This window comes from Dasypus novemcinctus, chromosome 14 (genome assembly GCF_030445035.2).
Source record: "Dasypus novemcinctus isolate mDasNov1 chromosome 14, mDasNov1.1.hap2, whole genome shotgun sequence".
Taxonomy (NCBI): Eukaryota; Metazoa; Chordata; class Mammalia; order Cingulata; family Dasypodidae; genus Dasypus; species Dasypus novemcinctus.
In genome coordinates, this window is record NC_080686.1 from 83,800,863 (window position 1) to 84,048,097 (window position 247,235).

Genomic DNA, 247,235 nt, shown 5'->3' on the forward strand with positions numbered 1-247,235 from the left:
GTCAGGCGTGGTCACCTTGTCTAGGCCCAGTGGGCAGAGGCGGTGTCACCTCTTGCCGCACTGTTTGCCACTGAGGCAAGCCGGGTGCCCCTCCTCCCACATCCATCTATTCATCAGATAGTACAACACTTGCAATTGTAACAGTTTTCTGGTATCTTTAACTTTCTGATAGAACTTCCTGTCTCTCCCACCCTAGACGGTTTCCTCTGTTAGTGGTTCCATGGCTATCCTTGCATGTTTATTTTTACATAAGAATTTTAGTACCAACGAGTCTCATTTTAAAGTGAAAGCTTCTTGGCATTTTTATGGGGATGGGGGACTTTATTAAATGTGTAAATTAACTTTGCAGAGGACTGATATCTTTATGATATTTAAGTCATTCTATCCAAAAACAAGTAATGTCTGTTCTTTTGTTTGAGTCCACTTTTGGGTCTTTTAGGGGTATTTAAAAATTTTCCTCATGTAGATTTTGCAAATTTCTTAGTTTTATTTCTAAGTGTTTTACCTTTTTGTTGCTATTGGAAATGAGATTCTTCTCTTACATTATTTCATCTAATTATTTGTGTGTATATGAAGGATATTGATTTTTATATGTTAATTCTATGTCCACTATCTTTCTGAGTTATAGAATTGTTTGTATCTGCTTTATTATTTGTCTCTAGATCAACTGAGTTTTCGTGTTTTAAGTATTAGGTTTATATTTTCTAGGAGTGCTGTTTTCCAAATCTGCTTAGTCATTTTTGTAACCCCTTGTCCTCACTCATATTTTCAATTTCATCTTTGATTTTTAAAAACATTTTAAACATAATTTACTTTACAATGTATTTTAAACACAATTTATTTTATATTGTATGCCTATTAATATCACTATCTAAAGTGTTAGTAGATGTGCTTCTATTGTCCATTTGTTTTATTTCTGCTGGCTGTTGCTCATGGTCTCTTGTTTCTTCACATGTTTTGTGATGTTTTGACCATGTTTTACTCATATACGTTGTAACTGCAAAATGATTTGAAACCTGTATTTAAAAGGAATTCCTCCAAAGAGGATTGAGTTTGCTTTTGCTAGGTGTTCAGGGCGAACATAAGCTGGGACCAATTCAAAATAATTCTTGGTTTTGAGGCTTTTCAGTCCACACAGAATATGAATTAAGGCTACAAAACTGAGTAATTGCTATCACAGTGCTACAGATTTTCAGGGGAGATCTCTTCTCACTCATTTATGCTGTTCCAAGATTTAAAAAAAACAAAAAATTTCATCTGCTTCTGAGAGTGGGTTTATTCTTGGCTCTCCGTTTCATTGATGGTGCAGCCATTTAGGTTTCCAGCTTTATGTGGAGGTCTCCTGGAAGGATTCTTCCTTGTGTGTGTGCATTTGGTGGGGAGAGGGGTGCTTTGAGCTTGAGAAGCTGTCAAAACAGAAGATCAGTCACCAGGTTTTGGCAGATGCCCCGGGACAAACACATGCTTGAATGCTTGCTCAAGCATTTCCTGCCTTTTAAAAAAAAATTTGGTTCCAGAGGACTTTTTTACTAGCTTAGCAATACATTTGAGAAGGTCTTATTTAAGTATGTGGCCTCTTGGTTGATTTCAGTGGAAAAGTCGCCAAGACTACTCAGGCTATCACACTTTTACCAGATTTAGAAACCTAAGATGATTTCTAAAACATCAAATACATTTAAAATTAGTTAAAATTATGCTCTAGAGATCAATTTAGAAACGCGGCAAGAATGTGTTGGTGTAGTAGCCAATGAGAACAAAAAACTACGAAATCATAAGAAGTGTGATCCCATCGTTATCAAGTATTCACATAGATCCTTATATGTAGAGGAAGTAGTCTTGAACAAAAAATTCTAAAGGAGGCTGTTTTAGCGAATTTGAATTATGGGTGATGATTCTTTTTACATTTTCTTTTTCCCTTTTTAATTTTTCTATAATGGACATAAATTACTTGGCTAAAAATGATTTAAAATTAAATATATCTGAAATGAAGCATTAATACCGGTGTTAGTTTTTTCCAATGCCATTTGATTATCTTTTACATTTTTTTAGCCTTGACTTAAAGTCTATTAGATAGTTAGGTAGAAAGATAGGTAGATAGATAGATAGATAGATAGATAGATAGATAGATAGATAGATAGATAGATAGATAGGTAGATAGGTAGATAGATAGACAGACACACACATGTCCTCTGTCTAGCTTTTGTGGAGTGATTTGGTTTCTAGGATTGAAAGGTCTTCCCCCAATATTTAGGGTATAAATGGAAAAGGAGTGGAAGAGTGAGGTTCTCCTTTATTAGAGCCTTCCAAATGTCTGAGGAGTTGAAATGGTTTAGATGATGTCTTGCCTGGAAGAAGAAAATAGAAGAGATAATCTCCCAAACACTTTCCAGCAGATGATTCCACTATTTTGTTGGAGTGTACCCTAGCTGGAATGATTTCTCATTTTTTCCCCACTACCTCATTATAGGAAACTTAACTAACTCCAGATGAAGAATCTCACAGCTTTCAACCCTTTTAGAGTCTTTTTGGTTAATGGGTTTTTCTAGAATTGATCAGGGATGTATACAGACAAAAATTTAGTGTGGAAACCAGTGAACCACGACCTTTGAGGAGACAATAACAGGCGCAAATGTGCAAGAATATGCAACTCCAACAAGACTAATTGTGCGTAGAAGCAGATGCTTTGGTAAAAATTTTAAAAAGTGGAAAAACAAAAAGAATACACTTGGGATTCTGGAAAAATTCCACTTGCAACATCATAAAATTAAAAAAAGGAAAGACAGTGAAGGGTCATCCAAGTCAATTCCTTTCTTTTGGATAGCCCCACAGATTTGGTGATGACTGATGGTTGTAATTGTGAAGTTCAGTTGCACAAATGTGTAAACTCTGCTGATAATATTTAAAGAGAACTGCTTTCTGAAACATATTTCAGCTTTGTTAGAATTTCAAACCCTAATTATCAGAATTATTTGCTTTCCCTGAATGAGGTTGTGTTTTGGTACTCAATAACTAAAATTTCTTATGTGTTGCAAATAAATACAATTTGCACAGCAGTAGTAAATCAACATGCTACATTTACTCATTTCAAAGATAGGACTGATGTATTTATTTTGATCATCGATTTGAAACCTCTTAGATGAAAAGGCATTTTTGTCCTGTGTAGTAAGAAGTTTTTCAAATCTTGTTCAATTCTATCATCACAACCTGTCACAAATTACTTTATTATTGGAAGTGCTGACAGATCGGACTTGGCAAGTTCACTTCATTGGAGGTTTGGAATGAGCAGAAGGTTTGTCAGTATTTTTCCCACAGTTTATACCTGGATCCCCACACAGGCTCCTTCTAGGCAAAGAATACATCTAACCCTTTATGGTCCTGGGTCCTCCTCTGGTTTTCTAAAGGGAAATGTTTAAAGGGGTTAGAGAAATCAGGTGAATTAATTATATAGTAAGTTGAACCCCATCTACTTTGACTGAGGTGAGACAAAGGTACATATAACAAATTAGTCAGAAGAACGTATCTTTTCCTCATTATTGTCTGAACATTTAGGAGTCATTTTTGTGCAAATATTTATAGTTTATTTCTGGGATTTTTTTCCTGTGTAATTTCATGAGACTAAAATTTAAATACACACATATATGTTAGACCTTGTTATTAAAAAAGGCCTGGAATGAAAATAATGGAGGATACAAAGTAGTACCTGGCACAGTAAATAATAGCAAATAGTGAGATGTTACTGTGTGCCTGACACTCTTCCAAGAGCTTGAATGGATTTATTAAAGTGGGTGGATTGTTTCATTTAAAGGTCACAACAAGCCCATGAAGTGGGTTCTGTTTCCATTACCATTTTACAGATTAGGAAGCTGAGGAACAAAGAGCTAAAATAACTTGTCCAAGGTTACTAGTGGTGTCAGAATTCTGTGCCAGAATCCATGCTCTAAACCACTACATTGTATCACCTCCCAGAAAGCAGGCATTCTATCTGGGTGGATGAGAAAGAACACATTAAATATCAGCGTTGACAGCAATAGAAGACCTTTCTCAAAGTAATGTACAATTTTTTTTGAAAAATAGACAATAATTACTGTAAGAGCTCAAAGGAGGGAGAGACAAGTTCTGCCTGGGATGGATTTTGAGCAAGAACTGGAAGGAAGGTCAGAATCTGTTTAGGTGGATAGGACTGGGGAAAGTATTTAGGTGGCATAAAACCAAACAAAGAGGAAAATGAAGAAAATGCATTAAGTTGTCCAGAGGACAGGGAATAATACTAAGAGGTAACTTTCAGGAAATGCTTACTAAATGACAGATTAATAGCTTTCTATAGCTTATCAAATTAAAATCTCTCAAACATGAGAGGTAACTATTGCTAGCCTAGTAGGATGCAAATAACACAGCTCTTCCAGCTCATACTCTGAACTTGTAACTACACAATTAATTAAGAAGTTGAGTGGACATGAGATAGGAAAGTTAGGTTGAGGCACACGTGGAGGTGCTTGATTACAAAGATAACTTGTTGATATTCTACTCTTTATAAGGCAGCATTGGAGGGTTCAGCGCAAGTGAAGGATCTGTGTAAAGGAGGTTTACTCTTGCAGGAACGTATGGACCATTGATTCTTAATCTTAGCTGTGTGTTAGAATCATTGGGGAGCTTTTAATATCCATGTCTGTCCTTCTCTTAGTTAAATCAGAATCTCTGGGGAAGCAGATGTGCTCAAATGATGGAGCGTCTGTCTACCATATGGAAGGTCCAGGGTTCGATCTCCAGGGTCTCCTGATCCATGTGGTAAGCTGGCCTATGTGCAGTGCTGCTGCACGCAAGGAGTGCATCCCACAAGGAGAGTCACCCCATGTGAAAAAAAGTGCAGCCAGCTAGGAGGAGCACCACATACATGAAGAGCTGATGCAGCAAGATGACACAACAAAAAAGAGACACAGTTTCCCAGTACCACGGGATAATGCAAGCGGACACAGAAGAACATACAGCAAATGGACCCAGAGAGCAGACAATGGGGGGGAGGGGGAGAAAGAAATAAAATAAATCTTTTTAAAAAATCTTTGATGCTTATCTCACTCGTTTGTTCAAAACCAGTCAGAGGTTTCCTCTTGCCAAGATAAAGAAAAATGCTTACTAAGGCATATGAGGTTGTCCCAGATCTGACTGCTGTTCACCACTTGTCATTTATCTCACACTTCCCACCTCAAGTGTCTTCTCAGATCTCACCCAAGATAATTTGGGTCCACTCAAGCTATCCCCTGCCCCGAGGCTTTGTTCAAGCTCTTTCCTCTTCCTAAACGTCTTTCACTGCCATATCTTCTCCTTAGCTATGTATTTCCTGATTGTTCATTCCATCTAAATATGTTTATCATCTCTACCTCTTACCCTTACCCTGCTACCTTTGAAGAACTCCACAGTTTGTTATTGTTTGTATTGCTAGAATGTAAACTCCACAAGTCCAAAGTACTTGTTTCACTCATCACGCAGAGCCCAGAAATACCTGCCACTCATGAAATATTTGTTGAATGAATGAATGAGGTGACATATCCTAAATAACCTAACTAATGTCAGTCAACCTGTGAGGGTAGGAGCCTGGAGATGAGCACAAACCCTGAGCAATCATGGTGCTATACTGAAATATTATGGTTTGCCCCTCCCTCCCTCCCTCCCTTCCTTCTTTCCTTCCATTTTTCCTTCCTTCCATGAACATGAATTGGGATGATAATATGCACTAAGCCACGTGTTAGCTGCTAAGGAAACAAATAAAATGGTCACTGACCCTGAGAAGAACACAATCTGGACACCCTTAAAGAAATACTGTCATGGAGGGATGGGGACACCACCAGCTGTCTTTGGTTCTCACTCTGATTTCATTAGCGCCTCTGCATTGAGGCTACTGCAGGGTAGAGAAATTCTCTGTCTAGTGGCCCATGGTGAATTTTCAGAAGAGATCATCTGAAGGTTTTGGATCAGAATAGTGAAAAGTCTGAGAACAAAAGTTTCATCAGTTAATTAACATTTCAAAGAATACTGATAAAAAGAGATGCCGACTCGGGAAGTGGACTTGGCCTAGTGGTTAGGGCATCCATCTACTACATGGGAGGTCCACGGTTCAAACCCCGGGCCTCCTTGACCTGTGTGGAGCTGGCCCACGCGCCGTGCTGATGCGCGCAAGGAGTGCCCGTGCCACGCAGGGGTGTCCCCTGAGTGGGGGAGCCCCACATGCAAGGAGTGCGCGCTGTAAGGATAGCTGCCCAGTGTGAAAGAAAGTGCAGCCTGCCCAGGAATGGTGTCAATACACACGTGGAGAACTGACACAGCAAGATGACAAACAAAAAGAGACACAGATTCCTTTGCCGCTGACAACAACAGACGCGGACAAAGAAGAACACGCAGCAAATGGACACAGAGAACAGACAATTGGGGCGGGTGGGGTGGGGGAAAGGGGAGGGAAATAAATAAAATAAATCTTTAAAAAAAAAAAAGAGATACCAACTTGAACCACAATCTATGTGACTAACAGGGCTAATAAAAAAGTTTTGCAAGGCTTTTTGCTAAAGCATTATAGTGCAATTTCCCAACACCTCAGACCCAAATAAGACACTGACTCTTGTGTTCTCGGCCTTTCTGCTCTCTCCACGAGAGAGGAGCTCTCCGTGACCTTCCCTCTGGATCTCTGTATTGCCTGCATTTCCTCTTCTTCTCTCTCCCGTTCTTCCTCTGCACCAGTCTCATTTTCATGGACAATCTAAAATGTTCTCAGTGAAGTCTCTCAGGTCTTCAGATAACTGAAATTTCGCCTTAGAACTTCTTTCCTTTGGTTTGAAGTTTTGCTCCTGAAAATAAAATTTAAACTACATATTTTTTAGGGTTGGTAGGTATATATTATCTGGCAGTTTTTTCTGGGGTGTAGGTTCTCTGAGAAAGGCTCACCTGAGGCTGAGGCTAGCTTTAGAGGAATCAGGAACTCTGCCACATATGAGAGCAACAGCACGGATAGCAGGGAATAAGCTGTGGGTGTAGCTTTGGGCTTGCCCCGCAACACTTATAATGCTTTTTTCTTCCCTTCAGCAGCCCAGCTTGTCCATTAGATAACAGGTGACAAGGAACGGTCCTTCATCCTTGTCTTCAGTTTTTCCTAGTTCTCTGAGGATGTTGTTATTACTCCTTCCTCAGAAAACTCAACTCTCTTCAAAAGACAGGAAAATACAGGTAACATGAATTGAGTTGATTAAAATAATGTGAATGAAGGAGCTAGAGAAGCAGAGTGTTAAGGATATTGCACTGGTGACAGAAAGAACTTAGGTTTGAGTTCCAGCTCTTCCACTTACTAACTCTATTTTTTTTTTTTAGATGCTTCTTGGCTAAGACAGCAACTTGAACATACATATCTGATATTCTCCTTTCCCCACTCTGAAAATACACAATGGGGGTAATAAGAAGGACATAGCAGATAACACAATTTTGGAAGCTGGAAACAAAATGGATGAGTGGTAGACCTATCCACTGGCAGATCAGAAAAAGCCTGCTCCTAACTAGCAATGGGTGAAGTTGACGATCAAACCAATTTACATTTCAGAATCTTCAAAAGGCAGTGCCAGTACCAAGATGATAAAGGGGTTTGTACTAAAATAAGGAGGATAAGGTAGAAGTTTGAGGAGTTAGATTCCCAGCTCTCCTGCTCAACTCTACACTCTTATATCCTGACAGAATACTGGGAAGGAGGGGTATTCTTTGTAGCAGGTAAACCTAGGGTCTTTGGACTGGGGATCATCTTGCACAGTGGAAAACACAACTCTGGTACAGAAAACGGAAGGATAAAGTGGCCCTATGCACACCGAGTGCTGAATGCCAAGTCCCCTCATCCTTTTTCTGTCAGTACCCAAAACACTGGTAACCAAACTTCAACCTTCAGGCAGGGGATAGGAACAACATAATTTGGGGAATCTGCCAGGACAGGAAGAATGATTAAAGAGATTGATGCTGAGGGTTCCTCGGCAAAGAGTCTGCTGAGTCACTTGCAATGCAAAGCCAAAAAGCCCTGTCCAACTCTGTACATATTCCATTTTCATTTTTATTCCCCAGCTTTTTACATTGAAAAATTAAAACCTCAAAAAATTTGAAAGATTAGTACAAAGGATACCTATGTTCTCTTCACTTAAATTCACTGATTGTTAACATTTTGTGTATTTGCTTTCTCTCTATATATCTTCTTCTTCTTCTCTCTCTCTTTCTCTCTCCACACACATTTTTTTAAACCTTGTGATACTTTCTCATAGTCAGTAATGAGCAGACCACAAAGGAATAGCAAAAATCTAAATAAAGCCTCCAACACGGAATATGCCAGAATTTGCCTTCCAGGAATATTGAGTCCCAAGCTAAAGATAAAAGCCTTTTGGAAGATATAAAATCTATGGAGAGAGGAGAAAAGTTAAGAAAAAAACTTTTAGTACTATCTTCAGAGAGATGAGAGAATATACTGTGCCTGTGAAACAAGAATAAGATACTATTTTTAAAAATAACATTCAAAGAATACCAACAACAAAAAGAATTCTAAGGAATTAAACTTTGACAGCAGAAAATAAAAACTAGACAAAAAATTAAATGTAAAGTGACAAAATCTTCCAGAAGTTAGTGCAAAATGGCAAAGAGATTGGATATAACAGGAAAGAATGACAGTTTGAACATCACTCTTGGGAGTCTTGGAGCTCCACTATCCAAAAAACAGGAGTTCCAGAAATAGAGAATAGAAAAATTGATGGTAGACTTTAGTTGCCAAAATAATTTAAAAGAATTTCCAGAAGTGAAGGGCATGAATTTTCATGTTGGAAGGGTTTATGGAATACCTAGCACAATGGATAAATGTGGACACATGTCAAAGCACATCATTGTGAAATTTCAGAATACAGCAGATAAAAAGAGACCTTTAAAGTGTCTAGAGGAAGCAGATTGAGAGGGAGTCAGGTCATTCAGGAAGGATAGAAATTCAGAAAGGCTTCTTAATCACAACTACAATGCTGGAAGAAATCAAGGAAGCAATCTTTCAAAATTTTGAAGGGAAATTATTTATAAGCTAGAGTTCTATGCCCAGCCAAACTATTAATGAAATATGAGGACAAAGTACAAAGTCTCCCTGGCCCTGCTTTGGTTGGGAAAGACTGAATTGGGAAAGTCCTCTCCAGAGTGATCCTTCTTCCAGAATTTGCCTTCCAGGAAAAAGTTGTGTAACACAACGAAAAGAGTATAAAAAAATCATAGAGGCAGTCTGGGACAAAGGTCTGCTGGCTGCAGGTACCTGAGAGAGGGAGGTTTGTCCTCTGGAAAACAGAGGGGACAACCAAATTCCTGTAAACAGGGGAACTCCAGAGCAACTAACAAACAAAAGTCCAGGACAAGACAGATGTCCAGTAAGACAAGAATTTGCCTGCACTGTGTATTTGCATAGGGTAGTTTTTCCTGTAGGAGAGCTGAAGCCTAAGAAAATCTGTCCTATCACCAGCTGGAAACAAAAGCAAGAAACAGAAGTCCCAGAGAGTAAATACCAGAGTCAACATTAAAAAATATTAAAATGTACAGTGTGCAACAAAAGAGTAAAGGATAAGCAAGAAACAGGAAACGGTGACCCATCCAAAGAAATAAGCTACAAATACAGAAAACACCAATAAAAAAGATGAGAATGTAGACATACTGAACAAAGTCTTTTAAAAATGATCCTAAAAGGGCTTAAGGAAGTGAAGGAAAGTACAGAGAAAGAAACTACAGGTTATCAGGAAAGCAATGATTAATAACAGGAAAGCCAAAGAGACAGAGAATTTTAAAAGGAACCAAGCAGAACTACTGGAATTGAAAACCATAAAAATTGAAATAAAAAATGCCCAGGAGGGTTTCAAGAGTAGATCTGAGCTGGCAGAAGACAGGATCAGTGAACTTGAAGATAAGACACTTAAAATGAGTCAGGCTGAAGTGAAAAAGAAAAAAGGAAACTAAAAGCAAAGTAGCCTAACACAGCTACATGACACTATCAAGCACACCAACATGTGCAATATGCAAGTCCCAGAAGGAGAAGAAAGAGAGAAAGGGACAGAAGTAATAGTCAAAGAAATAATGACAGAGAACTTCCCAAACTTAGCAAAAGACATGAATATGCACATCCAAGAAGCTCAGAGAACACCAAACAGGATAAGCATGAAGAAAAATACACCCCATCATATATTAACTATACTATCAAATGCAAAGGACAAGGGGAGAGTTCAGAAAGCTGTGAGAAAAAGGCAATGTGTCGTATACAAGCCAGTCTCAATAAGATTGAGTACTGATTTCCCATGAGAAACTATGGGGCACGAAGGCAGTGGGTTGAAATACTTAAAGTGCTTGAGGAAAGCAACTGCCAGTCAAAAATTTTATGTCCAGTGAGACTCTCTTTCAAAAATGAAGGCAAGATTTAAGACATTCTCAGATAAACAGAAGTTGAGGAAGTACCTCACCACTAGACCTGCCCTACAAGACATGCTAAAGGATTCTTCAAACTAAAATGAAAGGACACTAGACAATAGTTCAAAGCAGTGTAAAGAAATAAAGACCTTTAGTAAAAGTAATTATTTGGGCAATTTTAAATGCCAAGATTATCTATTGTATTGTTTAGTATGTAATTCCACTTCTTATTTCCTACAGGTGCTAAAATAAAAAGACAAAAAATTCATGATAAATCTGTTTTTGGACTTATAATTTCAAAGATATAAGTAGTAATAAGTACAAAGAATGGTGGGGGGAGAAAAGGGTATAGGAAAAATTCATGTGCATGCTACAAGTTAAGCTGGCATCAAACCAAATATAATTGTTATATATTTAGTATGCTAAATAAAGATGGTCAAGACATACTGATAAAAGGGGCAATTCAACAGGAAGATGTAATAATTATAAATATATATGGACATAATAGCAAAGCCTCAAAGTAATTTCTTCCTAACAATGTTCAACTCTCCTGCATACAACCAGAAATGCATTCATTCCCTACAGAACAGGGAGCAAGTCCTTGGGTAATATTCACTCTTAAATTTGATATCCTTAAATATTATGACATGAAACTAATACAACTTGTCATATGATAAGGGAAAGGGTTGGGAAAGAAAACAAAGAAATTCGTTTTGTGTACATATACAATCTTACTCATAACAAAACAAGAAAGAACGTTCCACGACTATTACTGTCCTCGTTTCTGTAAATAGTCACATGCTCGAAGTTCGTATTTATCACTACCATCTTCCACTACACATTCCACATTCCCATTACCCTCAGTAAGCCCTTCAGCTGGCCATGGTTCTTTGCCTGGTGGAATGACCCAAAATTTCATTCCTGAAGACTCTGGGCCATTGTTAGTCCTGCTTGGATTGTGTTGTTGCAATTTTCCATGGTACATGGCAGTACTAGGAGATACCCTAGAGGATCTCCTGTATTCCACACAAACTCTTCCTTACCCTCATTATGTAGATGCAGTCCTATTTCCCCTTGATAGTCAGTATCAATCACCCCAGCCAGTACAGTAATTCCCTTCTTTGCCTGTTGATTCAGAGGTAAGAGGAGCCCAAAGTGGTCAGGCAGCAGTATTAACTTCCAGTTCAATGGAATCCTTATTGTGTTCCCTGGTGGCAGCACTCCTCCTTTTGGGACTAAGACCTGTAGACCAGCAGAGTTTGAGGATGCAGGGAAAGGAAGTAAAAATTTTCCTAGTAGGTCACTAGGGGTAATAGAGAGTGGTGCACTTCCATTTCCACCCTTTGATTCCTGAACCCATGAATCACGGTTATGAGAGAAACAGCACCATAGAGTGGATGCTGATTTAGAGCATACAGAGCCTCCTGGAGAACTTTGCCCCAGCCTTGCAAGGTATTGCCACCTAGTTGGTGCCATAATTGAGTCTCCAAAAGGTCACTCTATCGTTCTATCAATCCAGCTGCTTCAGGGTGATGGGGAACATGGTAAGACCAGTGAATTCCATGGGCATTTGTCCATTCCTGCACATCATTTGCTGTGAAAAGTTTCCTTTATCAGAAGCAATGCTGTGTGGAATGCTGTGTGGAATGCCACATGGAATGCTGCATGGTAGATAAGACATTGGTAAGTCCATGGATGGTAGTTTGAGAAGAAGCATTGCGTGCAAGAAATGCAAACCCATATCCGGAGAATGTCTATTCCAGTTAAAACAAATCGCTGCCCCTTCCATGGTGAAATGGTCCAATGTAGTCATCCTGCCACCAGGTAGCAGGCTGATCATCTTGGGGAATGGTGCCATATCAGGGGCTGAGTGTGGGTCTCTGCTGATGGCAGATTGGGCACTCAGTAGTGTCTGTAACCAAGTCAACCTTGGTGAGGGGAGTCCATGTTACTGAACCCATGCATAACCCCCAACCCAATCTCCATGGTCACTTTGTTTATGAGCCCATTGGGCAATGACAGGAGTGGCTAGGGAAGAGGCCAACTGTTATCCACAGAACAAGTCATCTTATCCACTTGATTATTAAAATCTTCCTCTGCTGAAGTCACCCTCTGGTGGGCATTCATTTGGGACACAAATATTTTCATGATTTTGCCCATTCAGAAAGGTCTATCCACATACCTCTTCCCCAGACCTCTTTGTCACTAAATTTCCAATCATATTCCTTCCAAGACCCTAACCAGCAAGCCAAACCATTGGCAATAGCCCATGACTCAGTGTACAAACACACTTCTGATCATTTCTTTTCCAAGCAAAATGAACAACCAGGTGCACTGCTCGAAGTTCTGCCCACTGGGAGGATTTGCCCTCACAACTGTCCTTCAGGGATGGCCCAGAAAGGGGATCCAGTGCTGCAGCTGTCCACTTTTGGGTGGTACCTGCATATCTTACAGAACCATCTGTAAACTAGGCCTGAGTTTTCTCTTCCTCAGTCACCTGACTGTAAGGGACTCCTAAGAGACCAAAACTGTGGGCTGGGAAAGAGAAGGTAACAACATGGCAGGGGTGGTGACCATGGGCATTTGGGCCACTTCATCATGTAACTTACTTGTGCCTTCAGGGCCTGCTTGGGGCCTATATCACATATACCACCTCCACTTCATTATGAAGTGCTACTGTGCATGCCCAACTTTATGGTTTGGTGGGTCAAACAATACCCAGATCATGATAGGCAACTCAGGTCTCATGGTAACTTGATGGCCCATGGTTAAGCATTCTGTCTCTACTAAAGCCCAGTAGCAGGCCAAAAGCTGTTTCTCAGAAGGAGAGCAGTTATCTGCAGAGGATGACAGGGCTTTGCTCTAAAATCCTAAGGGTCCACACTGTGATTCTCTTACAGGGGCCTGCCAAATGTTCTAGACAGCATCTCTATTTCCACTGAAACTTCCAGCTGGATTATATGGCCCAAGTGGTGGTGCAGCTTGAACAGCAGCCTGGACCTGTCACAGAGCCTCCTCTTGTTCCAGTCCCCAACAAAACTAGCAACTTTTCTGGTCACTCAGTAAATGGGCTGGAGTAGCACACCTAAATGAGGAATGTGTTGTTTCCAAAATCCAAAGAGACCAACTAAACACTGTCCCCCTTTTTTGGTCATTGGAGGGACCAGATGCAATACTTTATCCTTCATTTTAGAAGGGATATCTCGACATGCCCCACACCACTGGACACCTAGAAATTTCACTGAGGTGGCAGGCCCCTGTATTTTTGTTGGATTTATCTTCCATCCTCTCTCACACAAATGCCTTATTAGTAAGTCTAGAGTCTTTGCTACTTCTTGCTCACTAGGTCCTATCAACATGATATCATCAAAAAATTGGACAAGTGTGATGTCTTGTGGGAGGGAGAGATGGTCAAGGTCCCTGTGGACAATATTATGACATAGGGCTGGAGAATTGATATATCCCTGAGGTAGGACAGTGAAGGTATACTGCTGGCCTTGCAAGCTGAAAGCAAACTGTTTCTAATGGTCCTTACTAATGGAAATTGAGAAAAAAGTGTTTGCCAGAACAACAGCTGCATACCAGGTACCAAGTGATGTGTTGATTTGCTCAAATACTGATACCACATATGAGACAGCTGCAATTGGAGTCACGACATGGTTAAGTTTACAATAATCTATCATCCTCCAAGATCTATCTCTTTTCTGCACAGGTCAAATAAAAGAGTTGAAAGGGGGTATGGTGGAAATCACCACACCTGCATCCTTCAAATCCTTGATGGTGGCACTAATCTCTGCAATCCCTCCAGGAATCCAGTATTGCTTTTTTCTTTTTTTAAAGATTTACTTTATTTATTTTTCTCCCCTTCCCCCTTCCCCCCCACTCCGTTGTCAGCTCTCTGTGTCCATTCGCCCTGTGTTCTTCTGCATCCTCCTGCATATCTGGCAGCACTGGGAAACTGCGTCTTTATTGTTGTGTCATTTTGCTACATCAGTTCTTCATGTGCGCGGCACCACTTCTGGGCTGGCTGCACTTTTTTTACATGGGGCAGCTCTCCTTGAGGGGTGCACACCTCATGTGTGGGGCACCCCTGCAAGGGGGCACCACTGCGTGGCACAGCACTCCTTGCACATGCGACAGCACTGCGCGTGGGCCAGCTCACCACATGGGTCGGGAGGCCCTGGGAATCAAACTTTGGGCCCTCCATATGGTGGGCAGATGTTCTATCAGTTGAACCATGTCTGTTTCCCCCAGTATTGCCTTTGATTTACTATTTTGCTAGGTAGGGGCAATTCTAGTGGCTTCCATTTGGCCTTTCCAATCATAATAACCCTCTCTCCACAAGTCAGGGATCCAATGTGGAGATTCTGCGAGTTACTGAATATGTCTATTTCAATTATGCATTTTGGAACTGGGGAAATAACCACAGAATGGGTCTCGAGACCCGATGGATCCACTGTGAGATGGACCTGAACTAAAACACCATCAATCACATGACCTCCATAAGCCCCTACTCTGACTGATGGACAACAGTGATGTTTTGAGTTAGAGTTTTGTTCACTCGACCTAGAACTCTTCTGCTTATACAGATCCAGAAGAAATTTAGTAGACTGCCCAACCATTTCACTTCTAGGTACCCCATGATCTATTAGCCAATGCCATAACTCCATGTGACTCAGACTATTTTGAGTGATGCTTTAAATATTCCTTTCCTTGTGGTAGCCATGCCCACTTTGTCTTTGGTGATTAACTGTGGATACTTGACTTTTTTTTTTGTACCCAAAATATTTATTGTGATGGTATCCCACTCATCTTCCTTCGGGTGCTTTTAGTGCTGCTTCTGTCTGAAGGAGCATCCTTCTGTAAGCCTTGTTTTTCCTCCAGCAGGTTGGCAGAGGATAGTGGAGCAACTCACACACAAAACTACTGTTTGTGCATGGTTAAAGACCATGGTGATTTTATAGCATCCTGGGCATTTTGCATCCATGAAGTAGGAATTGGGACTCTGCACCAGAGCCTTTTTCTTGTGTTTCCTTTTTTCTCTTCTGGAAAGGGATGCAGGAGGTCCTTTGTGAGAGAAGCATGTTCTAGTGGAGAGGTCGTCACTGCTGGAAGGGCGGATACTTGACTTTTACTGGCCTGAGATCCAATCATCCCCATAATGTTTAACAATTCTAATTCCATTACAGCCTCCCTACAGTAATATCTGGACTACAGAGAAGAGCAACCAAAGAGCTCTTCAGGGAAGATGGAGTTAGTCTTACAAATTTCTTCCTTACAGTCCCAGTTAAAGGTGTGTCCTCTGGGCATTCCTGGGGCAGGTCTCAAATGGTAAATCCATTCTAGTATTCCAATCTCTCTAAGCCTTTGAATTTTCCCTTCTACTGTATACCAGGGCAAATCAGGCATCTCAACCTCAGACATACTAGGCCATCTTTTGGTCCGTGTTTCAGCCAGCAACCCAACAAACTGTTAGAGCCCTTTCTAACCCCTCAAGCTATAGCGATGAATCTAGAATTTCTGCTTAGTGGGCCCATATCAATAAATTCAGCATGATCCAAGTTTGCATTCCTTCCACCAATATCCCATACCCTTAGTATCCATTCCCACACATATTGCCCTGATATCTGTCTATATAAATTGGAAAACTCATGCAATTCTTTCAGAGTATAGCATACGTCCTCATGGGTCACACTTTGAATTTCACCTTTTGGAGCTTGTTGTGATTTTAATCTAGTAATAGGTCTCAAAGAGAAGAGGGGTGGTGGGGGTGGGTAAGGAGAAGGACTAGAAATGCCTTGCAAGCTACTGACCTAAGGACATTCCTTTGCATTTTTTTTTTTCTGATGAGACAGGATTAATCTCTTCAGGCAGGGGTTAGAAGGCAGATTCCTCAAGGCAGGCTGGAGGCTGGGTTGTGCATGCCAGAGTTTGGCTGGTGCCAGCCTCAGGGCTGGAAGGAGGTCCAAACTCCCTGGGGAAGGCTGGAGGCTGGGTGATACAAGGTTGACAAAGTGTGGTCTCCACAAGGCAGGCGATGGCAGGTTTATCTGGTAAAGTCTCAGCAGAATTTAGGGTGCCAATGTCCCCACCAATGTCCTCATCATCCCATATATCTCCATCCCAATCCTCTGGGTTCCATTCCTTTCCAACCAATGTCTTCACTTTAACCACAGAAATGTTATGGGGTTTCCTTTGTAACTCTGTTACTCCTACAATGAGAGTCTGAGTTTAGTTCTCAAATATCTCAAGCCTGTGGCTGCAGGAGAAAAGATTTTCTTTCAGAGCACATATTGAACATTTTACATCATTCATGCAATGTTAAAGTTGCAAATTTGAAGCCTTTAGCTCATCTCTTTCTTTAGTAACTGTATTCAGAGTATCTACGAGGAGCCAGCCAACATCATTACACCTTTTGACTCCACAAAACTCTGTTAAGATGTTGAAAACACTCTCATCCACATTCTTGAATCTTATAATCATGAAATTAGGGGAATCCAGTGATGATATTTTGTGTATCTCCATTGCCAACTCTTGTCATGGACTGTTAGTGGCCTCTTCATTATTGAAAAGGGAGTCATTAGTACCCTCGAGTCCAATTAGGGTAGAGAGCCAAATTGCAAAACTCCCGGAACTACCTCAGACATCCCATGTTTAAGACTCTGTTCTTAAGTACCCTGTTCTTGTACTTACTTGTACTTTTGTAGGAGTAAGGTGCCCTACTCCTGGTACCAAGCTGTATTAGTCAGGGTTCTCTAGGGAAACAGAATCAACAGGAGATGTCTGTAAATAGTGTGAGATTTTATACATGTGATGTGTGGGAATGCACAAGTTCAGGTTCCACAGGCTGGCTGCAAACCAGGAGCTCCAATGAAAGTCTAGTAAAGGTCCTTGATGAATTTCCAGGAGACATTAGACCCAATTAGAAAATGGGCAATGTCTAAAGATGAACTGGAAAATTCTCTTTGAATGCTGAAATCACTTCTCCTTTTAAGGCATTCAACTGACTGGATAAAATATCTCTTATTGCTGATGGCAGTCTCCCGGGTTGATGTAGATGTAATCAGCCATCTATGCTACTCATTGATGACAAAAGCCCATAAATGTCCTTGTATTTCAATTATCTCAGTGCTTGTTTGACCAAACACCTGGGCATAATTACCTGGCTGAGTTGACACACTAGCCTAACCATCACAGTACCACTCTTGGTAATTGATAGACCTTGTAGTCAGAAGATCAATAAGAAAGTACAAGACCTGAATCATACACTACACCTAACACATGTATAGAACACTGCACCAAATAAAAACAGAGTACACCTTCTTCTCAAGTGCACATGGATCATTCTCCAGGATAGACCATATGTTGGGTCACAAAAATATGTCTCAATAAATTTAAAAATATTGAAGTCATAAAATGTATTATATATTTTATGACCACCAAGGAATAAAGCTAGAAATCAGTAACACAGGGAGAGAGGGATAATTCACAACTATGTGGAAATTAAACAACATTCTCTTAAGCAACCAATTGGTTAAAGAGAAAATTAAGCAATATTTGAAAATATCTTGAGGTGAATGAAAATGAAAATATAACATACCAAAACTTATGGGACGTAGCAAAAGCAGTGCTGAGAGGGAAATTTATAGCTCTAAATGCTTATATTTAAAAAAGAAGAAAGACTTGAAGTCAGAGATGTAACCTCAAAACTGGAAGAACTAGGAAAAGAAGAGCAAACTAAACCCAAAGCAAGCAGAAGGAAGACATTAACAAAGATTAGAGCTGAGATAAATGAAATAGAAAACAAACAAACAAAAACAATAGAGAGAAGAGAGAGGATACAAATAGTAAAAATCAGATATGAAAAGGGGGATGTTTTAGTCAGCCAAAGGGATACTGATGCAAAGTACTAGAAATCTGTTGGCTTTTATAAAGGTTATTTATTTGGGCATAGAAGCTTACAGTCACAAGGCCAAAAAGAGTAAGCTACTTCCCTCACCAAAGTCTGTTGGACTTCCTCCACATGTTGGAGGAAGATAGCTACTGGTCTCTGGGAGGTCAGCCTTCCTCTTCCTCCTAAGTTTCTGTGGTCCCAGTATATATCAAGAAATCCTTCAACCTAACAACAAAAAAGACCAACAACCCAATTAGAAAATGGGCAACAGATTCGAACAGACCTCTCTCCAAAGAAGTTGTACAAATGACCAGAGAGTACATGAAAAGATGCTCAACATCATTAGCGATTAGGGAAGTGCAAATCAAAACCATAAGGAGATACCATATCACACTCATTAGAAAGGCTGCTATAAAAAAATGGAAAATAACAAGTGTTGAAGAGGATGTGGAGCAAAAGAACACTCATTCATTGCTGCTGGCAATATAAAGTCTTGTGGAAGACAGTTGGTGGGTTCCTCAGAAAGCTAAGTATAGAACTACCATACAGGGAAACGGACTTTGGCCCAGCGGTTAGGGCGTCCGTCTACCATATGGGAGGTCCGCGGTTCAAACCCCGGGCCTCCTTGACCCGTGTGGAGCTGGCCATGTGCAGTGCTGATGCACGCAAGGAGTGCCGTACCACGCAAGGGTGTCCCCCGCGTGGGGGAGCCCCCACGCGCAAGGAGTGCGCCCATGAGGAAAGCCACCCAGCGTGAAAAGAAAGTGCAGCCTGCCCAGGAATGGCGCCGCCCACACTTCCTGTGCCGCTGACACAACAGAAGCGGACAAAGAAACAAAAGCAGACAAAGAAACAAGACGCAACAAATAGACACCAAGAACAGACAACCAGGGGAGGGGGGGAAATTAAATAAAAATAAATAAATCTTTAAAAAAAAAAAAAAAAAGAACTACCATACAACCCAGCAATTCCACTACTAGGTATATACCCAAAAGAATTGCAAGTTGGACCTTGAACAGACATTTGGACACCAATGTTCTTAGCAGCATTGTTCACAATTGCAAAAGATAGACGCAACCCTTGTGTCCATCAGATGATGAATAGATAAGTAAAATGCAGTGTATACACACAATGGAAATATTATTCAGCATTAAAAAGGAGTAAAGTCCTGTTCCATGTGACAATGTGAATGAATCTTGAAGACATCATGTTGAGTGAAATAAGCCCAACACAAAAGGACAGATATTGTATAAACTCAGTGATTTCAAACAATTAGAATAAGCAAACTCATAGAGTCAGTATCTAGAATATAGGTTAGCAGGGGATAAGATGGGGATAGGAAATGGAGTGTTAAGGCTTAAAAAGTATAGGGTTCCTGTTCAGAATGATGGGGGAATGTTTTGGTAATGGATGGTGGTGATGGTAGTACACCATTGAGAATACAGTTAATAGCACTGAAATACATATCTGAATATTATTAAAAGGGGAAATGTTAGATTGTACAATGGTGTAGCAGTTTGTCATTGTTCATGAATTCCAAAAACAGTTATTGGATTATGTTTGTAAACTGATCTGTCAGAGGTATCACTTTTAATTGACTAAATTATGATTAGAACTTTGATTGGGCCACATCAGTAGGACATTGAGTCCCTACCCCTTGAAAGGTGAGGACTCACAGAGAAAAGACATGGAAAAGGACAGAGTTGGGAATTTTGAGCTGGAGCCAGGGAAGTAAACACACAGGAAAAGAATACGGAGGGATAGAGATGGCTCCTTAGACATGGCAGAAGCCCCAGGGTGAGAGATAGAGCCATTCACCTAATGGTCTACAGTTGGCCTTGTGGAGAGAGCATAGTAGCTGAGCCCAGGGAGAAATGGAGCCCCAGGAAGAGAGGAACCCAGGAAGCCTGAACCCTGGCATATGTCAGCAGCCATCTTGCTCCAACATGTGGCAATAGACTTTGGTGAAGGAATTAACTTATGCTTTACGGCCTGGTATCTGTAAGTCCCTACTCCAAATAAATACCCTATATAAAAGCCACAGATTTCTGGTATTTTGCATCAGCACACCTTTGTCTGACTAAAACAAATGGTAGCAGAATAAAAATTTTTAAAAAATCCATGGAACTACACTACACTAATAGTGAACCTTAAGTTAAGCCATGGACTTAAATTAATCATACAATTATGAAAATATGCTATCACCAGTTGTAACAAATGTTCCACACCAATGCAAGGTATTGGTGTATGGGAATCCTGTAATTTATATTTTATGCAGGATTGATCCTAAAACACAACTGCTCTAATAAAGAAAAAAATACAAAGTCTCAAAAAATTCATCTCTATCTTCCATGTGCCTAGCTAGAGGTAACACTCAATAGTCCTTCTTCAAACTGGGGTGAGTAAAATGAGAAATAGAAAGATATGCAAAATTGAAAACAGATCTCTAGCACAGGAGAGAAGTAGCAGCACCTCCGGAATAAAAATTGTTTCAGGAGTAAGAGGGAACCATTCAGGTTGAAGCAATATCACTGAAGAGCCAGGCGTGTTGGCAGCTGTCTTTGTCATGACTGATGCTGTGGAACCACCTTTTTAACCACATAAAACTCAGCCAAAAACAAGGGAACATACCAACAAAGAGGAAGATAGGATATTCAGGAAACAAGGAATCCAGTCTTGGAGAAAGGCAAAGAGAATTCCAAGTATGATTAAAAATTTTTTTAAAACAGCCAGATGACAGCTGAGCAGCAGGCCTAAAAATAAACGTCCCTAGAAAAGGAAGATTGTCTTTTAAAAAATTGTACCCGATATAAGGGACTTGTGGAATATTTACCGAGCTACTACTGGAAGTAAGAGAAAGAATTAATAAAAAGCAAAAAGATAATCAAGCAAATTAACAAGCAAGGCCATTATTAACTTCAGGAAAATCTAAAAATAAGAAAGGTAACATAATCATAATACACTTTGTTGCTTTTATATGAATAATATTTGCATAGCATATGAATGTAAATAATGAACAGGGATTTAATAAAAAATTGCAATCTAATAATATTGGGAAAATAGAAGAGGAGATGGCAGCATATTCTCTTCTACCATAATAGGAAATAAACAGGTGATGTTTAAAATTGATTAAAAAACCCATAACAGCACATGCATGCTATTTAGAAATATGGAGACTTAAAAATGGCAGGAAACAAAAAACAAACTGTTAAAAGAGATAAAGGGGTTACTTCTGGAGAACAAGACTATTTTTTAAAATAAGCTTTTAGTAGTACTTGAATTTTTGAATTTTATGTATGAATTACTTTAATAAAATAACAATTTTGAATATTGAAATAATCCACGTGAACTCCTCCAGCATGTTTGGTATCTAAAATGCTTTCAGTAAAGAATCTTATATGTCAGATGATATTGAGTCTATTCATATCTGCTACTAAGCCTTTTTGGGTATTTGGACAGGGTGTTTAATTCACTGGATCTTGGTTTCTTCATTTGTGAAGGGAAGGGGTTGGAACGTATATATATATAATCTTAATCTCTTAGGTCTGCTCCAGTCCTATTATGCTATGAATGGAACCTTTTATGCAACATGCATGCACTGACAGGGTGCTGTCACACATGAAAAACTTGGCTGCTTTTAAAGTCATGACTTTGATCTGGGCCATGGAGCCGAAAAGATGAAGAATGTCTTAATCACTGGTTCAAGTACATGAAAGGTTATTGTAAGAAGGGGGGACTCCAGCACCACAAAGGACAGAATACAAAAATAAGATTTTAACCTCTGGAATGAGCCCTACCTTGCAGAGGTCATGTATTGAAATCGGCTGGTATCTTGAATGCATTTAGTAAAGGAATCCTGTATGTGCCTGGGAGGTACTGCTAATATTGTTTAGAAAGAGGACAGCACTCGACAGTGGCTAAACTGGTGTTGATTTTGCTATTAACACTCTGGGTAAACTTGGATAAGCTCTCTCACATCCTTTATCCCAGCTTCAGGATTGGTAAAATGAAGGTTGACTCCATTGGAGTTCTTTGGTTAACTGGGAAAGAAATCAGATCAGGCAAAAAGAGGGTAACTCATGGAACTGGGACAAAATGTGAATACCCTGGCTTTAGGAAGGGCAGGAGCCAGATATGATCTGGATATCTGGGCAGAGCTGATACTCAAGAGGTGAACAACCAAGATGACAGAAGTAACAGTGTAATCAGAATGGATGCCAGTAGCTACACTTGAGCGAGGACCCAGAGGCCCTCAGCTGAGCCAAAGGTCAACTTTTTAGTTGTTGGATCAAAGAGGATCTGGGATAGTGGACCCAAAAAGGAGATGGTAGAGAGGACTGCAGCTCTTCACCAACCAGCATGGAAGCATTTCAATATTTTAACAAGTAGTTAAAATATTGGTGGGTTCTGGCTGGATGTTAGAGCTGGGCTTGAGTACAAGGAGCTATTTCCTTCAAGCCTCATTGTTAGGATGAATCTAGATGAAAAGTCAGCAAACATATTTTCTACCTTTGTGTCTTAGCACTTAATACTCACATTTGAAGGAGAAGGTATCTGGTTGGTGTAGTATAGAGCTTATTCCCGTTCTTGGCTAGAGGAAAAGAGTGCATCCTGAATTTCGGTCCCACTGCTACTTCATTCAGTGTAGTAGAGGTAATTTCCTAAAGGAACTCAGAGTTCTGTTACCCCAGAATGAGATACAAAGTATTTAACAGGTGTATGGCAGGGACGCTGATCAATTAGAAAGGACAGTGGCCCTTGACTATGGAGCAGAATCCTAAAAGTTCCCTGCTCTGCTGTGCGTTAACCCTCTGTCAACAGCTGTGCTGTTGCAAGATTATGGTAAATACTGGGAGTTCCAGGGGCAGGGGTGGGTGGTCAGAATGGGGGAGGCATGGGAGCAGGGAGCTTGGGCTGTGTCATTGTCCATAGGTATGGCATATTATTACTTATCAGCTCATGCCTGCCTACTGGCTGAGTATGAATCCTCTGCTACTAAAAGAAGGGGATGGATGCTAAGCTGGGGGAAATCATGGCTGGCTGTTACCGGGTGGTAGGGTGGTGGAGTAGAACAGTAAATAACGCATTAAACAGAAAATCATGGCTTGCTACAGATTGCATTGGAAATATTTTGGTTTTCACCATGATAAGGAGATAGGGTGGGTGCTACTGAGATTTGGTTACTGGGCCCAGGAATGATAAATGTTCTACAATGTCTGGGGCAGTCAAGGACAATGAGGAACTGTCCCACCCCAAATGCCAATAGCTCCTCTGTTGAAAAATATTGCAAGAATTTTCCAGAAGTGGCATCTGAAGAAATCACTGCCTTGTGTAGTGGGAGGAACGGGGATAGTTCCATTTTGTTTGATACAAGGATTTTTAAAGTCTTCCACTCCTGCAAGTAGGAGAACTTGGAATAAAGGCTAATTACTAGCCATTTATTAATTACCATAGGTCAGGTCCATGAATACATTTTCAAATTTAATCTGCATGACAATCCTCTGAGATGTAACTAAATACCCCCTTCTTACATGTAAGGATTTAGGCTTAGAGAGGTAAAATAACCTTCCCAAAACTAGATGAGCAAAATTAGACGAGCCAGGGTTTCAACTCCATTTCCTTTGATTCCATAGTCTTTTTCCAAGTTTCCAGGGGACGGAGGAGAGAGGGGAAACCAAGGAACATGTGAAACTTTTAGAGAGAGAAGCTCAAGATTACAGTCAGGCCACACACTTAGGACCAGATTGAGAGAAGAACTGTTGAACCCTGGAGTCAGTTACTGAGGGAAGGAATTTTTGGTTATCTTTGGAGAGGCCCCAGATATTCGAATGTTTAGACTGAGGGGAGAGGCCTTTAGTGGGGTCTTCTGGTGTTTCTATGATCCAGTTCTCAGTGCTCTACCCTGACTCCAAGGGTCTGACTATAAGATAAATGTTGAATAAACACTCTCTTGGAAGGAATGGAAATTCACACACAACCTCAACTAAATGGAAAACTGATTGAAACCAGTCATCCCGATTCACCATTAACTAGTTTTTCTACATTTAAAGTGAAATATAAGCACTGAAAAATTAAGAGATGAAGGAAGAATGAGTCAGAATTTTTAAGTAACATTTATTTTATATGATTACAAAAGCAATGCACATTTACCCTATAAGATTTTTATTGAACAAATGTGTTTGTCTAAATATGGATATGCATTTTTGTACACATATTCTACATTTAAAAGTCACCAGGGAAGCCCCTGCTTCCAATTTTCGGTAATTCCGTCATTTCTTCTCCCCCGCCCCCGCCTAAGATTCAGTGCTAACATTCAACTACTTCTAAAGGAAATGGAAGAAAAACTTACAGAGAAGGACATATGAACAAATTTTATTCGTGAAAAGGGGGAACACTGTATGAGGATGTTAGGAATTTGAATGGAGGACAGAAGAAGGGAGACTTAACCAAAGCGATAATTGTCTTCAGGAATAAATGCCGAATTCTGGTCCCAGCGTGTCAATCTAGCTAGGGTAGCCTTTCTTTCCAGGTCCAGCCTATCCCTGACCTTCCGGCGTAGACTCCAGGTGGCGCTCGCGCCCTTCTCAGTACTGTACTGCGTAGGCAGACCCGGGACTGGAGCTAGTCTCCTGAAAAACTGCGCCGGCCGTCGGACCCCGCCCCCCCAAATTGCCTTTAGTGAAGCGCGGAAACAAAACCGCGTCTTGCTGCGGCCGCGCCTTATCGCCGAGCTGAGGCCAATCCCGAACCTGACCAAAGGACACAGGGCGGCGGTGCAGGGCTGGAACGCTCCCCCCACCCCACCCCCGCTTGCCTCTGCAACTGCTGCACCAGCCGGGAAGAGCAGCATCTGGGCAAGGGATGCAAACACCACGCAAATTCGAGGAAAGCAGAGAAGGTGGCTAACAGCAATTTTAGACGGTTGCAATTACGGAAGGACCCCCCTTGGAAGGTCTCAAATGTCACAATCCCTCTTTCTGGATTTTCCAGTGGGCCTGAAGGAAGCAGGTTCGGGTACCTCCTTCGGGTACCACTTTTCTCCAACACTTCTTTATTGCTGGTGAAATGACCCCTTTTAAGGCTCCCACGTAATTGATCACAAAATAGGGTCTTGATAAATAAACACTTGCTGAAGTCTGAACGCCAGTGCATTGGCGTGCTTTCGATCTTGGCTCGGAAGACGAAAGGAGAGGAGGCGGGCACCCAAGCCCACCTTTGCACCGAGTGCCATCCCCGGGAGCGCAGGGTCCTTGGCGCGGGAAGGCAAGGCCAGTCCTTGGGGTCGGGCGCACAGCACCTGCGAACAGGAGGGCTCCAGACCTCCCAAAGCCACCGCGGGGCAGGGTTTAGGGGCCCCGCACTGGCCTCGGTGGGAGTGGAGCGGGGAAGGCAGCTCTCTCCCGGCGCTTGACACACCTGGGGCGGCCGCCAGGTCCGGGAGGGTGCTGGCCAGCGCCTGGCGGGCTCCTCAGCATCTCTCGTGGGCGGGGGTGGGAGAGCGGGGGAGGAGAGAAAGTGGGGGACGTTAGAAACTTAGGCCGGCCTCTCCTCCCCCCCTCCCGCCCCCGCGGCCACCTTCCGCTCTATAATTGGCCGCTCGCGGGCCTTCCTTTTCCTCTTATCAGATCCTGGGCCCCCCGCAGGAGGGAAACGTTGGCTTTGGAGGAGGCAGCTCCGGGAGGCCGGGAGAAGGAGCGGGAGAGGCAGAGCGAGAGCGGCTAATTGAAAAGGGAAGCAAGCAGGAGCCAAGAGCCAACTCACGGCGCAGCTTGGATCTTCCCAAGGCGCCAAGAGCTCCCCAACCTAGGCTGGAACCTTGCCGTGCACAGGTCAGTTCCAGTTTTCCTCTTCTCCGGCTGGGCTTTGAAAAGTCTGTACGTGAGGAGGGAAGAGTGGAGAGGGCGAGCCACCTGCAGACGAATGCATTTCCTTCGACCTTCCCTGCACGCACGCCCGGGAGAGCCCGGGAACCTTGGGGTGGGATGCGATGGTGCACCCGATGTCTCTTCTCTGTGGTCACCGGGCAGGGAGGGTGGAAGCAGTGCGTAATGAGAGTGCAGAGATACTGGAGTGCCTTGTGTTACTCCTGCGGGCATGGGACCTCCCCTTTTCTCGGGTGCTTGGGCTCTGTGGACAAGTGGCGGAAAGGAACCGGGTCTGGTTGCCGTGTGGTGGCGGCTCCAGTCTTTCCAGCTTGATAAAAGGGACAGTCTGATGGGAAAGGTACCTGGATTTGTCTTGGGGGGTTGTATATGCATAGAAAGAACACGGTTTTTATTTAGCTTTTATTGGAGTGGCTTGGGAGAGAGGTTGAGGGAGATCACGGGGGACGAAACCTACCAGCTACATCTTGGTACTACCACAGGTCTTGAAACCAGACGCTGGACTTGAAACCAGACGCTGGACTCACCGGGGAGCAACCCGCCGAGCGCGTCGAGGGAGGCTGTTAGCCGCAGCCTTTCCTCCGCGTCTCTGTGCCAGGAAACAGGGATGCTTCTCGCGTTTTGCTTTGGTGTCCCGAGTTCCAAAGGGAGGTTATGGCCTGGAGATGCGCAATATTGGAGGGTCCTCTCCGCCCTGACTTTTCCGCACCTCGCATTCCCACCCCCGTCTCTTCCGTTACCCTGTGCAACCAGCCTCCTGGGGCGGAGATGCGTCTAGTCCAGCCCGGCTTTGGCGCGCAGTGCTTAATGGGAGGAACAGGGTTAGGGCCCGGCCAAGGGGAACCAGCGTGGGGCCACTGGAGCGGCCTCAGCCCAGGCCAGCGCCTGGACGCCGCCAGCGAACCCGGGCACACAGGCGCTTGCATCTTGGCGCTGAGAAGCACTCGCTGTGGCGTGCCAGCACAGAGTTGCCCGCGGGTCGCCCCGTCTGCTTAGATTTGGGCGGGATTTGGACCTGCTCTTAGGGAAAGGTCCAAATGGAGCTTTTGCTCAGGCTCACAGGGGTTTGCCTTTCTCCGGAAAATTGTTTCTGGAGATGCTAGTGAGAGTCGGGGTCCCGAGAGCCCTGTTTCCTCTGGAAGTTTTAGAGTCTCTGCGGCTGGCAGTACCTGAAGGGGACGAAAGAGGGCAAGAAAAAGGGAAATATGGGTGTAAGACTTCGGCGGCTCTGTGGGAGCAGAAATGAAAATGAGTTTTCTTAAAAGCTCTGGGGCTCCGTGTAAATCCAATCCTGGACTCTGAGAGCTCACTGGTAAATTTAGAATGAGTGAATGAATGAATGCACTGGGAGTTTTTGTGTGGATTTTCTCTGAACCTGGACCCAGGATGGACTTCAGGATACCCTTTTTATTGAGAGATAATTCACATACCTGTTTAAAGTGTACAATTCAATAGGTTTTAGTATATTCAGAGAGTTGTGCAACTATCACCACAACCAATTTTAGAATATTTCATCACCCCGAAAAGAAACTCTGTACATATTAGCAGTCACACCCTATCCCTTCTTCTCTTCTGCCCTGGAACCACTGGCCTACTTTCTGACTCTATGGATTTGCCTGTTCTGGACATTTCCTATAGATGGACTCATGCGGTATGTGGTCATTTGGGACTAGCTTCTTTCACGTAGTATAATGTTGTTTTCAAGGTTCATCCACGGTACTTTTTTTTTAAACCCTCTTGCTAAACACTTGGCATCCTCTCCTGCCTGGGGAGTCCTGAATCAGGATAAACCTGAACCTCCCCTGCAGCCATGACCTCCTGGGGGTCCCTTGAAAGGAAGGAGCCACACTGGTGACGCCTCTTAGTAATTCCCTGGACAGAATTCATTGGAATTAATCAAATTCCTGGAGCAGTTTTGGATAGGTCCCAGGCTTCAGGATTAATGGGAGGAGCCCTCTGGCCCTTATCCTCCTGTTAACAGTCCAGCAGAAGATTCCAGACAGTTCTCAGGAACTTCCACGCATTTCCAGAATAAGCCAGGGCTGGTCTTAAGAATGGGCCAAGCAAACCGGTGTGATTTGAGGGGCACCGGGGCAAACCTCAGCCTACCAAAAAGGCCCTTGGTGGGCTCCCATTGGATCTTAAATACTTCCAAGTATCTTCTAGTAAACCGCAAAGACCTTATGCTATTTTCAGCTGACATTCTCTACAGTTACGCGACTCCAGAGCCACATTTGCAGTCACTTTTATCCAAACTCAGCCAAATGACTGCTGTTTTCCTGGCCTGTCCAGTGTAAGTTGAGATTCCTTTAAAGGACCAGGGGCCTTCCTGAATTGCTGCAGGCTGGAACGGTGTTGTTTGACACCACTAAGCAAACAAATTATCTGGGATTATGACAGTTTGTTGAGAATAAGTTCGCTGGTAAATGAGACAGATGTCTGGGGGTTGGAGGGGGGGAGGAGAACTTGACTCAGTGGGATGGGGGTGAGATAAAAAGAAAGTTTAAAAGAAAAGTGACAAAATCAAACTTCTCTTTGACAGATTTGCCCTCAGCTAGTGCTGAATGTCAGGAAAGCATTTGTTCTCCTCTTACTTCTTGTATATCAAAATGAGAAATGGCAGGACTCCAGTTACTCTTCTATATACATTAAGCTTTGATTGTGTACACAGCCTCACCCTGTTCCGGTGGGGGTAAGGGGTGTGGCAGGGGTGCTGGTGTATTTTCTTAGTACCTATTGGGTACCTGCCCTTTTCCTTTTCAGAATCACACTTAAGTCTCCCAATTACTTGGGGAAGTAAATATTATTCTTCTTTTAAAAAGAAAATAACCGAGTTTCAAAAAAATAAATTACCTTGCCCATGATCACAAAGCCAGTGGGTGACAGATGTAGGATTAAGAAGTCTACAGTACACTGAAATTGGAACCCAAATGGAGGGGACTTGGTAACTGGGACAGGATGTTGTAAACTGAGGCAAGATAATCTAGTAAATGAAATGGAGAATGGTTGGCAAACATGTTGGTGAAATCTCAGCTTGTTCCTTCTGAGCCCCTAGACATGTTCCTAGCCCACTCTGCCTATCAGTCTTCTCATCTAGAAAATGAAGTGTTACAATACCTACCTTAGAGGACTGTTTTAAGGTGATTTGATGATTTGGTACAGAGTATGGCACACATGCTCTTCTTCCTTATTTCCACTTTTTTCTTCTTCCCATTATCCTCTTCTTCCTTTCCCTGTTTCCTTTCTCCTGTTGAGGAACTCTTGACAGCTGAGTTTATGTTTGAATTTGGACCTATAGCTGGCTCTTCATTTTCTCAAGGTGATTTTTCTATCAATAGTTTCGTGCTCTTCTGCCAATAGGCCTTTGGGTACACTCACTTTGAATTTTAAGGAGCAGTGTGCTTGGTCTCTCTCCTCCCAGAAATTACCTGATTATTTATGAAAATCGGTTCAGAGGGAGGCTGGGCCTTGCTAAGTCAGCCAAAATGTCTTTGAATGCATCTATAGCTAAGAAAACCACTCAGGGGACACTTTATTAAATAAAGACCTGTGTCTAGGTGGTTTTCTACCTTTGCTTTTACAAACTGAATGGATTTTTTTCTAAAAACAAAATTCTACTGCTTCCTTCCTTTCTCCACTTCCAGCCTGCCCCCTCCCATGTGCTGGCAGTGTGTCATCCACTCAGACTACAGAGGTAAATATGTAGGTAGGTAGCAGTGCAATGCATAATTACAGTACAGTGGGGTTTTTTTGTCTTTATTTTTTAATGTTACATTAAAAAAAATGAGGTCCCCATATATGCCCTCACCCCACTTCTCCCACAACAACAATACAGTGTTAAATGCTACAGAATGGAAAGCAAAGATTACTACTGAAGGAATCACAGACCACCCCCTCCTGTCTGCCAGCCATACTCCGCTTCATCTTCTAGATTACCTGGCCTCGGTTTAAAATCTGACTTGGAGAATCAGGAAACGGGAGAAAGAAAGGGAGAGGGGGAGGGAGAGGGAAGAGAAACCAGGCGGAACATTCCTGAGTCAAGGAACTGTCACACCCATTGGCCATACCTTTGAGATGGTTCTGCCTTTTATCAGATAAATCTTACAGCATCGAGTTTATGACTGTTTGACCAACTGCATTTCTCAGGTTGATTTCCAGTCAAATCCGTAGCATTTGAGTAATTCACAGACCTTCTGTTAACCTACACAGGGTCTTTTCTGTGAATTAGAAAAAAGTCCCCCCTGGACAGGTCTACAGTTTAGTGAATGGACCGTGCCACCAAGAGAAGAAAACAGCACCCTTTCCTCTGGATAACACAGCTTTGCACTGGGGTACACAATTTGGAGAGCAGAGTGTCCACTGATTTTAAGCCTCACTCATCCCCCTAGGTCAAGTGCAAATAGTGTAGTGCATCAGCTGTGCAGCTGCACACATCAGCCTCCATCATTCAGCAGCATCAAATCAATATATATTTATTCATTTTCTATTAGGCATGTTGAACCATTTTTGATTATGGATTAAACTACTCATCTAGATACCTTTTGGTACTGAGACCTGGAAGATAAAAACAGTTACTGAGGCCATTGAGTTAATTGGAGAGTTGTGATGGGATAAGCAGCAGGTACAATCCATTGGAAGTTTTGTTTGGTGGTGCATCTAGGGCAGTGCTATTCAAAGTGTGGTCCACTGATTGGAGCCCATCCACAAAGTATTTGTTACTTGTACCTGATAAGGAAATTACACCAGGATGTAAATCAATGACGTCACTAAGCACATGGTTAGTTTAGCTGTGATATTTTTTCATAATACTCTTTCTTAATGAAGGATGCAATGCAATGTGTTGATTTACATTCTGGCATAAGTTCTTTATCTCATTGCGGACCAATAGCAAATGGTTCACTGATGGGCTACTTTGAACAGCACCAATCTAGGCACATTGGCTTACAGCTGGACAGGAAGGCAATCTTGGATCCTTTCTGCCTTTTATACTATTTTCTTTTCTCTCTTCTCTTTCCCATATTTTTTTCTTTCCTCTGCTTCTTCATCATCTTCTTTATTATTTTCTCTTCTACTCTTCTCTCCTTTCAATTTTTTCTTCTTTTCTTTAATACTTCTCTTTGAAACTAAAATCTCTGAGAATTGATTCAGCTTTTCATCTTTTAAAAAGCAAAATGAGGTGAGTCTGATGAACCGGAGAGTGGGCATTGGCGACCACCATTATATGAACAGGTTCAACTGGCATATGAACATACCAAAGATTTAAGGTTCTGGGAGATATATTTAAGGCTATAGTGCTAATTATAGGTTTAAAGAAAATGGGAGAAGAATCATGAGTAGGCATATTATAAATGAGTTTAACTGTGTTTTATTGGAGAAACAGATAATCATATATTTCAGGATAAGGCCCACCAATGGGCTGCTGATTTCATGAGGCTGTGTGCCTTGCCTATAGAGTCTGAATGTTTCTAGAGATTTCTAAAGCCTGTTTGAGGTTTTGCTTACTGTGGCAGTTAGTGAGGTCTGCCTAAGACATGTATAATCATAACCTATGAAATGACCTCCCAACTTACTTTGAAATTTCTTAGCCATAAAAGCTCTTTTGTATTCAACACTTTTCCCTTTTTGGTCAAGGTCTTTTTCTAAATGCATTACCGGTTAATGCTTAATAGTAATCTCACAGTGCCAGGAAGGTTCATTCCTGGGAGTCATGTCCCACATTGTGGGGAAGGTAGTGAATTTATTTGCTGAGTTTGGCTTAGAGACAGGCCACATTTGAGTAACAAAGAGGTTTTCATGAGGAAAACCTTAGGCACTAGTTGTTGTTAAAGTTTCACATTTACAAGTATAAGGTTCATAAGTACAAACATTAATATTGAACACTTGGAATATTGGTCTGTTTTCTTTTATTAGGCACTGCCTATATACTCCAGGGATGTTAGCCACTTTATTCAAGAAAGTAGCAGGACTCCTGAGGAGGAGAGTTTAGTATTTTATTGGTTCTTGTGTGGGTCTCCACCCCCCAAGAAAACACTCTATAACAACAAAAAACATTCATTTTCCATAGCAGCATGCCCCAGGTACATCCCTCCCACACATCCTCCTACCATTGACCCCCTGTACCAGTGACACTCCCCTGTCATAGATCCTGCAAGAATTCTCCCACCATTCTATTCTCATCCACAATCCTCGGCCTTCCCCAAGTTCACCAAGCCACACATTCACCTGTTTCTTCATCTAACCCTCCCCCAAATTCCATGGATTACCCAACCCAGTCCTCCCTTCCCACTCCCACTCTCACTCCAGTACCATTGACCCCCTCACATCACTGCACCACCCTCACACCCGTCCCCTTCCAAATCACTGCCATCCATCTTATCATAGATTCTTCCCAGATTGGGTTGCTTCCAACTCTGACAATCGTGAATAATGCCATGATGAACATTGGTCTCTATATAACTGTGCATGTCCCTGCTTTCATTTCTTTTGAGTATATTCCTAATAGTGGATTGCCAGATCATATGGCAATTCTGAGGTTTTCTGAGGAACCGACAAAATGTATTCTATTGTAGCTGCACCATTCTACGTTCCTACCAGCAATGAATGAATGAGTATTCCTGTTCTTCCACATCATCTCCAACACTTATAGTTTTTGAGGTTTTTTTTTTGTTTTTTTTTTTAAGAGTTACCAGTCTAGCAGGTAAGATGATATCTTATTGTAGTGTGTCTATTCAAATCTCTTGTGTATTTTTTAAATGGGTTGTTGGTCTTTTTATTATTGAGATGTAAGTTGTTGATTTTTTTGGCAGGTACTGGGTATTGAACCTGGGACCTTGGACATGCAAAACAGGCATTCAACCACTGAGCAATACCTGTTCCGCTAAGATTTTTTTATATATGTTAGAGATAAACCCTTATTGTATAAATGGTTCCTAAATATTTTCTCCCATTGAGTAGGATGCCTTTTCACTTTCTTGACAAATTCCTTCGAAGCACAAGAGTTTTTCATTTTGAGGAGGTACCATTTATCTATTTTTTGTTGTTGCTCATGCTTTGGGTATAAAGTTTATGAAACCATTTCCTACTACTAGATCTTTTGATGCTTCCCTACATTATCTTCCAGGAGATTTATGGACTTTCTTGACTTTTATATGTAGGTCTTTGATCCATCTTGAGTCAATTTTTGTGTAGGGCATGAGATAATGATCCTCTTTCATTGTTTTGGATAAGGATATCTAGTTCTCCTAGCACCATTTATTAAAAAAAGTCTTTAAGCCAATTAGTCAAGAACCACAATTAGAGCTGTGATGTCTTCTTGTCTCCCAGTCTTCTAGTCATACCACCACCTGTGCTAACTCTCTGTTCTACTTTATATCTCTTTGAGCTTTACAATATAGTTGTTTGCAGTCTTTCTCTTCAATTAAAATCTAAGTGAACTCACTGAGGCCTGGGGTCGCAGGGTATAAGGTTTTGCATCTGTCTTAGTACCTATAATAGTGCTTTGATTATATAGTAGGATTCTCAAAAAATGCTTGTTGTAATAAAAATTCTAATACTGTAAATAACAATCTCTCTCAGGGCCTGCAGATGTTGGATATCTGGTATGCTAGATGACTAACAACAATTTTGTTTAAGTTTATGATTTTTTTCATAAGTCATCACTGAATAAAACATTACCCAATGTTTTATGCAATCAGTATATATGTATATCTTAGACTGTGCAAGTGTGTGTGTGTGTGTGTGTGTGTGTGTACAAGTGGTTTAAAAAATCTTTAGAATAAACATTTCAAGGAATTTTGATAAACTGGCTGAATGTTAGGCTGGCAGTTATGTGGGTGCCTGTAAATGCAATTTAGTGCTTATCCTCTGGGCCTTTGCTCCTTGTTAAACTTAATTGTATAAATGAGATTAAATAAAACAAACATATGAAGTAGAAGAAGGAAAAACAGCACTCATGGGGCTAGTTTTAAGTTACTGATTGCAAAACGATGACACTGTTTTGAGTAAATCTGTACTAAACATCACCGACTTCCCCAAATTTGGTTTATACCATCTGAACTTAGAGCTAAGAAGCCATTTTTAACATGATAGTTTTTAACCAAAAAGCTGAGACAGAGTTATTTGTTTTGTGCAGGCTTTTGGGCAAAGTTTCAACAAACTGGACTTTGACATTTTGGTAAATGCTAAAATATCTCATGGCACTTTAATAGGAATAAGGATTTTCCTTGCCCCACTTTTACTCTCCAAAAATTTGGGGACTTGGCAGAAAACCTTGGGAAAACTAAAACTCTACTTCTCCCAACATGGTATTACTCAGTTTAATTTAAGAAAAACAACAAAAAGAAAGAATTTAAAGATAAGCTATCTTCAATTTTTTTTTTCTGTATAAATAATAATTTTCAAAAAGAATTGCTGAGATGGGTATAGCACCAATTGATTTAAATTAAATGCATGGAATGCTGATTAACTTTCAACCTAAAATGTTTACTATTGCTTCAAGAACATCTGGATACAGGTTCTGCAGTGCCCTGACGAGAATAGAGAAAGGCTTCATGGTTTGATAGTGGTTTGTCAAAGGCGACTTCCTTCTTTGCTAAAATAGTGTCATGTTCTCTCTGATAAATGTTTCTTGATCTTGACAAATGCTGCCTGTTTCCTTACCTCTTCTCCTTGCCTTGTTCTGGCTATAACCTATGGCTGTAATGTTTGGGAAAGGAAATCTTAGAGAGAATAATTCCTTTGAGGTGACAGAGTGATTAAGTTGCCATATTTTTCTTTTAGTGTGGTGCATAGGTGACTGGGTGACTGGCAGTTTTACTGGTATTCAGGTTTGACAGGGTTGAAGTCTGCTCCCATCTTTTCAAATCCCTTGTATTCTTGCCTTCTGACTACACCTCTTTTGATAACCCACCCAACCTTGTTTTACTTGTCTCTGTGGGGTTAGGGTCCTGTATATGCCCCAGGGCTTTTCCTCTTGCATGAATAATGAAAAATTTGGAATGCTTTGGAATATACTTTATGATACTAGAATAGTCTTGACAAAACCCCTTTAAAGAAAACTATATAAAATAATTTTGGTTATTAATAAATACATTATTAGCTATACAAATTCAACAGTATATGAAAACAATAATATACTATGAACAGGTTGGATTTGTTTCTGTATTGCAAGGATTGATTAATACCAGAAACTATTAAAACAATTAATTACATTAAAAGGTTGAGAGGGGGCAGCGGACTTGGCCCAGTGGTTAGGACGTCCGTTTACCACATGGGAGGTCCGCGGTTCAAACCCCGGGCCTCCTTGACCCATGTGCAGCTGGCCCATGTGCAGTGCTGATGCGTGCAAGGAGTGCCGTGCCCACGCAGGGGTGTCCCCTGTGTAGGGGAGCCCCACGCACAAGGAGTGCACCCAGTAAGGAGAGCCACCCAGCGCGAAAGAGTGCAATCTGCCCAGGAATGGTACCGCACACACAGAGAGCTGACACAAGATGATGCAACAAAAAGAAACACAGATTCCTGTGCCACTGACAACAACAGAAGCAGACAAAGAAGAAGACACAGCAAATAGACACAGAGAACAGACAACTGGGGTGGGGAGGGAAGGGGAGAGAGATAAATAAATAAATAAATCTTTAAAAAAAAAGTTGAGAGGGAAGTGGATTTGTCCCAATGGAGAGGGCATCCGTCTACCACATGGGAGGTCCAAGGTTCAAACCCCGGGCCTCCTTGACCTGTGTGGAGCTGGCCCACACACAGTGCTGATGCGTGCAAGGAGTGCCCCTGCCATGCAGGGATGTCCCCCGAGTAGGGGAGCCCCATGTGCAAGGAGTGAGCCCTGTAAGGAGAGCTGCCCAGCACAAAAGTAAGTGCAGCCTGCCCTAGAATGGCACCGCACACATGGAGAGCTGACACAACAAGATGATGTAACAAAAAGAAACACAGATTCCTGGTGCCGCTGATAAGGATAGAAGCAGTCACAGAAGAACACACAGTGAATGGACACAGAGAGCAGACAACTGGGGTGGGGGGAGGGAAGGGAAGAAGGGGAGAGAAATAAATAAAAAATAAATCTTTAAAAAAAGAAAGAAAAAGAGAAAGGTTAAGAGAAAAAATATGAACATCTTGACAGATGAAAAGTCATAAAGATGAAATTTAGCATATATTCTTGATTGAAAAAATACTCTTAGTAAACTAAAAAGTAAAGGTTTTTTTAAACAGGAAAAACAAAATGTATCTGATCCCAAATACCCCCAATAAAATTAATGGTGAAATAGATGTGGCATTGCTATAAAATAGTTGTTTTAGAATTCCTAAAGTATACAATAAAAAAAAAACACCTATATTGTTTGCAAATGATGGGATTGTCAACCTGGAAAATTTAAGAGATTCCAGTGAAAAAATATAAAACTGGGTAAGAGTTCAGAAAGGTGGCCTTTTACAAAATAAACACAAAAATCCATATCTTCTCTGTATTAAAAATAATTCATTAGACAACATTGAGTAAAAAGATTCCATTCACAGTTGGAACAAAAACAATAGCAAACAAGATAACCAGAAGTAAACTTTGGGGTGGAAAAGGCCATTTTACCCATGACATTGACTCAGAAACCATAAAAAAATGATCAGTTTAGACTCTTAACTTCAAAAGAACATTCTTAACAATAAACAAAGTTGAAAGTTAGAAAACAAAACAGAAAAATACTACAATATAGGTTAAAATGAATAATATATAAAGAGTTCTTATTAATCAATGAGAAAAAAATCAAATAGCCAACAAAACACAAAATGTTATATTTTATGGGTTATTTAAAAATTAAATTAAGATGTTGTGATAATCACATTTTACCTATCAAATCAACGTATGCTCAAAATAATTATCCTTTAATAGTGGGAATGAAGCCATAGGGTACTCATAAGATGCTGGTAGAAGTGGAAATTAGTGTAATTTTATGCAGGGTATTATGTACATATGCTTTCAAAACCTTAAAAACATGCATCTTGTTTTACCTAGCAGTGCAAGTTTGTGAATTTATCTAAAGGGAATTGATGATCATGTATTGAAAGAAATGTGAAAAGGATTAATTGTGGTATTATTTGTAATAGGGATGTTTGGAAATCATCTAATTTTCCAAATAAGGATAGATAATAAATCGATTGTGATATTTTTGTACATATTATAAAAGGAAATTTGAAGTCCCCTGAAAATGTTCACACTTCAGTAAGTGAAAAATAGATTAAAAAGTGTGTACTTTTTGCCATGCTTTTTCTCATTTTTAATTAAAGTTCATTATTTTTGCAGTCAGAAAAAAAAAGATACTCAAAAAATGAAAGGAAAGTGATAATAAGTGTAATGCTGTGGGAACATTTTCCTGCCACCTTGGTCATCAAACCTGTGTGGGTTGAAGTCCTGATTCCAACTCACAAGTTACGTGACTTGGGCAACTTCTCCCTCTCTCTGGGCAACTTCTGTCCTCATTTGTAAATTAATGTATTAATCATGTTTTCTTCTAAAGGTTGCTATGAGGATTAAATGAGTGTGTATGTGTAAAGTTCTTAGAAAAACCTTAGCAAATATTAAGGGCTCAATAAATGTTATTGTGACTTGAGTGAACTTTTTTGGATGAACCATGGAAACATTCTCCCTCCCTCTCTCCTTCCCTTTTTCTGTTTCCTTTTTCCACTTCCATTTTTCTCTTTCTTTCTTTTTCTTGTAATTTCCTCTTCATAGGCATCTAAAATAAAAACTTTGAAGAGTTTTAGATTCACATATATTAGAAAAAGAGAGCTATGAGGAAAGGTTGAAAGATCAGAGATTATTCAGTGTAATGAAGGGGAAGTGATATAATATTAGCCCGAAATTGTTTTTAAGTTCCCTTTGTTCATGAATGGAAAGGTTCTCTGTGTCTGTACTTTGTAGGAAATATAAGGCAATAATAGGACTTTTAACTTTATTTGATAAAGATGGGAGAAGAACATTACTGGCAAGGAAATTTTTTTATTGACTGATTATAATGCTCACATCAGGTAAGCATTTGGAATTTCTCCATTTGGGAATTTATGTTCTTACAAAAGTGTCACAAAGTACATTCTGAACTTTCCTGAATATTTCAAAGCATTCTCACTGTTTACAAAGCATTCTCACTTTTCTAAAATCTTTCTTCTTTTATTTTGCATTTTAGAGTACTTTAGGAATTTAATTACTTCTTGACAATACTAAACCATGCTGGCTTGTTTTCCTGCCCTAGATGACTATGTACACTATATTTTCAGCTTCTGAAAAGTTCCTGTTTTTTCTGTTTTCAGGCCTGCTGCTATACTTCATGTAAACAGCAGGAAATAAAATCAAGATTTTTCAGTGCAAGATGCGGTACTGGCTATTTCCAGCTTTTTTGGCCATTGCTTATATCTGCACCACTGTCCAGGGTCAAGGTAATTGAAAACTTTAAGATAATCATTAGGGTTTTGTACTCTAACTGACGTGTTGGTTCTGATTATTGTTTTTATTTTATTTATCATAATATGGCTTCATTGGTCAACTGTGTTTCTAGGCAAGGTTTTATATTGACTTTTTACCCAGTTTTGTCAACTGCTTGCAGTGTTGAAATGTGCTACAACTTCGATGTGGATTGTAACCTCATCAGTGACTGAGCATAGTAATTTTGTGGTGATTGGTTAAATAGCTCATTCTTAACATGCTTCTGCAAAGGCTATGCAAGATTAATTCTTAAAAATCAAATTTATATGCTAAAAAATCAGTTCTATTAATAAAGAGCTGTAATATGTATGTGTATGACTCCTAATCATACTTTGTTTCAAATATAGGCTCTATGAAACATTCCTGTCACTTCATACTTGGGCCTAAATTTTGTTCCTTTCCTTAAAAACTGAGCATATAGTCAAAAGCTTACTAAGGGTCCAACAGAGACTGCTGTTCTGCCATTTTAAACATTTCTAGTGATTTCTAGCGTTGTTTTAATTGAACATAGTTTTTGAAAGCTGCTCTTTGTATTTCTGGGGACTACACTTTTATTTTTGATTTCCACTCATTTTTGTAAAGTGAGTCAGGGACTGGCAAACTACCACCCATGCGCCAAATCTGGCCTGCTTCCTATTTTTGCAAATAAAGTTTTATTGGAATATAGTAATGCTTATTTGTTTAAGTATTGTCTGATATCTGTGCCTGCCTTTACTCTATAGTGGTAGAATTGAGTAGTTGTGACAGTGACTGTTCAGTCTACAAAGATTAAAATATTTATTATCTTCCCATATTCAGAAAAAGTTTGGTAACCTCTAAAGTAGGTGCACAGTATACACAAGTGCACAAAGTGATGTTACTAGAGAAATTAATCTTACAGAGCCTGAACTGTTGGTGCTGAAATAGCCATTCATCAGCTGAGTGTGGAATTCTAAATGTGGTAAACAAGATGGGTTTAAGAGGGTAAATGTCTAATGTTTGAAATTGAGAGTTGTACAAAAGTCAAATGCATGAACATTGCACCACACCCTGTTTCCTCAACGTGAGGCATGCCTTTTTGGAAAGTAATGGAACTTGTCTCTTTGCATTCTCAAATGGCCTTTATTAACATTTTGGATTAAAGACCATGTTTCCAACTTCTCTGTGCAACACATGGGGAAGTTTGGTAGACAAATACTGCTTGCCCTATTTATATGGATGATAAAATGCCTTCAGCTGTGGCAATTAAAGGAGTGATAATGGGAGTCCTAGTTAGTCATCCTCCAAACTCCAGGATACCAATACAGACCCTTGGGACCAAAGGACAGGCAGATTGCTACACCCTCCTGTGTTGCCATCTCTGTCTAGCTTAATTCAGAAACGGTAATTTTGGAGCAATGGATCATTCAGAGCTCTTGTGGGATACTTTTAGGGATGTTGGCTGCCATCTACCAGATATACGTTGTTAACCCAATTGCATTTTAGAGTAACTCTTACGGGGTGCACACTGCATGTCAGGTACAGGATACAAAGCTTAATAAAACTTTTCCTCTGCCTCCAAGCATTTTACCCTCCCTAGGGAGATGGAAACGTAAGCAGATGAATTGCAATATAAGTTATGTGGGGGATTGTGGCAAAAGACACAGATGGAAAGACAGGTTGAAACCAGATTATGGAAGATCAAAAAACTCTGGTTATAAGAACGACATTGATAAAAGCCATGATGATACTCATATTTGTGATTCATAAGGGTTTGGGGAATAGAGAAAAAGTAAGAGACCATAAGAAGACTACATAAATGCCCAGGAAACAGGTGTTGAAGGGCTATAATAGGCAGTGAATAGAGAGAAGAGAATAAATTCAGGAAACATTTAAGAAGTAGACGAGATAGGACTTATTTTCTGGTTGACTGTGGCTGGAGATAAAAGAAAGGGAAACTTCAGAGAGGATCTGGAATTTCTTGCGGGAGACCTGAATGGGCAAGGCCTTTAATTTCTTTTTTTTTTTTTTTTTTGGTTTGTTAAGTTCTTGTATTTCTTTTTTTTTTTTTTTTAATTGATTTTGTGATAATATTACATTAAAAATATATATGTGAGGTCCCATTCAACCCCACCCCCCCACCCCACCTCTCCCCCCCCCCCCCCCAGCAACACTCGTTCCCATCATCATGACACATCTATTGGATTTGGTAAGTACATCTTTGGGCACCTCTGCACCTCATAGTCAATGGTCCACATCATGGCCCATACTCTCCTCCATTCCATCCAGTGGGCCCTGTGAAGATTTACAATGTCCAGTGATTGCCTCTGAAGCACCATCCAGGGCAGCTCCATGTCCCAAAGACGCCTCCACCTCTCATCTCTTCCTGCCTTTCCCCATACCCATCAGCCACCATGTCCACTTTCCCAATCCAATGCCACCTCTTCTATGTGGACATTGGATTGGTTGTGTCCATTGCACCTCTATGTCAAGAGGAGGCTCAGATTCCACATGGATGTTGGATGCAACCCCCGACTCAGATGGGATCTTCCTTCATAAGGCCTTTAATTTCAATCCCTCTTCAAGACCCAGCTTCAATTTCACCTTCCTGTGACATTCCCAACCACCCAGCAAAGTTAATTACTTCTAAACTGTGTTAACATTGCATCTATAGTTTTGAATCCTAATCATTTGTTTACCTAAGTTCATTGAAGGCAGGGTTTCTCTTTCATGTCTGGATCTCTAGTACCTAACAATGGCTCAATCATAGTAGATTTTTAAAAGATTAATGTTAGAGAGAATAATGAATGAGGCAATTATTTGACGCTGAAGACAATAAGTTCAGTCCTAGAGAAACACGGAGTTGGAGATGCTTGTGGGACATACAGGTGAGGGTATCTGGTAGGCAGGTGGTGGCCTGGAGCTTAGGTGAAAGATGCCAGGGCAGAAGATTACACTTGAATTGTGTCATATTTGCGAATGAGTTTATAATGACCTTTGAAACCTTAAACAATAGGATTAGGAAGAGATAACCCAATAGAGAGAAGTAAAGATGAAATCTGGCAGAACATCAACAGTTAAGAGGTTAGTAGGAAGAAAAAAGACTGATTTCAAGTGTCGGTAAAGGAGCTAGAAGGAAAATCAGGGTGTGTAGTGGCCTAGAAATAAAGGCTGGAGACACTTTTAAGAAGGAATTTGATGGTCATATGCTGTAGGAAATTCCAGTAAGAAATGGTCTGAATATCATTAGCTTTGGTATTTAGGAAGGTATGTGAGACCTTTGAGAAAACTCATCTTATTCCATCATGCCACTCTTGTTATTCACCATTTATTTACATGTTTGATTTTGAGTAAAGAAAAAAAGGATTATGAATTGCTTCATTTTACTCATTTTCTGCTTTAGAAGCAAACATAATAGTTCCTGTGGGTAGACTAATTTTGATACTAATTTGCCAAACCATTTGTGAATGTGTTTTATATGCAATAAAATACTTTGCAAAGGGCAGGTGACTTGTTAGCTGACACTAATCACTTACACACCTAATATTCTTGTATTAGAGTCATAGTTACGAACAAAATTTTTTTAAAAAACCCAAAAGTTCAGTGTAGTAGACAGAATAATGATCTCCAAAGATGTGCACTCCCTCACCCCCAGAATCTGTGAATACGTTGGGTTACATGGTGAAGGTAAGTTAGGGTAACACATGGAAAATAGGGAGTTTACTTGATTATCTGGGTGGCCAATGTAATTGCAGGGGTCCTTAATTATGGATGAGAGGGACAGAAGAGTCATCCCTAAAATGATGTAGGAAAGACTTGGCCGACCGTTGCCGGCTCTGGAGATGGAAGGGGGCCAAGAGGCAAGGAATGCAGGCAGCCTTTTGAAGTTTCTACAGCCTCCAGAAAGGAACACAGCACTGCCTACTCCTTATTTTACCTCAGGGAGGCCTATGTCGGACATCTGACCTACAGAACTGTAAAATAATTACTTTGTGTTGCTTTAAACCACTAAGTTTGTGGTGATTTCTTATAGCAGCAAGAGGAAACTAATACAGTCCTTAGTAAAATTCATACAGGCAATTAGCCCCCTCCCCTTAAATTGCTATCGATACAATGTGCTTTGTCACTTAGTTTCTCAATGTAATTCTTCCTGAAAACCTTCCCCTCTTCAGAGATTGTGAACCCACATTGGCTTGAGTAATTGTTTATACTTGGATTATTCCAGCATCTTCTTTTCAAGATAAGTTGCTAAAGGAGCTGGAAGATCAAAAAAGTAATGTTGTGTTGGCTGTAGGGATGAAATATGTATAGCAGTGACAGAAAGATGGCACCAACACTTTCTCAGAATTTCAAATGGAGTACCTCGAGCTCCATGTTTCTCTAGGACTGACCAAAATGTACTTGGTTCTAGTAATGTTTGCTTTGGAAGGTTATAAGAAGGAACCACTGAAGGTAAAGTGACTGTCATTAAAAAACCTCAAAGTATATAAAACTGCAGACTACTTTGCATGGGAGCTAGATTTAACTTTATAAAGACCTCTGTGTTAACATATCTATGCGTATTTTTGCTGTTATTTGTAATCAAACATTTGAAAATTGAGACTATTTTCCTCTCTGCTGTTTTCAGCATCTTTGTATTGAATCATGAAATTATAAGTTATTAGGTTCTAAGAAAGATAAAAAGAACTCTCTAGCATATCCTATAGTAAATTTTTCTCAAAATATAATTGTTCCTATTTATAAAACATTTGGCCAATGCATTTACTAGAAAAATGACTGAAAAGAAACACTATGCTTTTTAAAAGCATTTGGAAAAAATATAGTCCAAATGCTTCTCTACTAATTAAATGCTTTTTTATTTGATGAGTATAATATAGCACTCTAAACTATGTTTTGATTGATATAGCACTCTAAACTATGTTTTGCATGGGAAATACTCTCAGTATGACCCATATTGCTGCAACAGTATCAGCCAGACATTTTTGGGGGGACATTTAACAGAAACTCTGTCAGGCCAACTTAAGCAAAAGGGAATTTACTGGAAGGTAATGAAGCAGTACATAAAATCAAATTAAAAGTTAAATATCAAGCTTTGAAATAGAAAACTGGTAACTCCTCTGGGATACAGTTTGTAGAAACTAATGACCATTTTTTTTTAGGGCATGTCATTGGAATGAGAGCACTGTAGCTATTTTCCATCCTTCCATCATTGGAGTCAAGTTTCAGATTCTACTGAGAGTCTGCCTGACCCAGTCTGTCATTTTCCCACCCCTTTGCCAGGAAGGATGGCTAATTGATAGTGCAGTCAAGGCAGTGAGGAGGAAGGGTGTTTTAGGGAAAACAAGAGTGCTGGTACAAAAGGAAGGTAGGGTCGGGGTGGTGGTGGAGAACAGACATCCACTATAGTATCCCTGTGTCAAAAGCAGTGTTTACAGAATTACTGAGAATATGTCATTAGAAACAAATCTTTGCCTTGGTTTTCATTTGTCATAACAGCAAGATTTTAGTTGACTTGAGCTGAAGTAAAAGAAAGAGAAAGAACTGAAATTCTATAAATAGATTCTGAAACAGAATTTCTTAAGTAGTTGATAACAGTGAGGCTTCAATGGAATTACATTAAAATTCCTCTTCTATCTGTGTGCTTCTACTGAATTATTGCAGTGAGATTCTTTGGGTTTAAGAAAACCTAGCTGTAAAAAAGAAAAACCTACAACACAACACTACGCAGCAAAATCCTATGCTTTCAGAAACAAGCCTAACTCTGCAGTAAAGAAGAAATAAAAATTGAACCCTTCTGTGTCGTCCTCCTCTATTCCCCTTTGGTATGAAGTTCATATATTCACAAGTATTATATTTGGCCCAAAGCCCACACAGGGAGCCTGGTTTCACCAGCAAAGGATGAGTGTGTTGGTTGTTCTGGGTTCTTGGTGTGTGCCAGAAATTAAACTTTACACTTGTTTTTTTTTGTCTTTTGGTAAAGATTAGGGTTTGATCAGACACAGATTAACTTTTTTGTTTTGTTTCATTTTTTAAATATCTTTTTAAAGATACTTAGATTACATAAATGTTACATTAAAAAGTATAGGGGATTCCCATAAGCTCTGCTCCCCACAGCTCACACATTTTCCCACATAACAACATTCTTCATTAGTGAGGTACATTCATTGCAGTTGATGAACACATTTTGGAGCATTGCCACTAAGCATGGGTTATGGTTTACATTTATTTGATGAGTATAGTTTGATGAATGTAGTTTACATTCTCTCCCACACAATTCTGTAGGTTATGACAAGATGTATAATGGCCTGTGTCTGTCATTGCAATATCATTCAGGATGATTCCCAAGTCCTGAAAATGCCCCCGAATTACACCTGTTTTTCCCTGTCCCTGACCTCAGAACCTCCAGTGGCCACTGCCTCCACATCAATGATGGAAGTTCTTCCATTGCTAGAATCACAGTAAGTCTATAGAAGAACACCAGTAAGTCTACTTTAGCAGATTAACTTTTGAGTCAAGTTCATGCAAACATTTATAATTATTACTGGAACTTAAGTATAAGTATAAAGCACTTCCTTGGTGCTTGCAAAAAGAAAAGTCATGAAGTCTGGTATTAAATATATACAAATTTTTCTTCCATGAGATAAGAACAACTGTTTCTTCAATGCACTTACAGCCTTCCAGTCAGCCTTGCTGCCCTTGCTTTGACACAAATCCTGGTGCCCTTCATTTTGGGAAAAAACAGGGCTAACTTTGAGGTCCACAACTGTAACACTGCATGCTGCTTCTTTTTTTTTTTAATATTTATTTTATTTATTTCCCCCCCACCCACCCGTTGTCTGCTCTGTGTCCATTTGCTGTGTGTTCTTTTGCATCTGCTTGCATTATCAGGCGGCACTGGGAAACTGTGTCTCTTTTTTGTTGTGTCATCTTGCTGCATCAGGGTTCCATGTGTGCGGCACCACTCCTGGGTGGCTGCGCTTTTTTCATGCAGGGCGGCTCACCTTGAGGGGTGCACATGTGGGCCACCCCTACGCGGGGGCGTCCCTGCGTGGCACGGCACTCCTTGTGCATAACAGCACTGCACGTGGGCCAGCTCACCTCACGGGTCAGGAGGCCCTGGGGATCGAACCCTGGACCCTCCATAGGGTAGACGGACACTCAGTCACCTGAGCCACACCCGCTTCCCTCTTTCCTTCTTAACTAGCATTTCTTCTTTTCAATATATATTTTCCTCCTAAAGACAAAAACCTAGATGAGATGTGAGCATGTGTCTTTTTGACTGTAATAAGATTTTCTTTTAATGGTTGTGAGAGTCTTTACATTTATAAGGGCAGTAGATGTGGGTCCATTAATAAAAGGAAATGGTGGTATTGCTTTTTGCCAGCGGTTGGAATGGTAGTAGACATACTAACCATTTGTACATTTTAAAAAGAATTGAATATTGATGGATTTGGTTGTTGCATTTCCTTCAGTAATTCAATGGAAAGAAAGCACATGCCACCCTGGGTTCCAGAGCATGAGCAGAACTGTCATCATTATCTGCTGGAGACTGAGAAGGTTTGCTCTTCACTAAAGAAAAGTTGAGGGCTATAAACTCAGACATCACTATAGATCACTAGCATGGAAAGAGAAAGCTCTAATGATTTCTAATTTTTAACCTAGGAGTCTTTGCTCACTTTGAGGTGGCAAAACATCTGGGGGTACTAACAGAATTGTTTGACCTTCTTGTAACTGCCTACACTTCAGCCTCCCTCCTGCTGGTCTTGCATTTCCACTTGATGGTTCCCAGGCATGTGAGCTTCTTTTTGCCAGAGCATTCATGTCAAACTCTACAAGCTTGATCAGTGATGTCTACCAGTCCACTGACTTGGTTTTGCTCAGAAACTTGGACATATTATTTAAAAATATTCAATCATTATTTTTAATTTTCTCTCATAGGTAGTAAGGACCTACCTAGAAATAGACTTCCCTTCCTAGTTGCAGAATAAGCAAAAATAGTAATTAGTTGCTCTTTCTCCGTTCATCCAAATGTTAGGTTTGGCCACCTTCCTCTTTCTTTTTAAAATAGTTGTTCATATGAAAAATCTATATTTTCCCATTGACCAGAGTGATGTAAACTCTTTCTTCCATTCATCTCAAATTTAGAATGGCAAGCTAATCTTTTGTTTTGTGTGGCTAGCATTTTCTACTGTAAAGAACAACTAGAAAGAGAATACTACCCTTGAGATTGTGTCTTGCAGTGTTTACTGATTTCAGATAAGTGGATAATTTGTAGAAAAGTGAATTATTTATTCATCTAGCTCCATGAATGTGCCTTCTAATACAGATCTTCTTCTAAAAAAGAAACAGAGCATTTCATTTGGGATCTGAGAGTTTGGAATGTCTGTGTCTCACCAGTATGTGGAACTTGGGCAAATCCCTTAACTCTGCCTTGATTTTACTATCTATAAAATTGGGATAGTAATGTATTTTTTTAGAAAAATATTTTATTATTTATTTATTCCCACCTTGCAGCTTGCTTGCTGTCTGCTCTCTGTGTCCATTTTCTGCGCATTCTACTATGTCTGCTTATCTCCCTTTGTTGCATCATCTTGCTGTGCCAGCTCTCTGCAGGCACAGGCCACAAGCCCTCAACTCTCCATGGGGCATGGCTATCAGCTCTCTGCGGACGCGGTTCAGCCTGCCGTCACAAGGACGCCCTGGGACATGAACCCAGGGCCTCCCATATGGTAATGGGAGCCCAATCAGTTGAGCCACAGCCCCTTCCCAGTAATGCGTTTTTGTGAGGATTAAATGAGCTTTTTGATATCAGCTATTTGATGAAGTAAGGGGAAAGGAAAGAAACATTTATTGACCCTTACTGTAAAGTGTTATATCCATTATTCTACATAAAGTTGTCATCTGTTCTGTGCAGAAAATACTGCTGTCATTCTTTCTAAAAATAAGAAAACTCAGACTTTGGGAGAAACAATTTTACTAAGATTATTTCTCTAATAAGTGGCAGAACTGGGAATAAAACTTATGTCCAAATCCCATACCATGCTATATTCCCATTTAGGAGAATGTTTGTTTCTTTTCCCACAGTTTCCTAAAGTGAGGAAGGTTGGGCATAAAAGTGGGTTTAAATGCTAACTTTTCTATTAAGAAATATTAACTTTTCTTTTTTGATGAACTAATTTAGGTATTATATAATAAAAACCTTCTTCAAAAATATATTTCTTTTGAAATTCTTAAACATTTACGTAGGATTCCAAGAATGTTTTCAAGTTTGAATGACTTATAAAAAAATGTATATGGAGCTACCCAGTTTTCATGAACTCTCAGAGAAGATTCTTAGATTCTGGGCTGATTCATAACCATATGCTATGTATTTTTGTGCCGGGTATAAATCAGCTAGATTTGAAGTACAGATTACTGGATTGCCGAGATGAAAAACCTTGTGGCATAAAACAGGTCCCAATAGATTGTAAAATCCCACATATTTTAAGTAGAAGAATTCAACTTTGTAACATAATGAAAGCATTTTACAAGATGGGCTTCAATTAATTTTTTTTTTTAAGATTTATTTTTTATTTATTTCTCTCCCCTTCCTCCCCCCGCACCCCATTGTCTGCTCTCTGTGTCCGTTTGCTGTGTGTTCTTCTGTGTCCACTTGCATTCTTGTTAGGGGCACCGGGAATCTGTGTCTCTTTTTTTGTTGCATCATCTTGCTGTGTCAGCTCTCCGTGTATGTGGCGCCACTCCTGGGGAGGCTGCGCTTTTTTTCGCGCAGGGTGGCTCTCCTTGCCAGGCACACTCCTTTTGCGTGGGGTTCCCCTACATGGGGGACACCAGTGTGGCACGGCACTCCTTGCACGTGTCAGCACTGGGCGTGGGCCAACTCACCACATGGGTCAGGAGGCCCTGGGTTTGAATGCTGGACCTCCTATATGGTAGGCAGATACTCTATCAGTTGAGCCAAATCTGCTTCTGGGCTTCAATTATTAAGCTTAAGTATTGAGTTCTAACATTGTCCTAGTTCTCTGTATAAGGTCAGTACTATTTGATGAATGAGTTTCTCTTGGGTAAAAAACAGACATCATTTGGGTTTGTGTTACTTTGTAAACTTATCAATTCATTAATGGGGCTGTAGAAATGACATATTTTGAGGCTGATAAGGTCTCATATATTTCGTGTATATTACTTTGACTTTTCAATTTAAGAAATGTAAACTTAGGCTTCAACAGTAAAAATATATATATATATATATATATATTTTTTTTTTTCCTTTTCCAGTGGCTCCACCCACAAGGTTAAGATACAATGTTCTATCTCAGGATAGTATACAGATTTCATGGAAGGCTCCAAGAGGGAAATTTGGAGGATACAAACTTCTTGTGACTCCAGCTTCAGGTAAAAACAATCTACTGTGTTTCCTAGAACATTAACAACTTTTCACATAGATAATGAAAATGTGTAGTGCCCAGTGTTGCTTTAAAATCATTTAAACTTTTGTGTTTTATTTAATATTTTGAGCTTGAAATCTTAACTGCTAATCAAGGAAATAATGTTTTCCAAAGGATAAAGAGTAACTCTTGGGCTCACCATAATTCTCCTCAGGCCAGATTTCCAGGTTATCAAAAATTCTCACAACCTCTCTTTTGACATAGCGTGAATATTTTTAGTTATTGACACTTAGAAATTACAATACATTTGTGATTGGATGATTGAGAAAGTTGATTGTAAAAAATTGTAAGTTATGAATAATAAATGCCATGGAATATTACTCAACCTTTAAACATTAAAATGATAAAACCATAAGTAGATGTGAAAAATTAGGCGGACAACGTGACAGTTGAACAATTGTATTAATTATGAAGATAAAATAGGTGTGCAAATATTTTTTAAAATTTACTATACAAGTACAATAAACTAAAACATTCCTGGACATGCAGAAGAATTGCCATTTCTACATGGGTGTCATGGAGCTTAAGATGAGCTCAACAACTGAACTGCTTGAGTTCAAAAGCTGATTTTGTCAATTACAAGCAGTGCGACTCAGCCAAGGTATTGAATCACTCAGAGCCTCAGTTTCCTCTTCTGTAAAATGGAGAAATGATAGTAGCTGTGAGGCCGCATTTCCAAGTGTGATCTGTGGACCAGCAGCATCGGCATCACCTAAGAGTTTGGTAGAAATGCAGAGTATTGGACACCCCCCTGACGTTCTCAATCAGCATTTGAATTTTAACAAGACCCCCAGGTGTTTTGTATGCATATTAAATGTGAGAAACACTGGCTGTGAGGACCGAATAATGAATACTTGAAAAGCACTTACAACAGTGACTGCCTCATAGTGTTTAGTAAATCTTACCTCAATTGTTATAAACATGTTCTTTAGTAGGTCTCTCAGGCCTCATTTCTTCTCCTAGGACCATTTTCACATAGTACATGGTAAGTACTTATTAGTAACATATTTTCATGCAATTTATAATTATGTAACTGTAATAATTTTCTCTCTATTGGTATTAAGAATGAATATATGGAGCTGGACTCCTTCCTGTTGGAGAGCTTTTCCCAACTCACTTAATGAGGCAGACAGATTCTTTGCTGTCCATAAATGTGGACATTTTACTCAACAGTGGATTTAAAATCTCAAACAAAACAAGCTGATAAAATACCTGGCTTCTTTCTCAGTTACTAAAACAAAATCATCACTTTCTTTTATTAACAAATTTAAACATCGGTTCACTAGAATGACATCCTGCCTGAGCAACACTAGATGCCAGCTTTTCCTGTGGTGGCTTAGAGAAGTGCTTCACTTGTGGAAAGTGATATTTTATGTTCAAGAATGTTCAATTTTCATTTTGAAAGGTGACTGAAAAATTTGGAATAATTTTGGCTTTTTAAAGTACATTTTCTTTCTTTAAAATGAAGCCTAATGGTAATTTTAAAGAGAAGAGATGCTTCAACTATCATTACAATTCTCAAGGGCAAAATACAATGCTAATCTGTGGTGCCTCTCAGAAATCCCCATATGTATTTTGGTAATTTTTTCTTCCATGTAATCGAAAGTTTAAGATTTCCTGATTAATTGCTGATAATGCTAATCTATTGAGTATCTCAAGCAGGTGTCATTGAGAAATTATGGAACCTAAAGAGTAACTGGCCTCAGCATGGTCCTTGAATCCCCTCTTCAACAGCACACCCAAAAGTAGACTTCTGGTTCTTGTTTAAACACGTCCAGGGACAAAATAAGGATTGGAAATGAAAGCAAATTATTTCTTGATGTCTTAATAAATATAGTTGTGTGTGTGGTTTTTTTTTTTTAAGCAGTTATCTAAGCCAAGCAGACATTCTTGACACCCTTGTTTCTGCTTGATCAAACACAGTAAATAAAGAGCAATGAATCCATTTTGCTGCAAAATGTTTGTAGACCTTCTAGCACTAGGAGACATGGTCCAAACACTGTTTATGCCAATTTTTTCCAAAGCATGTTCCATGGTATTCTGCAGGATGCTAATGGCTGTTATGTAACCACATCATTTAATGGTCAAATAAATTTGAGAAATACTGGTTTAAAGAGAGTTTGAAGTGTTTGTGTGTGTGTGTGTATGGGGGAGGGTTTCTCAAAGTTTTTCATAAAATAATATACTCTATGCCTTTCCAAAAAGGATTCTAATATACAGAGTTTTCTAAGGAACTTTTTTTTTCTTAGGGAAACACTTTTAGAAATACCTCATTATGAAGGTTTGTTTAGAATCCTTTGTAATAGATAAATTTTAAAGGATAGAAGTTTGTGAAACCTGATTTAATATCTTGAGCATAAATGTATGTAAGGGAACAGGTTTTGGTAATGAAAAATTTCTGTTTTGTCTTCTAGTAGCTGTTGACCTGGACAATAATTGCATCAAGTTTCAGACTTATCATTAATTTTATTAGAATATGATTAAAATACATTGTAATTGTTGCATTATGTTTAGTTTAACACATTTCAGACGCTTTTACTGTTAACTGCCAGAAGGGCAGAAGTTTTAAATACATTTCCCTCTTCTCAGACACAGACATGGCTGCTAGAAATTAAAGAAAGATATGTTTGGAATTCTACATAAAAGTTGAGTATTTCATTAAAAGGGTTTACAGGAGAGCCTTAAATGTCAGTCTAATTTGATGGTGAGATATTTGAGTTTTGAAATCTTTTCATGAACCAAGCTAACTTTAAAGTAGCCAGGCAATGAATGGTTCCTTCAGCCTCATGGTCAGATTTAAGATATTCAAATTGCTCAGGTTTCAAGGATGCTTCCTTCAGAGAGGCCATAGGAAGGATTCCAGCATGGTTAACTACATTCAGTCTACCCATATCTTCCACTTCACTTTTAAGTGGACTTCATTCCTTAAAGAGTATATCTGATGTTGGCAGTTCATAGTCTTCCAATCTTATATTATGGCTTCCCCTATTGCATAAAAGCAAGTGTGGGGAAGTGGATGTGGCTCAAGGGATAAGTCCTCCATCTACCATATGGGATGATCTGAATTTGATCCCTGGGCCCTCTTGGAGAAAGAGAAGAAGAGAAAGCATGCCTGTGCAGTGAGCCAGTGCCCGTGCAAGTGAGTCATGCAGCAAGATGATGAAGCAACAAAGGAGAGACAAAGGGGAGAGTCAAGGTGAAGTGCAGCAGAGACCAGGAACTGAGGTGGTGCAATTGACAGGGAACCTCTCTCCACATCAGAGATCCCCAGGGTCAAATCCCAGTAAATCCTAGAGGAGAAAGACGAGGAGAGAAGACAAAAAGAGAAATAGATACAGAAGGTCACACAGCGAATGGACACAGACAGCAAAGATAGCAGGGTCAGGGAGGAAAGAGGGAAGGGAGGGAAAAAAAGATATTAAAAAAACTACAAACCATTAAAAAAAAAGCAAGTGTGTTATGATGAAAGGTTTTTATGAATGCGTTTATTGAATTTCAACAATTGTTCAGGTTTTCTCAAGCAAAAAAAGAGTACAATTGAATATGAGAATGAAAACAGTAAAATGACTTGCTATGTACTTGTGCATCATTATGTGTATTTTTTAAAGTATGTTTCGCCTTTTAAAATCTTGACTGCTGGTCAATAAAAGTTCTTAACATACACAGTTAACTTCATTTCTTAGAACTGATTTATCTCCCTATTTTATTACAGGTGGAAAAACCAACCAATTGAATCTCCAGAACACAGCAACTAAAGCCATTATTCAAGGTCTTATACCAGACCAGAATTACACAGTTCAAATTATTGCATACCATAAAGACAAAGAAAGCAAGCCAGCCCAAGGCCAGTTCAGAAGTATGTATTTACAGGTGCTACCATGGGACTTTGTCTCAGCTTTGAGTTTGATTCTGCTGAATCTAAAATACTAGCTTCTTCAGCTTTGAAGAGGTCTTAAAAGACATTTAGTTCAACCTTCCATGAGTTTCCTCTACCTCGAATGCTCTCTTTCCCTTCCTGATTTCATTAGACTCCTACTTATCAAATGCTTTCTCTGACACTGTCTCCCAAACCTTAACTCAGATATCTCTCCCATGTGCTTTCAGAACATCAGAACTTCCCCTCCTGCTGTACTTAGGACACAGTATTGTAATTGCCCGTTTGTTTCTGAAAGTTTATGAGCGTATTTCTCATATTGCAATTGTACATCATGTGCTTGATAAATACCTTCTGAATGACTGAATGGATGAAGCCCGAATCTGCTCTGTAGTATCCCCAGCCTCCACTGAACCAACCCACACAACTAAAATGTAACTCCTCCCAACATCCAATCAACTGACATGTATGAAGGACTTCTTAGGTGCCTTGTCCCATGACAAGCAGATTTCTAAACAAACCTAACAAACACAACCTGGTAAGTATCAGAGAGAGAGATACATAGAACTCTGGTAAAGGCACCCTCTTTTCTTCAATAATGGGCTGGGCAGAGGGTGAACAGGGGAAGGCTTCGTATTTGAGCCACTTCTCAAATAGCAAATTGAGCAGACAGTGAAGGGTGGCCATGCAGTGGACCTCCAAAGCAGGGAGAAAACTCCCTTGTAGCCCAATCCATGCCTGCACAGTTCCATTAGAAAGCTATCCCTTTATATTAATTTTAAAAGTTGTCCATACAGCTCCTGATTCTTCTGCTTCTCAGGAGACATTTATTCATTCATTCAACAAATATTTATTGCTATATTTATTTTTTTATAAATATAAAATATATTTATAAAAATATAAATATATTTATATTTATTATTGTTATATTTATTTATTGCATTTATTCATTCATTCAACAAATATTTATGTCTGCTAAGTGTCAGGCTCTGTTCTAGGCATCAGGCATATGACATTAAACAGAAGAGTACAAACTCTTGCCCCTTTGGACCTGCATTCTAGTGACCACAGGGACAACATCAACCTTCTATTTCTGGATTTGGCCTTTCAAATGTGCAAGACTAAGTGTTGTGTATTGTGAGTGCAAAAAGAAGAGGCCTGTACTGGTTAACTTTCTATATTACTTCATTTTTACAGTAGATTTTTAAAAAACAACTTATTATTAGAGATCATTTTAAACAGAATAAACAGAATAGTGTTGTTGCTGCTTTTATTCTCTGGTTCAGATGGACTTGAGAATGAAGAAACGTGACCTCAGTACAATCAAACTTAATTTAATCACAGCTCAGTATTAAACTCTAACCTGGTCAGGGTGATGATGGAAATACCCCCTGGTGTTCCTGCACAAGCCTAGCCGAGGCACAAGCCTGGCCAAGGCACAAGCCTGGCTGAGGCACCGGCCTGGCCTGAGGCACCTGTGGAAATGCCTTCAGTGTTACAGCTCAACCTGGGCCAAGGCACAAGCCTGGCTGAGGCAGTGGTGGAAGCACATGGCTCCGTGTTGCAGCTCGACTCACCACTCGATGTTCAACCTTGCAGCTCAGCTCGTCATGCTTAGCTTGGTGTTGTGTTTCACAGCTTGGTGTTTGTTGTTGCAGTTTTGCATTCTCACCTTGACTTGGCATGCTCAGCTTGGTGTTGTGTCTCACAGGTCGGCATTTGCAGCTCGGCTCGGCATTCCCAGCTTGACTCAGCATTGCAGCTTGATGTTCTTCTGGCCAGGGTGAAGATGGAATGCATGCTCAGGGCTTCAGAGCCACTCTTGATGTAGTCTAGCTGTGTGAACAACCCTGGAGGTGAAGCCCCAGTTGCGATGTTCTGATTGATCAATTAGTGGTTCCAAGCAAGGGCATTGGTTAGGACTTGAAAACTAGATTAGCATATTATGTAAACAGGGTATAGGAAATGGGAGATGCTGACTGGCTGACTAAGAGAGGTCCTATTGGCTTTGTGAGGTACTGATTGGCTGACTATTAAAGCAATGGGTTCTATTGGTTGAAAACACTCTTACCCTACTGGTTGACTCAGGATCCTTCTTCCTATTGGTTAGTTCAGGATCCTTCTTCTCAGGAGTCTCAGGCTCAGTTACCTGCTCGCTCCTCCAAATAGTATAATGAGCCACTATATGTCCATTACCTGGCTTCAACAATTAAGCACTCATAGTCTTATTTCATCTATACTCTCACACCCCTCTCCAATATTATTTTGAAACAAACTCTAGACATCATTTTTCAAATAGACTTTCTCTTATTTTAAAGAACAGCTGCCATTGGAATTACTCTACAAATCTGGAAAGCCATGGGTTCTGGAATTCTGTGTGCAATTGTATATCTGAATTTTCTATCCCCTCCTTCTCCTTTTTTTCTTCCTCTCCTGAGTAAAGTTCTATGAGACATTAAAAAATATATATATTTTGTTTATTTTTAAAAGACTCATAGATTACATAAAATGTTACATTAAAAAAATATAGGGGATTCCCATATGCCCCACTCCCCACACTTTCCACTTTTCCCAAGTTAACAACTTCTTTCATCAGTGTGGTATATGATTGCAATTGATGAACACATTTCAGAGCATTGCCTCACGGCATGGATTATAATTTACATTGTAGTTCACACTCTCCCCCACTCCATTCTGTAGTTTATAGCAAGATATAATGGCCTGTATCTGTCTTTGCAATGTCATTTAGGACAATTCCAAGTCCTGAAAATGCCCCCTATTGCACCTCTTTTTCCCTCTCCCAGCCTTCAACAACTTCAGTGGCCACTGTATGAAACATATTTTGTGACTTTTAACAAAAAAACTATTAATTTGCTACCTGTTGAAACTTCTTAACAAAGACATTTGGTAAATCCACCTGTCAGCAGCAACTGCATATGTTTTAAATGTTACATTATTTTGAGATTTACACTGTCTGGAAGCTCTGGAAAAGATTTTATGTTATTTTCAGTATAAATCAGCATTCTGTCTCATTGTACTGGCTCTGCACTTCAGTTTCTTGCCTCCAACAATCCTATATGAGTGAACAAAATAACTTTTCTTAAAGTTTGCAGGAAGCAGTAAAAAGGATAAGGAGAAATGGTTCATTTTACTTTAATCTGAAGATATCGATTGATTATTTCAGATATTCCACGGACTGAGAAGCAAAGGAAACATAGCTTTAAAAAGCTTTCCCAGTATCTACTGTGAAAAGCCCTTAAAAGGAACTGCAGTTTGTTTTGCTTGCTGAGCTCTGCTGAAGTAATCTTAGTGAAACAGTCTTAACTGGTTAGTTAGATAAATTGTATGTAGCATATTATTATTTTTTTAGCTATGTTATTTTTATTGGCAGGATAGGAGGATTAGTTTTGCCCCAATAACAGCTTGTGGGAATGACATGAAAATAACTTCGGATAACTTCCTCTTTCATTTTGCATTTCAGTTACATTTTTCCTCTCTGGGAAATAGAATAGAGCCTGGTCTCTCCCCAGGAAACTTCCATGGTCAAATCCAGGAAATTGGCGATCAAAACAAATCCTTGGGTATACAGATTTGCAATTAGCGCAGGGATTTGGATTCTTCATGAGTCCATCCTCTGATACTCAGGGAAGCATATGAATGAGTCTTTGGATTTTGAAGACAGAAAGGCATGCCTGATCTGCTGGCTATGAGTCCAGATCTGCCTCTGGTGTGTGCCTTTGGGCAAGCAGTTCAACCACTTTCAGCCTCGGTTTCCTCATTGGTAAATGAGGGCAATGCAGTGTGCCTGTTATCGTGTGTATTAACTAACTTCAGCACAGAGCAGGGGCGTGGGAGTTACAGTGATGAATGCAATTCTCCTCTGACAGTCTATTTCCAATTGATTTTGCCCCCTAAGTGAGGGGGACAGTGGCTTGCTGTGACATAACTCTCCTTATCTGAGACCAGATAACCCAATTTCTCAAGTGACTGGCATTTTTAACCTTGTTTATCTATATGCTAGTGTTATCATTTGCTTATTTGGGCAAACTTTCCTTTCAGTCACCATTTTTCCTCTTTGAAATGACATTTCGTTAATCTCTGCCTGCAAAATCCTGTTCATATATCAAAGCCTGGCTTAGATGTCACCTTTCCAATGAAGTTTCCCCAATCCCCACCTCTGGAATTGTTCTTTCCTGCATCTACATCTATCTCTAGCACCACTCGGCATAATCTTCCTCATATCAAAGTGGCAGACTTTTCGTCTTTTGCAGAATGTTAGCAATTTGAGGGCACAGCCTACATGTGGGTAGAGTTGAAGTTGTAGATTTGGAAATTATCCATATAAGGGTAAAAATTAAAACTGTGGGATGATAAAATTATAGGTGGGTGTCCAGAGAAGCCAGCAACTTTAGTATATGATCTTGTTTCAGGAAGGAAGTAGGGAAAGGATCTGAAGACTGAGAGTGTAAAGGAGCAGATGTAGGAAAAGGAGAAAAACCAGGATAATACCATCATAAAAATGGAAAAAGAAGAGCAGTAAAAGAGGAGTGGTCCAGAGCGCCCAATGATTATAAAGAGGTAGAGAATGAGGTCTGAAAAAAAATTAGGATTTAGAAAATTAGGAGGGGAAGCGGCTGTGGCTCAACTGGTAGAGCATCTTTCTACTATATGGAGGGTCCAGGTTCGATCCCCAGGGCCTCCTGGCCCATGTGGTGAACTGGCCAACATGTAGTGCTGCTGTGCGCAAGGAGTACCGTGCCATGCAGGGGTGTCCCCTGTGTAGGGGTGCCACATGCACAAGGAGTGTGCCCCGTAAAGAGAGCCACCCTGCATGAGAAAAGCACAGCTGCCCAGGAGTGACGCCACACACACGGAGAGCTGACGCAGCAAGATGACACAGCAACAACAAAAAAGAGATGCAGTTTCCCAGTGCCACCAGATAATGCAAGCGGACGCAGAAGAGCGCAATGAATGGACACAGAGAGCAGACAGGAGGGGGGTGGGGGGTGGACAGGAAAGGGGAGAGAAATAAATAAAATAAATCTTTATTAATAAAAAAAGAAAAGAAAATTAGAAGGTCACTAGGAATAGCAGAATCGAGGCATTTTGTATTGTTTATATAGTTATTTTTAATCTTGGAATTTAATCTTTAGGCACTAGAAAGCCAGGGAAGGTTATGACATGAAGGGATAATAATATTAGAGTAACATGACCTTGCAGATGCCAAGTCTCAAACTCTTGGCAAAGGGGTGGAAGTCATGGAAAAGTGGAAAAGAATCCCAAAATTGGAGCTAATTTCTATTAATGCTTTCAGGACTTGCAAGGGTTTTACTAAAACTTTAATGGAATACTCTTTGGATTTTAACATAACATGTTGCTGTATTTCTATTTCTCTTCCAGTTAAAGATTTAGAAAAAAGAAAGGATCCAAAGCCCAGAGTCAAGGTTGTGGACAGAGGAAATGGGAGTACACCAACTTCACCAGAAGAAGGTCAGAGTTTTTAATTGGTCAGTTATTTCAGGAGGTTGTATTGTTTTAATTGCTGGTCCCATCAGAAGAATACATATCTGATACAAAGATTTCTTTTAGCCTCTTTCCATTCCTTCCTTCCCCATGTGATGAGTGTCAATACTCTGGCATGCGACCATCCAGTCATTTTTCTGTAAATATACAAAATGTATACACAGTCTGTCATTTATGTTTCTTGTTCTGTACATTGCTTTTTTATTTTGAGAACTTTCCCTGTCATTACATAGGCTGGATTTGCCTGCCTGAATTTGAAGCCTGCCTTTGTCACTTTAAGCTTTTCTGAACTTATACTGCTTATCCAAATTTCTGTGTCTATTTATGCATCCATAAAATGTGGATACTAAGATTTACGATTAAATGTGTTGACATGTAAAATTCTTAGAACACTGGGTACCATTTAATAATGTTAACTCGTGTTGTTAGTTTACCTTATTCCTTTTTCAATGGCCAGATAACTAGTATCCTATGGTAGAGACTATCATAATATATTAATTATTCCCCTATTTATGCACGTTTAGGTGTTCTATAATTTTCACTATTGCAAACATGTTGCAACAAATATATTTATATGGTGGAATTGCAGAGTTAGAGGATATGTACATTTTTATAATTTTGATAGTCTGCCAAATTGTCTTAACATTTTTTCAATCATTTATACTTCTGCCAACAATGTGTGAGTGTGCTTATTTTCATACATTCTTTCCAACATTTGAAATCCTCAATATTTTAAAAGTTGTGTCAATAATATCTCATTACTTTAATTTACATTTCTCTGATTATCAGTGAGGTTGAGCATTTTTTCATGTCTTTGGAGGTCATTTGTATTTTTTCTTGTCTTTGGTCCATTTTCTGTTTTTTTTATGAATACATAGGAGCTCTAAATATTTTGGATATTAAACCCTTTTCTATTTTATTGTTAGAGTGTTGCAAATCTACCCATCTAGTGTGTCATTTGCCTTTCAGCTTTGCTCATACTTTTTGAGAATTTTTAATACAAATAATTTTTTATTCGTGACAAATATATTACTGAACATCTGTGGATTCCTTGGTCTTGTGATTTTCTTAGATTATAAAACATTTTCCTATGTTTTATTCTGGTAATTTATAGTTACATTTTATAGTTAACTATATTATAACTTATTATTAACTATTCAGACATACAAAAAGGTATAAAATAATATAATAAACATCTCTATCCACTTCAAGAAAACAAACATATTATAATTCAGTTGAAACTTTCTATGTATTCCCATATATTCTTTTCCCTCCCTTCTGGGAGGCTACTACTAACTTGAATTCAGTATTTATCATTCTAATACATGTTTTTATCATTTTACTTCATATAAATAATACATTTAAGATTAATATGTACATATATTTATAAATACACCATTATTCATATGGTACATATTCATAATTTAAATTTTATATATATTTTATTTTAATATATATATACTTTTGCAACTTGCCTTTTAAAATTCAATATTAGATTTTTTAAAAGTAGAAGGTGTGTTTAGCTGTCTTTTACTTTTCAGGTTAAAATTGGCATCAGAAGATCCAGAATTTTTTTTTTTAATTAGAGAAGTTGTATATTTACAGAAAAATCATGCAGAAAGTACAGAGTTCCCATATATCCACCCTCACACACACACACATACACACACAGAGTTTTCCCTATTATTAACACTTTACATTTGCAGTAAGGTGGTACCTTTGTTATAATGGATGAAACAATAGTATTATATTTATACTACTAATTATAGCCCATAATTTACACTGGGGTTCACTGTTGTGTTGTTCACTTCTGTGTTTTTTTTTTAAATTTTTATTCTGGTAAACAATATTAGGTTTTCAGAATTCCATTTTGATTCAAGTAGAGCCAATTCATCTTCTTTACTGTATAGAATAGCACTCCACTGGATAAATATACCCCAATGTGTTTAACCCTTTTACTCTTTACAGTTCCAGTATTTTGCTATTAGAAATTTGCTATAAATATTCATGTTTATGTCTCCTTCTGGGCATGTGGTAACATTTCTCTAGGGTATATACAAAGGAACCATGTCTTCAGTTGTAGAATATCTTTATCTTCAATCTTGTTGACCTTTTGTATCCTCAGCATATGAAGAGGCAATGATGAAGAGGCAATGACATCACTATTACTTGTGGTTTTAACTTAGATCATTTGGTTAAGATGAAGTCTGCTAGATATATTTTCTCTTTGTAATGAATAGGTAGTTTGTGAGGAGATATTTTGAAACTAGATAAATATTCTGTTACTCATTAAAATTTCACCCCCTTGTTTTAACATCTGTTGATTCTTGTCTGACTCAATTACTACTATGATGTTTCTCAAATGGTAATATTTATAATTCTATCTTTCATTCTAACATTTATTAGTTGACATTTTGCCATAAGGAAAATGGTAAATGCCACATTTGTCTATTTATAGCAGGGATGAACTCATGGGATTTTATTTCATTTGATGTGTCATAAACCATTACTATCATTATTTATTTTGATGCCCAAATTGTCCCAGATTTTCTCAGTAGGAGCCATTTCAAGCTGGTTCCTGTGTCATTTTCACATATCTCATCATTCTTTAAGACTTTCCTTACTTTCTGGCCCAAGTCTTACATTCCAGGGTCTGTACTTTTTCCTGCCCACTCTGAAACCAACCATTTCTTCAAACAGCACTGGTTTCTTATGTGGAGAATGGTATTTAGAAACCAAGAAGTAGGCACTAGGTACACTTATTGCCATGGGGGGTCATTGCTTCTAGACCCTCTCAGCAAAGGGTATGTGTGTGTGTGTGTGTGTGTGAGTACACTTAGATACATAATACACTTCATAGTATTCATCCTAGCCTTGCCTCTTTCCATTTTTATTACTCTCTTTTCAAGACATTGAGAAGCTTAGCTCCCAATATCCTCAATATGTCTATTTATCTGTTCAGACACAGAAAGCAAATTTGCAGAGTGGCTAATCTGTACACACTGCAAAAAATGAGTCTATTAACTAGAGTTCACTATTTGTCTTTAGTTTGTGTATTTAATGAAATATGTGTTCAAAGGATCTTGGGTTAGTTCTTTTCTTACCATTCACTGTGGTTTTGTTATTCACTTGAAATAAGTTGGATTAATTTGTGAGTATGGAATATTTTAATGTGGTTCCAAAAGTCGAGAAGTGTACAGAAGAATACTGCTCAAAAGAACTATCACATCCCCCCATTCCTTCCACCTTTTTACTTACAGTTTCACTCCTTCTAAAAAACCAAACTTATTAGTTTTTGACTTATTTTTCCTGTGTTTCTTTTTGTAAAAACAAATTTGTTAATATTTTTATGGAGAATTTTACACATAAATTCTCAAATGAATTTGACTTAGAATTTGTTGAGAGGCAGTGCTTGGAGAATTGCCTTCAAGTTGAACTCTATCTTCTATCTGTGGATTGGAATTTGGTTCCAGAATTTATGAGCTATAGCCAACTATTCCTAAATATCTCTATTCTTTTCTCTTATAATCCTTCTACTCTTATCCTTCCAAAACTTGGATTAATGAAGCAAACTTGGAAGGACCTTGGAAAGGTGAGGGTAATAATGGCATATATCCTGATAAATACTAATGAACATCTGAGAAGGAATATTCCTTCAGCAAGCCGTTTGCTTATCCGTAAACACATGGTAACGGAGGGCTCTTCTGCGAGCCCACTTTCAGGCAGAAGCTGTCTAAAGGTCTTTATTGTAATGGTGAGGACTTGGGTTAAGGTAAGAACTTTCTTGAGGTTTCTGGAAAAAAGGGTAGGGCCCTTTTTTAGGTGAGGGTGTGTGCAGAAGCTGTGAGGACTCTGTGAGGGCACTGGTTGTGTGGGGCGATTGTCCTAAGAATTAAGTTATAAGCAATGGTGTGAATCCAGGCTAGAGTTAGGGCTCTTAGGATGTTGAGGGGCATTAGTGGTGCCTGCAACAAAGGGAACTCTATTGTCATTGGCCTCTATGCCCCATCCAGGAATAGTCTTCCTCACCCAGCCCTCTTCCATGCCTCCCTCCCATGACGTGGTAGTCCCATGATCCATACTGAACTGTGCTGCTCTTTGTTTTCCTACAATTTTTTTTTTTATGCAAGAGTCTACATTGATAGTGGCTCCAACACAATCAGGCATATTTTTACATATTTTAGAATTTTAGTTGAAATGCAAAGAGATCCTTAACAGAAGTTGCTGTGAGTAAAATAGTTACTTGTTTTCAATCCACTGTACATGTTTCTTCAATAATCCAAAAGAACTCACAAACAAAAGTGGAATTTGCCTTTGAGCATAATATTGGCATGTTTGCCTCAATGGCTGTTTCTCCTTTGTTGTCCAAGCAGCTTTCTCCAGTTATTTTTGGTGTTTTGCACAAGAATGCAGAGCCTGATTGAGAAGATGATAAGATAGATAGGAAAAGTAGCATTGAGTTTCCTATTTTTGATTAATGATTTTTTTCAATTAAGATCACCTACCCTCTTTGTTTTTTTTAAAGTGGAAAAAAAATTTTTTTTCAGTACTTTGCAGTGAACCGGCAAGGGGAAGGTCCCAATGCTCTCATTTTCTGGTGAGGGAGCAGGGTGGGGATAAGATGAGCTTGTTTTCTTTCCAGAGATTGGCAAACTATGTCCTGCAGGCCAAATCCAGCCATCTGACTGCTTTTTAAAATAAGATTTGTTTGGAACACAGCCACACTCATTTTGTGACAACCATATTGTTTATGGTTGCTTTCCTGCAATATCAGCGTCTAATGGTTGCAACAGAGATTGTATGGCCCACAAAAATGAAAATATTTACTATTTTGCCCTTTTCAGAAAAAGTTAGGCAGTCCTTGCTTTAAACTGTTTAAAATTTTTGAATATGTTGAAACAGAATCTCTCTTTGAACTCAGTAATTAATTGCTTTACTGAGGACATCTAGTCTATTTTGTTCTTTCCAATAAGAATTGCATAGGGTGTGCTCTGCACAGGATCCTACTTACATTCCTATGTGTGGTTTATTTTTTTTCCTAAATATGAGAACTGCCAAAAATTAATTGCAAGGTTGAGTTAATATGCGTAAAGTTCCTAGAACATAGTAAGTCCTTCATAATTATTGGCTATTAATATTAGAATGCATAATTTGCAAGATTCAGTGCAATCATTGACCCATCTTTTATGTTCTTCATTGCACAATGAATGCATAGAGGAGGTTTGATAGTTACTCTCTAGTGCTAGGTTTTGAGTTAGGCACTGGGGATTAAATGGCAAGCACAGTGGGCAGGATTCTACCCTCATGGACTTAATAGCCAAGTAGGCTCCCAAAACGTATAACCATTATCTTCTGCTGGAGAAGAGACAGCTCTGAATTAGGCCTAGTCATTATGTTGAGTGTAGCCAGGGCACATGATTATTCTTGAGGGGAATTTTCCCTCAGTGTCTTCATTTATTTTCCATTAATCTTCTTATGGTTCTTGGTTCACAGATAGTTAAGAGTTCAATTTGGAATTTTACTCCCTTTTCCACTAGTTATTCTGGTACTGAGATTGTGGGTTCAGATGGACCAGAGAGGGGCTTGTAATTTAGGTAAGGCAGGGGTTAGAAGGTCGGCTGAAGCATAGGGGAACAGGTGGGGATTCAGGTTCACGTTGGCTTATTTCTGACTCTGAGAGTGAGGGGAAAGGGATGGCGCCCTGTCATTAAATGGATGTTGGGGTTGGTTGGGGGCTGGAATCCACGCTGTAAGACTCCTCTTTAGAAGGCTACTAGTAGTGTTTCTTCTTCTCTTTCTCTTCCTCCTGCTCCTCTACCTCCTCCTTATTCTCATTATTAATAATAATTCTTATCTAGGCAGTTAAAGTGGTGTACCCACAGCAGCTCTAGGCTTGACTAGAACCTCTCTTGCCGTCAGCACAGGGAGAATACAGGGGAGCTTCTCTCTTAATACCTGTGCCCTGGGAAGGGAAAAAGTCTCCTTGGGAACTCATAATCATGTGTCTGTGCCCCATGCAGCTTTAACATTTGAATCTACACCCTTCACATGCTCTGGGAAACTCCCATTCAAGAAGTCAATATAAAAATTGCTCAGAGCTGATAAAGCCCTTGGGGCACCTGGCAGAAACAAACACAAAATCACATTTGAGTCAAACATGCTCAGGTTAAATTGTAAAGATTGCCACAGATAAAAACCATTACACGGAAGAGTTCATAATCCAAAATTTCAAAACATATTATACCATGTCATAATGACCATGCCGTGTTGTTATGAGAATTAAATGCTGTAATGTATATAACACAAATGGTACCTAGGAGACACTTAGGAAATACCAGTTTCCTTTCCTTTTCTTCTAAGAGAAAATATTAGCATACTGAACCCAGCAAAGTGTCTTATATTATAGATCCTTGAGAAAGTGCCTTATATTATAGATCCTTGAATTTGGTTTGTCTTGTTTCAGACCCTAGGAGAGAGGTGGAAAATCTCTTGGAGAAGATTAAGAAAGATTGTCTATTAAAGAGTGCAAAAAACTCCCAAAACCCCAAAACAGAAAGAAATTAGATTTCTGTTTTCTTTCCCTTCATGACAAGCATTATAATTTATGTTTTCAGAAAAAAATGAGACAAAATCAGTCATTCAGAAAATAATCATTGAACACCTGAAAAGTACAGTATACCTGTGAATAAAATGATAAGGTTTCCTTTGGGGGCAATGGAATGTGATTCTCCTAGCAATAGATATCTTGTTTTCTCTTAACCCCCCTCCTACCCTTGGTAAGACATTTTTTAAAGGATTTTGATAACTTAATCTATGACTCTGAGCAATTTTTATCATTCTCAACCTGTGAATTGCCCAGTGGTAAGAGATCTTACTGCTCCCTGAAATGTTCTCAAACATTCTCATTTTGAAAATAATTTCAAGATTTTAAAAAAAATCAAGATACTTTATATTTATGATCACCACTCTAGATTTTGTCAGAGTCTGTGTCTCATAGAAATATTTGTCTGATTAGCACCTTACTTCCTGTCTATGAATTGCCTCTTGATCATCCTTTCTCTACACCTGCAGGGCTGACTGTTGGCATCAAGATGAGCAGGTGTTTCTGCCTTAGCAGTTGCAAAATTTCAGGACATGTTTGTTATGATGAGTTGGAGTAACAGGGAAGATTGTTTTGTTGCATTTTTCAGAAAATAATCTTGAACAACCAAAGTAAACATATAGTCGAAAAGCCTAGTACTAGAATTGGAAGGCACATTTGGGGCCATGTAATTCAACAATGAGAGGATGGTTGAGTCTCCTCAGCCATCCCGTCAGGGGTTGACCAACATCTGCTTTCATTAGCATATATCTCACTACTTCTCAAGGCCTCGGTCTTTGGAATCCTGACTGTTAGAAAGTTCTTTCTTGGAATGAGCTGAAATCTTTCTCCTTGTACACTCCTCCCACCAGCTGGTTCTTGTGGATGTACATTGCCTTATGTATGGCAGCCCTTTAAATATTTGAAGACAGATGTTGTTTCTTCCCCTAGTTCCTGATGGTTTATGAGCAGGAGAGAAACGTGATGAATGTAGTGTTTACGGGATTGTCAGTTACTGTTAAGACGCAGGACTCTGAGTGACGCTGAAATGTGCTTTTGGCTGTTGTGCAGAGGTTGGCTTTCACAGGCCTGTAAATTGTTGTGGTGTTATTCGTCCCATGTTGAATATAAAACAAGTGAGTATAAATTTAATAGTAAAAAATTAAAATAAAAAAATTGTAAAAATTTAAAAAAAACTTAATTGTATGCTAACTATCTTTAATTCCAAAACTTGGCAAACTATTCCTTCCCTTCCTTCCCACCCTCCCTCCCTTCCTCTCTTGCTTTCCTTTTCTTATCACTTCCTTCCTCCTTTCCTTCTCCCTCTCTCCTCCACTTCCTCTTTCTTCTTCCTCTTCTTTGTTCTGTCTATGCCTCTCTCTCTCTTCCTCCCTCCTTCCCTTTCCTCCTTCCTTTCTTTTTTTTTTTTAAGATTCATTTATTTATTTATTTCTCTCCCCTTCCCCACCCTCCTCAGTTGTCTGCTCTTTGTGTCAATTCACTGTGTGTTCTTCTGTGTCCGATTGTATTTTTGTCAGCAGCACCGGGAATCTGTGTTTCTTTTTGTTGTGTCATCTTGTTGCATCAGCTCTCTGTGTGTTCAGTGCTATTCCTGGGCAGGCTGCACCTTTTTCGTGCTGGGAGGCTCTCCTTACAGGGTACACTCCTTGCTCATGGGGCTTCCCTACACGGGGGACTCCCTGCATGGCATGGCATTCCTTGCGCACATCAGCACTGCATGTGGGCCAGCTCATCATACGGGTCAGGAGGCCCTGGATTTGAACCTTGGACCTCCCATGTGGTAGGCGGGTACTCTATCCGTTGAGCCAAATCTGCTTCCCCTTTCTTCCTTTCTTTGTCCATATTTTTCTTTAACTGTTGGCACATATTAGGACCATTTTTAAAAATTCTTGGTCTGAGATGTTCAAGGTCTGATCCTCCTCACTGATGGTTTCTAGTGCTTAAATCTTCTTTGCATAGGTGTTTCTTTGTATGTTTTGTCTTCTTTTGTTGCAACCAGGACATTTGATATTTTAATATATCATTGAAATTTAGACTTTGGGGCATCTGTTCCTTAAGCGTGCATTCAGGGGGTATTACAACACAGCTTTCCTTAGATAAAAGGAGCTTACCAAAAAAAAAAAAATACACCTTTCTCAGTTCTTTGCAGGTTGCCCTATGGGAGTGCTTTCCTTCAGAGTTTAGCCAAAAGTGAGATTAGAGAACAGCCTGAGGCAAAGTGTAGGAACTCTGGCCTTTTCTGACCGGGTCTCTCATCCAGCAGGCTTGTGCAGGCCCCTGCGTGGCTCTAGGAAGTCCCCCTTTCACATGGATATGAATGTCCTCAATTCCCTGGGAAACAGTGTTTCCTCAAGGTCAGCACAGCACTCCATGCCCCACAGCTGGCCTTCCTTTGCCCCAGGCAGTTGCAGAATTCTCTGGAAGAGCTCTGTGAGCCACTTCTAGGTGCAGGGCAAGTTCTCGGAGGGCAAGCCTGGCTCCGTCTTTCAGGCCCCCCCAGACAGATTGACACAGACCTACATGCTCCCTCCAGAGCCTGGACTCTGTACCGGGAAGGTGAGGGGAGTGGGTGGGGCCAGCAAGGGTACCAGGAGATTCTACTGTTTTTCAAGTTGCCTTTTTCTTGGCACTTGCTCTGTTACTGCAATCCTTTAACTGTCTTCTGGAGCTCTGAGAAAGATGTTTCTGCCAGTTCGACTTGATGTTTAAAGCTTCTGTTGGGGGATGGAGCCCTGGATTACTCCGCCATTTTGAACTGGCTCTACCAGTGGAAACCAGTGGGCTTTCCTCCCTCCTTTCCTTTCTTATACTTTTATTCTCTTCTGTGAACAGAGTTGAACAGCACAATAGAGAAATGGCTCAGGCTTTGGAGTCAATCTTGGGTTTGAATTGCAGTCTTACACTTGCTCAGTGTGAGATGCTGGACAAGTTATTTAGCCTTACTTAACCTTTCTTTTTCAATGAAGTGAGAAGAATAACTACCTTTTAGGATTATTATTAGGCCTAGAGGGAAAACATATGTACAAAGCATCTAATGAAAGTGGTCACTAAGTGGTAGGTCTTTTTATTATTGTAAAAAGGAAGCAGTGAAAAGTGCCACAGTCAGTGAATTAAAAAACTATATACACACACACATATCTATCTGTCTATCTATATATATTACTAGGAAGGAAGAAGTTCTGTGAAGAAAAGTAAAGCAGATTAAGGGGACAGTGATAGGGAGTGCTATTTTAGATAGCCCTGTTTTAGATTGGTCAGTCCCTCATCTGTCAGGGATGCTTTGAAAGTGACATCTCCACCAGTATTGGACTAAATAAGCACTACACATTTTTAAAGACTAAATTTTCTGATTAATGGGAGCTCCAGACACGACTGAAATTGAAACCACTGCTCCACATCTACCTGGTTGACAACTTCCAACTTTTATCTCCTAGGACAGGAGACAAGTGTTTGCTCTGTGAGAACATCTTCGGTGGTAGTGATAGCATAGAAAAGGTGTATTAGACCAAATGTTTAGAAGACCTGGCATCCAGTTTTGCATCTGCCAATAACCACTAAGCATGTAATTTACCCTTTCTGAATATCATTTTTATTTTCTGAAAAAAAAAAACAATGGATAACATTGGCACCTCAGGGAATGTCGTAAGACTTAGAATATGCCAATGTATTGAAAAACACTTTAAGAACCACTGAGCTTTTGACAAATGTTATATGATGTTAACTTTTTAAAAATCTCTGTAGTGATGCAGCTAAAGCCAGTCTGCTTGGTAACAGCAAGTTTCTGAGAGTTCTATTGCACCAAACTGTTAGGAATTTTCTTTTGCTCTTGGTTTGGAAACCTGAACTTAAATTAACCTCACAGGAGGCTTAAGTGAAAAATCGTTCTGTGACCACAGTTTTCCTTCAAATGTCTTGGCTAATGAACGGTCTAGCTAGATATTTTACTAGTGGCAAAAAATAATTCCAAGCCACTGAATGAATACTAGACCAATTGTGTGGTGAAAATATCACTGTGAGGTTTTCTGGCTATATATTAAGACACTTCCCTTTCATTCAGCTTAGCCTCCAGCTCTGGAAAAACATCAAGGAAGACAGGCACCATTGACACAATCTCCCTGATCCCTAAAGAACTGCAACCCACTTTCCCACTGTGGTTGTGTAGCTGGGCAGGAGGAGAAACTGCATCTAACTGATCCTCCATGTTTTCTTTTTCTAGGGCCCTGTTGGAGGTTTGAATTGTGTGGAAAGAGAAGTTTCTTTTTAACAACACAATTCAATTTAGTTCACATTTATTGATTTACTATATGCCAAGAGTTCAGTCAAAATGGCTAAAAATATAAGATGACATTCCTCACCTCCTCAGGGAGCTCACTCTAGTCAGGAAGATAGAAAGGAAACAAATCAAAATATCCCAATGCAGTGGGTACAACAAACATATACAAATGCAGAGGTGGTAAAGAGGGGACATGTAATGAGTTCTCTTGAGGCTACAGGAAAGGTTTCATGGATTTGGGAAAGTGTGACCTGGGTTTCGGAGACTGAATAGGAGTTTATCTGGTAGAAAAAGCCTTCTTCTGTCAATTTCCCCCTTTTCCATTTGCATTAACTATGTTGGTGAACACCTTTCTCCTTAAAGACATTGTAAGCATTTGCACTCTTACACAATGCTTATGTGATTGTACACTTCCTTGTTAGCATTTAGTATTGTCACTATTTTTTAAATTTAGCCATCCTGAGAGATATATAGTGATATCACATTGTAGTTTTAAATTGCATTTCCCTGATGGCTAATGATGTTGAACATCTTTTTTATGTGCTCATTTTCCATCTGTGTATCCTCTTTGGTGAAATATCTGCTCATATCTTTTGCCCATTTTCTGATTGGTGGTTAGTTTTTATTTAAACTACTGAGTTTTGAAAGTTCTTTATGCATTCTAGATAGGAATCCTTTTTTAGATAGGTGGTTTGCAAATATTTTCTCCAAGTCTGTAGTTGGTCTTCTCATTCTCTTCATATGAGCTTTGCAAAGCAAAAGCTTTAAAGTTTGATGAGGTCCAATATATCAGTTCTTCCTTTTTTTTTTTGCCTAGCCCTAGATTCCAAAGATTTTCTCCTTTTTTCCCCCCTAAAAGTTTTATATTGTATCATTTTACATTTAAGTCCATGATCTATTTTGAGTTAATTTTGGTATAAGGTGTGAAGTTTAGGTGAAGGTTCATTTTTTTCATCCACATATGTCCAGTCGTTCCAGCATCATTTGTTGAAAATGTTACCTTTCCTCCATTGAATTGCATTTGCCCATCTGTCTGAAATCAGCTGAGCATATTTGTGTGGGCCTATTTTTGGGTCTTCTATTTTATTCCATTGATGTTATGTGTCTATACCTCCAACAATGCCATCCTGTATTAATTACTGTGACTATGTAGTAGCCATTAATATTGGGTAGGGTGATTCTTTCTACTTAATTCTATTTGTCATTGGTTTGGCTATTCTAGGGCCTATACCTTTCCATAGAAATTTTAGAATAAGCTTGCCTTAAGAAAAAAAAAAACTTTTCTTGGATTTTGACAGAGAGCACATTGAACTTATACATCAATTTTGGGGATAATTGACATCTTTGCTATGTTAACGTTCCAATACCATGAACACCATATTTTCTCCATTTATTTAGGTCTTCTTTGGTTTCTTCACCAGTTCTGTAGTTTTTAGCATACAGAACCTGTATATATTTTGCTAGTCCTCTGCCTATATATTACATTATCTTTAGAGCAATTATAAGTGCTATTTGACATTTATTTTTACCAATCGAATGAGTACAAATTATATCTCATTGTGATCTTGATTTGTAATTCCTTGATCACTGAGATATTAAATATATATTCATTAATTTATTGGCAAGATATATTTCCTATTGGATTACTCAGGGTTCTCTAGGGAAACCAAATCAACAAGAGATACCTGTCAATAGTATGTGATTATTATTATTATATTATTAATTTATTCCTCTCTCCTTCCCCGCCATTGTCTGCTCTCTGTGACCATTCACTGTGTGTTCTTCTGTGTCCACTTGCATTATCCCATAGCCCTGGGAAACTGTGTCTCTCTTTTTTTTAAAAGATTTATTTATTTATTTATTTCTCTCTCCCCACGCCCCCACCCCGGTTGTCTGTTCTCTGTGTCTATTTGCTGCATCTTCTTTGTCCGCTTCTGTTTTCAGTGGCACAGGAATCTGTGTTTCTTTTTGTTGCATCATCTTGTGTCAGCTCTCCGTGTGTGCGGCTGTACTTTCTTTGGCGCTGGGCGGCTCTCCTTACCGGGTGCCCTCCTTGTGCGTGGGGCTCCCCTACGAGGGGGACACCCCTGTGTGGCACGGCACTCCCTGCGCCCATCAGCACTGTGCATGCGCCAGCTCCACACAGGCCAAGGAGGCCCGGGGTTTGAACCGTGGGCCTCCCATGTGGTAGACGGGCACCCTAACCACTGGGCCAAGTCTGCCACCCCTGTGTCTCTTTTTTGTTGCATCATCTTCCTGTGTCAGCTCTCTGTGTGTGTGGCACCACTCCTGGGTGGGCTGAGCTTTTTTCATGCGGTGCTGCTCTCCTTTGCAGGGTGCACTCCTTGCATGTGGGGACCCCCACGTGGGTGCCCCTGCATGGTATGGCACTCCTTGCTTGGCAGCGGCACTTCGCGTGGGCCAGCTAACCAACTGGTCAGGAGGCCCTGGGGATCGAACCCTGGGCCCTCCATGTGGTAGACGGATGCTCTATCAGTTGAGCCACATCCACTTCCGAGTATGCGATTATGTAAGGGTCTCTCATGCAGCCGTGGGGATGCACAAGTCTAGGTTCCACAGGTAGGCAATGAAAGTCCAGTGAAAGTTCTTGATGAGTTCTGGGAGATGTTGGCTGTCCAAAGACAAGGTCGGAAATTCTATCTTAATGCTAGAATCACTTCCCCTTTTAAGGGATTCAATTAATTGGGTTAAGCATCACTCATTGCTGAAGGCAATCTCCTTGACTGATATAATTATAACCAGCTATCTAAGATTTACCGCTGCAGTAAAGTCCATAAGTGCCCTTGTATTACAGTTAGCCCAGTGCTTGCTTGACCAAACAACTGGGCACATTACCTGGCCGAATTGACACAATAGCCTAACCATCACAGTCCACCCCTTATCAATTTGGCAACCATACACATTGCCTTAAACCATATTTAGTATCTAAGTAAAAACATAACAGGCATGCATATTTATATTTCTGCCTAACAATGTTCAACTCTCTGGCATACAACCAGAAACGCATTAATTCCATATAGAATAGGGTGCAAATTCTTGGGTAAGGAGAAGAATTAGAAATGCCTTGCGAGCTACTGACCTCAGGGCATTCCCATGAATTTTCTTCTGGTGAGACAGGATTAATCTCTTCAGGCAAGGGTTGGAAGGCAGTTTCCTCAGGGCAGACTGGAGGCTTGGCAGTGCATGCTACAGTTTGGCTGGTACATGCCTCAGGGCTGGGAGGAGGTCCAGACTCCTTGGGGCAGGCCGGAGGCTGGGCTGGGCAGGCTTCAGTTTGGCTGGTATCCACCTCAGGGATGAAAGTTGTTTCAGACTCCCTGGGGCAGGCTGCAGGCTGGATGATACAAGGTTGACAAGGTGTGGTCTGGACAGAGCAGGCCATAGCAGGCTTATCTGGTAAAGTCTCAGCAGAATTCAGGGTTCCAATGTCTCCATCAATATCATCATCATCCCATATGTCTTCATCCCAATTCTCTGGATCCCACTCTTTTCCAATCAATGCCTTGACTTCAACTGCAGAAACCCTGTGGGGTTGAGATTTTAGTTTCCTTTGTAACTCTGCAACTCATACAATGAGAGTCTGAATTTGGTTCTCAGATATTTCGAGCCTGTGGTTACAGGAAACAAGGTTTTCTTTCAGAGATACAAAGAAGATTTTGTGTCATCTATTCGGTGTTTAAGTTTCAAATTTGAAGCCTTTAACTCATCTCTTTCTTTGGTAAAAGTATCCAGAGTATCTAGGAGGAGCCATCCAACATCATTATACTGTTTGACTCCACAAAACTCTGTTAAGGTATTGAAAACACTCTCACTCAGCTCCTTGCTTCTTACAAGCGTGGAAGTAGGGAATTCAGTGATATTTTGCTGATCTCAATTGCCAACTCACGCCATGGACTGTAGCAACCTCTTCGTTATTGGAAAGGGAGTCATCTAATTGGACCCTTGAGTCCAATTAGAGTAGAAGGACAATTGCAGAACTCCCAGAACCACCTCAGACATCCCATGTTTAAGACTCTGTTCCTCAAGAACCCCATTCCTGGTACCAAGCTCTATTAGTCAGGGTTCTCTAGGGAAAGAGAATCAACAAGAGATATCTGTCAATAGTATGCGATTCTATAAGAGTCTTTCTCTCAGTCATGGACATGCACAAGCCCAGGTTCTGCAGGCAGGCAATGAAAGTCCAGTGAAGGTTCTTGACAAGTTCTGGGAGATGTTGGCTGTCCAAAGATGAGCTGAGAAATTCTCTCTCAATGCTGGAATCACTTCCTCTTTTAAGGGATTCAACTGATTGGGTTAAGCGTCACTCATTGCTGAAGGCAATCTCCCTGATTGATATAATTATAACCAGCTATCTAAGATTTACCACTGCAGTAAAGTCCATAAATGCCTTTGTATTACAGTTAGCCCAGTGCTTGCTTGACTAAACAACTGGGCACAATTACCTGGCCAAGTTGACACAATAGCCTAACCATCACACCTATTCTCTGAAATGTCTGTTTATGAGTTATTATATATTCTTGATACTATTTTATTTTTAGCTTTTTATGTCATGCATATCTTCCCCCAGTTGTAACTTGACTTTTTATTTTCTTTAAGATGCCTTCTGATGATGAGTTTTAAAATTAAATGTTATTAAATTTATCAGTATTTTCATTTATAGTAAATTAATTATATATCTTACTTCAGGACTGTATGGAATTTATATGTCCAAGTTGAAATGACTTGCATAAGCTAATAAACAATACTTTTTATTAGAAATCAATTTTAAAATAGAAAATACTGGTTTCCTTATTCTTCTTCTAAATAAGCACAGAGAACTTGTTCCCATTCTAAGACCCTATCTACATTGTATCCAAACTATTAATTAAAAAGTAAAATAATATCCTCAGTAATTTTGTAAGAGAGAAAAAACTACTCTCCCTTTAAGTTGTTTCCCCATAAAAACTAAAAGAAATGGGTCTTGAAACTTCATCAGACTTCAGTTTGCCCTGGTTATATCCAAAAAACAAATTAATTTCTATACAGACTCCTTTCATTATTGTTTCAGAATTTTTTCAGTGTGGTAGAGTAAGGCTGCCTCCAAACTTGATCCTGGCTTTGTATTTGATTATTAAAGAAAGGAAATTTGGTGCCAAAAATGTAATATATAAACCTTGGATTGAGCTGTACTGTTCCGCTTCTGTGAGGATCTGAGTATTTCATTGGCAAATCCATTTTTCCCCATCTGGTGAAAGGATCTAGGTATTCCATGCATATTTATGTCTGGAAAAAATCAAGATCCTTTTTAGGGAAATATGACCTGGGAGGTGCAGAAAAACATATTAAATTGCCTACCTTAACTATAGGAGTTCAACTATTTTTTTTGAGGCAAAAAATACATTCAATTTACTTGTGAACCTTTCTGTATTTAGCTTTTCATTACACAGAATACATTTCCAATATTGTTTTATTGTCATTTTAATGTTAAAAAATACTAAACAGATATTTTCTGGGCTAGACACACACATACACTTCATGTCCTCCAGCCCTAATATTAGCACTCAGCAAGGTCAAGAGTTGTTTTGGAAGCCAAAATTAGAGGGTGAAGCAGTGTTACTAAAGGTACACAAATACTGGGAAACCTAAGATTTCTTAAAACACTGTAAGAAGACTCCTGTGGCTTGGCGCGGTTGAACGTGTTTGTTTTTGCCTGGTCAGCACAGAACCTCCCCTATATCAGGCAGCCTCCTCCTCTGTTGTGAAGACTTGGCCACTTGCTTCTCATGAGACATCACTGACAGTGTAGCCCTCTATGAAGGTACAGCTTTGGACAGTGCCACTCCAGCCACTGGGCATCTCTTTGGGGTACTTAGCCTGAGACCTAAGTCAACCATTAAAAAATTAATTACCAAAATAATTTTAAGGGGACTCTTATTGTCACATAGATGGTGCTATTCAAGAATTTAAATTTGAGGAAACTCTTGGGCCCTTTTTCAATTTTCATCTTCCACAGAACCTTCCTACTTTGGAAAAGATCTGTGTACCTTTCTTAGGTTAACTGACTTTTCTTTGATTTGGGAAGAATGTATTTCTCTTCCCCAGTCATTTCCTTTAGCGTAGACTTATCAGAGTATGAGGGCCACCTCATTGCTTTACGGAGATCTTTCCATCTCCATATCTGGCCCATACTGGTGTTGCTAGGACCTTTCTTGGAATGAACCTGCAGTTTAAACCTAAAGCTGGGTGGTTTTGCCAAGGCACTACTTTCTAGAATACACAGGCGGCTTGAGTTGCCAAGATGGTGTGAACCTGCCAGTATTTTTGCTAACTATTTCCAGAACACCGATTCTGCTGCCAACTGTTACCACAATTTTCTCCCAGTAAAAATGCATTTAAGGGAAGGGTTGTAAAAATATGGCTGCTTTAATGAGAACTTTATTGTATTCTTAGCACTAAGTTATCTGAAAAGCATTAAGTAGATTTACTCTAAAAAATTCAAATAGTAACTTGTTCTTTTCTGGTTTGTGCTTTGCAGAAGTGAAATTTTTCTGTAAAACTCCAGCTATTGCCGATATTGTAATCCTGGTGGATGGATCATGGAGTATTGGAAGATTCAACTTCAGACTGGTTCGACTTTTCTTGGAAAATCTGGTGACAGCCTTTAATGTGGGCTCTGAGAAGACACGCATTGGTACATATTCTATTATTAATAAGCAGCAGTCAGCTTTCAATGTAAAAGTGCTCAGTCTTCATAAAGTGACTTTCAGAACTACAGGAAAAACTGCACTGAGGTTCCCAAAAGCACATGCTTGGATTGATAAATATTTATTCCTACTGATTTTTGCTATGACCCTTTTATTTAATTAATTATTGGACAAATTTTAATTTTTTGAAAAGTCAAAGTCTCCTCTTCCTAATAATAATAATAAAACTTTTGAAGTTACAGTAACGGTAGCAGTTTTCTTGAAAAGAAATAGCTGAATCCAGTGAAATGAATGAGAAAAACTGGAAATCATTTTGTAGTACAAAATAACCTTTGCCAAAGATAAAAAGCAAAAAAAAGTTGTAAATCTTTCAGCAATATATTCACTTTATTATATAAAGTCTCATACCTTAACTTTTTAAAAAAAGAATTTTCTCCCTTTTTATAAAAAAATACATGCAACTCAAAATTTCCCATCTTCACCACTTTCATGTTTATAATTCAGTGGTGTTAATTACATTCACAATATTGTGCTGTCATCACCAATATCCACTACCCAAATATTTTCATCACCTCACATAGAAACTCTGCATCCATTAAGCAATAATTCCCTGTTCCCCTCACTCCTAGGCTCCTGGTAACCTATAATTTATTGTCTATATGAATTTGCTTATCTAAGTATTCATATAAGGTTAGATCCTATAATATTTGTCTTTTTGTGTTTGGCTAATTTCATTCAATATTCTGTCTTCAAGGTTCATCCATGTTGCAGCATGTATCAGAACTTCATTCTTTTTACAGCTGAATACTAATTCATTGTGTGTATATACCACATTTTGTTTATCCATTCATCTGTTGATGAGCACTTGGGTTGCTTTTACCTTTTGGCTGTTGTGAATAATGCTGCTAGGAACATAAGTGTGCAAATACCTGTTCAAGTCCCTGCTTTCAATTCTTTTATTTGTATACCTAGAAGTGGGGTTGCTGGATCATATGGTAATTCTATGTTCAACTTTCTGAGGAAGCACCAAACTCATTTTCACAGTGGCTGCACACATTTTACGATCCCACCAACAATGTGTAGAGTTCCAGTTTCTCTGCATCCTCACCAGCACTTTTTTTTTCAAAAAGCCACTTGGTTGTGTTAGGCATTGTGGTTTTGATTTGTATTTCCCTGATGACCAATGATATTGAACATCTTTTCATGTGTTTATTAGTAGCTCAACTTTTAAATGGTCATTAGGGAAAGTCATTTCCTTGGGGAATAAATAAATCTAGACCTTTTCTCTACAAGCACAATCAGTCTTTTTAATACCTAATTGAGTGCTCACTTGTAAATAACTACAAAATATGTATCCCTCCTACCTCAACAAATGTCCAAAGTAATTCCTTTGATTGATGTCAGGAATTCTTTTTGAAAGTACGTAGCCAGAAAAAAAAAATATTTAGCCAGAAAAAGAAAAAAGAAAGTATTTCAAAGTACATATACTTCGTCAGTCTAGTTTCTTGACTAGTCCACTAGATTTTTGAATAACCCATCACTTCTGGGTGGGCTTTCTTGTCTTTGTCTTCCAGGTCTTGCACAGTACAGTGGTGACCCCAGGATAGAATGGCACTTGAACGCCTTTAGCACAAAGGATGAGGTGATTGAAGCTGTCCGGAACCTACCATACAAGGGGGGAAACACGCTAACAGGTATGGTTTATTCCGTCTGTGTTCTTAACAACATATCTTGCTAAAAATAATTTTGTTACTTAATTTTGTTGCACTGTAATATACTTTTAAATAAAACTAGCACCTAAAATTCTTAGATATCTCTTTTCTCAAAATTCAGAATTGAGCATTAAAACCAAGCACTTTCTTGCATCTGTAATATGAGTATGGTGTCCCAGGAGGAGCTTGGTTGGGCTGGAAGAAATCAGGGCACTCCCTGAGGCTGACGACCTAGAGCAGCTGTCTTAGCCTTTGTCGGTTCATTTTCCTCTCTTTTGACCTTTTTCTTCTCCAGCCACTCTGTCATTTTAATGAAAACAAATTTCTATTTATTTTTCAAAGAAGGAGTTTTCTATTATTCTGCAATCATTAGTTATCATGAAAATGTCTGAGCATATTTGGCTCATTAGTATTTTTTTCTTTCTTTTTGGCCAGATAGGGGTTCGGGCTTCCCAGCACAGCTCTACCGGCTCCCTTGCTCTGAGGTGCACTGGCCCTCTTCAATGTCAGTCATCTGCCACCTCCGGCCAGGGCCTGCCATGGCCCCCCAGTAGACCCAGGCCACCGGGCCTGTTCCATGATCTAACCCCTAACCCCGCAGCCTCTTTCCTAAGAGCACTCTGGGGATCCGGCTACTCCATGGAGGCTGCAGCTGGGGATGTAGGGGGGACCTGGGGCATGGTCTCAGGCTGGGGGCCACTCTTCACGGAGATGGCCCTGATAGAGCCAGAAGAGGTGGGCCAGCTCTTTCTGGTGTCTGTTTCCCTCTGTACCATGGGTATCAGGGTGGCCTGACACCATGCTGGGGGCCAGAGGAATACCACTCACAGCTCCGTGAGAGGTGCTGAAGTTAAAGTCCCCAGGGCCAACCTGGGGTATGTGGTACCTGAGGAAACCATGAGCCCTGGCTTTCTCGATGGCTCGGGTCAAGTTTCTGTGTCCATTTGCTGTCTGTTCTTCTGTGTCTGCTTGTATTCTCATTAGGTGGCTCTGGGAACTATCCTAGGATCTTCCAGAGTGAGCGAGAGGTGATTACTTTCTTGTGCCACCTCAGCTCCCTGGTTTTGCTATGTCTCTTATTGTCTCTCCTCTGTGTCTCTTCTTGTTGCATCATCTTGCTGCATCAGCACAGGGTGGCACTCCTGCACAGGGTGGCTCCCCATGTGGGCCGGCACTGCACATGGGCCAGCTTGCCACATGGGCCGGCTTGCCTTCACCAGGAGACCTGGGTATCAAACCCTGGACTTCCTATATGGTAGAAGGGAGCCCAAATGCTTGAGCCACATCTACTTCCCCGTTTTTGTTCTTTATATCATCATAAACAAAGTTAAAATTTTAGTGATGATGTTCTAGAACAGTCATTTCTGTATGGGTATTCTTGCTTCATTCCAAATTATAAAGGCTTAGATTTTATTATATATATAAAATCTGTAATGTCTGTTGGACGTGAATTCAATGTTATTTATAAGTGCTAGTTTCTTTGATAATACAATATTAGATATTTGCATTACTTCTGTTCTTTTGAGTTTCAGTTTTCATCAAATCTATCATGGAAAAACTCACAAAAATGATGGTTTACATTTTATAAAAGCTCTTTTAGCTCAATAAGTTACCTATCTTGAGATTACATCTTACAGAATTGGAAGGGTTTTATTAAAGATGGATGACTTGTGTTTATTTTTCTTTATGCCCCCTCAGGTCTTGCCTTGAACTTCATTTTTGAAAACAGCTTTAAGCCAGAAGCGGGAGCAAGGAGTGGAGTTTCCAAAATTGGAATTTTAATCACAGATGGAAAATCCCAAGATGATATTATTCCACCATCCAGAAACCTTCGTGACTCTGGAGTTGAACTGTTTGCCATAGGTATGTGGAATTAATGGTCCTTCTCAACAATGGGCATAGACACACAACCTCTTTAAAAAGTATGTAATGTAAAGAACACTTCATTGAAAGCCAGGAGAACTGGGATCTTCCTGGTCCAGTACTGCCACCAACCAGCTATGGGATCTTCCTTACATTTAAAATGGAAGTGGTAGTAACTATATCATATCTCATAGTGTGAGTATCTGTAGGTGAGACACTGTACATAAAGTATGAAAAGTATAAAGCAGCAAGCAAAAGTTAGAGACCTGTTTCCTTACCTTTTAATTATTCAGAACTATCCCTTTAGAATCACTTTATAGCTGCCTAGTATAGCAGCTACCAGAGTCTCTGGTAGTTGAGAGAGAAACCAACTTACTATTTTCAAGGAATTGCTATCCTGCAGCTATTTAAAGAAAGCACAAAGTTCTAGATGTGTAGTTTTGTTTCTTTGAAATGAAACCCTTATAAGGCATCATTCCTGTATGAAAGGATATATGTAGCATACATTCAGGATATATGAAAAAATTTAGATGATGCAACTTTGCACTTGATTAGAAAGTTTGCATTTTCTTTGGCATTAGGAAGATCTACTGTTTAGTAGAATGCAATAAACTTTCTCAGTGGGAAAAAACCCTGATTCCCAAGCAACACAGAAACAAATCAAAATGTCACTGAAAACTTTTCAAATGACATTTAAAATTGGCTATTAATGGTCCATTTCATTGTGGTTTATCTTACTGTCCTATTGGTTATCAGTCTTTAGTACAATTAAAATGCATTTATCCCCTTTCATTTACTATGAATCTTCAATTTTTTTTTAGTGGAATGCTTTTATCAATAAAAACGAGACTTTGAAATACTTTATTATAATTTCGCTGCTTGATATTGACTATACCATTTTGTATCACATAATTCAATATCAATTTCATAAATATCCATAGTCTCTTATGCCTATTAGTATCTCAGAGACAACTAATTGCGGACAGAGGAAATAATACAATTGCTTTTGTTAATGTTCTCGTATGACAGGCAGAGGCAGTAGACATATTCTAGAAGGTGGCCATTACATAGTGTTGGCAGCAATCACCATTAAACTCATTTGGGCACTTCTTGGTTTTGGACATTCATGGGCACATTCTCTGTACATCTTGCTCCAGTGAATCCAGGTTCACTGGAAACTTCTTTCACCATAAAGAAGAAAATATATGAGATATTTGTTCTATCGGAAGAGAATAATTTCTATCATGTAATTAAGTGCCAATTACAGACATACCAGTTGTCAGTATAAAAAATTGTGGATGCCAGGTTCTGTTCAAGCTCCCCCACTCCCAAGCTTTGGTTTTGGTTAGTTGTTACCTTATTATTTTGTACACATGTGGGCGGAGAGTGTTATATCTTGAGATGTGATGGAGCTGGCTTATACCAATTCGCAAGAGCCATTGTGTGCACCCTCTTACCAAGTCCACATTCTGTGACCTCACATTGGTAGTTTGAAATTAGCCATAGTGGGTTATTTATATCACACTACAAATCAAAGCACAGGAACTTCTGTGAGCAATAAACTATATTTGTATGAGCAATGAACTAAATCTAACCATTGGCAGCTTTTAGGCCCAAAGATAAATGTCAAGCTGATCCTAGAATTTAATTCAAATCTGCTTGGTATTAATGTTTTTCACCCCAAAGTTTAATAGTATACTAGTACATCTCCAAGAGGTATCAATGAGAAAAAAAGATCTTCCAAGCCACTTCTAGATTTGGTACTCAAAATGTGCTTTATGGAAACTTTTATTCAAGAAGCATTTGATTATTTGCTGTGTGCCACGCATTGTGCTGGGTGCTGGATCCAGAAATAAGCAAGACAAAATCCTTATAAAACAAATCCTTCCAAATTCACAATAACCATTTCCTCTTTTTTCCATGCAGTTTACAATAGTCTAATTACTTTATTTGGCAAAGGAGAGATTTGGGGCTATCTTTCCTAGAATAGTTTTATGTGAATCCACATTTATTGTTAATTTTAACTGGATGCTGTGAAAAGCATCATTGCTCATTGCTTTAGCACACACTCAGTGTTATGTTGTTACTGTGGATGCAGATCAAAAGGCGCATTTTAGAAGGTATTGTGGAACTCCTTTGGGCAAGAAATGTAATGTTTTTGGCCTGAAGATGATTTAAACTAATATGTTAATTTATGTGTGTGCTTTTTAAAAAAAGACTAAGTTAAAAGAAAAAAAAATGAGTTTACTTAAGCATTTACTTCTTTTATAAGCCCCTGATATATTTTATTCTTGCTTAAGATCAATGGAGGAATTTATCATTTAGATGAGTATTTAGTAAGTTTTAGGGTAGAATTTAAGATATTAAAAGATGAGTTAATTGAAAACAGAATACATCTTTCAGCCCGGGCTATGTTCTTAATTTATGTATTTACTCTCCACTCTCTGGTCTTGTTAATAATGAATGGAGAAGTTTTGAGTTTTTTGGTTTTTTTAAAAAATTTATTTATTTTTATTTATTTATCCCCCCCACCTCCATTGTCTGCTCTCTGTGTCCATCCGCTGTGTGTTCTTCTGTGTCTGCTTGCATTCTTGTCAGCGGCACTGGGAACCTGTGTCCCTCTTTGTTACGTCATCTTGCTGCATCAGCTCTCTGTGTGTGCAGCGCAACTCCTGGGCAGGCTGCGCTTTGTTTGCACAGGGCAGCTCTCCTTGAGAGAGCGCACTCCTCTTGCATGGGGCTCCCCTACGCGGGGGACACCCCTGAGTGGCATGGCACTCCTTGACCTCATCAGCGCTGCGCGTGGGCCAGCTCATCACACGGGTCAGGAGACCCTGGGTTTGAATCCTGAACCTCCTATGTGGTAGGCAGACTTTCTATCAGTTGAGCCAAATCCACTTCCCTGGATGTTTTAAGAACAACTTTGAGAGAGAATTCATCCAGATGTGATTTGAACTGTTACGATCTTATAACTACATTTAAACATCGTTCATATAAAGCCTTTATTTGTTACTTATTATGTTGGAAGTTGGAAGAGAAATTAATCCACATAACCAGGCATCAAAGAAGTAATTCTTCCCTAGGTAATTGTTCTTCCTTGTTTTGGTAGTTCTTTTAACACCTTTAGGTGACTGAAATGACAGGGATTAACAAATAAATCCTCCTTGTTTATTTGGGAAGAGAACTCTAAACTCTGCACCTGTGTTCCCCATCCGTGTGCTTCCCCTTTTGTATCTCTCATTTCCCTGGTGAATACTTACTCATTTTATTGTCCTTCTTCTGAGAGGCAGTGGCACGTAATGGTTAAAAGCATAGGACTTTGGATAGACTGCTAGTGCAGAATCCCAGCTGTCAATTGCTAGCTCTGTATCCCTGAGCAAGTTAATTAGCCTCTCTTTGCTTTGGTTTTCTATAAAATGGGAGAAACAACAGTGCCAAACTCACAAGGTTGTTGTGTGACGTCAATATGTTAATATATGTAAAACACTTCCTGCAGTACTTGGAACATAAACACGCTGGAGTGTTAGTTCCCACTGCTGAGACTGGGCGTGCCTGAGGGCCAAGGCTTTTTCTATTTTACTTTATTCCCTGGTTTATTCGAAACACTCAGCATTGTGCTTGACCTGTAGTGGAATTCAATAAAGATTGTGAAAACCAAAGAGCTTCCCTGTTTGTATTAGCAAAATAGCAGTGGTTACAAGATGGGAAATTGAATAAATGAGTATATAAACAAATTTTTTCCCCAAACTTTTTCTTTGGATTAATACTGGAAACACACACAGACACATTCATTCATACACATATACACATATAAAAATAATATTTATTCTAGTATCTTAATTTAAGTGTACTTACTTGGTGGAAATTTAAACCTGAAGCGTTGGTAGTTTAGAACACTGGTGTTTAATTACTATTGCTTCTGCAATATTTATGCACAACAGAAATTAAATACATCATCATCTTCCTCTCGAGATGTACTGAACAGGGTCTACAGGATGGAGGAATAAAATATGGATTAAATGAACTTAATGGTATTCTACTACAAAACTATTGTGACTCTAGCAATTGAAGATATTGTATCATTGATATGGGGACAGTGGCCATGGTAGTTGCTAAGGGCAGGGAGAGGGAAGAAGAGATGTGATGTGGGGCATTTTTTGGGACTTGGAGTTGTCCTAAATGATATTGCAGGGACAGATGCAGGACATTATATATCCTGCCATAACCCACTGAATATACCTGGGGAGAATGTAAACTACAATGTAAACTATAATCCATGTGGTACAGCAGTGCTCCAAAATTTATTCACCAAATGCAATGAATGTGCCACAATGATGAAAGAGGTTGTTGATGTGGGAGGAGTGAGGTGGGGTGTAGGGTACATGGGAACTTCTTATATATATATTTTTTAAAGATTTATTTCTTTATTTCTCTTCCCTTCCCCGTCCCTCCGCCCCCGTTGTCTGTTCTCTGTGTCTATTTGCTGTGTCTTCTTTGTCTGCTTCTGTTGTTGTCAGCGGCACAGGAATCTGTGTTTCTTTTTGTTGCGTCATCTTGTTGTGTCAGCTCTCCATGTGTGTGGCACCGTTCCTGGGCAGGCTGCACTTTCTTTTGCCCTGGGCAGCTCTCCTTATGGGGCGCACTCCTTGCGTGTGAGTCTCCCCTACGCGGGGACACACCTGCGTGGCAGGGCACTCCTTGCACGCATCAGCACTGCCCATGGGCCAGCTGCACATGGGTCAAGGAGGCCCGGAGTTTGAACCACGGACCTCCCATGTGGTAGACGGATGCCCTAACCACTGGGCCAAGTCCGCTGCCTTATATTTTTTAATGTAATATTTTTGGGGTCTATGTATCTTTAAAAGAAAGGCAATTAAATAAATTTTTAAAAAGATGTACTGAACAAAATTAAGATCTAATCATTTAAAAGTGATCATTATCGTGACTTTTTAAAAATAATCCAACCTGACCCTTGCCTCTTTAAAGTAGCAGCAGATGCTTTGATTTGTAGTGGAGACTGACTGGCTCAGGTCAGGTCCACTAGAGTTGCTCTTTCAAACAAAGCATAAATGTCATGGGATCCTTTCTGTTGTCCCAATGCAAGGGGTGAAAAATGCAGATGTGAATGAACTGCAGGAGATCGCCTCAGAACCCGACAGCACTCATGTATACAATGTCGCCGAATTTGACCTGATGCATACTGTTGTGGAGAGCCTGACAAGGACCGTCTGCTCCAGAGTGGAAGAACAGGACAAAGAAATGAAAGGTAAAACCAAAAACAGGCAACAGTGGTTCTGTGGATGGTGATGTTACCCTATACAAAAGTCTGTTGTGGATTCTGAAAATTCTTGGTGTCTTCATGTTGGTTTTCTAAATAGAGTCCTTTATTTCCCCAAGTCCTGAATCATCAGAATAGAAAAGGGAGTATATTGGCAGGCTTTACGGAGAAGAGGGAGGGATATGTTACCCGTTTGATGATTTTCTCCATGTCATTTTATTTACAGCATCATGGTTTGTTATTTTTAATTAAGCTTTTAATTTTAAGGCAATTGTAAATTTATCTACAGTTGTAAAAAATAATATAGAGAGATACCATGTATCCTTACAAAGTTTTCCCACTGGTAACATCTCACAAAACTATAGAACAGTATCTCAGCCAAAATATGGGGATGGATACAGTCAAGATACAGACCATTTCCCTCACTCCTTCATGTTGCTCTTTTGTAAACACTCACATGTTCTTCCTATTCCCATTTTCTCCCTAATCCCTGGCAACCACTAACCTGTTCAACTCTTCTAAAAGTTTCTTTTTTTCATTTCAGTAATATTATGTAATTGGAATCATGCAGTATATAACCTTTTGAGATGGGCTTTATCTCCTCAGGGTGATTCCTTGGAGATGTATCCAAGTTGTTGTGTGTATCAACATTTTGTTCTTTTTTGTTACTGTGTGTCCATGGTATAGATGTAGCATCATCTGTTTAACCATTCACCCACTGAAGGGCATCTGTATTGTTTCCAGTTGTTGCCTATTACAAATGAAGCTGCAATGGGCATTTGTGTACAGGTTTTTGCATGAACATCACTTACCATTTCTCTGAGATGATGCCCTAGAAATGGAAGCCATCATGGAATTTTTTTTTTAGGAGGTCCTGGGCACTGAACCCAGGACCTTGTACATGTGAGGCAGCCACTCAACCACTGAACTACACCTGGTCTACACCATCATGGAATTTTTTTCCTTTAGGTACTTAGTCAGGAATTGAACCTGGGACCTCTTATGTGGGATGCTGGCGTTCAACCACTGAGCCACATCAGCTCTCCTGAGTTGATTTTTTCATCTGTTTGCTTGTTTTTTGTTTGTTTGTTTGTTTGTTTGCTTTTTTTTAGGAGGCACTGGGAACCAAACCCTGTACCTCCCATGTGGGAAGCAGGCACTCAAGTACTTGAGCCACATCCGCTCTCATCGTGGAATTTTAAGAATCCACTTGCTCCTCATGATGCCTTTTTCTCTCCAGATGGCTTGTGGCTTATAGGAATATGATCTGAGACTAGGGTATTATCCAGGTGACCTCCTTAAGAGTTTGGCTTTATTTCCTACCTCAGTTGTATCTAGGAGCACTAAATAGTTCTGTTTGACTATATATCCTTCTTTCTTCCATCATTCTCCTTTCCCTAGACCAGATCTTTTGAGACTGGGTTGGGCAGCCAAGCAATAAGATGCTGAACAAATTTCCCTGAGCTTCAGAGTGAGAATTCTTTAGAGCCCAGCTTTCCCCAGAGAAAACTTTGCATGTGATTGATGGTAATATATATCTGACCCAAATCTTTATAGAGTTATTTGCTTTAACATATCTATAATACACAAAAGTACTTAGTGTCTAGCTCTCAGAGAGCATTCAGTATTATGATAGCTCATTTTTCTTCTTTTTTCACTTTGAGATATTTCTATTTGTTGCATCACAGTTCTCATTATATAGGCTATGTGTAGTATGATGCTTAAAAACACAGGTTTTGGTGTTAAGATTGCAGCTCTGCTACTGATCGTGAAACCTTGGGCAAGGATGTTATTAACTTCACCATGTTTTGTTTTTTTCACATACAAAATGGAATAATAATAGTGACTATTGAGAATTAAATGACGTAATACTTCTCTAGAACTTTGAAGAGTGCCTTTAGATACGCTCACCCTCAATCAATGTTGGTTTATATTATAACAATATCTTTAACATAAGGAAGTTCCTTGAGGTCAGGAACTAAGTCTTATTTAATCTTTTATCTTCAGAACCTAACGTAGTTCCTGGTAGCTAATAGATATTTAAATGTTTGAGTGGATGAATGCAGGGATTGAATTAATTATATATATATGACAATTGTAGAAGCAACACAATATCAGTAATCATTTCTGAATAATGAAATTTCCTAGGTTCATAAGAAATAACTTAGGGAAAGAGGTTTATTTTATGTGTTTCTTTAATTTAGCCTCAGCTCTTGCCAGCATTGGGCCACCTACAGAGTTGATTACTTCTGAAGTCACTGCCAGGAGCTTTATGGTTAACTGGACTCATGCCCCAGGGGAAGTGGAAAACTACAGAGTCGTTTATTATCCTACCAGGGGTGGAAAACCGGAGGAGGTAATAAAGAGACCATATTTTCAATCCATTCTTTCCTTTCTCTTAAGGCTTCTAGAGTAGAGAGAACAAGACAGAAATCCTATATAAAAGACCTTATTCTGCTGCAAACATTTGTAACGATGTGATGGAAACATGGCCATGTGTCCATATTGTTCTCCTGTCTCTCTGGGCTATACTACTTACACCTCTTCCCACCCTTCCATCAAATACCCTCAAAACTAATCAGGGTCTTCATTTCTAACACAGCTCAATTTGCCATTTTGACATTAATGAGTTTGAAAGTAAGAAGTATCAGGCCAGGGTCACCTTTTGCTATTCATGCATCCTTTTTACTTTGGGAGTGGTTTGTTCCTTCAGCCAGAATGAAATCTGTGTGTTCCAAGTTATGGAGACTTATCATGTAGCTCTCTAGGGATTGCAGTTTCCTGGATGTTTGTGGAGAAGTCATAGTAAAGCCGTTGTAGCCAGCCTTTTTCACAGGTTGGCCGACACAGGAGAGAACGCCTATTGTCAGATGATTAGACCCCTCTCATTTCTTACCACTGATACAGAGCTGCACAGGGAATATGTTAGAAGGTGATAGAACACCTTCTTTTTGTTGCGCTAATCTCTGGTTAACCTCAGAATGTTTTACAATTTTATCCTGTATGTTTTACTTTTAAGTGTTGTAGAAGTAGATCATAGAATTTTTGATGCTCTGGACTAAAAAAAGAAATTCATAGTGCTTCCAAAGGTCCTACTTTTTTCATGACTAGTAAGTGTTTAAAATGATTTCCAAACCTCCATGGAAAAAGATCACATGTGTATATTTTTAATGGATGTAAATAGAATAATACTTAATTGGGGAATGAGATAATTTCCATTAGCTATGAATTAAGGGACTTTTGGATTCATTCTGTAAAAGGTACATCACTTCAGGGAGAATTGACACCATGGTGGAAAACAGGTTGTGGCACAAGTAAGAAAATATTTCATGAACTATTCTTGCTGGAGATAGTTTTGTTTCTTGATTTCAATTCTGCATGTGGGATATTCCATACTGTCATTTCTTGAACTCTTCTTTAAACAGGTGGTGGTGGATGGACGAGCATCTTCTACAGTGCTGAAAAACTTGATGTCCTTAACTGAATATCAGATAGCAGTCTTTGCAATATATGCCCAGACTGCTAGTGAAGGCCTCCGGGGAACCGAAACTACACGTATGCATTTAATTCTACCTAATTCTAACTCTGTACAACCTTGTCTAGAGGCCTTTCCTAAATTGGAATTCTACGGAGGTTGCACTGATAGACACATTGAAGCAAATACATAGGAAATAGTTACCTTGCTCTGTGTATACAGTTCCAGGCTACTGCAGGGGTTTTTCAGGTGCTACAAATGGAAAGGGATATTATAAAATTCTGGTATGTGTAGTAGAGAGCAGCCTCTATGGTGAAGGGTGTAAAATACATTAATTTATTTATTAAACAAGTAATTATCAGGTGGGCATGATAACATATATGATGCATGCATAACACACACATACACACATACACTCAGAGAAGCAGGGAAGAGATCATCTTAAAACCTCATGATCACCCACTCATTTAATCATGGGAACTGTTAATTGAGTTACTGCGATGTGCTAGGCACTGTACAAAAGAAAAACTCTGCCTCTGATAAAACTGTAACAATGCAAGCAACACTAATAACAGTAAACATTACTTGAATGCATGACATGAGCCAGTAATACGATAGTAGTAATATGATAATTGCTCTGTATACATTGTTGGGTGTATCCCTGGCAACAATCTGTGAGGCTGGTGTTAATACCCCAAATTTGCAGAAATATTTTAGACACAATCTCAATCCTCAACAATGCTTTAGTCTGGTAAGAAGGGATGTAAACTAAGGACATGCAAATGGATGAGTGCAATAAAGTGCTATAAGCACTCCAAAAAAAGTATATACAGGGAGCTGCAAGTTTAAGCAGACACCTTAATTTATGATATTCTGGTTAGAAAAGTAGGCAGAGCCAGATTACAGAGGGCTTCAGATTATATCTGGAAATTGTAATGTTTCATTCTTTTTCATTGGCAACCTTTAAGCCAGGAACTTGCAATTTATTCTCAATTCCTTCATCCCTGCTACATAAATCTGACCAGTCTTATTTCCAGTCCATTTTCCCATACCCTATTGCTACTGACTTAGTCATGATTTGACTGTCAGTGAGTATTTATTCATGCACATGTTTGTTCTTTCAGTCACCCATTCAGTCGTTTATTAAATGACCCAACAACCACTTTTTAAATGTCTGCTACCTACCACACTCTGTGCTTCATCATGGGCATAAAATGACAGTAGAATAGTCTACATGCCCTTAAATGGCTACCAGAGAAACGTGCCCATCACTGCCTGGGATATGAGGAAACTAGAAGATGTTCCTTTTCCCCAAGCATTCACTATGTCTACCCTCCAGAAGGGGCATACATGGTTTATGTGAGCAGATTTAAGAGTACAAATTAGCTGAAAAATAGCCATGTTCACTTTAGAGATACTAATATATAGATACCTTGAAATGCAAGCATGTTTATAAATGGCTGAACATTTTTAAAAATCTCCTCTTGCAGTTGCTTTACCTATAGCTTCTGACCTTGAACTTTATGATGTGACTGAGAACAGTCTTCGGGTCAAGTGGAATGCAGTGGCTGGGGCATCAGGTTACCTAATCCTCTATGCTCCTCTCACAGAGGGGCTGGCTGGGGATGAGAAAGAGGTAAGACTCCTACTGCCTACTAGAATCCTAGAATCCTTGGCTTCCTTAAAATATTTTCACTATAAAAATTTATTGTAGGGAAGCGGCTGTGGCTCAATCAGTTGGGCTCCTGTCTACCATATGGGAGGCCCTGGGTTCATGTCCCGGGGCCTCCTGTGAAGGCAGGCTCCTCTGCATGCTGAGGAGAGCTGCCGACCCAGGTGCCATGGTGTGCCACCAGCCCGCAAGCACCGCGGAGAGCCAACTCAGCAAGGTGATGCAACAAAAAGGGAGACAAGCAAAAATGCAGAACGCGTGGTGAATGGACACAGAGAGCGGACAGCAAGCAAGCCACAAGGGGAAGGGGGAATAAATAAATAAATACAGACACAGAAGAACACACAGCGAATGGACACAGACAGCAGACAGCACGTAAAAAGCTGCAGGGGGCGGGGATAAAAAAATTACTCTATAAAATTTAGAAAATTCAGAGAAGCAAAAAGGAAAAAATCACTTGTAGTGCTACCACCTAGAACACTTGGTTAACAGCTTTTTTAATGCTCTTTTTTTTTTAAGATTTATTTTATTTATTTATTCTCCCCCACTTGCCACTCATGTTCACTGTCCGCTCTCTGTGTCCATTTGCTGCGTGTTCTGTGTCTGCTTGTCTTCTCGTCTTCTCTTTATGAGGCACCAGGAACAAATCCTGGGACCTTCTGACATGGGAGAGAGGCACTCAATTGCTTGAGCCACTTCAGCTCCCTGGTTTCTCTCATTGTCTTTTCCTCTGTGTCTCTTTTTTTGTTGCATCATCTTCTTGCGTCAGCTTGCCGTGACCAGCTCTCTGTGCAGGCCAGCTCTCTTCACCAGGAGGCCCTGGGAACCAAACCCAGAAACCCCCATGTGGTAGACGGGAGCCCAATCATTTGAGCCGCATCCACTTTCCTTTTCAATGCATTTTTAACATTCAATTGGAGTTTTTACTCTACAAACTGTTGTATAGCTTTCTGTTTCACTTAGCTTATCCTGAATAACTTTCTATATGGTTAAATAATATTCTGTATACTTTAAAAATTTTTTTTAAGATTTATTTTATTTATTTCTCCCTCCCACCCCCCCATTCCCCCTGTTGTCTGCTTTCTGTGTCCATTTGCTGTGTGTTCTTTTGTGTCCACTTGTATTCTCATTAGCTGGCTCTGGGAACCAATCCCGGGAGTAGGAGAGAGGCGATTACTCTCTTGTGCCACCCCAACTCCCTATTCTGCTACGTCTTCATATTTTCTCTCCTCTGCGTCTCTTGTTGTGTCATCTTGCTGCACCAGCTCCCAGTGTTGGCCAGCACTCCTGCGCAGGTCGGCTTTCCCATGCTAGGCAGTGTTCTCAGGCAGGGCAGCATACCTGCGCAGGGCCGCATTCTGGCATGGGCTGGCACCATGTGGGCCAGCTTGCCTTCACCAGGAGGCCCTGGGCATTGAAGCCTGGACCTCCTATGTGGTAGATGGGAGCCCAATTGGTTGAGTCACATTTGTTTCCCTGTACTTATTTTTAATGTCCACATAGTATTCCATTGTTGGTTTGTACCATGACATGTTTAGTTAATCCTATGTTATTAGGCATGTAGATAGTTTGCTGTATAAATAATGCTTTCATGAACATTCCTGAACATATATCTTTGCATGGTTGTCTGATTATTTCTTAGGATAAATTCCTAGAAATGGAGTTTTTCTTCAAGGGCTATGCAAATTATTATTTATATTAGGTGTTACCATATGGCTCTAGAAAATTTTATATAATTGCTATATACAGTTCATGATTGACTTTTCCCCCAAAATACATCAAATTAATTTTTTTTTACTTACTTGAGAGGCAGACAAATGTACCTCATAGATTTGAATTCTTTGCATTTATTTAATTCACTTGAATCAAAAAACTCATTGCCAAGCTGGATGTCAAATTGGTTTGTCTCTTCTGAATACTGAAAGGGACTTACTATCCAATTGGACAGACGTGCTTGTTGAATGGGACAGCAAAACTGGCTCAGCTCCATCAGGCTTAAAGCAGAAACCGGGCATCCAGCCAGGGGACTGGTTAGAATTAGCTGAGTTGTGACAGATGCCTACATGGCCCTGCCTCCAGCATACTGGCCTGGAGCTTGCACTCTTTCTAGATACATTTCTGATTCAATTCCATCTACACTATTCTGGGTACCATTTACTTGACACTGGTATTCTAGTGACAATTGCCATTTGCCCAGGTGTAAAGAGTTATCCTAAGACAGCATGCAAGGGTAGGTTCATTTTTATATGGTTCCCTAGTATCTGTTCTTTCTTTCTTTTTAATTTGATTTTTTTAATTTCTCTCCTCTCCTCCTTCCCCCCCCCCCCATTGTCTGCTCTCTGTATCCATTCACTGTGTGTTCCTGTGTGTCCACTTGCATTCTTGTCAGCGGCACTGGGAATCTTTGTCACTTTTTGTTGCGTCATCTTGCTGTGTCAGCTCTGTGTGTGCAGCGCCACTACTGGGCAGGCTGTGCATTTCTCGCATGGGGCGGCTCTCCTTGCAGGGTGCAATCCTTGCACATGGGGTTTCCCTACACGGGGGACACCCCTGCATGCCATGGCGCTCCTTGTGCACATCAACATTGCACATGCGCCAGATCACCATACGGGTCAGGAGGCCCTGGGTTTGAACTCTGGACCTCCCATATGATAGACAGATACTCTGTCAGTTGGGCCAAATCTGCTTCTCACTGGTATCTGTTCTTAATATAAAAGGACACAAAACAATGAAAACATTATAACTGAAGCCTGTTTGATGAAGGGGCTGTGAGGACACATGGTGTCTCACCTTCCACAAAGCCTCACCTTTATTCAGTTTCATTCTGTTCAGCATTAATAATGCACGTTGGTGAATGGTCTGATAACAGTGTGTTCTTTTCAGATGAAAATTGGAGAGACCCACACAGATATTGAATTGAGTGGATTGTTGCCCAATACGGAATACACAGTGACAGTTTACGCCATGTTTGGAGAAGAGGCCAGTGATCCTGTTACAGGACAAGAAACAACATGTGAGCAATACAGTCATTCAGATGAATTGCAGTAATAACAGCCCAAATCCATGTGAGATTGTTAAATTGGAAATAATGATTTAGGTTGAAACCTCATAGGAACAAATTGTAACTTAAGAAAATATGTATTTTATTTAGGTGATATAAATGTGCATCTGTGGGTTTTGCGTTATTATGAGCAATATGGAACTTTAGTGTCCTCTAGATGACTCCACCATTGTCATTGCCTAAATCTAAATGCTAGAATAAAATTTAGAGGAAAGAACATGGGCTTTGGAGCCAGAGCAACTAAGATTGGAATCCCAGCTCAGTCATATTTTAGCCCGGTGGCAACAGTCAAGTTATGTAACTTTTTTATTTAAAGATTTTTAAAATTTATTTCTCTCCCCTTCTTCCCCCACCCCCCGAGTTGTCTGTTCTCTGTGTCTGTCCATCACTGTGTGTTCTTCTGTGTCTGCTTGCATTCTTGTCAGCGGCACCAGGAATCCGTCTCTTTTTGTTGCGTCATCTTGTTGTGTCAGCTCTTGTTGTGTGGCACCATTCCTGGGCAGGCTGCATTTTTTTCACACAGGGCGGCTCTCCTTACAGGGCGCGCTTTTTGTGCTTGGGGCTCCCCCACAGGGGCAACACCCCTGCGTGGCACAGCCCTACTAGTGCACATCAGCACTGCACATGGGCCAGCTCATCACACAGGTCAGGAGGCCCTGGGTTTGAACCCTGGGCCTCCCATGTGGTAGCTGGATGCTCTATCCATTAAGCCAAATCCGCTTCCCAAGTTACGTAGCTTTTTAAAGTCTATGAAAGGAGGAACAGTAATCTTACATTGCAGGGTTGGTGTAAGATTAAATGCAGTTGTATGTGTGAGAACATTTATCACATAGTCAATATTTGTTTTTTGCCACTCCTTATATCAAAATGTATGAACTTTTTTTCTATAAATCTTTGCTGTCCTTTTCATCTGAGGCCATTATTTTTCTTTAAAAAAGAGTAAAAATTTTATTGGCAAGTCTATGTAGATGTAGAGAAGTCCTGATATTTTATGAAATAAGCTAAGCATGCATAGTATAAAAATAATTCTTTTCTCTCTAGCCCTTTAAGTATTAGGAAGGTCACTAAGTCCTACAGGCCTGTTATTGTCAAGGAATCAGTGTGTTTTGAAATAATGAAATAATTGGCCTTTGGTTAATGAAAAGAATCAGCTATCAGACGTTGTGGCTATGGCTGTTAATTGGCATTTGCTTTTCTGACTCTACCACCGGAACTATTTGAGTTTGTGTTTTATGTATGGAGGGATGTGTGTGGGGGGGGATAAGATGGAGGAAGGGAGAGAGATAGGGAAGAGGAGAGAGAGAGGAAAGGAGAGAGAAAACGAGAATACTGGTTAACATTGCAGAATTTGGAGTAAATTGCCTGGGTTGAACTCTAACTGTACTTCTGCTCCTAATAACTGTGTGCCCTTGGCCAAGTTACCTAATCTCTCTGAGCTTCAATTTCCTCATCTGTATAAAAGGGATAATTGTAATTTTAACCTTGAAGTCTAATGTAAGGATTTAATAAGTTAACACATTACGTGTTAGACACATGGAAAGTACTCAAAGGGTGTTAGCGGATATTATTACTATAAATGTGCAAAAACTCATGCTACTCTCAAAGTCCAAACTTCTTTCATACTCACAGGGTCCCCAAATTCACATTACTCCAAGGTAATTTTTAATCTGTTGAATCAGAAGGAAGTCCTTGAAGAATTGTCCAAAGACTATAGAATCCACAGTTAAGAATCTGAAGAAATACCAGCACCTCTTTAGATAACTTTAAAGCAGTAATAAAGTGTTTCTTTAGTCTGACAAAACCACTGTAATTTATCCAACAAATATTTATTGAGTATTTGCTATATTAGGGATAAAACTGGGAACAAAATTAAACCTAATCCCCCAATCCCCTGAGACTATACTATATTGGGGAAAAGGACAGTAAAGCAGTACAGGTGCAGTGAAAAAAAAAAGATAAACAGGGACAGGAGATAGGGTTGGCATGGGAGAATGATTTTAAATTAGGTGATCACGGAAAGCCTCACCAAGTAGGTCATGTAAAGTTTGGAAATCTTAAGAGCAGTGAGGAGACCAGCCATTCGGCCTGCTGGGGAGGAGCATTCATGGCTGAGGGGAAGGCAAGTGCAAGAGCCGTGTGCTGGAGTGTGCTTGATCAGGACCAGAAAGATGCCAGCCAAGAGGAGAGTGGTAGGAGCCTGGCCGTGAGAGGCAGCGGGCCAGGTGTGTGGAGCCATGCACACAATTGTAAGGACGTGGGTTGACTGTGAGGGCCTGATTTACATTTTTATAGGATCACTTGAGCTGCTCATTAGAGAATAGCTGTAGCCCGTGGGAAATGCAAGCAGAGAGCTCAGCTGGGAGGTCATTGCAAAAATCCAGGCCAAGGAGTGATACTGTCTTTCCCCAAGAAGGTAGCAGTGAGGGTAAAGAGAAGTGGTCAGATTGTGGATACATGCTGAAGGAATGGATGGTAGATTGGAGCTGTGCTGGGAGAGGAAGAGGAAGCCAGGATGAGCAGTGGGAAGAACAGAGTTTCCACTTATTCAAAGGGAAAGAATGAAGGAAGAGCAGATAAGGGGGAGGTGGCTAAGACTTATTTCAGGTACCCTGCTTTTTTAAATTTTATTTTAGGAGGTACTGGGGATTGAACCTGGGACCTTGTACCTGGGAAGCAGGTGCTCAACCACAGAGCTACATCTGCTCCCCTGTCCTGGTTTTTGATGCAATGGTTTTGTTTTTTACATTGGACTTGATAATAGCACCAACTAGAGAAGGAAAGACATGGAACATGTGCCTAAATCTTATATTTTTCAAAGCATGTGTAACTTATTACTCCTATTCATTCTCTACAAAGGGATTCTGTTTTCTCTAATGAAAGCACATTATTGAATTTTTGTGAGACAATCCGCTGGTTTTTTAGGATTAGAAGTTATTTTCTGGGTGATTACTTTTCATGTGTAAATAGTTCAGCAGTTAGGATGTTGTTTCTTGGCTTTTAACATGTATGTTATTTAAATTCTTTATTTCTTTTCTATTCTATTACTGTAAAGTGCCTTTAAGTCCACCAGCAAACTTGAGAATCTCCAATATTGGCTCGAACAGTGCTCGAGTAACCTGGGAACCAACTTCAAGGAAGGTCGTTGGTTATCGGATTGTATATAACAATGAAGATGAGACTGAAATCAATGAGGCAAGTTGTGAAACATGAACTATATTGTCTGGGTAGTTGCATATTAGTTATATGTCATCCCAAAACACATGTTAATCATTTAAAACCATGTTAATCATTTATTATTGCTCACAGTTACAGAAAAAGGGGAGAGGATTGGACAAAACGGTACAGTTCTGACTTGGCACCCTCATAAGGTTGTAATCAGAGTGGTCAGAGCTGGAGACGTCCTGAAGGGCTGTTTATTCACAAATCTGGTGTCTGATCTGGGAAGACTGAAACAGGTGGGGGCAGGAGCAGCTTTCTTTATCTCTAGGAAGGCTCTACACATGATCTCTCTAGCATGGCAATTTCAGGGGAGCTGACTTTTTAGATGGTGGCCCAGGAGTCCCAGAACATGTGTCTAGGTGGAAGCCATATCACCTTTACTGACCTAGACTCAGAAGTCACCTGCTATCACCTTGACCATCTCCATTGGTAGGAGAGGATGGAAGAGGCTGCAAGGCTTAGCCTGGATTCAAGGTGGGGAGGAGCACAGATCTCACCCCTGGTGGGAGGCTCGTTAGTCACATGACAAGAGGGACATGTGGGATGGGAGATGTACTAGTGATGTAGTCGTCTTTGGAAAATACAATCTGCCACAGTGGGACAGAGGTGGGGAAATATATATCTTTATAGAAATATTAGGCTAGAAATAATGTCCATATTATCTAGGTTATCTCTCTGTTTTGGGGCAAGTTGACATCTAAAAGACCCTCCATAAGCTTAGATGAGATTAACTTGAGAAATGAATAATTCCAGTCTTGTGTAGGAAAATACTTTTAAATCATAGAATTTGTGAAAATAAATGAAGACTAGTATCTTGCATATGGTGACAAATATTTTTGAAGTTATTTCCTTGGAAATATGTTTTAGCAGGATAGATAGTAAAATTGTTTTATTTTTTTCTTAATCTTGGTCCAAGAAGCTAACACAAAGAGGGAACCATGTTGCATTACATCATTTCTATTTTCTGATCAAATAAAGCAGTTTCATATATAAAGACAAACTTTTTCCTACTACTACTTTCAAGTAGTATTTTATAGAATGTTCTGTCATTTAGGAAATTGGGTAACAGATGGACAATAGCTGCATATTTGCTGATTATACAGAAAAACTGTACAAATGGACACCTGTCATTAACCTTCATAAATCCTGAGGGAAAACATTTTTGATGAGACTGGGACAATTTAGACTAAAAGTTTTGTTTTGTTTCAAAGATTTATCTTATTTAATTTTTTCTCTTCACCTCCTCGTAGTTTGCACTGGATGTGTCTGTTTGTCCTTGTTTCTTTAGGAGGCACCGGGAACCGAACCCAGGACCTCAGCTATGGGAGGGAGGAGCCTAATCCCTTGAGCCACTTCTGTTCCCTGCTTTGTTGTCTCTCATCGTGTTTTTCTTCTTGTGTTCTTGTTGCATCATCTTGTTACATCAGTTTGCCGTGCTTGCCTGCCGTGGCAGCTTGCTGTCTTACTCATCCTCTTTAGGAGGCACCAGGAACCTTGGCTCCCTGCTTTGTTGTATCTCTCACCATGTTTTTCTTCCTTTGTCTCTTGTTGTGTCAGCTTGCCATGCCTGCTTGATGCACCAGCTTGCTGTCTTCTTTAGGAGGCACCAGGAACTGAACCAGGGACCTCCCATGTGGCAGGCAAGAGCTCAATCATTTGAGTCACATCTGTTTCCCAACACTTTGTTTTTAAAGATAGAAGCCTGGAGTAGTAAAAGATTGAAATGTATAAACAGTGAGTTACAGTCTATATCACTATCTTAATATGCCAGAGCTGCTATGACAAATACCACACATTGGTTTGGCTTAAACAACCAGAATTTATTGGTTCATGGTTTTAGAGGCCAGAAGTTCAAGTCAAGGCCTCAGCAAGAGCATACGTTCTCTCGGGATCTATAGCATGCTGGTGATGGCTCCCCACAGTCCTTAGTTTCCTTGACTTTCATCTCTGCCTCCATCTCATGGTCTCCTCCTGTGGCTTTCTCTGATGTCTGGCTTCTGCATCTTCTGACTTCCTCCAGTTTCTGGTTTCTACTGACTGACTACTTCTAAATTTCCTCTCTTTATAAGGCATCTGGTCATATGGATTAAGATCCATCCTGTTTCAATTAGGCCATAGCTTAGCTCATAATAACATCTTCAAAAGGTCCTGTTTACAAATGGGTTCATACCCACAAGAATGAGGATTAAGATTAAAAACATGTCTTTTGTTGAATTACATGTTTCAATCTACCACAGTCACCATAATAAATTAACTATTTTCCCAAGGGTTACAAATTCATCTAGTAGACAATGTAAATGAATAAAATGGGTCAATCCACATGTAAGAACAGTCACATCTGCAAAGAAATACACTTTCTCCTGTTTTTCTTGAAACATGAGGCTAATTTAGACTATATTTTGTATTTTGGGACATGGATACAAAAGAAATTCTCTGCTCTAAGACAGACAGTAATTCAAGACCAATGATAAATGACACTTGGCTTCAGTGACTGGCACTCCAGGGCAGAGCAGGGACTGATGTTCTGGGGAGTACATGTCTATCCAAGAGGCATCCAGAGTCAGTATCTGCAGATGGCTGCTTCAGAGAGAGCTAGGCCCAGCGCATCCAGATGTTCTGATTCTTGAAAAGACACCAGGAATTTCTAGTTTTATGTGAAACTTACCAATTTGACAAAATGTTGGCTCATTAAAAACCAAAATAACACAACTAAATTCACCTATAAATATTTGTTTATGATAGAGCAACCTTCCTGAGTAATAACTTTTTAAAATACTTTTTAAAATTAAAAAAAAATACCTTGGATTACATAAATGTTACATTAAAAAATATAGGAGATTCCCATATGTCCCACTCCCTACCCCTTCCATACTTTCCCACATTAACAGCATTCTTCCTTAGTGTGGTACATTTGTTACCATTGATGAACACACATTGGAGTGCTGCCACTAAGCATGGATTATAGTTTACATTATAGTTTATACTCTCCCACACAGTTTTGTAAGATATGACAAAATATATAATGACCTTCTTCCATTATTGCAACATCATTCAGGACAATTTCAACGTCCTGAAAATGCCCCCATAGTACACCTGTTTTCCCCTCTCCCTCCCCTCAGAACCTCCAGTGGCCACTGCCTCCACATCAATAATAAAAGCTCTTCCATTACTAGAATCACAATAAGTCTATAGTAGAATAACAGTAAGACTACTCTAGTTCATCGTTCATTCCCAATCCTGAGGATTCTGGGATGGTGATTCCCACACTGCCTCTAATTGAGAGTGGCTTTAGATCTCATGAAGCAGGTAATTTTTAATAAAACAAAATAAGCTTTCTTTTATACATAATAGTTCTATTTGGAAAGGTAATTATATAATGTAGTAAATAATGTTTGAGACTGTTGTGGCTGGTTACGGTATTTTGAGCAATTTTTCTTTACAAAATATGGCCCTAATCTAATATAGCTGTTGATAACATTTGTGTGCTTTTTGTAGAGTTTTTCCAATCTTGGAGATGTCTTTAACAATTTCTACTTCTAATTTATATTGTACCAGACAATTAGCAAACTGTGTTTGATGAAACTGAACTTAAAATATGAGTGCATGGGTTATTAGTGAAGATCTGAGAAAATTATGTTTGAGTAAAATGCAAGAACAATGAATAAATTTTATAACAGCCATTTTGGCAGGTGTGTGTGAGTGTGTGTGTGTGTGTGTTTTCTTCCTTCTTAATATTTAACCATGTACTTGAGATTGAAGTTGCTGGATAAGTGTCTTTCATTTAAGTGAAGTATTACTTTACTTAATTTTGGAATATATGCTGTTAAGATATTTTCCTTTACTTTTAATTAATTTAAGCTTCTACTTATAGATAATATAACAATTGGCCTTTTAGGATATTTGGTCCCCAAACTTTCTGGAATGAATTTTAAAATGTCTCATCTAAAATCTATTTAGTATGTAACTTGTGATTGGTTGGAATAAGCTTTTTAAATTACTATTTAATTTAATTACTATTTCTCTGTTTCACACCCTTCCTCCCCCCTTTCTCCCACCTTTTCTGTCTTTTCCTCCTCCTCTTTCTTTCCCTCTTTGTGTCCATTTTCTGCATTAACCCCTATCTTAACTCTTTGGAGATCAAGGAGAAAAAATAAAACAGGATATTTAAACAATGTCTGTGATGATGAAGGTGATGGTGCTGGGGGTGGGGTAGTTGGGATGGTGCAGCTGCTAGTACCTGTTGAGTGTTTATCATGAGACAGGTGCTCTTCCGAGCACTTTACATATTAGCATCTCATGCAGTCCCTACAGAACCATGTGCTGTCAAAGCAAAACTTGTCAAAGTATGGACAGGAGCCATCTCAGAGAGCCTACATCGTGAAAGGACTTGGGGGAAATATATGCACATGATGGTGCGTTAACTGTTGCCATGTGAGTTTTATAAGTGCAGAGGCTGCACTTCTGATTTCCAAGAGGCAAACCCAGTTCCCGGCATTGATGACTCAGCTGCAGAGCCCAGAGCAGAGCCCAAGTCCCTCACTCCTCAGCAAGGACGCTTTCCTTGTCCCTCCCCGAATCAGGCTGTACTTTAGTTTCTAACTAGATGGTTTCAATAATTATTCTCAAAATAGTTGCATAAGCATGAGATCATGGTAATTTATTACCATTTTCCCAGATTCTTTTCCTACATTAAAAATGCTACCAAAGAAAATCAGTTCCAGAGCTATTTTTAAAAACATAATTACAATTATAATATAAATAAATGATAGCTAATGGTTTTCATTTGATAAAATAAAATAATCAATGCTGCAATCATATAAAATATAGTTTGTTCAGTGCCAAAAAGGATGCTTTAATAAGCTGGATCTTTAAAAGATTATGTCATGGTTTGAAGCAGCATGTGTCCCAGAAAAATCTGTTCTTAAATCTAATCCATTCCTGTGGTGTGTGAGTAGGACCTTTTGATGAGGTTACTTCAGTTAAGGTGTGACCCACTGTATTAGTCAGCCAAAGGGGTGCCAGAACTCTCTTGGCTTTTATAAAGGGTATTTATTGGGGGAGAAGCTTACAGTCACAAGGCCCTAAAGAATCCAACTCAAGTTACCATAAAAGGTACTTTCTCACCCAAAGTCTGTTGCCACTTGTTGACACAAGATGGGCAATGTCTGCGAGGGTTCAGCCTTCCTTTTCCTCTTAAGGCTCCATGGTCCTAGCTTTTTCTGATCTCAGCTGTAGGCTGGCATAAGACTCTTCTCTGGGCTCATTTCTTTCCGGCCTCAGCTGCTCTATTCTCTTCACAAGGTCAGCTTGAACTATCAGGCTCGTCTCTCTTCCTGGGGTCGTGCCTATGGAGCACTCTCTCTTCGGATGTATCTGCCTCTGTGTCTACTTCTGTGTGAGAATCTGTTTTATCAAGCTGAGGGGGCTGGGATTCAATGCTGAGTCGCACTCCAATGACATCGTTGAATCAACGCCCTAATCTTAACATAATTTAATCTGACATCTCAGCTGAATCTAATATAATCAAAGGGTTATCATGACCAGAGGAACAGACCAGTTTACAAACATAATCTATATTTCTTTTCAGAATTCACAAATAATATCAAACTGCTATACCCACCTTAATCAGAATCGGTCTTAATCCAATTACTGGGATTCTTATAAGTGGAATGAAATTCAGGCACACAGAGAGAAAGCCACAGGAAGCAAGAAGCTGAAACAGAGTCCAGAAGAGAAGGAAGAGGCCCGGAGGTGCTACCATGTGCTTTGCCATGTGACAGAGGAGCCAAGGTTCACCGGTAACCAGTCCAGAATGCCACAGTGTTTGGGGAGAAAGCATCACACTTATGATGTCTTGATTTGGACATTTTCCTGGCCTCAAAGTCGCAAGTGATTAATTCCCATGGTTTAACCCAATTCATTTCATGGTATTTGCTTGAGCAGTCTAGAAAGCAAAAACAGATTATATATATATTTCTACTTTTAATTTCTTGTTGTAACTAAGAAATATTGATTTTAACTTATTTTTAAATTAAAATTTTGACATCTTTGCAAAATTCCTGTTTGTCGCAGATTTGCGATTTAGAATGAGGTCAAGGCCTAACTCTGCATCCCAGGCTAGTTAGTGAAGCTATTTGGGTCTCAGTTTCCTCATTTATAAAATGGTTTGGGTTGGGGTGAGGGACTAAATAAGACAATGTATATAAAGTCCCTGACATAGTATAGTGCATAATAAATCTTAGCTTTTACAATTCAACAACAGGTAGCAATCTTCAAATACAGTTTAGTAGAACATGTCTTGACCTCATATTTTAAATATGAATTTGTCTCTTCTATGGGTTTAAATGATGACGCCATACCGTAAACAGTGTTGAGAGCATGGGATATAGAGCCCGAAGCACTGGCTTTTAAATTCAAGTGTTAATGGGCTTTCCCTTGGTCAAGTTCCTTAACTTTTTGAAGTCTCATTTTCCCCTTCTTCAAATTGGGAATTGTATTAGTTTCTTGGCTGCTAAAACAAATACCATACAATGGGTTGGCTTAACAATACTGGTTTATTGGCTCAGATTTCAGAGGCTAAAAGGCTTGCTTTCTCCTGGAGTTTGTATCTTCTGGCTGGCCAGCAATCTTAGGGATTCCTTGACTTTTTCATCACATGGCAATGCAAATGGCAGTGTCTTTTTATTCTCATGTTTTTCTTATAGGTTCATTGACTTCCAGCTTCAGGCTGCTCCCCAGGGCTTCTTTCCATGTCCAATTTCCTTTGCTTCTCAGCCATCCTAGATTCTGGCCAACACTCATTCATTTGGCACACCTCAACTAATAACATCTTCAAAGGTCCTATTTTCAAATGAGTTCATACCCACAGGACCAAGGTTTGGGACCAGAACATGCCTTTTGTGAAAGTCAGAATTCAGTTCCCAGCAGGGTAGTAATTCGCTGCTCCTACAGGACTATGGTGAGGAATGAATTAATGCACGTAAAGCACTCATAACAGTGTCCAGGCCAGAGTAAACACTAAATGCTAAAAATTATCTATAAAATTGCCAGGCCCTGATTTCGAAGAAGGTAATAAATTATTTTGGTGTAACATAGTAGCTTATAATATCAACCCATGGTTATGCAACTTGGACAGGAGTGGTGTGGACAGCTCATCTCTGCTCTATGTGGTGTCAGCTGGGGCCACGCTTGCAATCATCTGGGAGCTTGACTGGGTCGGAACTTCCTAGATGACTTCACTTCCATGTCTGGCACCTTAACTGTGGCGGCCGGAAAGGCTGGGGTTGGCTGGGTCTTTCTCTCCAAGAGTGAAGCTCAAGGTTCCAAAAGGATGAAAATGGAAGCCTCTCTCCTCAGGGTTGGCACTTGCATTTTGATCTGCATTTGGAAAGAGATGTAAGTGTTTCGGAGGCCACCCCTTACTTTAGATGAACCCTTTCTTTACTCCTTTTTAAATGGCCCTTTGGTGCTTCTACCTTCATTTTCATTTATTTATTCATTCACTAAAAAAAAAAAATACAGTTCACCATACAGAGAATAAGCTAAAGCAGGCTCTGCCCTCAAGGTATGCGTATACGTTATGCAGATGATAGACATTAAATAAATGTGCAAAGAAATAAACTAATTTCATGCTGTGTTTGATGCTAGGGAGAAAACAAATGGGGCCGTGTTGGAGAATTCCTACCCAGATAGGTGGAGAGACAAAACACTTCTGAAGAAAAGGAATTTAAGCCCTGTCCTGATATATGAGAAGAACCTTTTTTTTTCTTTTTTCTTTTTTTTTTTTGAGATCCTGGGGCCTGGGGATTGAACCCAGGACGTCATATGTTGGAAGCCAGTATTCAACCACTGAGCCACATCAGCTTCCCTGAGTTGGTTTTTTCATTTGTTTTCCTTGTTTTGTTTTATTTTTTCAGGAGGTACTGGGAACAGAACCCAGGACCTTCCACGTGGGAGGTGGGCATTCAATGGCTTGAGCCATATCTACTCCTAAAACCTCATTTTGAAAAGAGCTGGGGAAAGAGAATTCCAGCCAGAATGAATAGCATGTGCAAAGGCCCTGAGGTGGGAAATGTGTGATCCTGATAGAAGGCTAGTTTGAGTCAAGCCCTGCTTGCCATTTAGGAGTGTGGCATAGAGAAGGGACAGTGTCCACATTATATGAGTCAAAGGGGTCATGGCATGGAGCTTGATTTTGATTTGGAAAGCAATGGAAAGCCAGCAAAGGTTTTAAATAGGGAAGGAATGGATTTTATATTTTTATGAAAGTCACTTTGACTACAGTGAGCAAACACATAATAGTCCCCTTTCCCGTTACCTCAGGTCTCATCAAGATTAGTCAAGGATAGTAATTGTGAAATCAGATCTCATTGATATTGCTGCAGAATGTCCCTGGAAAACATTTTAAGCAGGACCTTTCATGTCAGAGTCTTCTCTCAGATAAACTTACTCATGTCTTCATTCCCCAGAGTATCACCCGAGCTAGGGCCTCTTATTATAAGTATGTATCACACAGGGTTTTTGTGAGGATTAAAGAGCAGATTTATGTAAATGGCTTAGGTGGGGCCAGCATTTATTTGTACTGAAATATGTCCCCTGGACTATGCAGCCCCAAACAAGACTTCTCAATTATGTGCATAGATTTGCCAAGCTGTCGAAGCTGTGTATAATCTTTCTCTGACCCTGAAGGTGACTCTGTCTTCTCAGACCCCACCCTGGTCTCCTCTTAAGGGGTCCTTTCTCAAGGTCTGTTCTTAGTTGCCAAGTCCCCTTTCTTGTCCTTTCCTTTTCTAACTCCCTTAATTCTTATCCTCAGGACTTATTTCTTATGTGCTATGAGCAAACCTAAAGAGGTGGGTACAGATTTTCCCAAAGATGCTTTCTATGGAAGATAAAGGGGGATATTTCAAATCTTTTCTATTTTCTTTAATACTTATATTTCCTGATTCTTCCCTTGCATGCTTGTTTGCCTATGCAGCTCTTATCAGAGTTATCACTAACATAGCCATGAAGATGAAAACTGGCTCTTCCTATCAGATCAGTCCAGAAATATTATATTTATTTATATCAGCCTCATTGTCTGCATTTCAGTTGTTTGCACTTTAGTTTCCATATCTCTAATGAGTGAAAATAATGTTGATTGCAAAGTTCTCCTGAGAATTAACTAACAGGAATCTATTTAAGGGTATATAAGATTAGAAATGTGTATATATAAAGTTGACTAGTTCCATAATTTAATATATTTCACAGTATTTCTAGCTCTGCTGTCAGTCAGGTGAGTTATAGATAAGAATAAATGGACTTCTGTTTCCAGCATTTTGAATCTAGCTATTATGAGTTCTCTCTTTTGCAGGTTGAAGTCGATCCTGTTACTACATTCCCTTTGAAAGGCTTGACACCTCTCACTGAGTATACTATTGCCATCTTCTCCCTATATGATGAAGGACAGTCAGAACCCCTGACTGGAACGTTTTTCACAGGTAAGCGTTATCATAGTTGTGAGAAGTTTCCAAGAATAACTACACAGAACCCAGAAACTGGAGCAGCCTTTTCAAATGTGATTTTGAAGAGATTGCATTTTAATTCTTATTTCTTTTATATTCTTATAATTAGAAAAGAACAATTAGGTGACTGGTATGTGTACTGGTTAATTGTTTTTCATTAAAGCAAGGGAAAAAGAAAATGCCATCTAAATCCAAAAGATCTCACTTAAAATTGAACATTGTTTTCTTCTTAATCTCACAACTGTTTCTTTTATTCTATCTATGTCAAATTTTCTCTTACTCCTTCCATTCAAGTTTGTATGTTAAGTTGACCTTTCAAAACTGCTGATATCTAACAGTTTTGACTTATAAAAATGGCAATTTCATATAACTTAACCTAACTCATCTGTCTATAACTATTATTGCATTTTAACAGAGCCTGAAAAATTAATGCAACAATATGATTTTTTAAAAAATACTAAAATTAGATTAAGATTTGAATGTATTTATTGTCATTTTTAGGTACCTTATAGTGGCCCAATAAATATAATTTTTTTTGTCTGTTGGTGGCAACAATTCTCTTAGTGCTTTCTGAACTTATTTGTAATGCTATATTGAAGAGATGAGAAGGTAATTTGGAAAGAGATGAGGAAAAAAAGCTGAATTGAGAAATAATCTTCACAGGAGAAATAATGCATCCCAGAAAAGCAGTGATTTCAGGAAATCTCCCAAAGGCTAACTCAAGTAGGAATTCTCATGGCATCTTGTAAAAAAAAAAAAAAAAATTATAACCTTTGATTTCAGATAATAAAAACCAATGAGATGATAATGCATTTTGGATGTAGTTGGATGTTATGCATGTTATCCTTGTTTTGTACATCCTGAAAGTGTGAAAGCTGCAAAAGAGTGGAAGTTCTGATAAATTATATTTAGCTTCTGATAACAGCCTTTTCACAAATTAAAGGGATTAAAGTTCTCTTCTAGGCCTTAATTTATTCCCAGGGAATTGCTTAAGCACTAAAAGACATAGATCCCAAAGGAGATGTTTTTCAGGCCTCTGGGACATCATTTTAAAAATTTCATCAGAATGCTTATAAGATTGTCTTTGAAAGGCAAGAAATATAATACACTTATTTTTCATAGTTAATGAAAAGAGCCAGAGACTCTAAGGGCTCTGGAAATTACTGGAAAACTTTAAAAATCTATTATTTCCAGTTTTCCCAGATTATGCTGCTGGGGTAAATGCTGGAAACAGAAATGTAAGGCCTCAGTGGACTGATCAGCATTGTTTTCACTTCCTCCCATGTGCTTTCCTAAAGCAACAAAATTCCTCAAAAAGTCTTCTCTCCATAGGGCTCCCAGAAGCTGCTTGTGTTTTGGCTTCCTTGCCTTCTCCTTTCCCTAACAAAATCCCCTTCTTTGGCTTACAGAGGAAGTCCCTGCCCAGCAATACTTGGAAATTGATGAGGTGATGACAGATAGTTTTAGAGTGACCTGGCATCCCCTCTCAGCTGATGAAGGGCAACACAAGTTGATGTGGATTCCAGTCTATGGTGGGAAGACCCAAGAGGTGAGTTGTCTGAAATAGACTGAAATTTAATCCAGAGGATTTTATCTGGAAGTGAATACATACGGCTATAATGGAGTTGCCTGCCCTTCATTTTAAAGTAGAGTAAGAATCATGAAAGTAATGAATATTTTGCATGGCATGGAGATTTTATGAATGTCAAGTCATATTATTTTTTCCAAGATTAAAATGCATTATTGCCAACACTTATGTTATGTATCTTATGTATTTTCAGTTTCTTTGATTTTCATAAATGAGATTTAATAAAACTTCAAAACGCCACTTTGGCAAATAAATCTAATGTTTGCTTAGGAAATTGGGAGGATAAAGTCTCTGGTTTGACTTTCAGCTTGAACTCAACAGCCCTGGAGTTTTTCACTTAATCTTAGCAAAAAGGCTGAGCAGTCTCCCCTGGAGTTCTTAATTCTCAGTTGTTTCCAATAAAGATGGCATTTCTCTTTGTTTCTTTTATTTATTTATTTATTTAAAATTTCTTTTTTTAATCCCTTGTTATTCAAGTAAACCTAGTTACTAATCAAGTTTTTCCAGGTTATCCTAAGAGAAGAGCAAGACTCATATGTTATTGAAGGCCTGGATCCCGGCACGGAGTATGAAGTTTCACTCTTGGCCGTACTTGACGATGGAAGCGAGAGTGAGGTGGTTACTGCTGTTGGGACTACACGTAAGTTTTGGTCTGGTCAAGATCGACTTCAACAGCTCCCCCATCCACCATCCATTCTGATAACCTCTTCACCCACCAGGACTTTGCTGATCAGCCTTATCCATAGCCACAGAATATTCAATTTCTTCTTGTCTCCCAAAATTAATTCCACCTTCAATGAAACTGATCTGCCAAGCATCTAAGCACCCTAGACTATTAACAGGGACCATATCTGTCTAGATCACCATTATCCACAGTACTTAGCACAGTACCTGGCACATTTTAAAGGAATAATAAATGCTTGATGAATGGATGGATGGATGGATGAATGGATGGATGGATGAAATAATTCATAAACAAACAAGTGACCAGACAAAAATAAACCAAGTTTAACATGTCCAAGAGTTTCTGGGATCCGCCACACTGATTTTGGTTCCAAGAATCTTGTGCAAAATCCATTCACTGATTCATTTGTCCCTTCATTTTTTGAATATGAGGTATTAACCACATATTAAATTGTCTTAGATTGGGTTCCCTGGAATCAGATTCTGAGACAGAAAATTACATCCAGATGGCTTATTGAAGAGTGCAGTCAGGAGATACATCTGTGAGGAAGCGAGGATGGCAGGATGGAGCCTGGGAGTAGCTGACCCATGATGGTATTGCAGCTGAGCCCTGAGCTAATCCTTTTAGGAACTGTGGAGTTGGGAGGGCCCGTCTCAGTTGTCCCAAATTGAGACAGAGGGGCTGGGCCTTTGTATTTCCACATTGCCAGTCATTGGAAGTGGCGAGAGCTCTGACAGAGACTGTGAACTTGGGTGAGGCAGTTCCCAGTGAGGGAGGGAGCTGTGAGCCATTGGCAGCCAGCATTCCGGCACCTGGGAGATAGGTGTTTCAGGCCCCACCCCCAAGAGGGGATCTGGGTGGAGCATATGCATCCATAAATGCTCAGCATTCCATTGGATGCCCAGGGTGGGTACGAGAACTGGAAGATGCACTTCTTGCCCAAGCATGCTGCCTCTTTGGTGGTCTTGTTTGGCAGATCTTTTGCAACTTGGTCTAGGGCGCTGTTAAATTTCCTTTAATTATCATGGTTATACCCCCACTTCAAAGTAACTGCGAGGTTTCACAGTTTTGTAGCTGTAATTCAAATGTTTATATGAAGTCTGGTGTCTCTGATCCATAGAATAGAGAGCGTTTCCCTTACTTCCAACTCACCTCTTTGGTCTTTCCACAATGAGCAAGGGTGTGGTAAGAAACAAGTGAAATATTATAGGTGAAATTTCCTTTGAAAACTACAAAATGCTGTACATGAATGTTATCATTACAGAATTTTAAGTAATGAATTTTTTTTAGTTGACAGCATTTGGACAGAACCAGCTCCAACCATAATCCCCACCAGACCTGTGACTTCAGGTAAGGACAAATAGGTGCCCATTTACCTTAAGAAATGTTTGTTTCCAACAGAAGTGATGCTATTTCAGTTTTATTTATTTTTTGCATTATTAATTAGGAAAAGAGATGTCTCTCCCTCCAAATTTCCTTTCAGACCCTCCCAGCATCTTCTTTACTCCTCAGTGCCTGTTGGTCTTCTAGTCAACTCATCTCATGACAGTGTCTAGCCCTTCCATCTATGTACTGGCTTCCCATTAACTCTTCCCAGTTGTTAGCACAACAAGCCCTCCTTTTTATCTCAGTGGCTTCTCATCTTGCTCCCTGTTGAGAATTATGGGTTCCTTGCATTTCTGTGGGTCACTGAGATTTGGCTGGTATATTGTTCTTCCTTCATCTGTTATTTTCTCCCTCAGCTTCGCTCTCCTCTCTCCTCTACTACACATCTCCCAAGAAGCAGTCAGGGTCAAGTAGGTACATAAATCTTACAATATTATTTCTTTCCTTCCTAAAATCCTTCCGTGGTTCTCCATTACTCATTCACTCATTCACTCTCATTACTCATTCACTCATTCATTCGTTCACTCATTACCCAGTTAATCCCTTCTTTGTGCACCCAGATCTTTTTATCGTAACAATCAAGCCCCTTCATGATTGGGCTCTAGCTTACCTCCTGGCCTCAGCCGTGTTTCCTGGGCTTCTTATTTCCTTGGGCCATGTAGAACTCCTAGCTCTGAGTATGAGTAGTTCCCTCTTGTTCCCACTGCCTAGTACCTCCCCCACTTTGCCTGGTGAATGTCAATCTCCTTCCTTTTCTGTGGTGCTGACTTTTTTGGTCAAGCGTTAATCACTCAATTTCTAAGGCCTAAAAATGTCTGACATACTTTAAAAGCTCAGTGAATGTTTGCTGAATGAATGAATGAACAAATGAAGAGAAGGAAAAGCCAGTGGAGATGGACAGAATGAAAGGAAGTCAGTGCAGGAGAGAAAGAGAGAGGAGGAAATGGGACAGTGAAGGAGCAGGCAACTTAGGAAGTGAGAATGAATGTGCCGGAGGACACAGGTGAAGGGGTTGGATGGATATCAGAGGAAGACTAGTACCCACTTGGGCTGAATGAATAGAGGCAGCCATGGTGAGGGGTTTGTGTTTTGAGAGACAAGAATTAAAATAGAAATGGAGGGACAAGCAAAGGACATGTGTGTTGGATGCTGGATTGTACCCTGAGACTGACTGCTCCAGGCCTTTGTGTCCACTATGCCAATACTAGTGTGAAGTTCTCGTGAACATGCCTTTGGGTACAGGGGCTGCTTTCCTATGTCCAATGGTTTCTCCCTAGTTCTCTTCAGTGGTGGACACACACAGCTGATGGTTTTGAGACGTCCACAGGTTCATCTTGTAAGCCTCTCAACGCATTTCTGTTTGTCATCAGTCTTCTTCACGGCTCCTCATTAACTACTAAGGCTGAGTTGTTCTTGCTTCCTGTGGGTCTACATGATAGAGATAAGGACATTAAATGATTCTTGTTGCCATGGCTGCAGATAGTCCCTTTGGCTCATTTTGGAATATGATGGGTTAAAATCCTTTAATCCTTGGTTGTGTTTATTCCAGTTTTCCGGACAGGAATCAGAAACCTGGTTGTAGATGATGAAACCACTTCTAGCCTGCGGGTAAAATGGGACATTTCAGACAGCAGTGTGCAGCAGTTCAGGGTGACCTACCTGACTGCTCAAGGGGAGCCTGCGGAAGAAGTGGTAGCAACGGTCTGTATAAATACAGCTGACTAGAAACTCGCGAAGTTTCATCACTAACCGAGCTAACAAGGCTATCTCCGAATACAAGCTGTTCTGCTGATTTCTTGGTGACTCTGCCATCTCCAGAAACTAATGTTCTTGGTTAATCCATACTTCTCTGTTGGTTTCTTGGTGACCTCTCTATGTCCAGAACTTTCCCCATGCCTCACTGCTTCAAGTTCATAAAACTTCTGCACCTGAGTCCTAGTTTTGCTTCTGTGGCTTTGACTGCCTATCAGCACACCAAAGATGGGTCATAAAAAATGTATTATACACTTGGATCAGTATAAATTAATATAAAAATAAGGATATATGTAAAAGCTCCTTTTTTTGCCCTTGGGAATCAGATAAAATTTTTTTTTCAGAAAAGCATAAATGGAAGATCTTCTTTTTGTAGTAGAAGAGTTCCTAATAAAATATCATCCACTGACAAATTGTTATATATTTATTGACTTAAACTTATTTTGAGCAGACTTATAGTAATTATGCATGCCTCCCCTCTGGGATTTAGATTTTAATAGGTTGAGTTTTCTTTAAGTTGTTTCAGCTATGTTATTTTTCTCAATGGCAAACCTAGGTACACTTAAAAAATATATATATATGTATATATATTTTAAAGATACTTAGATTACACAAAATGGTACACACAAAAATATAAAGGATTCACATATGCCCCACTTCCCACACCTCCCACACTTCCCCATATTAACAACTTCTTTTGTTAGTGTGGTACATTCATTGCAATTGATGAACACATTTGGAACATTGTCAATAGCATGATTATAGTTTACGTTGTATTTTACACTCTCTTCCACTCAATTCTGTAGGTTATGGCAGGATATATAATGGCCTGTATCTATCATTGCAGTGACATTCAGGACAATTCCAGGTCCCGAAAATGTCCCCATATTACACCTCTTTTTCCTTCTCCCTGCCTTCAGCTCTCCAGTGGCCACTATCTCCACATCAATGATATAATTTCTTCCATTGCTAGAATAGCAATAAGTCTATAGTAGAATACCAGTAAGTTCACTCTAATCCATATTTTATTCCCCAATCCTGAGGATTCTGGGGTGATGGTGCCTACTCCATCTCTAATTGATGGGGGGCCTTGATCCCATATGGCTGATGGATGGGACTCTCTTGCTTGCAGTTAGACTCCCTCAGTTCCATAGGTACACTTTTAATCATGGCCTTCCCATGTTTTCTTAATTTTCATGATATCATTTTTTAGTACAGAACCCAAAAATTATTTTCTCTACATGTTTCCACTCAGACCAGTTAATTCTAGTTTGCATCCACAAGAAATTTTTCCTCCTTGTCAGGGAACATGCTTCATTTTAGCCTCATTTCTTGGATTTCCTGCCCTTGGCTGAATTATTTTTGAAGACACTCTAGGAAAAATGTCTCCAGAATTCCTTATTGCTCAGGAATAACATGACTATCCTTCCTGCTGCTTCTTAATTTACAAAGACTTTGACGGAAAAATATTTTTACTTATCTGTTTATGTAAACAGCTATTTGATCCCCATGCTCTTCAGGAAAGTGCTTTATTTCAGGTTGATAGAAGAAACTCCTTCAGAATCTATAACAGTTCTGAGAATAGCCACACCCACTGTAAATAGCCAAAAAGGGCCATGAATTTGGTCTGGAGTACCTTTGGAAAGTTAATAGACACCTATTGAATTATAAATTCAGTTGAACTATTTCAAATGATTCATGACTGGCAAATTTTAAAAAGTTGAAATTGGATCTGGAAATGGTAATTAAAGTTATAATTTGGATGTTCCATTTTTTCCTTGTTATTGTCTTTATATTGCAACTTAGTTCCTGAAAATGAGACCCATAAAAACCCAGCAGGGTGAGATTTTTTTGTTTCTACTCTTTCCAAGAAACACATTGAGCTTCTTGGTGAATTATTCTTGCTAATTTGGAAAGAGAGTAACAATTTAATCTCATGCAGACACTTGTAAGCTTAGCAAGGTAAAATAATAATAATATTTACTTTGGGTTGTCCTAGATAATTTTCCTTTGCTAGTTTCTTTCATTTCTCACTGTTTATTTTTTAAGTACTTGGGCACCTAGGTGAACGATAAATGATCAAAAGTCCTAACCACACAGTTGCCCAAGTTAAACAAACTAAAATGAAAAATATTTCTAAATTTGATCATAATTATTTACTGTGCAGAAATTTTTTTTGCTACACATAAGAAAATACTGTAGACTTCTTTAAATATCAAGGTCCTTTACGCATTTCAATTAAATTAGATTTGCACACACTTGATTTATAGGCATCTTTTCAGGCACTCACCTGAGGATTAAATGAGAAGATATATCATAGTGTTTTAATGACATTTTACTGCTATATAAATGGTAGTGTATTATTACTAGAGACGGAAAGTGGAGGGCATCTAAATTTAGGTATAATAAAGACAGGGTAGTTGAAGATATTTCAAGTTCAACATTCTTGATATCTCACTGTCCAGATGACCAAATTTAAAAATAAAAATGCATGACCAAGATAGCTAAAACATTTTGAAAATGTGTGAAAGGAAAAGTATCTGGATAAAATAAATGCCTCTTTTACTAACTTTACAATAATTCCTTAACTGTAAAAATCTATAAATTTGTATAATAAAAGGCTAAAATAGAGAAAGTTGGAGAGTACTGTTTAACATTATACACAAAGTTTAGCCTAATATATGAAAAGCAAATTAAATTTACTTTTCCAATTGAGTAGGTGAAGTATTTATACATTTTAAACTATAATCAGAATCTCCCAAATATTTCCAATAAAAACATTTTAAACTTTTAGAAAAGAAGACCACCTGTCAAATGTTTCATAAAGATTGCCTATCAGCTCTGCTCTGAAGTCTGTAGGTGTAGTGTTGACATTGCCCTGAATTTTGTTCCCTGAGTAGGAAGGTCTTGCACTTACTTTTTTGAGAAAGGCTAGTCAAGATTCCATATTTTTCTAGGGTCTAGATATCAAAATTCATAACCATGGCTTGAATTCTGAATTGCAAGAAACTTTGTAAAACAGGACTATTCAAAGAGTGGTCAGTCTGCCACAAAATAAGTACAGATAGTAAGATGAAATTTTTAGAAACATTTGGAACAGTTTGACTTTGCTGCAATATCCAAGCATGAAACCACTTTTCTAGAAATTTATTTTTTATCATAGTTTATAAAAATATTGGTCTGCAGTGGATTAGAACTAAAACAACACCTGATCTTTCACCACAATTGGTTTGAGAAGCCCTGTCTAGAAAACAGAACTTTATAAGATGGGAACCGAATGAGATGGAGGCAATCCTCTTTTTGCCTCAAGGAACAGCTTGCTGGATGTGGTCCAGGCTGCTCTGAAGAGCTCTGGGTGAGAATGGAACCAGACATGAAGTAACATTTCTGGAAAAATTAAAACCATTATGTTCACTGGTTAGATTTTCATCCTACTTAACTATAAGCATCTTGTAGAATTGTTTTATAAACAAAAACACCATCTGCTGTGATCTGCAGCATCTGTTTTTAACAGGAACACATCTTTACTCTGTTTTGTTCAAGTAAGAAGAGGCCAAGCTGGAGGAACTTTGAAAACGAATATGAGGAGATTTATGCTTTGCTCTGGGGAATGAGTATTCCTGGGGTAAAAGGTTCATGCAGTGCAGTCAGGTAGGGTCGACCGTAGTGGTTAAAAGAAAGCTCAGAGCCAGATATCAGTCTTGGCTCCTTCACTTCATAGCTGTGGGCCTCAGTTTCCCCATCTTTAAAATGAGTTTCAGTGTGCCTACCTATAAAATGAGAGTAATAATACTCCTTACCTCAAAGGGATGCTGTGAGGATGAAATGAATTCCTGATTTAAGATGCTTAGAGAAGCATGTATCAACAGGAAGTACTAGTTAAGTGATGGCTGTTATTATAGACCTCAGCAACTACTCCCTGGAAAACTAAAAGCCCCCAAATGGTCAGACTGCTTTTCAGTATGCTAGAAGCCATAGGCTTCTCCGTTTGAGAGATGAACTTATTTAAGGACCACCAGCCTGGGTGGTTTGCTAGACAGACAGTTTGTAATGAGCATCCAGGCTCTGTGGGCTCCAGAGGAGTTACATTGAAGACAAATGCCTTGAAGGAAGCGAAGTCAGTGGACTAACACGAGTCAGAGCAACCACATTTCCTCCTTCACACGTCCTTAATGCCAGTGTTGTCTAACTCATTCTAGCTGCTTTGCAAATCTCCCTCCCAGGCCCCTGCATCTTGGCATCAGTACAACCCTGTGCATTTCAATGCTCCTTACATAGGAAGGGCAAAGTTCCTATTAGTCTACTATAAAATCGCCTAATTCAGATTTCCTTTTTTTCATATTAAAGTAACACATTGCTTTAAGAGCTTAACAATATCTTTGCCCCAGCGGCTTTCTAGGGCTTATTCCATGATTGATGGGTTCCTTCCTTCAGCCAAGATAGGCAGTGCAGCTCTGTGCCTGCTGGCATTTTACCCAGCCCTTGGATTGGAAAGCACCATCAGCTGTCCTAGTCTTGTGATTCCCTTAAACCTGTTGGGGTCAGTTCTTCTGTCCCAGCATTTTTTCAGCCTTGATTAAATTCATAACTGACCCAGATCCGTGCCAGTATCTAATTACTGGAGCACAGGCAGAATACTCTGTGGTTCCAAAACTAAGATCTCATGTGGCTTTTCTGGTCCATGCCATTCTTTCAAGTTTGCCAGTGTTTGCACTGCTGTGCCACATGGCACGCTGTGCTTGTGCTTGTGCAATGTCGGCTCCACAGCCACACTGTGTTTTTTTGTAGCCTTTTAGAGACAGCATGATGGTGATTTGAAATTGAGGAAGATATCTTTCAGAAATAAAAAGCTGCAACCTGCTTTAGTGTTGCTGGTAAATTTGTTCCAACTTAGAAATCTTGGATTGAATGTGTGATTCTCTCGCTCTTGGTTAACACTCATCCTTCTCCAAGTGGAAGAAGGAAAAGCTGGGATCAGGTGATCTCTGACGGGATAAAGAATGGAAAGCCAAATATTCAAGGTACTTAAGTAGAATAAAAAATGAGCAGGCTGGGTTGTAGAATGAACACTCTTAAGCCATAAACACCTACTTTCCAAACAGATCACAGTTTTCCTCTTCTCGATACTTTAAAAATGGTGAGAAGATGTTGAGAGATGAATATTCCTTAGAACCTCAGAGCTTCAGATTTAAGCCTTCTGTCTTAGTGATTATAAACTAAGCGTTACTGCGAGGGGGCGTGCAGAGAGACATGGTTTTGCATGGATGCCCTTTCTTTTCTATACTTCTCAAAGCTTATCTCCCGGCTTCTGATTATGTCAAAGTGCCTGAAGCCCTGCTCCACTAGTGGCCCAGTGGGAACAGGGGCCTTGCTAAGACCATGGGCCTTTGCTTTTCTGTTCAGATTATGGTGCCTGGAAGCGAGAACCAGCTTCTTCTGAAGTCTCTGCTTCCCAATACTGAATACAAAGTCACGGTGACCCCCATCTACACTGATGAAGAAGGCGTCAGTGTCTCCGCCCCTGGAAAAACCTGTGAGTGAAACATTCTCCTGACTAATTAGCTGGACATGCTCATGCCGATAATGTGCAGTGTAAGAGGCAGTACAGTGTAGTGAAAAGAGCACAAAAGAAACTGAGACAGAAAGTCTGTGTTTGAATCTGGTCGGCTCTGTGACTTTAGGCAAGTTGCTTAACTGCTCTAGGCTTTAAGTTCCTCGTCTGTAAAAGTTAAGACTGAAAAAAAACAAAAAACAACTTTCTCCTCCAAATCGATTTTATTGTAAATCCTGTTGGTTCTCCAAAATGCATTCTGAATGACTGTCCACTTCTCACCATTGAGCTACTCCATCCCAATCCAAGCCACCATGCCCTGTCACTGAGATTAGTGCACTGGCCTCCTGACAGGTCTTCCTGCTTCCACGCTTGCGGACAGTTGTTCTCATCACAGCAGCCTGAGGATGGTTTTGAAATATAAATTATGTCACTCCTTTGCTTCAGGCCTCCCAAAGGCTTCCCATTGCACCCAGAATAAAACCCAATGCCCTTCCCATAGCTAAGAGGTCCCTATGACCTGGCTCCTAACCCCCTTTTGATCTCAACTCCTAACAATTCCCACAGTCATACCTCCTTTTCCTGCTCTTTCTGCCTTAGTGACTTTGCTCGAGCTATCCTTTCCACATGGATGGTGGATATTTGCTTGCCTGGCTTTTTTTATTTTTTTATTTTTTTTAAGATTTATTTATTTATTCCCCCCTTCTCCCTTGCCGCTTGCACTCACTGTCTGCTCTCTGTGTCCATTCGCTGCACGTTCTTCTCGGTCTGCTTGTCTTCTCGTCTTCTCTTTAGATGGCACCAGGAACCAATTCCGGGACCTTCTGACATGGGAGAGAGGCCCTCAATCGCTTGAGCCATCTCAGCTCCCTGGTTTGTTGTTTCTCTCATTGTCTTTCCTCTGTGACTTTTTTTTGTTGCGTCATCTTGTTGCACCAGCTCTCCATGTGGGCCAGCTCGCCTTCACCAGGAACTGAACCTGGGACCTCCCATATGGTAAACAGGAGCCCAATCGCTTGAGCCACATCTGCTTCCCATGCCTGACTTTTTCATGTCGTTTCTGTCTCATCTTGTCCATGTCACCTCCTCAGCCTTTTCTGAACACCCCACACAAAGTAGCTCCCACTCTCTATGATACCCTGTTTTATTTTTTTGGTCATGTCATGCCTCTGTTTGCAATCTGATCGTTTTCTCATTTAATAATTTATTTGCTCATCGTCTCCCACCACTGGAAGGTACGCATGACAAGAGCCAGGGACCTCATCTGCACTGTCCATATCTACATGCCATGCTCCTTCAGTGCTGCAGTGCACATAGAGAGTATCAATAAATGCTTGTTTAAGATGACTCAACCAAGATGATTGACGAGGGAGTATGAATGAAAGCTCTAGGTTAAACATCTACCCAGGCTTTAGTTGTCTTCATTACAGATGTAATTACCTATACCTGCATGGAAAACTGTCTGCAAATTTAGTGGCTTAAGAGAGCAAACCAACATCACAATGAGATCTACCTCACATACACAAGGATGGCTATTATTTTTTTAAAAAGGGTAATAACAAGTGTTGGAGAGAATGCACGGAAATTGGAACTCTCTTGCACTGTTGGTGGGGATGTAAAGTGACATAGCATCTGTGAAAAACAGTTTGGCAGTTTCTCAAAAAGTTAAACATATGACCCAAGAAGTCCACTCCTAAACATAAAAGCAAAGGAATTGAGAGCAGGATCTCAAATGATACTTGTAAACCAATGTTCACAGCAGTGATCAGTCACAATATCCAAAAGGTAGAAATAACCTAAGTGTCCATCCACAGATGTATAGATAAACAAAATATGGTATAGCCATACAATGGAATATCATTCAACCATAAAAAGGAATGAAGTTCTGATATTTACTGCAACATACATGACCCTTGAAAATATTATGCTGAGTGAAATAAGCAAGGCACATGAGGACAAATATTGCATGATTCCATTTACCTTAAATATTAAGAACAAACAAATTCATAGAGACAGAAGATAGATTAGAGGTTACTACGGGCTGGGGGTGAGAGGAGAATGGGGTTATTGCTTAATGGGTACCTCACCCATTTGAGGTGATGACAACATTTTGGTAATAGGTGGTGGTGGTGGATGCACAACACTGTGAAAGTAATGCCATTGACTTATGCACATTTAAATGGTTAAAATGGCAAATTTTTATGTTATATGTTACCTCAATAAAAAAAAATTTTTTTTAAAGAGCAACTGTTTTATTATACTTCATGAATTTTTGGGTCAAGAAATTAGGAAGGGCTTGCTGGGCAATTCTGCTCCACATAGTGTTGATTTGAGTCACTTGGTGGTGTTTACCTGGGGTCTGGGTTTGTCTGGAGGGTCCAAGAGAATGTTACCCAGATTCCTAGTACCTGGATGGGACAGCAGGAAGACTGGGCTTTTCCATGTGGTCTTTCCAGCAGGATAGACCCAGTGCTTTAAAAGCAAGCATTCAGGGAAGTGGATGTGGCTCAAGTGATAGATCTTCTGCCTACCACATGGGAGGATCTGGGTTCAATCCCTGGGGCCTCCTCATGAAAAAGAAGAGAGAGCGTGCCCTCACAAGTGCCCGCGTGGTGAGCCAGTGCTCCACGAAGTGAGTCATGCAGCAAGATGATGATGCATCAAAAGATAGACAAGGGGAGAGTCAAGGTGAAGCGCAGCAGAAACCCAAGAGCTGAGATGGTGCGATTGACAGGGAACCTCTCTCCACATCAGAGGTCTCCAGGATCAAATCCTGATGAATTCTAGAGAAGAGAAAATGAGAAGAGAAGACAACACAGACAGCAAAAACAGCAGGGTGGGAAGAGGGGAAGGGGGGATAATAAGTAAATAAATCTAAAAAATAAAAAATAAAAGAAAGCATTCAAAGAGGCAGGAAAAAGACACTGTCAGGACAGTTAAGGACTGTGTCTGGAACTCAACCAATGTCACTTAATGTCACTTCTGCTGAGGTGATAAAACCCACCCAGATTCAAAGGGAGGAGCATAACTCCTGCTCTCAAAAGGAAGAGTGCCAAAGAACCTGTGACCAGCTTTAATCTGCCACAGTTATCAAATAGTTACATGTGATCAGGTGCAGCATGGCATTAGGGCTGAAGTCCATACCTGGGCACCTAAGAGTGGCTATTTTCAGTAAGTCTGGGCCAATCATTAAGATTCTGTATCCCAGAGCCGGAATCTGCTCAGCTAAGCAAATTGGTATGAGCCCCTCTTTAGCCAGTGCTATGCATGCCCCCACCCAGACTTCCCACAAAGCCTGTGCATTTTGCTGAGGATCATTCCGGGCAGTGTGAGCTCATAGAATGGCTACAGTCATTTCCACAGGGAGCCATGTAGAAGGGGAGAAATGGGGAGAGGAGGACAGGGGAAGAGCAGATTGGTGGGGGAGGCTCACACCCTTCACTCCATGTAAACCAGTGTATCGGTGTCTTGATTTGAGCCTCCTGTGCCCCACACATTGGAATTTTGAGCACATTTTGTTACTTTGTTACTAAATAAAAGTTTGAAAACCACAGATTTAATAATTAGAGAAGAAAATCTAGTAGTATTCAACTTATATTTATTGAGCACCTACCAAGTGCATTTAAATACCTCATCCTTGTTCGTTTGAAATCTAGGTTGTTAAAAAAAAAAAAAACAGACACAAAAGATTTAACATAAGCATTGTGAATTCTGCTGTCCTGAGTTGTTTTTGCACTGTGTTATTTAACACCCCAGTGTCGCACAGCTGTACTGCAGGCCCTGCCGTGCAGGGGTGAAGGAGCGGAAAGGAGGGAGGGTCCATCTGAATGTCAGTGGGGGGCGCCAAGCCCCATCCCCATTTCTGTAGAACAGACCCACTTTTATCTGTTCCATATGTTAACAGTTGGCATAATTTGTGAAAGAGTTCCATGATGAATACATACACAATGTAAAGACTATAACTAAAGGTATATGACTTCAATGTCATGACAAATACCATTACACACAACAATAGCTATATAGTAAATTTATTTCCACGTGTCAGTGGGTGGTCTATTTATTTTAAGCAGTGTGGTCCATACAATTGATTCCATCAACAAGAAAACAATAAAATCTGTCAATATGCATAATAGTTTACAAAATTCCTCCATCTAAATAACTTAATTTTGTTTTGAGAAAAAAAGTTGACAAATGCTAATACAAGACTTCGTAACAGTACAAATGTGACAACAAAATCAAAATCACCAGAATGCTACCAAATCATCAGAATAACCTCTATACTGGGTGAGCATTCCACACCCCCACCCCCAGCCCCACCCCCGGCTGTACATGGAGACTTAGATGAGGCACAGAGAAGCCTCAGGCAGGGCATCCTTAGTAAACACTAGTATTTTCAATTTCACTTCAAATTAACTGTGGAAAAAGAAACCAACATGGAATTGAATGAATGGCTCAACTTCAGATAAAAGCGTTTCATTACAGGAGCAATTATGTTCCATATGTTTAATATTGAAACCAACTATGGATTCCCCAAAGCGTCTTGCTCTGTGTTTTAACATTTCACTTTAACCATTAGGGGAGAATATCTTAGATTTTGTTAACAACAGTGTAAGTCGATCATAGAAGTAAAAAGCACACTGACCTGTTTTTCCTTTCCTGCTCAGTGCCACCGTCTGGCCCTCAAAACTTACGGGTCTCAGAAGAGTGGTATAATCGATTGCGCATTACATGGGACCCCCCATCTTCCCCAGTAAAAGGCTATAGGATTGTCTACAAACCCGTTAGTGGTAAGTAATGATTTTTAAAACTATGTTGTAACCATGATAAGGGATCTAACATGCAAATTAACACATGCCCAAGGCCTAAAACAAAGAGAGTAAAAATTAGTGGGGGTGGGGTGGGGGCGGGCAGGAGGAGGTACGAGGAATAAATCTTGAGCAGGCTAGTAAATTCATAGTCTACTCTTGCTATTTCATTTTCATGGTTATTGGGATTTTTGTTTGGAGAAATTGGATATGGAGGTATTTAAATTACATCAACCTGGAGACAGAAGTGCCTGGATTATTGGACACAATAGAAAAGGCTGAAAATGATTACCAAGGCAAGAGCAGCATCTCAGATGACAGGTTGAGACCCATGGGGTTTTTGTACGCAGAACACATTTTATTTTTGGAGGTACTAGGGATTGAACCCAGGAACTCATACATAGGAAGCAGGCGCTGAACAACTGAGCTACACCACCCGCTCCTCAGAACACATTTTTAAAATGGTGCCAAGAATGTTTTAAATTTTTTTCCTGTCAAATCAAGAGAAATAATTTGACAACTAATCTGCAGAAAAAAAAAACAAAAACAAACTGGAGTGTCAGAGGCCTAGGTTTAGAAAAGACTCCTGTAATATCTATTTCTAGTTTCCAGTTGAAATACTTTGAAAGTGCTAAGTGTCAAGAGATGATACTGCAATAGCGGCTGGGTGCACTTGGCCTCCTATGTGCAGCTAAGAGGCTGGCAGGGAAAAAACTTTTATTACCACAATCGTAGGGCTTTGATGAGTTTTACTCCATAACATAGTTTCCAAAATGAGGAGACCAAGAGGTTGGTAAGTGGAATTTTCCAATTATTCCAAAAAGATAGAGGTAGAAGAGGAATTAGAAATGGGAGATTCCCAGTGTTTAGATATGATGTATTCATCAAGCCATAAAGCTTCCTATTCCGATAAAGCCAAGTGTGCTTAGGTCACTTGCGTGAATCTGTAGGTCAGGTGTATACCGAGTATATATTCTGCTCATTCATTTATCCAGAAGTTTTCCATTTTTTCCATATGAGGTCATAAATTTCATCATCCTGATAATGTCTATCCTAACACTGACCATAGTGGATGGCCTTGCTGAAATTGTTCTTTGGATCATATTTGCAGATATGTTTGGGTTTTCTTTTTTTTGTTGTTTGGGTTTTCTTTAGGCAAATAGCTTTGTTTTAGGCCAGGGGTTCTTAACCAGGGGTCAGTGGAAAGACTTCAGGGGATCCATGAGCTTGAATTGGAAAAAATCAATTTATTATCTTTATTTTCTCTGGCCTCTAACTGAAATCTAGCATTTCCTTCACTTACAAATGTATGCAATAAATAAGTAGTATTTATTTCATCTGACTGGCAAAAGTGTTCATGGAACAAAAAAGGTTAAGAATGCTTGTTTTAGGCCAATGGTTCTTGATTAGGGTGATTTTGACCCCTGACAGATATTTGGCAATGTCTGGGAACATTTTTAATTATTAAAGCCTTTTAGGGGAGTATTACTGGCATTTTGTGGGTGCTGCTAAACATCTTCTAATTCATTCAGCAAAGAATTATCCAGCCTGAATAGTCTGAGAAACCCTGTTTTAGACCAAGTGGGAGACTTGTATGTGGTCATTTGCCACACAGTGTTCAATGCTTGGGGCATGGGAGAATCGCTATTGTGATAACACATGAATAAAAATATATATAAATATGTATTAATGTACTCTTGGAAGAGGGCTCCTGGCAAAGTCCTTGAAGAATGAAGGACCATGTATGAAAAGAAGTAGGAGGTAAATAAATTTGTTTAGGACTCAGCAAGGAATGTTTTACTGCTTAACCAAAGATCCCACTCAGCTGAAACAGAGGTGAATATGGAAAGGCACAAAAAGCCAGCTGGTCAAGTGCCTTGGAATAAAAGTTTCATCTGTTTGGTATTAGAAATCATAAGAAGAGTGGATAAAACTAGAGTGGTGACAGACATGTTGGCTCCCCATGTGACAAGGTAGGACATGGCATGGTGTCATGACAAAATCTGATGCTTGCATGCCTACTGGAGACCAAGCAGAGAGTCTGAGAAGGGGCAGTAGAGAAGGATTTCTTCACCTTGACAAGTTCCCTGTTGCCTATGGTGACATAGCATTTGTGCCACAAAGGCCTCAACAATGTGGTGGAGGAGTGGATCACAAGGTGGAACAGCTACTTTGAGAAAGCCTCAGAGAAAGACCTTTCAGGAAAAGGATTAGGTCCCTGAAAAATCTAGAGTATGGTAGTCAGCCTATAGGCTTTAGAGCTAGATGAGACTGTTTTCAAACCCTGTTGTTTGCTTGCTGTGTAATCCTGGGAAACTAAAAACCAGTTGAGAGCACATCATTTTTGCACGTTCTGCTGTAACTGAAACACACCCTTTGCCTCCTTTAGTTCCTGGCCCAACACTGGAAACTTTCGTGGGAGCTGACATTAATACCATTCTTATCACAAACCTCCTCAGTGGGATGGACTACAACGTGAAAATATTTGCCTCCCAGGCCTCGGGCTACAGCGACTCTCTGACGGGCGTAGTGAAAACACGTAAGGTTCCTGTCCTGCCGCCTCGGCCCCCGCCTGCGGTTTGCTGCTTTGTTTTCACTGTAACTGAACCGCTGCTTCGATTTGGCGGTTGGTTCTCCTTTTCCTCAACGCCGCACTGTCTGGACAGTGTTTCATGGAAAGCAAGGTGCGCGCCTTACTCACCGCGGCAGATCTGAATTGCTGGTTGGCAGGCGGAATTTCAGCACCTGCCATTCAAATACACTTGATGGCTGTGGACAGGATTTCCTTTTGGAAATTCTTTGTTGGGGTTTTTCAATTTAGGTGAAAATTTCCAACGAGCCTGTGGCCTGACACAGTCAACCCCAGTCAAATTTGGACAAGGGGGACCTTTGCCTTCTCTCACTGCCCTTCCTCCACCCCCCACTCCCACTGCCACCCACCCCTAAAAAGTCCCTGCACCACTCTAAGGACATCCCTCTCTCTTGTGGGTTTTCATGCAGTCTGCACACCATCTGGGACTTCTCACTGGCATAAACCACTCCCAGACACCATGGCACAATGCAGTGTTTTCCAGACTTCAGTCCGAATGTTCCATATTCCTGATGCTGGTCACACCTCCACACATCTGTTTAGTATATTCAAATCGACTTACGGTTTTTCAGTTAAATACTTTAAACAACCTATATACTTACCCTAAACAGAAAATCTCTCTTTTAATACACATTAAAGGTAATACATAAATTTCCCAAATGAAAATGGGAATTTTTAGCTGTGTGCTAATTCAAATCATCCTGAGTGCTATCAAACGTATTGGCCCCACACTGGACAGTGACAGTCATGGTGATAGTAAAAGAAGTCTTGAATCTGCTACTTATTAGTGTGATCTTGAGCAAATTAACTTCTCTGAGCCCCAATTTTTCAACTGTAAAATAAAGATAATAATAACCAATTTATGGCTAATTGTGAGGAAGAAAGACATTGTATATATGCACATTGTCTGTAGCCTATAGAAGCTCTTAATGAGTAACCATTATTATTATTGTAGTAGTTCATCTAATACACTTGGCCCCTCATCCCTAACCAAATAATTAATCTGATAAATAGTTTCAGGCAAGAATGGGGGCATGTATTATGTTTGATTCTAAAGCACCCTGGATTTCATTAAAGAAGGCTTCCTGAATTTCTATTTCATGGAATCCCTTGAGACACTATAGACTGCATACAAAAAAATAGTAATCTCTAAATACGTAGCCTGTGACTTCAGCAGTTCTTGGAAGCCTTTGGCCTGTGTTTCTCATTTGACTGTTGAAGTGATACTGTTTTGGGCACCACCATAACCTCCAAGGAACTTCTCTCTGTTGTGCGTTTATAGCAATCTCCCAGCTCTCCTTAGGAACACCGGAGCGTGCCCTGTGCAGTTTCCCCATCCTCCTCTCTCTCCTTCCCTGTTTCATCTATTTTCCTTTCTAGGTTACCCTTTCTTTCTGCACCAGTTTTTCTGTTTGTGTGATTCTTTATCGGTCTCTTTTCCCCCTACGCTTTTCTCTTCATTTCTATCCTCTTCCCTCTGCTTCCCTCTTCCTTCTTTCCTCTCCCTTAATAAATATGTTGAACATTACAAACATTTTATTTTATTTATTGTATTTTTATTTTATTTCTATCCCCCTCCCCCTGCCCACACACACACCCTGAGATGGCTCCCTCATCTGTCAGCTTGTTGTCTGCTTGTCTTCTTTAGGAGACAATGGGAACCGAACCCGGGACTTTCCATGTGGGAGGCAGGTGCACAACCTGCTTGAGCCACATCTGCTCCCACAAACATATTTTGAAAGATTGAGAGCATTGAATTGTTTTATATTCTTGTCCTTAAAGCAAAAAATATATGGGTTTATTATTTGTAATGTCTCCCAAGCAACAATCACCCCTTACAATCTCAAATTAATTAAACCAAGATATTTTTAAATTGTGTGGTTATATGAATAATTATTAGGGAAGAGAGGATTTGTTTATTTGGCATTAGTAAAAAAGGTCTTTCCTCTCTTATCTAACAGAAAAGAATAATGTAAAGGCATAAGTTGAGATCAGAAAAGATTATTTTGCCATCTTGAAAAAATAATTTTAAGCTATTTTTATTTTATGGGGTGGATAAGAGAGAGGGCAAAATAAAAGAAAATTCTGTGGATGGATGTTAGAGATCATTAGGACAAGTGAATGTTAATTTTTTCTATTTTCTGTGTGGATTTAAAATGATAAACACTCCATGCTTACTCCTCTGTTGTATTGAAGAAGCAACATGCTTAATGCTTCCCAAAATAAGCTTTTTGGGAATCATTTTTACATGCCACAATGTTCTAAGATGAATAAGAATTTATGTATTTACTTTTATAATTTGTTTTTATCTATGTAAACTTCCACTTTTATGTTTCTAAGTTTTTTTCCATTCTCATCCAATCACGTTTTGAAGGCCAGTCATTGCAAAGGTGCTCCATAGTCACACTTAAAGAAATTATAGAGAATGCAAATAAATGAAGAGGGAAGATTAAAATCACCCAGAATTTCTCTCATCCATTGTGCTTGGTCTTTTCCTTGTGAATTTATATTTCCTTTTCATTTGCAAATATCAGTCCATATCATATATAATGTTTTGGAACCTGCTTTTTCAAATCATAAAATAACTGTTTTATATGCTATTTTATTGTGAGTTGATGAATTTCCCTCTTCTGAGTATGGAGCATTGAATCGGGCTTTTGTCATGTTTTATAATTTCAGATTTAGGGACTTTGGTGGCATCTGATGTAAGATATAATTATGTTTCTATTTTATCATAGTGTTCTTGGGTGTAACCAATCTCCAAGCAGACCAGGTTCAAATGACCAGTCTGTGTGCTCGGTGGCAGGTGCAGCGTCATGCCTCGGCCTACAGGATTGTCATAGAATCCCTCCAGGGTAAGTGCAATCCATCACCTAGTTTTTTCTCAAGTGCTAGTGTACTTAGTTCTATGCCAAGCATTGTGGAGAATGTATGAGCAACATTACACAAGAGTCCTCTTCTTGAAGACACAATATTGTTTAATGGCTAATCATGCAGGATCTTTTTGTTTTTATTTTATTTATTTATTTTCCTTTTAAAATTTTTTTCTTAATAATACAGGATTTAAAGTGAGACTGGCTGGTTAAGAAACTTATTTAATCTCTCCAAACCTCCACTTTCCCAACTGTTAATGGGTATAATCATCATACTGCTCTTGTAGGGTTCTGTGAGGATAAATCCGTGTAGATCACATGCAGTAATGCTTTACACACAGTGAGCACTAAAGACACGTTAGCTGCTTTTGGTAACTGAAGCAGAATAACCAGAACTAACATACACTAAAAAAATTATGGTGCTATAATTTTGGCATTCACTCTCTGGGGATCTAAGTTTGGGTTTAATATTTTTCTTAGTGTTTTTTTTTTTCTACTTGTGAGAATAATTGGTAAAGAACAAACTCTCATTCAGGAGACAGTATAATATATTTCTGCCAGGTTCTTCAGTGTTACAGCTCTTGAGTACATCTAAGATTTGGGACTTTATTCCAGAATTGAAACACTAAAAATGTCTTCTTATTGTCATTAAAAAAGCCAAGAATAACAACTAAATACTGATAGCAGAACAGTGAGTTTCTAGGCCCTATTAACACTTTTTTCCATATTATCATCATAGATAGCATTCCAAAGATAAGATCAAATAATGAAAAATATTTTAATGGAATTTGTATACACTGTAGGAAAAAAGGTCTTGTTATTTGAAGGGGAAGGGACATAAAGGAATCCCAAATGATATTTACTTTTTTTTTTTTTTTCAAACTTGGTAGTTAGGTTCTTAAAAATAGAGCCTTTTCTTCCTGGACAAATGATCGCTTGTTTTCCTTAAAGAAAAGCAGAAGGAGCTGCCATTTTGGTTTTGGATACGACTGGATTTAGTACCCCATATCCTAGCTATAACTACATTCAAAATCCATAAAAGCCTCTTTTGTACTAATCCATAACAGTGAAAAGTATGGTTTAGAAGAATGTGACAGCATTTGGAAATATTTTTCCTTTAGAACATGAGCTGAGGTAGGAGCATCCCACTAGAAGATACTCCTGCCAACCCTAACCGAGGCATTGTTTGATAGCCCTGCTGGGCCACGGCTTCCTTGAGTTCCTGTGTGTAATGTAAGGGTCCCTTCTGCATGACCTCAGCTAAATATATGGGAGTGGCTTTAATCCAGAATAAACATTTAAGAAGAGAAAGTTAGGACAAGTCACATGGATTTTGTGCTTGTATGAAGATGATTTATGGGGTGCTTCAGCAGAAAATATGAAAGATATGCAACTATTCAAGAAGCAGAAATATAAAATCTTGAGTTATATTTCAGTTATTTTTATAAGACTGTTAAATCACACTTTAAGAGATGAGTGGTCTTTGTGAAGCTTGAAAAGTACTCAATATAAGAATTACAATCTCAGATTATGCCACAATACTTTAATCCTTTTATATAATTTAAGAAACTGAAATGAAGAGACATAGGCCCTGTGGGTATACATTCTTTCATAAAAATTATGGTGATAAAGATTGTCATAAAGATGTATCAAAATTGACTTTATCACTGGAATTAATGAGAACCATGTTTTTTTTTAATAAAATGCTTTTTTAAAAAGATTTATTTTATTTATTTCTCCCCACCCCTCATGGTTTGCACTTGCTCTGTCTGTTCGTCTTCCTTGTTTCTTTAGGAGGCACCAGGAATTGAACAACGAACCTCCCATGTGGTAGGCAGGGGCCCAATCACTTGAGCCACATCCACTTTCCAAAAAAGCTTTTAATTTAGCATATTTGTAAAACAGCATTTGGATTCTTTTTTTTTCCCCTAAGATTTATTTATTTATTTATTTATTTCTATCCCCTCCCCCGCACCCCAGAATTCTATTCTCTGTGTCTATTTGCTGTGTGTTTTTCTTTGTCCACTTCTGTTGTTGTCAGTGGCATGGGAATCTGTGTTTCTTTTTGTTGCGTCATCTTGTTGTGTCAGCTCTCCATGTGTGCGGCACCATGCCTGGGCAGGCTGCTCTTTCTTTTGTGCTGGGCAGCTCTCCTTATGGGGCACACTTCTTGCACGTGGGGCTCCCCTACGCGGGGACACCCCTGCATGGCACGGCACTCCTTGCACACATCAGCACTGCACATGGGCCAGCTCCACATGGGTCAAGAAGGCCCAGCGTTTGAACTGTGGACCTCCCATGTGGTAGACGGACACCCTAACCACTGGGCCAAGTCTGCTTCCCAAGCATTTGGATTCTTAACGTAGGATATTGTAATAATCAGAGTTCTCTAGAGAAACAGAATTGACAAGAGGTATCTGTCAATAGTATGAGATTTTATAAAATTCTCTCATGTGACTGTCGGTATGCACAAGTCCAAATTCTGCAGGCAGGCTGCAAACCCGGGGCTCCAATGAAGGTCCTTGATGAGTTCCCAGGAGATCTTGGTTGTACAAAGTCAAGCCAGAAAATTCTCTCTGAATGCTTAAATCATGTCCCCTTTTAAGGCCTTCAACTGATTGGATAAAACGTCACTCATTGCTGAAGGCAATCGTCTTGGTTGATTGTAGATGTAACCAGCCATCTATACAAAGAACTCACTGGTGACTAAAGTCCGTGGAAGTCCTTGTATTACAATTATCCCAGCGCTTGCTTGACCAAACAACTGCGCACAATTACCTGACTGAGCTGACACATTAGCCTAACCAGCACAGATATTGTTATGTCTGATAATATTGATCTGGTAGTCTAAATTCTCAATATATTCTTTCTGGGGACAAGATCTGTGCTGGCAAAAATATGAGTCCACATTTTCTTCTTCTCTTCAGGTTAAGCTGACTTGTACTCCCTCAGTATTGTGTGTAGGCTGTCAGAAACTTCTTTGACCTAGCTGCAATAGTCTCAATTAAATAAGAATGACCACAAATGTCAGTCAGTTTATTTCTCATCAGCATTTATAGCTGAGAAATTTATGAGCCCAATTATTCTACATCTCATTCACTCACTTGTCTTACTTAATATTATTAATCAGTGGACATGAACAACTTCTAGCTGACAAAAATGAGTGTTTGGGGGAGTGAATATAGAGATGGAAATGGCGACTATTAGATGTTTTAAGTTACAGAACTTATATCTAGTTTGGAGTGGGGAAGAATTGAGTTGTTTTATCTTACAAAGAAAACTGGTCACTGTCCTGATTCACTGCCTTTGAAGGACTTGTGGTAAGATAACCACTCATCCATGGGCAATAGTCCGACTGACCCAACTATTTAGACTGGGCAACATCTTCCATTAGTTACCTGTGCTGTCTCTGCAGAAATGTCAGCCCTTCCATCCCAATCAGAGGAAATACTCAGGATAAATGGGACCCAATTCCTCCATAGTTGTAGAAAAGCTTTATTGTAGGGCAACCCATTGCTGAGTGTCTCGGCCAGATTCCTATGGTTTGGAAGATTATTTTTTCCAGTTTTTAAACTAGTTGTTTTGAGATGAAATCAGTGAAGAGACCTTGGCTGTAACCACAACTGCTGGTCAGTTTTCTTCTCTGAGCTTCAATTTCTTTAAGATTTCCTCTTTTGAGGCTATTAACTGAGATAATATCTTCAGAATTCCAAAGCTTTTGTGAATAAAGTAGCCAGGGTGTATCACACAGGGTTTCTGGTTTATTTGAAAATGGCAGAAACCCAGATGAAAGTGAGTTGAGCAATGGGTCAATCTACTGGGTAATATATTGAGATGTCCAAGAGTACCGTGTCTGCTGGCTTCAGGCACTTCAGGATCTAGGTGTTCAATGCCATCAAGGTAAGTCTTGTTCCATTGCTCTCCTCTGTCTTCCTCCGGCATCATTCTCAGGCAAGCACTGTGAGTTGGCCCTGGAATCACATCTTCTTCCTTAGCAGCCTTAGTGAAAAGACAGCTTCTCTTTCTCAATATTTCCAACAAAAGTCCAGGAATTGAGTCATATTGGCCTGGTTTGGGTCACATGCCCCTGAATCTGTCATTGAGTCCAAGACCATGAAATAGACCAACTGGCCAGACTTGGTTGTCTCCTATCCATCTAGTGGGAGGGTGTTTAGTTTTCTCCAAACCATAAGGAACAGGAGTGGAGAGGGCAAAGGATCCAAAAAAAGAGGGATTAAATGTAAAACAGGCCAAAACAACAGATGTCCTCTACTCACGTAACTATTATGACTTTCTTATAGCCAAGAAAGAAAAAGAAAAAAAGATTGCCAGATGGACAAGTTCCTCTCAGGAGAGACTGAAATAAAAACTGTTTTTGAGTCAGTTATCCACATTTGCCAAATTAAATTGTCAGCTTTTTGATACTTTAGGACAGACCAAAGTGAGAGATTTTTGATTGGACTTGGGTAACTCAGAACCCCATGAGAGCTTCCATTAGTTCTGTGGGATGCTCTGGGATTCTGTTCCTCTCTCCCGCTATTTTTGAGTTAAGTGGGCACCCAAAGTTGGATATAGCATTTTCCTTTAAGTTCAAGGGTTTAAGTGACATATAGTCCCAAATTCTGTATTCCCTCTCTAATTCCCATAGGCTGATGAACTTCTTTCTAGCAGCCTAGAAAAGGGCTCAGAGTATGCTCCACTTGCCTTCTATCTGTAAGTACTGAAATGTCAGTTTTGCACTATCATTCATTCACTGGGACAGAGAATTGTACCAGAATGGAGAGCCTACCTTACTGGGATCAGAATCCAGAAAAAAGAGATGATGTGGAGGGAAACCTATTCTCAAGATTCAGAGATCAGTGATTAGGGTATTTGAAAGACCTAGGGAAAAAACATATTTAAATCTTAAAATTCCAGCAGAGTAGTTTCCTGGATCCTGAGTATCATTTGCTTGTGGATCTAATTATTCATAAGACACTTTGATAAGTCAAGTTGGTGGCATCATTGTTATTCTGCTAATAATCTAGAGAAATTATTTAGCCTTGCTTCATGAGAATGAATGTACAAATAAAGGCAGAGGGTTTTTTTCCCCCACTCCCAAAAAAATAAAATTAACTTCCTGGTTTTGGCACAAAGGGTTGAGGAAATTAGTCATCATTTGATCAGTTCAAATGTTTTCCTTTAAGGCCAAGCCATTAGACCTGAATCCCACTTGCCAAAAGCAACATGGCTGCACCCTCATTCATGTAACCTCTCTTTGTTAGTATTGGGAACCAAACCAATACTGTTTCCCATTAATGTTAATGTGCCTGCTCCAGTTTTCCAATACTGTAGTAATTTTTCCATTTATATTCTACTTGCAAGGGTGTGTAAAATGCATGAGTATCCACAAGAAACAGAGGAGAGAAAATATCACATTTCTAGAACGGATTCCTGGAGAGTCCAAAAAATGGAAGTTTTGGAGATACAATGCTATAAGCCATGCATAGGATTTAGGAAATCCTAAATCACCTTCTGTGAGCAGGTGGCTCACAGAAGGTTCCAGGAGACTCCCAAGGTAGTTAAGGATCAAAAAGCAGTTATTATGAGCACAGGAACCACAGAATGAATGTGTATGCACAGGGTCTAACCAATCTTTTTTTCTTCTTTTAAACTTTTTTATTTTGAAATCATTTCAAATTTATAGGACAACCGCAAAAGAAATACAAAACCCAAACAGAGAACTTCAGCATACGCCAACGCTCCTGTATTTACAGATCCACCAATTTTAGCATTTTGCCACCTTTCCCTATCATTCTATCCCATCTATCTGTCTATCTAATTATTTTGTGAACACCTGAGAGCGGGTTGCATGTGTTATATTCCTTGAACACATAATACTTCCATGTATGTTTCCTGTGAACAAGGATATTCACTTATGTAATCACCTTAAGTGCAGTTATCAAGCTCAAGACATTTAACATAGATATAAAGCTTATATTCTGTATTCCAATTTTCTTATGTCCCAGTAATGTCCTTTTGAGCCTTTTCTCCTCCATCTGTGACTCCATCCACTATTATGTATTACATTTAATTGTCATTATCTCTAGTTTCTCTTTCTTCTTTATTTTAAATTGAGAAAACATAGATTAAAAAGTAAATCTTCCCATCCCAATCCTTCCCAAATATACCATTCAGTGGGATTATTCACATTTACAGTGTGGCAGTACCCTTACCACCATCCATTACTAGGACTTTCCCTTCACCCCAAACAGAAACCCTACACTCATTATGCAATAACTCCCTATTGGCTCTGCCCTTCACCCCTAGTAACACTTGATGGTGTCTGTAGCAGTTTGATATGGTTAAAATAGATATTGGATTATGTTTGTAATCTGATCTGTACTTGGGCATGATTGAGTTATGATTAGGGCTTTGGTTGGGTCACGTCATTAGGGCTTTGAGTCCCCACCCCTTGGTGAGTGGGGACTGACAAATAAAAGGCGTGGCAAAGGACAGAACTGAGGGTTTCTGATGTTGGAGTTTTGATGTTGGATGTAGCAGTTTGATTAATTCCAAAAAGAAATATTGGATTATGTTTGTAAACTGATCTTTTCCTTTGGGCATATTAGATTATATCAGATTCAGAGGATTACTTGATTAAGTAATTAGGTAAACCTCTTGTGCCAGTAAGTTTTTGAGCCCCCACCCTTGGTGGGTGGAGACTCACAGATAAAAGGCATGGCAAAGGACAGAGTTGGAGGGTTTCTGATGTTGGAGTTTTGATGTTGGAGTTTGATGCTGAAGTCTTAAGCTGGAGCCTCAGGAAATCAGCAAGCAGAGGAAAGAGAAGCAAGCCCTGGGAAGATAGGACCTGAGCCAGGAGAAGAACACAGAGGAGTAGAGATGGCTCCTTAGACACAGCAGAAACCCCAGGGAGAGAGACAGAGCCATTCACTTGATAGTCTACAGCTGACCTTGTGGAGAAACAGAGGAGCTGAGTCCAGAGGAACCCAGGAAGCCTGAACCCTCGTAGACATCGGCAGCCATCTTGCTCTAACACATGAAAATAGACTTTGGTGAGGGAAGTAACTTATGTTTTATGGCCTGGTATCTGTAAGCTCTTACCCCAAATAAATACCCTTTATAAAAAACAACGAATTTTTGGTATTTTGCATCAACACCCCTTTGGCTGACTAATACAGTGTCCTTCAGCGTCCTCAGGCTCTGTTCATTTTTCTTTATTCTTTCTTCTTTATGCTCCTCAGACTGGATGATTTCAATTGTCTCATCTTCAATGTCACTGATTCATTCTTCTGTAGCTCCAATCTGCTGTTGAACTTCTCTGGGAATTATTAAGTTCTGTCCCTGTAGTCTTCAGCATTTTGGTTTCTTTCCATAATTTCCATTTTTTCATTGATATTCTCTTTGTGTTCATCTGTTGTTTTCCTGATTTTATTTAATTGTTGGTCCATGTTTCCCTTTAGCTCTTTGAGCATAGTTAGGACCATTTTTAAAATGTATTTGTCTGGAATATCCCAGGTCTGATCCCCTTCTTTGATGGTGTCTAATGCTTTAATTTTCACCATTGCCTGGGCCATCACTTTCTTTGTATGTTTTTTAGTCTTTATTGAAATCTGAATATTTTGCTAAGTTAATTTGTTATTGCTGGAATTCAGGTATCTGTGCCTTGAGCTTGTATCTTGCTAGTGTTATGACAGAGAGTTCCTTGAATACCTATAGCGAACAATAACAAAAAGAGAAAAGAAGCCAAAAGAAAACACTTCTTCCAGTCTTTACAGATTGAGTTGTGTAACCTCCTTCAGAGGTTATCCTTGTAATGAGTTCAGAGAATATTTTCAGGCCAAATCTTAGGAGCCTCCCCGGTTCTTTCTATGGATACATCTTGTTTGGGGCCTGTGCATTTGGCCCTAGGAATTTCTAGTTCACATGGATACAAATATCCCTTCTTCCCTAGGAAATGGATTTCTCATAGTACGGGGCACTGCACTATATGTCCTACAGCCAACAATCTCTTGCCCCAGGCAGCATGACTCGACTGCTCTTCCAGAGTGTTCTGTAAGAGAGCTCTGTGAGCTGTCTTCTATATGCAGGGCAAGTTCTGGGATGATGAATCCCTCATGCCACCACCAGACAGATTGGGGTAGACATGTATGTCCCCAGTATGTGCACAGGGTTACTCTGCTCCCCCTGTAACCCCCACCAGAGATCCATACTAGGAGTGCAGGTTGACTGGTGAGGGCTGGGGGACGCCAAGGCACTTCCAGATCCTACTGCTTTTAAGTAGCCTATTTCTTGATGGGGTCTCACCCTGTTCTGCAGTCCTTTCAACTGTTTTCTGGTGCTTTGAAAAAGATGTTTCTGTTAGTTCTTACTGGTAGTTCAGAGCTTCTGTGGGTAAATGGGATGATGCCCTGAAGCTTCTCATTCTGCCATCTTGATGGGGCAAGGCCTTAACTTTTCTTACTAGCAAACTCCTTTCACAGTAACATAAAATCTAACAAACAACAGTTTTTTATTTCATTTTTTTTGCATGATATTTGACAAGTAATTATAGAAATAGACAGTATTTCATTCCTGACCAATTTATTTTAAAGATTGTAAAGTTCACTCTTGAAACTCTTTAGTAATAGTTGCAATTTATAAAGATAAGTTTCATATTCCATTTAGCAAGTGACTTTAACCAAGTTTTTATAAAAAGTCAGGATTTTTCCATAAACAGCTTAAAATCACATATGTTTATTCTGATCTATCATTAATATATATTATGGGAAGCAGATGTGGCTCAAGTGGTAAGGCCTCCGCCTACCATATGGGAGAACCCAGATTCAATCCCTGGGACCGCCTGGTGAAAAAGAAGAGAAAGCATGCCTGCGTGGTGAGCCAGTGCCCACGTGAGTGCCCGCATGGTGAGCCAGTGCCTGCACAGTGATCTAGTGCCCGTGCAAGTGAGTCACACAGCAAGATGATGATGCAACAAAAGAGAGATGACGGGAGAGTCAAAGCGAAGCACAGCAGAGACCAGGAACTGAGGTGGCACAATTGGCAGGGAACCTCTCTCCCCAACAGAGGTCCCCAGGATTGAATTCCTCTGAATCCTAGAGGAGAAAGATGAGAATAGAAGACAAAAAAAGAGAAATAGATACAGAAGATCACACAGTGAATGGACACAGACAGCTGAAACAGCAGGGCGGGGGCGGGGTAGGAGGAGGGGGAAAATAAATAAATCTTTTTAAAAAATATATATTATGTTCTGATGTATATTAAGATATATATTAAAATTTAACTATTGTAGTTTCAAAATGGACAAAAAATGCTACTTGACACTTTTGCATTTTACTCTTAAAAATTAGCTGATCTGTTTTTATATTTTCTTTATTTTTAAAAAGCTCAGCAAATAGATTTTGAAGGTGTGGCTAGTTCCTTTCACCCACTTAAAAATATGTGTAATGTATTTAATCATGGCAATGTTTAACACTTGTTTGCAAATTCCTGGAATGAAGGTTTTATCAAACTTTGATCCAATGGATGCAATTTATGGATCAGATGAAGATCAATTCTGAGGCAGATTTGCGTACTTGTTCTTTTTCATGGTAGCAGTGATTCTTCCTCTTAACCAATTATCCATTGTGGTAAAAAAATAAACACTATACCTATGAAGAAAATCCATTTGAAATTGTTCAATAATTATAGCTACCAAAGTAAGCTGTGTGTCCAGTAGAAGATAAAGAACCAAGTCATAAGGATATCTCAGCTCATCTCCTCTAGTTAGCATGTTTGCTTATTTAATAGGCACTTAGCAGCTCTCAAAATATTTCATTTTGAAGGACTGATATTTAATTTACTTTATTTTAATATTTTAATGACAATTAAAGGAACATCTTCTGAGACTGGGCTTCAGCTTTCTTAATTCAAATCTCAGTTCTGCTATTTTTTTTTTTAAAGATTTATTTATTTATTTAATTCCCTCCCACCCCCCGCACTTTCTTTCATGCTGGGCGACTCTCCTTATGGGGTGCACTCCTTGAGTGTGGGGTTCCCCTACGCAGGGGACACCCCTGTGTGGCAAGTCACTCCTTGTGCACTGCGCATGGGGCAGCTCCACACGGCTCAAGGAGGCCCGGGGTTTGAACCGCGGACCTCCCATGTGGTAGACGGACGCCCTAACCACTGGGCCAAGTCTGCTTCCCTCAGTTCTGCTATTTACTGTGTGGACTTGGGCAAATTACAATTTTCCTAGCCCTCAGTTTCTTGGCTTTAGATTGGGGATAATTATAAATGTTATGAGGAGCAAATGAGTTAGTATAAAATAGTGTCTTATACTAAGTGACTTATACTAAGTGCTCATCAAATGTTGGCTATTATTATCATTGTTTTTGTTGTTTTTAATCATTATGTACCAAGTACAGGACTTTGTATATAGTAAGCCCTCAGGAAATGATTAATATAATTAATCCAACTTCCCCAGGCTCCAGACCCAAAAGCCAGCAGTAGATCTTCTAGGGGCAGAGCAGTTTTGCTGTGGATGTGAAAATGAATAAATTCAACAGTTGGACAGGCCTTCAGAGTTGTGTCTTCTGCCACAGTAGAGAAAAGACAGAGAAGGTGCTACCTGGAAATGGCATGGCTCCTTGGTAGAACAAAAAGAACCTTGGCACCAAAAAGTCTGGAGTCTACATTCTACAGCATATCTGGCCCCAAACCACTTAGCACCATATCTTGTTTTCTCATCTTGACAATAGGTCTATTGATAGTGGTTGAAACTTACTTCCTTTTTCAAATGAAAATAACATATGTGAATTGACATATACAGGTGCATGTTTCTCTATGATAGATAGTAATGTTCTGTTGAGTCAAAATGTACTTTAAAGAAATGATGACTGCAGAAAGCAAGACTCTGCCCTTAGTTTTGTCAGCAATTACAATTTTAAAAGAATAAAGATTTCCAAAGTAGATCCAGGGAATTTGTGATACCTCCTCTGAACTCCCTAAGAGTCTCCTTTGCAACTGAAAGAAATCAGGGTGTCATTTAAAAATCAAGGCTTAGAGGAAGGAAATTGGGCAGTCTGGGGACTCCTTGGGTTCTCAGCTGCTCCAGTGCTGCTCCAAGCCATTGCCTGCATTTGTGGGTGCTTTTAAATTAACCCAGATACATGCAACAAGACTGCTGAGACTCTGGAAACCCACTTCCTGGTCCACAGAGCATGGGGATTGCCAAGAACCCTGTGATTTCTAATGCCATGCTTGTGTCTTTAGACCACTTCCTAGAAGGGAAGCCTCCTGAGCCTCCTGCAGGATGTTAAAAAATTGTACAGTGTCTAGAGGCTGTTTCCCTTTATGTCCCTTTTTAATCATTTGATTAGAAACACAGAGACTCATCTTGAATAAATGGGATTTCTGATTTTTAAAAAATAAATACAATCGTGTGCATACCTATCTAACATATCAGTTAAGATCTGTACATTTAATTATGTACACTAATGATTCTCCATTCATTAGAGGGATGATCTCAGGAGTCATTAATAATGTTTCTCTATTGTACATTTACAATATTGAATTTATTGTACATTCAATGTTAAAAAAAATCAGTGGATGTATTAACTCTTTAGAAACAGATACATTACCTCAAACAAGTATAATTCTTTCTGAAGTTATCTGATGTAAACTATGTATGTTATACATTTTAGAAGAAATCATCTACTGATGGCTATTTTTTTTTTTTTTAATTCATGTGTATGTTTTGTTTTGTGTTTGGTATAGATACACAAAATCAAGAAGCCACTGTGGGTGGAGGAACAACCAGGCACTGCTTCTATGGACTTCAGCCTGATTCAGAATATAAAATCAGTGTTTATACAAAGCACCAGGAGATTGAGGGACCTAGTGTGAGCATAATGGAAAAAACACGTAAGTCAAGAGTGTTCTCTCCTGGCCCCATGAAGAAACAGTATTTTAAGGATCTTGTCTGATTCAAACACCTTATTCCATTTAGAAAATTATTAGCTATTGCCACCCAGGAATAAAAGTAATATAAGTTTTCCTCCTCTTATCCAACCCTGGAATTCACTGCCTCTGTCCTCTGATGTCATCAGCCTGGTTTTTTCCATTCTCTATGTATGTTTCACAGTGGACTATAAGACCATATGATGGCAAAGCCCTGGAAACAATGACTTATATTGTGATCCATATCCACAAAGAACATTTGTGGTATGTGGGGTGTGAAATGGAGTTTAATGACTAGGTCCTGACATTAAAACAATGGCTTATCACCATGGGCTTGAGGGTGGGAATGGAGCCAAATGCTCCGATTCGCTGACCGTGGAGTTATTGCCTGCTTGAGACACTCTTGTGCTTTTTCCAAGTTGGCTGCAGAGCTGATGCATGGAAGGGAAAGGCAAAATATGAAATTAAAACACAGCACTTTTTACATGTTCTGAAGAGCAAGAAGGGTGTCAACCTCTTGGAGTGGATTTTAATCAAGTATTCCTAACCTAAAGGTCACGAACCTTAAAAATGGTTTGCAGTATAGTGAATTTTGGGAGACATTAGTGTGCTTAACTATTTTGATCTTAAACTTGAGATCCCTCTGAATAGGTACATGTTTGGCCTCCCTAGGGCCACCACTCCCCTCCCACCATCAGGTATTTGACATTCAGCAAGGATGACTGGCTATGTATAGGGCTTTCACCCTCCCTTCATCATGCAGAAAGAAATCATCAGCAATGCGGGACCTTCGAAAACAGAGATAGAAAGTTTAATAAATTGAGTAATGTCAGTTTTCTAATATAAAGATTTTATTTCATAATACTAAGCTACGCAACATTTCATGTTACACATGTATTTCTGAACTATACTTTTATTGTGCTAGAATTTATATACCATAAAATTCACGTGTTTTAAGTGTACAATAGCTTTTTAGTAAATTGAAGAGTTGTACTACCATCACTACAATCACTACAATCCTTTTTTTTTTTTAAGGAGGTATCAGGGATTGAACCCAGGACCTCATACATGGGAAGCAGGCACTCAACCACTTGAACTACATCCACTCCCCACAATCCAGTTTTAATTATTTTCATCACCCCAGAAACCTCTTTTGTGCCATTCACAGTCAATCCCTATTCCCACCTCCGTTCCAGGCATCAGTGTTCTTTCTATTGCCTTTTCTGGGCAGTTCATATTAATGGAATTACAAAAGTAGTTTTTTGTAACTGGCTTCTTTCATTTAGCATATTGCTTTTGTGGTTCATACATATTGTAGAGTGTATCCTCTTTATTGCTGATTAAAACTCCATTTCATGGTTATAGGCTCATTTAATTTTGAAGTTAATAGGTAGATGGTAGAGCCCAAATTTATAGTCAAACAAACTTGGGGCTCTTCTGCCATTTACTTGCATTGTGGCTTCTTTGGGTTCTGGTAAAATTAAATACCTGCTCTCTTTCCACCAATGGTAGCAGCAAAGATCTAATAAAAGTATACCTGGTAAAGAACTTGCCAAACTGTATTGCACTGAATATACTTTTTTCTTTGCTATTGTTGTTTTCTTGGAAGTCACACACTGATAGCCATAGGACTAGAGCTCACCAGTATGCATGTTTTCTTTGGGCCATGTTTATTTTAAGTTTTAAAGACTTTTTTTGAAAGTTCAGGAGATCCAGTAACACAGAGCCCACATATCCTCTTGGTGCCAGTCTGCTGGAACCAAGTGACTGTGCTGTATCTTTCAGTCACCACATGTGGTCTCAAGTTTGCTACCATTCCTTACAGTTTTCCTTATATTCATTATTTGCCTGACCTCTGCAAGTATTTACATTTGGGACCCCTAGTCTACTTCAACTTCCCTCAATCCTAACCCCAAAACTGTTAACTACCAACTCAGGGCAGGTAATTCAATTTGGACAGCTCTGTTTGATACATATGTTTTCCTTAGGTTGAGGACATCTCTTGTCTTGTAGCTTCCACCCATTGGCTTTGCTTCAGCTTTCTGAAGCAATGCAGACCAAGACTGTTCTCTGTTCTACAGACAAGCACCATCTGTATGCCATGTGCAGAATATAAACATGCATCACCAGTTCATTGTGGCTCTTCTTCCCCAAGAGATTCTTTGACCAGATATTCTGTCCAAATGCACTGCCCAGCCTGTCATAGCCTCTCATTGGTTTGGTTCTTGATTTATTGACTGAATTTGGGATATGCCTCAATTTTCCACTTTAAAGAAAATGCACAATTACATCCACTGTTCCCACATATTTTAAGATAATAAATCAAACTTGAGAATTACTTTATGGTACATTTAAGAAAGTTTTGCAATCCTAGTTTAAGTATTCAGATTTCTCAAATTTTCTACTTTTGAAACTTTTTAGGTTCAGAATTTTCCTTTAAATGTAATATATATCCAGAAATGGGGAAAAAAGTAATATATATCCATAAGATAATATAACAGAAGAGTATAAAGGGGACTGTCGACCTCTCTCTCTCCCTATTCTTCCTTTCTAGAAATACCCATTTTACCATTTTGGTCTAATTCAAGAATGGAAAATGGGTGTAAGAAGTTTTATCTGTAATATACAAATATATATATGTATAAAGAGATGATAGAAGTCTTCTAATTTTCACAAAAGAGATTATATTGTGGTATACTGTGACTTGCTTTTTTAAACTTAATAGTTCGTCTTGGACATTTTTCCATATCACATAATAGAGAATTATCTCATTTTTTAAAATGTTGAATCATTTTAGTTAAATAACTTTTATTTTATTGGATCTTAGCATTGGAAAAGACCTTAAAATTCCTCTTTTCTGAACTTCCTGCCCATGAAGGAATTCCCTTTTCAGCATTCCCAGAAAATTGTCAGTCTGCCTGAGCTCAAATCCTTCCAGCTCTTTGATGCTTACTATGTCCCCAGGCTGAACATTCCCTTGAGGATAGCTATGGTTAAGGGAAGGTCACCCCATAATTTAAACTTAAATGTACACTCCTAATTTCATGCACTGGTCCTACTTCTGTGCTTAAATGTACCCTCCTAATTTCATGCACTGGTCCTACTTCTGTGCTCTATGGTGGCCATTAATTTTCTTTTCCTTTATACCGTACTTCTTAACCTGTGCTCTGGATGGTTACTATACAATAATACTAAAGAAAGAAAATCTTTTCTCTCTTTTCAGGAAAGAAATGGAAAAATGGGAAGAATTTTTGTAGTTTATTCTTGGCTCTTTAGAGTCAGATAGGAAAAAGAAATGAATACTTCATAAAATGATATTTTATGATGTTTACTTAATGACACCATAACTTCCACATGAACTGGTATGAGAAACACTGCTCTGGGCTCCTCATCCCCAGATCTTTTAACAAAATCATTCCTCATCATCCAGGTTGACCTGACCTGAGCACACTCTAGCCTGCCAATATTTCCATTTGATCCTCAGAAATAAAAGACATTTTCCAGATACAATCTGAGCAGAATCAAGAGTGAATACAATTCCACTGGCGAACAACTCTAAATCATCCTGGGGAGTGCAGGATGGGAGAGGGGAGGGGAGAAGCTATTAAACAAGGATTGATGGTCAGTCCTTAGACAGAATGGAAAGGAAGTTTATTGTATGTGCAAAAGCAGTCGGAGACTAAATCTGAAGTAATCTGGCAGGATTCCTGCCTTAAATCAACATTAGAGCCACTTCGAAGTTGACAGTTTGATTGCACTGACTCCTGCTGGGTGAATGGAATTGTAGCAAAATGGCATTTTGTGACTGAGAATGAGAATGAGAATGAGAATGAGGGGGTAAAAGCAGCCAGTTTTCACAGGCTGTGACTGGTTTATAGTAGTCACTAAATTCTCAAAGAGGTCACTTATCAAAATCATTGATTATTCCAAGAAGTTATTATACCATGACCCTACCTCTCTTCCCTACAGATGAGATGGCTAATTGATGTTCTTTTTCCCTCTCCTATACAGAAGCACCACCTACTCAACCGCCAACTTTCCCCCCAACCATTCCACCAGCAAAAGAAGGTAAAAGAATAATACAAAAGTGATTTTAAGTTTAGGATTTGTACTGGTTTTGTTTGTTCATTTATAAACCATGGGATTAATAAAAGATATTTATTATGCTACCTCTTTTTTTTTTTTTTAATTTATCTATTTAGTTCTCCCCCCTTCCCCTCCTCCCACCCTGCTGTTTTTGCTGTCTGTGTCGTCTTCTCTTCTCATTTTCTCTCCTCTAGGATTTACCGAGATTCGATCCTGGAGACCTCTGATGGGGAGACAGTTTCCCTGTCAGTTGTGCCACCTCTGTTCCTGGTTTCTGCTATGCTTCACCTTGACTCTTTTCTCTCTTTTGATGCATCATCATCGTGCTGCGTGACTCACTTGCACAGGACACTGGCTACCACGCGGGCACTCACGTGGGCACTGGCACCCCACACAGGCTCTCGTGCGGGCACTGGCTTGTTGTGCAGGCACACTTTCTCTTCTTCTTTTTCACCAGGAGGCCCCAGGGATCAAACTCATATGGTAGGTAGAAGCTCTATCACTTGATCCACATTCACTTCCCTATGCTACTTCTTTTTCTCCTTGTTATGAATGCTTATCAAATCTGATAGGCTCTTCTCTAAAAATACATACTTAGTAGTAAACTGTACACAAAGGATAGATTTCCTCACAGAACTACTTTATATTTAGATCATTGAAAATATCAGAGTGGTAAATGTCCACCAAGAAAGAACAGTAAGCTAATTTGTGACAGTAAAATGATCTGGGAAATAATGCTGCAAAGTAGTTTGGTCATTAATGACTTTGCGTGCCAGGCTAGGAAGGAGGTTGAGCTTTCTTAGAGTTCCTCATTGCCTCTTCTTTTCCTCGGTCTTTCACTCTTGGCAGTAGCTGAGCCCATTGACTTTATACTCCCATAAGGCAGGTACAACTTATTTTTTTGTGCTAGCCCTGGTATGCAACAGTCACTTAAAAATGTGTGAAGAATGGACAAACTCTTCCAATACAACCTTCTTTGTCCTACCTTTATCCTCTTCTTCCTCTAATCTGTCATCCCCACTGCACCAGTTACTTTTCTCCAACATAGATTTCATCAGGTTACCCTCCCTTCTTTCAGACTTTCCACGGCAAAACTGTACACTCAGGGTCCCTCAGTGTCTCATGTTGTCCTGCATTTTGTATCGCTGTTCTTTCTACCTGGAATGCTAAACTCTTTATTCTGTCATCTGCCTATTTCACAACTGGAATGCCTAGCTCATTTCAGGCTCCATTTGTTCTCGGTGTATTTTAAAGAAAATAGTTACTATACAAATGTTGAAAAGTACAAGAAGAAACTTCAGAACACTCGTATTTTATATCCCACACATTTGAGATCCCTAGAGTATTATCTCACTGGGAGATTGTTTATCTTATGTTACAAAGGGCTTTGAGGCATGAAATTTACTTAATAAAAACCAAGTGAGATTTTTTAAATTAGGGAAATTGTAGTTTATAAAAAAATAATGCATAAAATACTGAGTTCCCATATAGTATGGGACATTTTTTGTAATTCATGAAAGAATGTTTTTCTAAACTGTTTATGTTGTACAGTCCTGTGTTTGTTTTTTAATTTTTTTCTAGTAACATATGTACAACCTCAAATTTCCTCTTTTAACCACACTCAAATATATAATTCAGTACTGATAAAGTGAAGTTTTATTTTTAATTTTGTTTTTTAAAGAAAGAAGAAAGGCAAGTTATTTCATAGAATATTTGTGTGCAACTGGCCTAAGATTAAAAGATTATTTGCTTCATCAGAAAAATAGTCAACCACAGTGATCTACACTAATCTAATCTGAAACAGCATGATAGGGACTTTTAAATTGTTTTTTGTTTTGTTTTTTGAGGTACCAAGGGCTGGGGATTAAACCTGGGACCTCGTTTGTAGGAAGCTGGCGCCCAGCCACTGAGTCACGTCAGCTTCCCTTGAGATGGTTTTATCATTTGTTTTTTGCTTGTTTGTTTTTTTGTCTTTTCAGGAGGCACTGGGAATGGAGCCCAGGATCTCCTGCGTGGGAAGTGGGCACTCAATGCTTGACCCACATCCACTCCCTAAATTGCTTTTATATACATATACACACTTGTTATTTATTTTTTAAAGAGACTTAGATTACAGAAATGTTACATAAAAAAATTAAAAAATAGCGGATTCCCATATGCCTTACTCCCTACCTCTCCCATGTTTTCTCACATTAACAACATCCTTCATTAGTGTGGGCCATTTGTTACAATTGATGAACACATTTTGGAGCATTGCCACTAAGCATGGCTTATAGTTTAAATTATAGTCTACACACTCTCCTGCACAACTTTGTAAGTTATGACAAGATATACAATGGCCTGTATCTGTCATTGCAGTATAATCAGGACAATTCCCAAGTTCCAAAAATACCCTTGTTTTTACTCCCTACATTGTTTTTAATGGAATAGGGTTTTGTTGGCATGGTTTTTGCTTGTTTGTTTGTGTCAATATCAGTAAAACCTACTAATGATAGTTTTCCTGGACTAACATTAGTGCACATTTCTTGAACATTTATCAGTGGGTGGCAGATGGACATAGATATAATTATGGGCAATCCTGGAGTTAAAGATTGCTTATGGCTTCCATGCAAATACATATGGTGGTGTAGATTAATCTGCATGCCTTGTGTTACAAGCCTTCTGAAGTTGAATGTCTCTGAGGTTGACTTACTAATTCAATAAGCAGAGGACAGAGTGCACAGTGATAGCTTGGTCTTCCTTCTAGTCAGTATGCACTGGAGAGCATTTGCTGATGCTTGCCTCACCAAATCCCTTTAGTCCCATTTCTATTCTTTGAGGCTGACATTTGTGGATTTTTTTTTCTCTCTCTCTTTCCACATATCCAATTTAGGCTTCTTATTCCTGAATAGAAACCTTGGTTCTAAGAGAGAAATGATGGTCAGAAAGTATCATGAGCAAGAGCTTAGAATGTGAGCTTTAACATGTTTTTACCTTCCCTTTGGGAAAGAGCTTTAGTTACCAGAGAAAAACGCCATCTCTGATTACTTGTTAGTTTAATAACTATTATATTTTACCCTTATCTCTGATTCTTAATTGATTCTTAATCTTCAGTATGTAAAGCTGCCAAGGCAGATCTGGTGTTCATGGTAGATGGATCATGGAGTATTGGAGATGACAATTTCAATAAGATCATTAACTTCTTGTACAGCACTGTTGGAGCCCTGGACAAGATTGGATCAGATGGAACTCAAGTAAGGCTAATAGATCCATTATTCATTGATTCATTCTATGCATTCAAAAATGATTTATTTTATTTTGTTTTGTTATCAAGTCTTATAATGGCTACTTGTTGGGGGAGATTGGTAAAGAACTATAATGATTGCATCTAACCCCACTTGAGGGAATAGATGAGACTGGATTTGGAAATAGCTTACTGGTGCCTGGTAGAACTTGAAAGGAGGTTCATCCCTAACAGCTGTCAAGTTGAGCAAACCAAGACAAGGTATAATGGCCATGTCAGGGAATGTCTCTTTTATATACTAGGGTAGAGTGTCTCCTTTGAAGTTACATACAATATTTTCCCTGTCCTCAAGGACATTAAAATATTGAAAGGGAGAGAGACATGTTCACTAGTTAGTGTAGTTCAACGGGAATATGAAACTAATTTCTTTATTCAACAACTGTTTATTGAGAATATGTTGTAGCCAGATATCATACTAGATGGAGGGGATATCTGACAGACACAATATCAGAGACAATATCACTGATTTCATGGAGCTGACATTTTTAAAGGCTGGTGGAGGAGAAGAGAGGGAGACCAATATAAACAAGGAAACAAGAAAATTCACAACGTACAGACATGTGCTATGCAAAGAAGAGTGATGTGGTTTAGTGTCATGAAGGCCTTTCTGAAGAGGTGTCTTGTGCACTGATACGAGAGTGATGCACAGAAGATCTGAGAGTACAATTTCCAGACAGAAGATAGTATGTGCAAAGGGCTAAGGGGAGAATGAGTTTGGAAGGTTCAGAAACCTGCAATTATTGTAGATTGTAATGCATTAGAGGATGGGGGTGAGGAAAGAGGTGGAGGGAGGTAGGCAAATACCTGATCATCTTAGATCTTGTAGGCTAATAAAGGTATTGGGGCATCATCCTTAAGGCAATGGGAAGCCACTGGCACGTTGTAAGGAGAGGAAAGACAAGATCTGATTTCCTTTTCAAAAAAGATTGTTCTGACTACTTTGACGAGCATAGATAATAGGAGGTAAAGTGGAAGCAGAGAGACCAGTTAGGAGGCTAGTCTGCTGGTCTGGTGATAGCAGTTGTGGTGACTTGCACTAGGATGATGGCCATCAAAAGAAATGAAGTACTGATATATGTTATACCATAGGTGAACCTCAAACACATTATGCTGAATGAAAGAAACCAGACACAAAAGGTCACATGTTGTCTGTTCCATTGTGTTAAATATCCCAAATAGGTAAATCCATGAAGGCAGAACACAGATTAATGGTTGTCAGGGCTGGGGGAAGGAGGAGTGGGTAGCCACTGCTTGATGGATATGGGGTTTTCTTTTGAGATGATAAAAATATTTTGTAACTAGATAAAGGTGGTGGTGGCACTTCACAGTGAATGTACTCAATGCCACTAAATTGTTCACTTTAAAATGATCACTTTTATTTTATGTGAATTTCACCTCAATTAAAAAACAAAAACCAAACAAACAAATATACCTTCTCTCTCCAGGTAGCAATGGTTCAGTTCACTGATGACCCCAGAACAGAATTTAAACTAAATGCTTATGAAACTAAGGAGTCTCTTCTTAATGCAATTAAACATATTTCATACAAAGGAGGAAATACAAAAACAGGTAAGAACAAAAAAGCCTCCTAGCAAAGGCACAAAGTAATTAATTATTGGTAATTACTGAAATGACCTCTTTTTGAGGCATAGTAACTTCAATTTTTTTACGTTTTTAGATTCCTTTTAGAACCATAATCCTACTCTCCTCTTCCCAGCAAAACGAAAAAGGAGGGAGTAAAATTGAACTATTAATTTACTTTATTTCAGGAAAAGCAATCAAGCATGTCCGAGATACCTTATTTACTGCAGAATCAGGTACACGAAGAGGCATCCCAAAGGTTATAGTGGTTATAACTGATGGGAGGTCACAAGATGATGTGAACAAAATTTCCAGGGACATGCAATCAGATGGTAAGTTTTACAGATAGGTGCAATAGTGGTTACTGATAATAAGTATTGCTGTTTTCTAAATCCAAATTTATGGGCTACAAAGGGCTAGCTTAATTGTTTCTAAATCATTCTTGTTATTAAATGGACAGGAGCCGGTGTAGCTCAGTGGTTGAGCTCATGCTTCACATGTACAAGGTCCCAAGTTCAATTCCCAGCTTCTCCTTTTGTAAACATATATAAAATGGACAATGTCTATGGAAAATATAAAGATGTTATTCAAGTGGGAATTATTTTGTCTCAAGCACTATTTGAAGCATTGGTCTTGAGTTTCTTTAAAATGGAAAAGTTCTTTGGGCATTAATGGAATAGCTCTCTTATAATGGAATAAATACATATAGAATTCTAATGAACTGTATATGAATTTTGTACCCTGACCAACTCACACTAAATATTTGGATTTAACTTACATTGAATTATTTGTATTCTGTGTGATTTAAAGGAATCAGAAATCTGTACCCCTTCCACCACAGGCTATAGCATTTTTGCAGTCGGAGTGGCAGATGCAGATTACTCAGAGTTGGTTAGCATTGGCAGTAAGCCCAGTGCACGTCACGTCTTCTTTGTGGATGACTTTGATGCCTTTAAGAAAATTGAAGATGAGTTGATTACTTTTGTCTGTGAAACCGCATCAGCGAGTAAGTTCTTTGTACTTATTCAAGTTGCTTAAAGGCTGAAATATTTAGTTCTGGCCAAATAATGAATCCCATCTTGGTCGGAGGAAGGAATATTGAGTTGCAGAGTTGCTTGTTATGCAGACATTAAGGTTTATAGTTTGGAACATATGGAAATTATATAGTCTTCCCTCCCCCTACTTTAGAATTTTAGGTTGATAGAGAATTTCCCTAATGAAAAGGGCATCTGAGGAAGCAACTAGCTTTCAGAAATGTATTAAGAATGCTTATCAGGGTAACACGTTACAAGCGAGACTTTCCCCAACACACACGCTCAAGTGACTGAGTGCCATCACTTTAATGGACTCAGAAGAGGAGAAGGAATCTGTGGCCCAGTGGTTGTAATAGGAGCAGTTCAGACATTTTAATATTTGGGAGACCACAGAAAACCATCTCCACATCTGGTTTGGATTCCTCAACAGTTGGCTTCCGGAAAGATTATTTTAGTTTCCTGTGCTCAGAATGGGAAAAGACTATGTTTGGAAACATCTCTAAATTAGGGTTTTGTTTTGTTTTGTTTTCCAGCCTGCCCACTGGTGCACAAGGATGGCAGTGATATTGCAGGTATGTGTTATGACAATTATTCCAAATATAAATATATTACATGAATCCCATTTAGGGTGCAGTTGTGTTATCCTTAATAGAATAAACTTGAAATTAAAAATCCTAAAGTGCATGTTTATTCTTTTTCTCTCCTTATTGGCTATTTAGGGTTTAAGATGATGGAAATGTTTGGTTTGGTTGAAAAGGATTTTTCATCTCTGGAAGGCGTTTCTATGGAACCTGGTACCTTCAATGTGTATCCATGTTATCAGCTTCACAAAGATGCCCTGGTTTCCCAGCCAACCAGGTATGTTTCCATTAGAAGCTATTGAAGCATATCGTTTGTTTATTATATTTCAATGTGAAAGGTATGTCAACTCAAAATATGCCATAATAGTTCTGGGTAGGATTTTCCATCATGTTTAGAGCAGATGATATAAATTCCTCTCTTTCAAAACACCGGACTTACACCTAATGTTAGCTGAACTTTAGTAACTGTTTGTGCTGGTCAGGACTCGCCAGAGACATGGAACCACAGAACTGACAGAAAGTATATATACGGTTTATTATAGGAATTGGCTCATGTGACCCTGGGGACTGGCAAGTTCAAATTCCATAGGGCAGGCCCCAAGTTGGAGAACTCAATGAAGGTGAGGTTAAATTCCCCAGGAGATGCTGCCTGGGTCAAGTAGAGATAGGAGTTCTTGATTCTGCCTTCTGAAATCCTCAGTCCTGGCGTTAAACCCTCCAACTAAATGGATGAGAAGGTGCCCCTTATTGCTTTCCTGTGTTGATCTTTTATGCAATCAGTTGTCTATAGATCCATCTATGAAATATTCTTTCAGTAACAATCAGGCTGATGTTTGCCTGACCAAACAACTGGACACCATAACCTGGACAAGTTGGCACATAATGTTAACCATAATACTGTTGACCTGAGAAAATATACGATTAAATATATAAAGTTAATACTTATGCAATACTGTTATATGCCCGACTGAAGCACAGAGAAGTTAAATGACTTGAGTGAGATCATAGTTTCTTAAGTGCCAATGCAGGGATTGGCACCCCAGAGACCACGCCCTGAACCATTAAACACAGTGCCATGCATTCAAATGGTTTTTATCTTTGAAAAGTCACAACGGCACCTCTATAATGCTTAAACAGTAGTAGCAGGTTTATATAAAAATCTCATTAGCTGGTTTATTGACAGTCCAGTGTACATGGGGATTCCTGAGGCCATTTACAGTAATTCTGCAAACTCCAGAGTTTCTTGACATTGCAGGTAGAGAAATCCCAGGTTAAAGGATTATCTTTCAAGATGTCATCTGCTACTTTATGTTACAATTTAACATTTGCATTTGTCTGAAATACCTTTAGAATTTTATGTGAAACATTTCAGAGTGTTCAAATTTTGATAAACTGCATACATGGACATGAAAATTAGGAGTGATAGTATGAGTATTAAATTCATTTTTCCAATTTATAAAAAAAGGTATTTTTCTATCTTCTTCTGAAATATTGTTTATTAAATTCCAGCCTGCTACAGTGCTACCCAAGCTCTTTTGTTTTGCTTTATTATTGGGGATAATATATGACATAGTAGACCTCTTCTAATAATTTAAAATATTTGTTTTTTTCAGGTCTAGCTTCATTTTCTAGGAAATTGTTATAAATGCTTCTGACCCACAGAATATACATGGTTTTAGAGAAAACAAAAATCTGATGTTCCCTTTTGGCAGGTGTTTACCACACTGTCTATTTAAATGCATATTGAAATGTGTATTTGAATCATCATTCCTAGAAGCCTAGCCAAAAATGAGAATTGCCAAAGGGAAAACCTTCTACTGCTCCACTGTTGCTCATCGCATCAGCAACGCCCGCCACCGTGTGAAACCCATTCATCCACTCCCAGCCCTCACCTTACTTCATCCATCATAGCTGATCACCCAGCTTCCTGGGCTCACTTTCCTCACTTGGCCTCTGGGTCACACTTTCCAGAGTTGCTTCCTGCATTTCTGGCTGTTCCTTTGCAGTGCTGGTTCCTTTTCTCCTCTACCTCTTCTTGTGGGAAGGACCAGACCCTGCTCTCTGATCCCTTGGTCTTTATCTGCACCCACTCCATTGTGATCTTTTCAGTCTCGTGGCTTTAAGCAGCATCTAGATGCCACGGATTCCCAAATGTGTATGTTCCGTTCATACCTACTTACCAAAGCCTACCCTTGCATATCCAACTGTCTATTAGGCATCTCTTCTTGAGTGTCTAACGGACATTTTAACACACTAACCGTGCACCGCCTTGGTGTCTTTGAATTGGCTGTTCCCTCACCAGAAATACCTTTCCTTTCAGTACCCTCCAATTAAGATACCAAGTCCCCTGCTTAAGTTTTTGGTCAAATATAAACATAATCAAAGAACCTTTGCCCAAAGAATCTTCTCAATGAACCTTCTAATTGAAGCCAACCCTGACGACTTCAATTAAAATTGCAGCATGATCCCCTGCCAGCCTTCCCAGGCATCATTATGCTGCTCAATTTTTTTTTTTTTTTTTGCTTTTCCTGGCACTTAGTACCTTCTAACACCCTGCTGGAATTTAAAGTGCTGCAAGGACAGGGATCCTTATCATTTTTATTCACTGATAGATCCCAAATGTCTATGAAAATGTCTGGTGTATATTAGACACTCAAATATTTGTTGAATGAAGGAATGAATTAACAGATAAATGAATGAATGAAGTATTTATTTTATCTATGCAAATCATTCATTTTCAAATTCATGCTAAATTCTCACATTCACAAATTTATCCATGTAGTTAATAACCCTTCGTGGTGCTTCTGCTGTATGTAAAGGGCTCTGATGGTTGCTCCGGGAGATTTAAAAAGTAAATAAGTGATCAGCTTAGTTGTTAGAAAGAAAGATAAGATAGTGCAGCAGGCTGGCTTTCCCAGGAAGCAGATTCAGAGGTGAATAAGATTAGTGCGCAGGAGCTTGATGAGGGAATGCCCTTGTGGAAAAGAAGAGAAGGAAGCAGGAATGGGCAAACGGGAGATGTTGGGCTGTGACGCTGTTTCTATGAAAGCCTCAGCTGACCCTACAATGAGTTCTGAAAATAACCCGGCAGAACTGTCCCTGGAGGGACGGTGGTGTGCCCTGGAGAGAGGCAGCGCTCTCAGCTGAGGCAGTTGCTAAAGGGGCCTGGTAGTTGAGAGCTGTGTATGGACAGCACTGCCAACAGCAGGGGTAATATGTTAATTCTTTTTTTTTTTTAAGATTTATTTATTTATTTCTCTCCCCTTCCCCCCCTCACCCCGGTTGTCTGTTCTCTGCGTCTATTTGCTGTGTGTTCTTCTTTGTCTGCTTCTGTTGCTGTCAGCTGTGCAGGAATCTGTGTTTCTTTTTTTGCGTCATCTTGCTGTGTCAGCTCTCCATGTGTGCGGCCCCATTCCTGGGCACACTGCACTTTCTTTTGCGCTGAGTGGCTCTCCTTATGGGGTGCACTCCTTGCGCATGGGGCTCCCCTACGCGCCTTGCACACATCAGCACTGCACATGGGCCAGCTCCACACGGGTCAAGGAGGCCTGGGGTTTGAACCGCGGACCTCCCATGTGGTAGACGGATGCCCCAACCACTGGGCCAAGTCCGCCGCCTGTTCTTAATTCTTGAAGGCAGATCCAAAAAGGCATCACAGCATCTACCATAGACACCGCAGACAGGAATGTAATTAACTACAACATGGGGTAGAAAGTAACAAGGTCCTAAGTTAAGTTTTCCAAAAAGGTTTCAAATAAGCATTATTTATAACACTAAAATTCTGAAACTACTTAAATGTTCACCAGTAAGTGGCTGGTTAGATAGCTTATGGAGGAGCCAAACAAGAGAAGATTTTGTAGGCATTAAATATCATACTCTTAAAAATGTTTTAAGAAAATGGAAAATATTATTGGATGCTGCTAAGGAAAAAGAGACACAATGGTGTAAATTGTACAAATGCATGCATTCTTTAAAGGTGGAAGGGAAATGTATCACCCCAAAACAAAGGCAATGCTGGGTGGGATTAATAAACTCTGTTATTCTTTTCTGTGATTCCAAATCTTGTAAAATCAATATGTACTTGTTTTATAGTTCTGTTAATAACTTCTTGAGGTGGGATACAATAAAATCTGATTTTCTCTCCACTCTCAGGTACTTGCATCCAGAAGGATTGCCCTCTGACTACACAATCAGTTTTCTATTCCGAATTCTTCCTGACACTCCAGAGGAGCCATTTGCTCTTTGGGAGATCTTAAATAAAAATTCAGACCCATTGGTTGGGGTCATTTTAGATAGTAAGTATATTTATTTACATAATGTTTTTCATTTTTCCTTTGTTCTAAATACATTTCAAAACCCTGGGTATGTCATTTTCACTCTTGAAAAGTTGGATTTTAGAAAAATAACTTGCCCATTTTAATTCTTTCTAAAATGTTTTCTTTGTTTGAACAGATGGTGGGAAAACCCTGACATATTTTAACTATGACTACAGTGGGGATTTTCAAACTGCTACTTTTGAAGGACCTGAAATTAGGAAAGTTTTCTATGGAAGTTTTCACAAGGTTAGTAATGCCTTGTATACATAAGTACTTTATTCTGTTTGCTGTTGGGCAAAGCAACATAGGGATATATTGGTGCCAGGGCACAAACTTTGATGTAAAAGAATTCCATAGAATTTTGGATCTCAAATGTAAGTGGGGGTAGGACTTATCTGTGGGGCTTGTTATCAATGCCCAGAGATTCTGATTTGGTAGTTCTGAGATGGGACCCTGAAAGGTATGTAATTAGCAAGCAGCACAGGTGATTTTGTCAAAAGTGGTCCTACTTTGAGGAAAAATACAGTGGAGGGTACAATATTACTAAGCAGACAGTTTTAACAGCATTTGTTTGCTACATTTGTATATAGAAGGATTACTGGTCTACCTGGCCACAGCTTCAGCCATAAATAAAAGTGCAATCAGCTGAATCATCTTAAAATGTAAATGTAAAATGAATCATTGTATTAGCTAGCCAAAAGGGTACTAGTGCAAAGTACCAGAAATCCATTGACTTTTATAAAGGGTATTTATTTGGGGTAGAAGCTTATAGTTACAAGGTCCTAAAGAGTCCAACTCAAGGTTACTTCCTTACCAAAATCTGTTGCCACGTGTGAAGCAAGATGGCGGGTGACCTCTGTCTGGTCTCTCCTTCCTTCTTCCTCTTAAGGTTCCATGAGCCCAGCTTCTGATCTCAGCTGTAGGCTAGCATAGGGTTCGTCTCTCTTCCATGGGCTTTAGCTGTTTGAGCCTTCTCCATTCTGTCACATGGCAGGACTGAAATGACCCAAGTTCTCTCCTCTTCCATGTCTTCTTCCGTGTGTCTTCTTGAGTGAGTGTCTGTTTTTCATCAGCCCACCAAGGGGTGGGGACTTAACCGTGAGTCACACCCTACTGACATGGTTGAATCAAAGCTTAGCCCTAATCTTGATTTAATCAAGTAAATGTAAAACCTTTGAATTTAATCAATCAAAGGGTATCATGCCCAGAGTAACAGACCAGTTTACAAACATAATTGATACCTTTTTTGGAATACACGAATAATATCAAAGTGCTACAATCATCTTTAAATGATTGCATTTATAGTTTTATATATATGCAAGTTCACCCTATTTCTGTCATGATAAAATAGTCACCCTGGGGGGAAAATACGTGAAACATGACTTCAGTTCTCCTCATTTTAATAACTTAACACTTGTGATAGAATGCTACTCTGTAGCATTCCACATTTCAGACGTAATTAGTTCTAGTGATGACTGGGGTGGATATGCTTCTTCCAACATCTACTCTTTCCCCTGTGCTCAGCTGATAACCCCAGTGATCTGGGATTTTAAGGTCTGCAGCCCCAAGACTGCAGAGCATTTACAAGGTACTTCTAGGAAAAGCCTAGCCTCCTTCTCAGGCCCTTCCCACCAGATTAGAGTGAGAAAAGGGATGCTGCAAAATAGTCATCATCATGACTTCTGTCTTCTTACCTACAATATGATGAAATCAATCTTATTTGTATACCTTTACTATTTTCTGGGATTTTGAGTACCATAATTGCATAGGAGCATTGCATAACAAAAATGTTATTGGTTTATTTTTTATTTATTAGGACGTACAACAGAAGTACAAGGCATTTGAAATGCACATGAGAGGCAGGTGTAGATTTATTAGTTTAAGGTTCAAAATGGTTCTATTAGCAGATCTTCTAACTTACTGTTATTTATACTCATCGGGTTCCTCTTTAAAAAAAAAATTTTTTTTTAATTTACAAACTCTCCCTCTTGCCCCATCTTCCTACCCCTCTGGTAACCTCTAATCTGCTTTCCCTTTCTGCAAATTTTCTATTTCTAGTTATCTCTTACAAATAATAGTATACAATATTTGTGCTTATGTGCCTTGTTTATTTCACAAATGTTTTCAAAGTTCTTCTTCCACTTTGTTAAATGTTAGCAAAACCAAACAGCCAAACAAAAAAATAAAGAAAAGGCTTACTATGTAACAAACTATTTAAAATGGATATATTAATGGAAAATTTCAGTGCAAATTCAATTTATAGAGATCAAATTCTTTTTGTTCAGACTTTCTTTTTCTCTCCCCTCCCTTCCCCCCTCCAATTGTGTGCTCTCTGTGTCCATTCACTGTGCATTCTTCTGTGTCAGCTTCTATTCTTGTCAGCGGTATGGGAGTCTGTGTCTCTTCTTGTCCTGTCATCCCGCTGCATCAGCTCTCCATGCGTTCTGGGCCACTCCTGGGCAGGCTGGATTTTCTTTCGCGCTGGGCGGCTCTCCCTACGGGGCACACTCCCCACACATGGGGCTCCCCTACACGGGGGACACCCCTGCATGGCAGGGCACTCCTTGCACTCAGCAGCACTGTTCATGGGCCAGCTCCACATGGGTCAGGGAGGCCCTGGGTTTGAACCACCCATGTGGTAGGCAGACACCCCATCCATTGAGCCAAGTCTGCTTCCCATATTCATAGACTTTTATTATAGCTTAATGTCATTGATTTTCAGTAGGCTTTAATTTTACTATTTGGATATGAAGTGTAGCCCAAGGTTTATTTCAAAGAATTAATAATTATATAAATGGAACCATAAACAAAATCAAGGAAGAAAAATATCTTTTACAACTTTTCAATGTCTCCTTATTATAAAGGGAAAAGGTGTTTCTTTAAATGTGAATATCACCTTGCAAGTTAATAGTTCTTTTTTTTTAAAGATTTATTTTTTGTTTATTTCTCTCCCCCTTGCCCCCATTGTCTGCTCTCTCTGTCCATTCACTGTGTGTTCTTCTGTGTCCGCTTGTGTTCTTGTCAGTGGCACCAGCAATCTGTCTCTTTTTTTGTTGTTGCTGTGTCATCTTGCTGTATCAGCGCTCTGTGTGTGCGGCATGACTCCTGGGCAGGCTGGACTTTCTTTCGCACAGGGCGGCTCTCCTTATGGGGCACACTCCTTGTGCATGGGGCTCCCCTACGCAGGGGCCACCCCTGCGTGGCATGGCACTCCTTGCGTGCTTCAGCGCTGCGCATGGGTCAGCTCCACATGGGTCAAGGAGGCCCTGGGTTTGAACCCTGGACCTCCCATGTGGTAGGTGGACGCTTTATCCATTGAGCCAAGTCCACTTCCTAATAGTTCTTAAAGTATGGTAATTATATGCAAGATTTTCTTAGCACTCAGCATGACAATTTCTGTGATTTGTTAATAGTGCAAAGTATTTCAAGGCTGAAAGATACACAAAATTTAAGTTATACCCCTCTAAATGATCATAAGAGCTTTTAATAAAAAATGAAGAATATGGGGCATTTACTCCAGCAGCATTTCCCTTCTTGGGTAATGCTTAACTCCTATATACCCTGTATTAGTCAGCCAAAGGAAGGCTGATACAAAATACCAGAAATGGGTTGATTTTTATAAAGGGTATTTATTTGGGGTGGGAGCTTACAGATACCAGGCCATAAAGCATAAGTTACTTCCCTTACCAAAGTCTATTTCCACATGTTGGAGCAAGATGGTTGCTGTGAGGGTTCAGGCTTCCTGGGTTCTTACCTTTCAGGGTCTTGCTTCTCTCTGGGTTCAAGGTTCCTTTCTTTCCAGGGCTTGCTTCTTCCTGGGGCAGGCTTCTTTTTCCTCTGTGAGCTTACTGCCCAGGACTCCAGGTTAAGGTTGAAGCATCAAATTCCAACAGCAAAACTCCAACATCAAAAACCCTCACATCAAAAGCTCCTACTCTGTCCTTTGTCATGCCTTTTATCTGTGAGTCCCCACCCATCAAGGGGTGGAGACTCAATGCCCTAATGACATGGCCCAATTAAAGCCCTAATCATAACTCAATCATGCTCAGTAATAGACCAGATTACAAACATAATCCAATATCTATTTTTGGAATTCATAACTATATCAAACTGCTACATGCCCCCATCATTGACTTATATATTTTTTTCAGTATGTAACTTAAATAGATAAAACATTAAATAAAAATTAGTATAAATTCATGTTTTCTGCTCTTATGCAACAATGAAGCAAATATGAAGGTTGAACAAAATCAGTAAAATTAAAAGTGACATTTTAATGACAGAAGAAAGTATTTCACTAAAATTCAATATCTGCTTACAATGTGAATACAAAACGAACTGCTGTAACTCTCATACACTGATTCATATTGCCCAGTACATTTCTCTTTGAATTACCTTAGATAGCTATTTATAATTTCTTCTGGCTTTCACTTGTGAAGTAACATGAAAGCATTATTTAACTATTAATTCCACTCATTTAGCTCACTATTCTGACATAAAAAAGTAGTACTTATAGGATAAGCCTGGTGACAAACCAATATGCATATATGAGCACTGGAATTTAATGGTAGGACTTGGTCACAATATGACTACTCAGTCTATCTGGAATATACTTACCTTTGACTATCAAAATGATAACACACATTTTTACAAATCCTCAAAAGGAATGTGAAGACATGACAATGGACCTCCAGATTCTAAAGATCCTACTTTGAGAAAACTGTGCTATATGTTAAGCCAAATGTCTTTGTTCCATTTGGCCTGGAATTTTCAGAAAGCATTCTCCCTTCCCCTCATATTCTAGATCTTCTCTTCTCACCCTAAACAAGTATTACCAAAATGTGGTTTATGAATAATGTGTGCTACCTTAAATGATTTTGAGTGGAAAATTGACATGTAGTTTTTGTTTCAATTTTTTTGTGTTTATTTTAAATGTGCATTAAAAAAAGACATAACTAGCACACCAATCCTTTCATTTCACAGATATTGTTGCTTTAGTATAAGGCTAGATTTTAAAGTGAATCCTCTCTAAGTTATTTTAAAGGAAATATTAAGTAAGTAAAAATAGAGATGGTACTTGAAAATGAGAAAATCATGAGGTTGTAAAAGTGGAACCCTTCTCCTCTAGCAAAAAAATGGCAATAGAATTCCTTCCTTCCTCCTTCATTCTTTTTTTTTTTTTTAAGAATTATTTATTTATTTCTCTCCCCTTCCCCCCAATCCGGTTGTCAGTTCTCTGTGTCTATTTGCTGCATCTTCTTTGTCTGCTTCTGTTTTTGTCAGTGGCACGGGAATCTGTGTTTCTTTTTGTTGCATCATCTTGTGTCAGCTCTCCATGTGTGCGGCGCCATTCTGGGCAGGCTGCACTTTCTTTCGTGCTGGGCGACTCTCCTTAGGGGGCTCACTCCTTGCGCATGGGGCTCCCCTACGCAGAGGACACCCCTGCGTGGCACCGCACTCCTTGCGCACATCAGCACTGCGCATGGGCCAGCTGCAAATGGGTCAAGGAGGCCCAGGGTTTGAACCGCGGACCTCCCATGTGGTAGACGGATGCCCTAACCACTGGGCCAAGTCCGCTGCCTCTTTCATTCTTTATCGTGATGAGTCACACAATTATATCAAATTTGGTTGATATTTCCTCCAGCTTCTTACTCCTAAAACATCTTTACTTGTACCTAGCTACATATTATTGTCAGCAAGACTTTGGCCAAGCTGGTTGTTGACTGCAAGCAAGTAGATGAGAGGGCAATAAATGCATCAGCTAACATCACATCAGATGGTGTAGAAGTTCTGGGAAGAATGGTTCGATCTAGAGGACCAAATGGAAACTCTGCACCAGTAAGTAAACAAGTGAAATTCCTCTATTTTATGGAAAAATAAGTTTAAAGAATATTTAGCTATTTTTCAAGGGAAAAGTTTGGTAAAGAGATGGTGAATGGATGGATGAATGGATGGATGGATGGATGGTGTATTAGTCAGGGTTCTCTAGGGAAAACAGAATCAACAAGGGATATCTGTCAATAGTAAGAGATTTATCAGAGTCTCTCACACATCTATGGGGATCCACAAGTCCAGGTTCTGCAGGCAGGCTGCAACCAGGAGTTCCGATGAAAGTCCAATGAAGGTTCTTGACAAGTTCTGGGAGATGTTGGCTGTCCAAAGATGAGCTGGGCAATTCTCTCTCAATGCTGGAATCACTTCCCCTTTTAAGGCATTTATCTGATTGGGTTAAGCATCACTCTTGCTGATGGCAATCTCCCTGACAGATGTAACTGTAATCAGCTATCTAAGATTTACCACTGCAGTAAAGTCAATGGTGACTAACATCCATAAATGCACTTATATTACAATTAGCTCAGTGGCTACTTGACCAAACAACTGGACACATTTACCTGGCCCAGTTGACACAATAGCCTAACCATCACAGATGGATAAATAGATAATGACTCTTTATTTTTTTATCATGTGGTTTTTTCCTTAATTTTTAAGGAAGTTTTAGGTTACATAAATGTTACGTCAGAAATATAGGGGATTCCTATATGCCCCACCTCACCCCCTCACACACTTTCCCACATTAACATTTTTCATTAGTATGGTACATGTGTTACAAATTGAAAACATTGAATCATTGCTACTAAACATGGTCTATAGTTTACATTATGGTTTATACTTTGCACTGTACAATTTTCTGTGTTTTGAAAAAATTTATAATGGCTTTTATCTGTCATTGCAATATCATGCAGAACAATTCCAATGTCCCCAAAATGCCCCATGTTACATCTATCCTTCCCTCTCCCTCCCCTCAGAACCTCTGGAGACCACTCTCATTATATCAGTGCATAAGTTCTTCCATTACTAGAATGATAAGTCTACTTTAGTCTATAGTTGCATTTTCCCCTTATGTTTGTTCATTCCTCAGTCTTAAGGATTTTGGATGGTAATGCCCATTTTGCTTCTGATTGAGAGGAGGCTTAGATCCCATGGGGCAGATGGATGGACTTGTCCTGCTTGCAGCAGTAGATACTCTCTGTTTTTTGGGATGGGCATTGTCTGTCATCATCCTTTTGTTAGTTGTTCTGGGTTAGTCCAATGAACTGGAGAGGAGGTGATGGCTGCAACTCTGCTGAGATTCAGGGCTCAACTGGCATATGAACAGCCAGAAGATTTAAGTCTCTGGGTATATTTAATGGGTATAATGCTATTTATAGGCTCAACTAAAAGGGGCATAAGACCCAGGTGTAGGAAAATTATAAATTAGTCTAACTCTGATACATTGGGGAGATAGGTTATCATAAATTCCAAGGTAAAGCCCACTGATAGGGGCTGATTTCTTGGAGTTGTCTGCCCTGCCTATTGTGTGCAGATATCTCTAGAACCCTCAGGAGCACCCCTGCTTGAGGCACTGTTTACTGTGGCAGTCAGTGAGATCCTCCTGAGACCTGTATACATGTAAACTTTGGAATGACCTCCCAACTCACTTTGAAATCTTTTAGCCATAAAAACTCATTTGTATTTAATATTGCCCCTTTGTCCAAGGTCTTTTTCAAAATGCATCACTAGTTCGTGCTTGGTAATAATCCCTCGGTGCCAGGGAGGCTCATCCCTAAGAGTCATGTTCCATGCTGGGGGGGAAGGTAATAAGTTTATATGCTGAGTTTGGCTTAGAGAGAGGATAATAGCCTCTTTAAATGTCCTTAAACACATGGTTTAAAGCTTTTGACAATATGCTTCTATTGTATTATTAGGAGAATGCTCTGGGAATTATTCTCTATTTTCTAAATGCATTTTAAAATTACAATAGTAACATTAATCTAATGATGGTTTGTGGCATAAATGGTTTGTCAATAAGAATCAATATTATAAACTAACCTCATTTATATAAGCCAATAAAATACATACAGAATACATGGCTATTATACAGAGCAAACTGACATTCGGGTTAGATTCAGGCATTTTAAAACTGGATTTTGCTTTTTCTTAAATGAAGTTTACTGTTTAATGGTTGATATAAAGTAAAAAATTATTCTATGATAATACATTTTTTATCATACAATGTGGTCTGTAACTCTGGGTGACTTCCAATTGGCAAAGAAATCATATTCCCCTCACTCACTACCCATAAAAAAAGAACACTGTACACAGGTATTTGTTTTAGCACCATGAGTTCACAGATAATTACCAACATTCCATAATTTGAGTCATTCGTGAATTAGAACCAACTAGCCTGTGAGGCATTTTCTTCTTGTAAACAATTTCAACTATCTAATGTACATTTCTTTTCTATATAACAAAATCAAATTAATTATGAATTGTTGCTATTTTTTTTCTGCTTTGATAAATGTGTAGAATTTATCAAATTCTATATGATATGGGGCTTTAGAAAGATTTGTGGTTCTCAAAGATTTTTAAAGATGAAGATGCCTTTGTACAAATGAAATCTCATACTACATCAAATAAATAAATAAGATTAAAACAAACTTGTGCTGATTGAATGGAGTAGGGGACCGGGGTGGCAGGTCCCTCACCCTCCCTGGCGCCTAAGGCAGCTTAAGGAGCACAGATCAATTCCTCTGCTCTAGTCTAACCCGTTCACATACAGTACACACCAGGAAAGTGTCTAAGAGAGGTGAATTAATTTGCCTTGGGACAGTGCTATGTAGTGCCATTTTTCTTTGTAGTAGCCATAGAAGTGGAAGCTTTGTGTACATAGGGGGACATTGATACTTTCAGAACTTACAGATGTGTGCTAATTAGTTAAAGCTTTAAATTATATTTAAAAGTACTTTTGTTTCTACTTTGATTTGGAGATCTATGGATTAGATGTTTGAAAACAGAGAATATGGAAAGATATGGAAGATTCTCCTCTATGATGGTAAGGGGAATGAAGAAAATTTACGTGATATTGAGGACTTGTCTCCTCTTAATATGTAGCATTTCATCGTGATTAAGAAATACTATCTTCTGCCTAATGGAAGATACTCACATAATAGCACACTCAGGAATTTATAAGAATCCAGAATTAGCAAGCCAAGAGATCTTATTGGATGAATGAATGACCTTTAATTTAGGAAAGATAAATAATTCTAGGTGTTTGAGTTGCTAAGCCCAAATAACTTGGTACTGGTAATCTTTTTCATTTTAGAAATAATGCATATAAAATGCCCGACACTTACTAGGCATTCAGTGAATAACAGCTGTTCTTATTGATGAAGTCAATAATACCTTCTCCATCCCTCTTTACTTTCTCACGTCTCTAAAAGTCTAGCACATTTTAAGCTCTTGATTATTGGCAGGCAGATATTTCTTATTCTTTCATACATTTACATCTCACCTCCCTAGCTAGAGTATAAATTCCCACTGTGTAGAAACCATGTTATAGTCTGTATGTGCAACACCCTCTTCTGCCCCACACTTCAGAATCTAGTAACAATAAACTTCTAGTTACAGAGGATGTTTTCAAGAGGCACTTGATTGAAATGAAATAGGATATTGCTTATTTAAATTGCATTGTCTGTCAATTGATATTTTATCTTTCTCTTTATTTTCTTTGTTTGAGTATTAAACGTTCCTTAACTATTCTGTTGTATGTTTTCTTAAGTTACATATTTTAATTTTCTCCTTGCAATTTACAAATTTATTTTTTAAAGTAACTTTCAAATAACAAACTTTTTCTAAATTTTGAAATAAAAAATATTGATATTCATAATAAAAAGTGTGTCTTTTAAAAAAAATAAAAATAAATTGCATTGTCTTTTCTTAAAAATTTGTTTCTCATGTATTGCATCTCACATGTGACACTGACATCATTCTTGTTATATATGTCACAACCTGACCAAATTGCAATTTATATTTTTAAATTAAACTTTTGTAATTACAATTACAATAATTATATTTAAAATTATGGGGTATGTAATAATTATACTTCAAATATCTGACCAATTAAATAGCAAAGAAGTTATTTCTGTAAGCAAAAGTGCCTGTTTCAGGCCTACCGGCAAGAAATCTTGACTTCTGGCCATGAAAGAAAAGCAATTAAACAGAGCACCCTCTGTGGTAAGTTCCAGCCAATAGCAGACAAAGGAGAATTTATGGAAGTCAATAATTAAAGAGTTCTTTGTAAGGCTAGCAGGGGAAAAGTGGTGCCTTTTGTTGGAATCTAGACGTCTACAAAGGATTATTAAATAGCTCTTCAGTCTGCCCACTTATGGAAGAATTCGATTATGTTGAAATGGCTAATATTAGGTTAGATTTCAAGAATGGGATTGGAAACTTAGACGCGCTCTTAGAGTTATTGCTTAATTGTTTCAGTACAAGGCAAGAGAAAATCCTCAGTCTTCCGTTTTCAATTTAGAAATAAATCTCAGAGTGCTAACATAGCATGAATATACATCTGCACTCCAAAAACCCCGCACCAGTTCCAGCAAAAGGTCGAATTGTTCCAGGAAGAGCAATTATCATATAAGAGGGATTAATGGTTTATAGATCAGCATTCCCTGGAAAATTCAGAAATGACTCAAAAAATGCCTGATGACGGAAGCCTCTAAAGATACAGTCTTTAAAGAAAATGTCTTTTTAAATTGAAGTTGAGTGGAAGATAGATTAATGGTTTTAGGGATACAGTCACTACTTACTGAATTTACTGACATTTGTAATAAAAACCACTTGTGCTCAGCAATGCAAGATTTTATAGGTAACGACAGTCTCTAGCAAGACCAAATGAAAGAGCAGGCTTAATTCAGCCATCAAAACACATGTGGGAAGAAACTTACCAACTGTGCTTCTCCTTTCCAATATTTTTTTTTCTCCAGAGAGGTTTCTTTATTCAGATACCTAATAAAATGATAATGCTTTCAGTCAGGAATGAGTCTAGAAAATTTTTGAACTTCTGACATAGGATCATATTTCTTAGTGTTTTTCTTCTACCTTTTCAAATCTAACGCTTGTGTTATTATCCAGTTGACATTTATTTAGTCCTCTGCTGTTTAACACAAAAGAGAAATGTAATTTATGCTCTGGAGCTCTCTATAGTTTTATTGACTGAGAGCTTTATGTAGGAATCAACAGTAGACTAGTGGATGATACTATAGAAGCAAGTGTTAAATTACAAGGAAACGATTGTGTGGTTTCACATGAAATACCTCTTTTAATCCTTAAACTGATAATAGTAGCTAATATTTATTGAGTGCCTCCTGTTAGCTTGGCAGTGTGTAATTTTCTGAGATTATCTCATTCGATCCCCCAATAATCCCAGGAGGAGAGTCTTTTATTGCTCTCACTTTACTGATAGAGACCCTGAGACTAGAAGAAGGTAGGGAGGCGCTCCTACCGTGAGGAACGCGAGATAGGAGATTGTATCTGCCTTACCTAAGATTACCTGGCTCCTACTCTAGTACTTTCTTCCACTGCCTCTCACTCTGATTTTACTATATAAATTAAGGCAGAGGAGGGAGCCTGCTCTTCTAGTCACCCTCTGGTCATTGACGGACTCAGAGACTCAATTACGGCCTTGAAAGTAAATAATCAAAACTTTCCACCCGAAGTCTATCTATATGTAAACATCCTAAATACTGCCAGCAAGTACAACTGCTGTTAATGTTCATTTTCCTAATCCTAATAGTGTCTTCACAGTTTTCCATAAATTCAATAAATTGATTAAGAACATGTAGAAACACTGAGTTCAATACCTGACAAGTGGTAAATGCTTAATAAGTCTTGGTTTTGAGTCAATAAAAGTTAAATGCCACATGAAAGGCAGAGCATGGCCTAAGGCCCCTGTCTACTGACTCTTACATCCAACACTTTTTCTACAGTATTCTTGTGCAATGTATGGCTCTCTAAATAGTTGTATAAGTTTAGGTGTGGTTTGATTTCAGTTTGCAAACTTAGTTGTGTTAGGCTAGAAAAAAATTCAGACAAAATCTTGCATAGAGTGGAAAAAGGAGCATAGGATAAATTTTAATTCTCATTCACAGACCATACTAACTCAACTGCTAAGAAATATTTTAATGTTATTTTCATGCTAACATTGGACCTCAAATGATTTGCTTTTTGTGCTATACCCAGACAGAAATGCCCAGTAATGGAAAATGAGCATTTGTAATTGGCTAAGTATTCCTTTGCAAGATATTATAAAAAAGTGAAAGTAGGAGGCTTTGAGTCTCTCTTACTCTCTTTTTGCAAGGCCATCTTTTATAATATTAAGTTAGTTACAAAGGAAAAAAGTTACAAAAAGAAAAAGGGGCTCCCTTCTTGCATTAGTTGCCTGAAGTAGGGTTTATTTTATACCACATTGCCTTGTTTCTTAAGGCACCGAGGTAAAGGATCTTTTGACATACCATCTGTACTGTCACCTACATAGTTTGTGTAAATATGTGTGTGATGTTTTTGGAATAAAAGCTGGAGACGATTTTTTGTTTTGTTTTTAACCAATCCACGGAAATGATATTTGGAAAAGAAATACCTAAATAAAGGCTGAGGAATCTAAGATATGACAAATGCAAACAGTTATGAATAAATTTGTTGTACTCACAAAGAAAAGGCTACTGACTTCATCTAACTTAAAAAAGAAAAGACAGCCCACAAAACATTCCTCAAATGATAGTAGTGGCCTCATTAAGCACTTAGTAGGCATTCCACCCCTTGAATAAATAAAATGAACTCATAAGAATTTCAATAATTCAATAGAGCAGAAGTCTAGCCAAAGATCTGTATGTAGCCATTATACTGTTATAGGCTCTTAGTTGGTGAATGTTTATTTGAAAAAGTTCAAAAAAGCCTGGTATACATTGGGACTAGTGAAAGCCTTTGCTTTAAGTAAATCTTTCCATTCACAAAAATGTTTTTACGTTGAAGGTTATATTCAGAAATGGAAAATTTCCTAGTAGATGAATGATTCACATACTTAACTCGATCTATCGAATGCTGTCATAATGGACCCCATTTACTAAATGTCCCCAGAAAAAATGGCATCGTAAGGTTAAGCTGGGTTCCTGCAGTTCAAACATTAGGCTACAGATCCCTTTACTGAAAAATAAGCCACAGAAAATGGAGTGTGCTGTTCAAATTCCAACTAGAGTGAAGCTTTTAGCATGTGGTTAAGTTCTTAAACCCTTTCATCCCAGCCCATAATCTACCAGATGGAGTTATTACTATTATCATACCTTACAGTGGTTATCTGAGATTAAATAATGTAAGAAAAGTATTTAGGATAGTGCCTGGTACAAAGCGGGTGTTCAACAAATGTTGGCTGTTGTTGTTGCTATTTGCTAAGATTTTCTCAACCAAAACATTAAACAGATAATCTGATTATTATAGCTGTTACATTTCTGCCCTCAATATTGTATCACTTTCACTTTAATTCTAATTTTTTTTTTCCTCTTCATTATATACTCTGGTCCCTTAAATAATTCAGTTCAGTTATGAAAAGTTATGCATAGAATTTTAAAGTAATATTTATTTTTTATAATAAATATCATCTAAGCACTGTTCTAAATATTTCCATATATAAATTAATTTCATCATCATACTAGCCATATGAATAGCTACTATTATTATGCTAGTTTTACAGATGAGGAAACTGAGTCCCCAAGACCTTAAATAATTTGTTCAGAATGACTCAGCATATGAATGAAGGAGTCAGGGTGTACACCCAGGCAGTATAGCTCCATAGCCCTCCCAGCCCCTATGCACCTTGAAATATTTTCATTGCTATTGTTGATGGAAATCACAGTAGTGTTCTTTTAGAAATGTTTTAATTTTAAAAAGCTAATTTTTAAAAAGTCATAATTTTGTTGTGAGGCGGTCCTACAGAGGCTCAGATATGACAACCTTTGAAAAAACACTTAAATCATCTAGGGAAAAAAGAGCAGCAGGCCATGCACCCATTTTCTCAAACAGCCCAATGGATGTATTAAAAAACCAGCAACAACAGCAAGAAAGCATGATGCCTTGACTCCCAGATCGGCTTTCAAAAGTTGTTTTATTGATTTTGCAAAACTCGGTTGGCCTGGACATTTGCAGGAAAGCACAGTTCTAGAGTGTAATAAGAGAAAATCTGATTTCATTCTCTTTATTGTCAGATAGGACAGGCTCTTTGTGATACTGTGTGCATTTTTAATGTTATATTTCCATAGTATAATCTCATTTCTATCCAGAGGGCCCAAGAGGTTGACAGAGGATGAAGAGTATTCTTTGAGGGAAAATAAGGCACCAATTTCCAGCCCTTGTTGAAAATAGCACAGAAGGCAGGTTGCAGACATGAAATGAAAAGGATGACATCCTTTCCCCAGCTCTGTAATTGATAACTCTTTTATATTTCAAAATAATATAATAGGAAGAGAAATATATTAGAAATAGTTGGGTCATTAAGCTAATGTTAGCCCTTAATGATATTATAATGATGTTTATGTATATTTCAGACTGTGCATTGAGTTATCACCAATATACATGAGTGGAGCAAGACTGTCCAAATATTTATGGCATGATCAATGGCCTAAATAAAAATATGCTTAGCACAAGTTCTCATAACACCATATGAGAATCTGTCATGACATTCGTCACTTTGTATACAGTAGTTTATGTGCCTAGCTCCCCACCATATGTGAATTCCTCCAGGGCAGGACTGTAGTTTTTGTTCATTTTCCTATCTTAGCAGAGTACAGAGTATCCTGCCTACATTATACACAGAAGAAAAATTTGCTGAAAGTATGCGTAAATGAGTGAAGTCAGAATTAATTCAGCAAGCTTTCAGGAATGCCTATTATGATAGAGGATGCAAAGATGAATACAACGGAGGAGAAATATAAATAATTTTATTGTGTGGTGGGAGATGTGCTAGAAAAGAGGCTGTGTGATTGTAGAGGCATTCAGGAGAGGCGGAGAAGGGCAGCACAGGGAAGGCTTCAACAGAGTAGCTAAGCTTATGCTTCAGGTAGCGATGGAAGAGGGGGAATTGTGATAAGTAAGAATGTTTGGATGGTGGAGGGAGTGATTTTAGATAAATTCTTGCATCACTGTGTATTTGGGAAACATAATTAGTTTGGTATTGTTGGAGTTACTTTTTTATTTACTTACTGCAATGTTATAAAGTTATTGCTGCTCCATTATGTGATCTATAATATAAGATCATTATAATCATAAACATAGTCTACCCATAGGTTAAATGAGAATTTTCTTTTTAAATTATACAGTTCCAGTTACAGATGTTTGATATTGTTTGTTCCACATCATGGGCGAATCGAGACAAATGCTGTGAACTTCCAGGCTTGGTAAGAATTATTCTTTCACTATGTTTTCGTTTGCTAAAGCCTGCCAAGACAATCCACCAGAAATAGGTTGGCTTTTATAATGAGGATTTATTAACTTATAGCTTATAGTTCTGAGGCTGAGAAAACTGTCCAAATCCAGGCATCAGGCAAAGCTCTCTCCCTGAAGACACAGCTGCCAGAGATCCTGGACTCCTGTTACATGAAAGGACACAACAGTGGCATCTGCCGGTTTCTGTCTTTCCCTCCAGGCTTCATTACTTCCAGCTTTCTATTGCTCCTTCTGTGGCATTCCCTCTCCCCGGTTCCATTGATTTTAGCTTCTTGCTCTCGTGGCTTTCTCTCTCAGCTTCTATGGGTTCTTCTCTGAGTAGGTCTTTTCTCTCTGTCCGTCTCTCCAACTGGGTCATCATGCCTTACTGAAGTAATCTAATCAAAGGCCCTGATCTTTTCTGCTCAGATGTTCCCCAGAAAGGAAGAGAATATCACTTCCTTCTTAAACACAATTGCCATGAATTTACTACCTGCATTAGATGTTGTGATTTTGATGTAAGGTCTTAAAAATTCAAATCTTTTAGACTTCACGAATGCTTCTCAAACCTGTCACATACTATTTGACCTGTTCTTTGTTGAAATTTTCTAAAATTACATTAAATTTTCTCTGAAGATAAAATTCTGTGTCTCAACATTCATGACAGGTAATTTATTGTGAAGAGAATTAAAATTACAAAGAGGCTAAGAAGAAAGCATCCTTGAAACAATCAGGACCAACACATACATGATGTGAACTGCCCAACTCCAGTGGACACCGTTTACACAAAGTCCATATGTTCCTAATTTTCTGGGTTCACAAAGCCCTTAATGTCGCCATACTTTTTTTCTTTGCACCCCAAGCCAAAAGAAATACCTGATCATTCCATATATTAAGTAAACCGGTCCAAACAACAATATTTATCTATGTCCTAACAACATAGCAACCATATAAAAAAATATGTGTAAACTGAAAGAAAAAACATTTTTCTTCTATTCTTTAATAACCACAATTACTTACTGATAGAATGTGTGTGCCTATTGGGCCCGGCATATTTCCTTATAACTTGGAATCAGATTGGACATTGCCACCCTTACTTCCTGTTCCACATTTGACTTTTTCCCATGGTACTTACTTTTCATCCCAGCAACTGCTGAAAAACGAGCTTTGCAGAGATATGACATCATTTAAAAGAGTCTAACCAAAATCTAATCTTGAAACTATGCTACTTAATGTGAAGTCCAATGGATGCCAAACATTGCAGTTTACCTTAGTATTTTAAATATACTATAGCACCCCTGTGAGTTTGTTTGTAGTGCCCCAGGACACACAGTTTTGTAACCCTAGTCATAATCTCTGTAACCTTTGCAAAGCTACTAGAACGTCAACTTTTTCTTATCATTAACACTAAGTATAATTCATGGGGTTTACCTGTATATGTAAAACCAGAAGACCAGATTCATATCATATGATCCTTAGAAGCCAGTGAGCTGAAATGGATGAAGCTGTCACCATGGGCAGTATTCCTATCTTAATAACTAAAATCTGGAGAAGGAGCATGGAGAAGTATTCATAAAGTCTAAGAGATTTGACTTTTTAAGACCTTATACCAGAATCACAACATCTATTGCAGGTAGTAAATTTATGGCATTTATGTTTAAGAAGGAAGTAATCTACACTTCCTTCATCAAAATAAGTTTCTAGTTAATCTCTGTTGAGGAATTAAATCATAGACACCATGATGTCATGCTTCAGTGCAGGTAAATTGGAACCTGGAAGGGGGAACACAGAATCCTATGTTGTATCAACCTAATATGATCACAACTTCTCAGAAGTTGCTGAGCCCTTCCCAATGCTTTTCTTCTCACATCCGTCGTTGAAGATGTATAAATTCCTTGACTGGAAGACCTGACTGGGAACATGGTTGACAGCGATGGTAAAACCATTCCTGAGGCTGAGTCTCTGGTCACAGTGGCCTGCTGTAGGTCTTTCTTTGGAAATCTTCAGGTACTTAAGTTTGTATTTCACTCTAGTGAGCCAAATACCAGGCCATATGTCTTAGGAGAGAGTTTTTCTATAATGAGCTGAATGATTTGACTATTGCTCAAAAAACGTCTCTGTAAAGTGGACCATTTGCTCAACATTTGGGGGTTTCTGTTGTAAATATTTCAGATTAAGATAATTTCAACTTGGAAATTTAATTGTCATCTGTGCTCTATTGAGCTGTAACCTTATTTTCCCCCAAAGTCTTCAATAGCGAAGCTCACATTCTCTCTGTCCAAGGGGACTAATAAACCTTATGAAGTACTGTAGCCCCTGTCCCAACACTTTTGGTTGCTGCTCCAAATGAGATATTCCCCAATTGTTCAATAGCTCTTTTCAAGTTCTCTTTCTTCATCTACATTCCAGTTACTCATTCAGATATATTCAGCCTGACATTCATAATCTATCTTGCAATATCACATGGCGATAAAATTCTCTGAGAGAAGAAAAAGGACCTCCTCTCTCAAAGCTTTATATTAATGCTGAAATACTTTCTTATTTTCAACTACAGAATGTGAGTGCTTGTTGAAATTGTTGCAGAAAATCCATGATGTGTTGAAGTACTGTTTTTGTTTTTGTTTTGTTTATTTGAGTATATATGCAGTCATTCTGATTGGGCTTTCCAACAAGTTTTCTTTTAACCTTTGAAAATTGTTAATGACATGGAAGTTTTCAAGACCTTTAATTCCTCATATATTATTACTCTACCCAGATTTTTATTTTATTTTATTTTTGCACCCACCCCTGACTTTCTGTTCTTACCCGCATTCCCAAGCTGGTTTTATCAATATCCCTTCAATATAGTGATTATCAGTGACTCACTAGGCCACCCATCCATTTTTTCTTTACAGAAGAGATTTCATAATCAGGAGAGAATACTCTCTGTTTTTCCAGATTAATTCTCACTTAAAATTAGAAAAAGTCTTAAATGAAAGTGCTTTATTTGAGTAGGAAAGCCATTTGTGTAGATTTTCTTCTTAACAGTTGTGTTATTTTTTTCTCCTCAGAGGGATGAGGAGACCTGTCCAGAGCTTCCACATTCCTGCTCCTGTTCTGAAACCATGAAAGGGGCTCTGGGACCAGCAGGCCCACCAGTAAGTCTTGCCTAGGTGGGGCTTCCTAAATATTATCAAATGTTATTTAATAATATTATTATCTGTTGCATGCCTACTATGTTAGCCACTATGCTAAGTACTATGCCTCTTACTAAGTCCTATGAGTGAACTGAGGCACAGGGACATTAAGTAACTTGCCTAAAGAGCACAGCTTGGTGAAGCTGGCATTCCAAGTCAGGTCTTCCTGACTCCTGCAGATGCTACCCGTAACTGCTATGCCATGCTCTCGCTCACATTGCTATATATTCAAAACCTTCCCCTAAAATACTGCTATTTCTTTTCAGTATGAATGTTTCCAACGGTGGCCCTGTGCCTTCCCTGTAAGATTTGCATACCCTTAATTTGCCCATTCTGTATCAAAATTTACATGGTGAAGGGGAGATTTTGAATTCACCAGGAAAAGGGCCCCATTGGACCATGCAATTCTCCACTACTGACTGGAGCTTACTGCAGAAAAGAAAGAAAGTGAAAAAAGGAGGGAGAGAGGGAGGAAGAAAGGAAGGAAGGAAAGAAAGAAAATAATTATACCTTCAGGTCTTTGAATTTTCCACGAAAATTTTTTGTAATATATTTAAATGCTCATTTTTTGTCTTTTCTAACCTGCTAAACTTGGATTCTAAGTGTTTCTTTGAGGTAAATATGATTGATATAGCTGGTCTGTGGTTAGGGAATGGCAAATAGATCAACACAGAAAGACAAAGAAAACAGAGAGGCTGAACAAGCAAGCAAAGAAAATCCAACCTGGCAGGAAGAATATTCTCCTGCCCTACCTGTGCTTACTCGTTCACCAGCCAGAGACAGCCCAGCGCCGCAAGCACTTGCAGTCAGTAAGCGCGCTGACAGCGGACTTGCAGCGTGAATATTCCCTCGGGATTGGCCCCACGAACATGGTTTTCTTTCATTTATCTACTGTATTTGTTGAAGGAAGAAGACCTGCTAAATGTATCTGAAATACATCCCTGTAGTTCCTCCTTTATCTCTGACATATAGAATATTCTTTCAAGCTCCCACATAAAATACAAAACCTTTCTTTTTTTTTTTTTCTTTCACAAAGGGCCCTTTATCCCAAAGAATGGGATGTGGGGTAATAAAAGCATTAAATTTAAATCACAAGACTAGGCAAGTCATTGAATCACTGTGAACCTCCAAACCTCCGTTTCCTTTCCTTACGTATAAAATAGGACCCACCTCTTTAACTGGCATTGTGTGTGTATAAGTATTCTGTATCCTAAAAACTTTAAATAAACTGTAAGGTGTAGTCTTTAGTTTAATGGGAATTGAAGTTGAAGATTTATTGTCAGCCATGTGCCAAATTTTCCTGTTGGGCTGCAGAATAATACAAAGCAGTATCTATATGCTACAGTTTATCAAACTGTAGCAGAATTGCTGGGATTGCTTATTGAAATGTAGCTGAATCTCAGATTCTCCAAATCTCTGACGCGTTTAATTGTGAGAATCAACAATTATTAGCTACTCTAAGGTGTAGAAAGTATAGTTGCTTTTCCTTGAGAATATTAGTAGTTCACTGATTCATGGCCATTTTTTGCTCACTGCAATATGAAAATATACGTCAGTGATGGTTTCAGTGAAAGTTACATGTATTATCAAGAAATATTCTTCAAACCTGGTGGAGGATAAGAATTAGTGCCTGGAGTCTTAGGAAGCTCAAAAGGGTGGGTGTGAGTAGGTTTAGGGGGTAAAGCTGAGTTGTTATTCATGGATTATTTCATTTCACATATTCTTTTGCTAAAATTAAAGTTGCATACATTTGTGTATAATTTATACAGTGAACTTTCTCTTGTAATATCTTAAATATATTTATTTTTAAATTATTAAAGTTAAAATATAGAAAACATTACAAAAGATAATATAAAAGGTATTTTTGTATCCACCATCAAAATAAATCATTTTCACTTTATTTATTCAGATCACTCATTTGTTTTAAGTAGTACTAAATTACTGACACATCTAAAACCTCAGTTCCTGTCCTTTTTTCTTCTCTCCTTCCTTTTCCTTCCCTCCCCTAAAGTTGATATATATCAGTACTGTTTATGTTTTTTTTTAGTCCAACTACATATGCATGCATTCCTAAGCAATATTATATACTATAATATTATGTATTTTGATATTTATCTAAATGGCATTATAGGGTATCTTTTTGAAACTTGCCTTTTTCACCTCAAAGTATATTTTTGAATTTATCTAGGTTAATGTAACTTGTTTAGTTCATTAGTTGTAACTGCTATAAGTTTATTCATTATATAAACCTTAGTTTATTGATCGATTACTATGGTGTATTTTCCTACTACAAATATTGCTACAGTGAACATCATTTATCTGTCTCCTTGCAAGTATGTGTGAAAGCTCTCGTAATGACACTTAGAATCAGACTTGTTGGAGAGAAAAGAAGTTACATCTTCAATGTCGTGAAGACCAAATCTCATTGTTATTTTAATATTTCTTTCCCCCACTGCTGGTGAGGTTGAGCTATTTTGTTTTTTTTCCTACATAAATAGTGGTTTATTTATAAATTTTGTTGGTTTTTCTATTGTGCTGCTTGTCTTTTTCTCATTTATTTGTAGACATTTTTATGTATTCTAGACACTAATCCTTTATTAGTGATATGATTTACAAATACCTTTTTTGTGATTTGCTTGTTTGTTATTTATGGGAACTTATAATGTCTAGAAATTTAATTCTAATATAATATTTTATAATAATTTTTCTGTAATCTATCGTGCCTTGTATTCTTCCTTATTCCTTCTTACCCATGATTTATTTAGAAGTGTCTTTATATTTCCAGTCATGTGGGATTTCTGTTTTTTTTCTTAATGCCTTATTTCTTTTACCATATTCAGTCAGGGAGGATATTCTGCATAGTACCAATTTTCACTGGTTGCTTTCAAGATCCTTTTGTCTTGGTATAAATTTTTGTTGTGGTTTTTGTTTTGCCTTTTGGAATTTTAAGGGGCTTTATGAATTTGAGTATCAATGTTTCTCATTAAATCTGGAATATTCTCCATTATTTCTTTGAATATTGCCTCTCTCCTAAAATTTTTGTTATATTTTTCTGGAACTCTTACTAGATGTCTGTTATAACGTCTAATTTTTTCCTCCATGTCTCTTTTTTTTTAAAGATTTGTTTTATTTACTTTTCTTCCCTCCCCCCCCCCCGTCTGCTCTCCATGTCCATTCACTGTGTGTTCTTCTGTGTCCACTTGCATTCTTGTCATACAGCACTGGGAAACTGTGTTACTTTTTTTGTTGTTGTGTCATCTTGCTGCATCAGCTCTCCGTGTGTGCAGCACCACTCCTGGGTGGGCTGTACTTTTTTCACAAAGGGTAGCTCTCCTTGTGGGGCACACTCCTGGAGTGTGGGGTACACCCCTGTGTGGCACGGCACTCCTTGTGCGTGGCAGAACTGCACGTGGGCCAGCTCACTACATGGGTCAGGAGGCCCTGGGTATCAAAACCCTGGATCCTCCATATGGTAGGTTGGTCCTCTGTCAGTTGAACCACAACTGCTTCACCCTCCATGTCTCTTAACCTCTCTTGTCTTATTTTCTGCTTTTCTCACTGGACTTCATCCTGTATAATTTCTTCAAATTTATCTTTCTGCTCTGTGTTTCACCATGTTTAATATGCTGTTTAAACTATCCATTGGGCTGGCCCACGCGCAGTGCTGATGCACACAAGGAGTGCCATGCCACTCAGGGAGTGCCGTGCCACACAGGGGTGTCCCCCGTGTAGGGGAGCCCCACGCGCAAGGAGTGCGCCCTGTAAGGAGAGCTGCCCAGTGCAAAAGAGAGTTCAGCTGCCCAAGAATGGTGCCTCACACATGGAGAACTGACTCAGGAAGATGACGCAACAAAAAGAGACACAGAATCCCATGCCGCTGACAACTACAGAAGTGGACAAAGAAGAACACACAGCAAATGGACACAGAACAGACAACTGGGGGAGGGGGGCAGGGGAAGGGGAGAGAAATAAATAAAATAAATAAATCTTAAAAAAAAAGCTATTCATTGGGTTTCCATTTTCAATTGGTATGTTTTACGTATCTAGCAGTTGTATTTGGTTCCTTTTCAAAGCTTTCTAGTTATTTTTATAGTGTCTTTTTCTTTTGTGATACCTTCAGGGCCATTTTTCTTTAAAAATATTAAACACATTCTACATTCTTTATCAGATAATTTCAGTATTTCCAGTATGTAATTTTTTTTTTTCTACATTGGGCCCTTCCAGATCATCCAGGATAATCTCCCTATTTTAAGGTCAGATGATAAGCATTCTGAATTTCATCTGCTACCTTAATTTCCCTTTGCCACGTAATCTAACATATTCAGGAGATAAGGATGCAGACATCTTTGAGAGGCCATTGTTATGCTACTACATGTTACTTTCTCTAAAGCTGACCAATGACGGTTTTAAAATATATTTTATATATATATATATATTTTTAGTATTAACAGGATCTCATGGATTTAAACATATTTGGTTGTGTTTTCCTTATTGCAATTTATTAATCTTTCTGACATTCAAATTGGACCCTCTTTGGTCAGTGGGAATTCCTTCAGACTGGTTCTTTTCTTTATCATTTTTATTTTTTTAGTGTAAATAGTTTTGATTCTGCCATTTGTTTTTCTGCTGATTTTACTCATGATATCTTCTTTCCACATATATTTTGTGATTTTTAGGTGTTATTTGGGTTCATATTACTTGAAACTTTACCTCTGGGAATATTTTGAGATTGAGTTTGAATTGCATTCCTTCAGAGACTGTGTCTATTTCTGCCAAGTCTCTGGGTAAACAACCTACTAAACCCCACTTTAAAAGCTTCACTTGGGAGTTCTGCTTTAATCTTCACAGGTGGTGTGGATTCTGGTCCCCTGTTTGTATGAACATCACTTGTAGGTAATATTTCTTAGGGGTGACATTTTCTCCTCCTCCCCTAGCTAAAGTGGAGGTGTCTTGGTCATCTTCCTGCTAGCAGGCCGGTTTTTCTAGCTCTTTTGGAGACAGCTGTTCCAGTTTCTCAGCTTTAAAGAATGTTTCATATTCGACCCTTTCCTCACCTATTAAAGGTCTGAGTTACATTTTCTTGCCTTGTGTGGGCTCTAAAACAAAGCTTTCCCACAAGCCTCCCACCACACTCCACAAGGGCAGGCTCACTGCACATGTCGACCACTACAGTTATTTGTTACGTCATCATTCCTGGTACTTAAGGATTCAGCTTTTAATTATAATGATTATTTCTTTTTATCCTGCACTAATGAGTGTCTGTGGCAACAAGGTTTCCAAGTTTTCTCACCTACAATATTGCTGGAACAAGGCATAAAATAGTCATATATGACCTAAGAGTCAAACTTTCTAATGGGAAAAAGCAGCAGAAAAGTGAAAGAAGAGGTCTGAGCTCTGCTTTGGAGGGAAAGAAGATGAAAAATAGAAAAAAAAAAAAAAAGCTACTGAGATTCTCAAATATTTAAAGTATAATAAGCCATTTAAGAAATAGTAGGTAATAAAACCTGTCCTGCACAGGGTTATGCTTTTCTCATTCAAAAATTTATTCAGTGATATTTTGTGCCAATGTAAGTATAAACAGAGATGTAGAAAGGCAAAGGTGAGCAAAATATATTCCCTTTGCCTAGACATATCCCTTCTTATTTAGAATGATGGATATATATATATACTTTTAGTTCTCATTACTTTAATGGCCAGTAGCTTCTGGCTGACTCTGTATGGTATAGTAAAACCATATACTTAAAGAAAAAAAGCACATTCAACCCCTTCTGTAGCATTTGCTTCCATCAGCCTTCTACTGCCCCATCTGACTTCCACAGCCTCAGACCCTTCTCAGGTAATGGAAATCACATCTTAGTGTTAGGAGCTGAAAAAATTTATTGAACATTTATGTGGTGAGAGTTGGAATAGATTAGAAAGGACACTGTAACTATAAAATGGACCCTGAATGTTAAACATGGTGCCTCTGGCATGATTATCCATGAGACAAGCAGTCACATTAGAACAAAAGCTTATGTTAAAAACCAACCCTTTAAGATACACAAGCAAAATTAAAAAGTTGTGGCAAACTGGATATATTAATTGGGATGCACTAGGTGGTAAAGGACAGAAAATCCGACAGAGCAATGTAGGGTGTAACATATTAGGACATTAGGACATTCACTGTTTAACTCAACAAAATAGTCAGAGGTAGGGGATCCCAAGACAAATGAGTACTGAGCAAGGATCCAAGTTCCTTCTCACTTTGCTTTCCTTGGCATTTTTAGATTTTCATTCTTAGGCTCGTTGCTCTTTGATCACATTGGCCAAAACTGGTTAACATGCCCTTTCCTAGTTGCCAAAAGACTGGGGAAGCAAATGTGTGCCTTTTTTTAGCCTTTCTAGGAGGCATAAAAGTAGTAGAGGATCAGGAAAAGCTCTTAGGGAGTCAACCAATAGTGTCTGCCACACTGGAGGAAAAGAGTTGCAACATGTGTAACAGTTGAAGGTGTAGTATTCAACTGTATGAAGAATTCTTACACATTAAAGAGAAGACAAGAAACTTAAAGAAAACTGGGTAAAGTATATACACTGGCAGTCACACTGAGGATAGAATGCAAATGGACAAAAAGTGTGAAAAGATGCCCGATCTTAGTAGTATACATGGAAATGACAATCAAAAAACAAGAGTAAAGAATTATTAGTTTTTTTCCAATCAGGTTGATAATAATGTAAAATTTGATAATATCAAGTGTCGACTTAAAGTTTAGGAGAATGGAGACCATCTGAAACTATTGGCAGATTATAAAAAGGAATAGCTATTTTAGAGTGCAATTTGACAATGTATCTATATACATTAGATTTCATTTATAATTCTACCCTTTGCTAACTTCTTCTAAGAAATATTTAACACTTGTGCTTAAGGGTGCATGAGGATGGTGATTGCAATGTTGTTTAAATAGCAAAATAATTGTGCAAAAAACCCTAAATGTCTAATAGTAAGAGAATGCTTAAACAAACTATTACATGTTCAAATTTTGGACTATTGGCAACAATTAAGAATAATGAGCTAGTTCCATATGTAATAGCATAGCAAAACATCTAAAGCATACTAAGTTAAAAATTTCAGAACTATATAAAAAGTGTGACATCACATGAGTAAACCATGCACATAAAATAATACCACAAAAATACTGCAGGTAATATTTCCTATAGATACATATATATGTACATAAATGCGAATTTATAATTGTATTGGAAAAGGTCTGGAAGATAAGCAACCAAATGATATTGGTAGTATTGGGTGAATTTGAACGGTTTAAAGAAAGAACAAAAGCTGGAAGAAATGTTGACGATTGCCTGATATGGTATTTTCCCAAGATGGTCTTTGATCGAGTAAAAGAGAAATTCTCAGTCTGATGCCCATATGGCTTTCCTGACACCTGCTTGTCTTGCCTTTTTAATAGAGAGCAAACCTGTGACCACAACCTTTAATAGAAACAAAATCTAACCAAACATAACCAACATTATGCACAATATCTTTATTTTCAAGGTTACCTTCTATTTTTAGTAAGTATTACTTTTTTCCACTTACTGTAGTGCTATGGTATTTGCTTTAAAATAGGTTTATTTGAGCAAACTAGTGGGCTAATTAAAATATGCAAAAAGTATACATACTCATATATACAAGTGTACATATATACAAATAGTACATATATGCAAATAATATATATACATATATACAAATATGCATATTATATATACATATATAAACAAAAATGCTATTAAATAATAGTTTAGATGGTGCATTAATATGGCAAAAATCTTGAGGGTAATGCAAATGACTGACATTTCAGAAACATTAATATAATATAATTTACTGTGTAAACAAAGAAAATTAAATTTTTACTATTCTTGTGTGAATTTTTACAATTTAGTTGAATAATTCGATCCCAAAGATATGATGCAAGATACGCAATTTTAAATTAACAGTATATTTTAATATTTTCATCCATTAGTAGTAGCAGTATTATATAATCACTAAACAAATAAATCCTTTAATGTTTAAAATATGAAAGGGTTTGGCTTGGCATAGACATTTTTCTTAAACTTTGGGAATCATCTGCAGGGAGGGCCCAGTGTAGGTGGCACATTTCCAGTTCAGAATCATGAGTGAATGCTATTGCACAATGTATTGGCCATTTTACAAAAAAAAGAATGACATAATCCATATTATTAAGGAAAATGGGTGAAATATACTGTTTTGGGATATGTCTTTGAGCTGATACTTAACATCTGTTTGCCAGGGTGGTCCAGGACTCCGAGGACCAAAAGGTCAACAAGGAGAACAGGGTCCAAAGGTAATGTTCTGTTTCTCCTCAGTCTCTCTCTCTCTCGTGCACTCTTCTCTTCCTCTTTCTATCTTTGTGGGAGCACTGAATCACAACTGGGCAGCAGTCTCTCTTAGGTAATTTCTCAGGTTTTGGACTTCAATGTCTCTCTTGCCACTATGAATAATTAGACACACAGCTCAGTTTTTCCATTCCCAATGCCCAGGGTCACCAAGTCTGGAGGTTCAGGTTGTACACTGTACAAAGGCACCAACAAAAGGACCCAGCTGTGCCAAGCCATGTCCAGGCTCACATTTTCCTACTTTCTGCAAAAGTACCCTGTGGGTTGGCAGGATCCCTGCTGCTAATTGAGTTCAGGCCTCACCATCTTGTACCCAGCCTACGGCAAATTTTTTAACTGGTCTCCTGGCTCCAGTGGCTTGACTTTCTAATTGATTCTTCACATGTGCCCTCAAATTAATTTCCTTAAAGTCTATGCTGGGTCACAGCATCATCTTCAAAAAACCTGCAGTCATTTGCTATTGCCTTGAGAATCAAAATCACATTCCTCAGCATGGCACTCAGGCCTTTATATTTTGGCTCTCTGACTCATGTTTTACCTGACAGCTCTCCGCTCCACCCATCTTGCTTTACTTACTGCTTCAATATGGGTACCTAATAAGTTTACATAGTATTTATTCACAAAGCAGGGAGCATCACAAGGTTTTGTACCATAAAATTGGAAACAGGAGAAGAAAGGTAGGAAAGAATCTCACAGTATGAGATTGTGACACGCATTTTCGCAGGCGCAGACCTGATGTATCTTATTTGGCTCCATCTCTTCTTGTGCTGCAGGAAAGACCAGTAGTTTGGAGGCCTCTTCGCAGGCAGTGATGCTCTGGGGCTCCTGGAGCTCACCGAAGGGCAGTGCCCATGAGCTCCTGCAGAGTCTGGCTCCCACCTCCCAACACCTCCATCAGCATGATCCCGGTTCTTTTTCCTAACATTCTTACTGGATAATGATTCGAATCATGAAGACAAAGTTGGGAATTCAGTCTTCACTGCTTTTCTCCAATTCTCCATTCCCACAAGACTGTTACTGATGTGGTTATTTCTGTCATGTTTGCTGGAAAAGGCCTTGTTGGACAAATGATGCTCACATGGCCACCAATGTGGGCAATGTAGGAACTGATAAAATATACCTTCCAGAAGAAAAACTTTGGGATATAACTGATAGAATAGAGAGAGAGAGAAAAAAACAGTATTATTTTTTATTTCGTGTCTGGCCATTTGAATTGCAGGAAATAGATAATAGGAATTTAAAAGCTCCAATAGGATTTAAAAGAATTTGCTTGCCTTTCCTAGTCATTTTTGTCTCATACTTTACAGAGTAAAATGGGACCACCTACTGTCTGCAATTACTGCCACTTCATTCTCAATTCCTCAATAATAGATAAGAGATGTATTATTCAACTATTATAATATAAATCTTAAGTAATATTTATATATTGCCTCCTTGTCTCCTCCATCAAATTTTTAAAAATCCAGCTACCATTCTCTCCTCTCATCTTATACCATGCTTTTTGTAAGAATAGTCTTTATTCAGTGCTTCCACATCTTTATCCTCCAAACAATTCTCAACCTACATGTTTCCTGTTCCCTTAAATCTCCAGTGAAAATGCATTCCAATTACTTCCTTGTTACCAAATCCATGGGATATGTGATTTAATTCTTATTGTGCTTGACACCACTTTGGCATTTGACATAATTGAACATTCCTTTTTTTGACCTTTTCTCCTCTTTCACTCTTTCCTACACCGTTCCCTCTTCATTCACCTCCTAATTCTTAAGTTTTTCCATTTCACAATCTTTTCAGGTTCCTCTTCCTCACCCTTCTACCTAATTTTCATCTCATCTTTATCCATTTCTTATTTCGCCGCATGTATACATTCTCCTGATGATCTCTCCCACACACATGGCTTTAATTATTCCAAAATCCATCCCAGCTCAGACCTCTCCTGACCCCAGACTACTGGACATTTCCACATGGTTATCCCCAGCACACATAAAATTAACAGGCCCCAGGATGAACTCATTGTTTACCCACACTTGACTCCATTCTGCTTTTTCTTCTGTATTCCTGGCCCTAAAATGATTTCACCAATCACACATTTAAGATTGTATCTTCGGATATCTGGGAATCTTCATATATTAAAAAAAAAAATAACTGTATTTGGAGTCACAGCCTGAGAGAAGGGGAAAAAGAAGAAGTTTAGAGAAAGTAGGTCTTCTCGGTCTAAGATGGCAGAGGTGGTACAGTCCTAGCTAAACCACAACAAGGTCCACCCTTGGGCTATTGAAATAAAGGTTGTTGCTGCAGTGAAGTGGATGCCTAATCCTGTGAAGAGAAGAAATCAAACACTGAGCCCAGGGCAGGTCATTCAGTGGACACTGAAGAGGCAGAGGGGGATGGCAGAATCAAGGTGAGGAAGCTAAAAGGGGCTAGAAGCAGAGGCCGCAACAAGTGGAGGGGAGCATCCTTGAGGTCGGTAGTTGACAGCAATGAGGATGGAGAGAATGTGGTTCAACGGGATGGTATGAACCTTCCCCGACCAGGAGTGTGGTCTTAATAGCAGTTATTCCTTTGGAATTTATTATGGGGTGTGGGGGAGGGAGTCTAGTTATGTACATAAATACACATAATTGGCACAACATTCTTATTTATGAAAGCAAAAAAAAACTTGCAGCAAGTTCTGTGTGTTTACTCTTATGGTTTACTGATGACGTTTTGCCTGGGAGGTGAATTATTTGAGGCTTGGTGTCTTGTTAACCTGTGTTTCATGTCTTCAGAAATATTTAAGGAAATAAGTTTTATGTGCCCAAAGCAGAAAAATCTTCTGGGTATCAGAGGGACTGACATCTACTTCTGAGATGACTTTTCTCTCTTATCTTCCAGGGACCAGAGGGGCCTCGGGGTGAAATAGGCCCTGCAGGACCTCAGGGTCCCCCTGGACCTCAAGGACCAAGTGGCCTGTCCATTCAAGGAATGCCTGTGAGTACAAGCATAGAGTCAGATGCATTTTAGTGTTCTCACTTCTCCACGAGGTTGCAAAAATGAACTTTTGTCTTCTATGCCTTAATAATGGGCCCCAGTCCCTTCCTTCCCCAAAACATATTAATTGAGAAATAAAAATCATAATTCTTATGTAATTGAGAGCCAACTCATTAGCCATGTTCTTAGCCATTTTTTTGTTCAATGATGGGGTCTTTTAATAAACCAGTATGTGCATGGGCAGTAGGTACACCCACAACCATCTTGTCTATAGAAGAAAAACAGGTCTTACCCTTTTTATTGTTGGCTAAGTCCTTAATGTGACAAAACCTAGGAAGTAACAAATGCTATATAAATTTAAATTATTCGTGATTTATTTTTAGTAATTGCAGTGTAGATTAACGAGAGCCATTTATCCATGATTCTTATCCCAATTAGCATCACCATGTAGTCCATTGAGTGAAAAGTTTTGAAGTTTATACGGTATACTTTATATAGCCACATTTCTGTAAAAGCTGTTTGTCCTCTTGAAAACAAATGCAATACCACTCACTGGTTTTTGTTAATCTTGCTATAAGGATCTAAATACAAAGGGGGACATTAAACAAAAACAAAAAAATAAATAAATAAATACAATTAATATTTGAAGCCAGCAGATCCTGTTAAGCACACTCCTTCTCTATCCTTCTTTGCAAATGATTGTGTCTCCCTAGCTGAAGGTTTCCTCTATAGTTATTTCCACACTGTAGAAAACCTTAACATATCAATTTGTGAGATTACTATGCTAGTCATGAATATTTTTAAGGTCTTACTCCTTGCCAAGTTCTGTGTTTGCTTTTCTAGTCTTATATATTTCTAGCTAAAGCCCAAAATTAGATAGATAGAAAGATAGATAGATAGACAGGTAGATAGATAAATAGATGGATGGATGACAGATAGATAGATGATATGGGATTTTAAATTTTAAACTATACATAATATTGATATGTTCAGATCTCCTTCTACATTTTTACAGTGTAAGCTTAGTCATATTGGACATGATATTCTGCATTTAACCTATTCCAGATATAAATATACAGCTTCTTAGGAATGCTGGCATAAATGGCATAACATATGTGAGACATGAAATTTCCCGTATCTGATTGTTAGCGTAAAAGCAGTTTAATGTTGAACATGTTAGAACAGTTAGTGGGGGATAAAAAAGACTAGGAATTTACCTGTGTGAGCTTAACCCAATGTGCTTTTGACTATTCAGGGATCAACAGGCGAAAAAGGAGAGAAAGGAGATACCGGCCTTCCTGGCCCACAGGTATTATTTATATTTTTTTAGTCCATTGCTTTCAGCTCTGTAGAGCTTTGCCAAGGGGAAAAAAAAGCTGTGGTTTCTAAAGTCTGCTGTGATCTTGGCAACGGTGGTTTCCATCTTAACGACCATTCCTCCGCGCTGAGTTACCAGAACCCCCTCTGAGGGCCCTGTGCTCCCCTGGGGAAGTCCTGCGTGGGGGAGGGCATTCCTTCCCCAGGAATAACCTTTGGGTTCTGAATTTTAAGTTGCCAAGGCCTCACCCTTCATGCCTTAGGGTTGCTTGGAGGCCTTAATCTCAGGGAGCTGGATGAGAAGTGGTTCATTTCTGTAAATCTGGCTTTTTTGGTCTTTTTTCTACCCTAGGGTATCCCAGGGGGCATCGGGTCACCAGGACGGGATGGCTCACCAGGTCAGAGGGTAAGAACTTGCCCAAACGTTGTTTAGCAAAGTCGACTTCCCACTAAGGCAGGGGTTTTTCGCCTTGTTTGTTCCACGGACCCCATTGCCAGTTAGGTGGAAACCACAGTCCCCTTACTAAGTCCGTGCTATTCTGTGCATTATTTAATGAGTATATCACACCCGCACCAACACATCCCCACAAGAATAATGTGTTTTTGAATTTCAGTTCAAGCTCATGGACCCCCGGTTAAGAGCCCCTGCCCTAAGGTGACAGTCACCTTCTCACCTTTGCTGCGGGCAGGTAGCTTTGTAAGGAAGGCAAGCGTTTTTAATTCCTTCCTCCTGTCTCTCCATATTTTACTTATCCTGCCTCTATTTCCCTTCACTAACATCCTCTATGTCCATTATGTTCATCAAACCTGGAAACTCTCATCAAACCTTCCCAGATTAACACCACTCCTTTCTGAACACACGCCTCATCTAAATGTTGTTTGTTTTGCATTGTGTGTATTTGTTTAGTAGACTTTCCGGTTCTTCCAAGTCCTCAAGGCACAGACCTAAAAGGAATCAAGAATCATATGAATTGAAACTTAAGTATGTGACTATCTGTAGTATAGTTTGCATGGAATTCTCTATTTAACATGTGTCAATTATCTGTTCTTTTAATCTGTCCAAGTGGACGGCAGTAAAATAAAGTAGAAAGCAGGTTAGGGAGGGATTAATTCACATCTGGTATGTGTTTAGTTGACAAGTCTTTACTGAGCCAGGCATTGAGGTCTTGTCTTTAAAGAGTTTACAGTTTATTGGGCAGAAATATAAAAAGAATCTTTAATGTACTCTAAATGGGGGGGGGGGCGGGGGGGGGGGCCGGAATGCATTTACAGAGACCTATGGGAGCATAAAGAATGGAGAGTCAAGTCAGATGTGGAGGTTCAGGGCAGGCTCCCACAGGCGGTAGCACCTGGGCTGAGTCTCCACTGAAAGATAGACGTTAGCCAGGTGGAAGAGGAACAGAAAGCTATTCTGGGAGGAGCTACTGGCATGTGCAAAGGCATGAAGAGTGCCCGGGCAGTTCCCATACTGCACACAGCTCAGATGGCTGGCGATTCGCGTGCAGTGCGGTGGATGTGTGCAGGTGACAGGGCGTGCAGAGACTGTCCAGAGATGAAGCTGGAAGTGTTAACACAAACTCATCATTTAACTTTTCAGGATAAGGATTTTAAACTTTAACTGGAAGGCAATGCAAAGCCATTACATTTTTAGCAAGGGAGGTTGGTCTTTCTTAAATTGCCACTGATAGAGACATGTGGACAGGTCCATGGTTTCTTTCAAGACTGAATTAGATGGAATATCAGTCACTTAGACCCAGTCCATTGGAGAACAACACATTTGGCATTCACTGGTATTTTTGTGGTACAACTTACCCATCAGGTTAGCAAAGGACTGGCTGTAAGACTCACTTTTCTACTCAAACAGGCCTTGCCTTTATCTCAGGGTAGCTATACGGCTTAAGAGTAAGGAAATCTTTATTTTTTTTGGTGTTACAGAAGTGTAGGTGTGGGACCTTAAGTCCCTTCAGGTTTTTTTTTTTTCTGAACACCAAACTTTCATTTGCTTAAAATCTCAGTTTAGTCTCTGTTCATCAAATGGAAAACTCAGTCTGTAAAACAAGTCCAGGTGAATGTATCTAAAGGAGGTATTTTGTAAAAGATTTATGTAGTTCCTTGTACATATGGAAGGAGTGTCTAGAAGTATTTGTATGTTTTGGCAGAGGCCTTAGGCTAGGATCCTGCGTGGTTATGCACCTAGATTCCTCCGTGATTTCTGAAGCTCTGAAAATGGCACTTCTAAAGATTCAGTTCAGTGAGTTTATTTGATTTACCTACAAATACAGCAATCTGGTCAAAGAATTGCCAAGTCAAGCATATTGGATTAGTGTTCAGATTATTTGATTTTAGAATTCTTTCTTTTAACATCAATATACCCACAGAGACTTTTTATATGTATTTTGCTATCCCTCCAAATGTGTTTTTTCTTTTCCTATAGGTTGAAAAGTCATAGAGCTGTAATGAAATGATAAGATAGCGGTACTTGGATTTTATTCTCCTATCTCCCTCAAAAGAAGCCAACTTGGAAGCAAAACTTTCAAGGCGTGTCTGAAAACTTCTTGGATGGAAATAGACTTGTTTTTTTAAATGGATTTTCAGGAGATATTCTTTATAAGGTCATATTTAAAAGATTGTGTGAATCGTGTGCCAATTGTTTTAGGAAAGATAGTTGAGGGCAATACCATTGTGGTGGACATACCCAGGGGCATCATTCACACACAATAAAACATTACCCCTGGCCCCTGGAATTGAGTAACATGGCGGCCTGCTTGAAGGAAGGACCACATGATTTTTTTCCAATCGCTCAAATCTCAAATGAGCACATACTCTGTGCCTTATGGTATGCTCAGCCTGGGGAGTGTTGTCCATGACTGCCTCTAGAAGGGAAAGATACAGAAGAGAAGAAGAGACTTTCAAAAGTGAGAGGAGTTAATTTATAAACCATACGCCTGGAGCAGATGGAAGGATGAGGTGGGATCAGAAGCACAGCTGCTCCCTTGGGCCAGGGAAATAGATGGGTCTTCTTCAGAGACAGAGTGAAAAAATTATTGGTATGAACAGGAAAGAAACCAGAGGCGTTCTCTTCAGGTGGCCCTGTTCTGTTTGATCAAATTGATCTGGGGACGTAAAGAGAGTAAAGGTCTGGAAGAACCCCTACAAGTCAGGTACTTAGCCAGATTATGAAGGAAGGAGGCTGAGGATCAACGTTCATGGTGGTCGGGACAGATGTAGTTCATGGAACATCCTAGAAGGACCTGCTGCATCGGAAGATGAGGTTTCTCTGGTTAAACAGTGGGAGAGGGGTTTGCTGAAGGAATACTAAGGACAGACATTATTATATGATTACAAATAACAGTTGTTGCAACAACAACAATAGTGGCATAGTACAGACTGAGAGCAAGTACACTGGATGAGATTCACTGTAAAAATTACTCACAAGGCACTTCTCGAAAACTGCCTTGTTTGGCCAGGGATCAGGAAGGCAGAGTTATTTTTTTTTTCCTCTTCACGTTGAGCCCTTACGTCACTTAGTGTCACTGTGCCTTCATTTTTCCTGATCCTAAGTGAGTAAAACCTACTCTAGGAAGGAAGAAGGAAGCTGGAATGAATATTTATAATGGCATCCAGTCAGTGCTTCTAGCTCCTTGGAGAAAGTCTCAGCAAGTAGGTGGGTGATGTATGCTGTAGGAGCATACATTCCTCAGTGCTCACTTTCTTTTCTCTTACTGGTGGCTAAGAGCTAAGATCCCCTAACCAGCCACCAGTGCCTTGACTATTGGCCTAGAGAAAGGCTAACACCTATTTTCTGGAGCTGGTGCCAATGTTACCCCTTAACTTAGCCAGGAAGGAGGGAAAAGTTATCAAATAATAAAAAGAAGATTAAATATCTCCTCTTTAAATTGAGAACATGTTTTCTAATGTTTCTAGCTTATTCTGGCTTTCCCAAAGGGTAACTGACTCGTAGAGGCAGCTTGTTTTCAACTCTGGGCCTGAGGCCATCAGCAAGTCCAATTCAGGCTAGGCTTCTTCAGTGAATGTGATTCAGCCCCTTGCTGGAAAGCTGAAAGAGCACAGAGCAGGACCACACTTTAAAAAGCAACAGGACAAGTTCATATTTGACAGCTCAACGCATGTAAGCATCCAGTTTTCACTTGGAGCCATCCTAACTGAAAACTTTCTGGTCTCATCTTTCTTTTCAACTGTGTTTTCACCACCTCCCCATTCCTTCCTTCCTCCCCTTTCCTTGGTATATGTGATCTTTGATTCTGTCCTGTGGTCTTTGAGTTCCTCTAATTTGTGCTGGGTTTCTCAGTTCTCACCTGGATATTCAAGTGATCTTTAGAAAAAATAGGAAGATTATACATAGATGGATGGTGAACTAAGAAGTGAGAAGAAGAACTGAAAAGCCTCACTTTTTTTTTCATTTTCTGAAAAATTGAAAAAAGTAATTTTAGACTACATAGAGTTGTGGAGGGGATTAATACATATAAAGCATTTCTATATAAAATTCAGTTTTAGCTTATGTTTTTATTGTTCACTATTTTCAATGTAAACCCAATGAGTCGATGTCAATATAATATTTTATAAAACCACTATAATATTTTATAACATGTAATTAACATATCAAGATGCCTTACAAGATTTTAAAGAAATACAAAAAAAAGTTATGTCCTGTTTAAAAAATTAATATTCTTAGGTTCCATCTTTTTTTTAGGAGGTATGGGGGATTAAACCCAGAACCTCATATGTGGGAAGCTAAATCATTGAGCTACATCCACTCCCCAATGAGAGTTGGTTTTTTCATTTACTTGTTTTTAGGAGGTACCAGGGATTGAAACTGCAATCTCATACATGGGAAGCAGGTGCTCAACCACTTGGCTAAATCTGCTCCTCAGGGTTCCATCCTGAAAGGGCACTTGAAGCGTGCTTCCTTACAATGTGGGTGTAATGTACGTAAAGGTCATATTTTTTATGAATCTCCTATTTCATCAAAAGTGAGTTGCACCTAAAGTGGACATTAGAAATTAAACTCGAGTCAGCTATCTGGATTTAATTCCTATTATAATTGATAAGCAGTGATGAGAGATTCATTTAAGGGATATTTTACTAAACGCTAAGTTTCATGATAATTATCCCTTGAGTAACTTCCTCCTTTGCAAGAGGAAATGTAAAATACCACCACAAAGCTAGTGGAGAGAATGATTTGGTTTTCTTCTTTGTAGGTCTAGGTGGGTTCACAGGAAAATGCTCTCATAGCCAAAGAGATGATGATATATGCAATTGGGACTTGCCAGATTATTTTAATAAAAATAGAAACATTAAAAGTGCAGCCTGCCCAGGAGTGGCACCACACACACAGCGAGCTGACACAGCAAGATGACGTGGGGGGAGAGAAGGGGAGAGAAATAAATAAATCTTAAAAAAAAAAAAAAGAAACATTAATTATTGATTAAGGAGGAATGTTCTCTAATCCTCAGAATATCCACAAATGCTGGGCACTGTTAGGGACAAAGAACCTGAGCTCAGGAAGTTGAAGTAACCAGGACGCCACAGGGCTAGGAAGCAGCGGAGTCAGCATTTTAATCCATCTCTCTCTGCCTTCTTCATTGTCCCCTTTCTTTCCACAAAATTCTGTTCATAAAGGTCACTGTGGAATTTTGGTAATACGAGAAAGTCCTCCACTAGAGAACATGTTTATTAAGTAGGATTCCGTTACTAAAAATGTTTTGTACCACATTTGGGGGCCGTGGAAACATAGTACAGGTTACTTCCTTGTGAAATAGATATTGGTATTTCATCCATAAGAATATGATTTCTTTTGTTTTTGTTTTTGTTTTTTTTTAAGATTTATTTATTTATTTAATTTCCCCCCCTCCCCCGGTTGTCTGTTCTTGGTGTCTATTTGCTGCGTCTTGTTTCTTTGTCCGCTTCTGTTGTCGTCAGCGGCACGGGAAGTGTGGGCGGCGCCATTCCTGGGCAGGCTGCACTTTGTTTCACGCTGGGCGGCTTTCCTCACGGGCGCACTCCTTGCGCGTGGGCCTCCCCCACGCGGGGGACACCCCTGCGAGGCAGGGCACTCCTTGCGCGCATCAGCGCTGCGCATGGCCAGCTCCACACGGGTCAAGGAGGCCCGGGGTTTGAACCGCAGAACTACCATGTGGTAGACGGACGCCCTAACCACTGGGCCAAAGTCCGTTTCCAGAATATGATTTCTTGATCACTTTACACCTTTGCTTGGATAGCACACATCTGGATATATGTGAGAAGAGAACAGTGACTAGAGAATTTAGCTTCATGATATTACTGACTTTAAAGATACTCCTACATCAACAACCTCTTTCCTCATTGTGGCACATTCATTGCATTTGGTGAATACATTTTGGAGCACTGCTGCACCGCATGGATAATGGTTTACTGTGGGGTGGGGTGGGTGGGGGGTATACTGGAACCTCTTATATTTTTTAATGTAATATTTTTTGTGATCTATGTATCTTCCAAAAAATACAATAAGAAAAAAAAAAACCAGATACTCCTAATGGGGCAGAGCAATGGTACAAATAATAACATCTGCTGCACTCTCCTTCTAATTCTGTCCTTCAGGGCCAGGCCAGACATCTTTCCATTTGTAAGCCGGCCATTCTATAACTTAAGAGATCAGGTTATTGTTTTATGTTTTGTTTTATTATTTAATACATAGATCCCTGGACCTTAACCTTAGAAACTAAGATACAAAAGGTCTTAGAAATGATGTATAAATGTATAGTCTTAAAAAGTTTAATGATTTTGATAATCAGCCAGGTTTTGCAATCACTGGGTAGTGTATTGTGTTAGGGCTATTTCATGTAAAAATAATTTATTTAGGTAGAATATTGCTGATGGTTTTGGTTTCAATTTCCTGCAATCAATACTGCCAGTTACTAAAAATTCACACACATGTATATTTATATAAATAGACATTGAATATGATATATTATACCTTTATCTATATAAATCTATACATATTAATCTGTATGTATATGTGTGTTTTATATATACACCCACAAATGTATGTGCATGTGTATACACGAGTGCACACACATACATGCACATATTTTATGTGTGTCATTGAAAACTCCCCAGCAAGACCCATCCCTCTTTACCACACAGTATCACACATAACGATTCATCTTGGATCTCTGGCCAGAGCCAGTGTTTGCAGAGTCTGTGGCTTTTTGCCGCTTGGCCTCTTAATCTGCTGGTAGGTCTTATTTCTTTGCTCCAAGTAGCAGCCTTATTTCTTATGGCCGATTGCCACACTCGTCTGTTGGCTGCTGCTCACAGCAGTCCAGAGCCATGCCACAGGCTTTTAAATTGTGCATCAGGGGATTCTTCAAGCATTTTTTAACCCTCATTGCTTGAGTTTGGTCAGACTCATCAGATGCCAGCGGCTTACAGATCCCATTTTACCCGAGGGTGTAACATTAGTAGAAGGACATCAACAATAGGCTCTGTTCTAGAATCTTATGGTCAGTATCCCTGGTACACCAAGGTAGGCCTCAAAGAAGGCGCAGATGATGAAAATTATATTTGAGTCACCGGCAGTGGGTGCCACTTATGATAACTATACGTACGTAAATATTCTAGCTTCTGGTTTTAGTTTCAATTATAACACTGTGGGCGGATTGGTTTCATCCATTAGACACCACAGGCACTAGAAACTACAAACTTTTCAGGAGCCTACAGACACGATTTGAGACCTGAAAAAACATATGTATTTACTTTAAAGTATGAAAAAGAAAATTGCAAAATGGAAATTAATAAATGTGTAATTAAATGTCTATAAAACTACAGTTTTCCAATTTCAGTAATAGTTAAATTTAGTATCCATTTGAGTATTAGTAATTTTGAAAGCAAATTTTGGGTTAGATTTTCTTTTGCTGATAAATTTAACCATAACTTAAGTTGCTCATAGTCAAAAGTTTTCAAAAACAAATGATCAAAGTCCTTTCAAGTTTTTTAATAGCAAAAACTATTTTTAATGTGGGCTGTCAAACACCCACATTAGCTATAAATATGATTGCATGTTAATATTTTTAGATGGAAATCTCAAAAAGGAAATTGCCTAGAGCTACTCATTTTATAAAAGATCCCTCTTTGTGGGTGGCTGATTTAATAGACTTTTAAAGATATATTTGTAGGCTTAAATGAATTCTCCTATTATGCTTATCATTTAACCTTTTTCCCAATATTTGTTCTAAATTGCTTAATTAAGGATTTCTATTTTTTATGAGGGCACTTAACCCATAAACATATATCTTCTAAGCCTGGTTGCCTGATATGAAATGCAAAATTTATAGATATAGAAATGCTTTGGGAAACAAACACATTTTCAGCTGTTGACAGTTGGAGAACTTTCATTGAGCTTTGGTTTATGTTAAGTCATCATGCAAAAATTCGGGAATTATTTTGCCCTAACTAGAGGCACTTTCCAAAATTTTTCTTTTCACCAAGTTTATCACTTTTATATAGAAAGCTGCTGTCATCACTGCTCATCCTGAGATGAGAGGTGAAAAAGGGGGGTCTGAGCCCCACCCCAAAGTTGGCTGACATGCTCGGGGTGGGCTGTAACCTGGATATGTGAATGGGGGGGTAACGCAGTGGGCAGAGCCATCCGGGTCATCCACTGAAACTCTGCCTCTTCTGTGAAACCTGCCCTGAATCCCCACGTCTGGGTTAGGCCCTCTTCCTGTATGTGCCCGTGGATCTCTCTAGTACATCATTATACCATATTGTTTTTCTCTGTTCATCGTTTCACCATTGCTCAAAACTGTAAGCTCTTGGGGAGCGGATGTGGCTCAAGCGGTTGAGCGCCTGCGTCCGACATGGGAGGTCCCTGGTTGGGTTTCCAGTGCCTTCTAAAAACAAACAAAAAACAACAAGCAAACAAATGAAAAAACCAACTCAGGGGAGCTGATGTGGCTCAGTGGTTGAGTGCCGGCTTCCCACACACGAGATCCTGGGTTCAATCTCCAGCCCTGAATCTAAAAAAAAATAAAACAACAACCTGTAAACTCCTGGAAAGAGACTGTCTAGTTCATCGTTGTCTAACCAAAGCCCAGCAGAAGGCCTAGCACATAGCAGTCTTGCAGATGTTTTTCAATGAAGTGACAAATTTGAGACTTACCAATAAAAAACTTTCAAATAGGAATTTACTAGCATGTTTCCAAAATTTAAAAACAAAACCATTGTCCTAGATGAAAAATGGACTATTTTTTATTTTCTTAGGTTAAGAAGAAATTGTGGAAAAATTGCTTTGATTGTGTTTCTAAATTGCTAAGCCTAACATCCTTTCAGTTATAGCAATTTATAACAAGTAAATTTTAATTTGGGATTATGGAAGAAGTTACTTCACAGTAGCCAAAAGAAAGCCTTTTTTCTTGAGCTGTTGTATCTAAAAATGCTCAGTTGCTCATGACAGTACATGAAAGAAGGTGCCAGGGTGAAATGCACTGTGGTGGATGCGATTGGGGATCAGACCAAATCCCCTTTACCTGGCAGGTGTGCCCATCCCCCAGCTGCTGTGGATAGTGACTGCTAACACCTTGCCATTTCTCCCTTCTTCAGAGAATGACCCTTGGAAATGTCACCTTGGACTTCCAAGGATGATCTTTAGGCAGGAGAACATAAAGCATACAGACACCTTCTTATCTAGTCTCTTCCTCTGACTTGATTACACTGAAGCTGCTCGGCCAAATTAAGCTCATATGCAAGAACAACATTTAATGGTCTTCCCTTCCACTTGATATACATGTGGTGTCTATAAATCAGGTAAATTGAAAACTATTCGCAAGGTTATCCTAGTAGTGCCATCAGAGCCAGGGGCATTGACAGGTCATTGGTTTTTAAAACTCCTTTCTATGTGATTGAGAAAGGACTGGAAATGTATTTATGTCTTAAATGTATTTAATTTAATTTTTATTTTTTAAATTTATTTCTTTCCTTCCCTCCCCCCTTCCCTTCCCCTCCCCCCCCCCAGTTGTCTGCTTTCTGTATCTATTCACTGTGTGTTCTTCTGTGTTTGCTTGTATTCTTATCAGCAGCACTGGGAATCTGTGTCTCCTTTTGTTGTGTCATCTTGCTGTGTCAGCTCTTTGTGTGTGCGGTGCCATTCCTGGGCAGGCTGTACTTTTTTCGCAGGGGGCGGCTCTCCTTACAGGGCATACTCCTTCTGCATGGGGTTCCCCTACGCAGGGGACACCCCTGCATGGTGGAGCACTCCTTGTGCACATCAGCACTGCACATGGGCCACATGGGTCAGGAGGCCCTGGATTTGAACCCTGTACCTCCCATGTGGTAGGCAGATGCCCTATCAGTTGAGCCAAATCTGCCTCCCTGTCATAAATGTATTTATGAACTGTCTTAGAACAATGTAGTTTTCTACAGTTTCTTTTAAGAAAATATACCATGGCTTGCCTCCCTCTGTGAATATGTGTACCCCCGGTTGCTTCTTTTTTTTTTCTTTAGGAGGTACTGGGGATTGAACCTGGGAACTTGTACATGGGAAACAGGTGCTCAACCATTGAGCTACACCTACTCCCCACCCCTGGTTGAATTTGAATTTATTTTTCCTCTGCACAAAGGTTGGAGAAATCTCAGGAGGACTTCCTGCAGCAAGGCTGTGGTTTTGGTTGCCAGGCAGGTGTGTTGGTGTGTGTCACGGGTGGGCTTACACATGGAGGAGGTTTGCTTTCCATTCAGTGCTGAGAGAGTTTGAAGGCAGGAAGCAAAAGATGTCTTTTTCAAAATGTCTTCTTAAATTATTTACTTTATGCCCAAAGCCCTCCTTTTTTTTTTCCTTGTGAGAACTTCTTCCAGAAAATAAAAGTAGACTAAAAAGAATGCATTACTTTTTTAAAAATAAGAAGGTCTCCTAACCTCTCTTGGTCCCAAGTTTTCCTACTTAGAATCTGAGGAACTTGGCCTGCATGAGTTCTGGATCGTCTCTCACATATTCTGATTTTTTATGCCCTTTGTCCTAGACATGCTATATTTAAACTCCATGTAAAAAAATGTTCAGTCTAGATCAGTATGGATTTTTGTTTAGTTTGCAGATCCATAGAAGGATGTATGTATGTGTGTAACTTAATCTGTACCAGAACCTATCACTGCAGCTTTCTCAGACTTAATATTTTTGACTAAATAACCAAAATGAAAGAATATAAATGGTAGTAAAAGAAAAAAATTAGCTTTGTATATTAGGACAGGATAAATACTATAACAAACAACCCTGAAATCTCAGTTGTTTAACAGAATTAAAGTTTATAGCTTGTTCACAATCCTATGCTGTGAGCAAGGGTAGGAGAAGGAGTGGAGAGTACTCGTCTCTCCTCCACGTGGCCACCTGGAGACTCCGGGTCCTTCTATCTTGTGACCCTATCACCTTCAGCATGTGGCCTCTAGAGTTGCCACAGAGGGGGAAAGAGAGTGGAGAATCACCCATGGGAAATTTTTATGAGCCATGACTGGAAGTGGCTATTTTCCATTGGCCAGAACCCAGGCATGTGGCTCCAGTGTAATTGCAAGGATGCAAGAAATGTGCCCAAGTAGAGGAGGACAACCGTGAACACTGGTGAGCTCGAGCACCCCCTGCTTCATCTGATTTCATCTCGTGCAAGCATTCTGGCCTTGAGGGCAGGGTGGAGGGGTCTTATTGACCGTGTGCTCTCCCTATATACTCATCCCACAGGTCTCTTCATATCCTCTCTCCCACCTCACACACTATTCATTCTCTTTTGTCCTGCTTCATCTTAGCTGTCTCTTTAATCTGATGCCTGGAGATGAGACAGAATAATGTAAATATGGATGGAAATCCCTGAGAAGATGGCTTTTTATGAGCCAAGTAGGAGGAAATGACTGTCTACCAGAAAAGTGGCACAAGTGATAGAAAGGGCCTTGGAAGAGGCTGCAGAGAAGCTAGGAGAGGTTGGCTTAGGTTGGGAATGGATTGATTCGTTGGGAGACAGATCCCAAAGTGGAAGGTCCAGTTCTCCATGTAGTAGGAGGTGGTGAGTGATTTAAACAAAATTTTATTAAAATTATAAAATTTAGATGGAAGATCCTCTGTCAGGCTTTTAGCTGCTTTGAAAAAAGCAGCTTCCACAGTTGAGAATTCTAATCATTTAGGAGGAAGTCATTCCAGCTGTTAGACTTCTTTTAACACTCACATAAAAATAGCACACACATGCGTATTCAGTAATTTAAGATGATATATTTATAAAGAACATCTTTTGTTTTCTGCCTTGAACTCCTCCAAGACAGAATGGGAAGGGGCAGGAACCCATTTGTAAGCTCGTAGTGACACGTGCTCAACAAACCTGCTGCCTCATTACGGCAGGAAATTCCCTGCGCTCTTCTCCAGGCTCATCCTGAAGAGTTGCAGAGGCTTCGATATTGCAGAACGCCTGGCTTGTAGTAAGATCCCTGGCATAGGAATTCCCTCCCAAGACTCCCTTGGGAAGGGAAAACGCTAATTCATCTTTTTGTCTGTCATTAATAACCAAGACTTGATCCCCCCCCTCATTTGTTATGCTTAGTTAGTAAAAACACTTCCTGGAAATGAGCTCCTGTTTAAATTTGTAAGTGGCATTTCTAACACCTAAAATTCTTTCAGTGAACAATTTAATGGAGCCAAGGGACACAAAGGTCTTGCCAAGAACAATTCCTTAAAAAGCTTGAAAGTAGTGATTTCTTGGTAGTCCAGAGCAAGCAACAGGACTTGCCCTCCCCACTCCCAGATATTAAAGGGAATTAGGTGAACCTGTGCTGCCGGCCATACAGAGCAACTGTGTGATTGACACACTGTTTCTTTTCCTCAGGGATTTCCTGGGAAGGATGGATCCTCGGGTCCTCCTGGACCACCGGGACCAATTGTAAGTATTTTCAGAAATTACTGGAATGTGCTCTGCTTTCGTCTAGGAGAGTTTCTTTTGCCAGACTTTCACCTTAATGAAACAACCCTCAACACGTCCTTTAAAAATGACGTACTCTATGGCTTCCTTATTCTGCCTTTGAGCCCCTTTGCAGTAAGATCACCTCTACCAATATAGTTTTTTATTAGATATTTGAAACCTGAATTCAAAAGAACCACACCTGACCAATGCTGTGGAGCCTTTAAAAACAAACCAACAAACAAAACACTCTTTCCCTATTATCTTGGGGGCTGAGAACAGGAATGAGCAATGCATGAAGTCTTGGTGATGGGGAAGTGGTATTTGTTACTGCCGATGGTGAGAATGTGTGGGTCCTGACCTGTGCTGCATTTCTCCTGCCTCTCTATTAGGGCATTCCCGGAGCCCCTGGAGTCCCAGGGATCACTGGAAGCTCGGGGCCTCAGGGCGCCCTGGGACCACCTGTGAGTATGCGGCGGCAGCCTATCAGGAGGTGTCATCACCTTTATTTTTGTGTTTAAATGTACCAGCCTCCCTGTCAGTAGAAACATTTATTCAGTATTGCACTCTGTGAGAATCCGTAGAGGAAGTAAGAGAAGCTCCTAGAATCAAGATTAAACCAGAGCAAGCATTTGTTGTGACCAAAGACAAATGTTCCCAACAGGGCATACTTGGTCATGCTTCTGCTTATATACATGTCCATTGTTTGTTATTTTGTACTTGGCTAAATTAACTCAGTGGTTCTTACAGGGATTGGGTACAATGGCTATGTGCTAACCAAGTCTGGCTCCCAAGTGTAAACAATTGAGGGCTTGAGAAAGACAAGCTTTAATGAAAGTGGGAATAGATTTTTATTTTCTGAGTTCTACTAGAAAGGCAGAACCTCCCATTAAAATGCATATAGGAAGGGACCTAGCAAATGTTGGTATAAATGAAGGCACAATGAATGGAACTAATTACCTCCATTTTTGTGCATCTAATCTCAGGTTGGTGTTTATCCGTGATTAGTGGGAGCGGGGTAATAAATGAGCTCATCTTGGCCTGTTTCCTCATGTGTAAAATGAGGTAATTGAATTAAATGGCCTCTAAAGCCACGCTTGACATCGTCTGTGACTTGCAAGTTGTTCCTTCTGGGTGTAGATAATAGTCAGAATTCTGGTATCATCTGTGATATACTAAGGCTGCATCCATAAAGTAACTGAAATGTGTAAATGTATCTGCTAATACAAACAGGCTAAGAATTCAGGGAACAATGATAAGGGGGGAAGAGGCTTAATGAATTAGATTTCTATTGCTGCTAACAAGTCACCACAATCTTGGTAACTTAAAACAGCACAATTTTATTATATTCCAGTTCTGTAGGTCAGAAGGAAGAGGGGTGGGGGTGGTCCTTGGCTGGGTTCCTTGGCTGCAGGAGTGCAGTAGAATACACAGACACACCAAACTAGGCTAGGGAGGAAAAGAGGATTTATTTGCCAGCAGGAGACTGGAGAGGTACCATCTCAAATCAACCTCTCCAAACTGCAGAAATTCTAGTATTTTATACCATCGGGATGCCAATGAATAATTGGGATGGAACTGGACACAGATTCCTTCATTAATAAACATTGATGAACATGATGGGGTGGGTACAATCATTATCAGAGATCAAGGTTCTGGGATAGGAAAGTAGAGAGTAGAGGTCAGTCACACCATTTCCCACATGGATTTTAAACAGGAGGGTGGAGTGGTTGCCATCACAATGGCAAGTATACACAAGGGTGAGCCTAGTTCTGAAACAGCCATAAACAAAGATAAGTTCAGTCTAGAATTACCATCACAATAGTAAGTATGCACAAGGGAGAGGCTAAGTTTTGCATAACCATAATCAGGGATGAGACCTGTTTCGAATGAGCATCATTATTGCAGATCTGGGGGAAATCCAGCCAGTTTCAGTGATTTCATATATTAACCTTTTGCAATTTTTTATAATGTAAAGGCATCTACATAATTTTTAACCCTTGGTTACAAAGGTTCAGGACAATGCCTCAATATTTAAGCTATACTGGGTTTTTCTAGTACTACAAGAAGTCTGACCCAAGTCTCATTGGGTTAAAAATCAAGACGTTGGTAGTTCTTTTCTGGAGGGTCTAGGAGAGAAGCAATTTCTTGCCTTTTCCAGCTTCTAGAGGCACCTGCATTCCTTGCTTTGTGGCCCCTTTCTCTGCCTTCAAAATCAAATACCAATGCATCTCTCTGCCTTTCCTCTATAGTCACATCTCTTTCTGACACAGCTAAGAATGTTCTCTGCTTTTAAGGGGCCATGTGATTAGATCCGGGCCACCAGGATAATCCTAGATAATCTCTTTATCTAAAGATCCTTAATTAAATCACGTTTGTTGTCCAGGGTAACTTATTCACATGTTCTGGGGACTAGGGTATGATTGCTTTAGGGAGCCATGTTTCTGCCAACTGCTGTGAAAAGGACATAATAGAATCCACTGGTTCTCCTGCAGAAAGAGACCTATCTTTTTTTTGGCTACCCAAACAGCCTTGTCCCATTTCAATAAAATTTTTAATCCTCAGAATCCTCTTCCCAGACTGTGAGTCACACAGAGCACATGTGCAGTTCTGCAAACATGTGCAAGGTACGAATGTAAAGAAATGCACCTGTATTTTAATGAACACTTCCTAATTCACACATCCAAAAGGCTGTGTGTGCTGAATCCAACTACACTGTCATTGTCCAAAACACTTAGATCTTCTCCTTTCAAATCAAGTGATTGAAAATTTGATGGCTTTACTTTCATACATGTTACACTGACCCCTACATGTGTGAGCACATGCAATCACTCGCACACACATGCACACACACATACACTATACATACACTCACATGTGCATATGCATGGACACACATGCAATACTGTCTTTGCTATCCTTTCGTTGTACATTCTGTTCATTGAATTCCAAGCTATTCCTCCCTAGCAAAGGGAAAGGAAACACACTCTCTCTGCCATGAGGTTTCAGGCTGTTTTCCCAAAATGTGCTCCTGGGAGCAAGATTTCCAGAATATACTCAGCACAGCTCAGAGAGCAAAGAAGTAAAAGATGTGTCAGAGACGGTGCATACCTAATCTGTTTCCCAGAAAGTTATGGGCGATATTAGGACATTAAAGGCTTTGAGGCATCCTGAGATAAAACAAAACAAAACGAAAAATCCTTTTAATTAGGTTAGATACTAAACAAAGGCATTTGTGTGTGAGGTGATATTTTTGTTCTTTGCACTCTTTCTAATGTCTCCTTCAATCAAGCTGGGAAAGAACAGGCTGTGGGTTGATTCTAATCCAAGAGGGATGGAATGGGAAAGCCCCAAGGAAAGAAGAGTAGGCGCTGGGTGCCGTGAGAGGGAAAGATGGATGTAGGAGGGGTTGAGTGAATATATTATGTATAACCTCCCTCCCCATTCTTTTTTTTTTTTTTTTTGCTTGTTGTCTGGTTTTGTTTTCTTTAGGAGGCAAGGCACAGGGAACCAAACCCAGGCCTCCCATGTGGCCCTCAACGCTTGAGCCGCATCCACTCTCCCCTCCTCACTCTTAACCTGGCCTTTTTGCAGCTCTGGATTAGACTCTAAATACAGGGCATTCAAGAACCAATGCATTTCCCCCCCAAATAAAACACATTTTAAAAATATTGTTTTTGATGGTTAGAATCAGCTGAAAGGGCCCTTTTAACAGGGGCAGGAAGGTCAAGTAAGTACATGAAGGCCACCGTGCCATGGGCTCTTTTATCAAGGGCAGAACCCGCATGGTCCACACGCTGTGGCTGGGCTGCTGCAGCAGGCCTTGCCGCTTCCTCTCCACAAGTCTGTCGAGCCCAGATTTCTCCCTGTGCTTGGGGCCACGAGCTGCCTGCTGGCTGCCAGACTGGTGTGATTAGTAGAGCAGGCTCACTGTCGTGGTGTTAGGGCCTTGATTGATTTCCCATGGATGTCTGTCTAGGCAAAGCAGGAGAGAAAGAAAACAAGAGAGACAGACTGCCCCACTGAAAAGAGCAACATGTTTCCTATGGTGGGTGCCAGAAACACTTGCACTCGTGCACTCTGCCTTGAGCCACCGACTTTGCAGGGCCGGTGTTCAGTGCTGCTGCTGTGGTCATAGTTTCTTCCTGAGTTTGAAGCATTGATGTAAATGTAGTACCTGTCCTCAGCGGAGCAGATGGTGACAGAGCACAGGAAGGAAGGGACTGCTTATTTCTGAGGCAAAGTGTTTGGCTTGAGGTCAGTATAGGTGGATAGGTCCAATGTGATGTCATTCAAGAGTCCTGCATTAGAAATCAAGATACCTGGGTTCTAGGTCTGGTCCTGACATGGCTCAGACTTCACTTAAGCAATTCACCTTTCCTCTCCAGACATCGTATTCCTATTTAAAAATATTTACTCAGTAGCTGCAATATGCACAAGATTATGTAGGGGATGTTATGTGGGGTGCAAAGGAGTTCAAGATGTTTCCCCACATTCAAGGGAAATCTACAGGGAATGGTACTTTTATATAAGTAGGTATAATAAAAGGAAGAAAGTGAGAAGTGCTTTAAGGGAATGCAAAAGAAGTTGCCATGAAGGTTTCAAGGAGAGAAAGAGAGAGCCAGCCTTCGTGGAGCTGAATGAGGAAGATCTCAAGGAAGCAGCATTTCAGTTGCATCTTGGAAAATGGATGGAATTCCCACCTACAAAAAAGAGGAAAATGGCATTAAAGTGGGGGTTGTACAAAAAAAATAGGACTCTTTCTCTTGTTCCATCGCCATGGCCACAATTTTATTTCACGCCCTCCTCATGTCTCACTGAGACTATCACAAGAAGCTGTAATTGACTGCTTGCTTCTACTCTAGCCCTGGTCTGACCCATTGCCCAACTGCCGGAAGATCTTTCTAGTACAACTCTGATGTGACATCCTCTGGCTTAAATTTCCTCATGGCTCCTTTTCAATGTCCCAAATAATCCAGCGCAGCATACTTGTCCCTTCGCGACATAGCACTAGTTTTCTTCTCCAACTTGATCACCCGCCATCCCTTCATTTGGAGTCAAGTCATTCAAGTTTATTTAAAGTTCCTGGAATATATGCCCACTGGTTCAAACTTTTTTGCCTTTCGGATGCTGTCCCATCTGCCTGGGCTGCTTTCCCCTCTGGCTCTCAGCTGGTGATCTCCTGGCTATTCTTTAAGATGGCACACCCTCACTCTGCAGGCTGGGTTAGGTACTTCATTTCAACTGTTGCCGTCCATCTCTGTACTAAAATGAAAGCTCCTTGGGAGGAGAAATTTTATCATTCTTATATTTATATTCCTCGACTCCAGTTCAGTATCTGACACATAGAAGGTACTTAATATTTGTGGGAATAAGGAAAGAATGACAATATTTGCATTCTAGTTAGGCTGATGTTCAGAGGAGTATTTGAAGATTATTCCTATAGATTGGGGACAGATTATGGAGGACCTCTGGAGCCAGGCTAGAATATTTGATTTGTTTTATAGGCATTTTAATATGTGGAATTTGGGCCATGATATCATTCCTCTCCCCTTCAGCACTAAAATTCTGTGAATCCATGAATGCAGCTACTGTGTTTTCTTTTCTTTACATTTCAAGGATCCCTGAAGGTAAAGGAAAATGTGCCCCTTTTTTCTGCCCATATCGACAAAGACTATGTGTTTTCCCTGAAAGCATACCTTGGTGGAGTTATGGGCCTTAACTTGCTCGGGAATTTTTATTTTGTTTTTGTTTTACTTTTCAGAAATCAAAGGAAAGATGTCAGAGAAGCTGAAATAAAAAATAATGTCTTTCTGTTCAGATATTTCACTAAATAGATCTTTCACTTGCCTTGTCCTTGAGCTACTTCATAACAAGCATCACAAGACTGAGTTTGAAGAATTTCAGACCCATTAAACACATCCATCTCTATATACCAGAAGGTGCCAACAGCTAGTGCTGTCCATTTAGGTTATCAATCTGGTTTGCTCTATAATTTCTTTTTCTAAATTTCAAACATTTTTGATTGAGCCAGTTTAACAAATAACAGCAGTGGAATCATGAAAAAAGTGTATTTACCCAGAAATAAGAATATTCACGATAAAACGGATTAAAAAAAAAAATGACTCAAGTCGAAAACCTAATTTCAAATTACTAGAGTTAGATTTTGAGAATGTATGTTGGCTTGCTTTGTTTTATTTTAATTAGGAAAAATATTATCTTCCCTGGAATAGAAGATACAGATAGCAGATTTGTTAACCAGTGTTCTCTCCGAGGGGAACAGTAGAGTATAGGGAAAAAGTACCCTGATTCTAGAGCCCGACTATTTGGGTTCAGGTCCCAGCTTTGTTACTCAGTTATTGTGTTATCTTGGGCAAGTTATGTAACCTCTCAGTACATCTGTAAAATGGAAACAGTATCTTATAGAGCTATTTTAAGGAATAAATGAATTAAAATGCTAGAAGCACTGAGAACAGAGCTTGGGACATGATAAAAAGCAGTGCAAGTATTAAGTACTAGTATTTACAGTTTCTCAATATATTAAAAATGTAGAATGTTTACATTCATTTTCATTTTGCAGCTTATGCTTGAAGAGCTGTTTCCATGAAGGATTTGTATAGTGGTACCATAAATAACGCTTGTCTCCAGGTGGTCATACCTATAGCCGTTATTGCTTCTTTAGGGACTTGGCCATTTGTAGAGCTGAGGGAGTGAGGGAATAGGGTGTGGCCAGCATGTTTACTGCCAAGAAGCAGGGAGACAGGGGAGTGCTTTATAAATCATACTTTTGCAAAAACTTTGGATATATTTTAAAGGGAATCAGTTATGTTTCTAATGATCTAGAAGCCCACTGCCTAAGGATGTTTTAAATATTTTTCTTTTTTCTTATTTGCAATCAAGACAGTAACAATGAATTGACTTGTCATCCAGACTTGAATTGAAATTCAATCGTTCATTCATTCAGATATCATGTATGTACTGAATGTAAGAGTGGTGAAGCTATCCACAAGCTGAACAGAGACCCAACTTTATGGAGTCCACATGATGGTAGATGTCACAAATGGCAAGGATCTGCTCTCTGTGTAGGGTTTGGGATCCTTCCCTTACAGCCCAGCCTTGGTATTTTTCATCAAGCTCTTTCCCCAGTGTCCCCTAGTTCCAAATAATGATCAAACCATGAGATTAGAGCATGTTAGCCTTATGTGGGAACCCTGAAATCATTGCATTTAATGGTCTCATTTGATAATGAAATTGTGAGTTTATATGACTTCCAGGTTCCATGTCTTAAATATTTCCCCTCCCAAATTTCAGTACAAAAATTTTCAAACACACAACAAAATGGAAAAAGTTTTAGCATGAACACCCATATACCCATCACCGGAATTATACCATTATTTGTCGGGGGGGGGGGGGTAATTTTTAAATACAATTGTGCTTAGTTGGTTATTGATCGCAATTGCAATTCTGCAAAATTATAGTACACTAAAGGTGTAAGTCAGTTTCTGTTCATTATAGTAACAAAAGCAATCTCAAGGTCAAAAAAACTACACAGCAGACTTAGATTTTAAATAAACTTTTTCATTTAATATTGGACCTAGTTGAATGTTTGAGTCACTTTTATGCAAGAAACTGGTGAGGTGGTTTTGGAAATATAAAGTAACATAAGTATAGTCCTCAATCTTAGGAATCTTACCATCTATACAGAGAGAAGAGAAATCCATGCGTTAACTTATAGTTAAATATATCTGATAAATATTTAGTGTCAAATTACTACTCAAACTAAATACTGTCCTAGAACATTCCTACTAGAATACTTGACTTATACAATTTATGTTAACCTTTTTTTTTCAAATTTCAGATATTTTCATATGCTGAATAGACTGCGTCTGTGGGAATGAGAAATTATAATATTGAGGAGTAGGCTGGGGCTAAGTTACAGAAGTCTTTGAATTCCAGGAGTTTTAGCTTTGTCACAGGGACATCTGAGAACCACTGAGCAGAGTGATTCTGAACAGAGGAAGAGCAGCCTTCAATCAATAGTCACTGAGCTTTCAAATTGTATGCTGGCGCTCTCTGGTGTGTGGAGGGTGAACTGGAAGGAAGGTCTTTAGTTAGGAAAGTCAGTTAGGAGGAGATGGAGAATGCCATGGCATGGGATGGTCAGGGTAGCACGTTGGTGACGGAATAGAAGGAATGAATATGAAAGGAATTGCAATGCAAAAAATATATACCTTCATAGATTGGTAAATAAATAGATATAGCTAGATATAGATAGATCCAGGTAGAGAAAGATGACAGAATGGATATAGACTCACAGAAATACAGACAGACTGAATAGTCATGGGAGGGGCAAGAGCAAAGAGGAGAAAAGGTAGAGCCAGTGGTAGACTGGAGCTGACTTGTACCTATTATGGAGAACTGATGGTGCATTTCCTTTCCCAACTCCATCATCAGTGATAGCACATTTGTAGCTTGAAATCAGTCATGGCAGAGATATTTATACCATAGAAATCAGTAAACACTTCAAATCAGGGCATTTTACTTTTCTGGAAAGATTTTTTGCCTGCACATCATGGGGTAACCCCAGAATTTTGAGTTTTGGGTGATAATTAACCGAGTAGAAATTTTGGAGAAGATGATGAGTTTTGTTTGGGATCTGTGGTGTTTGAAGCAATAACTGGAAACAGTACTGACAACGTGAAAAATCCCACCTAGAAATGGCATCTACTATACTTTAAGTTAAATCTATAAAAATGGTTTTCAGTGAACCCGTCACATTGCTTCAGAGTTGAAACGAAAATATGAAGTCCTTCTAAAGGCACATGTTTTGCATTATAAGTGTAATTTCATTGCGGAAACCCTGAAAACACCATTATTTTCAGTAATTTTTTTATAGTAATAGTGAAGTTCTTTATGGGTCTGAAAGTGGCTAAGCCACAAAACAAAATAACAATTCAGCTGAGAACTCATGTTAGTATGAGCTCCTGAACTGCCAAGAACATGTTTCAGGGAGAGTTGTGTGCTATTACACTAGACGGAAAGTAGAGGGAGGCTGGGGGATTTCACATATTTCACGTCTACTTCAATTCTTAGGTTGGGAGACCTTTTCTTTCCTTTTAGAGATATTTCTAAAAATATTGAAACAGCAGTTCAGCCGAGGTTAGTGGAATAAATTATGAAGCATCAGCAGAGTACAGTACCTACAGAGGCATTTAATGTGGGAAAGATGTACATGACAAAATGTGTATTATTAAATAGTATTGCTACATGATCCCAAGTTTGTACCCAAAAGTACTCTGTCCATGCATAAAAGGGCTGAAGGAGTGAAATATTTAAAAGGGCTGTATCTGCATGGTGGGATTACAGATTGCTGTTTGTTTTGTTGCTCCTGTTGTGTATCAATTTTTTGCTCTGGAATTACTAGGCTCAGAAAAACATCTTAATAAAATAAATGACACACTGTTGTTATGCTCAGCTGAATGCAGTGTTATAAGTAACTTGACATTTAAAAAATTTTTTACAGGGTGTCCCTGGAGCAAAAGGAGAACGAGGAGAACGTGTAAGTATCCTCTGGCTCTGTTTTTGGGATCCTTCATTGTGTAAGCTCCTAAAAGATTATGGTCATTTACTACCCTGGTTGTTCGCTGCTTTTATATGATTCCCTCGCTCTTTGCTGGCTGCAGTTAATTTGACTGTGAGCATACTTTCAAGGGAAAAGTCCTGTGGAATTGAAGGTAGGAAGCCTAGTTTCTAGTTGTTTATCTGCTACCATCCAACAACTGGATCTTGGGTCCATTTCTTTAAGGATAAAAGGGGAGAATCATATTCATCTATCTCACAACATGGACTTGATGGCGAAATGATATAAAGGATGTGAAAGGGCTTCAGAAAAATAAAAGGTCTCTACATAGGCCAAGGGCACCAAACATAAGTCAGCTTACTTTAGGGGCCTTTTTTTTTTTTCTCCTTTCAGACATAGGGCAACTGCTAATATGATTATAGCAGAAAAAGCATTTGACCTTGGAATCAGAGGACCCCGGTCCCAGCTCATCCAACTACTTCTGTCGAACTTTGGGCAACAGTTAAACTCCACTTAGTTATAAAGTGGGTTTATCATCTTTCCTCTGAGCTGCTGTTAGTATTAAATGAGCCACTGCTTGAGAAAGTATTTTATAAACTCTGATGAGCTTTAAACAAAGCATTAGATATCCATAGGTTTGTTTCAAAACTAGAATGTGTTGTTTTAGAATCTGAGACCAGAATTATTTGTGCTTTTTATTTTAATAATGGCCCTCAGGCACCTTTCACCACAAGTGTCAAATTTCTTAGTGCTTCTCTGCAGGCGCCGGGACGGTCAACCCCACCTGCTCATCAGAGCCAAAGGGCCCGGCATTAGGGATGGTGGGTCAGGCCGGAGCCACGTCCCAGCATTCCTGGCGGTGGGGCGGGGCTGTGGCTGACAGTCAAGAGTCTGCTCTGTTCTCCCCAGGGTGACCTGCAGTCCCAGGCCATGGTGAGGTCAGTGGCACGCCAGGTGTGCGAACAGCTCATCCAGAGTAAGTGTTTTCCAGTTAGGTTGTTGTTTTCCATTTCCCTTTCAGGTGGAGTTTGCCTTTCGCCTGAGCCTAATGACTAAGCAAAAGTCTTCTAAAGCCTTGTCTTGCGGCAGATGCATAAGCTTTACAGATTTTCATCATTTCTCCATGTAAGAGATCATTACAGATTACCCTCAAGTTCTACATCAGGAGTCCAGTAGCCAAGTTCCTCAGCGGCCTCAGTCCAGGAACTGTTTGTCTATGTAGCTTTAATTGGACTGTTCAGATCAAATCTACTCTTCCTTCCACATCTCTCCAAATAGATAGCTTTGTGGTTTTTCTCCCTTCTTAAGTGCTCAGCATTTGAAAGCTGCCAGGCTACAGCCTCAGAAGCCACCTCCGTAAAGATGCTTCATGGTGTTGATTGCCACTAACTCACTAGATTGCAATCAGTATCTCCCCTTCTTATAAATTTCACATGTTATCTTTCCCATAGCCTATGCCCTTTTCCTTTATTCCATAGGCTTTATAACAAACACACACAAAACACACATTGGGGCAGGCCTGATATGACATTTGATTTGACACATGGACTTTGTGCTAAAAATGACACCAGAATACACTTGATGTGACATATGCCCCATTTTAAAAATCTTACCTCTGAACCTTTCCACAGCATGATATTTCAACCACCGAGTCCTACCTATTAGTTTCCACACCCACTCATTTTACATCGCCCCTCCCTGCTCACTGACTATAAAGTTTGTTAAAATAATCTGCCCAGATTTCTCCTAGTGTGGACCCTTCTCTGCGCCAGGAATTTTGTCAGTACCAGAAAGATCTCAGGTCAAGAAGAGATGAAATATGTCTCTCAGATTCACCCAGTTCTGGCCTAGCTATGCTGTTAAGGCCCCCTTCCGACCGTGCCTTCTATCTCTGGGTTAATATTACCTTATCAGCTTTGGGGTTATGTTTATTTTAATGGAGGGAAGTTTGGAAGCTATACCAGGGAAGGCCTGCAAGTCTCCAAGAATGCCTGTTGGCTGGGTCCAAAATTCCATCTGTCATTCTGAGATAACCTCAAATCTCATCCTGGAGGAGGTGTGGAGTGTGGGTCTACATGGGCTGAGAAGGGTATTCCATTAAAACAAGCATCTCAGGGCAAACTGAGTTCAAAGCTGCTATCTTCATACTCAGTAATGCTGCCTACTTTTTAATTTAGTTTATATTATATTGCCCAAACTAAATGTCCATATATGTGAGTGTGTGCATTTGTGTGTGTGTGAGAGGGGATTCACTTGCTAAATGAAACTGTTCAAATTAATGCTAAAATAGGATCTTTAAAAACACAATAAACTATAAAAGGGAAGTTGAACATTAGTCACTTGCAATAGAGTACATTCAAGGATTTTTTTGCAGGTTTCTCATTTTGACTATACAATGTAAATGAGCAGATAATTGCTTTAAGGAAACCTAAGTGTTAAACCCTAATATGACTCACTGACCACAAATATGAGGAGGATTTCACAATATTTGATGTCATATTCCACTGCAGAATAAAAATTTTATATAAATATATCATTATTAAAAACATGCTCTAAAAATTGAAGGTTCAAAATGGAATATTTCCCCTTGGGATTTCTCAAATGCTTGTGAATGACTTCTAGGAGCTGGTTAGACACGAAAGGGGAGGGAAGTCTGTAAAATAGCCAGGTCCTCCCTGTCAATGCAGTTGTGAAGGAAAGAAACAAAAGGGCCAGTATCCAAACTTTTAAAGCAGTACCCAAGCTACTCAGAGGCTTTTCTTCCAACACTTCAACCATCTTCCCGAACTCTAGTTCAGGTTGCTCTGGCTCTTATTTTACACCTGTTCAGAACTTGATTTATTGGTTAGCATATAATTCCTAACAAACTCAATTATTCAGGTTTAGTCCACAACTGATCAGAAGAATTATCCTAGTAGGGGCTACAGGGGAAATTTGCAAGGCCAAAAGGATGACATCTGGAGCTCTGATGACAGCTAGCCCCTTGTCAGGAGAGGAAGCTTAAAAAGCAGATGCAGCGATGCTTTGCCCTGCCCAAACCGTAATGGTCTTGCTTAACGATAGCCCCTGAATCATCAGGAGGCCATTCCCAGTTATTGTCACAGACCTAGCCTTAAGGACAGAATTCACCAAATATAGTTTTATAATAATTCCTCTAAAAATGATTACTACTTTTTATATTTAGATTTAAATGTTTGATAAGGGATAATTAATAGTCTTCTAGAAAATTCACTTTTGTGGGAAAATCTCACCCTTGATGGTTGAAAAACAAGGCATTATGGTATCAAGGACTTTTTAAATCTATACTCATAATTATTACAATGGATTCTTTCAGACATAGCTTGAGTTTAAGGGGTTAGGGGTGAGAGAACCAGATTTTCTAAAAAGGCTAGTGGGAGTTCCCGCAGAGACCCAAGGAAAGGTTCCTGCAAAAAATGTTTGGCAGCCAAGGGATTAGTTGAGACAGACCACTGGCCTGGGGATTTGTGAGCATGAGGGTGGAGCAGTCTTTGTGGGTTGGGAAAAAAGACAAATTGCTGGAGAAAAAGGCAGCTGGGCAAAGGTTTAGGGGTCAGATAAATGTTGGGGGTGAAGATAAAATGTACGACTTCTACTGGATGATGTTGACTGAGATGCTGATGTGAGCTGTGGAATTACAAACGTGAGTTGTGACATGAATACAATCCAAACTTTGACATTATCCAAAGTAAAAGGTAAAAGTGTTTAAGTTGGCAATCAGCATATTTCAGAGGGGTGTCTAACAGAATTGTTAGGTGCCTTGGTGAATAATACCCCCAGTCCCCCCTTCTTTTCCTGTGACACTGCACTCCACTGAAGACTGTCTTTGTGCTGCCCGGTCTCAGGTCACATGGCCAGGTACACGGCCATCCTCAACCAGATTCCCAGCCACTCCTCATCATTCCGGACCATCCAGGGGCCTCCTGGGGAGCCAGGGAGACCGGGCTCTCCTGGAACCCCTGGTGAACAAGGACCCCCAGGTACACCAGGCTTCCCAGGAAATGCAGGCGAGCCAGGGACCCCAGGAGAACGAGGTAAGTTGAGTCACATCTCTCGTGGGAACTCCTCTAGGTGGGTGCAATGAAGCAGAGTGTGGCAGTGCTGTCTATACACTGATAAGGCAAGAAACAGTGGACCTGAGTGAATTCTATCGCATTTCTTCATCAGCCTCTTGATTATTTGCCCTTGAGATTGACAAAATCAAGCAGTTTAAAAGTGTTTATCAAGAACCACATCAGAGGAAGTTCAGGGTCCCAACTCACTTATAAGAGGCTTTAGAGTGAATGAGAGAGAGGAACTCCCTCCAGCTAGATGAATTAAGAAAAGCTGCCTTTTCTGGGTAGAAGAATTGGAAAATTATGTCCGCCTAGGGGCAGCATCACACATATGGCTTGGCAAACAGAGTTCAGTCCCTATTTCTGGTGTGTGTTTATGTTCAGTGCACAGACTGGGCAACAGACAGTGGCAATCCTAAGGGGAGACATGAGTCATACGGACGTAGGTTCAAATATACCTGTGTAGACTGTGCCAGCTCTAAACGTCAAAATGAAATACTAATGAGACAGCATTGTATTTACTAGTTTCGTGCGCCAGTGTTTTGTCTTTCCTAATAATGCTTCTTTAAAATAGAGATCTTGCTTAGCTTTTTCTTCTACACTCTATGGCTTTTAGAAATATTGTGTATATACAAGAGGACTCCTTTGGTTGAATTTCACCCAGTTTCTATAATTCACCAAGATCTTCCACTCCAGAAGCAGATAAAAGATGTGGGAAATTAGGCTTTGAATATTAAACACAAAGAATGTGATAGGAAAAAGAGACAACTGAAAAAGTATTTTCTAAGCAATGCCTAGAATGTTGATCTGGGGAAAAGCTAACTATTATCTCTGCTCTGTGAGTCATTTTACTTTTGTGAGATGGGTAGGCTATTTCTCTTTTATAAAATTTGCATATAAAGTCAGATTACAAAGGTAGTACTTCCTGCTCATTCTTGATCCATGCCACCGGGCCATGTGCATGTTTGCTTCTGCACGTTGGTACCCATTGACCTTCCCTTTTGGGAAATATCCTGTCCTTCCTATCTTAAATGCATCTTAATCTTCTTTCAAGGCTGGTTTTAATGCCTGTCTCATTCATGAAATTTTTTGATCGTCTGAGACCTCAAACACCTCTATCCCCTTCCCACCAGCTCTACTTACTGTCTGTCCCATTGCTCTTAGCACTCATCATGTGTTAGCAAACAGCTGGATAGCCTGGATCAGAAATGAATTGCTTTGCACAATGCTTTGCATCTAATGGGTTCATACTGAACAGTTGATTCTCTGATGGTGACCCAGCTCTGGTTTTCCTTTCTGAAGGTTTTGCACTGTGCCAGAGTGCTAACTGAAACCTAGAGAAGGGTATACCTCCTTAGCAGCACATTGAAGCTCTGGCAGCCAGGAAGGGGGCCGGTCTTCAGCTACCTTCTCTTCTGACCCTCTTATTTTATGTAAAAGAAGTGCATAAAGATATTGAGACACAGAGGAGTGCAAAGCTGGACAACATCAGACAGGGAACTAAGAACCAGAGACTGTTTTATCTGCTGTATAAAATACAGTTATTGTTATGCTATATAAAATAAGACCAAAATGACACTCTATGGCAACAAATAAAATTAAACAAGAATTATTACTAGGCAGTGAATCACAAACTTTTAAAGGAAGATTAACAGATAAATGATTATTGAGTACTCTGGCTTAGCACTTGTCTTAATTGAACCTCACTTTCTGTGGAGCTTCATATGAGACTCATTTGTCTTCCTTAAAAAAAAAAAAACCTGTGACCTCACTGATATGGTTAATTTTGCATCTGAAGTTTGCCTTCTGATTTCTCTATTGTATTTTTTCAAACTTCTTTGAAGATGATCCACAGTAAGAAATACATTTTATAGCACAACCCAGTGTGCACCTGCATATACCTGTGTACACATCCTTTGCACTGAGGCAAAAGAAAAATTACTTACCCTTCTGTCATTTTCTGTTCTCTTTTGTTAAAAACTGAGGGACAACACATTAAATTGATTTCATGACCGCGGTTTGAAGAGATAGCAACAAATACGCATTTTTAGAGAGCTGAAGACACAGTACAGATATTCCCTCCATATTTTAGCAATATCAAGTGTGTGATTTTCCTTATTACCTAACAGAAGATTATATTTTTGTTCTATCAGATTGCCTGCTTCTCTCCTCCTTAATTAACCCTGTGTCTCTTTTAACTTAAACCAAGTCTTTTTCACACGTTTGTGTGCAGCAGTTATCTTTTAGCTAGCATCTCACATAGACTGTAATTATATATAAACTCTCTTGGAATTTAAGGATTCAAAGGGATCCTTCAGCTCATGTTGTTCCAGTTTTCCCACTCAAGCTTGAACTCCAACTTTGCCTAATTATTGGCTCCCTGTGTTGAAGAGTTTTTGCCATCATAACATCATGCTTACGTTATGTGGTTAGGCGACATTGCTTTTTTGGGTCACTTATTCGACACTGTTAATTTATGGCAAAGAAAAAAGCTGTTCCTGAATGAACTACTATTTAGATACCTCTCCCCAGTTAAACCCTGTAACTGTCTTCAGGTAAAGAGTTCTTTGTATTCTGGCTGCTCTTCACTCCAAAATTCAGGAAAGGGGAAGGATCATCTGTCACTTTCCTCTTTCGATCCTTTTGCTGTGACTGTGCAGTGCGCTCCAGTCATGGCCTCCTGTGATTGCATCTAAGTTCCCTTCATAACAGATCCAATTTTGAATTCAACCTATCATTCCTAGATGATTCATCTGTTTATTTCCTTACTCCATTTTTTCAAATCTTCACTGTCTACACTAACATCTTGAATCATATATGAACCCATTCAGCAGCAAGTTTGTTGGTATAGTTCACAAAACTTAAGTTCCCATATTCACTTAAAAAGAAGCAGGGAATTTCCCTGATTTCAGTCTTCAGGCAACTCTTTCCATGCTTCTCCAAAAATTATTGGATCAGAGGAGCCCATCCTACTAAAGATTTCCATGTTTAGGTTATGCATTCATACCAGCTGGAATTAATTTCTGGTTTGTTTTGTACAATAAATCAACAAATATTTATTGAATGCAAGATTTATGTAAGACTTTTGGCCTGGCTATGTGTGAGATAATACTATTATTTATGACTTTCACTTCTTAGCCACCAAATGCATCTGCAAATTATTATGCTCAATCCTATACACAAACTGTCTTGTTTGGGTAAAATAGAAGATGTGGTTTGGATATGGAGGGAAGGAATATGAAAATATTATTGACTGTATAAGTTGGCAGGTAGTAAATGCTAATTGAGTTATGTAGAAAGTAAATGCTGGGGAGTGAATGTGGCTCAAGTGGTCGAGCACTTGCTTCCCACATGGGAGGGTCCTGGGTTTGGTTCCCAGTGCCTCCTGAAAAAACAAAAAAGCAAGCAAACAAACAAACAAAAAAACCAACTCAGGGAACTGATGTCACTCAGTGGTTGAGTGCTGGCTTCCCATACATGAGGTCCCGGGTTCAATCCCTAGCCCCAACACCTAAAAAACAAAGTTTTAAAAAAGGTAAATGCTGTCAGAATACAGAAGAAGAACTCACTGTGGTCTTTTTTTTTTTTGTCTATTTTTTTACTGTTACATTAAAAAAATATGAGGTTCCCATATATCCCCCATCACTGTGGTCTTTGATAACAAAGAAAGAATGTAGGCATTTATTAAACAACATCTATGTGTCAATTGCTAATCATGATGTTATTTAATGCTCATATAAATCTTAAAAAAGGCATCAGTATTGTTCCCTTTTTTTTTTTTCAGTAGGGAAACTGAGGCTCAATGAGTTTACCATTGGCCCACAGTCACATAGCTGAACAATAAGAGGATCAGAATTCAAATCCAGATCTGTAAGGTTCCCAAGTATCTGTTTCTTCCACTCTACCTTGTTGCCTCAATTTCTTTGCTTAGCAGAGGTACAGAGGAGAGGCAAAAAACTGTGAGGGTCTGGTGAACCCTGTATCATGATGACCCTCAATAATCACAAAATTGAAGACTGGCCAGAATCCCCTGGTGTGTTGTGGTTGTACTGTTGGCAGGCTCTTTGTGCGCTCTGTTTTGCTCGATTTGGATAGGTTTCAGACATCCGTGTTGTGGCAAATTACCAGCTTTGCTGTAAAACTGTGCATCTCATTGGGAAAATACTAATATGACAAAAGCCTCTCCTCATGCCTATATATTCTGGCACTTGACAGTTCTTTTAGAATATTAGAGTGTGCCCAGAATGTATAAATGAGCCCAAGCATGGGAATTATCTCTGGGGAAATTGGTCATGGATCTGGCCATTTAGGGTACATATCAAGAAGTTGTACGTGTGTTATAATACCTCAACCTGGGCAAATAAGTTTGTAATATAGCTTAATATCTCACAGAAACCCAAAGCAATTCAGTTCAATCCTATTTTACTTCTGATATTTAGAAGGAAAAGCATGTTCACCTCAAAGATTTGTGATGATGCTTTAGCAGTGAATAGCAAAATGGATGGAAAGATTGTGGTTTGAGGAATCAATGACATGCAGGTTAGATCCTGGCATTGCCACTTACTAGCTGTGTGATGTTGACTAACCAATTGAATCTCTCTGCATTTTTGTCTATTCACTCAATTGACACTCCGTGTCAGGTGTGACTCCGGGTAACGTGTGGATAAACAGCTTATGCATTGTTCTGCCTTCCATGGTGCCTCATACACTAGTGGGGAAACATATTAAACTAAAAAATACATGAATAGTTTAACTTAAGTTATGATAAGTGCTATGAAAAAATAGAGGATACTGTATGAGCACAGAAGAAATGACTCTGACTTAATCTAGAGAGTCAGTGACATTTTAGCCAAGACCTGAAAGTTCAGTAGGAGTTTGGCATATCAATAAGAGAGTGAGGGGAAAGTATTCTAGGTGAAGCAAGTAACAGCATGTGCAAAGGTCCTGGGGGGAGAAAGTGCTTGAAACTTTAAAGATTTATTTTATTTATTTATTTCTCCCCACCCTCTTGTTGTTTTGCATTTTGCTGTGCCTGTTTTTTGTGTCTGTTTTCTTCTTGTTGTTGTGTGCTGGTCTTTTTTCTTTCTTTTTTTTTTTTTAAGGAACCAAACCCGGACCGTCCATGTGGGAGGAAGGCACCTAATTGTTTGAGCCACTTCTGCTCCCTACTTTGTTGTTCTCTCATTATGTTTTCCTCCTTGTGTCTCTTGCTGCATCATCTTGTTGTATCAGCTTTCCATTCCTGCCCTCCCATCAGCTTGCTGTCTTTCTCATCTTCTTTAGGCGGCACTGGGAACCAAATCCAGGGCCTCCCATGTGGTAGGCAGGAGCTCAATTGCTTGAGCCACATCCACTTCCCTGCTTGAAACATTTAAAGCAGTAATTTTCACCCCAGATAGAGACATATCACCCTCTTTTTATAACAAGTAATTTGCAACATCTCTTAAACTGTCCTAAAATGAAATTCAGAGATAACAAATATAACCTACCTTCACCCATAATTTTAAAAGACAATGAGCTAAATGGAGTGCCCTCTAGTGTAATTTATTTTTTTTAAAGATTTATTTATTTATTTCTCTCCCCTTCCCCCTGCCCCAGTTGTCTGTTCTCTGTGTCTATTCACTACGTGTTCTTCTTTGTCTGCTCCTGTTGTTGTCAGCGGCATGGGAATCTGTGTTTCTTTTTGTTGCATCATCTTGTTGTGTCAGCTCTCCTTGTGTGTGGCACCATTCTTGGGCAGGCTGAACTTTCTTTCGTGTTGGGCGGCTCTCCTTACAGGGCGCACTCCTTGCACGTGTGGGGCTCCCCTGTGTGGGGGACACCCCTGCGTGGCATGGTACTCCTTGCGCGCATCAGCACTGCGTGTGAGCCAGCTGCACACGGGTCAAGGAGGCCCGGGGTTTGAACCGTGGACCTCCCATGTGGTAGATGGACGCCTTAACCACTGGGCCAAGTCCGTTTCCCTCTCTAGTTTAATTTAAGAGAGAACTGAAAAAAAAAGGGAGGGGGAATTTACACTCAAATAATTTGTATTCAAATATACAAATTCTCAACAAAAGACACTAGAAATATAATGAAGTGTCACTTTTACCGAACTTATGGTTGGCACCTAGGTTGGTGTATACTCAGGAGACTTGAATCTCTGGACTGGCCATGTGCCAGCTGGGCTCTGAGCCTCAGCAGAGTTGCAACACCTACTCTCCAGTTGTTGGACTTACCCAGGTCAGCTAACAGGTAGGTGAATATGGTCAACCACCACACCAGGGAACCGAGAGAGTCTACAACTGCAAGCAGGAGAATTGCATCCATCAGCCATGTGGGATCTAAGTCCCCTCTCAATTTAGAGATGGAGTAGACATCACCATCCCAGGGTCTACAGGATGGAGCAGTAAAATATGAATTAGAGTGGATTTCTGGTACTCTACTATAGAACTATTGGGACTCTAGCCATGGAAGAAATTGTATCATTGATGTGGAGACAGTGGCCACGGTAGTTGCTGAGGGCAGGGAGAGGGAAAAAGAGATGTGATGTGGGGGCATTTTCAGGACTTGGAGTTGTCCTAAATGATATTGCAGCAACAGATGCTGGACATTATATATCCTACCATAACCCACTGAATGGACTGGGGGGAGAGTGTAAACTACAATGTAAACTATAATCCATGCAGTACAGTAGTGCTCCAAAATGTATTCACCAAATGCAATGAATGTGCCACAATGATGAAAGAGGCTGTTGATGTGGGAGGAGGTGGGGGGGGGGGGGGCGGATATAGGGAACCTCTTATATTTTTTAATGTAGCAGTTTTTGTGATCTATATATCTTTTTAAAAAAAGACAATAAAAATTTTCTAAAAAACAAACAAGCAAACAAAAAAAATAGCCTACAAATGCAGGCTGATGTAATTGAACTTTATTAAGACGAAGATAATACAAAGGAAGTGTCACCAGTGGTGTGATTTACCAAAAATAAAGAACAATTTTTAATTAGGGTCTGAACAACACACATTTACCTTCATTTACACAAGAGTTTCACTCTAAACAATTCATTGGATATTAAGAAAATTGGATTTATAGTTTAAATGAAATTCTGTTCTAGGCTCAGATGAGCAAGTGGAAATCCTGCAGGACATAGGACAATTCTTCATTGTCCAGGACAGTTAACATCCATGACCCTGCCTCCTAAGTACCAGGGCCGATCTCTAATGATTTCAGTAACCAGAAATTCCCCTACAAATATCCATAATGTCACTTGGCTTGGTACTGCCCCAATTGAGAGCCACTGTTTTGCACAACAGGAAAAAGGACACCAGAGGTACAGCCTGGTGAATGACAGGGAGAACAACCCAGCAGAAGAGAGGGGTAGACAGCGGCCTCATGACACACGATTTTATGGGTCAGGGCATCCTTCTAAAGACCAACTTCAGTTTCCATTTGTCTCTACTGGGTTCACAGTGAAGCTCTATACAGATAGCAAATACATGATTAGTATTATGCAAATGTAGATTACATTTCCCCTGCTTCTCCAGCCACATGCTCATTGGCTAACAGAGCTTTTTGTTTTCCACTTATTTCTTTTCCCTACTAGGGCCTTCTCCAGGGAAGTCTTACAAGACTGACTGTCCCCACCCCATTAGTTGATGGTGACAGTGTCTCCTCCCACACCAGTGGCTGGAAAAAGTAGAGTGGAAATGACTAGGAGTTTACCTTCTAAAGATTTTCCCTATTGGTTCCTATAAATGTTGTTCTACAATATTTAAAATACTTTGGATGCTAAGAGTACTAATTGGTTCATTATTCCTGAAGATCAAAAATAATAATCATGTTGGAATGACATATTTTGGTCAGGAGAAAATATCAAGTTTTTCTTTAAGAACTTGATGCAAAAACAGTTTCCCCCTCTTTGTTACCCAGATTCCTGGTGCCCACTTTTTTTAAAAATCCATTTTAAAGAAACTTTAGATTACATAAATATTACGTAAAAAATATAGAGGATTCCCATATGCCCCACTGCCTCCGCCTCCCACAATTTCCCACACCAATGACATCCTTCATTAGTGTGGTACATTTGTTACAATTGATGAATACATTTTCCAAAATGCTACTAAGCGTGGATTATAGTATATGTTGTATTCTACGCTGTCCTGAGCAATTTTGTAAGTTATGACAAAATATATAATGGCCTGTATCTGTCATTGCACCATCATGCAGGACAATTTCAATGTCCTGAAAATGCTCCCATATTATACCTATCCTTCACTCTCCTTCCCCGCAGAGCGTCTGGTGGCCACTGCCTTTATATCAATGATACAAGCATGTGCAGTTGTGAAGAGTGAACCTTCAAAGAACCATGGAGTCTCGATGCGTGTGGATAGGCTGTCCACCTCATCTTCTTCCTTCCTCTTTCCTCGCTCTGCTTTGCTCCACTTCCTGCCTCCCTCTCACTGCCCCCATTTAAGTTTGTCTGACTTAGAAGTCTGTCGTCGTCATGCCAAAGGACCCCTGCCTCTATTGCCTTGTCTCTCAGTAACAGATAAAAAGAAACCCTGAGACACAAAATATTCTGTTTTCTTGACCTTGACCCAGTGCATGGGTTTCTTGACCACCGGGTAGCCTGCCTGCAGGCTCACCCTCTTCTCCTGTGGCTTGTCTATGGCACTAGCAGTGTTTGTAGGTGGGGGAAGCCCACAGCCCTCCAGGATGCCTTCATTAATTCAGGTACCGGAGAACTTGGTGCTCCAACAGTTCAGGCTCCATCTTTAAGAAAAGGAGCTCAGAATTCAAAACATGAAATTAGGTACAGGATACTGAAAGAGGCCTAGGCAAGTGGGGACCACATCCAAACTCCTTCTCACGCGAAGCCGGTCTTGACCCCGCCTGGGCTAGCCTCACATTCTACCACTTTCCCACCCGCAGCCTCCCAGCGTCAGGCCAAACCAGGGCATGGCCTGTCCTTTCCCACTTCAAGCCTTTGCCCATAGGCTTCCCTTGCCTACAGCTCCCATCTACCTCTTGTTTTTGTGGCTAATGCCTGTTCTTCAAGAGTTAACTTCAGGAGACAGCTGCATGGGAAAATCTGAGTCCCCACAGATGCCTCCATTTCCTGCTCTCCTCTTCTGTCATAGCTAATCTCACACTGCATTGTAACTACTGGCTTATTCATCTTTTTTCTCTGCTATCCAGTGACTGTCAACAGGCAGGAAGGGTGTTTTTGGCTTTTGGATTCTCAGTCCTTTGTGCTGGGACTGGGCTAGTCAGTTTGTCTCAGATCCATTACCAGGCCTTTCCCCCATTACAGGGAATTGAGGTTTCCAGGCTCCCATGCCCTTGGCTTCCTGAGCAGGTTCAGCCAAGGGAGGCACTGAGAAAGACTGGAGGGTAGGAAGAGCGAAGCCAGAAGATTTCTCCCCTCACCCAACCTTGTCTCCTCCGGCAGCTCCAGTTGTGGCTGCCAGACCTCTGTGGCTCCAGCTTCCATGGAGCCACAGCTCCCTCTGCTTCTAGATCCTACCAGAAGGCCCCAGGGTTTGGGCTCTAGCCACATCGTTTCTGCCCATTGTCCCTGCACTCCTAGGGGTAACAGGGCTTCCTGCTGTTGCTAATTTATGGGCTGCCTCACCATCTTTATTTGACTTCTCAGCCCTTCCATCGGCACGTAGCCCAGTCTTTGTATTTAATTTCCTCTGCATGAAATATCTAGAATGGTTTATCTTTCCCTGGCTTAGCCCTGAATAATGCAGGCATAGTGGTTGCCAAGATGTTATAGGAAAATGGCAATAGGAGGAGAAACCCTTAGCAATCGTTTGTAAAGTTATTTTTACTTTTGAAACAACCACTTATTGTCCAACTTTGGCCCCTTCAGCTCAAAGCATGGATTTCCACGTGCTGGTATTAGACTTACAGGCCCATCATGTAGAACTAGTAGATCCTGGCAAGGTGCATAAAATGCTTATTGAATTGAGTCCAGTCAATGTGCCATCTTGTAGCTACTAATTACCTTGTACCTAGGAGGCATTCAAATAAGTTGAATGAAAAACAGACCATAGTTGTAATTCATCACTAGTGTTTTGCAGGAATTTCCCAATAACACGGCTGAAACCTTCCCCCAGAGTCTCTGTGACCTTTTTGGTAATATTATGGTGAAAACGTTATCCCGGCTTACGTATCTGCCTGGGCATAAATCCTGGAGTTCCTCAGGAGTTCAGGGATCAAGGAGTGAGCTTGCTCCTTGGAGCAGCTTTAGAGCTCAGCAGGGATGCTGAGTATGATCAGGAGCCACAGAGATGAGTAAAATCTCCTACCTCAGAGCCTACAGTGAGGAGTAAAGAAAACAGGAAACATTTAGTTCCTGTATTTCCTTTACAAACTCCTTGCCAAGAGGTCATCTAGATACTAATGCACACCAGGAAGGATTGAATGAACAAACGACTCTATGATCATCCTAAATATTCTGGTAACTAGGCAGGAAGAGTAAGCATATTTTAATCTTGGCTAAATTCTATTGTTTATAAGTTAAATCTTCATTTATATAGGCTATATTCACAAAAATAATTATAGGTACCTTAAAGCTAATTGAAGCCAATTATATTCATCTCTAAAAGACATTGGAAAGTGATGTTGCCACACAAGGAACTTGTTGAGAAAGCAGTGTCCATATAACCAGGAATGAAGAAGTACAAGCAAAACTCTAATTTAAAGAATTCAATTAGAACTCTATTGATCCTTCAAAGATCACACTTGCTTATTGTAACATGTGCCTCATCTTGGTGAAAGCATTCAGTCATCAGTCAATCTTCCAGTATTTACTCTGACGCCTATTACATGCAAGACTTTGCTTGGATCTAGAGCCATAAATAAGGCATGGCCCCTGCAGCCAACAGGCTCATAGTTCCAGGGCTATGTGGACATGTAAATAAGCAAGGCATTGAGATAAGTACTAGCAAAGGAGCCAGGGATACTGTGGAAGCAAATCATTCATTAATTTGTTTGCTTGACAATTGTGTGTCATGCTATGTGGAAGGCACCGTAGACAGTGTTGGGAATATAGCCACAAATAAGATACATAACCCTTGCCCTCTTGAACCCATCGTGGTCCTGGTAGTGGAGAAGCTTGAATAGAGGAAGAACACCTGCAGTGGGTCTTGAAGCATGAGTGGGCGCTATGGAGGCAGGCAAGGAGGGAGAGAGTGTTAGAGATGGGGGCAAAATCCCACTTGCTCAAGAGTTACATGAGTCTCCTTAGCTCTGGGCCATCCTACAGCACCAAGCAGCCCACCCAGGGTCCTCACAAATGAGATTTATGAGGGAAAGTGTCAAGAAGCCCTTATGATGGGTAGTGACTACGTTATGTCTGTAGAGAAGACTCTCTGCCCAGGTTCCACTGCCTCTGGCCTCTCATGGAAAGTCACATGCTGATGCTGAAGCTTTAGGATACATGACTTCCCCCCTTTTAATCAGGTTTACCAGAAATATATCCAGATCTGTTTTTAGAAGTCTCGCATCTCTAGGCTGAGCCTTGAATTTATACCTTCATCTTAGGTACTTAAATATTGGCTTTTAACAGGATTTTTTCATCTCCAAAAAAGATCTACAGCAGAGTTCCATTGCCATGACTGTGAATATTCCTTCAGTTGGAGAACAGGAGTACATTAACAAATATTGATTTCTCTATTATTAGACTTCATAGAGTTTAGAACATAGAATAAAGGATAATACAATCTAAAATCCCCGGTTAATATGAGTTGTGTCTTTAAAAGTTTTTTTTCATTCCCCTTTAGGCATTTTTGAGGGGCTGGTATATTTTCATTAGATCTTTCCTCTATAATCTTGATTTTTCTATCTACGCAACTAGAAATTTGTAACAACCAAATTGTGTACCCTTCCCCAATCTTCCCCACCCTGCTCTCTGAACGAATAAATGAAGGATAAGTAAGGAAATGTTGATTGGGGCTTAGGATCCGTTCCTGGATGTGGTGTTCAGCCTCAACTCCTGTCTTCTGCTTGTGGAGAGTCACACACCAGGAACCCATACTGCTCACATGGACCTTTCGGCCCCATGAGGTCCGAAGGGCCTCTGAGTCACTGCACAGTTAATTGTGAGCAGCCTGGTGTTAGTCACCGTGTATTTTACTGTGTCATAATTAAAAATTAGTGGTTCGCAGTGGGGAAAGTGACTCCAACCCCAACAGGAGAAAAGACATTTTCCACTAAATTCCCAGACGCACGCTAAGGCGCAGGCATCAGCAAGTGAAGGAGCATGACCAACTAAGAAGGACTGCCTCCCAGCTGCTAAACTGATACCCAATAAGTAGACTTACTCGGGGTAAGTCTCTGTACCCCGGGTTTCTGTATTAACAACTTGATTAGCAAGCGAGTGTTAAATGTTGATTGCTCAGTTAGTTGTGTGCTTTTTAAACTCAAGAGAGAAGATTGTATTTTTACTTTTGAGCAATCACTCTCTTCCTTATCAATTCCTATGAGAAGAGTGAGGTCCTAAATGGGGGTCACAGGTACACCCAGTTGTTATTAGATCTTTCCTCTATAATCTTGACATACCCGTTATCATTGTGATGCTGTTTTTTTGTGAGCTCAGATAACACCACCATGCCCAGGGAAGTAGGCATGGGTGCTGGGAAGCATGGCAGTGGCTGACCAGCCTGGATGACCACTGCTGAAGAGGAAGGGCTTAAAGATGCTCCGTGTGCCTTGAGCCTGAGAGGTGATTCTGAGGATCACAGTAGATTTCAAACCTTCAAAGCCAGAGACAATTATTACTTTTTAAAAACTGTTAATTGCTCATCAGTCTTTTCTGTACAACTACTTACAGGCAAACACTCTCGCAAAATCATTCATTTCAAAAGTTATCAACCAAGATGTGAAAAGTGATTGTTTTTGAGTATTAGAATGCCTGCAAATTAGATCTTCTAACCTGGCCACAGTTTTACAATAAAGGGGAAAAAGTTACTTGTCATTAAAATGAAATGAAATGTCATTAAAATGAAATGTAATTACAGATTAAAATTGTAAATGAAAATATTTAAAATCACTCACATGCTTGCTACCTATCAAACTGGCTATTTTCATTTACTTATGTTCCTTTCTCGACCTTGCCAACTTGTACATAATTTCTCAGTAGCTTGTATTAATACTTAAACAGAGCTGCAGTTCTGCATTCTGCTATTTCAAAGCATTGTTTCACATGAAAAATGTGATTCATGGTAGCCCCTGCCCTAGGCCAGTAAAATTCTATCTCAGAATGAATGGGTCTCCAAATCATGTGCTCTCACCTGTCAAGTAATCTTATGATAGGACCTGTTTAGACAATGAGGTGTCAGAGTATATGCTGCTCTGTGGGTTTTACCTGTGAAAATGTATAGCTTGCTAATAGCCTCGTAAATTATTTGGAATGAGAAGTCTGCTGGATGGAAAAGAAACACGAATAGGTTTTGATTTTTATGTGGCTGAATCAGGCCAAATCAAACACAGACTTTCCCGAAGCTTCCAAGTTTTTAATGGAAACTCATGCTCTTCAGAACATTGCTGCTTAATTATAATTCATGCCTTTTGCAGATTCGTTACAGGGTGGACCAAAAGGAAAATGTTAGAAGTGTTCACTTGTGATTTCTATTGTGTTACTTGTGGAGTGCCAACTGCATACGTCGAACAGCCTGGTGTGTGCACAGACACAGGCCATATCCTGGCAGGCTGAACCACTTCAGTAGAAAAGAGAAAGATAAACTTGCAATGTAGCAAATACTGACTGCACTCTCAGTTACACAACCAGTCTTCTATATGTGGTTTTGCATAATCCACCAGTATCAGAATTTAATTTAAAAGTCCCGTGGTAACCCCAAACCAACCCACTTCCTTGTCTTCATAAAAGAGGAACTTTTGAACCCAGAAAAATTGTACTATCCAAATTTCATTCTAACGGGAACTTTTTTTCTTTTTAAAACAGGACTAACTGGTGTCAAGGGAGAAAAAGGAAATCCAGGAATTGGAAGCCAAGGTCCAAGAGGTCCCCCTGGGCCAGCAGGTAAATTATTCTACCTAACAAAAATATGTAAGATGTAAATCCTGACTCTTTATCTTTATATTCACTGATGTATGAGGTGAGAAAAATGGCCATATTACATTGTTATATCTTCTGGAGTAACTGTTTTTCTCATCCATTTTATTGGGAGGCCAATTTGTTAGTAACCATCCTCTCAATAAACAAACCCAAAGGTTATAGTTCATCTGGGATCTTTTTGATTAAATGAGTTAGGATAGGATAGGCAATGCTGTAGTAACAAATAAATCCAGAATTCCTGTACTGATTAAAACTGTTGACCTCCAGGGGAACGGATGATTACACACACACAAACTTCAACCTCATAATCTTGTTAGAATACTTGTGCAAATCAACACTGATTTACAGCCTCATAACATTAAAGTAAATTAGTCTCAGTCTAACAACAGTGTGTGTCTATGCACGTCCATACATTGCCTTTATAAAGAACTCACAAAAGCTCCATAAAGAAAACAAGGTTGTGCGTAGTATGCTTGTGTCCCTTCAGTATGCAAGAGCTAATATAAAGGAATACATTTTACTTCCCAGTTTCTTGTACTGATTGCTGTATGATCTTCTGCCCAGAAATTCCAGTTTGGAAAAAGAGCTCAATGAGTAAAGATGAACAGGTTATTCTAATGAGCAAGATGTGTAATGTTGTTTCTTAAAACACCCTGTTGAGATTAAAGGACAATTGTTTCCATCTGTGGGTACTTCTTAGGCCCTTCAGGGGAGAGTCGGCCTGGCAGCCCTGGACCTCCCGGCTCTCCTGGACCAAGGGGTCCACCAGGTCACCTGGGGGTGCCTGGGCCCCAAGGTCCGTCTGGCCAGCCTGGATACTGTGACCCCTCTTCGTGTTCTGCCTTCGTGGGAGGTGAGTTTCAGCCTTCACGTGGGCTTTCAGTGATGTTTACTCTAGTTAGTACCATAATGGAAAGAGGGTGCTAGATCGAGGAGACAGTATGGGAAGGAAGCAGAGCATGAACTACTCACCACCTTAAATTATCCAGATGTGTCTTCCATGAAGTACACATTTGAGGCTATCCTTTCACAAAATCCTAAATAGCAGTGCATGTAAGTCTTCCTTGCTTATAGATGATGATCCACATGGACCTTGTATTTGGTCATTGGGAAACATAGTTGGGCATTCTGTTGGGTGCCCATTCTATGTTACTGCTGTGGCCATGATTTCCTATTACTTTTACTCTTGTTTGCGGGAAACCTCAAACGCAGAACTTTGCGCATAATTGGGAAGGCCCTTAGATTCTTTTGTGTGACCTCCTGCCTACCTACCACATGCATTTTAGGTGACCAAGAATAGTTTTAAGAAGAAATGAAAGGGATCAGGCTGTCCTTGCCTCATCACTAACCTCTGGATTGAGAATCAAAAAGATCATGCTTCCTAAAAACATCTGCAGTCTGCATGCTATTACAAGGCTGGCATGCTGTGCAATGGGACATTTTCTGACATCATCGCTCTTGGAAGCATCAGGAGTTCAGAGACTGCTACCGGCAATCAACTTAGTCTTTGAATTTAAAATTTCGGCTTCAGGAGAAATATAACCTTAGTTGCTAGAGGAACTTGTCAAAGTTTTGCTGATATTTTTTTCTCTGTTCATCTTTTCCCTCCCTGTTCTCTCAACTCCCTCGTCCCTTGTTAAGATCTGATCCCTTACAACGATTACCAGCACTGAAGTGGATATCCTCCACTCTGATAATATTGGCCTGGGTATTTGGCTATGGATACAGAACTGTCCTGTTGACCACCACCACCAAGCCCCTGCCCCTAACAATGGGCACTCCACTTCCCTGCCTCACCTGCTTCCCTGCCTGCCCACCTTCACACCTCTTGCCCCTCCCGCTCCAAATAGGATGCCGCGATCATATTGGCACTTAACCCCGTGAAATGTGTCAATTGTAATAGAAACTATCTCATGCCAGCCTGGATAAAGGTATATTATTGTGTACCAAGAATTTATCTCAAACTCCCCCATCTGAAGGCTCAGTAATAAAGTTACTTAAATGTGACTTCTCTTCTCTCTGATGCCCACACAAAACTGATGGGCATCTTTCTCCCTGACTACCCTACTATCCAACCCTTCCCGATCACGCTCTCTCCCTGTCACAGTCCCTCTCCCATCACACTCCCTCTCCCATCACGCTACCTCCCAGATCACTACACCCCCCCCCCTCCTGTGATGGACTTGTAACATCAGATACGTTTTTAAAATTTATTTTTCTTTCATAATTCTACTGAGTTTTCAGGGTTTCTTTTGTAAATAAAAGATATAATATTTAATCAGTTGGCTGTGATTCTAATTTTCTAACAATTTCTGCAACATTACCTGTCCCTTCCTCCATTTACTAACTGTCTGAAACCTCATGCAGAAAGTGGAAGCCACATGGTGGGTTGAGGTGGATGCAGCTTTCTACCCAAGCAGGATATCTCTGTAGTTTAATGACCAAATCTACATCTCTAAGGACTCATAAGGGGAAAATAATCAATTTGCGGTTCCTGGGTCCCATCAAGTCCCCACCCCCACTCTTCCTCTCTAGCTCCCCGACCTGATCAACCAGAATTCACCCCTGTCCAAGATGAGCTGGAAGCCATGGAACTGTGGGGCCCAGGGAGCTGAAGGCCTCAGGAGAAATTTGAGGATCTACCACACGGACTCTTAAGGAATTGTTTTCAAGATGAATGTTGTTACATGGTTTGTATACTACCTTTGGGGGGGGGTCTCATCTCGGCAGCCTAAATCTCCTCCATGGAAAATGTTAATATTTTGGTGGTTATTAAAAAAAAATTCCCCATCGTCAATGACACCACAGAATTGATTTCACTTTGTTGTTTTAATGGCATGCCAGATTTTTAATGTTTTCAGAAAACAGGGATTGGAAATAAAAATTTTTTTTTAAATGAACCCGGGAATCTTTTCTTTGTTCAGTGAAGTCAAAACTCAAAATGCAACATGATAGACACGATTGTATTCAGGGGGGATTGGGTCCCAGTAGAAAAGAGGTTCAAAGGGATTAAAAGATAATGCCATTTACCCCTGCCCCCTGTGGGAATGGCATTATTGGAGAAATTACCTCTTGATTAACTGATACATTTCTTGATAACTGGTTTTACCCATACCCAAGAATAAGTGCTATAATGACCTTTCTGAATTTGGTGATTTAAAAAATAGATTTGATCTTTAAGTGCTTTTTGACTTTTGCAAAATAGTGACTTTCCATTGGCTTCTCATGCAAAAAGGTACAATTTTGAAGACAGTTTCTCCTGCGGTATATTCTATGGCTTGCCTATTCTTATCTATATGGATTATTTTGTACATGCAGATAAGTTATTGCAAACCTATTTCCATTCTGTTTTGTATGCAAATAAAAATTTAAAATAACATTGGATTTTTAAAAAATTGTTTTCCTAAATATCACCATAAGCTTTAGTAGACTCAGCTGAGTTCCAATCAGAAAAAAGTTGCCTTCCTTTAGGCAAATACTCAAAAACTTCCCTACATTCATTCATTCTGAAGGGAGTAGGAAGCTTAAAGAAAAAGCAGTTTACCTGGGCCTAAGAGCCTGGAAGAATTTTATCATTTCTTTATATCCCATTGTGCAAAGGCATGACAGATATTGAATAAATGTTTTACTAATGGTTAACCATAGAGTCCATCTGCCAGTGGTATTGAGAAAAGCCTGGGAAATCCTACAAGGCAGAGAGTACATGAGGTTGGACCTAAGCAAATAGACTTACTCCTAAATTACCATTGGCTCACCAAGGTAAAATCTAGATATTTGAGAAAGATTGGGGCTCTACTATTTGCCTGTTGAAAATGGAAATGAAGGAGAACCATAAATGGAAAATATGCTACTTCCTCTGTGTCACCTCCCTAGTAACGGCTATTTTTAAAAAGTAGTGGTGGGATCATTTACAACCAAAACTGGATTACTCCCAGGTAAGAACAGGTTTATTAGAAGAATGGTGTCTGTCTGATAACCAGGTTCTCTGACCCACTGACCTCCACAGAGCCTTTTGAACTTTTTGATTCCCCTGATATAAATCCCTATCCTAAAGATTCAAATAGCAGGGTCTACCTGTGTGCCTTTAGCATTCCAGCCAAATGGTTTTTTGACGCCCCTACAGGAAATGAGAGAAGACAGTGAGCGGGAACCAAGTGCAGTTCCCCCTTGTTTATGGCTTAAGATTCTTCACATAGAAAGCAGGCACAAGGCCAACCAAGACAGCCTGACCATCACCTGAGAGCTCTCCTCCCCCTTAACCGACTGGATAATGGGATTAGTCACGTCAGGACTATGGGTTTGATATTTCTGGCTATGACATTTAGAAAATCATACAGAGAAGGATATTCTTTCTGTTTGGCCCTTGGAAACAAGTAATGTACCACCATGTCACTCAGAAGACCCTCAGAGTTTGTTGTAAATGGTGAAGTATAAACTGCTTGAGCCTCTAATCCATTCACGTCATTCTTGAGTTGTGCAAATATACTTGGTTTTGATTCTACTTCGTGATCAAAATGTATTTATTTAAGCTACAGAAAGGTTTCATTAGTTTGGAATGTGTCATCACTTGGATCCAGTATATCAGCTTTGTTGAGTGAAATGGTCAGAATAAAAGGTGTAACTCAGACTCAGGATTTTTATGTTTATAATACATTACCTTGAAATAAAAGCTGGTTTTTTAATTGCATTTTTAGTGGCTTATCTGTTTCGGCAGGGAATTTTATCTAATTTATGTAATATAAATTATATCTTAACTTATACTATACACCATGTTTCTGAAAGTAGTAAAGCATCATTTCATTTAAAATACATTATTCTTCAAATTTTTCATCACTTTTCTTAGCTCTCCATTTCTTTTGGGAATACGCGTTGAGTTTAGTAAAAAGGAAAATATGGCTTTATTGCCAAAAGTCCTCATTTACTTCCAGAACAACCCTCCCTCCCTTCATTCTTTTTACCTCCTGGACCACTGTCTTTCCATAACACATATTATATGCTTGCTGTATGCCAGGAATGTTTCAGTTCTGAGGCTAAAACCCTGACCAAGAGAGATGTGGTTTGTTATGGAACTTCTTCTCTAATGCTGGAGAAAGATAGGAAACAACCGAACCAATAAGCAAAATTAATTACAAATTGTGATAAATAATATGAGAGATACAGAAAAGATGTTGGTACAAGGAATCATGGAAGAGGTGACTTCTCTGTGAGGGGATAGCATTTTAAGTTGAGACTTGGAGAAGAGGAAAGGTGTGGGGGGAGAATCCCAAGCCCAGGGTTTGTCAAGTACAAAGGCCCTTTGTTGGGAAAGTGCTCATCTTGTTCAGGGAATGAAAAGAAAGCCAGGATGGCAGCTGATATAAGGCTGGAGACCAAGGCAACCATGGCTGACTGCACAAAGTGAATCATTGGGATTTTATTTTAAATTCAGTGAGAAACAATCGAGGGGTTTTCAGCAGAGGAGTGACACATCTGGCATACGTTTTAAGTTAGTGAGGGGGTAATTGCTTTTTCATTGAGCCATCTTGATAAACCTGTTCTAAAGTGGTCATTGAGGAGTTACTAAAGTCCAGGCCTGCTCTGAGTGCTTTAAAGTTGTATCAGTTAGGTTGGGGTAGGCTAAACTATGGTAACAACAATCCCTAATGTTGCAGGAGCCTAGCAGAACACAAGTCTATTTCTCACACAATGGAACAGAGCACTGCTCTCCATGTCTCAACTCAGTATCCATCCCCACTGCTCCTGTCTTGTACACATCCATATAAACATGTCCTTCCATGATTGCCACAGCAAGAGAAGAGAGAGCATGGGCAATCATCTCCTCAAGCTTCCTTCGGAAGCGACAAATGCTATTCCCATTCAATTTCATTGGCCTAAGCAAATCATATGACCACACTGCTCTTCATAGAAGTGGAGAAGTACAGTCTTCTCATGGGCAAGAAAACAGTAGAGAACCAGAAATATTGATGAGAAACAATAAAAGCTACCACTTTTATTTTAAACAGATGTTTTAACTCATCTGATCCTCATAGCAACTCAAGAGCAAATTCACTATAATCCACACTTTACCAGTGAGGAAACTAAAGCACACAAAAGCTCTGATTTGCCCAAGGTCATACAACTAGAATTTAGACCTAGGCATTCTGGCTCAAATTATGCCATTTTAACCAGTAGACTTTTCTACCTCACATATTAGTGATTCTTAAACTTTAGTGACACAAACATCCCTTGGTAAGGTTGGGCTAATTGAAAATGTGGATTTCTAGACCCTGAGGAATCTCCCCAAATTCTGTTTCAGTAGTCTGAGTTGGGAGCTAGATATCTGTAATTTCACCCTGCCCCTCAGGTGATCCTGATGCAGAAATCAGTGGACCACAGCTTGTGAAACATTATTTTGAGGTCATTCTGGTTGCGTGGTTGAGAATGGACTGGAGGGGATAATCCTGGATGAGAAAACATTAGATACATTGTTGTAACGGTCAAGTGAAAAATGTTGGAAGACTGAACTAACCTAATGGAATTGACAGGACTTGTTAAACAACTAGAAATAGAGACAAAGAAGAGGAACATATCTGGGATAACCCAAGTTTTGGCATAGGAAAGTGGGTGGATGGAGATACCTTTATGCTCCTGGGAATTACATATTTTGGGCAAGGAAGCTTGTGACTTTGGTATAGGAGCTAGGCAAGTTGGAGCTCAGGAGAGAAATCCGGGCTAGAGATAAATTTGAAAGTCATCAGCAAGCAGGTAGAATTTTTTTCATTCTTTAAAAAAAATTTTTTTATTTTTAAAGAGCTTTAGATTACATAAATGTTACAGTGAAAATATAGGGGATTCACATATACCGCACTCCCTCCACCCTCCCTCACTTTTCACCATTAACAGCATTTTTCATTAATGTAGTATATTTATTACAATTGATGAACACATATTAAAGCATTGCTACTAACCATGGTCTGTAGTTTACATTATGGTTTACACTTTGTGCTGCACAATTGTATAGGTTTTGACAAAATGCATAATGGCCTGTATCCGTCATTGCAATATCACGCAGAACAATTCCAGTGTCCTAAAAATGTCCCATATTACACCTATTCTTCCTTCTCCCTTCCCTAAGAATCTCTGGTAACTACTGCCTTTATATATATGTTACAAATTCTTCCATTACTAGAAAAAATAATAAGTCAACTTTAACCCATAGTTGCATTCTCCATTATGTTCTGTTGTTGTTGTTGTTTTGTTTGTTTTTAGGTATTGGGGCTGGGGACTGAACCCGGGACCTCATATGTGGGAAGCAGGAGCTCAACCACTGACCCATATTGGCTCCTCTGAGTTGGTTTTTTTGTTCGTTTGCTTATTGTTTGGTATTTTGTTTTTAGGAGGTGCCAGAGACTGAACCCAGGACCTCCCATGTGGGAAACAGGTGCTCAACTGCTTCAGCAACATCTGTTCCCTCCTCCCCTCTTATGTTTGTTCATTCCTCACTCTTACGATTTTGGGATGGTGATACCCACTCTGCTTCCAATTAAGTGGGGCTTAGATTCCATGAGGATCTAAGATGGATGGAACTGTCTTGCTTGAAGTTATAGATACTCTCTGTTTTGGGGGAATCATCCTTTTGTTGTTCTGTGTGAGTCCAATGACCTGGAGAGTAGGTATTGGCTGCAACTCTGTTGAGATTCAGGACTCAACTGGCATATGAACAGACCAAAGATTTAACAATCTGGGACACATATTTAATAGGTATAGTGCTAATTACAGGTTCAAATAAACAGGGCAAAAGAGCTATGTGTAGGAAAATTATAAATGGGTCTTAACTCCAATATATTGGGGACTTAGGTTATCATATATTCCAAGGTAAGGCCCACTGACAGGGTGTTGAATTCCTGGTGTTGTCTGCCCTGCCTATAGTGTCTAGATATCTCTAAAGCCCTCAGGAGCACCCTGTGGAGGCACTGTTTACTGTGGAGTCAGGGAGATCCTCCTGAGACATGCATAAGTGTAACCTCTAGAATAACCTCCTGACTTGTGTTGAAATCTTTTAGCCATAAAAACTCATTTGTATTTAATATTTCCCCCTTTGGGTCAAGGTTTTTTTCCAAATGCCTCGCTAGTTGGCACTTGGAAAGAAACCCTCATTATCAGGGAGGCTCATCCCTGGGATTCATGGCCCATGCCAGGGGGCAGGTAGTGAGTTTATATGCTGAGTTTGGCTTAGAGAGAGGCCATATTTGGGCAACAAGGAGGATTTCAGGAGGTAACTCTTAGGCAATATATAATACTAGGCTTTGTTTCAATTTCACAAGAATGAGGTTCATAAGTACATGCATAAATATCAAGGGCCTGGTGTATCAGTCTGTCCTCTTTTGCTAGGCACTGCCCAAGGACTCTAGGGATTCTTGCCACTCTGTTAAAGACTGTAGTAGGACTCCCCAGGATGGGAATTCTACATTGTTTTGGTTATTGTGTGGGTTTCCACCCACTGAGACAACACCCCATGACCACTTGAACACATTCATATTCTGTAGAGACATGCCCCAGGTGCACCTCTCCCCACACATCCCCTCATCACTGACATCCCACACCAGTGATCATCCCTTGCCACAGTTATGATCCTTCTGCAATCCAAAACCTCCCCCAAAACAAAGCCAAAAATAATAAAAAACTAAAATAAAAATTAAAATAAGAAAGCTAATAAAATACAAAAAAATTTTTTGCATTGTGTCTTTCATCACTTTACCATCTGATATCTTTTATGTACAGTGGCGATATCTCCTGCATATTCCTCCAATGTCTTTTTTTTTTCTTCAATTTATTTTCAAAGAAGCTCTAGGTTACAGAAAAGTCACATAGAAAATATAGGGAATTCCCATAAACCCCACCCCCTCCTCCTCTCACATTTTCCCCTATTGGTAATATTTTACACAACTACAGTACATTTGTGCAATTGATGAACAAATACTGAAGCATTGCTACTAACCATGGTCAATGGTTTGCATTATGGATTATATTTTGCACCATACACGTTTATAGGTTTTTTGACAAAATTTATAATGGCCTGTATCTGTTGTTGCAGGATTATACAGAACAACTCCAATGCCCTAAAAATGCTCTATGTTTGATCTGTTCTATTCTTCCCTCCCACTCCCCTCGGGATCTATGGTAACCACTAAGTTTCAATTTTTGAAGAATAAGGTTCATAGTTACATGCCTTATTATTGAAGAGTTTACATACTGGTCTGTTTTCTTTTATTAGGCGCTGCTTATGTTTTAGAGAGATACTTGCCCATCTGTTTGAGAATATATCAGGACTCCCCAGGATGGGAGTTCAATATTTTCTTGTTTATTGCCTGAGTCTTGACCCACTGAGATAATACCTTATTGCAAGAGAAATATTTTCATATTGCATGAAACATGCCCCACGTGTGCCCTATTCCACATATACCCCCACCCCTGATGCCCTGTATATGTAACCCTTCCCTGCCAATTTGCTAAAATATCATTTCCACCATTGTAGTTTTAAGTACAGAACTGCAAATCCCCAGTTTACCTGTGCCTTCCTCCAGGCTTCCCCCGTAGTTCCATGGATGGTCCAGCCCAACCTCCCCCCACCCTATTCAACCTCACATTCTAGCGCCATCAACCCCAATCACATCACTGTACTTCTATCACTCCCATCCACTGCCAAACCACCTCCTCCATCTTATTATAGGTTTTGCCCATATTGAGCATTGGCTTACCACACTCTACTCCCTTTCTCTCTCCTGACAACCTGTCTTCCAGACTCTAGCTCTGTGAGTCTGATCAATTTGCTTAGGTCATATCATCGAGGTCATATAATATTCGTCGTTCAGTGACTGGCTTCACTCAACATAAGGTCTTCAAGGTTTATCCATGTTTTCCGCTGTGTCAATATTTCATTCTTTCTTACAGATGAGTAATATTTAATTGTGTGTATTTACCACAATTTGCTCACCCATTCATTTGTTGATGGACACTTGGGTTCCTTCCAACTTCTGGCAATAGTGAATAATGGTGCTATGAATATTGGTGTGCATATATCACTTCGTGTCCCTGCTTTCTTTTGTGTATATATCCAACAGTGGGATTGCTGGATCATGTGGTAGTACTATAGTTAGCTTCTCAAGGAACCACGAAACTGTCCTCCACAATGGCTGCACCATTCTACATTCCCACCAACAGTGGATAAGGGTTCCCTTTCCTCCACATCCTCTCCAACACTTGTAGTCCTCTGTTTATTTAAAGGCTTCCAGTCTAATGAGTGTGAGATGGTATCTCATTGTATTTTTGGTTTTCATTTCCCTAACAGCTAGTGATATTGAGCATCTTTCCATGCTCTTTTTAGCCTTTTGTATTTATTCTTTGAAAAAGTGTCTATTCAAATCTCTTGCTCATTTTTTAAAATGTGTTGTCTTTTTATTTTCAAAATGCAGGATTTCTTTATATATGCTGGATATTAGGCCCTTACTGGATAAATGGTTACCAAATATATTCTCCCATTGAGTAGGCTGCCTTTTCACTTTCTTGATAAACTCTTTTGAAGTGCAAAAGTTTTTTTAATTTTGAGGAGGTCCCGTTCATCTGTTTTTTCTTTCCATGCTTACACTTTGGGTATAAAGTTTATGAAACCATTTCCTACTACAAGATCTCATAGATGCTTCCTACATTATCTTCTAGAAGCTTTATGGTCTTGGCTCTTATTTTTAGGTCTTTGATCTATCCTGAGTTAATTTTTGTATAGGGCGTGAGATGGTGATCCTCTCTATTCTTTTGGACATGGATATCCAGCTCTCCCAGCGCCATTTGTTGAAGAGGCCATTTTGTCCCAGTTGACTGGTCTCAGTGGTCTTGCCAAATATCAGTGGACCTTATAAGCAAGAGTCAATATCAGAACTCTCAATTTGGTTCCATTAGCAGGCAGAATTTAAAGGAATATATGTAATCACATGGGTAGTGCTATCCCTTTTTCATTGTTCTTTCTACAAATTATATTTTCCTTTTTGATTAAATATGTTTAGATATATCTTTCAACTAAACATTCTCCAAACCACTAGTTGTAAAACCTCTAATGCAGGCTCTTTCATGTTTCTGAACCTTTGACATGCTTTGGCTTCCCTTTGGAGACTGCTTTTTCTCCACCCCACCCCTAGTTATATCACCTACTTGAAATCATTCTCAATCTTCCAGACTCAACGTAGGCTCCGCGTCCTGTGTGAAGCCTCCCTTGAACTCCACCATGAACTCTTGTACAACCATGACATTATAGTCCCCTTTTGTAGTTAATTCTTTGCTCTGTACTCCCATACTAGGTATGTGCTTGCTTTAAGAGGTCTCAGAATGCCCACAGAATGCTTGGTACTTGACACTGCTCAATAAATGTTTGTAGAATACTATGAAAAAGGATCTCATCTCAGCATGAGGTTTATTTATAATCTGAGCCAAATCACATGCTCTAGCTACAGAGGCTATTCCCTAGCTATATAGTAGACAATTTGGGAGACAGGATCAGTGCTTAGATACAAATGATCAACCTCTGTAGAAGCTTGAAAGTTTCAGTCTATTAAATGTTCCAGAATGTGATGTAGGTATTTAAATATTCTCTGCCTATGATTTATTTGTTCCTCCATCTGTCCATGTTTCTATCCATCCATTCGTTAAATTTTCATTAGCATCTGCCATGTTTTCAGCCATAAAATGGAGTATTGGAAAGGTATAGGTGAATAAGATAATGTCGCAGCCACCAAGGAGCTCCCTAACTCTGCTCTCAGTAGAAGCAGGGAAGGTAGTTTGGGACAGACTGTGGAAGATCTTATGTGATGTGCTAAGGGGTTCAGATTTCTGCCTCAAGGTAACAGGAAGTCAGTGAATGTTTATAAGCAGATGAGTAAACCGATTTCAGGCTTACCACCTTGGGCACAATTTTGGTATAGGGTACAAGACTGAGGAGGAAATAGACATTTAATGAAGACTGCCTGTGTGCTGGCTTCTTTTCTGGGCATTTTGTATTAAGGTGATTTTCACAAGTTAAGGTAGCTATTCCCTTTTAAAAATGATGGAACTTTCAAGGTAATCAACGTCCAATGTCACACACATACACTGTAGAGGCAAAGCAGGGATTCTAACTCTGATTGGTTTGCTTCCATAGCTTGTGAACCTTTACTTGTATAGATCATGCTGCCTGTTGCAAAGGTTCAGATGCTGATTGAGGGCCTGGATCACAGCCATGCAATGAGGAAGATGAGGAAGTCAGGTTTTAGTACTATTGCATGAGTATTATAGGCAGAACTTGATGAATAATGAGATGTAGGATGGTGGCAGGTGGAAGTTGAAGACACCTCCAAGACAAGACCTCAAGTCTCAAACACTGCAGGAATAATAATCTCGCTAATGGACAGAGAAAGTCAAGGAAGGAGAGTGAATGATTTTAGAATGACATAGCTTTGAGTTCTTCTGCCTTCCCCAGAGTAAGTGAGTAAGTACAGGGAAGCGGATTTGGCCCAATGGATAGGGTTCAAACCCAGGGCCTCCTGACCCGTGTGATGAGCTGGCCCACCTGCAGCCCTGATGTGTACAAGGATTACTGTGCCACGCAGGGGTGTCCCCCACGTAGGGGAGACCCACGTGCAAGGAGTGTGCCCCATAAGGAGAGCCGCCCAGTGCAAAAAAAGTGCAGCCCACCCAGGAGTGGCGCCGCACACATGGAGAGCTGTTGCAGCAAGATAATACAACAAAATGAGACACAGATTCCCGGTGCTGCTGACACAAGCAGACACAGAAGAACACACAGTGAATGGACACAGAGAGTAGACAACTGGGGGCAGGGGGGACAGGGAAGGGGAGAGAAATAAATAAAAAAATAAATCTTAAAAAAAAAAAGTATAGTATTGGTGACAGATAGGGACATAAAAAGGATAAAACAGAGTGAAATAATTTGGGAAGAATAATTTGGGCTGTGACCACAGGGTAGAGTGTGATTCCTTTGGCCTGCCCCCAACAAGAACGGCTGTTCAAATGCAGAATGGAGGTTTCCAAGGCAAGAACCAAAATATTTGGTTTTTAAAAAGTCGTAACTTTTCATTCTGATTTGATGTGGCACTGGAAACACTGATGTAAAGGGTTCTTTTGTGCTAGACAAGCTCAGAGTACAGAGAATTCTTTGGCCACGAAGTCCTGATTGTGCTATACTCTAATCTTTAGAAAAACTCTACCATTAACAAAAATAAGTATATAAATATACTTGCAGTAACTTTACATTATCTGGTTGATGAATTGGATTAGAAATTTGGCTCACATGGGATATTCAAATATATTGTTAAGTGAAAAAAGCAACTTGCAGAACAGTATATAAGACTATTTGATTATCATAAATGTCAATTTTTTTTTTGTCTATCCATATTGAAAAATTGGAAAGAATCAACTCCAGACAGTTAACTGTGATTATCTCCTGGGTTTAGGATTGGGGGCGGGAGCTTCCATTTTTCTCATGTGAAATGTTATTTAACTTAAATGTTAATGTTTAACATTCCTATGTTGTTTGAAAAACATTTTACAACAAACGTGCTCTCAGAAACATAAGACTTTATAAAAAACTCACGAAAGATTTAGAGTGAAGTTCTTCTTTACAAAATAACAAATTACCCTCTGAATACCATTGGTCATCATAATTAATGATATGGAATGAGTGGAGAAAAAATGAGTCATTGATGTTTAGAAAGGTGATAGGCAGCGATAATTTCAAAAGCAGAATAACAGGGTCACTGGGGATGGTGGAATGATTTACACGCTTTGGTAGATTTCTAAATTCATAAATGTTAGTAGTGGTTTATTTTTTCCTATATCTTGCCGTATAATAAAAAAACATGTGCTGGCAAGAGGGACGGTATTTTATTTTTTGTGTCCTTATTTTAATTGCACTCCATTTTATAGATTAAAGAAAATTCCATGGCCAATGTAAAAGTCAACTTTGTTAACCTAACTTGAAAGGAGTTTTATAATGAAATCCCAAAGGAGTAAGATCTGAAATGAACTTTCTATGGTAACAAAGCAAACGTAACTATAACAGAGAAGTACAATTACTGAAGACATTTCTCTTTCTTTTTCAGTGTCTTGTAGACTGGCCCAAACTCAGTGAATATTGATAAAACTGTACCCTTGTTATGTTCTAAAATCATGTAGCAAACTCATTAACCTGTTCAGCCCTCACTATACAAAATCATTATTGTTTGAATGTACCCTGTTTATTAAATGTACTTTGGAGAGGATTTCATTATTTGAAAATTCATGTGTTTCACTTGACCTGTCTTTTCTCATGTCTATGCCTGTATTATGAATGTGAACTGGGAAGTTTGGAGGCAGGAAGGATTGAACAGTTCTTTTTACAAACATTCCGCTTATCAGATTTGGACAACACAAGCTAATCTCCATTTGCACTGGTCGCCTACTCATGTTCTTGGAGTGATGCCAACAGGTTCTATCTCTGATTTCATTCTCAATTGTGAGTATGTTTTATCAAACCGCAGACGGCCATAATTCTAGTGACTGTGAGCAACAGAAAACCTTGGAAAATGGGTGCAATTCAAAAAGAGAATGTGCAGATGGCACCTACACTCTGTCCCCATTCTACAGAGTCAGGGAAGTCGACTTTTCCTAAAATAGCTGCCTGTCATCCATATCTAGAAGTACTTGCTGAAGGAATTGGATCTATACCTCCAGGACTCAAGAGGGTTTTCAAGGATGGCAGGTGTTAAAAGGGACCATTAACCAAGCAACCTGTTAACCTGGCACCTTGGCAGGGTCATGTAATATGGCAAATGTGGCAAAATATTAAAACTGGTGGGTTTTTCTGTGTGGGGTTTGTAGTATTATACCTTCCTGTACATTTGAAAGTGTTTCGAAGGAAAAAAGTTAAAAATACCAATGAGGAGATAGGATGGGAGCTCTGACGTAAACACCCAGGCTGTGTGCCTCTCGTCAGTTGGGCCTCGAAGCATTTTGTTCCATTTTTGTCCTTTCACCCTCTTGGGGTACTTGGGTGAGGGAACCTACAGGAGAAAGACCAGAGGGTTGGATAAATATATCGACCTGTCATCCTTGCCTTCTTTCTCTCTTTTATCCCACAAGCCACGCTGTCAGGGAGCTTACCGGCTCTGCCACCTCGCCCTACCTTTCCTTGCTTATCTCCTTTGTCCAACCTGACCTCAACTTTACTCCTGACTAGTCTCCGTGCTTCTATCTCTGGCTTCTTAAATCAATTGTCCATACTGCACCCAGAATGATCCTTTTAAAAACACCCTTTAAAGTCACTTCTTGTCACTCCCTTTCAAATTGTAAAATGCAGAAGCTTTACGTTGGCCTATAAAGCCCTACACAAGCTGGCTCCACTTCTCTAAGCTCTACTCCTTTTGCTCTTCTCCTGCTTCACTTTGTTCTAGCTGCACAGGTCTCCTTGTGATTCTGTGAATACATATCTGCCTGAATGTTTGCACTGGCTACTCCTATATGCTTAGAATGCTCCTCCCACAGATATCCTCACCTCTGAGACTGTGCTCAAAAATTACCGTGTTTTTTTTTTCAGCTTATACTCTAACAAGCCGCATCTTCAGCATCTTCAACCCCCTTTAGCCCTTTTCTCCCTATTGCACACTGGGTAAATTAAAATCAAATAAATCAATCAACCCACTGTGCTCTGCTCCCTTCCCCCAAACTTGTGATAGATCCTTGACTTTAATTTACTCTGGCTATGGGTGTTAGTGGATATAACCCAAGCAGAAGTTTAACATACAGGTGTCCAGTTAGGCTTGCCCTTCTGTGTTTCTGCCTTTCACCATGGGGACATGCCTCAGGTAGCCAGAGAATAGACCTGGATCCATGATGTGGCTTATAGGCAAGTCCAGCCAAACCCACCCCAAATCAACACAACTCAGCCAGTGTGCACACACCTGAGCAGAAAAACAAGAATTATTGTCTTGGGGTGGCATTATGCAGGGCAATCGTGGTTAATAGCTGAAAGATCTCGCCTTAACCCCTACTCATATAACTTCTTTATAGTATAACTTATATTTAGTATAATATCTATTATGCTTGCTGTCTGTCTCTGTTCACTAGAATGTAGGTCCATGATAGTGGAATATGGTATTTTATCCAAGCACCTAGAATAGTTTCTGGGACATAAATATTGGTTGAGTGAATGAATGAAATATAGTAGCTGATCCCTTGTTAATGATGACTGGGGAACTGACTGATTAATCACTGCTTCCAAGGTTTTGACAAATTTTCTGAAGAATACGCATATTCACATCTCTCCAAGTTTGACTGACTCTGCATATACACCATGCTGGTAACAAAATAGTGCTCTCATAATAAAATAACTGGTAATACTCTTCTAACAAGTTATAAAAATATTTTATTTGGATTTCATGAATTTTCCTCAAAGTGAAAAAGACAGATGCTTTATACTCAGAATTTCCTCTAACTATCCAGGCCCTTTTTGTCTTCTGATCGCTGAAGAAGATGCCAGATGGCATCATTATTTCAAAGTGTTGATTCTGAACTTTTAATACAGGCTGACAAACTGGAGCGCCTAACATCAACCTATAAAGCACAGGTATTCCTCCAGAAACAGGATGACTTCTGGAAGCCAGTTTGCAAGGTTTTAGAAGGTATTAACTTTGGACTTGAAAAGTGAGGGCAGTGAAGGTAGGCAGAGTTCAAGCCTTGAAATAAAGTTTTGTTTGAAATCAAAGAGTTTCTCATGTACTGAATGGCACTGATACAAATACGTGTCCCCTTCAGAGGTCCTGCTCCTGCCATCTTCATGTGGAAAATATATCCAAAACCTCCTGGAAGCCAGTCTTAATAAAAGCTGGCTCTTGGGTAGAGTGACTATTTCACCGGTAGCCAGTCTCAGATTTACATTCTTTTAGGGTGAAGCCCAGAGCAGTCGGATGCTGCAAAACTACTCAACTCTCTTATTTTAGACTTTGGGCAGAGTTGGAGAAATACCATCTTCTCTGCAAAAGCCTGTATTTCAGTTGAAAAGGAACTACCATGCCTGTCTTGGAAAGACCTTACCTTCTCAAATAGGGTTCTAGCCAATGCAAACTCAGCAATGTAGAGATTGGAAGCAGAATCTCTCCTGGGGCTTCTGGCTTTGCAGACTCAGACTTTGCTACCTGTTCCATGGAGGGATTTTTAGCCAGGAAAAGACCTGGAATTTTAATATTATTTTTGAAGAAGAGAAGGTAGGAAAAGTACGAAAACAAATCAGCATAGAAGAGGGATGGGACACTTGCATAGTGACCTAGATCCAGGGTGGAGGGAATTAGCAAGAATCCAATAAAAATTGCATAATTTATGTGCATTTTTTTTTAACTTCTTTCAAGTTCCTTTCTTGCAAGTGAAACAAAATTCTGTTCTTCAATCACTTTTCAAGAGGTCAAGAGGACAGCATTGCTTCATTACCATATACCTAACCCACTGGAGAAGCACATGGCCCACTCTGTCTAAACAAAGAGAAATTATGTATTGATCCCACAAATCATAATTCAGCATTCACCTTGTTAAAGTAGGAATTGGGATAAGAACTAAAAGGATGTTGGTCTGGGAAAAGGATAGTAAAGACCTACCTTTATCTTGGCCCACGTGCTAGATCCTGATGAATCCCAGAGGTAGCCCAGTCTTGGAGATGAGGGCAGGCTCTGGCAGCGGAGACAACATGCCCATTCAGGAAGCATCACAGTGTGATGCCCACTACTCTGATTCAGGCATGACAATGAGTCCCACGAGACTGATAGTTATCTCCTGAGTGGCCACTTCTGCTGAGGTTGGGGCAGCGTGGCATCTTGTTGGGATTCTGAAGGAGAGTCAGGTTGGGAGGAGGATGTGCTAAGCCCATAATTACAGTGAGTACAGTCATTTCTGTTATAATGAGGTATATACATGCCTAAAAATAATTGCTGCAAATGGAATTTTGCACTCCAAAAATAACAGGGCTTATGGGAAAAATGGAGATGGGGCAGAAAACTCAAACCTTGTATATTTTATAAGTAATACTGAAAAAAACTACCCTATTTTTAAACATCATAAACTCCTAATAAATAAAGGAATACTACAGTAAATATAAGTGGTGACTTGAATTATGTACCCTAATTTAGATACTGTAGCAGTTTGATATTGCTTATGAATTCCAAAAATAGATATTGGATTATGTTTGTAAACTGGTCTGTCTGAGGTTTCACTTTTACTTGATTAAATTATGGTTAGAGCTTTGATTAGGCCACATCAGTAGGGCATTGGTGGGTGGGGACTCACAGAAAAAAGACATGGCAAAGGACAGAGTTGGGAATTTTGAGCTGGAGCCCGGGAAGTGAACATAGAGAAGAACACAGAGGAATTGAGACAGCTCCTTAGACAGGGCAGAAGCCCCAGGGAGAGAGATAGAGCCATTCACTTGATAGTCTACTGCTGGCCTTCTGAAGAGAGTATAACAGTTGAGCCCAGAGAGAAACAGAGCCCTGGGAAGAGAGGAACTCAAGAAGCCTGAACTCTTTCAGACATCAGCAGCCATCTTGCCCCAACATGTGGCAATAAACTTTGGTGAGGGAAGTTAACTTATGCTTTATGGCCTGGTAACTGTAAGCTTCTACCCCAAATAAATACCCTTTATAAAAGTCAACAGGTTTCTGGTGTTTTGCATCAGCACCCCTTTGGCTAATACAGACACATTCTTAGTCTTGATCTGTATTCCTGTGGTTATGAATGCACTGTAAATAGAATTTCTTGGAGATGTTATTTCAGAAAAGGTGTGGCCCAAGTGAATGAGGTGGGCCTTAGTCCAGATTCCTGGAGTTCTTAGAGAGCCATGGGGAGGAGCCTGAAGCCAGAAGCCAATGGAACTGAGAAGAGAAAGGAGAGGAAATTGCCATGTGACAGGAAGCCAAGGAACCCAAGGATTCTAGTTAGCCAGAACACTACCAACCCTGGGAAGAAGCTAGTATTCTAGCCTCTTAAATTAAAAAAAAATAAATTCCTGTTGTTAAAGCCAACCTAAGGTGTGATATTTGTCATAGCAGCCTAACAAAACAAGTATATATGTATATATTCTTTCTTGACAAGACATTTTCTTAGGGGAGGTGTTTATAGTGAAGTGTGGCTTTTGAGCTATGAGGAGTAGGTGGCAGGAAGGTCAGTTTTTCAAATGAAATGGGTCACGAGAGGTGGATGGCTGTAACTTATTGTCCTATTTATCCTTCCTCTAAACTGGCTTAAAATATAAATCCAGTTTTTATTGTTTTTATTGCCTCCTCTTGTAAAGTAACTGAATGGCTCCACATGAAATCAGATGATGCCAAAAGCTCTCACACTGCCTTAGGCTTGTAGTTTTCTTCAACGCACTTCAACTCACTGAAGAGGGTGTGCTTGTTACTCTTGAGAAAGTGGATGATCACTGGGATGTTCATATTGAACCCTTGTTGCCTTTATATTCAGTATTGCTTCTAATGACCACCAATGTGGATTATATTAGGCAGACTGGCTATTGCAATATCACATGTTCTTTTGATTTTTCTGCTACTTAGATTCATGTAACTCATAGGTTACTGAGAAAGCATACAAAACAGGAATACAACAGGATAAACCATGAAGGACAATAATCTAGAGTAAACTGGGGAAGAGAAGTGAGGTCTATGTTTTGCCTTTTCCTCTACAGGTCATTATGTTCAGCCGGATGGTGTTTCTCACATGTCCTAGCGTTACATAATAGTGCAGCCAACACAGTCACCTTGTGCAAATTTGCAGATGAATAAATGTAGTTTTGGCGATTTGATTCCTTATTTATCTGCCATGTATGAACAAATTTGTACTTTATAGACACATATAGTAACAGAAGATACATATCAGCTTTCTTGTCCTTCCCATATAATTCTTGGAATAATTAGGTTTCTTGCTTTTTCTGTCAGAATCCTTATACTTTTTAAAGTTCCCTTCTGTTTCTTCTACTCGTTTAATTTTGATAGAGCTGCGATTTTAGTGGTTCAGCTTGGTCTTCCTCCTGCAGGTCACCAAGTCCCTCACAGTGAGTTGTGATCTTTATTTGGCTACTTGTGTATCTGAGGATATGCACAGGTCAGGTTTTTAATGTCTTAAGTAATGGCAAGTCAACAGGCAGTGGAAGGTGTAGCAGTTTCTGCTTCTGAGGGCGACTCAGAACAAAAGCCCTTCTGCTGCTTTTCTCTGGATGCAAAATGTAGTTATCTCACAACAGCAAACCGGTGCAATTCTGTCCACTGAAACAGACTGTTTAGGTCTACATGGGTCAACATTAGCAGGAACTCCCTTCTACACCCACCCCCAAAAGAGGAGCAACCACTCACTGAGTATATTCTTAGGTTTCTGGTGACTGGACTCAATATGTTTATAGAGCAAGTTCTATCATCTCACCTCTCAAATCCTGCAGTTCTATTAGAAACAGGAGCCTTTCTTCATTGATCCACCCAATATCCAACATTTATGTGCCAGACAAGATGCCATTCCACATGCTTGGGATACACCAGACAAGAATTCCTGTTCATTAAAGTTGCTACATTAGGAGCTGGGACATTACTTCATATTGGTTCATGAACCTATAATTATCACATCCAAAGCAGGGGGTAGAACTCCTCTTTAGTCTAACACTTTTAAATGTAACTGATACTTTCTTATGATTGATAGTTGCCAACCTGTACTGGGTTATGCTTATTATAAACTTGAGGCACGTAAATATAATTCTTGCCTTTTCTTATCCAGCAGTGGTTAAGTCTATGGGCTTTGGAGTCAGGCTTCAAATTCTGATTCTACTGCTCTGTAACTCTGCAACCTCGGGCATATATCTTATTGCTGCCTGTGTGCCTGTTTTTAAATGGGGAGATAAAAGTCCATCCATCACGGTTGATGTATGGAGTATAATGGATTAATTTATATAAATTAGTGTGATGGGCACATAGGGGGTATTTACTAGCAATAACTCATATTTAATGTTATTTTCCCTTTAACATGCTTACATTACAACTCATACATAGAGCAACACCTCTGACACCCAGTTGCACTTATTTACAAGTCTCTCTAAAGCTCTCTCTCATCCCTCACTACACTGCATGTGTGGAATGCGGACATGTTGCGGGGGAAGAGGCCATGGGTGACGTTTTCCCAAGGCCTAGAGCTGGGGCTGGCAGGTATTCAGTATATGTTTGTTGAATGGATGGGAAAGGTTATCTGAAACTCATTTAGTGATTGATTAGAGCAAGAGGAGAAAAAAAAAAATCTACCATAAAATGCCCAAATACAGTGTGGCTTGGCATCTTTTACTTCCCAGAGGAGATTTTGCCAGGGATATTCAGCACAGAGGTGAGTAGGAGCCAACAGGACAGGATGGAAAAACAGTATAGAGTCTACAAATAGTACCACAAGTAGGGCAGTGAAGTTTCTAGGGAATAAACAGGCATTATTTTGTTATTTTGGTGTCATGGAGATCAAGGGACTTTATGGAACACAGAAAA

The 247,235-nt window shown here is 39.5% G+C and overlaps 1 protein-coding gene across 3 annotated transcripts; it reads left to right on the forward strand.

Annotated features, from left to right (window-relative positions):
* The first annotated feature begins 25,913 nt into the window (after positions 1-25,913).
* Positions 25,914-228,587, forward strand: COL14A1 (collagen type XIV alpha 1 chain). Of its 3 annotated transcripts, none has more exons than XM_004480742.5 (48): positions 25,914-26,151; positions 38,509-38,634; positions 48,914-49,030; positions 52,796-52,939; positions 58,358-58,447; positions 75,890-76,045; positions 77,633-77,752; positions 79,469-79,633; positions 84,738-84,899; positions 87,116-87,267; positions 88,337-88,466; positions 89,877-90,022; positions 92,942-93,071; positions 96,172-96,311; positions 105,691-105,817; positions 107,251-107,390; positions 107,937-108,069; positions 109,405-109,464; positions 111,050-111,201; positions 116,656-116,785; positions 121,468-121,590; positions 123,998-124,147; positions 126,937-127,053; positions 138,832-138,978; positions 143,026-143,082; positions 146,194-146,333; positions 147,829-147,952; positions 148,153-148,296; positions 148,806-148,970; positions 149,532-149,570; positions 149,718-149,856; positions 153,732-153,874; positions 154,032-154,141; positions 159,575-159,733; positions 169,084-169,161; positions 172,240-172,326; positions 180,651-180,704; positions 183,631-183,726; positions 184,982-185,035; positions 185,396-185,449; positions 197,895-197,948; positions 198,359-198,430; positions 207,490-207,525; positions 208,456-208,522; positions 211,410-211,598; positions 225,574-225,651; positions 226,388-226,540; positions 228,223-228,587. In XM_004480742.5, exons 2-48 carry the CDS (start codon positions 38,568-38,570, stop codon positions 228,300-228,302), a joined length of 5,370 nt encoding a protein of 1,789 aa, XP_004480799.1. In that variant the 5' UTR covers positions 25,914-26,151; positions 38,509-38,567; the 3' UTR covers positions 228,303-228,587. The 3 variants fall into 3 exon arrangements, with proteins under 3 accessions (XP_004480799.1, XP_004480802.1, XP_004480801.1); XM_004480745.5 differs by lacking the exon at positions 228,223-228,587 and adding an exon at positions 226,974-227,965; XM_004480744.5 differs by lacking the exon at positions 228,223-228,587 and adding an exon at positions 227,329-227,965.
* The last annotated feature ends 18,648 nt before the right edge of the window (positions 228,588-247,235 follow it).

Coding starts and splice junctions, on each gene's coding strand:
- COL14A1 (XM_004480742.5), top strand. CDS start 38,568: ATGCGGTACTGGCTATTTCCAGCTTTTTTGGCCATTGCTTATATCTGC. Junction 79,634..84,737: donor AGTTGAACTGTTTGCCATAG/GTATGTGGAATT, acceptor TCCCAATGCAAG/GGGTGAAAAATGCAGATGTG. Junction 226,541..228,222: donor GTGTTCTGCCTTCGTGGGAG/GTGAGTTTCAGC, acceptor CTTCCTCTCTAG/CTCCCCGACCTGATCAACCA.